Below are 274,549 nucleotides of genomic sequence, written 5' to 3'. Positions count from 1 at the left end.
GCGTGGGCACACGGCGCGCCACACCTTCCATTCCCAGGCGTTCAAAAGCATCCCCTTCACAAGTCAGCGCCGATAGAGGAAGGCGTCAGCCTTTCTCAATTTAAATCTGAACGTGGCACAAGGGCACGTTATCCTAACAATATCCTATTATGGAACACGTAATAGGTTTATTCCATGGTGGAAAGAGGAAGTATTTTTCTCACTTCTCTTTTCAGCCTGGAAAAAACCTATTGCTCGTTCCCTTGCAGACTACGCATGCTGACGCAGCTACCCACCTGAACTACAATATCCTATTATGTCCGTCTTTATAAATGAAAATGGTCAGATGATATTTGAAGCCTGTCCCGTGTTGAGAGTTATGCGCTGAACGCCTTGTAAATTAAAGGCTCAAACTGACTTCATCCCCTTGCGCTTGGGGCTCTCGCGTAACCCCCAAAGCCCACACCTTAGATATTTCGTATTACGAACTAAAACAAGATCTGTCCGACAGTGGTTGCACAACCCTTTTCTGCTTAAAGGTCCTCCAAATCCTTTCTAGCTACATTGTGGATGACTTTGCTTGTATTCGCTTAACAGTCGTGTCGGCGACCGCATGTTTCACCTTCCAGGCTGCTCTCCTCTTGAGGTCTGCGAGGGCCACGCAGTCGGACACATTTCATAGGGGTTTCTTATATTTTTTTTAAAGGAAACAGCGATTATTTTAAAAAATGCGACGTTAGGGCTTGAGAACTCCCGAATCAACCACCCCCAGCGATCTCCTCAGTGGAAGACTGAAGACACCGCGTTTATTCCGCTTAGAATCATTCCTTTCAATTCCACGAATTTCTCAGATCCTGGTTTTTCTAAGGTCATTCCGGGGGAGCACCGTCATCATTTCTGTAATGGTGACCCCAAGACGGAACACCACATTCCAACCAGTGTGTAGCTGGTCTGGCCTAATAATTACTTTGCTATTGCTCAAATTCTGCAGTTGTTACTGCGTATCAAAACAGCATTGCCCTTAGGCGTTTGTGCTAAATACTATGACACTTTGGCGACTGCGTGTCTAAGCTGTATGCAATCTGTGTGTTCTCTCCTGCTCTTAGACAGACCTCTCGGTCCTCCCAGGTGCCTATGCCAGCAAACACAGCTGAATCCAAGCCCCTTCTCCCTTCCCCTGCCCCCAAAGCTCAGGGAAAGTTCACTTCACTTGGTTTCAACCCACTCATGCATCTCTGAGTTTACAAAGCGATGGGACTGTACTGGGTTCGCCTCATTACAGAACTCTCGCTGAAAGAGACTGGACTGAAAACCCTGAAATGGATGATTTTGCAACAAGTTAAAAAAGTGGCTCGGCTGGTGCTCTCAGGAAGATACAAAACAGAAGGATCTAGGAAACCTTGCTCTAAATGGACTGCAAAAATCATATCCCCTCACGTCTTCATGCAAAGCCAGGTGAAACAGGCTACAGGTATGGTCCACAGGAGATGCCCGAAAGATGTGTCTAAAGCAGCAGGTATCCCTGGGCTCTTTAAATCATCAGACAGACTAAGACCTGCACAGAAAAAAATGCCCTGATCCAGTTGGGCTCCGTTAAAAGTGTTAAGGTGTTGGTGAGTTAAAGACACCTCTAGGATGGGAGAATGGGTTCTTGGGAGAATGGGGAATGGGGATTCTCAAGGAGCTGGGGTTGATGTGAGACTCTCAGCTAGTCGTTAGGGTCATGCTGGATGAATGTGGGAGCAGGTCAGACTGGGGGAAAAAAAGATCCAGGGATACGAGACCCCGCAGAGCTGTCAGCCTGAGCAAGGCTTCCATAAGCAGTACCCTAAGAAAATTGGTACAGGACAACCTGTTGGCACCCCCTACTGGTCACAGGCGAATAAACCCTGCAATCGTGAACAATATTACCCATCCATTTTCTAACTGCTTTGTCCATAACAGGGTCACAGGTGAGCAGGAGCTTATACTGGCAAGCAATGCTAGCACACCAGGTCCAGAACTAATCCAGGGCCCCAGCCAGCCCTGTGAGGCAGCAATGCTACGCCTGCATCACTGTGCCTCTCCAGCATTAACTAGAAGTTCCCAAACCTGAAAACTGTGGAGGACTGTGTCTTCGGTTGTTTTGCTCCAGCTGATTTCTTAAGGACAGGTTCATTGATTTCAGTTTTCCTATTCAGGATGTTTTTAAAGTTTTACAGCTTCCAAGAATTAAGGGTCAAATGGGATTCGCGATTGGTGTCACCTCCACTCTAACTTCTGGCTTTCAGGACTGGTGGCGGTGATTCTGGTGTATTGCTCGAGATCGGACTACAAGAGACAAAAGCTCATTTTCTCAACTGGGAAGCGGCGGATGATTAAACCACACAGTCAGGCCCACCTCCTTTTGCCTTTTATTCGTAAAACAATTTAAAGCTGAAGCCTTGTGCAATGATGTCTTACCGGATTCTGAAATATTTAGGGATTAAGGCGTATTGGGATGTGTTTTGGTTTCTTTCGTTCCAGTGGGGTGCAGAACTCAGACGAGTGAAAGAAAGGCCACGTGCCCTCGTGCCTCTCAGAAGGCCGATGGAAACCGGCGTCACCCGCCCGCTGGCACGGTGCCTCCTCTGCCAGACCAGAACGAGCCCAGGCAGGGCCCCGAGGAGACGTCCCACCCCCTCGCCTCGTGACTAAACCCATCTCCCACCCGCCACCACACCCACCACCTCCTGGCCACGCTCTGCCCTTCCCTACTTAGGTCACTGGGCTCAGATTTCAGGGGCTAAATTTAACCGGGCTGGCTCTGCACATGGTCAAGATCTGTCCGCTTGACTCCCTGGTTTATTTTAAAACCCGGGGAAGGCGACTGAACCATTTTATCTGAAGGTGGTCTGACAATCCAGCTTTCCAGCACCATATCCTAACCGCCAGTGCGTGAACAGAAGTGATCCCATACAGTGTCTGCAGTCAACCTGGGGTATCAGCCCACCAGTGGAACAGAATTAACCTCACACAGTGCTTCTCAGGATTTGGATCGGCCACATTTCATCTGGTTTACATTCCAGCTGAGCTCTACGCCAGTCAGGCTGTTTGTTCTATAGTTTCTTCAGACTCTTCTTTGGCTCTGAAGGAGTTGGGTTGTTTAGCAGTTCATGTCATTGAACAGATTCTCTCCTTATTCAGGTGAACAGAACATCCAAAACCAAGCCTCTTCAGAATATCGAGTTGCTTTGAGTGGCTGTTAGATACAGTGCCGTTCCTACCTGTGACTGGTCGTTTTAAGAGAGGATGGATAGAGTTTGCGAAGTGATTTCACAACCATACCCCCCCCCCCCCCCCCCCCGCTGGCAGAGTTTTTCTGAAACGAGAGAGTGAGTGAAGAAACAGATTCCGAAGGTCTAATCATAATCAGCAATCAATTAGTTAAAGGGATCATTGAGCCTGAGTAATTAACAGCTCAAACTGCCCACAAAAAAGACACCGGGATCCTGAAGGAACAGGACTGGCAAGCACTGATCTCAAACCCAAGACTGGAACTGTAATTTAAAACACAGACTCTGACCCCCACCTTGCTGTTCTGTGATGCTGAAACCCCAGAGAGTGTTCTATTGGGTTAAACAAAGCTTTTTTGAACATAAAACAAAACTGGCCCAACAAGGAAAACACAATTGTACGCAGAAATGTTAAAATAACTACACATTTAGCGTGTCTTATGATGAAATATTTCAAATTATTTTCTTGAAATTCACTGGATCCCTTTCCTTAACTTAAAAAGGAAATTGGGGACATTCATTGCAATACTAAATATTCAATTATTAAACAATCCCACCTGGTCATTTTGAATATCAGTAGCTTTTGGATGGCAGAAACTCATCCAAAACTGTGGTTAATATGTGAAATTCTTCACAAAGAGTTGGCAGTATAAAGACTATAAAGACCCATCTCGCTTTTTGTTGCACAAAATAGGATACATACTCGATCTCAGGCACTGCGTTGTAGGATCTGTATTATTTCTTTTTCATATTTCTATGGCTTTCTAGGCTAAAGTTTAAAATGGGGACATTTCCTTAACTTTGGAAGACAGGACTTTGAAAACAACGTTTTCTGTCACTTTGTGGTTCTTGCTGGTTGAAATAAGCAATGCCACGGTGTGGCCTGACTGATCTGTACAACTCTGCTTTACCCCAAAGGTTGTTTTTTTTTGCGCCCCCTGCAATAACGGTGCGTTACGAGGAATGAATGGGAGACAGCGAGGCTTAGGTGTGCGCGCTCCCGAGAATCGTGTCCCAGCTGGCGTCCGAGCAGCACTTCCCCTCTCCCATCCCAGAAATCCGCAGCTTGCATGCACAATGCAACGGCGCTGAACAATTGGTTCCGTTTGTAATGTGCGCCGCTCGGCGAAACACTGGCGCTGTACAACAGCTCGACTGAGGAGCCGGCGTAGGCTGTTCCCATGAAAACAAACGAAAACGGGAGGAGAGGCGAGGGGGCGGCGGTGGCTGGAGCCAGGGGGAGTGCGCGTACCCATGACCTGCGCCCATCAGCAAAGCGCGCCCCCCCCTCCTCTCCGCCGCTTGTCTGCGCTTTGTGGGCTTGAGGTGAGCGCGCCTGCGCAGTCGGCAGCGGCGTGGAGCTCGGGGTTGAGTCACAGGGGCTGAGTGTCACTTTCCTCTTCACCAGCGGCGGCTGCCTGGCCACAGTTTCGTCTGGGAGAAGCCGCTGCGAGAAAAGAAAAAAAAACAGAGAAAACGGAGAGAGAGAGAGAGAGGCTTTTCAAAAAAAAATAAAGGAAAACAGCGCCACAGCGGGCAGCCCAGACTACGAGACAGACGGCAGACGGGAGGGAAACGGCAAGGATACCTACAGGGAGAGAGAGAGAGGACACGGACAGACGGACGGACAGCCGTGCGCTGAGCGAGCAAGGGGAGAGTAAGAGTAAAGGCGAGCCGAGCAGTGAGCAGGGCAAGCGGACTGGGTGAGTAACTTAGTAGAAGACTACTGTACCAGACGGGAGCGCGCATAATACCATGCAACCTCACGTCTCCCCCAGCAGCGCACGACCGAGACAGTATCATGCACAACTGCCCTCTTTTTCATCTTTACCTATACGGAGCATCTTGGTAATCGCGTACGGGGCGGTTCTCCGTGGGCTCTTTCTGCTGGAGTTAAGACGTACGCGGCCACTCTTTTTAAACACGACTACGGGGTTGCAGGTTTTTTTTTTTCTGCAGATGAATTCCGGGGGGCCGTTAGCAATTCCCCCCCCCCCCCATAAAAAAAAACTGTGTGAGGGCTTAACTTTGTCTCAGTCAGCGACTGGCTGGGACTGCATGATTAGAGAAAGAAGGGGGCACGTCTGTAAAGATATCGTTTTTGTGTCGTAATAGCTCACTCGTTTTAATTTTCCTGTTGTTTTTTGTTTTACCATAAAAAAGCTAGCCCCTGCACTGTCTCCCCGCATTCCGTCACTACAGCGTGGAGTTAATGCCAGGACGGAATTCTGTTCTGTGGGTCCAGTCAGTGCTGAAACGCATCCCCCGCGCCCGGTTTTTCCTCTTCTCCTCGCACCAGTGTTCGCCTCTGTCGTAACCTGCTCTCACTATGGCGATTCCCCCCTGAACCGGGGCCTCCGGAGTCCCTCCGACTGCTGCAGCATTAGCAGTCGAGGCGCCGTGACAGGCGAGACACTGCGCACGGGCCTAGCTTGTGGCTGGGCTCTTGGCTGGGACGCAAATCCGCCGTCACTAGACCGTGCCCCCCTCTTCATTCGGCATTCCCAGTTTTCTCTCCCGAAATGTGCTCCCCCGAGCCCCAGGCTGGCGTGGTGGTTCCCGCACGCCGCCGGGCGCCGTGATTTTGGCCCGGTTTTGGCAGGGAGAGAGCGGCCCGCCTGAGCTTTTGCAGATCGTGGAGCTGAGACACCGGGGCGGTGTTCTCCGTGACAGGGAGAGGCGCGCTTGTGAATGCGCATATTGCGAGCTGCCGCGGAGCTGGCCCGACCGGTGGCGTTTCCTGAACTCCGCGCAAAGCCCCCCCCCAATTTGCGTAACAAAATGAAAAAAAAACAACAACAACAACGCAGCAGCACTTGGATGGGAATGTGCGGTTGTGTATGTAATGTCACCAGTTATAAATATGAACGCACTGCCTTTACAGACCATCCGGTCCTTGGCTGTAAACCCCCCTTCGTTTACTTTTTAAGTCTAAGCCGCTTCGCGATCCACGTGCTCGGTGTTGTTTTTGTAATTATTCACTGTCAGTATAATACCTCATTTATTATTATTATTATTTTGACAATCCCTATAAAGTCTGGGTTGGTGGGCTCGCTAGCGGCGGCGGAGATCTGGTCAATTGCAAGGCAGCGTGTGTCCGCCGGGCACTGTAACACTAACAGGTGCCATTTTTGCAAAAGCCTCGGGCCGCGTTTGTGCTTAAATTAGACCCCCCCTCCCCTCCCCTCCCTCCCTCCCCTCTGGCCGCAGAAGCCACTAACCTCGCCCGGAACCAATGCATAAATCAAGGCCACGGGTTTTTCTACCGCACGGGCAAGTAGCGAGATCGTGATGCGGGCAGTGCGGGTTGGTGTCAAAGGAAGTGTTGTTTTACAGTTGAGGTGCAGGTGAAAAGTGCGCTGTTAGCAACATTTCAGATGACAGTGCTTGGACTGTCCAGCTATTTGCACGAATCGGTGTTAATCAGTGCGCAGAGTCACAGGGCCCCACAGGTTTCACAAACAGTGCGGCAGGGGTGAGATCTCCTCGTGCGTCTCTCCGCCAGTGACGAGATGGCCGACGCGGATTTGGATTTCCAGACGGGGGACGCCGGGGCCTCTGCCACCTTCCCCATGCAGTGCTCTGCCCTGCGCAAGAACGGCTTCGTCGTGCTGAAGGGCCGGCCCTGCAAGATCGTCGAGATGTCCACCTCGAAGACGGGCAAGCACGGTCATGCTAAGGTCTGTCCTCCCCCCCCGGCACGATCTGTCCTGCCCCCCCCCCCCCAATGCACACAGTGGTAATGTCTCCCCGTCCGCAGGTCCACATGATCGGCATCGACATCTTCACTGGCAAGAAGTACGAGGATATCTGCCCCTCCACCCACAACATGGACGTCCCGAACATCAAGAGGAATGACTACCAGGTAGGGACGGCAGCTGACTACAAAGGCAGGCGGTCAGAAGGACTGGGAGAAGGAGGAGGGAGGCATTGTGGGCTACTGGACAGAACTGAGTGATTGAGAGAGACAGAGGGAGGCAGTGTGGGCTTGTTGACAGAACTGAAGCACTGGGAGAGAGGGAGGCAGTGTGGGTTAGTGGTTAGAGCTGAAGCACTGGGAGTGAGGGAGGCAGTGTGGGTTTAGTGGTTAGAGCTGAGGCACTGGGAGAGAGGGAGGCAGTGTGGGTTAGTGGTTAGAGCTGAGGCACTGGGAGAGAGGGAGGCAGTGTGGATTAGTGGTTAGAGCTGAGGCACTGGGAGAGAGGGAGGCACTGGGAGAGAGGGAGGCAGTGTGGGTTAGTGGTTAGAGCTAAGGCACTGGGAGAGAGGGAGGCAGTGTGGGTTAGTGGTTAGAGCTGAGGCACTGGGAGAGAGGGAGGCAGTGTGGGCTACTGGACAGAGATGAGACACTGCCTCCCTCTCTCTCTCCCAATGTGGGCTAGTGGACAGAGCTGACAGGGAGAAGAGGGGGGTATATTTCAGGTGCAATTCAAAGACGTTTCTCCTCTGCTCCCTTCCGTTACTCACAGCTGATTGGGATCCAGGACGGGTACCTGTCTCTGCTCCAGGACAGCGGGGAAGTGCGTGAGGACCTGCGGCTGCCTGAGGGAGACCTGGGCAAGGAGATCGAGAGCAAGTTCGAGGCTGGAGAGGAGATCCTGGTGAGTCCTTCCCCTCCGGCATGGGAATCGGAGCCCTGTTGGAACTGACGACCCCTCTGTACCCTTTGGCCCATTCAAATATCCTGCTGAAGAACATTATCTGTCTGCCAGTTTATTAGCGTTTATTAGAAGGGTTGCAGGAATGTGAATCTTCACTATCGGTGCAGTCACATGGTTCCCTGTTGCTCCCCGTCTGTGCAGTCATGCGGTCACCTGCTCTCTGTCACTGAAGTTGTCCTGTTCCCCGTGAGTCACTTTCTCCCTCTCGGTTCAGGTATGCCGTCCTCTGTTGCTCGCTTGCTGTAATCGTGGGTGATAGTGCAGTCCTCTGTGACGTGCTCACTCTCTGTAGGTACGGTTCTGGGGTCTGGCGCCGCAGTTGGGTGGTGCTCTGGGTCAGTGGCGCAGCGCTATCGGGGGGACTCCAGCACTCTGGTTTGCTCTCAGTGTCCAGGATTGATATGGCAGTTTAATCACGCTGTCCAGTATCGCAGTATCACTCTTTCCTTCTGTATTTCAGATCACTGTTCTGTCTGCAATGAATGAGGAGTCTGCAGTTGCCATTAAGGCTATGGCAAAATAGGCACTACAGGTAGGGTGTTGTTATTATTCTACACTGTACATTCTTTATCCAGGACAGGTAGTGTGTCTGCTGGCTTTCATTCTAGATGAGCTCTTAAGAGTGTGTTAGCTCATTAGCGGATGCTTTTTAGAGAGACCTAGAAAACCTGCAGATGCACTAGGACTGAATACCCCTGGCTTAAACCTTTCCCATGCTGACTTTCTGGGTGTCTGTGTAGGGCCCTGCGGATTCTGTCACATTACTTTGTACGGAGTCCCTCAGACCAGTCTGTTTGCCTTTTGTGAATGACAGAACACATTTAGGCTGCACAGGGAACACGTATGATGATGCCTTTAAAAAAAAGTAATAGTAAAAAACTTCACCCCCTTATGAAGTTTTCCCCTGAGCTTCCCTGTCAGGCCCTGCCTGCCTCTAGCACATACACTTGCGAACCGCTGTGATTCCTGTCTGCGCCCATCGTCGTACTGCAGTATAACATTCCCCGTTCCGAGCAACGGCACGCTCCCTCACTCAAAACGTAATTTTATCTTCCCGTCTTCCCCCTCTTCTCTCTCACCCCCTCTCCCTTTTCCACCCCCCCCCCCCCCTGCCCTTCTGTCTCCCTCTCAGGGGCTTGCAAGCTGCACTGGACCCGAACGAGAGAGAAAGACTTCAGTATTGCCATTCTCTCTTTCTCTCTCCCTCACTCTCTCTTTCTCTCAAAAACCTCCTTTACTTTTAAAACGCCTGTCTGGGTGAAGTTAGAAAACAAACAAAAAAATCTATAATATATATATATAAGACTGAAATAAGAGTACCACCGAACGAGGGTGGGAGGGGGTGGAAGGGATGGATGGCTGTTGCCCTCAACCCCTCACCAGTCCCCACACTGCCCGCGGGTGTAGATATGGGAATAGTGGCTTGGCGGCTGTGTGCCCTCACTAAAGCCCAGCTGGCAAAACACTGCTCAGTACTTCAGATTTCAAGGGCTTGTGTGTACCTGTGTTCATCCAAGCTTCCCCACCTCCCTGCTAGATCTGAGGCTGTCAGTCCAAATTCCGATCACAGGGTGTCTTCAGATCTGGTCTGACTCCCAACGCCGCCCCGCCCACCCCTCATGTCCTCCCTTACTTCTCCCCCTCTGTCCCGGTCCTGGAGCGCCACAAGACACTGCTCAGCAGCTGAAGACATGGCCGCACCGCGTCGGTGATTCTGCTCGGCCACTAGATTCCACCCAGGTGTCGTTTGATCCAGCCTGCGCTGAACCTGCACTAAAGCCCGCCCAGTGCCCTCGACGAGATTCTCGTTACAAACCTCACAATGTAGCCTTTCAGTCTGTGGCGCTGGGGCTCTAGTCCTGTAAAGTGAATTGGAGATCAGTGTGGTCTTGCCTGTCCAGCGTCCTGTCTTCTGCCCCTGATCTGCCGTGTTTCTGAGCCGCTGGTCTGCCACGCCCCTCCCCCCTAAGGAACCGTTCCTTTAGTAAGATTATTAATGACAGAATCGGTTAAGTATTGAAGCGCATGGCAGACTTACAATTTGAAGACACCCCACCCCCTTCTTCCCGGGACTAGGAATAGGATAGCTGTCTCTCCAACCCCTGCCGCCCCTCGAAAACTAAGGAGGCGCATCGGGAATCATCGACTGCTCCAGGCTTTTGAGAATATGGACTAAATTGAGTTTTGAAGTCGGAGCGATGCGTTATGGATGTTGACGTGGGGATTCCGTGTGCTGGTGACTTCCCCTGCTGCCGCGGCTGATCAGACAGAGGCATGTCTGGGATTTTGCTCCTGGAAGCCGCAGCATGTTTTGCGTGTTGGCGATGCTTCTAAAACGCTCTATTATGCAGAAATAAAGCGCACTTCAAAACCTACGATTACCCCAACCTTGCCGAGTCAACCAAGGGTCTGCAAGTGGTTTTGGGACCGCTGTCGGACTCGTGATTACAACTGTGCTGTTACCACACCAGAAACGTAAACTGGTCTTAACTCCTTCATTGTTATATTAGTCCCGCTAAAATATCACTGGAGTAATTAAGGGACTAAGTGCAGCAAAGGTGGGATTTGGATGAGCTGTTTTTTCAGTAGCCCTGGCTATCTTAAAAGGTCTTTCCACAGAGGGTCAAGCTGCGGTGCTATTTTAGAGTAGCGTCAGTTAGGGAGGTACACTGTTTTTTGATTTGCTGTTAATCAGATTTAACTCACAAGCAAGTAGCTGACAGTAATATAGCACGCACTTGCTCCCTGAACCAATGGGGTCTTGATTTGCCTTCTAGGACTGTGCCTTAGAGTTTTATTTATTGCAACTAGGAAATACAGTAAAGTTCAGGTGGTGGGTAAAGTGCTTCCTGTCAGGAGTGTCAAACCTGTGTAACGTTAAAACGTTACCCCCCTACCCACCAGCCTATTCTCGTGCCTCCCTGGGCTGTAGACATGTTTGGCAAGGGCAGTGGATTGGAGACGACAGTAGAGAAATGACAGGGACACAAACTTGCACACAGGTAGAGCTAGGGATACAGCCCTGAAAAACCTTTTCTTTAAACCCCCAATAATGCTAGGAATCCTGTATTATCTGGCCTGTATCCTCCTCCACACCATTCCTAATTTGTATATACAGTATATATATATTTTGGGGTGTATGTTTGTAAGAATCTTTGCTCCCAAACCCCCCAGAGACTTGAAGGGCTTTCCTTTCTGGCAAATCACATGAATTGGATACTTCTCGTTTATGGAATGTGCTCCGGCTGTGTCTCCTATTGCCCGTTAGACTTCTCCAGAAGTGCCCTTTGTCTCCTCCTTCTCTACAGCCCAGTCCCTAGCGAGCAACACCAGTGGACACCTCCAGTACACTTAAAGGCGATGACCCCCCAGTGCACTTCAGGCTGCATCCTTGATCACGAAATGCTGCAGCCCAAAGGAAGTGGCGTGCAACTGTTGCTAGCCATTACTTCTTGGGGGAGGGGATGGTGGGATGCGAGAGAAGGCATCTTCCAGCCTCACTGTAGAGAGCCACAATGTTAGTTTTATCAGGCCACCTGCAGCCAAGACAGTTCCCAACAAGATAAAAGACATGGACAGATAACCTCTGATCTACGGGCTGCTGAGCAACCAGAAGCAAGCATGACAGACCAAGCGGCTGCCTCTCTCGTTTGCAAGGCTTTTTAACAGAATGGAATACTTTTGCTCCCTTTCGTCATACCCAAAACAATTTATTCGAAGTGCTCCCCCCCAAAAAAAAAACCCAATCACTTCTGACCTGTACTAACCCGCAGGACTGTGGCTCTCCGGGAGCAGGGCTGGCTGAGCACACCAAACGGGAAAAGGGGGTTGGGGTTTTATTGGAGGAGATGGCCTCTATGTGGTGGGTGAGGGGGAGCAGTGTGTGTTTCCTACATGTTGTGCATCATGAACACAAGAAAAAAAAAAGGCTGAACAGAAAAAAAATGTCAATGCCGATTAAAGAGGCAGGGAAATTTGCTTAACCGCCTTCGTGCATCGCCATTTTTTTTTACACACAGATTTTTTTTTTGGATGCCTCTGCAAATGCCAGCCTCATCAGAACTTACACTATTTATGCGTGAGAGAGCGTTATGAAATCAGCCGTATGTCCTAACTTAACAACCCTGCGTTAAAACTTTTAAAAGAGTCTCGACTTCATGGGGAGATGGATTTGGAAAATGAGGAAAAAAAAAGAAATACAGGTAGCTATCGAGTCAAGTGGCAGATGCATTTCTGAAGCTTTAATCGAAATTCTAAATTAAAAAAGTTTCCCCATAAGAAAGTGTTGATGGGAGAGGGGGACTTCTCTCAAAAAGAGGATTTCACTACCACGTTAAAACAATTAAAACATGACATATTTATTCATATGTTTATACAGTATAATAAGTCATTTTCTAACCAAGCATTAATAATCAATTACAAGTAGTGTTAAGGGAATAGATGCATAGATGAATTGGCTATAGACGCATCTGAAATGCTCAGCTCTCTTCAGTTCTTTCACTCCTTGAGCCTTTTTTTTTTCAATAAATATTTTTTTCCTCATTTTTCTTCATTTAGGTTTTTGGCCGATTACTCATAGACTGTTGCAATTGTTTTATTTATTGAATGTTAAAGTGGGTGATTTTATCCTTTTTTTTTTAAATGACTTTAACAACGGAAAGTTTTTCATCACCGATCAGGGAAAAGCAGCTGCTGATTTTAAGAGGTTCAAGCGAGGAGCCATGTCAGTTAGGGTCAAGGTTAATTCCATGCTGAAGAGTCGGAAATTCTTCTTCAGATGTTACTTTGCAAGCAACCCAAGGGTAACAACTCCTCGCTCAAACGTCTTAATGTTTTATAAATTCTTTCCTCTGAATTTCTATTTTAAGATTTTTTCCACACAGTAGCTTCTTTTGTTTCATAGTTTTATTGACCTTATTTTAGATTTAATTCAATGTAAGCAGAAGGAACAGGCTAAGACATTGGATCGATTTCTTTAGTGTGGGACAATGGGAGATGGATGGAGACTTTGAGATCACGGAGATGAAGACTGTGCGTCTCGCAAGTGACTCTGTTCCTCCCAGAGCCCAACTGGGTACTTGTGGCGCTTTGTGTCTCAAACACTCTGTCACGCTGCCAGACTCCGGCTGCACCGAAGCGTGTTAAAGTGAAAATGAATTCATCCTGAATTGAGAAGTAGTATATATTCTCGAGGAGCTTTAAACCACAACCATGTATACCGAGAACTACCTGTACAAATCTTGTACAGGTATGTTTCACTTACATCCTCTGATTCCTTTGTGTGAAGTAGGTTACACCTCTGCTTGTGGGTTGAACTGTGAGCAGCACGTACAGTAATTGTAACCCCCTGTTTGCTCTCCAAAGTCACCCTTCTGAGGAGCGTTTATTCAACTAGAACATCTCGCTCATGTGCAGGATGAGATTTTCACCCCAAAGCAAAGACTCCATCGGTGAATTTTCACCCCCCAACACCCCATCACTGTAGTTTTACATAAGGTCACTTTTTTCTATTTTGCAAACTAAGTATTGACACCTCTCAGATTATCAACTGTGCATTTGATTATCTTGTAGTTCACTAAATCAGTGAGCTTGTCTTTTGTAGTAGGGGGTGAAAATTTGCTAAAGAGAGTGTATGTGTACAGTATGTATGGGGGGAAAGGGTTGGTAGAGACCATTAGCTTATAGATTTCTCTGAAGGGGCAGAGGTTGGGTTCTCTTTTGAACTTAACTGGTGTTGCATGTACAAGCCCAAAAACACACAGCAGGAATCGCTTGGGATGTATTTTAACAGGGATGCTCAGTGAACGAGAGAAGAAATCAAGTTGGGCAGATGGGGGGGGAACCACTGCCTATACCCTCAGTGGATGAGTTTTGTCCCAGACGGGACGGCATCTGCCATCGAGGATGAAAAGGCCTCCGACATTTCGGGCCTAAACCTACCCTGGACTGGGATCGGATGGACAAAGCTGACCCGCTTAAAATTCACGGACTGTGCGCTTCTGCCCAAATGCATCCTGTGTTGTACAGATTACAACTTTTTCCCATTAAAAATTGAACTTTTATTCCCTGAGAAATGGAAAAAACAGTGTTGTCCTATTTTTTGTACATTTGTAAGGGCAGTGTTGGGAATACACCCACACCTGTATTGTTTTTGTGGGGATAGATTTCGTATTATCTTTTTTTAAAATTTGTCTGACAGGTTTTGCAGTTTCAGATTTAAAAGATAACATTGTTTCTAAAAAAAAATGTCATTTGATAGGTGGTGCTGTGCCCCATGATCTGTTTGTTAGGAGGCACTATTTTTGTTGGGGACATTGTCTCTACGTTTGTCCCCAAAGCGAAGGTAATATTTGCTGACATGCAGAGTTGCAGTTTGCTTCACACACCATTATGTCTGATGGCCATAAATAAAAGCCGAAGGGCTGCCTCTGCTGGGCCTCTGACCATTTTTCACAATGATCTTAGACTAATTTGCATCTCATGGTGGAGTTGAGGTCAGTTTAAAAAACACTGCTTTTGGTAATTCTCGGTGGTGTTTCTTTGTCTTAACGGTACCCTTTAAATGTGATTCTGTTTGCTGATTTCCCAGTGCTTTGTACAACTCCCCCCGGTAGCTGAGAAGGAAGATTGCATAGAGAACGTAAATTTAATTAAGGGTTCCGTTAACGTGACAAGAAACAGAAGATGGTTAAAATATCCAAGACCAGAACTGGGAGAATGGTTTAAAAATGAATCAGAGGAAGGTGAGGCTTTTCTGGCAGGCAGGACAATTTTCCGAGACTCGACCGGGGGCAGGGAGGGGCAGGGAGAACAGGCTCTTTTTGTTTGCAAGTTCCACCATGATACTTTCAGAGGATCCCCAGTTAAAAAAAAACTCTTAAGAAATGGTAATAGCTCAAAACAAGTTTTAGGCTAATTAAGAAGGATATGCTTTATTAATTTCTAATAATTACAGTTGTAGTAATCAGAAGTGAAAAAACCAAGATGGACTAACAGAAGAGGATGTTGCAAGACAAGGCTGTTACCAGATCCCAGCTTGGAAACCTTGTTTCTTCATAGAAAACTAACTTTACAGGAAAAGGAAAAGCTAAACGTTTTTTTGGTTCGGTTTCCCTCTGATAAAGCTTTTAGTTTCCTTCTCGGATCGCTTGTTATTGAGTGTGTTAAGCTGCCATGTAGAAAGGTGTGTAACTCAACACTTTCCTGTGTGGTAAGCTCACCTGAACAGGGGTCCTGCTAGATGGGAAAAGGAACTCAAAATGTACCCCTCCCTGTGCCGCAACATAACGAAACAAATACTTTCAAGCCAAACCTACACTCGGTTTCACCTTAGATCTGCTCTGCTGATATCACAACATCAGTTTGTTTCGCAGTGCGTTTGGGAAAGACATTTTTCATGCCAGCACCTTTTACCTTGATTCCCGAGAGATGGTCAGTCCGGAACATCTTTCAGATCAGCTATAAAGCATCTGCTTCTAAAGACTGGGCAAGTCACATGCTCATATGAGGGAACTCCGGTTCCCTGAGGACTGTCAGTTCCTGCTCCAAAGCACTTCGATACCATTTTAAAAGCGTCTTGACGCCACCAGTGGAAGCTGTGCTGATGCGATCCCAGTGTAAGTTCCTGAAGGATCAAGACTCTTTGCACTCCACTGTCCCGCTTCCTAAACCCACAGCAGCTGGCACTGCCCAGAAGGAGCCATGTGTCCCCACTGGAATCGGGCAGACGAGTTCGCTGTTCTCTTTTCTGGCAAGATTCCTATTTTGAATTAGTCGCAGTTATGCAGCCTTTTCCGATTGTGTGGATTGTCTCTCATCACTGCATTTAGTAGCCATTAATTATTACAGTTTTGCATGTCAGCTGGCAAAGGCACACTGAATAGTCACTTACACAAGACCAACTCCTCAGGACAGTTTCATCTTGGCTAAAGGAGTTGCGTCTATCGTGCCTGTTCTCCAAACTGTGCTCCCATCAATACAAGATGGCTTATTTTTCAGTCATCGCAAGATCATTTTGCATTTTGTTAATAGTTTATTATGTTATCAACATGAGCATTTTATAAATTTCATTGCAGTTACAAACAGAAGAGAATCAATTTCACAAGAATGAAACTGTGAAAGAAGTGCTGGCTCTTTCAGCTGTCTCAGACCTAAACAATGATTTGCTCTCTACTGGGGTGACATCAGGGCTATTTGTGCACTATTCTTGTTTAAACCTCATGCTCACAAGGGCCAATACTACCTAACCTGCACAAGGCATAACCTCAAAGTGTAGCCTGGAGCGCTTTCTGGGTGAACACCCTTCTGAGTTTGCTTCAGACTATATGTCTGTAGCTGTGTCTTACACAATTACTGAAGGTCACAAATGAACAATGTCAAATATTTCTGGTATAAAATGACCCCATCTTGTGAGAACGAGGATTAAAGTGTTACCTACCCCACCCCCTCTCCTGGTCGGGCTTATTTTCTGAAGATTTTAACATTTTAAAGGGTTTTGTAAGTTTTAACATGTGAAGCGTCACTGTTCATATGAATGACATGCTAAAGAAATTCTGATGCCTTGCTCCAACAGGTTCCAAAGACCATGATATACCGTTTTGTTGCAGCCCTAAAACCCACACGCACCCGGCATGCTTCCCAAAGAAAAGTGCAACAGATCAGGCAGTGGCAGACTGTGAGGACCCCCACCTCACAAACACACACACCTGCTCTGTGCTGCCATGGAAAGTTGCTATGGGGACGGTAGCACTGCCCTGGCTGGCTGTCATGGCTACTTGCTATGGGGATAGTAGCGCTGCCCTGGTTGGTTGTGGGAGAGATAGGCGTGGCGGGGCGCAGACTGACTGGAGCTCTGAAAGCTGGCCTGTGAGAACAAAGAAAAGACAATCTGTAAGTATGTGGACAGGTGCGGCGTGACAGTCCTGTTGCTGTCTGGCCAGCTGCCTCTCTCCCTCCCTAGCAGCCCTATTTCTGCTAGAACAACTGTCTCTCCACTTCGCCAACAAGGCATGTTTCTACTAGACCCATCCCTCCCTCTCCACTCTCACAGTTCTCTTTCAAAGGAACAGTCCCACTGTTCCTTCTCAAAGATGCCATTTCTCATCTCTCCCAGACCAGTTTCCTACAATAATCCAGCCCCACTACTTCAGGGTTAATAAGGAAACATAGCCCAAGGGAAACGCATGGAAATTAAGAGAAAGACCATCAGGGATTCAAAACTGTAAGCGCTTCTTTACCCAATGGATGATGGCTGTCTGGAACAAACTGCCCCGCCATGATAGTTACGTTTTTCAGGCCCTTAGTGTCCCAGGGTTAAAAATCTACCTACACATGTTCCCGGAGCTGGAAAGATCCCAGAGTTTCCTTGGTGTGCACACCCCACTTTCCATAAAATCCACAACACATACATAGGATTTTCTGACACTGATTAGTGACATTTGAGTCAAGACTGCTGGTAGACGTCAAACCAGAACACGGGAGAATGAGGAACAACAGGGATGAAGGAAGACCCACATGAACATCCCAGGAGGTGAGGGAGAGACACCGAGCAGAGACGCCAAGACAGCCATGAAGCATGTTCGCTACTCCGAAAAACAAGGATGATATTTAAGTCACTTCTAACATTAACACACATACATAAATGAACAGAACAATAACGTACGCGAGCACCCTGAGTTAAATGATCTCCAAATAAAATTTCTCTAATTTATGGGTGTTTGTGGAATTAATTAACTGATTCTCCAAATGAGCAGGATTAGCCAAATAGTCTGGTTTGTAACTTATTTTATGGGAGATTTCGTACTTATTAGCAGTTTTGTAACTGGTTACAAAGTAAAGCACCTCTGCTGAAATGTGCAGACATCAGTCCTGTCCTATAGTTCCCCAATCCAGCAGGTTTTATAGGCAAATCACTTCTAGGGGCCCGTGGCAATTTATGTGCAACCTATTCAATAGATGGTATATCAAATTAGGTAACTTAGAGATTACGGGTGCTGCGTCAGAGCTCTTGATTCCAGGGTAGGGAACCTTTACACCCTACCAAGGAGGCATAATCTGCTCTCTCCAGGTCATGCATGGCATACGCAGAAAAAATTTGGAGTTCACGTGGAATGAAAATTTGAAAATGAGTTTCCTTCAATGGAACAAGGTATCACTGCCAAATGATATTTCAGCTTTCCCAGTCTTTTGAAACAGGTAATTTGGGTGACCTACAAAACTGTCTGGATTAGGGTTCGCCAGGACCATGGCAGAAGACTCTAGATCAGGGGTGACAAGACTCAGGTGCAGTGTTGGCTGGTTTTTGTTCTAGCTCTGCAGTGTTTTGTCCAGGCTGCAGTGTTGGCTGGTTTTTGTTCTAGCTCTGCAGTGTTTTGTCCAGGCTGCAGTGTTGGCTGGTTTTTGTCCTTCATTATGAATGAAGGTGCCGTCCTTTGGATGAGATGTAAAACCAAGGTTCTGACTCTCTGTGGTCAGTAAAAATCCCAGAGTGTTTCTCGAAAAGAGAAACTCATGGCCAAAGGAGTCCTGGCCAAATTTCACATTGGCCTTTATCAATCATGGCCTCCTAATAATTCCCATCTATGAACCGTCTTCATCACTCTGTTCTCCTCCCAACTGATAGCTGGTGTGTGGTGAGCGTACTGTGTGCACTCTGGCTGCCGTCACATCATCCAAGTGGGTGCTGCACATTGGTGGTGGTGGAGGGGAGTCCCCATTACCTGTAATGCACTGAGTGGAGTGTCCAGAAGAGCGCTGTATAAGTGTAAGGAATTATTATTATTAGCTCAATCTGTCAATTAACTTAACTGGCATAACAGTTGGATAATTCTTCCAGTACAACACTCATTTGCAGGCATAGTAGGTGTACCTGTACTCCTCAGCTGAAACATCAAACCTGAGGATTAGATCTATTAAGTTTAGATCCTGAGCTGGAATGAAAACCACCTGACTGCCCTGCCCACAAGGAGTTAAGATGGGTAGCCCTGTCCTGGACATGGCAGGTCAGGACTGGGGTGACTCACCGCGTGCGCTTGCTGGGGGGGCGTCCCATGGCTGAAACTCCCAGGAGAAGCTGGGCGAGGAGGGTGTGGATAGGACAATCCAGACTGTCCGAACAAAACACAGGACACAATGGAGACGAGTAGTGAGAAAGCAAAATAGGGAAATGGGGATACATGGGGAGGAAGGAGAAAAAGAGGAAGTGGAGGATTGAAAAAGGAAAGAGAGGAGAAACAGAAAGATGAAATGAAAAGTGACTACCACTCTTAGGTAGGAACTGCACTGAGTTCAATATCACATATGCAGTAGTTTGAAAAAGCATGTTAAATACGGTGTCTTACAGAAGAATTCTGGCCCTTTCAGTGAAGCCCCATGTTTTATGAAATGACCAAATGATGCATTCACATTTTTTTAGCTTAATATTTTAATTAACAGTTCGAGGACAGCTCAAGTGAAAAAACTGAAATAGGTGAACGGCGTACGTATTCAGACCTGTGAGCTCAATAACTGGTGGAAGTGCCTTCAGCAGCGATTATCTTTGGGTAAGTCTCTAATCTCTGAATTACAACTCTTTGGCTAAGTCTCAGTCAGATTACCACAAGCCCCTTTTTGCAGTGACTTCGACATTGTTGACTTGTGCATTTTCTTCCATCTCAGCCACTGAACTCTAACTCGTTCAGAGTCACTGTTGGCATCATGTAGGCATCTGTCATCAGTTTCTTACTCGCCTCACAGCTCAGTCTGGGGGACAGCCTGCTCTAGGTAGTGTATCTGGGTGCCTTACATGTCTTAATAATCAGCATTACCATACTCAAAGAGATATGAAGGATCTCTGAAATGTTTTTATACCCTTTTACTCTATACAACCTTATTCCTGAGTTGTTCAGAAAGGTCCCTGGTTTTCACGTTTGAATCTTTGCTTGAAAGTTACTCCCTGGCTGAAGATCCTTCTCCTACTGCAATGGGTTTGAATACTTATGCAGCCATAACGTTGCCATTTTTCTTTAATATTATCTAATTTACTTGTCTTTCGTTTTTTGCTTTGAATGTGTGAAGTAGGTTGTATATATAACCGATATTAATCACTGCTTCAAAGAGTCATGGCTACAATCTTTAAAGCAACAAAGCTGTGCAAGGGTCTGAATACTTTTGCAAGTACCTGTATATCATAGTCAGTCTTTGTGTGTCTGTGAATCAGTGTGCAGGAGTTGTGTATCAGTATTTTTGTGTATTCGATGTGTGAATGTATGTATAAGTTTGTAACAAGAGTGTGCAACTTTGTATTTCAGAATGTCTGTGTGTCTGAGCGTAGTAATGTGGCTGTGCATGCACCTGTAGCACTAACCTTGCCCGCAGAGGGGATCTGCACAGTGATGGAGGGGGTGGGCAGGAGTCCGGTGTTTGGGTGCAGGGCCTGGGGGTGCATTGGCCGCAGGGTGGTCTGAAACACACACCCCTGATAAATCAAATGTCTGTCGATCGATCAATACCATTATATTGCTCTATGCTTAAAACAAACCATTAAGGCAATTTGAAAAACCTGACAAACCCTATTACCCCTGTCAAGCAAGTAATAAAAGCTAATTCTACAGGTCTGGTGGGATTTGTTTCTTTCTATAAACTCCTGGCAAAGAACTCTAGAATGCAGAACAAGAACAGGCACAGAGTTGTTCTACCCAGAATTTAACACTACAGAATCTAACTTGGATATCTGGGATGCCACCATGTCATATAGATCTGGAAAGGCCAGCAGCGTGTTCCTGTTCAGCACAGAGAGCAAGACTCCAAAAATAAGCTGACAGAATACAGAAATGTCAGCCTTAGCATTTCAGACAATTGCTATGTTACGTATAAAAACCCAAATACAGTTATGTGAAGAATATAAAGAAGAGACCATATAAATGGTTTAACATATTTTTATGTGAATCAAGTGCTTGCTCATATAAGCCATGTCCACAGACAGTAATAGTAAACTTGGTCTTGAAATGGCTCTGTACTGGGAGGGCAGTGTGGAGTACAGTTCTCACCATTGTGCTGTGTGCCCAACGCAAACATATCACACAAAAACATACAATTTCACACCCCACTGCCCTGGGAAACACAGGAGCAGACACCCAAGCACACATACAGACTTCACAATTTCCTACCATCCCCATTGCCTGCACTTGGACTCACCGAGTCAGTGAACCCCGACTGCTGGTTGGCATGTTCCAACTGCTTCTGGAGGGGGATTCCTGCATTTGGTATAAAACCTGTAGGCACAGAGGAGAAAGGGAGAGAAGCACGCAGATTAAGAAGAGAAAGCGTTCCTTCACACAGACCGAAAGGCATTCTGCTGCTTTCGTCGAGCACGCGGTCCAGAAGGTGCATCAGCCGAGGAGGGGAGTCGCTGCAGAGAAAGAGGGAGCACCACGCAGCACAGCTCAGTCCAGACACTGTGAGCTGGGGGTGCACAGAGAGCGCTGTGGCACTGACCTGGCTGGGAGGTGAAGTGGCTGTGAACCGTGTAGTTCTGCTGCTGGTGAGGGAGGTACTGCATGGCCTGGAAAGCTGATGGACCTACAGAGACAAGAGTGACAGAGACAGAAAATATTAACACCATAGCAAACCACAAGTCAGCATCAAGCACAGGGACCAGGACCACAGCCTGGCCTATGGGCTCTACAGGCCCAAATGGGCTAGTGATATACTGTATATCTGTATTAGTGACCTTCACATGCCTTTTTGCAGTATGTACAATGGATGAATATGTCTCTGTACTAGTAAAATGCATGTGCTCTGAATGTCTGAGGCAAGATAAGCCTCACATTTCACACACATTTGATTTTAATATGCTTCATGTAGTGTGGAGATTCAGCTAGTTATTAATTAACTAGTTATACATAGCGTTCAGGGAGGGAGAAACGTTTAGTGCTTTTTAACACAAAAAACTCACACGGGCTGGGCTGACTGGGAGACTACTGGCTTGTTACAAACGACTACCATTTTCATCAGTTTTAAAACTGAGTGAATGACTTTATTGTAGTATTGACTTGACTGCTTAACTCTCCCACACACACAGGTTAACACTTGTTATATTCACATTATGTTCTAAATGTTGACATCTGGCATAAAAATGCTGTTGCTTATTTATTTTGACCGACAAAATAAATGTAGATGTGAAAAGGGTTAAATATGTAATCAAATGTATATAGCCAAACACACTGGTATGATGCACACATAAACAAGCACACATGAGGCAGAGGAAGATACTCCTCATGTGTGGAATGAGGAGTGAAATAAAAATGTCTTTACAAAAATATGAACTCTTGAGAAACAGGCATAGAGAAAACATCCTGCGCATAAATGTTTCTTCTGCAACGCAACACATGAGCTGCAAATGAATGGAGTGATTGTGCACCTATGGTGCTGAGCTGAGACACGTTGTGCATCTGAGAGAAGGAGCTGAAACTGTCTGTCTTGTCCTGGGGTGCGGGCACACAGAGTTACATTACCTCTCAGCTGTGGGCTTCCAGTGTAGCTGACTGGCACAGGCTGTCCAGGGGCATAGTGGGAAGTGTGCTGCGACTGGTTGACACTGTAGGGGCCGTGCGCCGATTGGCCGGCCTGATACTGGGCGTGCTCCGAGCTCCCGGCAGAGAAACCGGTCTGCGCCTGGAAGTGACGTCCCTGCGAGATGGCAACACCCACCAATCAGATTCATTTCACCTTCAAAGGCTCACTGCCACACCCCCCCAATCACTCTACACCCCAATGCTCTTTGGGATGATCCCTCACACATCTACTGTTGATAAAACCCTAAAAATATTGTGTCACTTAGTTTTTTAAATTGGGAAGAAACAAGCACATATTACAACACCCCGATTCGAAATGTGCAATGCTCCTGACATGCTGTGTGTGCGTGTGCACTGACATCCAACAGACAGCAGTGCTGTTCTCTAGCAGGGCATGCTCCCTGGAATTTTCACATATCCATGCAGCAGTAGGGACATCCAGGGAACTTAAAGACCTCAGTGGTGTAACAGATGGATTCAGTCGTAAGAGCTCAGAGTTCAATTAAGTCTTTAAGAGAGTGTGATGAAACTCAGAAGAGCCGAGGGCACAGGAGGGCAAGGAGACAGGGTCCATGTCTGTGTGTGTACATGTTCATGTGAATTCACAGACACTCACTGGCATGACCGGACTCTGAAACAGCTGCTTACTGCGCTCAGTCAACAGAGTACCAGGACGGCCATGACTGACTGGACTCCCTGAAAGAGAGAGAAAAGAGATACAGAGATTTTAAATAACTGACTACAAGAGGAAGGAGTGAGATGGGTATAGAAGGGGCATGAGCACTAAAGGAGTGCAGGGCCCCAGACACTTCTCTGAGCGCTGCAGGAGGTCTTTCACAGCAGTAATACAGACCAACATGGCTGCCAACATGGTTGCAGGGAAACGCTCCTGATCAGATGACACCAGTCAGCTAGTCCTCAACACAAGACACACATAGCACACAGAATACAAAAAATGAAACCTATGGAAAAAAAACTTCACATTTTCGTAAAATTCACAAAAATTTCACATGACAAAGATGACTAAAAACTGTAAGTGAGTGCCTGTGACAAGTCCTCTACTGGGGTGTGACCAGAAGGTATATTTGTGTGTGATTATGATAAATAAAAATGTCTTTACAAAAATATGAACTCTTGAGAAACAGGCATAATGAGAACTACTGAAGAGCTCTTTAAAACCTGAAAGTGCCAAAGCTATGTGTTTCGGATCTACTTTCACCCCAACCTGAGCTTGATTTCATTAAAGTGTACAACACAAACTATAGAAACAGATCGAGAGGCAAGGAGAAGCGCTCACAGCTGTAAAAAAACAAACGTGTGAACGTGTGTGAGCGTGGGCAGGACTCACCCTGCATGCTGAGGAGGTGCTGTCCAGAGTGGATCGCTAAGCCGGGCTGATAGGCGGCAGAGGTCAAAGTGGTCATGTCACTGAGAGTAAGAAAGGGCGAGATGGTGTCACAATTCACTCTTCACATCAGACGATTTAACCCCTAATCCCAAAAGATCCTGGCAAAATCAGTCCAGTAGACTACACTTCAGGATCATCAACACTTCTGCAACCACTTCTGATCCAGACCAAATGCACCACTATCACTTAATCCTGCTTGAAAATGGCAATATAAATGCAAATGTGAAAAATGGTGAAAAAGACCTCCACAATGCAGCATCAGAGTAAAAGGTAAGGGCCAGTATATAAAGGTATGCTGATTTTCAAGCAACCTCTGATATCAATTAGTTAACTGAACTAATTCTTTGGATCTCCTCTATTTGTAGTTGAAAAAGAGCTTTTAAACCTGCAGGATTAAGGCTCTCAAATGTGTAGGTTTTCAGTCCAAAAGGGAAGAGGGCCCAGACATGTCCCTGTTATCTCTGCCTCTGAAAACACACCTGTCCGTGTTCCCTTCCTCCATCTCTTACCTCTGTTCTTTTCTTCGCCTCTTCTCCTCCTCATGCAAAACTTTCTTCAGCTGCAGGAACAGCTGGTGTTTCTCCTCCTGAAGGCCTTGAAGCTTCTCCTCCATTTTCATGATCTGGCGGACAGCAGAAGAAAGGAACAGGTCAGCACAGGGAGAGGGGATACTTTGCTGAGGATTCAGATTGATCTTCAATTGGAAGGAAAATAGGATCAAAAAGGTTAAGAGTCCCAGAGAGCATGACTAGTACACCCCTGTAACTAGTATAAAGATCAACTTGGACTTTAAAAGGCTCAAACTCTAAGCCAAGACGAAAAAGCATTTTCAGCCACCATTGTGCCTGGTTAACTTCTACAGTGGACAGTCATCGTCTGGGTTTCGCAGAATTGTCAGAGGGGCAAGTGACTGGGCTGGGAAACTGGCGTTTTCTGCCCCCGTTTCACCTGTTCCTTGGTCTCTTCCAGGGACATCCTCTCCTCCATCTCCTTCTTCCTCTTCCTCTCCTGCTCCTCCTTCATCTTCTGCTCCATCATCTTGTCCACCTCTTCCTCCTCTGCAAGAGACAGAGACACAGATTAAAGTAAGGGGAGCACTTCTGCACAAGTGAATACATTCTGCAAGTCTCTGAGGCATCTGGAGGGATGCACAGGAGAAAACCACCCATTTTGGAACAATGGAGTCCTACCTGCGCATCATACCAAGTTTATCTGAGCACGGCAAACTGATCAGATTTAAGGCCCAAACAGGGATGAGGATTTTTGTTTTACAGGGACCGTATTACGTCAACGAACGTGAGAGTGAATCGCCCTGGCTTACCCTGTCTCTTGCGTTCCCTCTCCCTCATGATGTGGCGGTGCAGTGCCCGCGCCATGGCATTGGACAGCTTCGGGCGTTCCAGGAGGGCAGGCATGGCGCCGGGGGTGTCAGAGTCACCTGGGAGAATGAGGAGAAGAACGAAAAGGCTGAATCAGATCACCGGGGCCTCCAAAATCCTTTACTTCAAAGCTACTGCTCGTACAGCCAGCCTGCGGAAGATCACCTTCTACCCGCAGCTCCCTGGCTGTGGTCCCCAGTCTGTCCCCAGAGGGGATGCCAGGAAAACAACAAAAACTATTCGACTCTTATGCTGCTGGGGTTTTTAAAATACCACTGATCCAAGTAATGCATGCTCATGATTAAAACTAAAACCCTCCAAATTACATCTCTCAAATTACATCCCACCCCATTCCAAGTGTAGGACAGGGAGACACCAGGGCCAGTCCCGACAGGACTGAGCAATAAGACGGGGGTGCCCGACTCCCTTCTTCACTGGGACCAGGAATCAAGCCTTGGGAAAGGGGGACAGTTCAAAGATCCCAACAGCCTTGTCCCGCATTTCTGTGGGCAATGGGGGAAGTGGGGGGTCAGGCGACAGCAGGCTGAGGACGTGCTCACTCCATCGACAGCCACAGGTGACCCCAGGCCAGATCACAGGCAGAGCTGTTTTGCCACAAAGCATTACTTTCGACTTGGATTTGCCGCGGAAATAACCAGATATCTCATCGGATATACACGGGAAAGCTCATTCGCAAATCGTGCCAGCGTGAAAGAATAACTGCTGTACAACCCGGGATGCACTCGTGTTGTGTTTTTAACACTGTAGCCAAGAGGCACAGCACACTGAATACCAGGCTGCTGCATATTCAGTATTTAGTATCTGTGGTACTTTATACCACTGGCTTAAGAACATCTGGGATATTCTACCTTTATTCTGAGTTCACGGCTACTTCGCTCATTTCTCAACTTGTTCTGCTTTAAACAAATAGTTTAAATATATTTTTACTATATTCTCTGACAACATAGCTAATTTGAAGATTCACTATAGAAATATATCAATACGCTTTTCATCTTGTTGGTTAGGTTAAGGCGCAAGACATTCTTTCATATAAAACCTGTACAGGTTCACACTCCAACCAGCAGTGTATTTTAAAGTACTATTATTAATCTTAATGCCATATTAGCAAGTCGACTACATTAGCTAAAGTTCCGTAGTAAACAAAATAATGCGACGCAGGTACGAAATCAAGGCAGTTAAAAACCGTTAAATCGATTTTCTAAATACTAGCGAAGTTTCTCAGAATAACTTACTGTCCGTCGCTACAACCGCCTGTGTAAATTTACTGATGAATTATAACGAAATTAGACCAGAACCCAGCGACACCAGAAAAAGAACCATTTTCTTTCCGTTGCGCAGTTTGAAGCTGAGCGCGGATGCTGGACCGTATGCGACAGTAAACACGGCGCCTCATTTTTCACAAATCTTACCAGATTTTCACCCAAAACTCTCGGAGAGACACGGTGCCAACCCCTGTCGCTCGCTTTCCTCCTCTACGCTTCTGGACGAGTTAATAACTGTTCTTAATGGAGTGCCGCCTTTTACGTATTTAATTTTATTTTTACAGAAAAATAATCTTAAAGATAAAATTGCTTCCAGCGGTTAACGGCGCACTTCCGGTGACGAAGTCCAAAAGCTGCCAAACGTCAAAGGTCAACAAGAGCGCTTCCAGGGAGCGTCCCATTGCATTGTGGGTGCCGTAGTTTTGTACATTCGTTAAATAGGAATCTAGAGGCCCAAGCCAGTTTTCGCAGAAGATATTTCCTCCCATCATATGTCAACAGTTCTAAGGTGCCAAAGAGGCTACAGCCTAGTGGCAGGTAGGACCAGTGTAGTGGTTACATACTAGTCTTCAAAAGCACTACCCCCTTTGTTTCAACCAAATTAAGTTCACAAACCTATATTTGAACCAATTCAGCTGTACCCACAACTGAAAACAGCCAATTCAGGTGTTGAGGAATGCTACTTTGCAATCATTGTAGAAGTTCTGAACAGTCCACTACTCAGCCAACATCTAAATTACTGCATTCTGAGATGCTGGCTCAGGACTAAGATTAGACCTAAATAAAAGTGGAATTTAGAATGTTTGACACCAGAACTTGCTTTCATAGGTTTAGAAGAGTATACAAGCACTTGGAGAGGCCAGGAATTTAAACCCACCCAAGGGACATCCCTTAATACTAGCTTTTGAAATAATCTGGGTTCTCCAACTTGCAGGGAGAATGCCATTATACAAGACCAATGAGCATAATCCATGACTATTAAACACTCTGTAGCCCACACAGCTTTACTTTCATTAGTTGCTTTGCACAATGCAAAAGTGCATGTTGCAGGATACACATGAATTGAGTCCATTTCAAGAACCAACCCAGAACCCCACCCTCCAGATACCTCTCACACTACCCTTACAATATCAGGAGCAGTGGTCAAGTAAAGGAAGTGAACAGAGCCCAGAAAGCAAGCTTTGATTTGCATCAGTTTTTATTTAGTGGGATCAGGTGACATTCAGATCATGAATCTGTTTCGCCGCCGGTGAACTCCAACTCCTATTACAGCAACAGAGACCACACCCAGTGCAGTTGCCACCACAGCCAGGGCCACCACTGTGGAGGAACCTGGAAGAGAGCAGAACTCCACATAGGACATGAGGTACTCAATAGCAAGATTGAAGGCCTTTAATCTCTTGAGAGCCCCGATGGATCTCCGGGAATCTCAGGTTTACCTTTTGATCTCTGCTCTTTTAATCCCAGGAGGTTGTGAGCCTCAGGTCCCAGGAGGGCAGGGTCCTCTTCCTGCACAGTTATGGGACCAATTACTGCATCACCCTCCCACTCTACAACAGAGCAACAGTAAGAAACTCATTTTGAGCAAGAACTTTTCATCCTGTAGCTGGATGATCTTCTATTTAACATACATTCAATCCACCAATTTTAGAGCTAGAAAAAAAAACCATCCATTAGAATGGATAAGGGGACTTGCTTTGATCACATCTTAAGGTCAGCCAGCCACACAATACCATTTAAATGCAGTTATGGTCCTAGGTTCAACTTGATAGTTCAAGCAGAAGCCACCCAAAACTTGGAATAAGAGAGCCTGACCTCTCTTTGCATATAAGGGTAGAGATCTGCGGCGCCTCCCACAGCTTCCAGTGTCACAGCAGGCACACACCTGGTCACTACCATCTACAGAGGTCCACCTGAAACAGGAAGGATCACAAGAATAGAGCGGGCAAGAACACCTACAGCCCATGGGGCCCCATCACCCCACAACACACACCTGGCTCCAGAAGCAAAGAAGCAGGCCTTGTTCATGGGGTCAATATTCTGGGAAGTGTCAACTACTTTCAGGTGGCAGGTGATGTAGATCTGTAATCCACAATAAGTCAATAGAGCTGTTGACCATGCAACAGTAGAAAGCCAGTTAAACAAAGGAGTTACCATGTTCCTGGTGTCCATATGGAACCTGAAAGCGTCCAGCTGCATCTGCAGTTTAGTGGGGTCCTGGGACCTTGGTCTGAACCGAGAATTGGAACCTGTTGCTTTGGCATCAGTCAGGCACCTGGGTGATGGGGAGGGTTAGGGAAGAAAGTTGCAGTTCCTTCTTGTACAAGAAAAAGAGTACAAAAACCCAAACAAAGCTACCCATGGTTCTCAATGAAGTCATATCTTGGAACCGAGTTCTTGTCTGGAACCAAGGTGGCCACACAACTGTCCACAAAGAGCCGGAGGGGCTGGTGGTCAGCCTGGGTGACAGAGGCCTCGATGTTCAGGATGTCCCCCAGGTAGAACACCATGGAGGACCTCGGAGACGTCCAGTCATCTGCAGAGACGGGGCACATGAGGGCCATCACTTGGGCTTGCAGGCAAGCGTGCAGGAGGAAGAGAGGCCCTCCCCATTCCCTTACCATTCATGAGCACCAGGGAGAAGTTCAGGAGACCTGCAGCAGACATGGTGGAGGCGAAGGGAACCCAGGTTGGTTTCAGGGCATTGCTGCTCACATTGTGCAGCCTTTGAAGAGAAAATTGTTGCTCACTCAATCCAACACTGCAACTTGTTCTACATGGACTCATGGCCTTTAGGAGCTTAGAGCAGGAATGGCCAAGGTTCTCAAAAGCTGCAGACTTCTAGGTCTGGGCACAGGCAACCTGTGCCAAGTGCATTCAGGCAAGAGTGGACCTTGAGGGACACCAGAAGCTGACCCGTCAGTAACCTCCATTACCTGGTATAGTGGCATTCAATACCAACACTGGCTGGAGACGTCCTCACAATGGGAGAGCTGGAGAGTGCAGTCGGCTTGTACAGCAGGGAGAATGTGTAGACAAGCTGATCAGCCAACATCTGCGAAAAGCCACATGGAAGGTCTTGCTAAAATATCATAGCATTAATAAACTATTCAAGCTCAGTTGCTCAAGAACTAGTGATCTAGGCTAGGGCTAGAAATTCAAGCAGGTAAGAATAGTCAGCTCCTTATTAATACTAGTAAGCCTCTCCCATTAAGAGAGGCTTACTACTTTACATCAAGTTTCCCCGTTCTAAACTAGAACCACCCCAGGACTTGCAGAATAAGGATTCCTAAACTAGAAAGGGGTCGCCATTTAACATACCATCAGCTCACTGCCACACGCCTGCAGCTCAGCCTCGAAGATCAGGAGCTGCGCCGCGGTGTCCTGCCGGGTGACCGCACAGTCTCCCAGGCTGAGATCCGAGGCGTCGATCAGCTGCCCGGTGCCGAACAGGTCCGTCTTGACCTGCACCACGATCGTACTCTCCCCGCACTGCGCCGACACGGACAGCGGGACCGTCTGCCGATATTCGAAAGGCAAAGTGCCGAGCTGCAGCCTCCCTCTCCTCACCGGCGAGAAAGATTTTAAGGACAAGTCAGCCCACGAGCCAGCATCGCAGAACACCGCGATGAGACACAACAAAAACAGGGAGAGATGGAATTTACGCTCAAGCGCCATCACGCCAAATTAAACAACCACCAGTAAACAAATTTACACTGATTAGGAGGGCTGGGGGGATCCGTTTTATAGTCGCCAGGGCAGCGCTTTCCCGCTAAAAATTAAGCGGCAATTAATCTCATTTGCACGTGCGCTTTTAGCGTCTTATGATGCAGATACGTTAATTAACTGGATGAACAAAATATCGTTTCTAGGCGCAAGGAGACCTTAATTATCTCAGACGATGGGCTATCTGTTCATTTAGGTGAGCAAGACTAGGACTACAGCTCATCAGGGTCGGCTAGACTACCCCCAAAACGTTTAATTGATCTTAGTAACAACGGGAAGATTAAGAAATAGGATAATCAAAGAGCGTGTGTGTTTCGTCTTCCACATGGTGTAAGATTTCCTTCATTCATCCGTTGAAATGCTGGAGGCGTATAACGTCGAGACAAACCAGTCATAATTTTGAGCCGGAAGACAGAAATTGAAAACATGGACCCCAAAAAGCATTCAGGCCGCTGTAGGGATCACCACACGCCCCCAGAAGTCCGTCTTTGAGTCTCCTATTACAGAACACTGTCCGGGTCAGAAGCAACTTGTCACTTACACGTTAACATTCCATATTTTTACACGTCAGTAATTAAAGTTACATGTATGGTTTTTTTTTAATCAACGTTTTATATTTGGGGATAAGCAATAGGAAGAACAGCCATTTCACTCGAGAATGTCCCAAGAACAGTTATTTCGTACGAGAATCTTATTTGATTTCTTTTCTTAAGTGCGAAAAGCAATTCTCAACAAATACAAACTTTCGGACAGCTGGAAAACATGAAATAGTGACTTCTCACTATTTATTTATAGAAAAAAAAGAAATAAAACAAGTATATAGACGTTGGACAGTTGGGTTCAAAATCGTAAAGTACACACCCGTGAATAAGAAAGAAGAAAGAAAAAGAAAAAAATAAAACATAAAAGGTACAGAGATCGGGGTGTGGTTATGGATTGGATATTTCACAGTAAATTAAATATGCCGACTTTTGGCTTGTTCTAATTAGGCGATTGTACAGGTTACTTGTCCTACTCTTATTTGCTGGAATACTGTGCACTGAGGGTTTGTATCAACGCAGACTGGATTCGTGAGAATAGTGCGCTGGGTAGTATTTCGAAAAATACCCAATAACTTATACATTTTCCTGAGAAGTATCCTCATGATAGCAGATCACATCTTTACCGGTTAACAAGACACGGTGACTGCTATTATTGACTATCGTAAACGGTCATTTCAAGAGGTCGCAGGTGGGGAGCAGGAAAAACAAAAGGTGATGCACCATCTCAAAAGGAACGTGTATTGTTTACATTTGTAGATTTTGCAACGAGGGAGCTAGGTGCATAAATTAATTGCATCATTTTAATGTGATTTCGCTCACTTTAAAACTTTGCTAAAGATCAGCCGGGTTTTATTCAACTTTTTGTCTTAACGTCGTGATTGCGACATTTTTTCCTGAATTATATATCGCAGACTATTTTGCTGCTAAATCCTGCATCTTTTAGTCGTACATCTTCAAACAGAACGTGGCTGTCATTTTTTTCTGTCAGATAAATAATATTATAGTAGTTTTTCATTTTGTTGTTGTTGTTGGTGGCGTTTTTACATTCCGATTACGTTTTGTAAAGACTGCAGATGATGGTTTCGTTTGGTGGCGTCTTGAGAAGGCCGGAGGTACGGACGTCGGTTCGACAGTCGCTGTTGAAGAAAACTGAATGGATAGAAATAAGGAAACTGCGTTCTTGAGGGTTTTTCTTAGATGCTGTTATCTGGGTAACCCAATAGATTGAGATATGCGAATCAGAACATTTTAACAGGGGTATTACTCTCTCTGTAAAATCAGTACCCAGAGCAGTTTATGTTACATACTGCCTATATCAAGAGCGGAACTGGAATGACAGCTCATGTTCCTGTTCAATCGCCGGTAAGAGTGTTGCTGTGTGTCAGGCACAAGTCCTTAAAATTTATTTATTTACAGGACACGTTTGAAAGTGTTGACATCCGTTGGTAAAACGGGAGCACCGGCACGAAGCTCTCTTTCAAATACTGATTTATTGTGCATCGAGGAACTGCGGACAGACTTCAGCCTTAATGTAAAACTAAAAAGGGGATCTGAATGATGCCTAGACTATGTGTTGACTGGAAAAAGTAAGGAACCATGCAGCTCTTAAACTCCGGCAGCACATTCCTCTTCATTTCTTCTTATTCTTATTCGAATTTAATCCGGCTAATAACCCGATCCAACGCTGTCTCTTACGAACAAAACCGATTTGTTTCGAAAGAAACGCCCAACTTGTACAGGAACCTATGGGTCAGTTTAGGAGATCATTTTCGTTTGATATACGGTTTTTTACATATCAGGTTAAGTATATTGTGTATGAAATGAAACGAGCGTTTTACATTGCTTTAGGGGAAATGAGAGAAAATGGAATTAAGTCGACGTGCGCCGCTATCCGCTAGGGCGAGCCCGTTCGCCCCGTTACAAGTCTTCAGCCAGTCAGACGCCTCCGTCACACCTCTGGGCCAGTGAGCCTCGCTGCATAAGGAACCGAGGCCCGTTCTACGATCATTCTGGACTCCATCAGGACAGGCGCTGTTGGGGTTGTGGGGCTGTTTTCACAACGCTGTTGTGCTTATGTTTTGGCTACTGCGTTATGGCAGTAAGGTGCTTTTGGCGGGTTTTTGCCATTTTCTGTCATTTCTATGAGATGTATAATATCGGGCATGAGGGGGCAGTATAGAATAAGCCACTATGCTCATAAATGTGTTTTTTTTTTGTTACGTTTATGCTTGTGTAAATGGGCAGTCAGCCCTGGCGGAGGGGCTGAACTCTGAAATCCATCCATGTTAGTGACATTCATGAATAACGTCAGTAAATCGCTCATACGCATATATCACTTCACTTTCAATAAGTGCTTATCCAGAGCAGGGTCATGGCAGAGCCATGGGCACAAGGCGGGACACAGCTTGGAAGGGACACCAGTCCATTGCAGGGCAGACACAGACACACCCACCAGGGCCGGTTTTCCCAGAAGCCAATTAACATACCTGTAGGTCTTTTGACCTTGGGAGCAAATCAGAGCACCCAGAGGAAACCCAGGGGAAAACATGCAAAGCGCACAATAGAGCCTAGGAATAGGGACAGGGCCGGATTTCGGTGTTCGTAGGCCCTGGGCACGTTCACTCAGAAATGTGCAAAAAGAGGGGAAAACGCCAATTGAATGACGTCGATTGACATGATGCACTTTAAACTATTCTCATGCTGAACCACGTGATTGATGGAGCGAGTCGAGTGACCATCACTTCCATACTTCTAGTTTCTAGAACAGCCGCTAGAGAGCGTGTGATTACTGACTTGCAGCATCTAGAGTCGATCACAAGCATGTGTGATAGTCACGGTTCCGCGGGGGGTCGTGCCCCCCGCCACCCGTCCCGTCCCATCCCCCACACCTGGGGCGGGAACCTGGGTCTCTGGCGTAACGCAACCGGGCACCAACCGCGTGAGCTGAAGGAGACCTCCCTCGGCCCAGGCAGCTGAGGTCCCTGCTACGCGCAGTGAGGGTGCTGACATCACCACACTAGCTCCGCTACACATGTTTAATGACTCATTTTCATTAGTTACCAGTGTTTCCCTCCTTCGTAGGCGCTATGAACTGTGCCTACAGTGCCTAATGGGAAATAGGAATAGGAACTGAATAGGAATTGAGCCCAGGGCTCCAGTGCTGTGAGGCACCAATGCTAAACACTGTGCCACCTATTTTCCTATCATTTCACTTCATTTTCCCTTTGCATTAGATGGGTCTGTTCCCTTTCAGGCCTCAGATCCTGGCTTTCTCCTCCCAGTAGAATATCTGTTCAGTTGACTGCAACAGGCTGGAGAGATAATAATAATCATTAATAATTCCTCACACTCATACAGCAGTTTTCTGGACACTCCACTCAAAGCACTTTACAGGTAATGGGGACTCCCACGGTCACCACCAGTGTGCAGCCCCAACTGGATGACGTGACAGCACCCAGAGTGCACCAGTCTGCTCACTACACAGCAGCTCTCAGTGGGGAGGAGAACAGAGTGATGAAGCCAGTTCAGAGAGGGGGATTATTAGGAGGCCATGACTGGTAAAGGCCAGGGGGAAATTTGGCCAGGACGCTGGGGTATCACCCCAACATAAAATATAAGGTCCTGTCCTGCCAGTCGGCCACTGCCAGTGCCTGGACCAGTCGGCAGTGTGAGCTGGGACTGCCCGTCTCTGCAACTGTGGATGGTTCCCACTGTATGATTCAATCCCTTTCTCTCCTGGCACCCACACTTGTTAAGGCTGTCCTGTCCCGGTGCACAGTTTTGTGTTGTCTTTGATTGAATGCTAAATAATATGTTCTCAACTGACCAAACTGGTATAATAAAGATTATGCCTAATAATCATGAAGCACACAGGAACCTATGGGTCAGTTTAGGAGATCACTTTCGTTAGATATACGGTTTTTTACATATCAGGTTAAGTATATTGTGTATGAAATGAAACGAGCGTTTTTTTTCCCTACACTCAGTCCTTGGTTTTTAAAAAAAACCCAAACCTGATCCCGTGGGCTCTCGCACGCCTGCTGCATTTTCGTTCCTGCCAAGCTCTCAGTGACACAATTGAAACCTTAATTGACTTAATAAAATGATTAATTGGAGCTGCTAATCGCTGACAGCTCTTAAGCATGTTAGACGTCGGCATTTAACTATCGTTTTTCGTAAATAAAATCACAAACCTTTTCATACAAAAAAGTAGCACACGACCACCTCGGTAGTTCAGTTATTAAGGTCATTACGGCGCTACGTGCAAGTGCATCCGGGTCCAGATCTAAGGGGGGCCCGTTGCTAACGTCATTAAAATGACAGCTTTTTTTTTTTAGACAAGACAGCCCGCGAAATAAACGTACGAGAGATCCTATGTCACGAGCGGGGAACACGGTGTATTACCCAATAGCAATATCAAGAGTCTGGCCTATTTTAAAATAAAACTCAATGATCTATTGGAAAACAAGGCCATTCCTGAATATGCAGAACTGGATAACGCGACGTGTTCCCCTGTAAAGACTGAGCAACAGGCGAGCTAACATTTAGCTACGCTGTGTTGGTTAGTGTGCCACGTGAAAGCGAGCCAGCAATGTAAGTCGGGTAGCGAGAAACGCAAAGAACAGAAAAGGCAATTAGAGAGGGAAAGTTTAAATTGAACTTTAAATTTACAGTAAATTTACAGAGTTTGTACATTTTACAGAGATATCTGTAGTGTTTTGTTATGTACTTGTGCATTTTACCAATACATCGTTTCAAATTGATTGTTAAATTTCATAAAATGATTGTCACTGTTATTTTACGGTTAACATAAAAACGGTTACAACCATTCTACCCATTGTCCCGTTTGATTAGCCTGGCATCTTATCTTGAAATCACTTACTTCCATTGACATTTGAATTTTATATTGCGTTACGGCCATATAACTATCGTTTTAATTACTGTCATATGTGTTGCACATATATCCACACAACCCATGATAGTATTTAACTTAAAACTACGAACACTCACTCATGACCTCGATAACAAACTTTTTGCAGGATTTACAAAAGAAGCTTATTTTGTTGAGGCGGGGGGGGGGGGGTGTTTTATTGACGTGAACATATCAAATACGATCTGTAAAACCTACTAAAGTTAAAAATGAAACCAAAACGTGGAGCTTAGTACTTACACCAGCAAGTCTGAATAAACAGTGCCTCACATTGCAAAGTAGGCCCTACCCTCAAACCGCGGAGCATCGCTGAGCCAGCACCGGACCCCAATATAGGTCTGACGTGATACAGAGCCTCCACTCCACTCTGAAGCGTCCTCCTCCGCGTTCACCTACTGACTCTCACCGGCAGGTACATCTGATAATTATGTGTAAATATGTCTCTGTCAGTAACAAATACAGGTCCCCAAAGAACTTGCAGCGATATTAAAATCAACAAATGCGACGAAAGCGTTTACGGCCCCCGCTATCTTCTTCTCATAATCCCCTGAACGTTTTGAATGGATGTCTGCTGTAGTTTTTTTAAAATAAAAGCTACCAGTTGCCGATAAATCAATGTTCTATATCGGAGCAGTCTGACTCCAGTTCCCAGAGAGGCCGGAGCAGCTGCAGGTGTTAATTACTGCTGATGTCCGAAGACGGCATCGAAATCAGCTTCACCCGGTACTGTAGGTTCTGGGATTTTAGAAGAGACTTAGAAAACCCGAAGAAATAGGTTCAGGGTCAAACCAGTCGGAGCTATATCATCGTCATTAATATTATTAGTTCAGGTGGGGAGCTGCGTCAGCATGCGTGGGCTGCAAAGGAACAAGTAAGGGTTTATTCCCTGCTGAAAAGAGAAGAAAGGCTTCTGAAGAAGGCTCCATGGTCGAAACGTTGTGTTTTCTTTCTTCTCTTTTCAGCATGGAATAAACCTATTACTTGTTCATTAATATTATTATTATTTTATTATGTTACATTACTACCACAGGAATCATTCATCCAAGGCAATTGATATTTTCAATTTATTGCTGAAAATTAAGTTCAGGACAGTGTAAATGATGGCTATACTGAACGCACATGAATAAATGGCCGTGTGTGCAGTTTCCACAACAGAACTCAAACAATGCAAAGGCAGGGAGTAAGAATTTCGGTTCTATTAGAGATTGGTTAGATTCCATTCTTTTGACCATCCTCTATTTTGTTTATGACAAATAAAACTGGCAGCCCACTGGAGCTCAGCAGGTGTGAGCCTGGCCAGTACCTGGATGGGAGACCTGCTGGGAAAAACTAAGGTTGCTGCTGGAAGAGGTGTTAATGGGGCCAGCAGGGGGCGCTCACCCTGCGGTCCATGTGGGTCCTAATGCCCCCATATAGCGACAGGGCAAAGGCGCCGTCCTTTGGATGAGACATAAAAACCGAGGTCCTGACTCTCGGTGGTCATTAAAAATGCCAGGGTGTTTCTCGAAAAGAGTAGGGGTGTAACCCTGGTGTCCTGGCCAAATTTCCCATTGGCCCTCATCAATCATGGCCTCCTAATAATCCCCATCTATGAATTGGCTTCATTACTCTGCTCTCCTCCCCACTGAGAGCTGGTGTGTGGTGAGTGTTCTGGCGCACTATGGCTGCTGTCGCATCATCCAGGTGGGGCTGCACACTGGTGGTGGTGGGGAGTCCACATTACCTGTAAAGCGCTTTGAGAGGAGTGTCCAGAATAGCGCTGTATCGTTCTCTTATGGCAGTCCTCAAAGTCATGGAGATCGGACACAGCCAAGGCAGGCAGCAGCATTCCCCAAATTCCGAGGCGGTCCGACACTCCAGAGAAGAAATGCAGAAGGTCCCCAGACAGCCTGAGGGCAGGAGAATGTCATGGGTCTGGAACTGTCAAATCAGCAACAAGCACCCCTCTCTCCTGCCTCCACATGCCCTGATCGGGCTTTAAAAGGTAACTTAAATCGGTATTGTCACACAGTATCAGTATTGACACACACCCAGTGTCACACACATCTCTATCACTGCTGCATCAAATTACCTCCTATATTTCTTGACTGACTACACATCTGGTGAGTGTTGCTGTACTACTTTTTGAGTGCTGGTTGGGAATGACATTCTATTGTTTGCAGCAAAATTAAAGAAAAGTCTATCACATTGCCATATGTCTTGTAAGTTTCTGTTTGGTGTTGTGTTGCAGACGCACAATATTTGGAAAAGTAGCCCCCCCCACCCCCAAGCCTTTCGAAGACTGTTTGCCAAAGTCAGCACATCTGTTTGTAATCGGACAATTGTATGTCCCTTAGCAGTGTGCAGTTGGCCGATGGGAACAGTGAAGGTGGTATCTGCTACACCTTCCAGGTGACAGAATGGCTCAGACCTGGGCCACTCCATGGTCTGATCACAAACCAGCAGGTACCACCCTCCCCCATCCTATGGCCTGATCACACACAGATCGGTCCCCCCCCCAAACAAAGGATCAACCATCAGTGAAGCTTTTAAAAAAAACAAAGTTTTATTCCTCTTGGGTTTCAGTCACAAGCTAGGCTATGGATTTGCTTCGCCTCCTGTACAGGGCAGTCCCAAGCACAGCCATGCAGACCAGCCCCACAGCAGCCACCACACCAGCCAGCATCACAACCTCAGCAGAGAGACCTGGAGAGGGAGAAGACCGGGGTTTGAAATAGTCGCTAAAATAGCTTAAGGCCATCCAACGTCAGGAAATATAAAACTACTTCAGGACCTTGCATGTTAATGAGCAATTAACATAACAGCTTTACGGAGGACCAAGTCTCAAAGCCAAATTCCTGTGGCATCACTCGGGTCCTTCCGAACATTTTGCTTTGTCCATTTTCAGCTCAAGATGCAGCAATGGCAATGACAGGAGATCCAGCAGTTTAAGCAATTGATTTGTACTCCCCATACCTGCTGCCTTTTGTTCCTTTGTCTGGAGAAGCCTCTGGGCTTTGAGCTTTGCTGGAGGAGCTTGATTCTTGTCCTCCAGAATGAGAGGGCCAAGAGTGACCTCACGGGCCCAGGCATGATCTGCAGGTTACAGAAGAGCCAGCCTGTTCAGTGCACCTCTCCAAGAGAAAGGGGGGGAGGCTATAGCAAGACATGTATACCTGTAGCACTTCTCTTACTCCTGCCAATCCAATACCTGGATCGTACTGTAGCCTCACAGCTGGAGTCACAGCAGCTGCAGACCTGGTCACTCCCATCCACTGATCTCCACCTACAGCAGGGACACAGGGTCAGAGCAGCTCCCTCACCTGAGCACCAGCTGGACACAGCAGCTCCCTGCCTCCTCACTGACCTGCTGCCCTCAGTGTAGCAGTCCTTGTTCAGGGGGTCCACACTCTGGGAAGCAGGAGTCACCTTCAGGTGGCAGGTGATGTAGATCTACAGATGAAAGTAGGTCTAGTCTTTGAAAGGGGCAGCCATTAAGCTATCAAGGTGTCAACCATTTATCCTATGTCTCTTCCTAAGGTAGAAGAACTCACCAAGTTCCTTGCTTCTCTTTGAAATCTGAAGGCATCCAGCTTCATCTGCAACTTAGAGTCCTGGGATCTTGGCATGAACTGAGAGTTGGACCCTGTCAGCTTGGCATCAGTCAGGCACCTGTTAGGGGAGGGGGTGTAGAGAAGTCTACATTTAATATATTAAAACAAATTCTCAAATGAGGCATTTGGGTTTGTTCAACTGTCAAGTCAGTTGGTTAGGAATCAATCGCCACAGCTGCCACTGGATCAAATGTGGTTCTTGACCCATTAGAATTTAGTCCCTACTAATCCTTCCTCCCCCCCGCCCATGTCAAAGGGCACCACTTTCTCAATTACAGTACCAGCAACTGGTCTCTTCATCTCCATTCCACAACTAAACTCACCCATGGTTCTCAATGAACAAATATCTGGGGCTAGAGGTCCTGTCTGGGACCAGCGTTGCCACGCAGCTGTCCACAAAGAGCCGCAGGGGCTGGTGGTTGGCCTGGGTGACGGAGGCTTCGATGTTCAGGACGTCCCCCAGGTAGAACACATTGGAGGACCTCTGGGAGCTCCAGTCAGCTGGAAGAAGCAGCCCAAGAACTGACATGCTGAAGCCATTCTGGGTCATTAGCAGAATGAAAGTCCACATACCTACAGGTTTAGTCATTTGAAAGCCCTTGTCAGCACTTCTAATAAGGCTTAGCTTCCCCACTCCAAGCATGAGCAAGGTGGAGGAGTCCACAGATAAATACCATTCATGAGTCTCAGTGTGAAGCCCAGGACATCTTCAGCAGATTTGGTTGAGGTATATGGGACCCAAGTTGGCTTTAGGGCATTGCTGCTCATGTTGTGAAACCTAGAAAGGTGGCATTACAATAAGGTGTTCAGAAGACGGGGCCTAGGGCAGCAATGAATAATAATTGCTTACACTTATATAGTGCTTTTCTGGACACTCCACTCAAAGTGCTTTACAGGTAATGGGGATCCCCTCCACCACCACCAGTGTGCAGCCCCACCTGGATGATGCAACAGCAGCCATAGTGCGCCAGAATGCTCCCCACACACCAGCTCTCAGTGGGGAGGAGAACAGAGTAATGAAGCCAATTCATAGGTGGAGATTAGGTGGCCATGATTGGTAAGGGCCAATGGGAAGTTTTGGCTAGGACACCAGGGTTACACCCCTACTCTTTTCAAGAAACACCCTGGCATTTTTTAATGACCACATAGAGTGAGGACCTCAGTTTTACGTCTCATCCGAAGGACGGCGCCCATTTACAGTATAGTGTGCACATCACTATACTGGGCATTAGGACCCACACAGGCCACAGGGTGAGCACCCCCTGCTGGCCCCACTAACACCACTTCCAGCAGCAACCTTAGTTTTTCCCAGGAGGGAATCCAGGTACTGACCAGGCTCACACCTGCTTAGCTCCAGTGGGCTGCCAGTTGCGAGTTGCAGGGTGATATGGCTATTGGTGACAACACTACAAGTATATTCAGTACTTCCATGTGGAAAATCTGCTCAAGTGCTTATAGTGCCAAGTCAGCAGCCAATCTCACCTCATGTAGCGGCATGCGATACTGACAACACCACCATTAGTCCTCACTATTGGAGTATTGCCGATCGCGCTCGGATTGTAGTTGAGGGAGAAGTTATAGACGAGCTGATTTTCAACAGTCTGAAAAAAAAAAAAAAGATGAAGGCGTGAGAGGAAACGTTTAGGGGAAAAAAAAACCGATACGGAGAACAGATAAAAAGCCTTTAAGCTGTACCGTCAGTGTACTGCGACACCTCTGTAGCGGCGTCTCGAAAAGCAAGGTCTGCGCCGAGTCATTTTGCAGGGTGACCGCACAGTCTCCCAGGCTGATATCCGAGGGCTTGATCAGCTGGCCAGTACCGAAGAGGTCTCTCTTGACTTCCACGACGATTTTGCTCTCTCCGCACGCCGCCGAGACGGCCCGGACAACCTGTTGCTTGGGCAGAGGAGAGTCGAAAAACACCGCCCCCTTGCGCCCAAGAGCCGATCTCAGCGAGCCGGGAAAAGCGCGCCATCGAAGGGCGTCGGTCACGCAGAGCACCAATAGCGCCGCTGAATACACTAAAACACTCATGATGCTGACTAACTAGCAGAAAAGCGAATCCACACAACCTCCAAGTGCTCAGCCGCTTCTATTTATACGTCTCTGCCTGGTTCCGTCAAGCTGCGTGACTAAGGCAAGAGGACCAGATTTTCACGAGGTGTTGAGGACGCCTAATTAAACAGTTTGTCCTGCGAACACTTCTCACACGCCTGAGTTACAGTATGTGACTGACCTAAATGAGCTGGGCTCTTAAACACCAGCAGCTTGGACGTTAGCGATTAAATGTACAAACGTCAATCACGCAATGTTTTCAGAACTTTAAAATGTAGCCGGCGTGTTGGGGGGTAAATAAGCTGACTTAAGGCTGAATGCATAATTAATACGAGCACTGTCAAATAAGGCCTTCATACTTGAAGAATAGCGCTGAGCTGACTTCTTTTCGCAGTTTTATCTGGCCGAAGTTGAGGTTTAATCTTGTACCTGGGATGTCCTTTTTTGTTTCAAATGATAATTGTTTCAAATGATATGCGGTCAAACAGGCATTTTGTTTCTGTGGAGGCTGATCTGTTACATTAGAAAAACGCCACAATGTAATAAGATACAAAAAAGCTACATAGAGCAGCAGAGGGTAGTTTTCTTGTAACAAGGTGTTTTTTTTTCTCCCCCAAAACACCCCATTAAATGAGATTACGGTCTCATGTTACACACAAAACTCGCGTTTGAACATTTCTAAACTTCCTGTTTTCAAAGACCGGCTCAGGAAGTGGTTAACAGTGCGAGTGCTTCTTTCACTACCAAGAACAGCTGCACTCTTGAAAATTACTGTCCTGTATATCTGACCCGAGAGCCGACAAAGGACAACAGACTTTTTCCGTCTTCATTAGTATTTCGGAGTGGGATAATCGTTCATTTCTCAAAGAATACGTCAGGTCTTAATGGCGGGACTTCACGCTACTTTTCCAAACGAACTAAGTCTGTGCGCAGCAGACTATAAAGGAGTTCTGATCTGGTCAGATCTGTTACGACCTCCCACTCTCCACAACTGAAAGACAGGGACAGTTCCGATAGGCAAGTCTGCAACTGAAGTGTAATACGTTGCTAAAGCCTACAGAAAACCTGAAACGGAATCAGACCGTGGTGAAAATGGATTGAAGATACCGCGCACACCCTCGGTGTATTGACTCACACCAAACTCTACGCTACCTATAAGGGTGGAAACATTTCATTATGGAAAAAACAATTCAGATCCATTTAATGTTGGGGCAGCAGCTGCTGTCAACCCCTGCCTCGGGAAACAGGGAGCAGCTTCCCCAGCAGATGAGAAATGGCAGCAACTTTCACCTACTTTTGAGTAAAGAATGACCCTTTCTCAGTTTTAAAAGCACTTTGTCATTTCCACTTGAGCCTTCTGGGTTGAGAAGAACTCTTCCTGACAAAAGAAGCCCACTGGGATGACAGTCAAGTTGATCAAGGATTGATTATATACACAGCATGTCCAGGCCTCTCCACCAGGACATGGGTTCAGTTTCTTCATCCCATCAATGTAGGTCATTCTCTTAAGCTCATAAATGTATCTGGGTGTTCTGCTTAGGACAAACATTAGGAATTCTTGTAAAAAAACCCTACCAATGTTCTACTTTATTATGCATTTCAGGACATTGAATTCACAAGCCTTAACATTTAGAGTCTCCACCCCCACCCCCCTCATTTCTCTACACTTCCTGCATAGGTTTTTGCTCCCCCCCCTGCCCCATGCAAAATTCCTGAACCTGTTGGTCTATTAAGAGGTCATATGCACAGGCTTGACTTTCAGTTACTGCTTCTAGAGCAGAGAAGAAATTCCTTAACAGAAGAAAAGGAGAGTGACAACTATACATTGACCTTGATAAATGATAAAAGAGGTCCCAGCACTTTTTGATTCACACCTTATTATAACTTGTTTCCTAGTATCTACAGTAAAGCTTCCAGGTCATCTAGAAGATAACACCATGTCTATTATGGTTACTTGCTGGATTAGTTTGAACAAGTAGTTTCAGTTGCTCTCACCTTAAGAGGGTCCCAGAAACTAGATCTATTTATACATTATGGACTCGACCCATCCATTAGAGCAGGAAAAGCATCAAGAACCACCATTTTGGACCACAGAATGGTCAAGTCCACAAATAGAACATGCAGGTGCTAAACAGTGTTCAGCCTAAATAAAGCATGCTGAAAGACAACCCAACCTTTACACTCCTTAAAGTACAGAGAATTATAGTGTGGTACTGGCATCCATAATTCACAATGAAGAGATGGTAGAAATTTTACTTTTTATTCTCATTGTCAGGTACAAGGCGGACAAAAGCTCGTTCTCAGAGGAGAGAGACACCTGCTAACCAGAGACAGTTCTTGTCTGACCAGGGCCCCAGAAGATCCTAATGGAAAAGAGGGAAAGAAAAGTCTTTAAGACTTCCATACATTTGTTCAATCTAGAACAGTTTATTTTCCCCAAGTATACAACTTGAAACCTCTCACCTACCAGGTTATCAGCCCCATCATTCAGACAAAAGCTTCTTCCAAAGGGTCCTGCATCCCATCCAAAACAACTAGGGGACCCACTGTAGTATCACTCTCCCAGTCCGACTCTGCAATACACATCATTCTCAAGACACAGCCGTATTCCCTGGGTTGCTAAAACAGGAAAGTAACCTACGAATCTTGGAAGACAAGTCCCCTCTCTTCCAGCGGAGAGAAGCCCGGGATCTGAAGCCATTCCCACAGCTGGAATCACAGCAGCCACAGACCTGATCACTCCCATCTGCTGACTTCCACCTAGGAGAGACACTGCATGAGGATCCACACAGGGGAGACCAACAAGTCACAAGGGACAACCGAGACCCACCTCCCACCAGTATAGAAGCAGGCTTTGTTCTTCATGTCCACCTGGAAGACTGCAGCCACTTTCAGGTGGCAGGTGATGTAGATCTGGAACAAACCACAAGCTCACAGCCAAGAAGCCACACCAGCTCAGATTCCAGTTGAACAGAGGCTGGGAAAACTCACTGAGCTCCGGGGATCTTGATGGAACCTGAAGGCATCCAGCTTCATCTGCAGCTTGGTGTCCACTGACCTTGGCATGAACCGAGAGTTGGAGCCAGTCACCCTGGCATCAGTCAGGCACCTGTAAAAACAGCAAGTGGGCATGGAGAAGGTATTTAACCTGACCTACTGGGGCTAAGGCCCACTAGTGACATTTAATGCCCACCCATAGTTCTCAATGAAGGAGTAGCTGGGAGTGGAGGTCTGGTCGGGGATCAAGGTGGCCACGCAGCTGTCCACAAAGAGCCGAAGGGGCTGGTGGTTGGCCTGGGTGACGGAGGCTTCGATGTTCAGGACATCCCCCAGGTAGAACACATTGGAGGACCTCTGGGAGCTCCAGTCATCTGCATTAAATCAGACATTAGGTTGATTAATAAAAACCTGGCCAAATTTCCTCCTGGCCTTCAGCAATCATGGCTTCCCAATCACCATCTATAAATTGACCATTACTGTTCTCTTGCCCATCGAGAGAAGAGGCAGGCCAAGTATACTGGTGCACTTTGGCTGCTGCATCATCCAGGTGGAGGAGGGGACTCCCCTCCATGACCTGCATTGTATAGTGCTTTGAGTAGAGTGTCCAGAAAAGCACATGGGGAGAGTTGAAGTCAAGTCTTCTGCACATTCCCCTCTGCCAATGGCCAGCAGGATCCACAGAAGCACATTAAGAAAGAGTACCATTCATGAGCGTCAGAGTGAAGTCCAGGACATCCTCTGCAGACTTGGTGGAGGTGAAGGGGACCCAGGTTGGCTTCAGAGCATTGCTGCTCACATTGTATCTCCTAAGAATGAACAGGAAACTCAGGATAGTTTACCCATAATGCTAAAGTCAGGAGTTGGTTAAAACCCAGGACTGCAAGCAGCTCAGACATTAAGGTTCAGGCCAGCAAACGCCACCCACCTAGAATAACGGCACTCGATGGGAATGACTGCGCCGTTCATCCTTATAATTCCGTCGGGAGAGGGGGCGGGCGTGTAGAAAAGCCGATTGGAGTAAATCAGCAGCTCGCCCACAAGCTAGGAGCAGAACAGGAGATCAGTGTGGACTCGCGAGTCGGAAGCTGACAGCAGCAACAGTGCGCCTATACACGCTTTTAGAGAAGACCAGAGCATCGGCGCAAGGCAACCGAACAGAACCATAGCGCAGCCCGAATCCGCATTCTTCTCCAGTGCCTCACCCTCCCCGCACAGGAGCTGCTTTATAACGATCAACGACTCCAAGACCCACCCTTGGCTTCAGTCCAGCGGTAGCCCCTCACACTGCAGCGCTCTAGGGCTTCGTTTTCTTACCGAGAGCGCGGTGCCGCAGTCGCTCAGGTTGGCGCTGATGAGGAACGAGTCCCCGGACCCGGACGCCGCCGCGCCGCAGGAGCCGCCAGCCGAGGGCGGGCCGAGCCGCAGGTCCTCGGCGCGGACGGGTGTGCCGATGCCGTAGAGGTCGGCGCTGACCGTGATATCCACGCTGGCTTCGTGGCACTGCACGGTGACGGTCTTGGCCGCCGCAGAAGCTCTTCCCTGGTCCTGCAGGGAAAGAGATACCATGGCCTGCTCTTTACGATAGGAGCGCCCGGACTGGTAGCTGCGCACTCTGGCTCGAGTGCTGGGCTTCGGGATTTCCTTGTTGCTAATCCGCCAGCTGTAGCAATAGCTGCCCATCAACAACAGAACTCCCAAAACATACAGCGCTTTGACTAAAGACCCCATTATTAGCCCGACTACAATTAAAGTGTTGGACCCACCAACCAGGATACCAAAGCCCGCGCTCGTTCTTATTTATACAGGGCAGGACAGCGGGCACAGCTGTTTAATCAAGCGGACCTGATGGGTGCGTCACTACAAGTCCCAGGTGGGACTGCTATTGCTTTGATTTTGAATAATTGACACAGGGCTCTCGTCACTCAGTTAATAGACAGTGAAAAGATCGTTTACCCTCCGCAATTCAAATTGTGTTAAGTGACTTAAAAGGGAGAGAAGTTGTAAAAGTAATCAAATCGACTATTTCTTTCTGTTCGTGACAACACCGCATTGTCTAATTGATTATTATGTGAAATCACATCGAAGGGGGAAAAGGTTCCGTTCACAGCTTTTGTTAATAAATTTTGTCGTTTAACATCGCTGTCTTCCGGACAGCAGCTTAATTGTTAATTCCTGGATAATGCTGTTCTCATGAATAACGTTAAACCATTTACAGTAAATGCGGGTCTCCTTATTTTAAACACTGCCTTCTGTACTAAACATCTACAGTACGAGCTCAGAAACGTGTGCTGTGCTTAATATGGGGTCTAAAACTCAGTTTCCGGAAAACCTAGTTTCTGGAATTGTTCCAGGCTTGCACTCTCAGTTACAGAATTGGCCCAAATGTTTATTAACTTCCTAATGGTGTTAGTTCTAACCCCCAAGTTGTTTTGTAAGCACAGTTACTGGTCCTTTAGTGAAGTGAATGTTTTGGGCAACCAAGTGTAAAACGCCCTCAAAGAATTCCTCTACAAGTCTATGAAAATAATTGGGTTAACTGTATAACTGACTACTCATATTGGAATCAAAATCAGGAGGCATTCAGCCTTTCGTGAATTCAGCCTGAGGCCCCTAGTTTAAGACACATGTGGTGAACATGGAACAGTGCATGCATGCTGCAAGAATACTGACACCTGCTGAACATCAGGAGAGTAACATCCTCTTATTTTAACATGAAACACTGCTTTCCTCCAGACTGAAGGTGGTGCTTTGGTGTAGAACAGTTATACTGCACACATCACACAGCAGAGTAATGAGAAATACTACCATGAAAAATAGGACACTAAAAAGCATGTCCATGGACAACAACTGCACACTGTGATGGATTTCCAAGGGCACAGATGCCCACCAGAATATATCAAATGTGAGTGTTGCTCTTTAATTTGTGTTCATTATACAACCATTTCAATGGGTCAGGAAAACATTCTAAACTCCATGTTTGAGATTGAAGACCTCCAAATATAGAAAGGATTCCCATGCCAAGATCCTCAATAGTTTTATCACTGACCTGTACCCAGCTGAGGAAGACTATTAGCTTCACTCATATTGACTCCGATTTAACACCATATTGCGTGGCTGCACTCGAGAAGGTACCACTTCCAATGTTCTGTATTACAGTCTGAATAGTCATCCCTGGTCTTAGAGAAGTCTAGTACATGGAGAATAGAATCCTACAACATGCTTGGTTGGTCACTGCTCCTTAAGGACTACAGATATGACCTCCAGAACAAAGGTTACAGAGACAGCTACTCAGCATTGACAAAGTGCAAGAATCCATCAAAGGGACAGAGTATGTTCACAGTATGACCAAGTGCAGCCCAGAATTTAGTACTAAGGTGCCTTGCTGAATGTTTGGGTCAGATCCCCTTACTATTTGTGCACTTCAGGGGAAACGTGCACTGCAGAAAGGGCATTAAACTTGTTGACTGTAGCTGCCAGGTACTTCCAGCCTCATTAAAGTAGGCCAAATCTCATGCCTATCCAAACTCTTGCCAACAGCTGTTTTCATTGCAGTAAGTGTGATCAGGGCATTATGAAAGGGGGGTGAAAATACTGCACTTGACCCCCACAATAACACAGTAACCTTGCTTCTAGCTGTAAGCAAACTAAATTATGTCTGGAAGCCTATTTCAAGCATTAGGTATCAAGTGGAGACTCATAAGAGATTGTCGTAATCAAAGCTGGATAAGCAACCCATAGGAAAGACATACATCATGTGGTGCTGCAATATTTAGTTTCATCAAGTCATTGCTTTGCTTAGTTCTGCCTCCTGGACAGGACAGTTGACAGCACAGCAATGCAGACAGGGCCCACAGCAGTCACCACCGAGCCTGGATCAGGATGTGAGCAGAGAAACCTGCAAAAGGACAGACTAACACAGAAATGGGATTATCTTCCCAACTCCACCGTATCCAGACAAGCCACATACTCATTCCTTGGTGCTCCTCTGGGCTCCAGGCTCCATGGCAGGGGTGGTGTCCCCCTACGTTTGGAGAATGATGAGGGGGACCTAGAGTAGCACCACCTGTAGAGGTGGATGGCACATTAATTAAAGAGATCAAGACACTACATTAACCTGGGCAGGATGTCTAACTTAATTAGTATTTCCAAAAGCTGTTTTGCCTCCCTCCACAGTTGTGAGGATGAGCAAAATATGCTTAGAACAGAGCATCTCAGTTATGGCCCTAAAGTAGTACCTAAAGGGTAATTCCACTTCAAGTAAAAGCAGGTAATACAGGAGACATCATACGGCTTCCATTTGTGAATAAAATTCTACTTCACCTAGGAAAAGTAAGAAAAAAAAATCGATACCAGCTCAGACAAGAATATCAGTCCCTAGCGTCCCCATGTAGTTCCACAGAAATTACCATTTTAATGTGGTAGTCTAAGGGCAAAGGGACCATAAACAGTCCTAAAAATGCTCTCGCCAAGGAGAACGGGGAAATTGCACAAGTTCTCCAGCACAGGTGAATCTCTCCTGGAGGCAAACAGGATTGTGTCCCTGCTCCTCTGCCATGAAGCAGATACTAAGAACAAGCCTGGGACTCCCACAGGAACATGAACAGCTGGTGTTCTTCCAAATCGCAGCAACAGATTGCTGGACTAGCTGTAGTAAGAGTGGCAGGAGCCTTTGACAGCACCACATGCATACCCAACCCATCCAGACCCCCCTGCAGCACAGCAAGAATCAGCTCATGACAAGAGACACTTTGCAACCAGTTTATTCCTCATTCACATCAGGTCAGTTCATGGGTTTGTGTTGCTTCCTCCTGTGCAGGACTGTCCCCAGCAGAGCAGCACAGACCAGCCCCACAGCAGTCGCCACACCAGCCAGGATCACAGCCTCCACAGGCAGGCCTGGAAAGAAAGCACAGAGGAGCCTCAGCAAGCGGGCACTGCCACAGAGAGGGGCCAGCTGACATGACAGCACCTCCTGCCAGTACCTGCGGCTTTGTCCTCCTCTGCTCTTAGCTGGGAGCTCTGGCCTTCTGCCTCCACTGGCCTCTCAGCAACCTGCTCTTGCAGCACAAACACGGGACCAACAGTGGCATCAGCTTCCCACTCAGGAGCTGCAACAAGAGCAGGACAAGCCCGGCTGTAGACCACCCTGCTTGACCCCCCACTTTCCCGAGGAGATCCATGCCATGAGTGGTAGAGCAAGGGTGCCTTACCCCCTGTAGAAGCCAGGTCCCTCCTGCTCCTGCCACCCCAATACCTGGATCGTACAGTTGCCCCACAGCTGGAGTCACAGCAGCTGCAGACCTGGTCACTCCCATCCACTGATCTCCACCTACAGCAGGGACACAGGGTCAGAGCAGCTCCCTCACCTGAGCACCAGCTGGACACAGCAGCTCCCTGCCTCCTCACTGACCTGCTGCCCTCAGTGTAGCAGTCCTTGTTCAGGGGGTCCACACTCTGGGAAGCAGGAGTCACCTTCAGGTGGCAGGTGATGTAGATCTGCCAAGAGCACGAGTGGATCAAGCTACACCCAGGCCTCCATCTTGGGCTTGTAATGGACATGCTGTTCTCACAACCGGCACAAACCCATGAAAGCAGAAGGGATCAGGATCAAGTACTCACTGAGCTCCTGGCATCCTGATAGAACCTGAAGGCATCCAGCTTCATCTGCAGCTTGGTGTCCTGGGTTCTTGGCATGAACTGCGAGCTGGAGCCTGTGGATTTGGCATCAGTCAGGCACCTGAAAGGAGAGAAGGCAGTGTAGAACTGGAGACAGCAGGCAGTGTTCACTAGCTCAAGCCACCCGAGGTCACACCCACCCATAGTTCGCAATGAAGGAGTAGCTGGGGGTGGAGGTCTAGTCAGGGACCAAGGTGGCCACGCAGCTGTCCACAAAGAGCCGAAGGGGCTGGTGGTTGGCCTGGGTGACGGAGGCTTCGATGTTCAGGACGTCCCCCAGGTAGAAGACATTGGAGGACCTCTGGGAGCTCCAGTCATCTGGATGGGAAAGGAACCCCAATCTCAAGCACAGATCCCATTGATCCAACTGCACTGTCTGTACAGTCGCACCGTGCTTCATCTCGGGGGGAGACCTACCACTCATGAGGCTCAGGGAGAAGCCCAGCAGATCCTCAGCAGACTTGGTGGAGGTGTAGGGGACCCAGGTGGGCTTCAGGGCATTGCTGCTCACATTGTAGAGCCTAGCAGACAGGAGGCAGGTGTCAGCAGGGAGTCAAGCTCCAGGCACTCAGCCCTGCTGCTCCTCCAGGACTCACCTCATGTAGTGACACTCGATACCCACAACAGCGCCATTCGTTCTCACTATGGGGGTGTTGGCCACCGGCTTCGGGGTGTAGTTGAGAGAGAAGCTGTACACCAGTTGCTCATCCACGGTCTAGACAGATCACAGATCCAGTCACCCAACAGCCGAGAACCCGAAGCTGCCCAACCGCAGAACCACTTACCTTCAGCACACTGCGACACGCCTGCAGCTCAGCCTCGAAGATCAGGAGCTGCGCCGCGGTGTCCTGCCGGGTGACCGCACAGTCTCCCAGGCTGAGATCCGAGGCGTTGATCAGCTGCCCGGTGCCGAACAGGTCCGTCTTGACCTGCACCACGATCGTACTCTCCCCGCACTGCGCCGACACAGCCCGGATAACCTGCTGCTTCTGCTGCCGCGGCAGCAGAGGCGAGTCCAGAAAGGCGACCCCCTTGCGCCTGACGCCGGATTGGACGTTAGCGCGGGCTCGCCATCGCGCAGCATCACACAGAACTGCGAGGAACAGCAAGGTCAACAGCCGAAAGGAAAGACCACTAGAAAACCACATCTTGAAATGAAAACAACTCGCAAAACCACGATACCTGCTGTTCGCGAGCTCCTTCCTTTTAAAGCCCCCCAGACTTTCACGCGTGATGACGTTCAGGTTCGCAGAGTGAAGATTTTCACGAGGACCCGAACTCTGTCCGCTCACACGCAGGAGGACAGGATATTGAATCAACCCCGTGGAAAAGCCATTGTAGTTAAAGCGGAGGACGATCGCGGAGACTAATTTCTCCTGAGTAGACTGCTGATTGTTTACAATGAATATTAGAAACTAGGATCTCCGCTATATTTCGCGGTCACGGTATCTAATATTTCCTGTTACAGCTGTTGCTACTGACAAGATGTAAAAAATGAATAAGATAAGAGCTGGTCCCGACACGTCTGAATTCACATCAATTATAAGATTATTATTGAATTCAAACTGTGAATGTCTCCTTCTGTCAAAATGACCATTGTATAGTTACAGTCTTGTAAATGATAAAACTCCTTCTTTGTTTTCGTTCGAATGTTCTTCTGCTTCGCCGGTCAATTTGGAGGAAAAGCGCTGGGTGAACGATTTCAAGAATTAAAAGCCTAAAACGACATCTTTCGTGTTTTAACTATGTCCCTGTGGTGAAAAGGGAGAAACTCGACGTGATATTTCCTTCTCCGGATCTGCGTGCAGTACAGACACGCTTTGTCCCAGCGAAAATGTCGGACGCGCGCAGAGCGCAGACAACTGTTCTCACACCTTCCGATCCAGGAGCGAAACAGGCGCCTGGCGTTGCTGCTCTTTCCATTAGCAGCCGCGCTTGATCGTTTGCAACAGATTAAAAACGGGCTGCACGCATGCTTCTCTGTTAGCATGGCTTTGTTGCAGCTCTGGGGTCCTGGGTTCGATTCGTGGTGCGGTTTCTTTTGGGGGAGTTTGCAAGCTCTCCATTTTCACCCCACCGTCCAAATAGTGTAGGTGCTGTCACGGTGAACCGGCCGAACTAACTCCCCCCGCACGTGTAATGGTCCGTTGTGTGTCGGGATAGGAAGCGGCTGGTCCCCGCTCGCTGTTGGGCTCTGTGCTTTCAAGTTCTTTCGTGTAGACGACTTGTTGAGAAATCCTACTCATTATTAGTTCTTCTTGTGAAACTCAACTGTGCGTCGCCCATTTCTCTTGCTTAAACCTGTATTTTACACACGAAAGATACATTTGTAGCGTAATAGGAATTGTGTGACCCATCTATAGATTTTCTAACATTTTTATCCAGTAAAGAGGTCCAAGAAAACAATGAATTTCCGATACAGTGGGGGTGTTACAGACATATGCCTAGCTTTCCTGTTTAATGTTTCCATGCTATGTTTCTGCTGTAATGGTGTGTCATCCTGATGTCATGCGTCACATTTCAGTTTTTGACACTTGTTCAGATATCTGCCAACAAATAAGTAATTTTTGTCTTTAACAATTCTCTGCTTGAGCATGTACTGTGCCCTCCAGAATTATTGGCACCCTTGGTAAAGATGAGCAAAAATCATAATTATTCTGGAGGGCACTGTAAGGTTGCATTAAAAATTCTGATTTGAAAAGGGTGTGCAAGGACCATTTGTTACCCAGCAACATTTGTAAAGGGTCTGAATACTTCTGCAAGGCACTTGAGCTGCTTTCAGGGACACAGACAAGCAGTCGTGGATTCTTAGTAAGGACTCTGGTAAAGAACTGCCAACCACTGCCAATGATTGTTGGAAGTAATGCAGAGACATTCCTGCCCCCAGCGTTCATCAGAGGCATCTTGTTCTCACAAAATGAGATGAGACATGTTGCCCTTGTGGCAAAACATTAAAGAGCGGGGCTGGTCTGGATTTCGGGCAGCCCATTTGCTTAAGGTGAACGAGTGAGGGAACTAACCAGGCAGCATTAATCTAGCTCTACATACTCAGTCAAGAATAGAAGGCAACAGGTTAATGAGATAGCAGCCCACTTCCAGCTATCACTACTGACAGGAGTATTTCACTACGAGACCACTGCTCTCGTGACTCAAATTTGTGAACAGGCAAGTCATTACAGATGGATAAACACATCGTCTACTGGACATCCCAAAATAGGGGGCAGGCTAAACCAGCTAGCTGGGAGCAGGGGTGTAGCCTAGATGGAACTAGAGAAGAGAGCCCAAGTACACCCCCCACAAGCTACAGTTCTTCAAGCTGGAGAGGTGCCCCTATGCTGGCAGGACCGCCAGTTAGAGCCCAGGCCACCCACTTTTGCACAGGCCCACCCCCACCGGTAAGCACTTGAACATGAAATTGGAAAACACTGATCCCCACCCAGACTCTTCCAGCTTCTTCTGAGCATGCTGGAAGAGCTAAAGCAAGTAGGTGCAGGCACATAGGATGTAAACAAGGGGTGATGCAGTTGTGCATGACTACCCCTACACACACTAAGTACTTAGTACAGTAGGATTAAAGAGAATGATGGAACTCTCCCACAATCAGTACATTTTGGGAAGAGAGCTCACAAGAAGGTATTGCAGAGGGAATACAGAAGAGCTGGGATTGATACTGAAATCCACAGGGACTGGAAGGGGCATCAAGGAGGTGGTATATAGCCATGCTTGTCTGTTCTTTAACTACAGGCAGTGGTCAAGCAAGTAGAAATCATGGGTAATAAAAAAAAAGGAAGAGAAGGAATTACACCAATTAGCCAAATGTGGAAAGGAAGCTTAGTTGGGTGTCAAAAACCTAGGCAGATCCACCTCTTTCCCAAAGAAGCTAGAAGCTCACCATCACCAACATACCACATGGAGGTATCAACACTGCCACCATGATAGCCACAAGGAACACACTAAAACAATACTAAGCCACGATGAGTAGAGATCAGCGCAAAGCCTTTATTCACACTCCATTCACAGCTTGGTATTCTGGATCTGAGGTCTAGATCTCCACACAGCCACCAGCACCAGAGAAGAGACCACAAGCACAGTGGAGGCAGCGACTACCAGCAGCCCATAGCCCAGGAACCGGGGTGCTGCGGAGAGAAGAGCTTTAGTCAGGGGTCAGACACGGGGAACAGGATCAGACACTCGGCCTCCAACCCCCTCCCTCACCTTCAACATGGGAATCCAGTTGACCCAGAGCTGGAAGCTCAGACCCAACCAGGATCACTTCCCCACTGGACACCAGTGCAGTTTCTCTGGAGGAGTCCTGGGCCATTTGAGCAACAGCTCTTCCTGCAAGAGGACAGGACACCAGCATGAGGAAAGGATACACACAGCTGACTGGCGCGCGCACACAACTGTCCATCCCGAGAGAACTCACTCCTCCTGCCACAGGTGGGCACACAGCGGTCAGTAGCAGTCGGCTGGCACACTGCCGCACTACAGTGGATGAACACCTGGAGAGAGCACAGCAAGGGTCACTGCACAGCCCAGGACCAGCCACCACCTCCTTCCCCACAAGCTGCTCCCTACCTTCTCCATCAGAGGCACCCGAGAGGCAGGATCCACAAAAGTGAACATCTGAATCATGAAGCGCTGGTAGTGCGTTGGGTACGGCAGCCCTGAGGAGCCACCCACAGGGATCAAGGTGGTCTGGTAGTTGTCACCTCCGTAGGGACACCTGCAAGGACAGCAACAGGGAGGGTGAGCCCTGCCACAAGGGGACACTACTGAGACAAGCCAGTCGGAGCCACAGGGGTCAGGTTACCCAGCAACCAGAAGGCTCCAGCTGGGCTGGCTGAGAGGACTGGGAGTGGAAGTGGCCCAGCAGTCCCCCAGGGTCAGGACAATGTTGGGGTCAGTCCTGTTCAAGATGTGGACCTCCACATACACAGGATCCCGCAGCACCTTGGTCACAGGGTAGTCCAGGTCACTGTAGTAGGAGTCATACAGCTCTCCTGAGGACGAGAGCAGCAGCGGGGTTCAGCAGGAGCCCCACACACTCGGCTCACACAGCCCAAGGCCTGACAGCTACCTCTTGCAATCCTGAGCTCCACACGGAGAGGTCCTGGAGACACTGCTGGAGGGGGTGGGGAGACCGTGTAGACCACAGCCTGCACTGGAACAAGTTCATCATTTGCATACCTGCACTGGAAGAACAGCCTAGAGAGAGAAGCAGGCAGTCATGGGATCCAGACAGGACCTGGCAAGACCGGAACACTTTGGGAAGCAGCAGCTGCTCACTCACTTGTAGAAGCTGTCCCTTGTGATGGAGCCAGCAGGTCCCCCAATCACAGCAAAGGTTGAGGACATCATGTTCTCATACACCACAGCACCACCTTCAATCTGGAGGAAGGACACATGAACAAGGTCAGGAACCACTACGGGAACATCATCCTCAGCTGAAGGATCAAGCCCCTCACCTTCATGCTGGTGCCACAGGCACTGACTGGGAACCGGAACATGGCAAAGCCAGCGGTGGTGCTAACAGGGCCACAGGGGGCACTCCTGCCCGCCTGCAGGCTGACTGAATCCAGGCTCAGCTGAGGGCTGGTGGCATTCCTGGACACGACCACCACAAACTGGCCATCCCTGGTGCACTGGACAGTCACTGGAGGAAAGCAAGAGCTGGTAAACCAAGCCTGTTAAGCTCATCATCGAAGACACTCAAGATCCAAAAACCCACCATCATTCCCATAGTAACAGCGATTCCGGCTGGACTGATCAAAGCAGCAATTTTTAGCTTCACAGTCGCTTTTACCGATAGTCAAGTCACCACATGCTATCTTGTCACTGTCATTAACCAGGCACTTCTGAACCTGAGCTAAAGAACAATCCAACGCCAGCAAAAACCACACAAGGCACAACCCCATCCTCCCTCTGCTCATTGACTTCTCCATCGTGAAACTCGGCGAGGAATTGCAGCCAAGCGGCGCTCAGCTCCTGAAATACTCGCTGCGCCCTGATTGGCTGAGGGCGGCGATTGGAGGGCTGTAGCGCGCGCACGAGGACTTCGGACACTCAGAGCGTCATCCGAGTCAGCTGATTAATCGCGGAGCGTCCTGTTCGACTGGAACGAGCTCTCATGCGGGTTAGACTAATGTGTCTGACTCAAAACTAAATATTTATGGCGTCTGTTAGTTAGGGTGACCATATTTTGTTTTTCAAAAAAGAGGAGGGGGGAACGATCGTCGACACTCGACACATGCCTCCAAAGTAATGAATCTTTATTACGTTTTCTAATCAAAAAATCCATTTGAACTCTCTCATTTCTATTAATCTTCTTAGTAAACTTTGAAACACTTGCAGGGTTGCTCTTTCTCTTCCATAATGGCAAACAAGGGAAAAAAATATAGCCCTATTTTTAAAAGTTTTCTTTTTTCATTTTAACACAACAAAAGTCTTAACATCTGATTAACATCGATTTGGCTCTAACGTTATTTCTATAATTCATTTATACTCGTCAATTAATATTTTTCGAGGCCAGGCGTTTAATTTATTAACGCTCATTCGAATTTTAATTGAAAAGAGGCGGAGTACATTATGCTGCGTTTTTGCGTTGTATTACTAAAAATCGTTTCTACAGAATGAATCGTTTGGCTAATTACTCTCCCCAACGAGCAGAAAACTGAGATGTAAGAATATTTCAACATGAATTCGTCCACTGGTTTGGCGCGAATGTTTTCTTGAAAGACCGCTAGAACCCCGGCCAGCGGAGAAGGTTAAAACCGAGAGTTCAGCGTTTTGTGCTGAAACCCCGGAGGAAGACTGGGTCGACCAAATCACTATATTTTCACAGTATGTACCTTATTTACACGGCTTTGCACACAGGGGTTTTGCCACCTGCCTGAAAAAAAAAGTAAAATGTTGATTGTTTGAATGCCTATAGATTTTCTATTTTTTAAGAAAAGTGCAAAATTGTCTTTTAAAATAAGGATTACAGTAGTACATTCGATTCTAAATATTTGAGTAAATAAACGTTGGATGGAAACTCACTTGAAAAATGTCTAAGCTCAGTGAGAATGTGGTTTTCAGACTTCTAACAAATGAGCTGATGATGGAATTCAACTTCGCTGGCACAAACTGGAGAGATCAACGACAAAAGAGGGGCCTGGGAGACACATCTTTCTAGAGCAATTCAAGGTGCTCTTATTCCATGTTGTACTTTCAAACTTTGGGTGCTCTTTAATTAGGACAGACTTTATTGCTCAATTACTATGATGCAAGCTAAATTGAATACAAGGATTAAGCTTTGAGCTTAGTAAACCCTAATGGTTCTTTTTTGAGATTATATTCAAGAAGAGATTCATCATTTCTTTGAGTACTAATATTATAACATTTTCTTCTAGCTGCGCTGGTGATGTCCCACCCAACAGCAACAGAAAAAGAAATAAAGGAGCACACAATGCATTAGTTGAAGAATGCGTATGCAAGGCAGGGGGCCTGGAAGTCTGGACACTGAAACGGATAAATTGCTGGTTCTAACAGTTAGGACAATTAGACAGGGCTTTGCATATGGTGGACAGTACAAATTCTTAACTTCATACTGTAATATTTTCTTGGAAATAGAGGAGTTGTACATTTTAAAATGGATTCAGATTGAAATATGGTTTGGAGATAATTGGCATCTTCATGTAATTACTATATATAGCCATGTTACTAGAATGTGTAGTTGAAGTTTACAATATTGTAGCATTTTAACTACATATTTTCAGAATAAATTTTGGAACCAAATCAGTGGCTTGGTTTACTAGCTTCTACACTGGTCTTTGATGTCCCCTAAAGTTACTGTATGATAGAACTCCAACCATTTATGTATAATGAACATATCATAGACAGTAGAATTTCATTCTAGACAAATTAAGGACCACGTTTATACATCTAGAACAAAGGTCATATCACAAACCTGAGCGCGAACGGCTGCTGAAACTCCATCCGGACCCGGACAATTTTAGCAAATTGGACGAACCTCGGAGGATAAACTGTTTATCCTTCCAGAGACGCGTCTGGAGAATTGGCAGCTGTCTGACGTCAGTAAGTGATCCTTTAAAATTAATAGTTTGAGAAGCGAGCCACAGGGGTGTTCTCACGCGGGTTTGATGAGTCCAGGACTCATATAAAGAACTTATCTTAACACAGACGTGTGGTTTTTGCTCTGCGGAGTAGTTAATGTGATAAGGTTCTAAGTAAGGCACCGATCGGTAAAAATGGGAAATTAAAATTCAGAGAAACAATTATAGCCTGGGTTAGAGTAAAAAAAGAAATTTATGTTCATGAACTGTAAAGCTAGGGTAATAGGTGTAAGGGAACTTGCACATAATTTATATATGATAATTAGGGGCCCATAACTATGAAGGATCTTTGTAAGTGAATCAGAATGGACAGAGGAAAGTTGAATTAGGAAAAAGAAGTTTCCTGAAGAAGGGGAAACTTAGAAGAGAAGGAGAAGAAAGGAAAGAAATTGAATTGGAAAACTTATGGAATGGAAAGAGGAATCACAGAAATAATGGGAAGCTTCAAAAAAGACTAGTCTTGAAAGTAAAGAACAGCAAGCTGCAGCTTAAGTCATGGCCATGCGTACTAAAAAGAAAAAGTCTCCACCGAAATTAGAAAGCGGTCCGGAGCCAAAGCCTTTTCACTTGTTTGTGAAATGCCAATGTGCACTTTTCCAGGTCCAGAAGGAACTCCAGCATATGTACATTGACATTGGTCTCCTAGTGAATTATTTGCATTAGTTAAGTCTTTTCCTAAATTGCCTGGTGACCGTAAAGAATTTAAAAGAAAGGCAAGCCTTGTTCTTGATTGTCTTAAGCCTAATTACAGTGACATAACCTTGTTGCTAGATCATATTGTTCCTAAAGGTTTACAACGTCCTCTAAAAAGGAGGAGGCAGATTGGCGGATACATGACCCAAATGATGAAGAAGTATCCATCTAAATTAAACCACACGGACATGGAGAGGAAAAGATAGGCGGCCGCTTCTAAAAAGAGGTAAGGACTCCTCTTTTCTAAAAAGTCCCTTGTCCTCTCCATGTTGCTGTGGTGGGTTCAGGATTTTCCTGAAGCTGAAGCAAGTACAACAGAAAAATGAGTTCATGATGTATGTGTTTTAGATGTCTGTTTTGTGAAGGTGGGGTAGAAAAGGAGGGATTGCTGAAGGAATAGCATCTCGCCCTGCCCGTGCGAAAAAATCCAGGTGTTGCATCCTGGTACACGACTGCAGTACGGCTGAAGGTAGTAACTAGAACTGTACTCGCAGAAGAGCCGAAAATGGTAACTCGATTCAACTGTGTGTTTAAAGCCAGGATTTGGAACCTGGTCCGTGTTCCCGAATTGTGATAGTTCGTCAGTTTGTCTCGACTGGGGGATTCCGCGGGGCGCGTGGGAGACGTGAAAATGGTTTGGTGTGAAGGGAAAAAAAGTTAGATTAATCCAAAGTGAAATTTAAAAGAAATATTGACTGTCAGACGGAATTTAGGCTGAACAGGAATGTAGAAAAGTGTATGAACCTTTGGATAAAAATATTAAGAGGAATATTTGAGAATTCAACAGAATATCATAGATGAGACGGAAAAATCCCTGATGGAAAAGCTAAAAGCAATGGCTGAACGAAACGAAGTTGTATATGTAGAAAAAGAAAAAGCAAAAGAAGAAATAGAACGCCTTGAGAGAGAATCTGGGAGAAGGGTGGGAATCAGTGTGGAGATTTTTGAAAGAGCATTACCCACCGAAAACTGATTAGAGAAAAGTAACAGCATGTCAGCAGAAGGAAGTGAGGATGTTTTCAGATTTTACAGAAAGGTTTATAGCTTTATGGATAGTATACTCGGGGTTAGCCGATGAAAAGGAAGTGAATGAAGATACTTCCACAGTAATAAAACAAATTTACTTGAATGTGTTAAAACCTGATGTTGCCAAGAATGTACAACTATGCTTTCCTGATATTACGGAGAGCGGAGACAGATTTGATTTAATAACTCGCGAAGCATGCATGCAGAAGTGCGAGCGCTGCAAATGGGAGGTAAAAAGACTCCCAAGGAGGAGAAAGGGGAGCCGCCAGTTTGTCGAAATTATTGTGCGACTTTAATGTTATACCGAGATATAAAACCCCAAAGACAAAACTACTAATAAGCTGGTGTGCAGTTACTAAAAAAAAAAGTGTTTTTTGGAGAAATTGGAAGAAAGAGGCTTGATTTCACAATTAAAGAACATGTCAGAAGCTGAAACGAGAGCCGTGTGTGAACTAACAGTTTTAATCTAGTAAACCCCTCTGTAGCCTTCCTAAATTTATCTCAGGATTGAAATAAAAGTGAAATAATCTTACAGTGTGCAGTAACTGGGGGACACAGGAGCACAGCTGTCCTGCTTTTAGACTAAAACAGCATAAAAATGTGATATAAAGTTTTCTAACAGGTAACAGGAGGCTACAGGAGAAGGAGTGCAAGGGTTGTGTTTAAAGCAGATACAAGCTGTCACAGTCTGCTTGGGAAAAGATGTACAGTTTCAACTACTGATGTGGGTGGGGGACACCCCAGACCTATTTTAGGCCCAGACTGCAGCATTTTATAAGGAATTACTGCATGAAATAGCATTTATGTAAACCTAACTCAATAGAGTTATGTAATATTGTGATTGTTTTACCTAATGAGGGAATCCATAAGGCCAGGCTACTCCAAGTACTGGATCTTGGAAAAAAAAGGAGTATAAAACCAACTACGTGGTAAAGCCAGGGTGAATGCCTTCTCAGAACGAACTTGTCTAGTGACGTATTGGTTTAAGGGGGGTAGTGCAGTCTAAAGATAAAATTGCCTTGACCCCTGCAGTAGAAACTGTTTTTAATGTTTTGAGACAAGCTTTCTTGCAGGCACTGGCCCTGGACTGGATTCCCTCAGACGGATCATCTGTATGTAATCTGTATGTAAGTGAAAGAAATGGGTTGTGAGCTGCTGTGCTGGTGCAGGAGCATGGAGATAGGCATCGTCTGGTGGGTTATTATTATTCAGGACCCCTTGATGCGGTGGCCAAGGGGCCGTGTTTATGTGTTGTGCAGGCTACCTGCCTGGCTGTATAAACTGTGAATAATCTGGTGTAGAACTAGCAGACCAAATGAAAAGATTTAATTGAAACTTGTAAATATGCTAAATGGAAAATTGTAGCAATTTATATAGACTGTATATATACATTTGGTGTATGCCACAATTTTGGATGGCAGTGAAGGAATAGGGATTTCCCCAACATGGCAGGGACTCCAGTTAAGAATGCTGGGTTTGTCTCTGAACTGTTAGAAGCTTTGCAGCTGCTTACTGAAGTAGCTGTGGTAAAGTGTAAATCACATAATAAAGAAATGTTTCCAGTAACTCGAGGGAACAACTTTGCAGATGTAGCTGTCAGGTGAGCAGTACTTGTAGAACAGGAGTCTGAGACCCCTGTGAGACCTCTGTTGGTGAAAAGGGGACAGCTACAGGATATTCAGGCTGAGGCCTCTAAAGCAGAGAAAAGGACATGGTTAGAAAAGAGTGTGGTGCTGCCAGCACACTGGACGCCCTGCATGCCCTCAGAGCCTAATGCCCTTTGTAGCTCGACAAATGCACTCTGTCGGACACCTGGGTGTGAGTCAAATGGTGTGCCGGTTACCCATACCTGGGTGGGGACCGTGTTTGAAGCAGTAGCCACTTATGTGGTATCTCAATGTGATGCTTATCAAAGGAACTCAGCTACAGTTCAGGTGCGGGTGCTACAGCTCAAAAGGCCTGCTCCTGAGGAACCTTTCATGCACTGGCAAATTGACAATTGTCAAGAGAAACCTTGGCTCTTATAATCTGTTTTCCCAGTGGGTTGCTGTCACTGCCTCTGTGTCTACCAAACACTTGATGAGGGAGATAAGCCCTCGGTGGGCACTGACCTACCGCTTGTATTATGATCAAGGGACAGGCTGTGGCTGGATTATTCGGGGTGAGATGGACTGAGATCACCCTCAGTCTGCTGGAACAGTGGAATGAAGGAACAGAACTCTAAAAGATCGACTAGACATCAGACTGAAGGAACGCCATGGAATGCGGGCTGGATCAAACAGAACTGTGTAATAGAGCCTGTTTGATAACATCACAAGCCAATCAACGAAACTTCCTGGAGGGACGAATTTGGCTAATGGATTGTTGAATTTGCTAATTCTCTATTGTAGTATTGTAGGTTTTTTTGTAGGTTGTTAATTGAAGTGGTGCACGGGGCTGGTGAACAGGTGCTGGACACTTGGAGACCTCCAGTAGAGGGAAGACACGACCTGATACCTGGCGAGTGGGTGTGGTGAGGAAGATATACCCTGCCAGATGTTGCAACCCTGCTGGGAAGGACCATATCAAGTGCAACTGGCTACCGACTCTGCCATCTGAGTGACAGGATGAGATCGCTGGATCTACGCATTGCGCCGACACCGAACCACTGCACCAGAGACTGAGTGAACATTAATTATTATATTGTCACTGTTTCTGTGTTTGTTGAGCTTCCTGAGGGGGGGTGACAGTGTACCTGTTAAGTGTAAGGAGCTTTACTTTGATAAAATGGGGATATGGAATCAATACTTTATCAGTCAGCCACAAATAATAATCAGAGCTCATGTTGGGATTGTATTGCTATAAAAGATGCTCATGGGAGTAATCCCCTTTGATAGAGGTGATTATTTAGGTTTATTGGCATGGGTAAATAGCCCTGCTTTTAGTCTGAGTGTAACTCAGATGTATTAGAATGGAAATAACTGTATGCTCCTCGCTATAATCACAGTTTTAGGCCATTCTCTATTAGGGTGATAGACAGCTGTTTAGGTGACCCAGCTGTTGACCAATCTTGTAAAAAAAAAACCCTAAGAAAAATGCTGGGCTCCAGCCCACAGGGATTTACCTGTGCTGTAAGAACTAACGCATGAATAAGGAGACTGGATTCTGGTGAAAGACTTGAGGAAAAAGAAATGGTGTTCGCTCAGGTGGAGGGGGCCGTGCCAGGTGCCCTGAATTCATGCTTCCCACTGTAAAAAGGTCACAAACGAACTGAGCAAAGAGCAGGAGTGATGTCTCCACAGGGATAGATGGGGATCACCTGCTTGGGACTGATGTGCACAGCCTTTTTCCTTTTTATGTGGAAGCCTGTCACCCAGAAGCCCAGAAAGAGGAAGAATCTAAACGCGAAGCCTCTTTGTATACAAACTGGCTGAATGCAACTGATAATGAGGGGGATAGGAGTAATTTGTGGTATAAATTTATAAATCATACTGTAAAGTTAAAGAAATGTAATGCATCTTGTTATGTATGTGCTTTAATGCCTCATTCTACAGCCTCACCCATTTCTCTCCTGGTTAGAATCACTGTTTGGGCCAGGGGGGAGTTACTAACACCGATTATAGGGGCTGTGATACTTGTCTTCCTGTTTTTGTGTTGCTGTACGAAATATATTATTCCAATGCTTTGAAATATGGTAATGAATATGTTTGCGCATCAGTATGTTCTGATAAGAACGCAAGAATCCGAAGTATGGGAGCCTCCTGGGAGTCCATATGAAGAATCTAACTTTTAATCATTTTCAAGAATAAAAAGGAGGGAATTGAAGTGGAAATCTAATAAGTAAATTGATTCTTAAAAATGTAGAGAGCTTTGGAAAAAATATATTGGTGCTTTTAGATAATATATTTCAAGGATGTAATTGCTGTGCTACAGTACGTGCAGAATTTTAGAAAACAGTTTGTCAACAAAGTACACTGTTTAGGTTAGTTTAGAAGACAATGTACCAAAACAATATATGCTGTCTGGGTCGTTAGAATTAGCTGAAAGTAACTGATTAGCTTTGAATAACAAATCTAGTGCTTCTTCTCTCGCTCTATGATGTAATCTGTTTTGTCTTAGGGAAAGGGGAAGTTTTAGAAGGGACCAAGTACTGAACTTTTTTACAGCGCAACGTCTTATAAAAACCCTGTATTGCTTGTAACAAATTGAGTCTCTGGTTGCACTTTGCGAAGTGGCAGCAGGGCTCCCAATATTGCAATATTGAAATAAAGACCTTACTCAGGTGAGAACTCTCTCTTGTGGCTTCCTTGATAGTTATATTTCCATGACAATTTGGGTTACAAAGGTTACAGAGACAGCTACTCAGCATTGACAAAGTGCAAGAATCCATCAAAGGGACAGAGTATGTTCGCAGTATGACCAAGTGCAGCCCAGAATTTAGTACTAAGGTGCCTTGCTGAATGTTTGGGTCAGATCCCCTTACTATTTGTGCACTTCAGGGGAAACGTGCACTGCAGAAAGGGCATTAAACTTGTTGACTGTAGCTGCCAGGTACTTCCAGCCTCATTAAAGTAGGCCAAATCTCATGCCTATCCAAACTCTTGCCAACAGTTGTTTTCATTGCAGTAAGTGTGATCAGGGCATTATGAAAGGGGGGTGAAAATACTGCACTTGACCCCCACAATAACACAGTAACCTTGCTTCTAGCTGTAAGCAAACTAAATTATGTCTGGAAGCCTATTTCAAGCATTAGGTATCAAGTGGAGACTCATAAGAGATTGTCGTAATCAAAGCTGGATAAGCAACCCATAGGAAAGACATACATCATGTGGTGCTGCAATATTTAGTTTCATCAAGTCATTGCTTTGCTTAGTTCTGCCTCCTGGACAGGACAGTTGACAGCACAGCAATGCAGACAGGGCCCACAGCAGTCACCACCGAGCCTGGATCAGGATGTGAGCAGAGAAACCTGCAAAAGGACAGACTAACACAGAAATGGGATTATCTTCCCAACTCCACCGTATCCAGACAAGCCACATACTCATTCCTTGGTGCTCCTCTGGGCTCCAGGCTCCATGGCAGGGGTGGTGTCCCCCTACGTTTGGAGAATGATGAGGGGGACCTAGAGTAGCACCACCTGTAGAGGTGGATGGCACATTAATTAAAGAGATCAAGACACTACATTAACCTGGGCAGGATGTCTAACTTAATTAGTATTTCCAAAAGCTGTTTTGCCTCCCTCCACAGTTGTGAGGATGAGCAAAATATGCTTAGAACAGAGCATCTCAGTTATGGCCCTAAAGTAGTACCTAAAGGGTAATTCCACTTCAAGTAAAAGCAGGTAATACAGGAGACATCATACGGCTTCCATTTGTGAATAAAATTCTACTTCACCTAGGAAAAGTAAGAAAAAAAAATCGATACCAGCTCAGACAAGAATATCAGTCCCTAGCGTCCCCATGTAGTTCCACAGAAATTACCATTTTAATGTGGTAGTCTAAGGGCAAAGGGACCATAAACAGTCCTAAAAATGCTCTCGCCAAGGAGAACGGGGAAATTGCACAAGTTCTCCAGCACAGGTGAATCTCTCCTGGAGGCAAACAGGATTGTGTCCCTGCTCCTCTGCCATGAAGCAGATACTAAGAACAAGCCTGGGACTCCCACAGGAACATGAACAGCTGGTGTTCTTCCAAATCGCAGCAACAGATTGCTGGACTAGCTGTAGTAAGAGTGGCAGGAGCCTTTGACAGCACCACATGCATACCCAACCCATCCAGACCCCCCTGCAGCACAGCAAGAATCAGCTCATGACAAGAGACACTTTGCAACCAGTTTATTCCTCATTCACATCAGGTCAGTTCATGGGTTTGTGTTGCTTCCTCCTGTGCAGGACTGTCCCCAGCAGAGCAGCACAGACCAGCCCCACAGCAGTCGCCACACCAGCCAGGATCACAGCCTCCACAGGCAGGCCTGGAAAGAAAGCACAGAGGAGCCTCAGCAAGCGGGCACTGCCACAGAGAGGGGCCAGCTGACATGACAGCACCTCCTGCCAGTACCTGCGGCTTTGTCCTCCTCTGCTCTTAGCTGGGAGCTCTGGCCTTCTGCCTCCACTGGCCTCTCAGCAACCTGCTCTTGCAGCACAAACACGGGACCAACAGTGGCATCAGCTTCCCACTCAGGAGCTGCAACAAGAGCAGGACAAGCCCGGCTGTAGACCACCCTGCTTGACCCCCCACTTTCCCGAGGAGATCCATGCCATGAGTGGCAGAGCAAGGGTGCCTTACCCCCTGTAGAAGCCAGGTCCCTCCTGCTCCTGCCACCCCAATACCTGGATCGTACAGTTGCCCCACAGCTGGAGTCACAGCAGCTGCAGACCTGGTCACTCCCATCCACTGATCTCCACCTACAGCAGGGACACAGGGTCAGAGCAGCTCCCTCACCTGAGCACCAGCTGGACACAGCAGCTCCCTGCCTCCTCACTGACCTGCTGCCCTCAGTGTAGCAGTCCTTGTTCAGGGGGTCCACACTCTGGGAAGCAGGAGTCACCTTCAGGTGGCAGGTGATGTAGATCTGCCAAGAGCACGAGTGGATCAAGCTACACCCAGGCCTCCATCTTGGGCTTGTAATGGACATGCTGTTCTCACAACCGGCACAAACCCATGAAAGCAGAAGGGATCAGGATCAAGTACTCACTGAGCTCCTGGCATCCTGATAGAACCTGAAGGCATCCAGCTTCATCTGCAGCTTGGTGTCCTGGGTTCTTGGCATGAACTGCGAGCTGGAGCCTGTGGATTTGGCATCAGTCAGGCACCTGAAAGGAGAGAAGGCAGTGTAGAACTGGAGACAGCAGGCAGTGTTCACTAGCTCAAGCCACCCGAGGTCACACCCACCCATAGTTCGCAATGAAGGAGTAGCTGGGGGTGGAGGTCTGGTCAGGGACCAAGGTGGCCACGCAGCTGTCCACAAAGAGCCGAAGGGGCTGGTGGTTGGCCTGGGTGACGGAGGCTTCGATGTTCAGGACGTCCCCCAGGTAGAAGACATTGGAGGACCTCTGGGAGCTCCAGTCATCTGGATGGGAAAGGAACCCCAATCTCAAGCACAGATCCCATTGATCCAACTGCACTGTCTGTACAGTCGCACCGTGCTTCATCTCGGGGGGAGACCTACCACTCATGAGGCTCAGGGAGAAGCCCAGCAGATCCTCAGCAGACTTGGTGGAGGTGTAGGGGACCCAGGTGGGCTTCAGGGCATTGCTGCTCACATTGTAGAGCCTAGCAGACAGGAGGCAGGTGTCAGCAGGGAGTCAAGCTCCAGGCACTCAGCCCTGCTGCTCCTCCAGGACTCACCTCATGTAGTGACACTCGATACCCACAACAGCGCCATTCGTTCTCACTATGGGGGTGTTGGCCACCGGCTTCGGGGTGTAGTTGAGAGAGAAGCTGTACACCAGTTGCTCATCCACGGTCTAGACAGATCACAGATCCAGTCACCCAACAGCCGAGAACCCGAAGCTGCCCAACCGCAGAACCACTTACCTTCAGCACACTGCGACACGCCTGCAGCTCAGCCTCGAAGATCAGGAGCTGCGCCGCGGTGTCCTGCCGGGTGACCGCACAGTCTCCCAGGCTGAGATCCGAGGCGTTGATCAGCTGCCCGGTGCCGAACAGGTCCGTCTTGACCTGCACCACGATCGTACTCTCCCCGCACTGCGCCGACACAGCCCGGATAACCTGCTGCTTCTGCTGCCGCGGCAGCAGAGGCGAGTCCAGAAAGGCGACCCCCTTGCGCCTGACGCCGGATTGGACGTTAGCGCGGGCTCGCCATCGCGCAGCATCACACAGAACTGCGAGGAACAGCAAGGTCAACAGCCGAAAGGAAAGACCACTAGAAAACCACATCTTGAAATGAAAACAACTCGCAAAACCACGATACCTGCTGTTCGCGAGCTCCTTCCTTTTAAAGCCCCCCAGACTTTCACGCGTGATGACGTTCAGGTCCGCAGAGTGAAGATTTTCACGAGGACCCGAACTCTGTCCGCTCACACGCAGGAGGACAGGATATTGAATCAACCCCGTGGAAAAGCCATTGTAGTTAAAGCGGAGGACGATCGCGGAGACTAATTTCTCCTGAGTAGACTGCTGATTGTTTACAATGAATATTAGAAACTAGGATCTCCGCTATATTTCGCGGTCACGGTATCTAATATTTCCTGTTACAGCTGTTGCTACTGACAAGATGTAAAAAATGAATAAGATAAGAGCTGGTCCCGACACGTCTGAATTCACATCAATTATAAGATTATTATTGAATTCAAACTGTGAATGTCTCCTTCTGTCAAAATGACCATTGTATAGTTACAGTCTTGTAAATGATAAAACTCCTTCTTTGTTTTCGTTCGAATGTTCTTCTGCTTCGCCGGTCAATTTGGAGGAAAAGCGCTGGGTGAACGATTTCAAGAATTAAAAGCCTAAAACGACATCTTTCGTGTTTTAACTATGTCCCCGTGGTGAAAAGGGAGAAACTCGACGTGATATTTCCTTCTCCGGATCTGCGTGCAGTGCAGACACGCTTTGTCCCAGCGAAAATGTCGGACGCGCGCGGAGCGCAGACAACTGTTCTCACACCTTCCGATCCAGGAGCGAAACAGGCGCCTGGCGTTGCTGCTCTTTCCATTAGCAGCCGCGCTTGATCGTTTGCAACAGATTAAAAACGGGCTGCACGCATGCTTCTCTGTTAGCATGGCTTTGTTGCAGCTCTGGGGTCCTGGGTTCGATTCGTGGTGCGGTTTCTTTTGGGGGAGTTTGCAAGCTCTCCATTTTCACCCCACCGTCCAAATAGTGTAGGTGCTGTCACGGTGAACCGGCCGAACTAACTCCCCCCGCACGTGTAATGGTCCGTTGTGTGTCGGGATAGGAAGCGGCTGGTCCCCGCTCGCTGTTGGGCTCTGTGCTTTCAAGTTGTTTCGTGTAGACGACTTGTTGAGAAATCCTACTCATTATTAGTTCTTCTTGTGAAACTCAACTGTGCGTCGCCCATTTCTCTTGCTTAAACCTGTATTTTACACACGAAAGATACATTTGTAGCGTAATAGGAATTGTGTGACCCATCTATAGATTTTCTAACATTTTTATCCAGTAAAGAGGTCCAAGAAAACAATGAATTTCCGATACAGTGGGGGTGTTACAGACATATGCCTAGCTTTCCTGTTTAATGTTTCCATGCTATGTTTCTGCTGTAATGGTGTGTCATCCTGATGTCATGCGTCACATTTCAGTTTTTGACACTTGTTCAGATATCTGCCAACAAATAAGTAATTTTTGTCTTTAACAATTCTCTGCTTGAGCATGTACTGTGCCCTCCAGAATTATTGGCACCCTTGGTAAAGATGAGCAAAAATCATAATTATTCTGGAGGGCACTGTAAGGTTGCATTAAAAATTCTGATTTGAAAAGGGTGTGCAAGGACCATTTGTTACCCAGCAACATTTGTAAAGGGTCTGAATACTTCTGCAAGGCACTTGAGCTGCTTTCAGGGACACAGACAAGCAGTCGTGGATTCTTAGTAAGGACTCTGGTAAAGAACTGCCAACCACTGCCAATGATTGTTGGAAGTAATGCAGAGACATTCCTGCCCCCAGCGTTCATCACAGGCATCTTGTTCTCACAAAATGAGATGAGACATGTTGCCCTTGTGGCAAAACATTAAAGAGCGGGGCTGGTCTGGATTTCGGGCAGCCCATTTGCTTAAGGTGAACGAGTGAGGGAACTAACCAGGCAGCATTAATCTAGCTCTACATACTCAGTCAAGAATAGAAGGCAACAGGTTAATGAGATAGCAGCCCACTTCCAGCTATCACTACTGACAGGAGTATTTCACTACGAGACCACTGCTCTCGTGACTCAAATTTGTGAACAGGCAAGTCATTACAGATGGATAAACACATCGTCTACTGGACATCCCAAAATAGGGGGCAGGCTAAACCAGCTAGCTGGGAGCAGGGGTGTAGCCTAGATGGAACTAGAGAAGAGAGCCCAAGTACACCCCCCACAAGCTACAGTTCTTCAAGCTGGAGAGGTGCCCCTATGCTGGCAGGACCGCCAGTTAGAGCCCAGGCCACCCACTTTTGCACAGGCCCACCCCCACCGGTAAGCACTTGAACATGAAATTGGAAAACACTGATCCCCACCCAGACTCTTCCAGCTTCTTCTGAGCATGCTGGAAGAGCTAAAGCAAGTAGGTGCAGGCACATAGGATGTAAACAAGGGGTGATGCAGTTGTGCATGACTACCCCTACACACACTAAGTACTTAGTACAGTAGGATTAAAGAGAATGATGGAACTCTCCCACAATCAGTACATTTTGGGAAGAGAGCTCACAAGAAGGTATTGCAGAGGGAATACAGAAGAGCTGGGATTGATACTGAAATCCACAGGGACTGGAAGGGGCATCAAGGAGGTGGTATATAGCCATGCTTGTCTGTTCTTTAACTACAGGCAGTGGTCAAGCAAGTAGAAATCATGGGTAATAAAAAAAAAAGGAAGAGAAGGAATTACACCAATTAGCCAAATGTGGAAAGGAAGCTTAGTTGGGTGTCAAAAACCTAGGCAGATCCACCTCTTTCCCAAAGAAGCTAGAAGCTCACCATCACCAACATACCACATGGAGGTATCAACACTGCCACCATGATAGCCACAAGGAACACACTAAAACAATACTAAGCCACGATGAGTAGAGATCAGCGCAAAGCCTTTATTCACACTCCATTCACAGCTTGGTATTCTGGATCTGAGGTCTAGATCTCCACACAGCCACCAGCACCAGAGAAGAGACCACAAGCACAGTGGAGGCAGCGACTACCAGCAGCCCATAGCCCAGGAACCGGGGTGCTGCGGAGAGAAGAGCTTTAGTCAGGGGTCAGACACGGGGAACAGGATCAGACACTCGGCCTCCAACCCCCTCCCTCACCTTCAACATGGGAATCCAGTTGACCCAGAGCTGGAAGCTCAGACCCAACCAGGATCACTTCCCCACTGGACACCAGTGCAGTTTCTCTGGAGGAGTCCTGGGCCATTTGAGCAACAGCTCTTCCTGCAAGAGGACAGGACACCAGCATGAGGAAAGGATACACACAGCTGACTGGCGCGCGCACACAACTGTCCATCCCGAGAGAACTCACTCCTCCTGCCACAGGTGGGCACACAGCGGTCAGTAGCAGTCGGCTGGCACACTGCCGCACTACAGTGGATGAACACCTGGAGAGAGCACAGCAAGGGTCACTGCACAGCCCAGGACCAGCCACCACCTCCTTCCCCACAAGCTGCTCCCTACCTTCTCCATCAGAGGCACCCGAGAGGCAGGATCCACAAAAGTGAACATCTGAATCATGAAGCGCTGGTAGTGCGTTGGGTACGGCAGCCCTGAGGAGCCACCCACAGGGATCAAGGTGGTCTGGTAGTTGTCACCTCCGTAGGGACACCTGCAAGGACAGCAACAGGGAGGGTGAGCCCTGCCACAAGGGGACACTACTGAGACAAGCCAGTCGGAGCCACAGGGGTCAGGTTACCCAGCAACCAGAAGGCTCCAGCTGGGCTGGCTGAGAGGACTGGGAGTGGAAGTGGCCCAGCAGTCCCCCAGGGTCAGGACAATGTTGGGGTCAGTCCTGTTCAAGATGTGGACCTCCACATACACAGGATCCCGCAGCACCTTGGTCACAGGGTAGTCCAGGTCACTGTAGTAGGAGTCATACAGCTCTCCTGAGGACGAGAGCAGCAGCGGGGTTCAGCAGGAGCCCCACACACTCGGCTCACACAGCCCAAGGCCTGACAGCTACCTCTTGCAATCCTGAGCTCCACACGGAGAGGTCCTGGAGACACTGCTGGAGGGGGTGGGGAGACCGTGTAGACCACAGCCTGCACTGGAACAAGTTCATCATTTGCATACCTGCACTGGAAGAACAGCCTAGAGAGAGAAGCAGGCAGTCATGGGATCCAGACAGGACCTGGCAAGACCGGAACACTTTGGGAAGCAGCAGCTGCTCACTCACTTGTAGAAGCTGTCCCTTGTGATGGAGCCAGCAGGTCCCCCAATCACAGCAAAGGTTGAGGACATCATGTTCTCATACACCACAGCACCACCTTCAATCTGGAGGAAGGACACATGAACAAGGTCAGGAACCACTACGGGAACATCATCCTCAGCTGAAGGATCAAGCCCCTCACCTTCATGCTGGTGCCACAGGCACTGACTGGGAACCGGAACATGGCAAAGCCAGCGGTGGTGCTAACAGGGCCACAGGGGGCACTCCTGCCCGCCTGCAGGCTGACTGAATCCAGGCTCAGCTGAGGGCTGGTGGCATTCCTGGACACGACCACCACAAACTGGCCATCCCTGGTGCACTGGACAGTCACTGGAGGAAAGCAAGAGCTGGTAAACCAAGCCTGTTAAGCTCATCATCGAAGACACTCAAGATCCAAAAACCCACCATCATTCCCATAGTAACAGCGATTCCGGCTGGACTGATCAAAGCAGCAATTTTTAGCTTCACAGTCGCTTTTACCGATAGTCAAGTCACCACATGCTATCTTGTCACTGTCATTAACCAGGCACTTCTGAACCTGAGCTAAAGAACAATCCAACGCCAGCAAAAACCACACAAGGCACAACCCCATCCTCCCTCTGCTCATTGACTTCTCCATCGTGAAACTCGGCGAGGAATTGCAGCCAAGCGGCGCTCAGCTCCTGAAATACTCGCTGCGCCCTGATTGGCTGAGGGCGGCGATTGGAGGGCTGTAGCGCGCGCACGAGGACTTCGGACACTCAGAGCGTCATCCGAGTCAGCTGATTAATCGCGGAGCGTCCTGTTCGACTGGAACGAGCTCTCATGCGGGTTAGACTAATGTGTCTGACTCAAAACTAAATATTTATGGCGTCTGTTAGTTAGGGTGACCATATTTTGTTTTTCAAAAAAGAGGAGGGGGGAACGATCGTCGACACTCGACACATGCCTCCAAAGTAATGAATCTTTATTACGTTTTCTAATCAAAAAATCCATTTGAACTCTCTCATTTCTATTAATCTTCTTAGTAAACTTTGAAACACTTGCAGGGTTGCTCTTTCTCTTCCATAATGGCAAACAAGGGAAAAAAATATAGCCCTATTTTTAAAAGTTTTCTTTTTTCATTTTAACACAACAAAAGTCTTAACATCTGATTAACATCGATTTGGCTCTAACGTTATTTCTATAATTCATTTATACTCGTCAATTAATATTTTTCGAGGCCAGGCGTTTAATTTATTAACGCTCATTCGAATTTTAATTGAAAAGAGGCGGAGTACATTATGCTGCGTTTTTGCGTTGTATTACTAAAAATCGTTTCTACAGAATGAATCGTTTGGCTAATTACTCTCCCCAACGAGCAGAAAACTGAGATGTAAGAATATTTCAACATGAATTCGTCCACTGGTTTGGCGCGAATGTTTTCTTGAAAGACCGCTAGAACCCCGGCCAGCGGAGAAGGTTAAAACCGAGAGTTCAGCGTTTTGTGCTGAAACCCCGGAGGAAGACTGGGTCGACCAAATCACTATATTTTCACAGTATGTACCTTATTTACACGGCTTTGCACACAGGGGTTTTGCCACCTGCCTGAAAAAAAAAGTAAAATGTTGATTGTTTGAATGCCTATAGATTTTCTATTTTTTAAGAAAAGTGCAAAATTGTCTTTTAAAATAAGGATTACAGTAGTACATTCGATTCTAAATATTTGAGTAAATAAACGTTGGATGGAAACTCACTTGAAAAATGTCTAAGCTCAGTGAGAATGTGGTTTTCAGACTTCTAACAAATGAGCTGATGATGGAATTCAACTTCGCTGGCACAAACTGGAGAGATCAACGACAAAAGAGGGGCCTGGGAGACACATCTTTCTAGAGCAATTCAAGGTGCTCTTATTCCATGTTGTACTTTCAAACTTTGGGTGCTCTTTAATTAGGACAGACTTTATTGCTCAATTACTATGATGCAAGCTAAATTGAATACAAGGATTAAGCTTTGAGCTTAGTAAACCCTAATGGTTCTTTTTTGAGATTATATTCAAGAAGAGATTCATCATTTCTTTGAGTACTAATATTATAACATTTTCTTCTAGCTGCGCTGGTGATGTCCCACCCAACAGCAACAGAAAAAGAAATAAAGGAGCACACAATGCATTAGTTGAAGAATGCGTATGCAAGGCAGGGGGCCTGGAAGTCTGGACACTGAAACGGATAAATTGCTGGTTCTAACAGTTAGGACAATTAGACAGGGCTTTGCATATGGTGGACAGTACAAATTCTTAACTTCATACTGTAATATTTTCTTGGAAATAGAGGAGTTGTACATTTTAAAATGGATTCAGATTGAAATATGGTTTGGAGATAATTGGCATCTTCATGTAATTACTATATATAGCCATGTTACTAGAATGTGTAGTTGAAGTTTACAATATTGTAGCATTTTAACTACATATTTTCAGAATAAATTTTGGAACCAAATCAGTGGCTTGGTTTACTAGCTTCTACACTGGTCTTTGATGTCCCCTAAAGTTACTGTATGATAGAACTCCAACCATTTATGTATAATGAACATATCATAGACAGTAGAATTTCATTCTAGACAAATTAAGGACCACGTTTATACATCTAGAACAAAGGTCATATCACAAACCTGAGCGCGAACGGCTGCTGAAACTCCATCCGGACCCGGACAATTTTAGCAAATTGGACGAACCTCGGAGGATAAACTGTTTATCCTTCCAGAGACGCGTCTGGAGAATTGGCAGCTGTCTGACGTCAGTAAGTGATCCTTTAAAATTAATAGTTTGAGAAGCGAGCCACAGGGGTGTTCTCACGCGGGTTTGATGAGTCCAGGACTCATATAAAGAACTTATCTTAACACAGACGTGTGGTTTTTGCTCTGCGGAGTAGTTAATGTGATAAGGTTCTAAGTAAGGCACCGATCGGTAAAAATGGGAAATTAAAATTCAGAGAAACAATTATAGCCTGGGTTAGAGTAAAAAAAGAAATTTATGTTCATGAACTGTAAAGCTAGGGTAATAGGTGTAAGGGAACTTGCACATAATTTATATATGATAATTAGGGGCCCATAACTATGAAGGATCTTTGTAAGTGAATCAGAATGGACAGAGGAAAGTTGAATTAGGAAAAAGAAGTTTCCTGAAGAAGGGGAAACTTAGAAGAGAAGGAGAAGAAAGGAAAGAAATTGAATTGGAAAACTTATGGAATGGAAAGAGGAATCACAGAAATAATGGGAAGCTTCAAAAAAGACTAGTCTTGAAAGTAAAGAACAGCAAGCTGCAGCTTAAGTCATGGCCATGCGTACTAAAAAGAAAAAGTCTCCACCGAAATTAGAAAGCGGTCCGGAGCCAAAGCCTTTTCACTTGTTTGTGAAATGCCAATGTGCACTTTTCCAGGTCCAGAAGGAACTCCAGCATATGTACATTGACATTGGTCTCCTAGTGAATTATTTGCATTAGTTAAGTCTTTTCCTAAATTGCCTGGTGACCGTAAAGAATTTAAAAGAAAGGCAAGCCTTGTTCTTGATTGTCTTAAGCCTAATTACAGTGACATAACCTTGTTGCTAGATCATATTGTTCCTAAAGGTTTACAACGTCCTCTAAAAAGGAGGAGGCAGATTGGCGGATACATGACCCAAATGATGAAGAAGTATCCATCTAAATTAAACCACACGGACATGGAGAGGAAAAGATAGGCGGCCGCTTCTAAAAAGAGGTAAGGACTCCTCTTTTCTAAAAAGTCCCTTGTCCTCTCCATGTTGCTGTGGTGGGTTCAGGATTTTCCTGAAGCTGAAGCAAGTACAACAGAAAAATGAGTTCATGATGTATGTGTTTTAGATGTCTGTTTTGTGAAGGTGGGGTAGAAAAGGAGGGATTGCTGAAGGAATAGCATCTCGCCCTGCCCGTGCGAAAAAATCCAGGTGTTGCATCCTGGTACACGACTGCAGTACGGCTGAAGGTAGTAACTAGAACTGTACTCGCAGAAGAGCCGAAAATGGTAACTCGATTCAACTGTGTGTTTAAAGCCAGGATTTGGAACCTGGTCCGTGTTCCCGAATTGTGATAGTTCGTCAGTTTGTCTCGACTGGGGGATTCCGCGGGGCGCGTGGGAGACGTGAAAATGGTTTGGTGTGAAGGGAAAAAAAGTTAGATTAATCCAAAGTGAAATTTAAAAGAAATATTGACTGTCAGACGGAATTTAGGCTGAACAGGAATGTAGAAAAGTGTATGAACCTTTGGATAAAAATATTAAGAGGAATATTTGAGAATTCAACAGAATATCATAGATGAGACGGAAAAATCCCTGATGGAAAAGCTAAAAGCAATGGCTGAACGAAACGAAGTTGTATATGTAGAAAAAGAAAAAGCAAAAGAAGAAATAGAACGCCTTGAGAGAGAATCTGGGAGAAGGGTGGGAATCAGTGTGGAGATTTTTGAAAGAGCATTACCCACCGAAAACTGATTAGAGAAAAGTAACAGCATGTCAGCAGAAGGAAGTGAGGATGTTTTCAGATTTTACAGAAAGGTTTATAGCTTTATGGATAGTATACTCGGGGTTAGCCGATGAAAAGGAAGTGAATGAAGATACTTCCACAGTAATAAAACAAATTTACTTGAATGTGTTAAAACCTGATGTTGCCAAGAATGTACAACTATGCTTTCCTGATATTACGGAGAGCGGAGACAGATTTGATTTAATAACTCGCGAAGCATGCATGCAGAAGTGCGAGCGCTGCAAATGGGAGGTAAAAAGACTCCCAAGGAGGAGAAAAGGGAGCCGCCAGTTTGTCGAAATTATTGTGCGACTTTAATGTTATACCGAGATATAAAACCCCAAAGACAAAACTACTAATAAGCTGGTGTGCAGTTACTAAAAAAAAAAGTGTTTTTTGGAGAAATTGGAAGAAAGAGGCTTGATTTCACAATTAAAGAACATGTCAGAAGCTGAAACGAGAGCCGTGTGTGAACTAACAGTTTTAATCTAGTAAACCCCTCTGTAGCCTTCCTAAATTTATCTCAGGATTGAAATAAAAGTGAAATAATCTTACAGTGTGCAGTAACTGGGGGACACAGGAGCACAGCTGTCCTGCTTTTAGACTAAAACAGCATAAAAATGTGATATAAAGTTTTCTAACAGGTAACAGGAGGCTACAGGAGAAGGAGTGCAAGGGTTGTGTTTAAAGCAGATACAAGCTGTCACAGTCTGCTTGGGAAAAGATGTACAGTTTCAACTACTGATGTGGGTGGGGGACACCCCAGACCTATTTTAGGCCCAGACTGCAGCATTTTATAAGGAATTACTGCATGAAATAGCATTTATGTAAACCTAACTCAATAGAGTTATGTAATATTGTGATTGTTTTACCTAATGAGGGAATCCATAAGGCCAGGCTACTCCAAGTACTGGATCTTGGAAAAAAAAGGAGTATAAAACCAACTACGTGGTAAAGCCAGGGTGAATGCCTTCTCAGAACGAACTTGTCTAGTGACGTATTGGTTTAAGGGGGGTAGTGCAGTCTAAAGATAAAATTGCCTTGACCCCTGCAGTAGAAACTGTTTTTAATGTTTTGAGACAAGCTTTCTTGCAGGCACTGGCCCTGGACTGGATTCCCTCAGACGGATCATCTGTATGTAATCTGTATGTAAGTGAAAGAAATGGGTTGTGAGCTGCTGTGCTGGTGCAGGAGCATGGAGATAGGCATCGTCTGGTGGGTTATTATTATTCAGGACCCCTTGATGCGGTGGCCAAGGGGCCGTGTTTATGTGTTGTGCAGGCTACCTGCCTGGCTGTATAAACTGTGAATAATCTGGTGTAGAACTAGCAGACCAAATGAAAAGATTTAATTGAAACTTGTAAATATGCTAAATGGAAAATTGTAGCAATTTATATAGACTGTATATATACATTTGGTGTATGCCACAATTTTGGATGGCAGTGAAGGAATAGGGATTTCCCCAACATGGCAGGGACTCCAGTTAAGAATGCTGGGTTTGTCTCTGAACTGTTAGAAGCTTTGCAGCTGCTTACTGAAGTAGCTGTGGTAAAGTGTAAATCACATAATAAAGAAATGTTTCCAGTAACTCGAGGGAACAACTTTGCAGATGTAGCTGTCAGGTGAGCAGTACTTGTAGAACAGGAGTCTGAGACCCCTGTGAGACCTCTGTTGGTGAAAAGGGGACAGCTACAGGATATTCAGGCTGAGGCCTCTAAAGCAGAGAAAAGGACATGGTTAGAAAAGAGTGTGGTGCTGCCAGCACACTGGACGCCCTGCATGCCCTCAGAGCCTAATGCCCTTTGTAGCTCGACAAATGCACTCTGTCGGACACCTGGGTGTGAGTCAAATGGTGTGCCGGTTACCCATACCTGGGTGGGGACCGTGTTTGAAGCAGTAGCCACTTATGTGGTATCTCAATGTGATGCTTATCAAAGGAACTCAGCTACAGTTCAGGTGCGGGTGCTACAGCTCAAAAGGCCTGCTCCTGAGGAACCTTTCATGCACTGGCAAATTGACAATTGTCAAGAGAAACCTTGGCTCTTATAATCTGTTTTCCCAGTGGGTTGCTGTCACTGCCTCTGTGTCTACCAAACACTTGATGAGGGAGATAAGCCCTCGGTGGGCACTGACCTACCGCTTGTATTATGATCAAGGGACAGGCTGTGGCTGGATTATTCGGGGTGAGATGGACTGAGATCACCCTCAGTCTGCTGGAACAGTGGAATGAAGGAACAGAACTCTAAAAGATCGACTAGACATCAGACTGAAGGAACGCCATGGAATGCGGGCTGGATCAAACAGAACTGTGTAATAGAGCCTGTTTGATAACATCACAAGCCAATCAACGAAACTTCCTGGAGGGACGAATTTGGCTAATGGATTGTTGAATTTGCTAATTCTCTATTGTAGTATTGTAGGTTTTTTTGTAGGTTGTTAATTGAAGTGGTGCACGGGGCTGGTGAACAGGTGCTGGACACTTGGAGACCTCCAGTAGAGGGAAGACACGACCTGATACCTGGCGAGTGGGTGTGGTGAGGAAGATATACCCTGCCAGATGTTGCAACCCTGCTGGGAAGGACCATATCAAGTGCAACTGGCTACCGACTCTGCCATCTGAGTGACAGGATGAGATCGCTGGATCTACGCATTGCGCCGACACCGAACCACTGCACCAGAGACTGAGTGAACATTAATTATTATATTGTCACTGTTTCTGTGTTTGTTGAGCTTCCTGAGGGGGGGTGACAGTGTACCTGTTAAGTGTAAGGAGCTTTACTTTGATAAAATGGGGATATGGAATCAATACTTTATCAGTCAGCCACAAATAATAATCAGAGCTCATGTTGGGATTGTATTGCTATAAAAGATGCTCATGGGAGTAATCCCCTTTGATAGAGGTGATTATTTAGGTTTATTGGCATGGGTAAATAGCCCTGCTTTTAGTCTGAGTGTAACTCAGATGTATTAGAATGGAAATAACTGTATGCTCCTCGCTATAATCACAGTTTTAGGCCATTCTCTATTAGGGTGATAGACAGCTGTTTAGGTGACCCAGCTGTTGACCAATCTTGTAAAAAAAAAACCCTAAGAAAAATGCTGGGCTCCAGCCCACAGGGATTTACCTGTGCTGTAAGAACTAACGCATGAATAAGGAGACTGGATTCTGGTGAAAGACTTGAGGAAAAAGAAATGGTGTTCGCTCAGGTGGAGGGGGCCGTGCCAGGTGCCCTGAATTCATGCTTCCCACTGTAAAAAGGTCACAAACGAACTGAGCAAAGAGCAGGAGTGATGTCTCCACAGGGATAGATGGGGATCACCTGCTTGGGACTGATGTGCACAGCCTTTTTCCTTTTTATGTGGAAGCCTGTCACCCAGAAGCCCAGAAAGAGGAAGAATCTAAACGCGAAGCCTCTTTGTATACAAACTGGCTGAATGCAACTGATAATGAGGGGGATAGGAGTAATTTGTGGTATAAATTTATAAATCATACTGTAAAGTTAAAGAAATGTAATGCATCTTGTTATGTATGTGCTTTAATGCCTCATTCTACAGCCTCACCCATTTCTCTCCTGGTTAGAATTACTGTTTGGGCCAGGGGGGAGTTACTAACACCGATTATAGGGGCTGTGATACTTGTCTTCCTGTTTTTGTGTTGCTGTACGAAATATATTATTCCAATGCTTTGAAATATGGTAATGAATATGTTTGCGCATCAGTATGTTCTGATAAGAACGCAAGAATCCGAAGTATGGGAGCCTCCTGGGAGTCCATATGAAGAATCTAACTTTTAATCATTTTCAAGAATAAAAAGGAGGGAATTGAAGTGGAAATCTAATAAGTAAATTGATTCTTAAAAATGTAGAGAGCTTTGGAAAAAATATATTGGTGCTTTTAGATAATATATTTCAAGGATGTAATTGCTGTGCTACAGTACGTGCAGAATTTTAGAAAACAGTTTGTCAACAAAGTACACTGTTTAGGTTAGTTTAGAAGACAATGTACCAAAACAATATATGCTGTCTGGGTCGTTAGAATTAGCTGAAAGTAACTGATTAGCTTTGAATAACAAATCTAGTGCTTCTTCTCTCGCTCTATGATGTAATCTGTTTTGTCTTAGGGAAAGGGGAAGTTTTAGAAGGGACCAAGTACTGAACTTTTTTACAGCGCAACGTCTTATAAAAACCCTGTACTGCTTGTAACAAATTGAGTCTCTGGTTGCACTTTGCGAAGTGGCAGCAGGGCTCCCAATATTGCAATATTGAAATAAAGACCTTACTCAGGTGAGAACTCTCTCTTGTGGCTTCCTTGATAGTTATATTTCCATGACAATTTGGGTTACAAAGGTTACAGAGACAGCTACTCAGCATTGACAAAGTGCAAGAATCCATCAAAGGGACAGAGTATGTTCGCAGTATGACCAAGTGCAGCCCAGAATTTAGTACTAAGGTGCCTTGCTGAATGTTTGGGTCAGATCCCCTTACTATTTGTGCACTTCAGGGGAAACGTGCACTGCAGAAAGGGCATTAAACTTGTTGACTGTAGCTGCCAGGTACTTCCAGCCTCATTAAAGTAGGCCAAATCTCATGCCTATCCAAACTCTTGCCAACAGCTGTTTTCATTGCAGTAAGTGTGATCAGGGCATTATGAAAGGGGGGTGAAAATACTGCACTTGACCCCCACAATAACACAGTAACCTTGCTTCTAGCTGTAAGCAAACTAAATTATGTCTGGAAGCCTATTTCAAGCATTAGGTATCAAGTGGAGACTCATAAGAGATTGTCGTAATCAAAGCTGGATAAGCAACCCATAGGAAAGACATACATCATGTGGTGCTGCAATATTTAGTTTCATCAAGTCATTGCTTTGCTTAGTTCTGCCTCCTGGACAGGACAGTTGACAGCACAGCAATGCAGACAGGGCCCACAGCAGTCACCACCGAGCCTGGATCAGGATGTGAGCAGAGAAACCTGCAAAAGGACAGACTAACACAGAAATGGGATTATCTTCCCAACTCCACCGTATCCAGACAAGCCACATACTCATTCCTTGGTGCTCCTCTGGGCTCCAGGCTCCATGGCAGGGGTGGTGTCCCCCTACGTTTGGAGAATGATGAGGGGGACCTAGAGTAGCACCACCTGTAGAGGTGGATGGCACATTAATTAAAGAGATCAAGACACTACATTAACCTGGGCAGGATGTCTAACTTAATTAGTATTTCCAAAAGCTGTTTTGCCTCCCTCCACAGTTGTGAGGATGAGCAAAATATGCTTAGAACAGAGCATCTCAGTTATGGCCCTAAAGTAGTACCTAAAGGGTAATTCCACTTCAAGTAAAAGCAGGTAATACAGGAGACATCATACGGCTTCCATTTGTGAATAAAATTCTACTTCACCTAGGAAAAGTAAGAAAAAAAAATCGATACCAGCTCAGACAAGAATATCAGTCCCTAGCGTCCCCATGTAGTTCCACAGAAATTACCATTTTAATGTGGTAGTCTAAGGGCAAAGGGACCATAAACAGTCCTAAAAATGCTCTCGCCAAGGAGAACGGGGAAATTGCACAAGTTCTCCAGCACAGGTGAATCTCTCCTGGAGGCAAACAGGATTGTGTCCCTGCTCCTCTGCCATGAAGCAGATACTAAGAACAAGCCTGGGACTCCCACAGGAACATGAACAGCTGGTGTTCTTCCAAATCGCAGCAACAGATTGCTGGACTAGCTGTAGTAAGAGTGGCAGGAGCCTTTGACAGCACCACATGCATACCCAACCCATCCAGACCCCCCTGCAGCACAGCAAGAATCAGCTCATGACAAGAGACACTTTGCAACCAGTTTATTCCTCATTCACATCAGGTCAGTTCATGGGTTTGTGTTGCTTCCTCCTGTGCAGGACTGTCCCCAGCAGAGCAGCACAGACCAGCCCCACAGCAGTCGCCACACCAGCCAGGATCACAGCCTCCACAGGCAGGCCTGGAAAGAAAGCACAGAGGAGCCTCAGCAAGCGGGCACTGCCACAGAGAGGGGCCAGCTGACATGACAGCACCTCCTGCCAGTACCTGCGGCTTTGTCCTCCTCTGCTCTTAGCTGGGAGCTCTGGCCTTCTGCCTCCACTGGCCTCTCAGCAACCTGCTCTTGCAGCACAAACACGGGACCAACAGTGGCATCAGCTTCCCACTCAGGAGCTGCAACAAGAGCAGGACAAGCCCGGCTGTAGACCACCCTGCTTGACCCCCCACTTTCCCGAGGAGATCCATGCCATGAGTGGTAGAGCAAGGGTGCCTTACCCCCTGTAGAAGCCAGGTCCCTCCTGCTCCTGCCACCCCAATACCTGGATCGTACAGTTGCCCCACAGCTGGAGTCACAGCAGCTGCAGACCTGGTCACTCCCATCCACTGATCTCCACCTACAGCAGGGACACAGGGTCAGAGCAGCTCCCTCACCTGAGCACCAGCTGGACACAGCAGCTCCCTGCCTCCTCACTGACCTGCTGCCCTCAGTGTAGCAGTCCTTGTTCAGGGGGTCCACACTCTGGGAAGCAGGAGTCACCTTCAGGTGGCAGGTGATGTAGATCTGCCAAGAGCACGAGTGGATCAAGCTACACCCAGGCCTCCATCTTGGGCTTGTAATGGACATGCTGTTCTCACAACCGGCACAAACCCATGAAAGCAGAAGGGATCAGGATCAAGTACTCACTGAGCTCCTGGCATCCTGATAGAACCTGAAGGCATCCAGCTTCATCTGCAGCTTGGAGTCCTGGGTTCTTGGCATGAACTGCGAGCTGGAGCCTGTGGATTTGGCATCAGTCAGGCACCTGAAAGGAGAGAAGGCAGTGTAGAACTGGAGACAGCAGGCAGTGTTCACTAGCTCAAGCCACCCGAGGTCACACCCACCCATAGTTCGCAATGAAGGAGTAGCTGGGGGTGGAGGTCTGGTCAGGGACCAAGGTGGCCACGCAGCTGTCCACAAAGAGCCGAAGGGGCTGGTGGTTGGCCTGGGTGACGGAGGCTTCGATGTTCAGGACGTCCCCCAGGTAGAAGACATTGGAGGACCTCTGGGAGCTCCAGTCATCTGGATGGGAAAGGAACCCCAATCTCAAGCACAGATCCCATTGATCCAACTGCACTGTCTGTACAGTCGCACCGTGCTTCATCTCGGGGGGAGACCTACCACTCATGAGGCTCAGGGAGAAGCCCAGCAGATCCTCAGCAGACTTGGTGGAGGTGTAGGGGACCCAGGTGGGCTTCAGGGCATTGCTGCTCACATTGTAGAGCCTAGCAGACAGGAGGCAGGTGTCAGCAGGGAGTCAAGCTCCAGGCACTCAGCCCTGCTGCTCCTCCAGGACTCACCTCATGTAGTGACACTCGATACCCACAACAGCGCCATTCGTTCTCACTATGGGGGTGTTGGCCACCGGCTTCGGGGTGTAGTTGAGAGAGAAGCTGTACACCAGTTGCTCATCCACGGTCTAGACAGATCACAGATCCAGTCACCCAACAGCCGAGAACCCGAAGCTGCCCAACCGCAGAACCACTTACCTTCAGCACACTGCGACACGCCTGCAGCTCAGCCTCGAAGATCAGGAGCTGCGCCGCGGTGTCCTGCCGGGTGACCGCACAGTCTCCCAGGCTGAGATCCGAGGCGTTGATCAGCTGCCCGGTGCCGAACAGGTCCGTCTTGACCTGCACCACGATCGTACTCTCCCCGCACTGCGCCGACACAGCCCGGATAACCTGCTGCTTCTGCTGCCGCGGCAGCAGAGGCGAGTCCAGAAAGGCGACCCCCTTGCGCCTGACGCCGGATTGGACGTTAGCGCGGGCTCGCCATCGCGCAGCATCACACAGAACTGCGAGGAACAGCAAGGTCAACAGCCGAAAGGAAAGACCACTAGAAAACCACATCTTGAAATGAAAACAACTCGCAAAACCACGATACCTGCTGTTCGCGAGCTCCTTCCTTTTAAAGCCCCCCAGACTTTCACGCGTGATGACGTTCAGGTTCGCAGAGTGAAGATTTTCACGAGGACCCGAACTCTGTCCGCTCACACGCAGGAGGACAGGATATTGAATCAACCCCGTGGAAAAGCCATTGTAGTTAAAGCGGAGGACGATCGCGGAGACTAATTTCTCCTGAGTAGACTGCTGATTGTTTACAATGAATATTAGAAACTAGGATCTCCGCTATATTTCGCGGTCACGGTATCTAATATTTCCTGTTACAGCTGTTGCTACTGACAAGATGTAAAAAATGAATAAGATAAGAGCTGGTCCCGACACGTCTGAATTCACATCAATTATAAGATTATTATTGAATTCAAACTGTGAATGTCTCCTTCTGTCAAAATGACCATTGTATAGTTACAGTCTTGTAAATGATAAAACTCCTTCTTTGTTTTCGTTCGAATGTTCTTCTGCTTCGCCGGTCAATTTGGAGGAAAAGCGCTGGGTGAACGATTTCAAAAATTAAAAGCCTAAAACGACATCTTTCGTGTTTTAACTATGTCCCCGTGGTGAAAAGGGAGAAACTCGACGTGATATTTCCTTCTCCGGATCTGCGTGCAGTGCAGACACGCTTTGTCCCAGCGAAAATGTCGGACGCGCGCAGAGCGCAGACAACTGTTCTCACACCTTCCGATCCAGGAGCGAAACAGGCGCCTGGCGTTGCTGCTCTTTCCATTAGCAGCCGCGCTTGATCGTTTGCAACAGATTAAAAACGGGCTGCACGCATGCTTCTCTGTTAGCATGGCTTTGTTGCAGCTCTGGGGTCCTGGGTTCGATTCGTGGTGCGGTTTCTTTTGGGGGAGTTTGCAAGCTCTCCATTTTCACCCCACCGTCCAAATAGTGTAGGTGCTGTCACGGTGAACCGGCCGAACTAACTCCCCCCGCACGTGTAATGGTCCGTTGTGTGTCGGGATAGGAAGCGGCTGGTCCCCGCTCGCTGTTGGGCTCTGTGCTTTCAAGTTGTTTCGTGTAGACGACTTGTTGAGAAATCCTACTCATTATTAGTTCTTCTTGTGAAACTCAACTGTGCGTCGCCCATTTCTCTTGCTTAAACCTGTATTTTACACACGAAAGATACATTTGTAGCGTAATAGGAATTGTGTGACCCATCTATAGATTTTCTAACATTTTTATCCAGTAAAGAGGTCCAAGAAAACAATGAATTTCCGATACAGTGGGGGTGTTACAGACATATGCCTAGCTTTCCTGTTTAATGTTTCCATGCTATGTTTCTGCTGTAATGGTGTGTCATCCTGATGTCATGCGTCACATTTCAGTTTTTGACACTTGTTCAGATATCTGCCAACAAATAAGTAATTTCTGTCTTTAACAATTCTCTGCTTGAGCATGTACTGTGCCCTCCAGAATTATTGGCACCCTTGGTAAAGATGAGCAAAAATCATAATTATTCTGGAGGGCACTGTAAGGTTGCATTAAAAATTCTGATTTGAAAAGGGTGTGCAAGGACCATTTGTTACCCAGCAACATTTGTAAAGGGTCTGAATACTTCTGCAAGGCACTTGAGCTGCTTTCAGGGACACAGACAAGCAGTCGTGGATTCTTAGTAAGGACTCTGGTAAAGAACTGCCAACCACTGCCAATGATTGTTGGAAGTAATGCAGAGACATTCCTGCCCCCAGCGTTCATCAGAGGCATCTTGTTCTCACAAAATGAGATGAGACATGTTGCCCTTGTGGCAAAACATTAAAGAGCGGGGCTGGTCTGGATTTCGGGCAGCCCATTTGCTTAAGGTGAACGAGTGAGGGAACTAACCAGGCAGCATTAATCTAGCTCTACATACTCAGTCAAGAATAGAAGGCAACAGGTTAATGAGATAGCAGCCCACTTCCAGCTATCACTACTGACAGGAGTATTTCACTACGAGACCACTGCTCTCGTGACTCAAATTTGTGAACAGGCAAGTCATTACAGATGGATAAACACATCGTCTACTGGACATCCCAAAGTACAGGACAGGCTAAACCAGCTAGCTGGGAGCAGGGGTGTAGCCTAGATGGAACTAGAGAAGAGAGCCCAAGTACACCCCCCACAAGCTACAGTTCTTCAAGCTGGAGAGGTGCCCCTATGCTGGCAGGACCGCCAGTTAGAGCCCAGGCCACCCACTTTTGCACAGGCCCACCCCCACCGGTAAGCACTTGAACATGAAATTGGAAAACACTGATCCCCACCCAGACTCTTCCAGCTTCTTCTGAGCATGCTGGAAGAGCTAAAGCAAGTAGGTGCAGGCACATAGGATGTAAACAAGGGGTGATGCAGTTGTGCATGACTACCCCTACACACACTAAGTACTTAGTACAGTAGGATTAAAGAGAATGATGGAACTCTCCCACAAATCAGTACATTTTGGGAAGAGAGCTCACAAGAAGGTATTGCAGAGGGAATACAGAAGAGCTGGGATTGATACTGAAATCCACAGGGACTGGAAGGGGCATCAAGGAGGTGGTATATAGCCATGCTTGTCTGTTCTTTAACTACAGGCAGTGGTCAAGCAAGTAGAAATCATGGGTAATAAAAAAAAAGGAAGAGAAGGAATTACACCAATTAGCCAAATGTGGAAAGGAAGCTTAGTTGGGTGTCAAAAACCTAGGCAGATCCACCTCTTTCCCAAAGAAGCTAGAAGCTCACCATCACCAACATACCACATGGAGGTATCAACACTGCCACCATGATAGCCACAAGGAACACACTAAAACAATACTAAGCCACGATGAGTAGAGATCAGCGCAAAGCCTTTATTCACACTCCATTCACAGCTTGGTATTCTGGATCTGAGGTCTAGATCTCCACACAGCCACCAGCACCAGAGAAGAGACCACAAGCACAGTGGAGGCAGCGACTACCAGCAGCCCATAGCCCAGGAACCGGGGTGCTGCGGAGAGAAGAGCTTTAGTCAGGGGTCAGACACGGGGAACAGGATCAGACACTCGGCCTCCAACCCCCTCCCTCACCTTCAACATGGGAATCCAGTTGACCCAGAGCTGGAAGCTCAGACCCAACCAGGATCACTTCCCCACTGGACACCAGTGCAGTTTCTCTGGAGGAGTCCTGGGCCATTTGAGCAACAGCTCTTCCTGCAAGAGGACAGGACACCAGCATGAGGAAAGGATACACACAGCTGACTGGCGCGCGCACACAACTGTCCATCCCGAGAGAACTCACTCCTCCTGCCACAGGTGGGCACACAGCGGTCAGTAGCAGTCGGCTGGCACACTGCCGCACTACAGTGGATGAACACCTGGAGAGAGCACAGCAAGGGTCACTGCACAGCCCAGGACCAGCCACCACCTCCTTCCCCACAAGCTGCTCCCTACCTTCTCCATCAGAGGCACCCGAGAGGCAGGATCCACAAAAGTGAACATCTGAATCATGAAGCGCTGGTAGTGCGTTGGGTACGGCAGCCCTGAGGAGCCGCCCACAGGGATCAAGGTGGTCTGGTAGTTGTCACCTCCGTAGGGACACCTGCAAGGACAGCAACAGGGAGGGTGAGCCCTGCCACAAGGGGACACTACTGAGACAAGCCAGTCGGAGCCACAGGGGTCAGGTTACCCAGCAACCAGAAGGCTCCAGCTGGGCTGGCTGAGAGGACTGGGAGTGGAAGTGGCCCAGCAGTCCCCCAGGGTCAGGACAATGTTGGGGTCAGTCCTGTTCAAGATGTGGACCTCCACATACACAGGATCCCGCAGCACCTTGGTCACAGGGTAGTCCAGGTCACTGTAGTAGGAGTCATACAGCTCTCCTGAGGACGAGAGCAGCAGCGGGGTTCAGCAGGAGCCCCACACACTCGGCTCACACAGCCCAAGGCCTGACAGCTACCTCTTGCAATCCTGAGCTCCACACGGAGAGGTCCTGGAGACACTGCCGGAGGGGGTGGGGAGACCGTGTAGACCACAGCCTGCACTGGAACAAGGTCATCATTTGCATACCTGCACTGGAAGAACAGCCTAGAGAGAGAAGCAGGCAGTCATGGGATCCAGACAGGACCTGGCAAGACCGGAACACTTTGGGAAGCAGCAGCTGCTCACTCACTTGTAGAAGCTGTCCCTTGTGATGGAGCCAGCAGGTCCCCCAATCACAGCAAAGGTTGAGGACATCATGTTCTCATACACCACAGCACCACCTTCAATCTGGAGGAAGGACACATGAACAAGGTCAGGAACCACTACGGGAACATCATCCTCAGCTGAAGGATCAAGCCCCTCACCTTCATGCTGGTGCCACAGGCACTGACTGGGAACCGGAACATGGCAAAGCCAGCGGTGGTGCTAACAGGGCCACAGGGGGCACTCCTGCCCGCCTGCAGGCTGACTGAATCCAGGCTCAGCTGAGGGCTGGTGGCATTCCTGGACACGACCACCACAAACTGGCCATCCCTGGTGCACTGGACAGTCACTGGAGGAAAGCAAGAGCTGGTAAACCAAGCCTGTTAAGCTCATCATCGAAGACACTCAAGATCCAAAAACCCACCATCATTCCCATAGTAACAGCGATTCCGGCTGGACTGATCAAAGCAGCAATTTTTAGCTTCACAGTCGCTTTTACCGATAGTCAAGTCACCACATGCTATCTTGTCACTGTCATTAACCAGGCACTTCTGAACCTGAGCTAAAGAACAATCCAACGCCAGCAAAAACCACACAAAGCACAACCCCATCCTCCCTCTGCTCATTGACTTCTCCATCGTGAAACTCGGCGAGGAATTGCAGCCAAGCGGCGCTCAGCTCCTGAAATACTCGCTGCGCCCTGATTGGCTGAGGGCGGCGATTGGAGGGCTGTAGCGCGCGCACGAGGACTTCGGACACTCAGAGCGTCATCCGAGTCAGCTGATTAATCGCGGAGCGTCCTGTTCGACTGGAACGAGCTCTCATGCGGGTTAGACTAATGTGTCTGACTCAAAACTAAATATTTATGGCGTCTGTTAGTTAGGGTGACCATATTTTGTTTTTCAAAAAAGAGGAGGGGGGAACGATCGTCGACACTCGACACATGCCTCCAAAGTAATGAATCTTTATTACGTTTTCTAATCAAAAAATCCATTTGAACTCTCTCATTTCTATTAATCTTCTTAGTAAACTTTGAAACACTTGCAGGGTTGCTCTTTCTCTTCCATAATGGCAAACAAGGGAAAAAAATATAGCCCTATTTTTAAAAGTTTTCTTTTTTCATTTTAACACAACAAAAGTCTTAACATCTGATTAACATCGATTTGGCTCTAACGTTATTTCTATAATTCATTTATACTCGTCAATTAATATTTTTCGAGGCCAGGCGTTTAATTTATTAACGCTCATTGGAATTTTAATTGAAAAGAGGCGGAGTACATTATGCTGCGTTTTTGCGTTGTATTACTAAAAATCGTTTCTACAGAATGAATCGTTTGGCTAATTACTCTCCCCAACGAGCAGAAAACTGAGATGTAAGAATATTTCAACATGAATTCGTCCACTGGTTTGGCGCGAATGTTTTCTTGAAAGACCGCTAGAACCCCGGCCAGCGGAGAAGGTTAAAACCGAGAGTTCAGCGTTTTGTGCTGAAACCCCGGAGGAAGACTGGGTCGACCAAATCACTATATTTTCACAGTATGTACCTTATTTACACGGCTTTGCACACAGGGGTTTTGCCACCTGCCTGAAAAAATAGTAAAATGTTGATTGTTTGAATGCCTATAGATTTTCTATTTTTTAAGAAAAGTGCAAAATTGTCTTTTAAAATAAGGATTACAGTAGTACATTCGATTCTAAATATTTGAGTAAATAAACGTTGGATGGAAACTCACTTGAAAAATGTCTAAGCTCAGTGAGAATGTGGTTTTCAGACTTCTAACAAATGAGCTGATGATGGAATTCAACTTCGCTGGCACAAACTGGAGAGATCAACGACAAAAGAGGGGCCTGGGAGACACATCTTTCTAGAGCAATTCAAGGTGCTCTTATTCCATGTTGTACTTTCAAACTTTGGGTACTCTTTAATTAGGACAGACTTTATTGCTCAATTACTAGGATGCAAGCTAAATTGAATACAAGGATTAAGCTTTGAGCTTAGTAAACCCTAATGGTTCTTTTTTGAGATTATATTCAAGAAGAGATTCATCATTTCTTTGAGTACTAATATTATAACATTTTCTTCTAGCTGCGCTGGTGATGTCCCACCCAACAGCAACAGAAAAAGAAATAAAGGAGCACACAATGCATTAGTTGAAGAATGCGTATGCAAGGCAGGGGGCCTGGAAGTCTGGACACTGAAACGGATAAATTGCTGGTTCTAACAGTTAGGACAATTAGACAGGGCTTTGCATATGGTGGACAGTACAAATTCTTAACTTCATACTGTAATATTTTCTTGGAAATAGAGGAGTTGTACATTTTAAAATGGATTCAGATTGAAATATGGTTTGGAGATAATTGGCATCTTCATGTAATTACTATATATAGCCATGTTACTAGAATGTGTAGTTGAAGTTTACAATATTGTAGCATTTTAACTACATATTTTCAGAATAAATTTTGGAACCAAATCAGTGGCTTGGTTTACTAGCTTCTACACTGGTCTTTGATGTCCCCTAAAGTTACTGTATGATAGAACTCCAACCATTTATGTATAATGAACATATCATAGACAGTAGAATTTCATTCTAGACAAATTAAGGACCACGTTTATACATCTAGAACAAAGGTCATATCACAAACCTGAGCGCGAACGGCTGCTGAAACTCCATCCGGACCCGGACAATTTTAGCAAATTGGACGAACCTCGGAGGATAAACTGTTTATCCTTCCAGAGACGCGTCTGGAGAATTGGCAGCTGTCTGACGTCAGTAAGTGATCCTTTAAAATTAATAGTTTGAGAAGCGAGCCACAGGGGTGTTCTCACGCGGGTTTGATGAGTCCAGGACTCATATAAAGAACTTATCTTAACACAGACGTGTGGTTTTTGCTCTGCGGAGTAGTTAATGTGATAAGGTTCTAAGTAAGGCACCGATCGGTAAAAATGGGAAATTAAAATTCAGAGAAACAATTATAGCCTGGGTTAGAGTAAAAAAAGAAATTTATGTTCATGAACTGTAAAGCTAGGGTAATAGGTGTAAGGGAACTTGCACATAATTTATATATGATAATTAGGGGCCCATAACTATGAAGGATCTTTGTAAGTGAATCAGAATGGACAGAGGAAAGTTGAATTAGGAAAAAGAAGTTTCCTGAAGAAGGGGAAACTTAGAAGAGAAGGAGAAGAAAGGAAAGAAATTGAATTGGAAAACTTATGGAATGGAAAGAGGAATCACAGAAATAATGGGAAGCTTCAAAAAAGACTAGTCTTGAAAGTAAAGAACAGCAAGCTGCAGCTTAAGTCATGGCCATGCGTACTAAAAAGAAAAAGTCTCCACCGAAATTAGAAAGCGGTCCGGAGCCAAAGCCTTTTCACTTGTTTGTGAAATGCCAATGTGCACTTTTCCAGGTCCAGAAGGAACTCCAGCATATGTACATTGACATTGGTCTCCTAGTGAATTATTTGCATTAGTTAAGTCTTTTCCTAAATTGCCTGGTGACCGTAAAGAATTTAAAAGAAAGGCAAGCCTTGTTCTTGATTGTCTTAAGCCTAATTACAGTGACATAACCTTGTTGCTAGATCATATTGTTCCTAAAGGTTTACAACGTCCTCTAAAAAGGAGGAGGCAGATTGGCGGATACATGACCCAAATGATGAAGAAGTATCCATCTAAATTAAACCACACGGACATGGAGAGGAAAAGATAGGCGGCCGCTTCTAAAAAGAGGTAAGGACTCCTCTTTTCTAAAAAGTCCCTTGTCCTCTCCATGTTGCTGTGGTGGGTTCAGGATTTTCCTGAAGCTGAAGCAAGTACAACAGAAAAATGAGTTCATGATGTATGTGTTTTAGATGTCTGTTTTGTGAAGGTGGGGTAGAAAAGGAGGGATTGCTGAAGGAATAGCATCTCGCCCTGCCCGTGCGAAAAAATCCAGGTGTTGCATCCTGGTACACGACTGCAGTACGGCTGAAGGTAGTAACTAGAACTGTACTCGCAGAAGAGCCGAAAATGGTAACTCGATTCAACTGTGTGTTTAAAGCCAGGATTTGGAACCTGGTCCGTGTTCCCGAATTGTGATAGTTCGTCAGTTTGTCTCGACTGGGGGATTCCGCGGGGCGCGTGGGAGACGTGAAAATGGTTTGGTGTGAAGGGAAAAAAAGTTAGATTAATCCAAAGTGAAATTTAAAAGAAATATTGACTGTCAGACGGAATTTAGGCTGAACAGGAATGTAGAAAAGTGTATGAACCTTTGGATAAAAATATTAAGAGGAATATTTGAGAATTCAACAGAATATCATAGATGAGACGGAAAAATCCCTGATGGAAAAGCTAAAAGCAATGGCTGAACGAAACGAAGTTGTATATGTAGAAAAAGAAAAAGCAAAAGAAGAAATAGAACGCCTTGAGAGAGAATCTGGGAGAAGGGTGGGAATCAGTGTGGAGATTTTTGAAAGAGCATTACCCACCGAAAACTGATTAGAGAAAAGTAACAGCATGTCAGCAGAAGGAAGTGAGGATGTTTTCAGATTTTACAGAAAGGTTTATAGCTTTATGGATAGTATACTCGGGGTTAGCCGATGAAAAGGAAGTGAATGAAGATACTTCCACAGTAATAAAACAAATTTACTTGAATGTGTTAAAACCTGATGTTGCCAAGAATGTACAACTATGCTTTCCTGATATTACGGAGAGCGGAGACAGATTTGATTTAATAACTCGCGAAGCATGCATGCAGAAGTGCGAGCGCTGCAAATGGGAGGTAAAAAGACTCCCAAGGAGGAGAAAAGGGAGCCGCCAGTTTGTCGAAATTATTGTGCGACTTTAATGTTATACCGAGATATAAAACCCCAAAGACAAAACTACTAATAAGCTGGTGTGCAGTTACTAAAAAAAAAAGTGTTTTTTGGAGAAATTGGAAGAAAGAGGCTTGATTTCACAATTAAAGAACATGTCAGAAGCTGAAACGAGAGCCGTGTGTGAACTAACAGTTTTAATCTAGTAAACCCCTCTGTAGCCTTCCTAAATTTATCTCAGGATTGAAATAAAAGTGAAATAATCTTACAGTGTGCAGTAACTGGGGGACACAGGAGCACAGCTGTCCTGCTTTTAGACTAAAACAGCATAAAAATGTGATATAAAGTTTTCTAACAGGTAACAGGAGGCTACAGGAGAAGGAGTGCAAGGGTTGTGTTTAAAGCAGATACAAGCTGTCACAGTCTGCTTGGGAAAAGATGTACAGTTTCAACTACTGATGTGGGTGGGGGACACCCCAGACCTATTTTAGGCCCAGACTGCAGCATTTTATAAGGAATTACTGCATGAAATAGCATTTATGTAAACCTAACTCAATAGAGTTATGTAATATTGTGATTGTTTTACCTAATGAGGGAATCCATAAGGCCAGGCTACTCCAAGTACTGGATCTTGGAAAAAAAAGGAGTATAAAACCAACTACGTGGTAAAGCCAGGGTGAATGCCTTCTCAGAACGAACTTGTCTAGTGACGTATTGGTTTAAGGGGGGTAGTGCAGTCTAAAGATAAAATTGCCTTGACCCCTGCAGTAGAAACTGTTTTTAATGTTTTGAGACAAGCTTTCTTGCAGGCACTGGCCCTGGACTGGATTCCCTCAGACGGATCATCTGTATGTAATCTGTATGTAAGTGAAAGAAATGGGTTGTGAGCTGCTGTGCTGGTGCAGGAGCATGGAGATAGGCATCGTCTGGTGGGTTATTATTATTCAGGACCCCTTGATGCGGTGGCCAAGGGGCCGTGTTTATGTGTTGTGCAGGCTACCTGCCTGGCTGTATAAACTGTGAATAATCTGGTGTAGAACTAGCAGACCAAATGAAAAGATTTAATTGAAACTTGTAAATATGCTAAATGGAAAATTGTAGCAATTTATATAGACTGTATATATACATTTGGTGTATGCCACAATTTTGGATGGCAGTGAAGGAATAGGGATTTCCCCAACATGGCAGGGACTCCAGTTAAGAATGCTGGGTTTGTCTCTGAACTGTTAGAAGCTTTGCAGCTGCTTACTGAAGTAGCTGTGGTAAAGTGTAAATCACATAATAAAGAAATGTTTCCAGTAACTCGAGGGAACAACTTTGCAGATGTAGCTGTCAGGTGAGCAGTACTTGTAGAACAGGAGTCTGAGACCCCTGTGAGACCTCTGTTGGTGAAAAGGGGACAGCTACAGGATATTCAGGCTGAGGCCTCTAAAGCAGAGAAAAGGACATGGTTAGAAAAGAGTGTGGTGCTGCCAGCACACTGGACGCCCTGCATGCCCTCAGAGCCTAATGCCCTTTGTAGCTCGACAAATGCACTCTGTCGGACACCTGGGTGTGAGTCAAATGGTGTGCCGGTTACCCATACCTGGGTGGGGACCGTGTTTGAAGCAGTAGCCACTTATGTGGTATCTCAATGTGATGCTTATCAAAGGAACTCAGCTACAGTTCAGGTGCGGGTGCTACAGCTCAAAAGGCCTGCTCCTGAGGAACCTTTCATGCACTGGCAAATTGACAATTGTCAAGAGAAACCTTGGCTCTTATAATCTGTTTTCCCAGTGGGTTGCTGTCACTGCCTCTGTGTCTACCAAACACTTGATGAGGGAGATAAGCCCTCGGTGGGCACTGACCTACCGCTTGTATTATGATCAAGGGACAGGCTGTGGCTGGATTATTCGGGGTGAGATGGACTGAGATCACCCTCAGTCTGCTGGAACAGTGGAATGAAGGAACAGAACTCTAAAAGATCGACTAGACATCAGACTGAAGGAACGCCATGGAATGCGGGCTGGATCAAACAGAACTGTGTAATAGAGCCTGTTTGATAACATCACAAGCCAATCAACGAAACTTCCTGGAGGGACGAATTTGGCTAATGGATTGTTGAATTTGCTAATTCTCTATTGTAGTATTGTAGGTTTTTTTGTAGGTTGTTAATTGAAGTGGTGCACGGGGCTGGTGAACAGGTGCTGGACACTTGGAGACCTCCAGTAGAGGGAAGACACGACCTGATACCTGGCGAGTGGGTGTGGTGAGGAAGATATACCCTGCCAGATGTTGCAACCCTGCTGGGAAGGACCATATCAAGTGCAACTGGCTACCGACTCTGCCATCTGAGTGACAGGATGAGATCGCTGGATCTACGCATTGCGCCGACACCGAACCACTGCACCAGAGACTGAGTGAACATTAATTATTATATTGTCACTGTTTCTGTGTTTGTTGAGCTTCCTGAGGGGGGGTGACAGTGTACCTGTTAAGTGTAAGGAGCTTTACTTTGATAAAATGGGGATATGGAATCAATACTTTATCAGTCAGCCACAAATAATAATCAGAGCTCATGTTGGGATTGTATTGCTATAAAAGATGCTCATGGGAGTAATCCCCTTTGATAGAGGTGATTATTTAGGTTTATTGGCATGGGTAAATAGCCCTGCTTTTAGTCTGAGTGTAACTCAGATGTATTAGAATGGAAATAACTGTATGCTCCTCGCTATAATCACAGTTTTAGGCCATTCTCTATTAGGGTGATAGACAGCTGTTTAGGTGACCCAGCTGTTGACCAATCTTGTAAAAAAAAAACCCTAAGAAAAATGCTGGGCTCCAGCCCACAGGGATTTACCTGTGCTGTAAGAACTAACGCATGAATAAGGAGACTGGATTCTGGTGAAAGACTTGAGGAAAAAGAAATGGTGTTCGCTCAGGTGGAGGGGGCCGTGCCAGGTGCCCTGAATTCATGCTTCCCACTGTAAAAAGGTCACAAACGAACTGAGCAAAGAGCAGGAGTGATGTCTCCACAGGGATAGATGGGGATCACCTGCTTGGGACTGATGTGCACAGCCTTTTTCCTTTTTATGTGGAAGCCTGTCACCCAGAAGCCCAGAAAGAGGAAGAATCTAAACGCGAAGCCTCTTTGTATACAAACTGGCTGAATGCAACTGATAATGAGGGGGATAGGAGTAATTTGTGGTATAAATTTATAAATCATACTGTAAAGTTAAAGAAATGTAATGCATCTTGTTATGTATGTGCTTTAATGCCTCATTCTACAGCCTCACCCATTTCTCTCCTGGTTAGAATTACTGTTTGGGCCAGGGGGGAGTTACTAACACCGATTATAGGGGCTGTGATACTTGTCTTCCTGTTTTTGTGTTGCTGTACGAAATATATTATTCCAATGCTTTGAAATATGGTAATGAATATGTTTGCGCATCAGTATGTTCTGATAAGAACGCAAGAATCCGAAGTATGGGAGCCTCCTGGGAGTCCATATGAAGAATCTAACTTTTAATCATTTTCAAGAATAAAAAGGAGGGAATTGAAGTGGAAATCTAATAAGTAAATTGATTCTTAAAAATGTAGAGAGCTTTGGAAAAAATATATTGGTGCTTTTAGATAATATATTTCAAGGATGTAATTGCTGTGCTACAGTACGTGCAGAATTTTAGAAAACAGTTTGTCAACAAAGTACACTGTTTAGGTTAGTTTAGAAGACAATGTACCAAAACAATATATGCTGTCTGGGTCGTTAGAATTAGCTGAAAGTAACTGATTAGCTTTGAATAACAAATCTAGTGCTTCTTCTCTCGCTCTATGATGTAATCTGTTTTGTCTTAGGGAAAGGGGAAGTTTTAGAAGGGACCAAGTACTGAACTTTTTTACAGCGCAACGTCTTATAAAAACCCTGTACTGCTTGTAACAAATTGAGTCTCTGGTTGCACTTTGCGAAGTGGCAGCAGGGCTCCCAATATTGCAATATTGAAATAAAGACCTTACTCAGGTGAGAACTCTCTCTTGTGGCTTCCTTGATAGTTATATTTCCATGACAATTTGGGTTACAAAGGTTACAGAGACAGCTACTCAGCATTGACAAAGTGCAAGAATCCATCAAAGGGACAGAGTATGTTCACAGTATGACCAAGTGCAGCCCAGAATTTAGTACTAAGGTGCCTTGCTGAATGTTTGGGTCAGATCCCCTTACTATTTGTGCACTTCAGGGGAAACGTGCACTGCAGAAAGGGCATTAAACTTGTTGACTGTAGCTGCCAGGTACTTCCAGCCTCATTAAAGTAGGCCAAATCTCATGCCTATCCAAACTCTTGCCAACAGCTGTTTTCATTGCAGTAAGTGTGATCAGGGCATTATGAAAGGGGGGTGAAAATACTGCACTTGACCCCCACAATAACACAGTAACCTTGCTTCTAGCTGTAAGCAAACTAAATTATGTCTGGAAGCCTATTTCAAGCATTAGGTATCAAGTGGAGACTCATAAGAGATTGTCGTAATCAAAGCTGGATAAGCAACCCATAGGAAAGACATACATCATGTGGTGCTGCAATATTTAGTTTCATCAAGTCATTGCTTTGCTTAGTTCTGCCTCCTGGACAGGACAGTTGACAGCACAGCAATGCAGACAGGGCCCACAGCAGTCACCACCGAGCCTGGATCAGGATGTGAGCAGAGAAACCTGCAAAAGGACAGACTAACACAGAAATGGGATTATCTTCCCAACTCCACCGTATCCAGACAAGCCACATACTCATTCCTTGGTGCTCCTCTGGGCTCCAGGCTCCATGGCAGGGGTGGTGTCCCCCTACGTTTGGAGAATGATGAGGGGGACCTAGAGTAGCACCACCTGTAGAGGTGGATGGCACATTAATTAAAGAGATCAAGACACTACATTAACCTGGGCAGGATGTCTAACTTAATTAGTATTTCCAAAAGCTGTTTTGCCTCCCTCCACAGTTGTGAGGATGAGCAAAATATGCTTAGAACAGAGCATCTCAGTTATGGCCCTAAAGTAGTACCTAAAGGGTAATTCCACTTCAAGTAAAAGCAGGTAATACAGGAGACATCATACGGCTTCCATTTGTGAATAAAATTCTACTTCACCTAGGAAAAGTAAGAAAAAAAAATCGATACCAGCTCAGACAAGAATATCAGTCCCTAGCGTCCCCATGTAGTTCCACAGAAATTACCATTTTAATGTGGTAGTCTAAGGGCAAAGGGACCATAAACAGTCCTAAAAATGCTCTCGCCAAGGAGAACGGGGAAATTGCACAAGTTCTCCAGCACAGGTGAATCTCTCCTGGAGGCAAACAGGATTGTGTCCCTGCTCCTCTGCCATGAAGCAGATACTAAGAACAAGCCTGGGACTCCCACAGGAACATGAACAGCTGGTGTTCTTCCAAATCGCAGCAACAGATTGCTGGACTAGCTGTAGTAAGAGTGGCAGGAGCCTTTGACAGCACCACATGCATACCCAACCCATCCAGACCCCCCTGCAGCACAGCAAGAATCAGCTCATGACAAGAGACACTTTGCAACCAGTTTATTCCTCATTCACATCAGGTCAGTTCATGGGTTTGTGTTGCTTCCTCCTGTGCAGGACTGTCCCCAGCAGAGCAGCACAGACCAGCCCCACAGCAGTCGCCACACCAGCCAGGATCACAGCCTCCACAGGCAGGCCTGGAAAGAAAGCACAGAGGAGCCTCAGCAAGCGGGCACTGCCACAGAGAGGGGCCAGCTGACATGACAGCACCTCCTGCCAGTACCTGCGGCTTTGTCCTCCTCTGCTCTTAGCTGGGAGCTCTGGCCTTCTGCCTCCACTGGCCTCTCAGCAACCTGCTCTTGCAGCACAAACACGGGACCAACAGTGGCATCAGCTTCCCACTCAGGAGCTGCAACAAGAGCAGGACAAGCCCGGCTGTAGACCACCCTGCTTGACCCCCCACTTTCCCGAGGAGATCCATGCCATGAGTGGTAGAGCAAGGGTGCCTTACCCCCTGTAGAAGCCAGGTCCCTCCTGCTCCTGCCACCCCAATACCTGGATCGTACAGTTGCCCCACAGCTGGAGTCACAGCAGCTGCAGACCTGGTCACTCCCATCCACTGATCTCCACCTACAGCAGGGACACAGGGTCAGAGCAGCTCCCTCACCTGAGCACCAGCTGGACACAGCAGCTCCCTGCCTCCTCACTGACCTGCTGCCCTCAGTGTAGCAGTCCTTGTTCAGGGGGTCCACACTCTGGGAAGCAGGAGTCACCTTCAGGTGGCAGGTGATGTAGATCTGCCAAGAGCACGAGTGGATCAAGCTACACCCAGGCCTCCATCTTGGGCTTGTAATGGACATGCTGTTCTCACAACCGGCACAAACCCATGAAAGCAGAAGGGATCAGGATCAAGTACTCACTGAGCTCCTGGCATCCTGATAGAACCTGAAGGCATCCAGCTTCATCTGCAGCTTGGAGTCCTGGGTTCTTGGCATGAACTGCGAGCTGGAGCCTGTGGATTTGGCATCAGTCAGGCACCTGAAAGGAGAGAAGGCAGTGTAGAACTGGAGACAGCAGGCAGTGTTCACTAGCTCAAGCCACCCGAGGTCACACCCACCCATAGTTCGCAATGAAGGAGTAGCTGGGGGTGGAGGTCTGGTCAGGGACCAAGGTGGCCACGCAGCTGTCCACAAAGAGCCGAAGGGGCTGGTGGTTGGCCTGGGTGACGGAGGCTTCGATGTTCAGGACGTCCCCCAGGTAGAAGACATTGGAGGACCTCTGGGAGCTCCAGTCATCTGGATGGGAAAGGAACCCCAATCTCAAGCACAGATCCCATTGATCCAACTGCACTGTCTGTACAGTCGCACCGTGCTTCATCTCGGGGGGAGACCTACCACTCATGAGGCTCAGGGAGAAGCCCAGCAGATCCTCAGCAGACTTGGTGGAGGTGTAGGGGACCCAGGTGGGCTTCAGGGCATTGCTGCTCACATTGTAGAGCCTAGCAGACAGGAGGCAGGTGTCAGCAGGGAGTCAAGCTCCAGGCACTCAGCCCTGCTGCTCCTCCAGGACTCACCTCATGTAGTGACACTCGATACCCACAACAGCGCCATTCGTTCTCACTATGGGGGTGTTGGCCACCGGCTTCGGGGTGTAGTTGAGAGAGAAGCTGTACACCAGTTGCTCATCCACGGTCTAGACAGATCACAGATCCAGTCACCCAACAGCCGAGAACCCGAAGCTGCCCAACCGCAGAACCACTTACCTTCAGCACACTGCGACACGCCTGCAGCTCAGCCTCGAAGATCAGGAGCTGCGCCGCGGTGTCCTGCCGGGTGACCGCACAGTCTCCCAGGCTGAGATCCGAGGCGTTGATCAGCTGCCCGGTGCCGAACAGGTCCGTCTTGACCTGCACCACGATCGTACTCTCCCCGCACTGCGCCGACACAGCCCGGATAACCTGCTGCTTCTGCTGCCGCGGCAGCAGAGGCGAGTCCAGAAAGGCGACCCCCTTGCGCCTGACGCCGGATTGGACGTTAGCGCGGGCTCGCCATCGCGCAGCATCACACAGAACTGCGAGGAACAGCAAGGTCAACAGCCGAAAGGAAAGACCACTAGAAAACCACATCTTGAAATGAAAACAACTCGCAAAACCACGATACCTGCTGTTCGCGAGCTCCTTCCTTTTAAAGCCCCCCAGACTTTCACGCGTGATGACGTTCAGGTTCGCAGAGTGAAGATTTTCACGAGGACCCGAACTCTGTCCGCTCACACGCAGGAGGACAGGATATTGAATCAACCCCGTGGAAAAGCCATTGTAGTTAAAGCGGAGGACGATCGCGGAGACTAATTTCTCCTGAGTAGACTGCTGATTGTTTACAATGAATATTAGAAACTAGGATCTCCGCTATATTTCGCGGTCACGGTATCTAATATTTCCTGTTACAGCTGTTGCTACTGACAAGATGTAAAAAATGAATAAGATAAGAGCTGGTCCCGACACGTCTGAATTCACATCAATTATAAGATTATTATTGAATTCAAACTGTGAATGTCTCCTTCTGTCAAAATGACCATTGTATAGTTACAGTCTTGTAAATGATAAAACTCCTTCTTTGTTTTCGTTCGAATGTTCTTCTGCTTCGCCGGTCAATTTGGAGGAAAAGCGCTGGGTGAACGATTTCAAGAATTAAAAGCCTAAAACGACATCTTTCGTGTTTTAACTATGTCCCTGTGGTGAAAAGGGAGAAACTCGACGTGATATTTCCTTCTCCGGATCTGCGTGCAGTACAGACACGCTTTGTCCCAGCGAAAATGTCGGACGCGCGCAGAGCGCAGACAACTGTTCTCACACCTTCCGATCCAGGAGCGAAACAGGCGCCTGGCGTTGCTGCTCTTTCCATTAGCAGCCGCGCTTGATCGTTTGCAACAGATTAAAAACGGGCTGCACGCATGCTTCTCTGTTAGCATGGCTTTGTTGCAGCTCTGGGGTCCTGGGTTCGATTCGTGGTGCGGTTTCTTTTGGGGGAGTTTGCAAGCTCTCCATTTTCACCCCACCGTCCAAATAGTGTAGGTGCTGTCACGGTGAACCGGCCGAACTAACTCCCCCCGCACGTGTAATGGTCCGTTGTGTGTCGGGATAGGAAGCGGCTGGTCCCCGCTCGCTGTTGGGCTCTGTGCTTTCAAGTTCTTTCGTGTAGACGACTTGTTGAGAAATCCTACTCATTATTAGTTCTTCTTGTGAAACTCAACTGTGCGTCGCCCATTTCTCTTGCTTAAACCTGTATTTTACACACGAAAGATACATTTGTAGCGTAATAGGAATTGTGTGACCCATCTATAGATTTTCTAACATTTTTATCCAGTAAAGAGGTCCAAGAAAACAATGAATTTCCGATACAGTGGGGGTGTTACAGACATATGCCTAGCTTTCCTGTTTAATGTTTCCATGCTATGTTTCTGCTGTAATGGTGTGTCATCCTGATGTCATGCGTCACATTTCAGTTTTTGACACTTGTTCAGATATCTGCCAACAAATAAGTAATTTTTGTCTTTAACAATTCTCTGCTTGAGCATGTACTGTGCCCTCCAGAATTATTGGCACCCTTGGTAAAGATGAGCAAAAATCATAATTATTCTGGAGGGCACTGTAAGGTTGCATTAAAAATTCTGATTTGAAAAGGGTGTGCAAGGACCATTTGTTACCCAGCAACATTTGTAAAGGGTCTGAATACTTCTGCAAGGCACTTGAGCTGCTTTCAGGGACACAGACAAGCAGTCGTGGATTCTTAGTAAGGACTCTGGTAAAGAACTGCCAACCACTGCCAATGATTGTTGGAAGTAATGCAGAGACATTCCTGCCCCCAGCGTTCATCAGAGGCATCTTGTTCTCACAAAATGAGATGAGACATGTTGCCCTTGTGGCAAAACATTAAAGAGCGGGGCTGGTCTGGATTTCGGGCAGCCCATTTGCTTAAGGTGAACGAGTGAGGGAACTAACCAGGCAGCATTAATCTAGCTCTACATACTCAGTCAAGAATAGAAGGCAACAGGTTAATGAGATAGCAGCCCACTTCCAGCTATCACTACTGACAGGAGTATTTCACTACGAGACCACTGCTCTCGTGACTCAAATTTGTGAACAGGCAAGTCATTACAGATGGATAAACACATCGTCTACTGGACATCCCAAAGTACAGGACAGGCTAAACCAGCTAGCTGGGAGCAGGGGTGTAGCCTAGATGGAACTAGAGAAGAGAGCCCAAGTACACCCCCCACAAGCTACAGTTCTTCAAGCTGGAGAGGTGCCCCTATGCTGGCAGGACCGCCAGTTAGAGCCCAGGCCACCCACTTTTGCACAGGCCCACCCCCACCGGTAAGCACTTGAACATGAAATTGGAAAACACTGATCCCCACCCAGACTCTTCCAGCTTCTTCTGAGCATGCTGGAAGAGCTAAAGCAAGTAGGTGCAGGCACATAGGATGTAAACAAGGGGTGATGCAGTTGTGCATGACTACCCCTACACACACTAAGTACTTAGTACAGTAGGATTAAAGAGAATGATGGAACTCTCCCACAATCAGTACATTTTGGGAAGAGAGCTCACAAGAAGGTATTGCAGAGGGAATACAGAAGAGCTGGGATTGATACTGAAATCCACAGGGACTGGAAGGGGCATCAAGGAGGTGGTATATAGCCATGCTTGTCTGTTCTTTAACTACAGGCAGTGGTCAAGCAAGTAGAAATCATGGGTAATAAAAAAAAAGGAAGAGAAGGAATTACACCAATTAGCCAAATGTGGAAAGGAAGCTTAGTTGGGTGTCAAAAACCTAGGCAGATCCACCTCTTTCCCAAAGAAGCTAGAAGCTCACCATCACCAACATACCACATGGAGGTATCAACACTGCCACCATGATAGCCACAAGGAACACACTAAAACAATACTAAGCCACGATGAGTAGAGATCAGCGCAAAGCCTTTATTCACACTCCATTCACAGCTTGGTATTCTGGATCTGAGGTCTAGATCTCCACACAGCCACCAGCACCAGAGAAGAGACCACAAGCACAGTGGAGGCAGCGACTACCAGCAGCCCATAGCCCAGGAACCGGGGTGCTGCGGAGAGAAGAGCTTTAGTCAGGGGTCAGACACGGGGAACAGGATCAGACACTCGGCCTCCAACCCCCTCCCTCACCTTCAACATGGGAATCCAGTTGACCCAGAGCTGGAAGCTCAGACCCAACCAGGATCACTTCCCCACTGGACACCAGTGCAGTTTCTCTGGAGGAGTCCTGGGCCATTTGAGCAACAGCTCTTCCTGCAAGAGGACAGGACACCAGCATGAGGAAAGGATACACACAGCTGACTGGGGCGCACACAACTGTCCATCCCGAGAGAACTCACTCCTCCTGCCACAGGTGGGCACACAGCGGTCAGTAGCAGTCGGCTGGCACACTGCCGCACTACAGTGGATGAACACCTGGAGAGAGCACAGCAAGGGTCACTGCACAGCCCAGGACCAGCCACCACCTCCTTCCCCACAAGCTGCTCCCTACCTTCTCCATCAGAGGCACCCGAGAGGCAGGATCCACAAAAGTGAACATCTGAATCATGAAGCGCTGGTAGTGCGTTGGGTACGGCAGCCCTGAGGAGCCACCCACAGGGATCAAGGTGGTCTGGTAGTTGTCACCTCCGTAGGGACACCTGCAAGGACAGCAACAGGGAGGGTGAGCCCTGCCACAAGGGGACACTACTGAGACAAGCCAGTCGGAGCCACAGGGGTCAGGTTACCCAGCAACCAGAAGGCTCCAGCTGGGCTGGCTGAGAGGACTGGGAGTGGAAGTGGCCCAGCAGTCCCCCAGGGTCAGGACAATGTTGGGGTCAGTCCTGTTCAAGATGTGGACCTCCACATACACAGGATCCCGCAGCACCTTGGTCACAGGGTAGTCCAGGTCACTGTAGTAGGAGTCATACAGCTCTCCTGAGGACGAGAGCAGCAGCGGGGTTCAGCAGGAGCCCCACACACTCGGCTCACACAGCCCAAGGCCTGACAGCTACCTCTTGCAATCCTGAGCTCCACACGGAGAGGTCCTGGAGACACTGCCGGAGGGGGTGGGGAGACCGTGTAGACCACAGCCTGCACTGGAACAAGGTCATCATTTGCATACCTGCACTGGAAGAACAGCCTAGAGAGAGAAGCAGGCAGTCATGGGATCCAGACAGGACCTGGCAAGACCGGAACGCTTTGGGAAGCAGCAGCTGCTCACTCACTTGTAGAAACTGTCCCTTGTGATGGAGCCAGCAGGTCCCCCAATCACAGCAAAGGTTGAGGACATCATGTTCTCATACACCACAGCACCACCTTCAATCTGGAGGAAGGACACATGAACAAGGTCAGGAACCACTACGGGAACATCATCCTCAGCTGAAGGATCAAGCCCCTCACCTTCATGCTGGTGCCACAGGCACTGACTGGGAACCGGAACATGGCAAAGCCAGCGGTGGTGCTAACAGGGCCACAGGGGGCACTCCTGCCCGCCTGCAGGCTGACTGAATCCAGGCTCAGCTGAGGGCTGGTGGCATTCCTGGACACGACCACCACAAACTGGCCATCCCTGGTGCACTGGACAGTCACTGGAGGAAAGCAAGAGCTGGTAAACCAAGCCTGTTAAGCTCATCATCGAAGACACTCAAGATCCAAAAACCCACCATCATTCCCATAGTAACAGCGATTCCGGCTGGACTGATCAAAGCAGCAGTTTTTAGCTTCACAGTCGCTTTTACCGATAGTCAAGTCACCACATGCTATCTTGTCACTGTCATTAACCAGGCACTTCTGAACCTGAGCTACAGACCAATCCAACGCCAGCAAAAACCACACAAGGCACAACCCCATCCTCCCTCTGCTCATTGACTTCTCCATCGTGAAACTCGGCGAGGAACTGCAGACAAGCGGCGCTCAGCTCCTGAAATACTCGCTGCGCCCTGATTGGCTGAGGGCGGCGATTGGAGGGCTGTAGCGCGCGCACGAGGACTTCGGACACTCAGAGCGTCATCCGAGTCAGCTGATTAATCGCGGAGCGTCCTGTTCGACTGGAACGAGCTCTCATGCGGGTTAGACTAATGTGTCTGACTCAAAACTAAATATTTATGGCGTCTGTTAGTTAGGGTGACCATATTTTGTTTTTCAAAAAAGAGGAGGGGGGAACGATCGTCGACACTCGACACATGCCTCATAACATACATAATAAATAATAACATACATAATAAAGTAATGAATCTTTATTACGTTTTCTAATCAAAAATCCATTTAAACTCTCTCATTTTTATCAATCTTCTTAGTAAACTTTTAAACACTTGCAGGGTTGCTCTTTCTCTTCCATAATGGCAAACAAGGAAAAAAATATAGCCCTATTTTTAAAAGTTTTCTTTTTTCATTTTAACACAACAAAAGTCTTAACATCTGATTAGCATCGATTTGGCTCTAACGTTATTTCTATAATTCATTTATACTCGTCAATTAATATTTTTCGAGGCCAGGCGTTTAATTTATTAACGCTCATTGGAATTTTAATTGAAAAGAGGCGGAGTACATTATGCTGCGTTTTTGCGTTGTATTACTAAAAATCGTTTCTACAGAATGAATCGTTTGGCTAATTACTCTCCCCAACGAGCAGAAAACTGAGATGTAAGAATATTTCAACATGAATTCGTCCACTGGTTTGGCGCGAATGTTTTCTTGAAAGACCGCTAGAACCCCGGCCGGCGGAGAAGGTTAAAACCGAGAGTTCAGCGTTTTGTGCTGAAACCCCGGAGGAAGACTGGGTCGACCAAATCACTATATTTTCACAGTATGTACCTTATTTACACGGCTTTGCACACAGGGGTTTTGCCACCTGCCTGAAAAAATAGTAAAATGTTGATTGTTTGAATGCCTATAGATTTTCTATTTTTTAAGAAAAGTGCAAAAGTGTCTTTTAAAATAAGGATTACAGTAGTACATTCGATCCTTAATGTTTGAGTAAATAAACGTTGAGTGGAAACTCACTTGAAAAATGTCTAAGCTCAGTGAGAATGTGGTTTTCAGACTTCTAACAAATGAGCTGATGATGGAATTCAACTTCGCTGGCACAAACTGGAGAGATCAACGACAAAAGAGGGGCCTGGGAGACACATCTTTCTAGAGCAATTCAAGGTGCTCTTATTCCATGTTGTACTTTCAAACTTTGGGTGCTCTTTAATTAGGACAGACTTTATTGCTCAATTACTAGGATGCAAGCTAAATTGAATACAAGGATTAAGCTTTGAGCTTAGTAAACCCTAATGGTTCTTTTTTGAGATTATATTCAAGAAGAGATTCATCATTTCTTTGAGTACTAATATTATAACATTTTCTTCTAGCTGCGCTGGTGATGTCCCACCCAACAGCAACAGAAAAAGAAATAAAGGAGCACACAATGCATTAGTTGAAGAATGCGTATGCAAGGCAGGGGGCCTGGAAGTCTGGACACTGAAACGGATAAATTGCTGGTTCTAACAGTTAGGACAATTAGACAGGGCTTTGCATATGGTGGACAGTACAAATTCTTAACTTCATACTGTAATATTTTCTTGGAAATAGAGGAGTTGTACATTTTAAAATGGATTCAGATTGAAATATGGTTTGGAGATAACTGGCATCTTCATGGAATTACTATATATAGCCATGTTACGAGAATGTGTAGTTGAAGTTTACAATATTGTAGCATTTTAACTACATATTTTCAGAATAAATTTTGGAACCAAATCAGTGGCTTGGTTTACTAGCTTCTACACTGATCTTTGATGTCCCCTAAAGTTACTGTATGATAGAACTCCAACCATTTATGTATAATGAACATATCATAGACAGTAGAATTTCATTCTGGACAAATTAAGGACCACGTTTATACATCTAAGGCATGCATTTAATAGACATAGGCAGTGTCTTTTCCCAATGGGTAAACAGCCCTACAACCCTCTCTCCCACGATGCACGGGTTCTCCTGCACTAGTGAATTAGTAAAACACTCCTGCAGGCAAGCTTGAAAGGGCAGCTGGTGTTCCGCCCCCCACCCCGGATTTTGTGTCCCTGCTCCTCTGCCATGAAGCAGATACTAAGAACAAGCCTGGGACTCCCACAGGAACATGAACAGCTGGTGTTCTTCCAAATCGCAGCAACAGATTGCTGGACTAGCTGTAGTAAGAGTGGCAGGAGCCTTTGACAGCACCACATGCATACCCAACCCATCCAGACCCCCCTGCAGCACAGCAAGAATCAGCTCATGACAAGAGACACTTCGCAACCAGTTTATTCCTCGTTCACATCAGGTCAGTTCATGGGTTTGTGTTGCTTCCTCCTGTGCAGGACTGTCCCCAGCAGAGCAGCACAGACCAGCCCCACAGCAGTCGCCACACCAGCCAGGATCACAGCCTCCACAGGCAGGCCTGGAAAGAAAGCACAGAGGAGCCTCAGCAAGCGGGCACTGCCACAGAGAGGGGCCAGCTGACATGACAGCACCTCCTGCCAGTACCTGCGGCTTTGTCCTCCTCTGCTCTTAGCTGGGAGCTCTGGCCTTCTGCCTCCACTGGCCTCTCAGCAACCTGCTCTTGCAGCACAAACACGGGACCAACAGTGGCGTCAGCTTCCCACTCAGGAGCTGCAACAAGAGCAGGACAAGCCTGGCTGTAGACCACCCTGCTTGACCCCCCCACCCCCACTTTCCCGAGGAGATCCATGCCATGAGTGGTAGAGCAAGGGTGCCTTACCCCCTGTAGAAGCCAGGTCCCTCCTGCTCCTGCCACCCCAATACCTGGATCGTACAGTTGCCCCACAGCTGGAGTCACAGCAGCTGCAGACCTGGTCACTCCCATCCACTGATCTCCACCTACAGCAGGGACACAGGGTCAGAGCAGCTCCCTCACCTGAGCACCAGCTGGACACAGCAGCTCCCCGCCTCCTCACTGACCTGCTGCCCTCAGTGTAGCAGTCCTTGTTCAGAGGGTCCACACTCTGGGAAGCAGGAGTCACCTTCAGGTGGCAGGTGATGTAGATCTGCCAAGAGCACGAGTGGATCAAGCTACACCCAGGCCTCCATCTTGGGCTTGTAATGGACATGCTGTTCTCACAACCGGCACAAACCCATGAAAGCAGAAGGGATCAGGATCAAGTACTCACTGAGCTCCTGGCATCCTGATAGAACCTGAAGGCATCCAGCTTCATCTGCAGCTTGGTGTCCTGGGTTCTTGGCATGAACTGCGAGCTGGAGCCTGTGGATTTGGCATCAGTCAGGCACCTGAAAGGAGAGAAGGCAGTGTAGAACTGGAGACAGCAGGCAGTGTTCACTAGCTCAAGCCACCCGAGGTCACACCCACCCATAGTTCGCAATGAAGGAGTAGCTGGGGGTGGAGGTCTGGTCAGGGACCAAGGTGGCCACGCAGCTGTCCACGAAGAGCCGAAGGGGCTGGTGGTTGGCCTGGGTGACGGAGGCTTCGATGTTCAGGACGTCCCCCAGGTAGAAGACATTGGAGGACCTCTGGGAGCTCCAGTCATCTGGATGGGAAAGGAACCCCAATCTCAAGCACAGATCCCATTGATCCAACTGCACTGTCTGTACAGTCGCACCGTGCTTCATCTCGGGGGGAGACCTACCACTCATGAGGCTCAGGGAGAAGCCCAGCAGATCCTCAGCAGACTTGGTGGAGGTGTAGGGGACCCAGGTGGGCTTCAGGGCATTGCTGCTCACATTGTAGAGCCTAGCAGACAGGAGGCAGGTGTCAGCAGGGAGTCAAGCTCCAGGCACTCAGCCCTGCTGCTCCTCCAGGACTCACCTCATGTAGTGACACTCGATACCCACAACAGCGCCATTCGTTCTCACTATGGGGGTGTTGGCCACCGGCTTCGGGGTGTAGTTGAGAGAGAAGCTGTACACCAGTTGCTCATCCACGGTCTAGACAGATCACAGATCCAGTCACCCAACAGCCGAGAACCAAAAGCAGCCCAACCGCAGAACCACTTACCTTCAGCACACTGCGACACGCCTGCAGCTCAGCCTCGAAGATCAGGAGCTGCGCCGCGGTGTCCTGCCGGGTGACCGCACAGTCTCCCAGGCTGAGATCCGAGGCGTTGGTCAGCTGCCCGGTGCCGAACAGGTCCGTCTTGACCTGCACCACGATCGTACTCTCCCCGCACTGCGCCGACACAGCCCGAGACACCTCCTGTCGGTACATTGGCGAATCGAGATATGCCACTCTCCTGCGCTCAGCTGTGTGATTCTGTATACCCCATCTACGCTATCCAGCCCCGTCACTTAAAGCAGCGCACGACCAAAGCACTGCCAAAAAGATTAAATATCCACACACTCCTCATAGCAGTAATAACAAACCACTAAGGAAAAGAAAACCCACCCAAAATCCTCAGCTCGAATACTCCTACAGAAGTGCGCGCGTCTGTTTCATCCATCCAGCCTTGCGCGAGCCAAACGGCAGATTTTCACGTGCTGCTAAACTCCGTAATTAACATATCACACCAATTCATCAACCAATCATTCAGATATTTTCGCTCGGCGGCCATAGTTAAGGTTTTTGTTAGCGAGCAACAGATCAACTTGTACAAAGAGGGGTGATTTAATAGTTCAGTCAGCGAAGCGATCGAGTGCAAAGCTGGAAGAAGCGATGTTGGAGCCGTCCTGGAGCTGGTCCCAAACACTGTTGTTTGGAAAACAAACGCTCCTGTAAATGTTTTATTATGGATCGTATTGGTTAATTTAAATGTCGTGTCTAAACACGGAAATAGAGAAGTGTTTTGGCCCATCTACCGTATTCATTTAAACAATTAGTTCAAGTAGGTAGCTGCGTCAGCATGCGTAGACTGCAAAGGAACAAGGGAACGTTTATTCAATTAAAACAATTATATGTATTCAAGCATAACTGAAAGTGAATTCAGCTAGTGTCCACATCTAATCGTGAATTGGAGACCACCGCAGATTTGCAGTGGGTTTGTCACCAATGTGTATCCCAGAGACTCGCACTCTCCGTCCTGTGTGTGTGTGTGTGCGGTGGGGGCTCTCCACGTCGGTATGTTCACTCCAATTGAGCTTTCTCGGAGACCCTGGACCACTTGTAAGTTATCGATCAAATAAAATCTTTAGAAATTAGAAACTGAATTGGATCCTCGCAAATTGAGCCAAGGAGTATGTATGTAGATAGAAAACTAGTTCAAGTAGGCAGCTGCGTCAGCATGCGTAGGCTGCAAAGGAACAAGTAAAGGTTTATTCTCCGCTGAAAAGAGAAGCGCCGGCGTCTTTTAACCGTTTTTAATCACGATTTTTAAAAGCAAAAAAAGAATTCCTTAAGTGGCCTTAAAACCTCTTTTACCCAGAACTGGACTGTTCTGTTTTTACCCTTTTTAAAGCTTTTAAAAACCATTACACTAGAACACGGGAGATATGTACAGTTTTGTTTTGTTTTGAATGTATATATTATTTAATTTTTTATTGTGAAAGGTTTGTGGAACCCACAGAAGGTTCCACAGCCGAAACGTTGTGTTTCCTTTCTTCTCTTTTCAGCGGGGAATAAACCTTTACTTATCCTTTCTAGATAGAAACGTTTTATACCCCTGCCCATGTGGTCTGGAATCCGGGAGGTTTTGTCTCCTTACGGAAGTCAGTTCTTTTTGTATTGATCCAGTTAAGGTTTAGGAACCTACTGAGAAAACCTACTGGAATAAGACCCAGGGATATCCTGATATATGCCAAAAATGTTAATAAAAGTGACTTTTGCCTTTGTGCCATCCAATCAATTACATACTGATTATAATAGTGATAGTTTCATCCCTGTTAATAATAGTACAAAATAATAAAACAATGACCGTGGCGTCCAACCGAGAACAAGAACACGTAAATAGACGATTTATGTGATTTTACTCTAGATGGTCCTAGTCCACAAGGTTATGTAAGTAACTCTTAATCACGAGTAAAGACCGGGGAACAGGAGTAACATCGACCAACTAAGACAGCAATTCATTCATTACAATTAGAAGCCATACAGGAATTAAAAACACACGAGAAGTCTTCCCTCTGGCAGTTACATACTATATAGAAGGGATGTCTGCGCTTACGCAGTTCAGCTTTCGAATCGTGGAGGAAAGCGCGAAGCTTGTCTTATAATGAATTTTCAGCAAAGAGCGGAATTCCGTATCCGGAACCATTGAACGGTATACGTGGTGTTCTCATTGCTGGGGGTTCGCATTTCCTAACGGACACAATTGAGACACGTCATCAGTCCCAAGATGGCAGCGTCCGTGGTTGAGTCGGTTAGAGAGCTGCTGGTTAAGTTTCTCATGCCAGAGAAATGTTTCGACGAGTTTTTCGTAAACTTCAATTTACTACACGGTGAGAGACACGAAGCCGTACCCGAAACAGTCCTATACAAAATATTAATTGATCGATGTACACGTTTACGTTGCGATTTTGAATCCGTTGTGTAATGCAATGCGGAGAAGCATTGACCGGTGATTATCAACTTTCAGTTCTTATTCTTCTGCTCCTTATGAATCGTGACAGCTCAGATGGTTGACTTTGTGTTTGGTTAGTCGAAGTCATATTCCGCACCTGGAATTATAAGACTCCCTGAATCAAATAACATTAGCGGCTTTGTGCACCGGTACTTAAGATTTTCAGAAATTTTCCACGGTGTTGTCGAGTAAAGCGACACGCCACCTTAAATCCTATATAAGTACAGACAGTGATGATGTAGAGTTTGAAATACCCAGTGAACAGCTAGGTTCCCAGATATGGCAGTCTAATATCATATTGTATTTAAAACTGTATGTAAGACTCAGAAGTGGTTCATGAAGCTGGTACTGTTGACAGTAGAGGTGTTTGAAATAGTAAGTCCAAACTATCCGAAAGTGACATCTATCTCCTCTGAATAAATTCTCTACATGATAGACAGTAGGGTGACCATATTTTGGTTTTCCCAAAAGAGGATGGGGACGATCATCGACATTCGACACATGCCTCCAAAGTAATGAATCTTTGTGACTTTTTCTAATTAAAAAATCAATATAAACTCTCTAGTTTTTATTAAACTTCTTAGTAAAGTTTTAAACAGTTGCAGGGTGGCTATTTCTCTTCCATCATGGCAAACATGGAAAAAACAAAAAAAAAGCCCTATTTTAAACTTAGTTTTTTTTCTTTTCATTTTAACACAACAAAAGTCTTAACATCTGAGGAAAAAATGAAGACATCATAACTTAGGAGAAGTCCTCATTAGTTGCAAACATGATCAATTTTAATGAAACATTTTGAAATATAATGAAACGAGTTCAACATTGTTATTTCTCATGGCCATAAGCACAGCCACACACACAAAAGCCCTTTTCAAGCTACGCTACGTGTAAGTTCAAAACATCTACCGGTAATGCATGGACTGAACTAAAATATGTCGGCCCGAGTAACGAGCAAGACAAAATCCCGGACAATTTTTGGAATTTTATCAATCCCGGTTGGACCAATATTTTAGGTTTCAAAAAGAGGACATGTCCAGGAAAAAGAGGACGTCTGGTCACCCTAATAGACAGCGATCCATTTTCTGACAAGCCTGCTGCAAGGACAGATGTTCACCTTTTTCCACAAACAGTGACATAGACAGCAGCACAAAATGTTCACCATGGGGTGTGCTCTGGCTTGGAAACCCTTCGTCTGCATCATTTCTGATTATTCTAAAGCATTTCTAGTTGATGTGATTCATTTACAAGACCAGCGGGTTCTGCCCTGCTTTTTCTGACCAGCTGAATGCCAGCTGCCGTTCCAGTGGTGAATATTAATCTCCCTCTCTCTGCAGTGCCCTGCCTGAAGGTGGCGCTCAGCAAAGGGCTGGGAATAGGAATCATCCTCGGATCGGTGATGGGTGAGTCTTACCTTCTGTTTTTTTTTTACTCCCCTCCCGTGCGGGGGTCTATTTTTGGAGTCTCGGAAGAGAGGCGTAAGAAGAAGAAACGGCGAAAACGAGAGACATTTCGAATTTGTTTTCGTGGCTGTGGTGCAGGGTTGGAATTGTTGTGGCTTCCGCGGTTTTTTTTAGTTTTCCATTACAGCTTAGTTCAGATAGAGCAGGCAGATAGCTGGCGGAAGACTTTGGTTTGGCTTTGTTTACTGCATTGTTTACATTTGAACTGTTTACTTGTACATTGTCTACTGTTTGTTTGTATATTGTCTTGATGCACTGTCTGCACTTTGTGTTTTTCACTTTTTTTTTATTTTTTTCAACAATCGAGAGACTTTCTGTCAGTAAGAATTCCATTGTACCAGTACATGTACCGGTTACATATGGCAAAAGTTCAGGTTCAAGGGGGAAGGATATTAAAAAAAAATAGACCCACTCAGTCTATAAATGTCACCCCCTGTCTTTCAGTCTCTCACGGACCTCCTCTTCCCCCATCTTCTCCCCCTTCCTGCAGTAAAGCTGCCCCAGATCATCAAGCTGTACAGGGCAAAGAGTGGCGAGGGACTGAGCTTCAATTCCATCCTGCTGGAGATGCTGGCCATCACCGGGACTATGGCCTATAGTATAGCCAACAATTTCCCCTTCAGGTAATGCACACGGTGTGCAACTTCTCACTCAATGTTTAATGGAGTGTTCAGTGAAGGTGTAACACTGCCCTGTTGCTATGCTCCTGCATGTGCCTGCAGTGCCTGGGGGGAAGCCCTTTTCCTGATTGTTCAGACGGTGACAATCGGATTCCTTATCCAGCACTATGGAGGAAACACCCTGAGAGGTACAACACTGTTAGAAAATCCGACGAGCTTTCTCTCAGCGTCTGATTGAGTCCGTCAGTCATCCGCTCTGTACTGGGGTCAGATCGCTACAAAATGCATGAATTCGGTCAGGCAGTCGACTTCTCCAGAACAGATCACAACAGGGAGTTTACAACACTAAGCCCTTCCAGGCTGAGCCAGTATCCTTCAGGGCGGCAGCTGTAGGGATAGCATCCTTCGCTTTGGGGTGTCACTTGCTTTTTGGGGGTGATGAAACGGGGGTCTTTCTGCTCACCCCTCGACCAGTAAAGGGATGATCTCTGCCTGTAATGAGTCAGTGTCAAGCTATTTCAAAAAGATTTAAAAAATGATGCTTAATGTTCTGGCACACATGGACAACAAAGCTTTCCATTACAAAACCCAGGACTGTAGGAGATAAAAAGCAAAAAGACAAAGAGGAAACAGTCTAAACTTTGTTTGCATGTGTGCATCTGATTTAAAAATGAAAGGAATCTTTAAATCAAACTATAGACCTTTTTCAGACATGCTGACCCTGTCTATCTCTATTGACTTGTGCTCCCCTGTTCTCCCTGTCTCAGGTGTGGGCTTCCTCGCCGTCTACATCGCCCTGGTGTCGCTGCTGCTGTCCCCTCTGATGCCCATGGAAGTTATCACAGCCATGCAAGCCACCAACATGCCAGCTGTCGTCGTTAGTCGGGTATGGAAATAATGTCATGGGACTTGCGCCACTTTCTCAGCTCTACCCACTAGCCCATACTGCCCACCTCCCTCCCTCTGGGTGCCTGTCCCTGGCTCAGACTGTTAACTCGCATTGCCTTCCTCCCTCACACCCCTCCCAGTGTTAACTAATCACCTGTCCCGCCTGTGAACGAAGGGCACTGAAGCCACATGCCAACTTTGTCTCCTGTAACAGCTCATACAGGCGGCTACCAACTACCGCAATGGACACACTGGCCAGCTGTCGGCGCTTACGGTCTTCCTGCTGTTCGCCGGCTCCCTGGCGCGGATCTTTACCTCTGTCCAGGTGGGTATGGGCACAACACCAGTGGGGGGGGGGGGGTTCCACAACAAAAACATCTGGCTTTTGCATTGGAAGCAACATAAAAAAAATCAAAACTGAACACCTTCAAGTCGCTTTGGTAGAGGCGGTGAAATATTCAGGCCAATGGCGCCCGTAATTAAAAATTTGAGGTTTTATCTCCGAAGCTGTCAGGTCTCTAAAATCCATGGTCAGTCAAAACAGAACTCATTCAATGGTCAAGGGTCCTTCAGCAGGGTTTGAACCAAGTGAAGGTGTGAACAGCTTTGTTTCCATTGGAGGCAGTCAGTACCTTTGTCACAGTGATCCCTGATTCTCTTCTGTTCCTTGTCTACACTCGTGACAGCTTATCTTTGGGCATTTTAAGATGTCTGCCTCTGCTCTACCATGGCTTGTACACCCTCTGGGCTCCTTGGGCTTGTATGTTGAATTGCCCGCATCTCTTCTCTCACACAGTAAGAGCCCCAGCTTGTGGAGTCCTCAGTTTCTCCGTCTCTAGAGCCTAGGTGCAGACTAAATCGTTCGTTCTTTCAGCTGGGTTTATAAGCCTCCTGGTTGTCCCCTGAGGAGTTGCTAATTCCATGAACAACCTATCCTGACATCTCCTTTCCCTCACATGGACTTTCTCCCAGTCCCAGTGCAGGACACTCAATCAGACCATCTGTGCTGAACTCTACTGCTTGTCTAGATTAGCAGGTGGCCGACTTGGCTCAGTTCCCCACCATTCGACGGGGGCCGGGAGCCAAGATGCTCACAGAGCCTCCTGCGCTACATCACAGTGCAGGCGGGTGGCAGACCTTCCTGAAAAGTTCGAAATAAGAGATTAACGTACTTGTCTACCCCCGGACAAACGCCTAACAAAGCAGAGAGGTTACTGCAGGTTTGTGAGAGTGAACTCTTGAGTGTGGTTTTGAGAAAACTCTTCACTCAGGCTAGGTGTGGTTCAGCAGAGTCCTTTAATTCATGCGCATGGAGAGGTTACGATCGTACGGATATGAGAGCAGGGGTTTATTTTCTTAGCTTTGGCGCCCCGCAGTGATAGGTAAGACAGGCCCACACGCGCACAGGACCCCCCTTTCCGTAACGCTTCCTCCCCGCCTCTCGCCCCTCGTTCCCAGGAGACGGGAGACTCCCTGATGGCGCTGACCTACTGCGTGTCCTCGGCCTGCAACGGCCTCATCGCTGGCCAGCTGCTGTACTACTGGAACGCCAGGCCTGCGCCGAAGAGGAAGGCCAAGAAGAAAGCAGCATGAGAGAGGGGCGCTGCCCAGCCGCCCCGCCCCCCGACTCTGACCAGGACCAAAGTCCACCTCCGGGCGGAAAGGACTCACATTCCCGTTCGGCGCCAGCGGACAGCCCTGTCTGCCCGCCCAGCCTCGGGCTGTTCCCACAGGGCCCACACGCTTGATTTTTTCTTTCCTTCCTTTTATTTGTCCATTGCTCACGGTTTGTGTGAAAGAGGGGTGTCAGACCCCCCCCCCACACACACACACACACACTTTTCTGGGCTTTCCAGCTCCTGATTCTTCCTAATCCTTTCATTCCAGTTTCAGACCAAGTCTGGTTGTAGGGTTGGTACATTTTTCCCCCCTTTGTTTCTTTTTTTTCCCCCCCATGAATCCTGTAACTTGAATCAGTTTCATTTTGAAGAATAAAATGAGTTCAGATATGATTGTTCACGTCAGGGGTGGGTGGGGTCATACGAAGGTCTGGGTAAAGAGGAGGGTTACAGATGTGAGTTTTATAGCTCCCCTTGACTCCGAAATCTTTGCTCCGCTCCATCTATCAAGGGTCCCCCCCAAAAAATAAATCGCAGACACAGTACGTAGGTACAGCTTAATAACCACTGAACGTGTGAAATTAGCTGAAGTAGAACCAGCACCGAACACAACCAAAAACGGAACAAGAGGCTGTCGCTAGGTATACAGGGCCCAACCCCCCCCCACACACACACACACACACACACACACACACACACACACACACACACACCCACCATTGTCTTTATTAATTCAACCAGATTGATCTGATTGAATCAGACAATGGCCTGTCGATGGAGGGTGCTGGCGCTCAGATGTGTGGCTAAATAAAGAGAACTCCACCTTGGTCACTCAATACAAGACATCGGAGGCACTGTACCGCACCAGAGCTGCGTACGAAGCAGTTGAAGATCTGCACACACAGACACACAGGCAGTGGGCACGTCCGAAACTAGGATGCTGAAGGAAGAAGTTGGAATGGGGGGCAAAGGTTCCCCAAAAGCATGCAATTGGCACTCCTTATATTCCCTGCGGATGTCCCAAGCCGCCCACATCCCCAAGTGGGATGGCTGGCGGCAGCTGTGCTCTGCTTCTGTCCCACCTGAACACCCTGCCTCATCCCTGAAGGCCCAGCAGGTCTTCCCAAGGTGCCAAGCCAAGGAGGAAAGAGATGCCCCCCCCACTGCCCATACCCAGCATGCCCTGAGGCAGTGCAATGAAGAGGAGCACAGCTTTCCTGAGGGTTTCTAGGGGGTTGTTTGGGGTCTGTTCTCCCAGGGGCATGGTCAGAGCTCAGGCTCAGCCATTTATACGCCACACCTGGGGTTAAGGGCCTTGCTCAGGGGCCCAACGGAGTAGGATTCCTCTGCTGGCCGTGGGATTTGAACCGGCAACCTTCCAGCCACAGTGCCACCGCTCCACCCCACGATGGAGAGATTGTGTTCTGTCTCCTTTAAAAAACAATGCTAAGAAAAAGTGTTGCATTCGATGGTTTACTGCAAAAACTAGAGGAGTTGTTTTCCAGGACCAGGGTTGGTTAGCTAACATTCGTCACTGTTGTCTGGCTATTCCCTTACCTTCTTTATTTTTAGGGTTGTTTTTTTTTTATGAGTACAAACCACAGGCCCGATCAGAGCGCCTGTGTGCACAGGCAAGGAGGACACCTCTCAAAGAAAAGCGATGTCTCTGAGCCAGCACGTCTTTGGCTGTTTTTTTTTTAATCTGCAGTGCTGGGGGGAAGAGCCCCATTTTGTCAGATTTGTCCTCGAGAATGAGACCGCTGTCCGCCAGCGGGTTCTGTCAGCCTGTAACCTGGTTTCCTGTCCCACAGAGAGATCTAGAGCAAATGTGCAGTTTGTCGTATGTGATGTTTGTCTTGTTTTCTCAGATTTAATAAACAGTTTTACAGAGCCCGGCGTTTCTGTGAGGGGGTTTCTTCATATTCATACTAAATAAAACATTTGATAATTGTTGGATGATGCCCAAAGCGGATCAATGTTTAACAGCAACCGGAATCACACCAAATAACCCCTCACTTCACCTCGGCAATCCGCTGCCTGCCTCCTGGGGTCTTTTGAAGGTTTAAAACCCCATAATGAGTGGAAACGCATTGATTAATTTGTTCAATTAAGGAAAGTTATCCTTGAGGGCTGAAGGATATTATGGGTTTTGCAGGGCAGAGCGGTGGCTCTGTGGCTAAGGGTCTGCCCCTGTGGCTGGAAGGTTGCCGGCTCGTATCTCGTGGCCGGTAGAGGAATCCTACTCTGCTGGGCCCCTGAGCAAGGCCCTGAACCCCAGCTGCTCCAGGGGCGCTATATAAATGGTTGACCCTGCGCTCTGACCCCCAAGCTTCTCTCTCCCTTCCTGTGTGTCTCATGGAGAGCAAGCTGGGGGTCTGTGAAAAAGGCAATTTCCTAATGCAAGAAATTGTATAGGGGCAATAAAGTGATCTTCTCTTATCTCTTATCTTAAAGTATCACTAAATCATTAAATTGACCAAATCAAATGATTGATCACAGTTGCGTTGCACGAAATGAAGCCGACGTCCTGGTCCAGTGGTTGGTTATATTTAAATTGTGGGGGGGACTGGGAGCAGGGCTGGAAGTTCCTGTTCTCACTGTCTGGAAATCTAGAGCAATCCTGGGGTATCGGGGCTCCCAGCTTTGCCCCTGGAAAGGGCTATCTAATTGGTCCCGATCACTATGTTAAGAGTCCAGCTGACCATCTGACCAAAATCTGACCAGCTGTTCCTTTTTAAAACCAGAAAATGTTCAGGGTTCTCAGGGGTTTCGACATGTCTTGAAACCTGAAGAGCAGGGCTGTGCAGAGCAGGGTGGCTCAAGCCCCCTCCCCCTTTGCCCTCATTGGCCCGTGGCCTTTTTTTGCTTGTAGAAGAAAGTCCAACCAATTTCAGTTTTTTTTTTTTATTCGCCACTTGACAATTCTGCTTCTGTATTTAGTACGGATCTCCGGTTAGGAAAAAAAATGTTGGACCTAATTGATCTCACCCGAGCACAAGTGCCCGCCTCCTGTTCATTATAAAAAACGGGGGGAAAAAGCAGCGATAAGCAACGTAGGAAAAAGTAATAGGTTTATTCCATGCTGAAAAGAGAAGAAAGAAAACACAACGTTTCGACCGTGGAGCCTTCTTCAGGCTTCTTCACGGCCGAAACGTTGTTTTCTTCTTTTTCAGCATGGAATAAACCTATTACTTGTTCCTTTGCAGCCTACGCATGCTGACGCAGCTCCCCACCTGATAAGCAACGTGGGCTACTACACCTGTGGGGGTCGTGTTAGACATTTTTGAATGGTGTGAATATGCACAGATTTTCCAGAAGGACTGTAAAAAAGTAACACACCAAGGGTGTCGTAACGAGCACTTTGTGTTTAAGAAATACTACATTCATTCACCTGTTCTAAGTTTGCAAATTGACGAACTCGCAACGTTACTGTCTGCATGGCTACTTCGCTGGCTAGATTTGAGATTTCCTTAAAAGAATTTAGTTAACTGAGTAGACAAGCCAGTCTTTTTGTATTTGATATAAATAGCTAACATGCATATTCTTTGTTGTATATATATATGGTTCAGTCACAGAAACAGGAGAGCATACCTTCAGAAAAAAAGAATAAGACGAAAAATAAAGAAAATTTAGGGAGGCAGCTAAAGGGAGCACATCGCTTCATAACTGAGTCACAACTAGCGGCAGACGGACAGGTAAATAATGGTAATCAAAAAAGCCATCATTTTGTGTACGCCTCAATAACAGAAGAGTCTTGCCTCACAGGAATGATTACATCGGTAAGTGTTGTACGACGTCAAGTTTGGATGAATATCAAAACTCCCGCCTATTTACAAAAAATATACAGACTATATGCGTAGTGATTCCATGATCATTTTTGGAGATCTCTGCCAAGTTTTGTTGACGACACGTCCAATAAATAATTCTACTGAAATTCAATGTATAGTTTAATATGTAATTATAAAACTTGATGCTGAGGTATAAAATAATGTTTGAACTTTTAGTAGTGTATATCGAGCAACTAAATAGATGATGATAATTTCCAGCGGCTTCCTGAATATTTGTCCTACAATAGACACTTTTTGGGGAAATAAAATCTTTGATTTGATGTGCTATCGTGTGAACCTTTGCTCTTAAGACGGAAAGAGATTGCATTTGGTATTGCATGCAATTAGATGGCAGTTCTTTTATTGGCTCTGTCCTCTTGTTAAGATGTGTTATATTAGGAAAATAAAGCATATGCTCAGTAGAGGGGGTGTAATATCTTGTCTGTTAATCAAACATAATCAGCAATTATGGACAACCATTTTTTTGCCAAAGGTTGTGAATATTATAATGCCTCTGAAGCCACATCCAAACTTCCTGTAGAATTAAAAAACACAGAAATACAAGCGGGCACCGATTTGTGTCCAGGATACTCATGTAACAAATCCTCCCCCGGAAAGTGCCCCTTCTCCCCTTTTGACCCACTGCCCACCAACAGGTCTCCGCACGTCTCTGCTGAAGAGGAGAAGATGTTAAACTGGATTAAATAAACCAGTATTGTGCTGGTTGAGGTCGTTAAGAGTCCAGTCGGACTGCAAACGTTCTAGAGACACCCTGGCCCCCCTGGACCTGAAACTGGGAAATAACCGGTGAAACTGACCACCCAGGACTGAGCGGCCTTTCCGCTACCTGTAGTTCATACGGTGGCCACAAGGCGGAGCCGGAGCCCGTAGAAGGACTTGAAAACTTCCTTCGTTTTTAAGCCTATGAAACCAGAGCGAAACGTAAATAAAACAACGAATGACGCACACGCAAGAGAAGGAGTAGGAGTCACTCAGATAAATCCGAGAGGAGTAATTACAGGTGCCAGAGGCTCTGGTATGCGTCCTCCTCATTGCTACTGGATTAGCGGAGGACGGCGTTCGTTTGTTAAAAGCATTTTTACCCCGAAGGTTTGTGATTTACGCAGGTTAAAGCCTTGCTTTTTAGGATAGGCGCACAAACCAGCCAGAAAACCCATAATTCGAGTTAAGACTACCAGCAAACGTTGTCAGGGACTTTTCTGGCGGGGGAGGGTGGGTGCGGCCACAACAGATGGCAGGTGTGAGGGCTGAAGTGCTTCTCTTACGACTTAAAAAAAAACGTCGTGGCTAACGGGAGGCGCCCGTCGAAGCCCTTTCTCTGTTCTCTGACTCCTAAGCCGCCTTCGCTATGGGAGTGTGCCTTGAGCTGCTCTGAATGAAAACGCGGGGAGGGAGAACGTGGAGGTCCGTCTGCTCGGGAACTTCAGTCACTGGCCCGGCCGCGCAGATGAGGCTAGACGTTCCCCGCTTCTCCAGCTCACTGCGCAAGGACGGGCGGTGCAGAGCAGCTCATGCTGAGCGTCTGCTGGGCGCACTGGGCGCTCGCCGTTACCAGCAGGGCGGCGGCTTTCGCTCCTGTGCGCGGTCACAACTTTGGATGCGCACGTCACCTCGATCGGCGCCCTGGACACCGGCGGTGCGAACGGAGTGGGCCTGCTGACTCTTCGCTTGGGGGGACGGAGAGGTTGAGGGGCGGGTTCGGCGGAAGGCGGGCGTGGGGTTCGGGATGGTTTGAATTTTTGAAATCGTTCTGCAGTTCGGTCGAGCAGTTCGATTAAGTCTTGGGAGGGGGGAGGCAGTTTCACATACTTTCTCCCCGTTTCTCTCGCCAGCCCCCCCCCCCCCCCGCCTCTTTTCGTTCGGCCCTGCTTTCTACGTCTCTCTTTCACATGCTCGCCCCCGTCGTTTCCACCCTTCCTTTACGCTTTCAGTTATTCCCTCTCCCTCTCCCCTTTTCAGATTCGGCCCTTTCTCTGCGGGATAAAGCCTGTCCCGCTCTCTTTTCTTTGCCTGACATGTGAGCACCGCCCCCTTCCTTTCAGCGCGCCCGTCGCCCTGGCAACGGCAGTGCCGAACTCGGCCCTTCTCAGAACCGGAAAATTTTCAGAAAAACAGGCCGGCCCTCCCTCAGTCGCCCTGCCTCCATGCCAACTAACGGCCCATAAGCCCTACCTTCCAAATATCCTCTGCAGGTCCCTCAGCTCTAACCTCTAACGAGGGGGTTCCCTTACTCTGGTCCAGAATAACCCTGGCACCTGTTGGTTTTCAGTGCGGCTGAGCTTACACCAGTCCTTCAGTGAACCAACAAGGCACTGGGCTGGTACGTTTATGAGTTTCATTTTCTGCTAAAGGGTAGGAGATTCTAAGTAACTTAAGAAATGCAAAGGCAACTTTTACATGCTTAAGAAAGGGTCCAAACTAAACCTATTGAGGGTTCCATGTATTAATTGGGCACTCAGGTGGAACAAAAAATCACAGCCATGTGCGTCCTCAGGACCAGGATTGGGAACCCCTATACTAACCCACAGTATCTACTACAAACTATCTGCAGATATGTTGTTTCATACGAACAGCAGATATTCTCCTCCAACAAACCCATCAGAGCTGGTCATCTTCTGCTGTGCTGCACGACAGGAGAGTTAGCACTGAATAGAGGAGCAAAGTGTCTCTGGCTCATGGCACTGCAGGCATGCAGCAAGTCTATGGGCAGGCAGCAAGTCTGTGGGCATGCAGCAACTCCATGGGCAGGCAGCAAGTCCGTGGGCAGGCAGCAAGTCCGTGGGCAGGCAGCAAGTCTGTGGGCATGCAGCAACTCCATAGGCATGCAGCAAGCCTGTGGGCAGGCAGAAAGTCTGTGGGCAGGCAGCAAGCCTGTGGGCATGCAGCAACTCCATGGGGCAGGCAGCAAGTCCATGGGCAGGCAGCAAGTCCATGGGCAGGCAACATGTCCTTTGGAGACACTGCTGGGCAGAAAATCAAGAGGAGTCTTTGTCAACTTGAGCCCACCTCGGGGGTCTGAACAGAAATTTGGGAGGAAGGTCAGATTCCAATCTCACCCACTACTGCTCTTCTACATCTCTCAGACCCCTCTCTGGGTCATTCCTCGCGAAAAGTGTGATTTCTGTCGGGCTCATCCTTACAGTCAGACTGCATACCCGCCAGTTAGACAGCACAACATCCTCCCCCCCGATCCTGGCAAGAAACAGCAGGTTGGGATCTTCCTCACCTTCGCAGGCCTCCTTATCTTCCAAGGTGGAGCTGGAGGGTTGTCCTTTTGAGACCGACAGAACTTCTGGCCTGACGTCACAGCTGCGTGGGGATCTGGTCCACAGTTGGTGGCCAGGCTGGTACGACGACACCGCCCCACTCCCACTCAGTGCGCCCCCCTGCTGCCCTTGAGCACGAAACACTCCTTGGGCGGTCCACCCCGGTGTTTTCACTGTTCCGCTGTTTTGAGATTTGGCTGCGATGTTCAAAGACATTCTTTTTTCATTGACAGGTATATATGTTTTGTAGTACTGTTGTGCTGTCATCCCTCCTTATCAGCGGCCCGCATTTCCTCAGTTCTGCAATCTGAAATCTGTGACGGAACGCACCACGGCCCGGCCCGACTGCGGGGGTGCGCGGAGCTCGCAGCCGGCAGGCAATGAGGCCCCCTGATCTGGCCTGGTGGTGGTTCAATCCGGTACCCAGCTGCTGCTGCTGTGCCTTCCCCGGGGCAGGCCAGAGTGCCCCGCAGGACAAGTCAGCTCGTGGCGGTCCTGACCCATTCCCCTGCGCCACGGCTGTTTCTCTTACCGGGCCTGAACGTTGGTTTCGGGTTTGCACATCCCTGCGGCTCAGGCATCAGGATCCCCAGTCACCCCAGGTGATCTTTCGTCAGGAACCTGGGGCTCATCAGTGTCTGGGTTTTAATGCTTCTCTGCAGAACAGAGCTACACCACTGTGCATCTGTGGGCTTGCAATATTCATGCAGCTGTTTGGCCAGGGCTTGGGCATTCTCATAAGATGGTTTGATTTTTAAAACAAAAACACAGTCTTCCAGTGCTTGATCTTAGCCAAAAGGCAGAGAAACCTTTGATCCTGCCTGATCATTTATTACTATTATGTGTTTTATTCTATGTATTTTTTTCCAGTCCTGAATAGCTTGGCTCCCTTCGTCCTGTTTTTTCTATTTCCCATACTTTTGTTATTTCTGCCTTTATCTTTTTGTAGACCTTAACTGTTCTAGTTTATTCTGTCGTTATTGTGTGATGTGTACAGTACGTTTTCAGATGTATTTGTTCATTCACTTTCTTTTGCGGAGTTTTAGTGTATGTTGTGTGTCAAAGACACGGCCGTCCTTGAAATCAGGGATTGCTTCAGTATTGTTCTTTTCTGGCATCCCATGTTGCATCAGTTGCAATCGGTCACTGGGGAGGTGACCTCCTGACCTCCTTTTCAATGATGTTCCATGAAGCACCTTCATTTAATACGCATCTTAAATACAATAAATTAAAACAGGAGACGTTAACTAAGGTGTTGATTTCCGTATTGAAAATAGATCCTTATACTTAAACTAGGGTTTTAACACCCGATTGCTCAGCTGCTCTATGGATCACGCTTAAAATCAGGAGACAAATGAGGGGAAATGTCCCTCCAGGCATTTTGTTTGCCAACATCATTGAATGCCTGACATTCAGCATGATTTGGGCTTTTGTTTTTCAGCTTTGTCCTGGTTTTTCGACGGTCACAGCAGGAACACAGTCCTCAAACATGGAGAGTTAATATTAATAAAGATAATAGTAATAGACATTTAAACTCTGAAACTCTTCAGTTGCCTTGGTTAGTAGCCACCACTGCATGATACCTTGAGATATTTAAAGGCGTTTAGACTAGGAGACCAGAGTTGTAGAGTCCTTAAAGGAGTTGGATCAGCTGTGTTATTTAAGCAGCCTGAGCTCGACCTTCGTTATTATCTGACTGCAACTGGTCACAGCTCTAATTGATGCGGATCATTCTGTGTGTCTACAGTGCTGTCAGTGAGAGCTGTGTCTCCTCCAGTCAGTGCTCACTCTGCTGTGATCTCTCAGTGCTGTCAGTGAGAGCTGCGTCTCTCCTCCAGTCAGTGCTCACTCTGCTGTGGTCTCTCAGTGCTGTCAGTGAGAGCTGTGTCTCCTCCAGTCAGTGCTCACTTTGCTGTGGTCTCAGTGCTGTCAGTGAGAGCTGTGTCTCTCCTCCAGTCAGTGCTCACTCTGCTGTGATCTCTCAGTGCTGTCAGTGAGAGCTGCGTCTCTCCTCCAGTCAGTGCTCACTCTGCTGTGGTCTCTCAGTGCTGTCAGTGAGAGCTGTGTCTCTCCTCCAGTCAGTGCTCACTCTGCTGTGGTCTCTCAGTGCTGTCAGTGAGAGCTGCGTCTCTCCTCCAGTCAGTGCTCACTCTGCTGTGGTCTCTCAGTGCTGTCAGTGAGAGCTGCGTCTCTCCTCCAGTCAGTGCTCACTCTGCTGTGATCTCTCAGTGCTGTCAGTGAGAGCTGCGTCTCTCCTCCAGTCAGTGCTCACTCTGCTGTGGTCTCTCAGTGCTGTCAGTGAGAGCTGTGTCTCCTCCAGTCAGTGCTCACTCTGCTGTGATCTCTCAGTGCTGTCAGTGAGAGCTGCGTCTCTCCTCCAGTCAGTGCTCACTCTGCTGTGGTCTCTCAGTGCTGTCAGTGAGAGCTGTGTCTCCTCCAGTCAGTGCTCACTTTGCTGTGGTCTCTCAGTGCTGTCAGTGAGAGCTGCGTCTCTCCTCCAGTCAGTGCTCACTCTGCTGTGATCTCTCAGTGCTGTCAGTGAGAGCTGCGTCTCTCCTCCAGTCAGTGCTCACTCTGCTGTGGTCTCTCAGTGCTGTCAGTGAGAGCTGCGTCTCTCCTCCAGTCAGTGCTCACTCTGCTGTGATCTCTCAGTGCTGTCAGTGAGAGCTGCGTCTCTCCTCCAGTCAGTGCTCACTCTGCTGTGGTCTCTCAGTGCTCTCAGTGAGAGCTGCGTCTCTCCTCCAGTCAGTGCTCACTCTGCTGTGGTCTCTCAGTGCTGTCAGTGAGAGCTGCGTCTCTCCTCCAGTCAGTGCTCACTCTGCTGTGGTCTCTCAGTGCTGTCAGTGAGAGCTGTGTCTCTCCTCCAGTCAGTGCTCACTCTGCTGTGGTCTCTCAGTGCTGTCAGTGAGAGCTGCGTCTCTCCTCCAGTCAGTGCTCACTCTGCTGTGATCTCTCAGTGCTGTCAGTGAGAGCTGCGTCTCTCCTCCAGTCAGTGCTCACTTTGCTGTGGTCTCAGTGCTGTCAGTGAGAGCTGTGTCTCTCCTCCAGTCAGTGCTCACTCTGCTGTGATCTCTCAGTGCTGTCAGTGAGAGCTGCGTCTCTCCTCCAGTCAGTGCTCACTCTGCTGTGGTCTCTCAGTGCTGTCAGTGAGAGCTGTGTCTCCTCCAGTCAGTGCTCACTTTGCTGTGGTCTCAGTGCTGTCAGTGAGAGCTGTGTCTCTCCTCCAGTCAGTGCTCACTCTGCTGTGATCTCTCAGTGCTGTCAGTGAGAGCTGCGTCTCTCCTCCAGTCAGTGCTCACTCTGCTGTGGTCTCTCAGTGCTGTCAGTGAGAGCTGTGTCTCTCCTCCAGTCAGTGCTCACTCTGCTGTGGTCTCTCAGTGCTGTCAGTGAGAGCTGCGTCTCTCCTCCAGTCAGTGCTCACTCTGCTGTGGTCTCTCAGTGCTGTCAGTGAGAGCTGTGTCTCTCCTCCAGTCAGTGCTCACTCTGCTGTGATCTCTCAGTGCTGTCAGTGAGAGCTGTGTCTCCTCCAGTCAGTGCTCACTCTGCTGTGATCTCTCAGTGCTGTCAGTGAGAGCTGTGTCTCTTCCAGTCAGTGCTCACTCTGCTGTGGTCTCAGTGCTGCACCATCCCACCAGTCGATATCACTGAGGCTCACAGAGTAAAAAGAGGCTGAACTCTGACAAGTACACATGATGAAGGAGGACATATTTGTCTCTTTGTTCTTCCTATTCCCAGTCCTGTGGCTCCAGTGGTAAACTGGATTGATTTTGGAATGGACTAATCCAAACTGAGTGTGCATGTACAGAAAAAAAAAAGATTTTCAAAAGAAAACCGTGACAGAAAATTAAAATCTTTCAACGCTTTTGGCTTTACTGACTGCATTCTGCGTCAGTACTGTGTCTGGAGTGCATTACAGACAATAATTCCTGTGCATGTGTGTGCTTGACTGTGGGGGTGTAGCATTCTGCACTTTCCCAGTGCTCATATTTTCCCCTTTACTGGTGGTGACTGGTGTCAAAGGTTGGAAGCAGATTTCACCTTTGATTTTCCTCAACTTGACCATGAGCTGGTAAAAGGTCATTAGTCTCTGCTTTACTCCACTGTTCGGATGTTACGACACATTTTCTCCCAAGGACTGAAGCCCCAGTTCAAAGGTAGGTTGACTAGCAAGCATGAAAGCCAGTGTACCCCTTGTCTCTAGCGGAGTGTGTGTCGGGGTCCCGGTGTATTCTGCAGGTGCTGCCCATGTCTTGTGCGTATTTGTGTGTTTGTCTACCTGGGATGTGTGCACAGCCGCACTGTGTGTGTTTCTGCACAGCGGTGGGTCCAGGAAAGACTAAACACAGCCTCACCGGTGCGTGTCAGTACTCCACACACGCACACACATTCCATATCAGGAGAACTGAGACCAGTTGGAATTTAACCCCTCCTTGTCTGGTCTCCGCCTGCATCTGCATCTGAAACATTTCAGCACCTCTCTGCCTCTCTGCCTTTCTCACCCTTCGTTCCTGTTTCTCTGTGTGTGTGTGCGTGCGTGCCTTTCTCTCTCTCTCTCTCTCCCTTTCCCCTCTTCATCTTCAGATGCAAAAGTGACTTTAAGGGCAGGCTTGAGCAATGCTCTCAAAGCTTTGACCATTCAGACAGCAAAGGACAAAAACACTGTGTTGCAGGGTGGCACAGTTGTGAGCATTGCTGTCTCGCAGTGCTAGGGCCCCAGGTTCAATGCTATAGTTGGGGTACCATCTGTGTGGAGTTTGTATGTTCTCCCCATGTTCAGATTTGTTCTTCCCCTGGGGGCTCCAGTTTCCTCCCATAGTCTACAGACATGCTGGTAGGTTAATTCCCTTCTGGGAGAGTTGGCCCTGTATCCTGTCTGGGATGTATCCTGCCTTTAGCCCATTGCTTGCCGGGATAGGCTCTGTCTTCCCTACCACCCTGTATTGGCTGGAAAATGGATAAGTAAAAAAAAATGTTCTGTGCAATAGCTCCCTATCTCCCTCCCCCCAGCCTCCTCTCTACCTTTCTCTTTTTTTCTTGCTCTTTCCTGGTGTTGTTCTGCCTCTGTGCCTCTCTGTCCCTGCAGGACAGGTCCTGTGGAGGGCGTGTCCGGCCCATTAGTGTCGCCTGTCACTCAATCACTTGCTCAGCAGGCAGCTGGACAATTAGCTGCAACGCTTGTGTCTAATCTTCCTCACCTGTCGGCAACGTGGGATCGTGTTACACAGGACACACACAGCGAGCGCGCACACGCGCACGCACACACCTCCCACACGCACTTTCGGAATGACAGATGCACACACTCGGGGCATGCACTTCTCGGCTGGCCACACCCCTGAGCACGCGCTCCTGACATCCCTTAACCTCAGCCTCCATCTCCAATCCAATCCGGCCCCCAGCCCCGCGAGTTAAAAACGTTGAGAATATCCTGCAGAGGTTTCTAGCAGACGGGCAAATGACGAACGTGCAGCTGGTTTAACGCGGCATACCACCCAGCAGAGGGGAGCTGGGGAGGAGGCCAGTGGCGCCACCTTGTGGAAATGCCTGCTCAAGGCGGCGACGGCCCACCCACCCTCCTGGCGGCTTCACTCATAGAAAGACACACGCGGACCCAACAGTAAGAGCGTTGCTCCCGGCCTCAGGAGTGGCCAGCACACAGCCACAGGTGCGCACTCTCCAGCACCTCGTGCTCCTGCCACAGTGCTGGGGTTCCTTAAGACCTGCTTCGTCAAGACCTCGCACTCATGAGCTGGCTTGGCTGCGCGAGGCACAGTTTTATGGAAAAGAGTGCGAGCGGACGTTGGACTAACACCAACTCTGTTTTTACGGGGAACAGAGGTGCTGCTGGACCTTGGGCTTTCCAGAAGCAGTGAGCTTTTCCGCCTTTGAATCTCCTCACCGGACTAAGAGTGTGCCGGGTCTGAGCTGTGTCCTGCATCGCACCCATCTCGGGGCTGATCTGACCCTGTTCCTAGCTTGTAGCCTTGCTGGGCGCTGGCGGACCCCAGGCCGCCTGTGAAACGTTCACTGGGAGTCCGAAGCGCCAGTGTGGTTTTGAACAGGCGAGAAGCACTGGGGATAGTGACGAGGTGTTACCGACGGTGCCGATCGAAGGCACAGTGTCCTGGCAATCGCTCAGGATTTCTGCGTGCCATCCCCAGCCCAAGAGGAGGTCTCCGCATCTTCCCGGGGGCAAACACACCAGCAGCTACAGGAAACTGCAGTCATGGGGCAGTTTCTTCTCTTGCCCCGAGTGCACCTCTGTACCAGTGTGCAGAAGCTCCTCCGCTCAGGGCTTCTCGGGCTCTGCTCCTGGTGACCCCAGTGTTTGTTTCCATTGCCACTGAACTCCCGGTGACTTCATCCCTTTGTTGAAACATTCATTGAGCAAAAGGATTTGTGTAATCGGACCTCTGCCGTGACGTCGGGGTGACTGAAGGCTCAAGGCTGTGACTCACCTGCGAAGTTTCATACTAAACCCGAAATCTCTAGAGCTGAGGAAGACAGATCTTCGACACCTGGAGATTTCAGGCTAGGTTATTGACAGTTCTGATCAGTCCGATTCTAAGTTCAATAAAGGGCTCAGTTAAGTAAATTCGTTCAGAGCTCATGACTGTGTGAAAAGACATCCTCCAGACACAGGAGCAGGACTGCAGAGCCCTGTCTGAGATCATGAAACAGAGATATCGTTCTGGATAAATTCTTTTTTACAAACCCCTACCACCTCATGTGTGTTAAGGCCACGGTTTCACAGTGTTCCACTTCCAACTCCGATATCTGCCGGGTTTAATTTTCATTCTTCTTGAGCTGCTGAAATTCCTCGGCTTGTGAGCTTCACCTCGCTGGACAGACGTCACCACTCAACCGCATACCTGGTTACGCTTTGTGCTGTCAGAAACGTGGAACTCGGCCAGCACAGCACCCCCCACCCTCCCCCTCCTCGAGCGAAAGTGGATTTGGGCTGCGTGGTAGACCAACCTCGCGTGACGCGTGGGTTCCGCTTCGCTTGCACTGTGTCAGTTCCGGCGGCCCAACCCCAGCCGGTTGTCCCGGGTAACGGGGAGACTGGACGGACCGGTCCTTCCTCCGATGTAGGGGGTCCCCGGCTTTTTGCAAGAACAAGGAACAAGTTGTGTCTGGCGCCGGCCCGAAGTCAAACGAGCCCAGCCGCCAGCAGGAAAGCGGAAAGCTGTGACAACGGCGCGTCAGACATCAAATTAAAACATCGTCTAATATGTAATAAGACCAATAAAAAGTTTAAAATAACGACGGAAAATGAAAACATACTGAGTCTTCTGTCTGCGATACGCCAACAGTGCTTGTTGGTCGTCAAGCGTTCACATTCATAGATCGAATGTCCTAAAACCGGTCCGCTGACAACTTTGTCACTAACATTTGACCTTCCTCGGGTGTACTTTTTTAATATATATTATGAGATTTTTTTTAACACAACGACTAAAAGTTATTATTGATATTTCTTGTAAATCTGTACCCCGGATTTCCCAACAAGTGCGGAATGTTATTCCAATAAATGATGTTTTATGGTGTAGAAACGAAGTGTGAAAACCTGCAGTACAATCAAACATTTAACACCGAGTTTTTTTTTTCTTAACTGGTTCGTGTGTGGAAGTGAGAAAACTAAATACCGTTGTATTTTAGAAGAAATCTGCGCACACCAATACGCAAGTCTTGTGCGACAGTTTTGAAATACCGAGACATTGTGCGATATCGGTCGCCCCAAAATTTGTTTTGACTCTCGTGCTTTGTTTTCAGATGCCTCTCTTATATCCCCAGAGAATACAATATATTTAGGTTCATTTTCTGGGTTTTCTAAAAACTGTTATTTTAAATGGCTTCAGTGTCATATTATAATAGGAAAAGTAAAATTTGCTTGAACGTTTTTTTTTCTGTTCAAGAATAAGAATAAGAATTCAATCGCAATTTAATGAATTATAACGGTATTACCCTAAAACAAAATACTAATTCTAAGCAGTTCTGGTTCGCGCTGCCAATTCAATAGACACCGGAAGTTAATCTAGAACAATTAATGTTATTGTCATCGACAAACTATTCCCATCATTTCGCGTTCTGTCATACGAAACCGCTGTTCGTATGATAGCCTTTTACAAAATGAAGGCTGAGATTTTTACATTTTGATTGTATATCGATAAGTTCGCACTGATTTTTCAGCGGTTTCGCCATATTTTTAGAGCAGTTTTAAAATCTATAGATTTTTTTTTCTCAAATTAAAGGCCCGTCCTTGGGGAACAGAGAGAGACACAAGTCTCCGTTGCTCGGTAAAGTGCAGGTTCGGACCGTGAGGTGTGGACGCTGCCCTGTTCACAACCGGACCCTGCAATCGCTGAGACCCGTCTCGACTGACCTTATATACCTTATTTACCTGTTCGGTACAACATCCTAGCTTCAAACATAAATTCGTTTTATTTTAGACGCACTCGATTCAAAGGCAGAAGAGCTGGGTGTTTTTGTAGAGGATAGATACGTTGCATTTCTGTTTCAGTTAATTAAATAACTGGACGCCAATTAATTCAGCGATTGTGACGATGTTTACCATCTAGCAAGCCGTTTCTGTGGCGATTTGGAGTTTCGTCTGCAAGCCGCGCATGACTTAAATAAGTAATAAAATTACTTCATTTTTTCCCCAAAACGTATTGCTGCGAGAGCTAAACGTGACATCCGCGTCTATCACGCATCACGTGGGAATGTCTTCCACAGGGAAAAAATAGGCAATCGCTGTGTCGTAACAAGACAGCAAACCCACGACCTTTCTTGTTGCGCAATTGCGTCGGCGTGATCTGTTTTCGAAGGAGACGTCACGCGTGGGCTCCGCGCAGACCTACTGTGGCCAGCTCTCTCCGACGGGTACGTATACCAGTGGCGCTGTACGGATACTCGTTTGAGGAGGAAAAAACACTGTGTGTATCAGCAGGATATCAAAAGGCCAATTATCTATCTATACCTATAACCGTGACCCCCCTCCCTGCCCCCGGCTGGGGCGGTTGGGTGTGTGCAGCTGTGGGAACGTGCGGGGCACTCCTGGCACTGTTTACCTTCGTGCAGGTAAGGAGTGCCTCCCAAGCCTCGCGCAGGCAAACACACCGAGTCTCCATAGCAACGCGCGTTGGCCTACTTCAGAGGGTTTGTTTTTTTTCATTTTTAATTGCACAAGTTCAGAAAGACTCCAAGTGTGAGAAAGGATCAAGTCCAAGAGGAATACAGCTCACCAGACATGTGAAACGGGATTTTAACGTCAAATTAAAAGAGAGAGGACAAGGCAACACCATTGCCCCCATATTTCACTTCCTGTGGTGAAACTGCAGTGATAGCACATCACATTGAAAGCATGGTACAAGAAGAGCACTACTCTTTACTGTGTTTTCACTGTTCCTGACTACACTTTAATATTGTAACGCATACGGCCGACATTAGAGGTTGTGCGAGCCGGCTTACCAGCACAGTGACATCACCGCCCTTCCCTGTAAATAGCAGGGGCCGCAGTTGCCAGGCTGAAGGGAGATCTCCCATTAGCTCAACTGGCTGGGCCCCTGTCAAGTGATGCCAGAGGCCCAGGTTTGAGTCCCCAGCGGGGGCTGATCTGAGGTAGCAGTGGTGAGGGCGCATACCCACCTGAATCTGAGAGTGCTACATTGGTGTCAGAGTGGGATGGGATAGCCCTTCGCTGAGGATGGCGAATTAAGCAGGGGAGAGTGTAACGCATACGGCTGACATTACAGGTTGTGTGAGTCGGCTTAGCAGCGCGGTGATGTCACCGCCCTTCCCTGTGAAGAGCAGGAGCTGCTGGGCTGAAGGGAGATTTCCCTTTAGCTCAACTGGCTGGGTCCCTGTCAAGTGACACAAGAGGCCCGGGTTCAAGTCCCCAGTGGTGGGGGGCCAACCTGAGGTGGCAGTGGCGAGGGCGCATACCCACATGAACCCGAGAGCACTACAAATTTGAGCTTACTCCAATTTTAGCTTGTTTCCCACCACAGTCCTACCTCAGAAAGCAATCTGGCCTGGTTTCAGGCCTCTGCTGTTAATTTTTTAGAGGAGCTCTGTCCTGCTCATATTCATAGCAGCTTCAGACCACTGGCATTGCATGTGGGAGGGTTTAGTCTGTAGTCTCACCATTTCTAGATTCAAATCCCAGGGCATGCAATAAAGTTGGGCAGGCATAACACACAACTGTGCTCAGACACCTCTGCATACAGTAAGAGTACTGCTTTAGTCCTCCATGGCTCCATGGCAGCTGGTTACAGAGACTGTGTGAAGCGTTTTTGACTCTGGCCTGAGGCTTGCGATGTGGTGCAGGCCAGGGGAGGGGAAGCAAGTTGTATGGTTTCCTGCTACGTGTTCTTTTTTTTTTTAGGGGGGGAGGGAGTGAGGAGGACTCCCTTGATAAACATCAGTGCGGTCACTTTGCTTTGACATAAAGGGCTGAACAAACATGGCAGCCCGGACGACAGCAGAGGCAGGTGAGAGGCGAGCCCTGGCCTGTCCTCCCAGCTCTGTTTGCCTTCCTGTGGGCATTTTCTCAAGCAGCAGTCAGGAGCAAGGGGAACGCGGCCCACTCTTCTCCATCGCCAAGTCACGCTCCCGGGCCTAGGCCCTGTTTACCCCTTCTCTCTGTCGCCATGGAAACCCCACAGGCCCAACTTCTCTGCCCAGGCCTGACTGCCTGTTGCTAAGAGACATGACTTTTTGTTCCCGAAAATCTCCCTACCCCCCCCCCCCCCACCCCACACCCAGATTTTCAATTGCTAGCCCACACACACAAGCCCATGTCCCAGAACTTTAAATTCTTCAGGGACACAGGGTAAAATATAGACATTTTCAAGATTTCGACTTTTTTGTCGAACAGGAAAGCCAGACAATTTTAGTTCCAGGGTGACTGAAAAAAGATGTTTCTTTGATTCTGACAAAAACAATAAACACATGGACTGTTGACATCTGATCTCTGAAAATAATAATCTCTTTTTTGAAACTTTGAATGGAGCCCACTTCGAAATTCACCCCAAATGTCTAGCTTTGCAATAAAATATCTCACCCCACATTACGGTTCCTGGAGCTGAAGTTAAAAAGTTCATTCCAATTGCTTGATTTCTCACGATACAAAGAAAACAATCTTGTTGCTTTGAAGCTTTGATCAACAGAAATATACTTAGCAATTCCACCTCAGAGACGCCCAGAGTTCTTGAGTGCACTGATGCATCGCCCCCTCACCAAAAATCACTCCCTGCCACCTCACACATTACTCACTGATACATCATGCATTCAAAGTTAGCTGATCTTTCAAACAGCTGCATTGTGAAAACTGCACACAGTGGAGCAATTGTGTCTATATAGCTCCGGTGTGTGGAAGAGCACGTCACACAGCTATCTTAAACTCTTCCATATCATAAGAACATTAAAAAGGTTGCCAATGAAGCCCAACGTCATTTGATTTTATTAGCTAATTGATCTAAAGATCTCATCATGCCAGATATCTCCCATCTCCCCACCCCCTTTGGATGGGACGTATCAGATATTGGCTCTGTGGCTGGAAGGTTGCTGGTTCGTATCCTGCAGCCGGCAGAGGAATCCTACTCCGTTGTGCCCCTGAGCAAGGCCCTTAACCCCAGCTGCTCCAGGGGTGCTGTATAAATGGCTGACCGTGTGCTCTGACCCCAAGCTTCTCTCCCTGTCTGTGTTTCTCGTGGAGAGCAAGCTGGGGTATGCGAAAAGACAAATTCATAATGCAAGAAACTGTATATGGCCAATAAAGTGATCTTATCTTATATTAAACTGAAAAGAGGAGATACTGTATGTGATCCAAGCCAAAAGACAGAGGAGCAATGTCCCATGGGAAAGTAAAACCCAAGTTCCCCTTTGTGTCAGTGCAGAAGAGAAGGCCCCACATGATCGGTCGCAGAACCCAAGTGTTTAATTTATTTAAAAGTGACCCACACAACATGCTGGACCGGGACTGTCCAGAACCAGAACCTGGGTTAGCACCACCCGCTCTACAGATCCCAACAGCCCTGCTCAGAACAGTAGGAGTGTCGACCCAGCGTCCTGGCTCCGTTCCACTCTGGACCTGTACAGTCTGACTTCCGTAAATAGAAATGCATAATTGTTTACACTTATACAGCGCTTTTCTGGACACTCCATTCAAAGCCCTTCACAGGTAATGGGGACTCCCCTCCACCACCACCCGTGTGCTGCCCCACCTGGATGATGCAAAGGCAGCCAGAGGGCACCAGTACTCTCCCCACACACCAGCTCTCAGCGGGGAGGAGAACAGAGGCATTAATTCAGTTGTTAAAGCAGTTTCTCTTCTCCCGGAACCGCTGTGTTGCGGGGAGCATCGTGGCTCCCGCCTCACACCAGCCAGTCGGAGTGCTTCTGCTCAGCGGTGCAGGATGTGGATCCTATCCTTCATGAAGCGCTGTGAGACCCTTCGGGTTGACAAGCGCTGTGTAAAGGCAAATATTCTTACCTCCAAGTAAAGACTAAGATGGGTTTACAATGTGCTTATTTTTTTCCCTCGCTTCCTTCGCCACGTAGTTTCGGGAGCTGCGGTTATTGTCTAAGAAAGCGGTTTCCCCAAACCTGTCTCCACTCCGCCTGCTGGTTTTGTTACGTGCGAAGCTACCAATTGACCCTGCTTGCTTATTTAACAGTTAAAAGCCCCTCCAAATCGTAAGCTGTAGCCCCTCGTTTCAAAGAACGTCCCCTCTCAAACGAATCATGTACCATCTAGATTTCAGAGACGTTTCTCCTCGACGTGTTGGTGAAGAGTTGGATCCTTTTTTTCTGTCCGAACAGCTCGGAACGGCGACCGGAGCATGCCGGACAGATATATAGAGAGGCCATGCCAGGAGGAAACAGAAATGTTGTGACGCTCCCAGGGCAACACGGAGCGTCGCCTCTTCCCCATCCGGCAGGAATTTTAGCTAAAAAAAACGCCTGACGTACGGGACGTTAGGAAACCACCTTACCGAGGTAGCGGGGTTGTGATACCAACTACAACCTGCGTTTCTCACGGAGCAGAGAAGGCAAATCGAAAAATGTAAACCTCAAACAGGGAGAAGAAAAAAAGTGCCACCGATAAGCCGCAAAACGTAAGAACTCGGCTTGAACAGAAACCACAGAAACCAGGAGACAAAGGGGTCTCCTTAAGACCAGGACTGGGAACCCGCAGGTTTTAAGGGATAAGGGGCTCGTCAAGGAGGAGGGGGGGGGGAACCCGAAAAAAATTTTTTGAATCTTTGCGGTTCACGGGAGGGCAGGAAGAAGGCGAAAAAGCGGACGGGGGAAGGGGAAAGTTCCCCCTTCTCCTCCTCATCCCTCATCCCCCCGATTAGCCGCTCGTAGCCCCGCATTTCCATGAGAATGGGAGAGCGGTGAAAGGGTTAAGCCCGGTCGGAGAAGGGGGCTACCGCCGCCCGAATGAAGGGCTAATTTTCCGCCCGGCGGGGGAGCCAGGGGCGGCGGACAAAGGGCTCTGAGGGAGGCGTTGCGCGCGGGCAGGCTTTACTGCCCGCACCTGCGAGATCTATAGCGCGCGGACAATGGGGCTCCGCAACGGCCAATTAAAACCGACCAGCCGCCCCGCTTTCTCTCCCCGAGAGAGAAAAGACAACCACCACAAAAAAAAAAAGTGAATTTTAAAAAAGGGCGAGAGCGAAGTCATCTACACCCTCCCTTCCCTCCACCTCAACTTTTTTTTTCCACAAAACGAGATCCAAACTTCACCGCTCCGGCGGCCGAAAAGACTCAGAGACGCACCAAGTGGCTGAGAAACACTCCGCGTTTTAAAAGAACAGCCCCCGCGTTCAGCGTGCGTTTACAATTCTTAGGAGGAAGAGCCTTAGAATCCGACCCCTTTTCCCCTCGGCGTTTCAAATCGTCCTGCAGTTTTTGCTCAAATGTGCCAGCTCGTTTCCTTCTTAGTCTAATAGTTACAGGCATGTGCACAGTCAACAAAGGCATTTTCACAGACCCGTATTTAATCCAGAACATCAATATTGATGCAGTCTATCAAGAGCAATGACTACATACTATTAACGTGTAGGGAGCTACGTACTATATGTAGTATACAGTTTTAAACTACATCCTATAAGTTGTTATACTTTGTGCCTGACAATTACTAATTCTACAGAAATCGTAGTGTTTTTCAAATATTTACAAGAGTTACATCACGGCCGCATTAATGAGTTAGTTTAACAAACAGTCCTTACTTGTATTCAAGTCATGTAAAAGGGTTGAAATATTTGGACTTTGCATACAGGCTGTTAGAGAAAGAGGAACCCTCTCCTTCTCCAGTCGGAAAAAAAAAGTAAAAATACGGCAAGACGCCAATTATCATACCACTGAAAAAATATATAATAATTAACCTTATTACACAGTCTAATACGAGTCAAAAGGACGTCCTTCAAAGCCCCTATCAACTGGGGTATTTTCGGTTCTGAGGACTTTCCGAACCTGACAGAATCTGAGCAGGATGTCACCGCATTATTACTCGAAAGGTAAACTTTACCAACAACTATAAGTCTATAACGGGTCTACTACGGCTCTGCTATTTACGGGTTTTGTGATCTCTCCGGCCCTGGTGCGCTTTGAAATGTAAGGCAAACAAGCCAAAAGTCGCAAATACGTTTCTCCAGGTCTCGCAGGCTGAAGCCGGGCTCTCGTACTCTTTCACCTAAGGGCCTGGTTACAGTGTCTCCTGGTTTCTGTGACACCTGAGATTTCACCTGTTCTCTTGCTGGATATAGTATTTCTGAACAGGCTCCGGGGAGTTTAAGTAACAGAACCCGTTCGCGTAACCTTTACAAAATCGTACACGCCTCAGTAAAAATGCAGGTCAATTTCTAAATTGACCCATTTTCGAGTTTGGCCGAGTACGAAAAACGACGGTTCCACCCACACGTCTAACATTAAAAAGCCCGCATGGAGTTGGGGTTTCTGAAAGACCTCGGAGACGTCTTACTGTACGATTTAAATCGTAATGGCCGAATTAAGACCACCGGTGACTTCGCGGTGGTGCTGCGTCTTTCCCACGGGGCGAAACAAGTACTTGACCAAAAAAAAAAACAAAAAACTATTAAGCATCTTTTTGTAAAATGGTTGTCATAATGAGCCCGATCGTCGACAGTAATTTTATAGCTTCACGTAAAGGAGAAATCTTTTAAAATGTTTATCATGCCTGTAGGAGCGTAAGCCTTCGCTTCTAAAGACCATTTGACTTTGTATTTCGTAAGTCTCCTACACCTTACTTGTTCTGAAGTTTCTCTTGCACACACAGTCCATTCACCAAAGTGGCACAGTGAGGAAACGGCAGTCATACAGGGCTACTGGTGTGGTTCAAAGTAGGTACACGTCTGGCAAAGTAACTTTCAGCTCAGGCTGCTGCACGCTAACTTTGGCCCTGTCCAAACACTAGGTTGCGCTAATTTCCGAGCGATAAGAACCCCTCAGTTCGAGATACTTTTCCGAGACGAAAAGCTATAGGCTGTGTAAAGACGGATTTCCTGTTTGAGAAGCTATTGACACCCGCATTTTACACGTCGAGAGTAAAGACGTAAACAGCGATTTTAAGAAAAGGGTATGTTGGGCGTTCTTGCTTCTTAATAAATTCACCTTTAAATGGTTAGATTGCATCTGCCCTTTGTGGTAAAGAAGGTCCGACACCGTGTTCCTCACTCGCAGAGGAACTTTGATTTCATATATCCGATGGGATCCATTCCAGATCGACTTTTAGTAGTAATGGTTAGTAATTTAGTTTAGTAATGGTCTTGATTAGACCAACTTCACAGAAGCTCCGATCTCTCCAGGAGCTGCTGTGTTCGAGAAACCAGTACAACCTCCAAGACTCCCAAACATTTCAATAAATCACACAAGACAGGTTTACAAATTTTAAAGCATTTACTTTTTTTTTTGTTCGTTTGATCTGATCCTCATTTCCATTTAAACACCCTTAGTATAAGGGATTTAAAGAAAGAAAATCTGTACACTTCACAGCTCCAGTCGGCACTCTTACAGACTATTTACAATGCACAGTATTAACAGCTATAAAATAAAATACACTTTTAAAAAAGTTTCAAAAAGCATGTACAGTTACACAATTGAATTGCAATGTAAACATTTGTGTTTAATATAAATTACAGTATCAACCCCATTCGTTTAACTGTTCCGGATCCAAATTCTAAAACAATGTACAGAATTTCCTATTAAAAACAGTGGTGCAAGCTTCTGTTGACGAAAACCCTACTGGCTTGAGAACACAAAGGGATTTGTTCTGAAGATGAAAGGATTGTGATATAGTTGTCTGAGACGGAGAAATGCTCCTTGCATGAGAGACATGGAGGCCTGTATCATTCAGCAACGGGGAGTCAATGTTGATCTAAAAAGTCTTCAAGACCAACCAGCAGGTGCCCAGTAACAGTTAAAGGGATATTAAAACCCAGTCTGATGCAGACACTCAACCAGTAGTCATAGCAAAGTCCAAACCCTAGAAGAACCAGCAATCTCTCGCTCCCCAGACAATGGGCATTGAATGTGAGCAACCAGGATTAAATTCAACCTCGGGGGGTGGGGGGATCCAGTCCTTGAGGTCCAGTATCTCAACACCTTTTCAGTCCGGTTTGGATTATAACGACTTGAATCATCTCGTTATCGGCCAAATTGGGCCGGTTGACAGTTTTCGCTCCAGATGGTCAGGGGCTGGCACTTTAAAATGAACTGGTAAACCAGCAGAACTAACCCCCTCCCACCTCAAGACCAGAACTGGATACCTCTGTTCAAGGAGCACATCACCCAGAAACGGGGATCCCCACAAGACCAACTGGCTCTTGTGTTACTCCCCACTTAAATGGGCTACGGGCGAGGAGAGGAAGAGTGGGGGCTTCATATCTTGGAAAGGAACCAGCACTTCTCCTTGTCCGCCTCCCAGCTCCAATGGCAAGCTCGCTCATTCCCAAACCACCGAACAGCCAATAAACCCCGGGAGAAGCCAGAATCTCGATTGAGCCACCCAGTACCCAATGGCCGCTTCCCATTATCCTAACAAAAAGCTTCACAGGAGCAAAGAGATCGCCACCTCAATACACTCTGGGGTCAGTTTTTCCTCTCATATGCAATAAAGCTCATTAAGGTAGGAGCCTAACCTTTAAAAATAAAAGTAGCAACCCTTAGAATTGGTCCTATTTTAGATGTTCCCTTTCCTTTAAATTTTTTAAGAAAAGGGACACCGGCGTTAGCTGTCAGACTAACGAATCGGATTTGATCGGGGGGGGTGGAAGGGTACATGATTGCACCTGTTAACACTTGGAAGGGCGGGCTACATCCAAACCAATGCCTCTATTGTACAGAATCACATGAAAGGGGAAGGGGGGGGTGGAACAGGGAGTAAACTATGGCGCCTTTCCCACAGGGCCCACAAATCACACCCATGCTCCTCAAGACATCGCTAATGGAACTGGGTGTCGCTAATGAAGCCCGCTGTAAGAGCCCAAGCCTTGCAAATGGTAACTGGATGTGGAGAAGAGGCAGAAAACTCAGGAATGATCAGACCCAACACCAACCCCAAATTTACATGAAAGCGTACTCCGACTGGTCAGAAGGACAAGCCCTCCATCCAATCAAAAGCCACCTCAGTACCAGGTTTGGGCTTGGCAATACTGTGGGTTGGCTGTTGAATGTTTTGATTCAAAGGGAGATTTTTGAAGAATCAGTGAACCAAGGGATGGAAAGAACCACTCCACAGGAATACCCCCTGAACCCACGTTCCCGATTTTCACCACCAGTCTTCCTCAGGAGGTACTGCCTGAAGAGCAAGAAGAATACGATCATCTGCTCTTGTTCGAAACAGAAAAATGGACGGTTTCACAATGAGGAGTCAGAATTACATGACCCCTGGCAGCTGCCACACTCTCCAGCCTTGGCAAGATTCAATGGGATTCCCATGGAGGTTGTCCGTTAGGGGTTTCCCCCGATCCCTGATCATATGTAATGGAACTGCTCTTCTACACCAAGACTGCTCACAAAAACTGCAGCGATCAGCCTGCCGTCTGGCAGAGATCACCATTGGCCAACTGACCACCAACAGAATTATCAATCTGTTACACCCTTATGGATAACAGGAGTGGGTTTCCATGTTATTTCTTCCCAAGGGAGTGAGGAAGCTTAATTTCGCTCACGCTTGGTAAGGGATCAAAACATTCTTTTGAGAGCTGTCTGAACATCTCTTTGCCTATTAAGAGACGCGACTGTAAAAGAGAATCCTGAGACCCCAGAGCAATGGCGGTTTCTACTGAAAGCGTTGATTTTTGTATTCCACTTCCAAGCTCTCAGAAGACTTTCCGACCCAATTCAGCTTAAAGCCTCTGACCTCACAAAACCTCCAGATTCTCAAGACCCCAGCTGTTCCAACTGAGCTTTCAATTAAAAAAAAAAATCAAAGTAAAAGCACTGCTCAATTGGACTTTAGGCCAGCCAAATTTCAGAAACGACTTGCAATATGCAAGGTTTTAGGAGATCCGTTTTAAAAAGCAATTAAGCAACGGTGCTTAATTCAGGCTGCAATTAAGTAATGGGGAGCTCAGCTGGAACCAATACCAGCCGACACTGGGGTCACCAGGACCCGGACTCCAGCCTGGTACCCGTCAAAATCAGAACAGTGGTCCGTGGGTTAGTGGGAGCTGCCTGTTGCAGTTCTAAAACAAGTTAACATACACATTTAATTCCGGCTGCAAAGAAAACAGGGTGGCTATTTACACAGCTCCTTCATGAAGGGGGAAGTCCAGGGACATGAGTGGGAGCATCAGATATGGGTCAGCGGGACGGTCCCACTGAGATAATGCTGCTGGACACTGGTATATCCCCTCTGGGCCGCAGGGTCGGTTGTATCGCTGCTTGGGATGTACATGCTGATCATGTCTCGGAGATCCCCCTGCAGGGCCCCTCGGTGGTGGCTGGGGGCCCCTGTGGGCGAGTGCGACACCGGCTCTGGCTTCACCATGGACATGACAGAGCTGGGCTGCTGGGGGCTGCCTCCATAGGACATGGGGCTGCAGAGAGACAGGAGAGGGGGGGGAAAAAAACAATTAAGATGGTTAATAATGGAGAGGAGTCCGATCGGAACGAACACAAATGGTCCACTGTCGCATAGCAAGTTCCCCTTTTTTTGGAGGACATTTTCACCCCTCTCCTGTGCTGGGGTGAGGATGGCTCCCAGCAGGAAGCATCAGGAGCAGAGAAGAGTGGAGGCATCACAGATTCAGAACATTTGACCAACCATCCTCCATTTCCATTCCACCTTCAAGATGGGGATGTGCACCCTCTCAGTGAAAACCAGCAAGCAAAGCCCTAAATCCAATAGCTAAAAAGATGGTAAGGTTAAAGTAGTCCGGAAAGTTAAAACTGCTGAAGTGGCACCTGAGAGAAGCCAAAAAAACCCTTTAAAAAGCACTGACCACAAACCATACCACCTCTTTCAGGCGCTGTGCCTCAATACAGCTCCCATTTGATGGGCTGGGAACCAAGACAACAGGAACCAAAGACTGTTAGCAGCATTGCTGGGAGGGGACATTTCCGAGACGTACGTTTCAATGGCAGGGCATAACTCCAGCCCGCAAGCCGAGCAATTCTTTCGAAGGCTACTGCCCTGCTGTTCTATGGCCTTGGCTACGGGGGACTATCGCTTCACAACGAAACCCTTGCTTACTCCAGGTGCGACACTCGTAGCAAGGAGCGAGTCTCAGCTGGCCTCTCCACAGGCAGCGCTCTGCAAAGGCTTCGTCTGCGGCCCTGAACAACCCTCTCACCTCCTTGCCTATTAAGCCAGACACCAACTCAGGAACACCGACCCACCCCCCACCCACACTCAAGAGAAACAGGTGCCTAGGACTCTGGAGGACATTCGGAAAAGTCTCAGGATGTTCAGAACCGTTCCAGCAGGAAACGTGGAGGGGCCAGGGAGATGGGGGGGGGGGGGGTAAGCCGGAGAAGGTAAGTGGCAGAGGCCTTTATGAATGGAGCTGGGACAAAGCAGTCTTGTTGCCTGAATGGGGCCAGTGTTGTGCCTGCGGGGGCAGCACAGAGGCGCAGATCTGCCGCTGCCGTGAATGGGGCCAGTGGAGGTTGCCAGGGTTGCGGTTGCCATGGGGATCCAATCGAAAAACTAAGCCGACCCTTGCAGAGGGGCGCCGCTTTCATGCAAGTGCTTTGAATTGGAGGGGGGCGGGGGTTGAGTACTACCCCAGCCCACACTGGGACAGCACCTTACCACACAGCGGTGGTGTCAGGATAGTGGTTAGGGCTCCCGTCTCCACATGGCTGGACTGCTGGACTTTTGAACAAGGTGCATTTCCCAGACTGCTGCAGTTCAACCCCACTGTAGAAATGGGGACTGCAATGTGCTGTGTGTAAACAGGTTATCACAGTTTCTCCGAGTCACTCGAGAAGAGTCTATAGAGGCAAGCCCTTACTATACAAGACCTGAAGGTAGGGAAAGTTCCTGGAGGGTATCAGTTTGCACAGGAAGCACAAACATGTCAGGCTGAGGCTTCTCCTGCCCTGGTCCGTCAAGCCCTTAACACCACACAGGCCATCAGAGCCACTCTCTGCGGGCGGCAGCGCTGGCTTCAACTCGGAACCCTGATCCTACAGCGACAACGACAGCAAAATATTCCTCTTGCCGCACGATATTCCAAAGACTAGCCGAGTGGAGCGAGGTGCATCCTGCTTCCACGTCCTGCATTCCGCACAGAAGTGGAAGAGTTCCTACCCTGCCATTTGTTCAAGTTCCACCGCAGAGCCATGCTCATGTGAAACCTTAACTACCTCAGCAGCGGGACTTAACCCAGGTCTGCTCATTGCCCATGGATTTCTGCTGGATGGAGAAAAAAAAAAATCACTACAACCAGTGACTGACACTCAGGCAGCCAATAAGACAGGCATTTCCCCCCCCCACCCGGTTTCTTACAGTGCATTAAGCACTTCATTCAGGAATTTCACCTAGGAGTCCTACACAACACCGGTCCTGCAGAGAAAGACATTTTGCCTGATCAGTTACATGGGCGATTGGTGAAGTTTAGAGATCTTGTGCAATGAGAAATGGAAACTTCAGCCTTCAAGGGCCGGAGTCCTCTAGTTTTTTTTAAAAAAAAAAACCCTAAATGAACTGGTGTTCCCCAGGACCAGGGTTGAAGACCGCCGGCTTCACACAAAGGGGGAAGAGAAACTGTCACCTTGCATGCCAATGTGCAAGCTGAACCTGGGAAGCTGCAGGTGTAAAGGACACGCACAGCTGGTGTATAACAGGAGCTCTGGTGAACTGCAAGACTTCCTTTCCACGCCAACCGAGTGCTCAATTCTTCAATTGAGCCACTTAAGGGCTTAGCCACAACGCATGGAATCTCTGAGCCACCGATTGAAACCGCCAACACAAGCCTCATAACTGACAACCACAAAGAGAAACCTTAAATCCAAGATAGTGAGACGAGCCCTTTTGAACTCGTTTCTGCGTCGATCAAGTAATAAATCACAACCCTACAGCCACCACGCCCATTGCAAATCTCATACCCAAAGCCCGTGTGCCAGAATCTTGATCCATCGAATGGAAAAACACCCTCAGATCCTCACTTCACTGAATCATCACTTGCCCAAGGATTATAAAGATGGGGATGTTGTATGCAACCAAATCAAATCAAGCAAAACCCCCATGCTTTGCAGTTGAAGGCACTGTAAAAGACTGCATAAAATAAAAAAGCAGAAAAAAATAAGACTAGGCTTGTGTAAGCCTACAGAACAGGCATTGTTTTAAAATAATGACGTTTCACAAAGTCTTTCCTGAAGTGGTTTATGATGGAATAGTTCAGGGTGGGCGAGATGGTAATCTCTTCCTGGAGAATTAAAATGTTGGTTCAAATGTCAGACAGGTCAGATAAAACGTTGCAGTTCGCAATGCCTAAAGATTTGGAAGGATGCAATGATTCAGTTGAAACTGTTAAGAGCTCAGGTGGAGTAAAAACAGCTGCAGGACCCTGTGACTGTGAAGACCATTCCACTAAGTCGCTTAATGAAACTCATGACGCAGAATAAAATGACTGAAGCCATCAGTATTGATAAAGGAGGCAGCAGCTCTCGTTGTCCAAGACCTCCTGGAAGGATAAGCAGGGGTATCCCCGAGCTCGAGGAACAGCTCTCTGCCCCACAAAGCCTCCTTCCAATTCAAGGCTTCATAAAACCTCCCTTTAAACCAGAAATAGGAAACGCCATTCCTGGAGGACTGATTAATGGTTTGGTGTACCCCTCAGATCTAGACGTCTAAAAGAAATGGCATCTCAACTAAAAGCAGAACTTAAGTCAATTAGGGCCAAGAACAGTCCAAGAAACCTGTAGCTTTCCAGGACCAGAGACACCCATCTGTCCTTCAGCCCTTTACATCCTGTCAGAGAGCTAAAAAAAAAAAAAAGTCTTCAAAGAGGAGGAAGGGAAGGAAGTCCAGATGTGAAGAGTGGCCTCCAATATGGGGAGTATCTTTTCACAGACCCATGAGCTAAAGAACACCCACATTTAGGAGACAACCAAGACCACATTTCAACCGGAGCAATCAATCCCTTAAAACTTAAGGTTTCCTCACAAGCGTTATAAATATTTGAAACTGAATTCAGACCTGGGGCCGTTTTCAGCTCTTAACCATGAAAAGTGACCATGAAACGTGACTTTACTACGTACCTAAAATTTAACTCAGAGCTTTCGAGTAGCACCAGTTAACAAGCCACTTTGTGAGCTCGATTAAGGCTTCAGTCAGGTAATGAAACCCAGCTGGAATGAAGAGCTCTGCAGGAGCAAGACTGGGAACTCCGGTCTAACCAACAGACCGGAAGGCACGGGACGCCAGCGCGCGGAGGCCTGGGTTTAGTTGGAAGGGACGGCAGACTGTTCGGAGCCCACAACCGTGCAGAAGAGGGGAGGAGGGCAAGAGACGCAGGATGGTGGTTCATGCGTTTCCCCACTCGTCGGGGGAGCCAGACGTGCTATAACTGAGGGCTCGAGTTGAGAGATCAGGCAGGGGAACAAAATCGGGTTTATAGAGCGCCAACACCCCCTTCCAGGACGGGGCTCTCCGCGCCTTGTGCAGTATTTACTCGTCTGCTTAAGACGAACAGATCTATACAGCGCATTGTGGGTCAGCTCCTTAAGGAGATCGGGCTAATCTGTTTGAAAACCGAGAGCCCACGAAAGCGCTCTTATCAAGCCGAGAACAATGAGTCACCACCGCCCCTCCCACCCCCACCACCATCCAGAACCGATTGTTAACTCCCAACTGTTCAAAGAGAAAACGACTCCTCGGCTCCGACATGACAGTTTAGTGACAAATACTGTGCGAGGAACTCGTTTTGTATTGAAAAGCTGAAGAGGCGTATTAAAAAAAATAAAAGTTCAGCTCGCTCTATCCGGTATTCAAGACGGCACTGGATTCGATTGAGACAAGAGTGAGACCTGCCAAGCTTCTTCCAGGTGACAGGTGCCACCATCGAGTTCAATGCAAAATATCAAGTTAGAGCACAGTGACCGAGGGCGTCGAGTTCGGTTTTTCTTTGTAGTTGTAAACTTACAAGCTTTCAAGGCTGCCTCGATAAAGGGTGTTCGCCTACTTTTCCCAATCGGTTTGACTTTGGATAAATGATATTTCAGAAACCCTTTTTTTCCCCCCTCATCTCGTTTCACCGCCCGCAGACATGCGAACAACCAGGCGCTTCTCAATGATTAAATCACCCGTCGGTCAACTCTTCAATGTAGGCAGACCTTGTCAAAGTAATGAAAGCTTCCGTCAATAACAACAACAAAAAAAAAAGATGTGGGAATATACAGCCCAAGACGCCCGTATGGCAATCATCTCCCACCAAAAGATTTAAAATTAACACGTAATAAACGGAAACGGAAATTAAAACAAATCGGTTTGGTGATCAATATCAAAATCTTATTTTTGTATTCTCCCAAACGCTCCCTCTTTCTTAAACCGATTGAATTAAACTTCTCTTAGCTTTTTGTACATCAGTATCTGTTACAGTGAGGAGAAAGGCTACACCCTAAAGAGCAGAGTTCATTATAATCGGATTTTTATTTTAGAAACGTACAGAATTTGAGAAGGCTTAATCTGTTTGCTTTATACTCTAAAAAGTCCGGTAAACAGACAGAGGCAGCGCTTAGAGTATTTGGTAAACACCACAACTGAATGGACGCCTCCATCAGGGTGGGACAGCTTTTGTTAAATCGAGCCGGTCTGGATACAAAATTAGGTTAGAGAAAACTTGAGCACGGCGAGCAGCGCGAAGTCAGTACGATAGACCGCGGTCCCCGCCGCGACCCTCGTCTTTACCCACGCGGGTTTGGACCCGGAGATATGCTCTCCAAAAATAGTTTCTGCGGCCCATTCAAATTCGTTGTCTAGGTGAAACACCGTCCACCCCACCCCCTTAACCATACTCTTATCAAATCCTAATCGAAAAGTATTCGTCTTGAACTATTCGTTGTAGTCTTTTGCTAGTCCCCTGCAGGCGAGCTTATCGCCACGGGGTGAGAAAATGTACGAGAATACGAGTCAGATACTGCAGATTCGGCTAACGCGTTCATCCTAAGAAAAAGAGACTTATCTTCGTCCTGCATTAATACTGCTGGACACTTTAGTGCAGCAGTCGAATTGAAATATTTTGCTCAAAATGCAACATGTAGGCTTTTTAAAGTCTCCTGTGACTATTTTGGAACTTTTTTGAATACCCATTTACAACGGAAAATATTTCCTTGTCACAAACAAGAATTAAGGCGCTCGAAGATTCACACAATGTGTTTAAATGACGACTGCAAAACTTTGCATAAACAAAAACGACTAAGAACCCTACATGATACCGTGCTTTATAAATAAGAAATTTGACGGAGTGGAAATATAGCAAAAAAACGAAAAACCCACGACTCTTAATAAATAAGAGGTTTCAATACGATTAAATCTGCCCCGTTTCCTTCAGTTTTAGTGACGGACACCGAAACCATAAAGATGTCAACCGCAAAAGAGGCTTCAACTTTTAAACGACTAATTCTCTTCCAGCAGAAAGTGCAATATTGTACTTCCCGAAAGTTTTCCAAATCAGTCTCGATCACATGGAACACACGAGAGCGTCAATTTAGCGTCAAAACACGCAATGACGTTTCAGTCCAAAATATCAGCTTCAGCTGAAACAACGCATTGAGTTGAAGAACCCAGTAAGATTTACGCTTCAAAATTAGTGCCCCTCTACACCAGGTTGTGTTACTTTCCAGATACAAATACCAGGAGTTAGGCACTTCGATCATTTCTTTAAATTCTAAAAGATTCGACAGTATTATAAAACGATCTATGGGTGAGTGAGGTCGCCAAGACACCTGGGTAGCACTTCTAAAAATAACCTCATCTATTCCCCATTACAAAGTCAGACTGCTCACCATTGTTACAAGGAAGGCCCGTGCGCTAGCTGACTATAGCTCATTTTTCCTTGCTAAAATATGCAGTCCCCCCCCCAACCCCCCCGGTCTCCCGACACGAGGAGAAGTGAAGTTTTGAGAAAACGCTGTCCTAAGCGCAAGACACTATTTTACGCCGAGAGCCGCGAGGGTCTGGAACAGATCGGATGCTCAATCTGTTTAAGCGGTGGACTTGAGAAAAGAAAAAGGGTTGGGAAAGAACTTCAGAGCGAGAGTGTCTCGAGAGTGGTGCCGACTCTCGCGCGTCGGAAGGAGATCCAACCTTCTTTTTCCACCGGCTCCGTGACGCATCGGAAAGAGGAATCCTTCGCATGGTCTGGCCGCGTTACGGGCGGTGCTCGCTTTCCAGAAAAGGAAAGACAAACCTCATCTTGTCTTCATCTCCAGACTTGTCAGCAGGAAAGTGTGGGAGACGCGTCCCTGTCTCCCCCAGACACTAATACAGTCATTGAGATAATACATGGGATTCAACCATTTACACGTAATGCACCTGTAGTCTTTCTGTACCAACTTGCCCATGTGATAAAACGCGAAACTAACACCGTTCAACTTGCCAGGTTTCCCCGGTCCTCAAATACCACTTCATGCGAGCGAATATTTCTGTACGTAAAACCGTCAAATGAGATCGGGTTAAGGCTCGGTAAGTACAAGATGGCATAAAACGGAAGTCATGCAAGATGTGGGTTTGTCGGAGATATCTTGGGGGAGATTGTGCCGAAATGAGGTTTCGTGCGTCCAGTAAGCTGCCCTTCAAACAAACCGGCCTGTCGAGGTTTGCTTTCAAGTTGCGAAAGGAGCACAGGAGCGGAGCAAAAGAGTCGAATGCGACTCGAGGCGTTTAAACAGAACTGCCCGTTTGCGCTAAAGCAAACGGGGTATTCTATTGTGTACCATCTACCTAAAGCCCTTCCCTTATCTTTGGGGGGGGGGGGGGAATAGCTACATTCCCCGAACGCCCATTGACGGACCCGTCTTGGAAAGCAGCGTTTAAAACCTGCGGCACAGTCTGGCCGTCCTCTTGTTTCGGCTCACTACCAGCGTGTCCCCTGTCCTCAGTCCTCACCTAACCTGCGGGCAAAATGCATGTAGATGGGAGAAGGGGAGGGGGGGGTTCCCCCCATAGGGAAAAGGGATCTCTTCCTTTCTGGAATTCCTAGGTGCTTGGTGGGGGGAGGTGCGTTATAATCTTTCCGATAAGCAAAGGCGTTTAAAAGTGGCAGCCCCTAGTAAAATATCAAAGCTCGCCGAAGGTTCGGAACCTCCGGGATCCAGGTTACGTCACTGTACAAGTCGCTTTGATGCCCCGGTCTATTTGCTGTAGATAAGGTCATGTGGACGGGCTGGTCACTCCACCGGTAGCAGGCACTTCCACTTGCTCAACTGGTTACTGAAACTACCATCTTTAGAAAGCAGAACGCCGTTTTGGGGGAAAATACACATGAATCAAAAACAAATACGCCACACAAACGAAACACCAAGTAGTTTCCTTCGTGTTGCCAGAACATTTGTTGGGGAAAAAAAAAAGAGTTGCCAAACACCTCACCCCAAACGCTCCCTCGCCTAGTCAGATGAGTTCGGCGATCTGCACCGCAGTTAACATCGTCCGATTGCACCGGAGCAATGAAAGAAATCCAGGTGTTAACTATACGACTTTATAACAATTTCCTTCAAGTGCGGAACTCATCCGGACTTATTTTTACAACGTTTAAAAGTGCCTTTGTTTTGAGTACACCTATATGTGCCTCCCAACCCCAGAAGTGATCGCATTTTTAAAACGATTTAGCGACCGGAAATAGTCCTTAACCAGAGGTTTTCGAGCACGATAAGTTGGCTTTAAATCATATACTCAAGCGGTCAGCCTCGCCCTGAAGACCCCCAGCCCACCGGCTCTCGGGCCCTTAGATCACCCCGTTAAGATGCAGAACACGGGTGACTCCTGATCAGCTCAGTAAATCATTTCATTCGTTTCAACCGGGGAAGGTGAACTTTTCAGGGTTTGGGGATTTATTTCACAGGGCAAAAACTTCACACGGTTAGTCTTGCTTACGTTGACAAAGCCAAATTGTCCCAAGAGGTCAGATATCGGTTTAGGGGCGACCCGCAAAACACGCGTGATCGGGACTCTGGCCACTTTTTTTTCTATAAATACAGGGAAAACTCACTCCGTAGGAACTATCTCCCGAGCAACAGGTAGTAACGTATTTTAGATCGTCTTCAAAGAAGACACCGGATCGGGGCTTAGTTTACCCGGGGGTACAACACGTGGGCCGTGTCACAGGTGCCGCGAGACTCCACGCCAAAAGTTTCCACGCCTGGAGATTCGACCCAGGTTCGCGACGTTCCTTCATCTCGCTTATAAAGGAAATCGCATAATGAAAATTAGGAGTCATGTATACAGGACGAGGTGGTGTTGTCAGGTTAAGGGTGCGCCACGGACTTTCACAAACAAATGCATAACTTCACTTGATGGCGTAGGTGAAGTAAAACGATACGGCTTCCTGGGTTGAAGCCGTCGGCTAAGCACAACGCCAACACTGCGTTAAAAGATTTTCTTCTCGGATCGCAGAGGTGAAACAGCACGACCTTAACCTATTGTCATCTCGCGGTCTCGGTGCGTCCCATCTTACCTTTTCACGTACAGTAGACACCAGGGAGGGGTACATTAAAGGAATAGGTGCTGTACCCCCCGATCCCAATTAAAGACCGTGTCAGAACATAAACGGGACTTCGGCCTTAAATGGAACTCGCCCTAGTCCCGCAAGCGCAGTCGAACGTTTCGATTTCTGTCATCTTTGAAACGTTGGAAACGTCCTGGCTGAAAACTTCACAGCGTGTCTACTGGTCACATCAGAGCAGCGTTTACCTGCAAGCGGACGAGTGGAGCTGGGGGCGGGGGTCGAGGCGCTGCGTGCCGGGACGGGGCTGTGAACGCGCTCCGGGCGCGGAGCACACACGGACAGTCCAGCCACTTGGGACTCCGGCCCGCTTTAACTGCGCGAAGGTGAAGCCCAATTCAATTTACATGCCACAGGCACCACCAGCGTGTTTCTCTCCCGCCGCGCCACCAGATAAAGCAGTCCTTTCATGAAAGAACACCTTGCCCGAAATCTGATGAGCTGCAACCTAATTTCAGCTCTTGTGAAAGCTTCCGTTCCCGAAGTACGACTTCAGTTGTCCCGTCTTCTGATTCCTCACCTGCACGTCGTTACAACGATGACCGGTGACCCCGCACTGATCGTTTTGAAGCGAAACACATGACGTTTGAATAAAAGGGATGGCGTTGAAACAGGCGCTCAACGCGGCCCGTAAAGGGGGGTTTCGGCGAATTTTCCAGACTCGGAAGAAAAGCCAGAAAGTTTGCGGCGGACTACAACCACTCACCTGTAGGAGCCGGCGCCGTTCATGTAGCTCTGCGCAGTGGCCATGGTAGGGGGGTACTGCAGGGCCGACAGGTCGTAGCGGTGGAGCTGCTGGGGATAGCCGAGGGCCTCGCTCTGCATGCCCGCGTAGCCCCCCGTGGGGCCCCAGCCGTAGCTGTCCACGCGCGGGCTGCCCCCGGGACCCTGCGCGGCGGCCGCGGCCAGCAGGTTGCCGGCCGACAGCGGGTATTTCCCCGAGGGGTTGTCTTTCTTCAGCGGCGGCTTGGTCTTGCGCCGGGGCTTGTACTTGTAGTCGGGGTACTCCTTCATGTGCAGCGCCCGCAGCCTCTTAGCTTCGTCGATAAACGGCCGCTTCTCGGCGTCGGTCAGCAGCTTCCACTCGGCTCCCAGCCTCTTGCTGATCTCCGAGTTGTGCATTTTGGGGTTCTCCTGCGCCATCTTCCGCCTCTGGCCCCGGGACCAGACCATGAAGGCGTTCATGGGCCGTTTCACCTTATCCATGGGGTCCCCTCCGGCGCCGGGAGGGCAGGCGGCTTTCGCCCCCGGGTGACTGCTCCCCACGCCGGTGTTCACGGGGGACATGCCCGGGCCGGGCTGGTGGGGCGGCGGCGGCGGGACCGGGGGCGCCGAGGACTTCAGCTCGTGTTCCATCATACTGTACATGGCGTGGCTTCAGAAGCACGCTCAGCAGCAGCAGCAGCAGAAATGCACGAGATACTACGGACGCGCTTAATAAGGAGGAAGGGAGCGGTTTGGTGCAGACCAAAATCTCGTCAAACCGCATTCACCTCGCAGTTCAGGGGAGGTAGCTGGTGAGGCCGCCCCAGTACAGGCGCTTTTCGCCCCGCGGGTAAGTCCTGCTCACCTGCCCGAAAATTAGTTTAACCCAGTCGGCTTACTTAACAGAAAGACCCGGCTCAGACACAAACATACCAGGGTTAAGAGGCGTCGATTCTACTCGTCATTATTGTTCAAAAAAGTTTGAACCATTTCTCCCTTGTCTCTCTCTCTCTCCCCCCGTTTCTCTCCGTCGCTTTGCTACACCTGGCTACTCTCTGCTATCCCAAAACACTTCAATGAGGGAAAAAAAAGTTCTTTCTACTTCACATGCGGGTTTATAGTGATAAAGTATTCGTCCCTCCACCAATCCGCTGACAACTGGCCCGCAAGCCCTCATTTACATGACTGAGGAAGGGGCGTGGCGACTTGGAAAGCACTCGTGGGTTTTTTTGGAGGTGTGGGACGTTAGCAAGGGGGGGGGGAGGAGTGTGTGAAAGAGAGACTACCGGTGTCCCCACTCTCCTCACTATTAACCGAGGAATAAATACATTACATAAAGGAATAAGCTGGGACCCACCGACCGCGATCGTTTAAATCCAGCGCTGTTCCGAACTCGTAAACTTGTTTTTTTTGTGCAGTCAGGAAATGAGCTGGGAAAGGAGTGACCTCAAGGAGAGAAAACACGAACTCGGTCTGCTGCATTCGGGGGTGTCCCTCTTGTCTTCCGATCTGTGATCTGAGGAACGCGTCCTTAGTATCATTCGTATCTTCCTCTGAGGTCGTCATGTATTTAAGGGACCAATTATCCGGAGGATTACGCGAAAACATTAAGTCGTTTTAACTAGTATTAATGAAGCACAGAGGTACGGCAGCTTGAGCTGATCACATTTGAAAAGAGGCGTGCGGGGAGACAGGGCAGGCGATAGCACCGTCCAAACTCGTCAGCCGGCAGCCGACATTTCCATAAAAAACACTCCAGCGCGTATGCTCTTCTTTTATTAAAGACGTCTTCTGATACTAGACCCCATCGTCACATCAGGAAAATAAGGGAAGGGAAGGGGGGGTGATAAGAAGGAAGGAATTGAATGTTAGCTTTAAAAAGTATCAGCTGACAATGTACGAACATGAAACAGCGTGTACCTCTCCCGTCTGCGATAGGAGGCTTGCGAGAGGCACTTAGTTCCCTGTCAGACTGCTTTGGGCTATAACAACAGGGGACAGAACGTTTGTCTACGGGAGTGTCCCAGGATGCAAGGCGGAAAGAAAGGAAAACATTCGTTTTGAAATGGAAACCTTTAAAACAAAATAGACTACTCCTCGTCCTGGCTTTTGTAGGTGCTTATGTGAAGTAGAAAAATGACAGTGAACATATTTCAGGCCTAGGAAGATGGCTCTTTTTTTATTTTGCTGAATTTTGTCCTGCATTTGATCTTTTTTTTTTCCTCTTCCATGGCTAAGCTGAGCTAGGCGGTCTGAAGGAGTGGGTGACCTCAGATCACTTCGGAGCTCTCTGGCTCTAGGTGTCTTCTCTCTCTGTGGCGTCCCGGTGTCGGGAAGGGGGCTGATTTCTGGACATCTCTATCTGGGGATACTCATAGCTCTCCCACAGAATGACAGTGGGTAACATTAGATATACTGTAAAGATCTCCTAATAAAATCTTAAACCTATTGTGACTAAACCGCAAGTACAAAGGCAAACAATCAGCTCACAATGTATTCAATAGAAGCACAACAAAGACTGCAAACAGGAAGGAGCTATTCAGGTCATCCAATGCAGGGTTCTTTCACTGTACTGGACTCCACAGGGACTGTGAGAGTCTAGAGCCCTGTGACTGGGCTGTGTCAGTGTACTGGACTCCAGAGTGACTGTGAGAGTCCAGAGCCCTGTGACTGGGCTGTGTCAGTGTACTGGACTCCACAGTGACTGTGAGAGTCCAGAGCCCTGTGACTGGGCTGTGTCAGTGTACTGGACTCCACAGGGACTGTGAGAGTCTAGAGCCCTGTGACTGAGCTGTGTCAGTGTACTAGACTCCACAGGGACTGTGAGAGTCTAGAGCCCTGTGACTGGGCTGTGTCAGTGTGCTGGACTCCACAGGGACTGTAAGAGTCTAGAGCCCTGTGACTGGGCTGTGTCAGTGTACTGGACTCCAGAGTGACTGTGAGAGTCTAGAGCCCTGTGACTGGGCTGTGTCAGTGTACTGGACATTTTAATGGGTTCAGGTTGTATCAAATGTATTGTGTATTGTGTTGTATCTTTTACCAGCTTGCAAAGCAGATAAAAGACATAATATCTGGAACGTAAAAGAACATAAGTAAGTGGACTGTAAGAATATAGAGCCCCATGACGACACTGGTTAACAACAGTATGATCTCAGTTATAATCCATAGTGAAAGCCAATTGCTGAGACTCAGTCCAAGGAGCAGATGGAGTCAAGGGCCCTGGATCAGTCTGGCCTCTGTCTTTGGGGCAGTGAGACTCAGATTGGACTAGTATGCTATGAAGCTCAATGAAGTCATCATCCCAGCCTTGCTTTGCATCTTCTACAGAAGAGTCTTCCCGTGAATCCGTGTTTTTACTGTGACGTTGATTGAAGCCATGAGTCCGACTAATTTTCCTTTTGTTTTTGCTCGATCACGTCGTGTTGGTCTTGAACTATTGTATTATTCATTCGGCACCCTCTGTTGTGCTAGACGTCGTATTTCCAAAGACTGCCATGCGTCCCTCCAGCTCCAAGAGATCACTGTACTGTATGGCTCCATGTGAGTTATTTACCATGACACTTCATGGTACAAACAGTGATTGAGTATTGTACAAATTGTGATGATATTAAGTAAATTGCCTTGGATATAAATGTGCACACAAAACAAATGAACAATAATAACTCTTCAATGAGCCCACACCACATCCCCTCCCCTGTCTCCCACCTCCAGTCCTGACAGCATTACCTTAACAACCTGATGCACAAAAGATTAGCTTCTCCCCTTAATAAGCAGTTAGAGAGCACTTTCCATTGCTGTCGGTTCGCACGTCTATTGTTCAGCGGGGTTCCTAAATACGATAATAACAGGGCAAAAAGAGCCAGAACAGAGCATCTGCCAACACGAGCATCTGCCAATTAGTCCCCCTGGCCCTAATCAACAGTTACCAATGCACCACTTGTGTGGTCTGCGCCTCGTAGGCCCCCACTAATATCTTATTGAGGACTTTAACGGGAGCTTGAAAATGTGTGTGTGTTTGAGGGCGGTGGGGGGTGGGTTTAATTGGCTTGCCAATTAAAGGTAATGCGTCGCCTGGCCAATTTATTAGGAACCTTCTTCCTACTTGTAGCGTCTATGGAGTCTGGCCTAGCATCAGCAGTGTGTGTGCTGTCCGGGCAGATTACTCGGCACATGTTCAACAAGCACCTGGGTAAGGTCATGGGTGATACAGAAGGCCATTAGTCACGCTTCTGGGTTGTTGTTAATCTGGAAGTTTTTAATCTGAGCCATTTCAGGAAGGATCCCAGAGAAACCAACTTCAAGGACACAGCTGGAAAGCTTGCTCCAGACACCCACCACTCTCTGTGTCCAGCGCCTGCTGGGTGCTTCTTTTCAGTCCTCCCCTTGTGCGCTCAGGTCCGTGTTTCTCCATCACTCCTGAAGCTGTTCTCCGAAGAAGCAAGGGCGCGTGCGTGGTTCTCGGTTTGCATCAGAGGTGTGTTCTCTTTTGAAACAGGGCGTCCCCCACCCCTGTCCTTATGACCACGGTGCCTGCTGCTTTGCTCACAAGCTCCAGCCCTTGGATTGTAAATCTTTTCCACCCTGGTGGGGTGATGTCAGATCTCAGAAGCCTACCAAAGCTGGGCCTGGTCAGTCCGAGGTGTCTAAGGAAGATAGGGTGCCTCAATAGATGGCGCTGATGGACCAGGAGGTGGCGCTCTCAGTATTTTTAGATCAGTGCCCCAGTATGGGTGGGAGAGCAGTCCAAGGTTCTCATCCAGCCAGTTTGTGAAAGAAATCAAGGCGTCTGCTTCTGCATCGTGGCGGGGCTAGGATGTCCCACACTCCCACAGCCCAGAGGAGAACTCTGCCAAAGTCTCGGCCGTAATCTTTTTTACACCCGGATCCAGAAGACTCCCACTCGAATCCCGGGACCAGGTTTCACCCAGGAGAGACTGAATCACCATCCGACTCGCGCTGAGTTCCCTTGGCTTGTTTCTGCCAGCCTACAAGAGTTCCCCCTGCGCTGGAGTAACATAACCTGAGAGGCGCCCATCTCACAGCACCAGCGGGGAGTTCTGAGTGGGCGTTTTGGGGCTGGTGGCAGGAGAACCTGGCGCTTGGTAAAACATCCTTTGGAGGAGTGGGCTCAGAAGGCCGCAGGCGGGGTAACGGGAAACTGCGCGTCGCCTTTAAGGAATTTTGCTTCCGTGCCCTTGTTTCCCAGTGTGTGTGTGTATGTGAAGGACTTTGGCTCCTGTCCTCGCCTGGCCAGGGCTGTTTTTGTGCAGCGCAGGTGTTTTCAAGCTCGGTCCTTCGCTTGACTGACAGCCCCTCCGAGCACCAATCAGACTTCCAATTGTGGCTCTCCATTCCGCCGTTTCCGTCTCCACGGCAACCCCCCTGGAATCTATTCAGGCTGCTCTTTGTTGTTGTTGTTTTTTTCCCTCCCTTTTTTTTTTCTCCACACCATCCTGCCTCCGAGCTTCGTTTCCCTGCTCCTTTCAACACACAAAAAAAAAACCCCACCACCGGCCATCTCTCTCCCTGTCCTGGTCTCCCTCTGCGTCCTGCTCATACACACACACTCGTACACACACACATACACGCGCAATGTGTAAACCACCCCCTCGCCTTTCAACCTCGCCGTCTCTCTGCCTTGATTAAGTTTTCCTGTTCAGGTGCTCTGCGCTCTGAAAGCTCAGCAAGTTGTGACAAGGCGTTCATTCCGTGCAGCTAACTAACTCTCACCACTGGCTGTGGCGGCGAGACCACACTGCCTGTCTCTCTCCTCTCCCTCGGCTCGCCCCGCTACCCCGGCCTGCTGCTGCTCTGGGTCCCTAAGCGCTTTACAGGTAATGGGGATCCCCTCCACCACCACCAGTGTGCACCTGGATAATGCAACAGCAGCCAGAGTGCACCAGTACTCCCCCCACACACCAGCTCTCAGTGGGGAGGAGAGCAGAGTGATGAAGCCAGTTCAGAGAGGGGGATTATTAGGAGGCCATGATTGGTAAAGGCCAGGGGGAAATTTGGCCAGAACACCGGCTCTTGTATAGCTGATGGATTCGTTCCTCGGTTTAGTACCTGGGGTGTTCTTGCACAAGTTCTGCTGCTGAAACAGGAAAGCAGATTGATTCCAATTTTGTCACCAAAGTACACTCTGTGTCAGGACATCTGTTCAGGATGTGGCCCAAGGGGACCTGTGGAGAACATGCACCAGGGGCTGTGTTATTCTGCAGTGGCAGCCCCCAAAACTTATGGCGGATAAGCTGCCGCTGTGACTAGACAGGGGGCTCCCTGAGTATCTCCTGTCCCTGAAGCCTTCAGGGGGCTTTTCTGGTGCTCCTGGGTCAGACCAACGGGCCGTTCGCCCCAGCAGGCCTGCTTGGTAGTTATTATCTTAGTAATGCAAGGACCTTGAACGAAACCAGGGCTACAGCCACACCGGTGAGCGGCCTGCTCCACACCCCTGCCACCCTTTGCGTAAAGGTGTGCCTCCTGTTTTCAGCTCTAAAAGCCCTCCCAGGGCGTCTTAACGAGCTACACCAGCAGGTTAGAGTCTTGACCGGACCAGTTTAACAGCTTCCACCAGCTCTTCGAGTGCGACAGCTTTACCTTGAGGACTCCTACAGGATCGGGCCGGGTCACGCCATTTTTTACCTGTGAAATCACTTCGGACAGAAGTGGCACATAAAAAGTGGAAGGAAACAGGCTGATGTATTTATTCCGTTCGTTCCTTCAGCTCCCCGGACCCGGCCAGTTGTGCCCAGCGCGCTCCGGCGCTGTGCCGGAAGGTGTGAACGCTGATGTGCCTCTTTATCGCTGCTGCTGGAATTCCGATGGCCGTAATTTGGGCAGGACGGGCGGGGCTGGCGAGGCGGCGTGGCTCCACGGCCTGTTTTGTGTCACTCCTGAAACAATAGCTCAGAGCAACAGGTCCCGATCGCTGGGCTTTCACATACATGAGAGCGCATTTGCACCTCGTCTGCAAAAGAAAGCGCTTTAACTGCGGAGAAGAGGCGGGGTGCGGGGGCGCATTTCAGATCAGCGCTTTAAAAACACCAGGCTATTAAGATTTCCAAAACCGCAAAGCCCCTCAGGATTTGAAATTGGTGGCGTGCCCTGGTGGAAAAGCACGATAATATCTGTGTAAATCACAGTGAGATCTTGGCCAACACGTGAGATTTGGGGAAAGCCAGATATAGACCGTGGCACTCCGGCGCGTGGCAGAAAGGTGGTAAAAAAAAATTGGAAATGGTTCGAAACTTGCCTGCACGTTCCAAGCGAGAGCCTTCCGTTGTCTCAGCCCGTAGGATATTTATTTCCACTTACGTTCTGTTGCGGCTTAACAAATGAAAGCGGTAGAAAATGTCGTTTCTGGGCAAAACCACATTTCAAGGGTGGTGCGCTAGCGACTGCCAAAGCACAAACTTTGGCAGGTGGAAACTCTGTTGGTTAACTAACAGCCGCCAGTAAAAGACTTCACCTCTCACCTCAGGAATTTGATACTGATTTATACTACAGCCAGTAAACCCAATAATAAAATCTTGGTTTCGGCCTGTGCGGCTGCAGGCCCGTTTATGGGCAATTTAGGCTCGTGGTTTCTTGCATTGTGTTGTTTTACGCCGCCATGCGTTCGCTAATAGCTGTTTTGCGGTGGCAATGTCTTTCTTGTGGTCAGTCCCGTCTAGCCCGGCTCCTGTGATGAATAATACAATAAAGTGTCTGAGATGGCAGGATGGACAGGCAGATGCACACGTCACAAACATCCAGGTGGGGCTGCACACGGGTGGGGGTGGAGGGGGGGTCCCCATTACCTGTGAAGCGCTTTGAGTGGAGTGTCCAGAAAAGCGCTATATAAGTGTCAGCAATTATTATTATAGACATGGAACGGGACCGCGTGTTAAAATCCGTGAACGCCACCACACGCGCATATAAGATCTACCCAGAGCCGTTCCAGAAACAGCAGTCCTCCGCCGAGCACAGCGCGGTGTTCGTACGGAGTGCCCCGTCGGCTCATTTCACGGTTGTTAGTTTGGGGAGGACTGAGTTGAGGGTCAGCTGGAATCCGCTGCCTTCCCCCGGGCTCAGCCGGATCCTGGACCCCTGTCATTATACCTGCGGCTGCGATCAGAGCGCACGGCCGGCGGAATGGCCCCAGCACGCCGGTGGGCAAGCGGGACAGATGACGAAGATGATGATGAAGGGTTTCGTCCTTGGGGACGAACCTTCGCCACTGTGCCTTATACCTGTCCCCCTGTGAGCTATATTAGATTAAAACACGTCAGTCAGAATATCTCCCTAATGACGCTCAATCCCTGATGGATTCCAACGGTCCAACTCGGTATTCAGAGTAGTAAGAGGTTGGCCGTTGAATCCATTTCTCCCTCTGTTCACTCGTGCGCATTGCACAGACAGCCTCGAGGTTGTGCGAGACTCAAGACGGGCAGTCTGGAGCATCCCGATCAGGAATTTCAGAGCAAATGTGCCGATCGGGTAATTAGCGGGGTAAATGTGTCCACTATTCGTCTGCCTTTGTGATGGTGCAGGTGTGTTTTCGCATCTAATTCCGAAATCCACACGTATTTGTTTACACAGAACGCCCGGAGTTCCCGCGAACATCATGATGGCTGACGATTCACCCGCCCTGACTGGCGGAGTCGGGTGACTGGGAGGGCGTCGTGCCAGACAAGCAGTAAGCGGGGAAACGGAGCAAACAAGCGTCAAATAAAATAGCGTTGCGATGCCGGAGACGTGCCTCGCCTATTTATGAGGGGGGGGGGAGTCCTTTAAGAAACGTTTTCCGCGCCGCGGGGGAGGGGAAGCTGTTCTCCGCGGACACGACACGCGTGGGCAAGGTGATCGGGGCCGATCTGCGCAGGTGCCGCCTGCCCTCCCGCACGACTCGAGACCGGAGCGGCGAGACACCCAGGGGCACCGGCTGACCCTCCAGGCGCAGGGTGGCCGTTCCTCAGGGCCGGAGAGAGTCGTGGATGAGGAAACAGACAGCGAGGGGGAGAGAAAGTGGGAGAAGGAGTGGGGAGGGGAGAGAGGCAGAGAGACAGAAGGAGAGAGAGAGAGGTGGACAGTGAGAAAGTGGGCCCAGCCTCCCTGTCAGGCTCTGCTCAATGGCCCTCTTATTCTCTCCCTTCTCATGTAAATGGGCCTTCAGCCTGAGCTCCATCCGTCATGGGAAAGAAAGAGCCTGCAAGTCTCTTTACGAGCTGCCCATTCGCATAATCCCCCCAGTCCCCGGGACAGCGCGGGGGGGGGGGGCAGCCAGCCGCAGGGGCCACCTACAAACTGCACCGCGGGTCACCGCTGAGAGCTGAGGGACCGGGAGGCTTGAGGATCCCAGAGACCCCCGGCAGGACATGGGGTCACGTCCAGCTCTGCAGCTCAGCGGCCCGCCCCAGCGAGCTTCCCGTTCGCCCTGCGGATCCAGCGAGCAGGCTGGACTCCCGGCGTCTGAGCGCCCCCCCCCCCCGCCAGCACCGGCCGGCCCGTTTCATCCTGTCGCCCCGGAGCGCCGAGCTTCCGAGCTGCCAGGGGGGTCCCGCCTCTCCCGAGGGCACGACGGGAGGGGAGCCGCGTCGGCAGGCGCAGGCTGCACGGGGACACGTCAGGGCCTATTCCCTGCTGGAAGGAAAGAGAAGAAAAGAAACACAACGTTTCGCCTGTGGAGCCTTCTCCAGGTCAGAGAAGAAGGCTTGACAGCCGGAATGTTGCGTCTCTTCTCTTTCCAGCGGGGAATAAACCTTGTTCCTAGGAAGCGATGTTGTCGGTCCTTCCCAATTTAGGGCAGATGCCCCCCCATCGGCGTCCTGCTCGTACAGGAATTACGGAAAACCAGGCATCCCGATCGCTGAGGTGGGGAAATCGCATCCCAGTGACGTCCTTCCAGTCCGGCCTTCCCTCTCCGCCCAGCGTGACCCGTGTCCTGTTCCGAACACCGGGAGAAGCCGAGGACACGTCCGTTCGGAACACGCCTTCTCCCTGCTCTTCACCTGCCGGGGAGGGAGGGGGGGGGTTCCGGCGCCGCGACCCCACGCTATCCCGGCACCTTCCCCGGGCTCCTGGGATCCGTCCGCGACGCGGGGAACGGGGAAGGCCCACCCGAGGCCGGAAGCGCGGGGGGCCGGGGGAGGGAGCAGAGTGAAAGGGGAGCTCGCGCGTGTGAATGGGGGTCTTTGTGAGCCGCGGAGAGGGAGAGGGGAGAGCGGAGAGCCCAGAGCCCGCAGAGAGTTGCCCGGGCTCGTTAGAAAGAAGGTGGCTTCAGGAACAAAGGAGATGCTGGCCGTCCCGCAGAGAGGCTGAAAGGAGGGACGGAGAGCAGGCACGCCGCTTTTGTCCGTGACATCTGGAGGAGAAATGTGTGCTGGAAGGGGGGCAGGGAGGCACAGGAACAGTTCTATCTGTCTATCAGCCTGGCTCTCCACTCACACACAGGCACATGGGGCCCAGATGCACCTGACTGTCCCATCACACCCAGCAGCACCACCTCTGTCTGCGGTCCCCCTGTGCAGTACCACCCCCCCTCAGGCTCTCCTTCCCCTCCTCACCAGAGACAAGCGAAGGGAAAGCTACCCTACTCACCCTGCGGTCTGTGTGGCTCCTAATGCCCCAGTACAGTGACGGGGACACTATACTGTAAAAAGCCGCCATCCTTCAGATGAGATGTAAAACTGAGGTCCTGATTCCCTGTGGTCATTAAAAATCCCAGGACATCTCTCGAAAAGAGTAGGGGTGTAACCCCCTGTGTCCTGGCCAAATTTCCCCCCTGGCCTTTACCAATCATGGCCTCCTAATAATCCCCATCTCTGAACTGGCTTCATCACTTTGCTCTCCTCCCCACTGAGAGCTGGTGTGTGGGGAGAGTGCTGGCGCACTCTGGCTGCTGTCGCATCATCCAGGTGGGGCTGCACACTGGTGGTGGGGGAGGGGAGTCCCCATTACCTGTAAAGCGCTCTGAGTGGAGTGTCCAGAAAAGCGCTATATAAGTGTAAGCAATTATTATTATTATTACCGCCAGGCTGCTGGGGGCCAGGGCGCTGGAGGATTTAAGCTTCCAGCGGGATGGAGGGGCGCCCTCTGGTGGCTGTCAGGGCAAAGGGCCGGCGAGGGGGCTTTCTTGGGGACCACAGGGTGGCTGCGTTGGGATCAGGGCTGGATGGCACTCTGTCGGCAGAGAGCGGGTTCGAAGGCGGACTGTGTGCCATCTGCCCCCCTCCTTCCTTGTCCAGGGAGTTAGCTGGCGCACCTGTGTGGTGATCAGAGCACAAGAGACACTACTGACGCCTTCTGCCAATAAGCACCCAGAGGGCCTGGTGGCACAGCGGCGTGGACGAGAGCTCGTCACCCCCTCTTCCCAGCCCTGAGTGGTTTGGGATTTGTCCTGGTTTGGAAGTGATTGAACATGACTTAGAACAATACACCTGAACGAGAGAAATTATTGTTATGTAACTGTTGCCTCCTCTAACCTTAACGAGATGTGTGCATATATACTGTTTTAAGTGTATATATGTCTCAAAGTAAAGTTTTCTATGTTGTGATTCCCTGTATTTATCTGTGAAAAGAAAATAAGGTTCTTTAAAATCGAAACTGTCATCCTGCGGGGGTCCTGGCGCCCCCTGACCTCAGGGCTGCTGTGCTGCGCTGGAGTCACTCTCTCAGCCCAGGCCCTGGCGGACGTCCACACCGCTGGGGGTTCACCCACTGGCATCGCCGGCTCACGGCCGCGCTGGGGACAACTACATGTTGTACCCCGGTTACACTTCCAAATCTCCTGTGCTGCTGCACAAAATCAGCAAGATCACATCACTTTCAGGGGGGCCGGAGCCCATCCCAGCAAGCAGCGGGCGCAGGGCAGGGCACGCCCTGGGCGGGACACCAGTCCATCACAGGGCACACACACACACACACACACACACTCGCACCAGGGCCAGTTTTGCTAGAAGCCAATGAACCTACCAGCATGTCTTTGGACCTGTGGGCAGAAACCGGAGCACGTGGAGGAATCCCAAGTGAGCCGGGGGAGAACATGCAAACTCCACACACACAGCACCCCAGGAGCTGGAGCCAGAGTTGAACCCGGTTACCATGCCGACACCAAATTCGCACAATGCTGGTGGGGAGGATGGAATCAATTCACACAGGAACAAGTAAAGATTTAAGTGTGGAGTGGTAGGATCTGTGCCTGTGGCTGGAAAGATACTGGTTCAAATCCTGTAGCTGACAGAGGAGTCCTCCTCCTTTGGGGCCCCTGAACAAGGCCCTTAACCCCAACTGCTCCAGCAATGCTATATAAATGGCTGACCCTGTGCTCTGACCCCAAGCTTCTGCACATGCTGGCCCAGCTGCCTACTTGAACTTCTATCAATTTATACAGTCTTCAATACAGTGATCTGCAGAATGAAGTGTATATATAATTGCCATGTCAAGTAACTACATCCTTCTAAACTAAGAAAGTAGCCCCTGACATCAGTAGTAACTTGTCTGAAAGCACGGGAGGTGCAGACGACCACCAGTCTGTTCTTTGGGATTCGCCGGCGCCCGGGGGTGCTGAGACGATGACCAGAAGCTTGTAAAGAGAACCCTTGAAAAGCAGTTCTCCTGGCCGCCAGCAGAGGGACCCTCAGCTCCTGAGCTACCGATTCTCGGAGCTCAGGCTGGAATAGCGTCGCCCTCTGGTGGGCATTCCCTAGAACCGCACTCGAGCCACGCAAGTATACTAAAGGGCTGGCATACTCTTGCCAGCTAGGGGGGCTCTCCGCTGTGACGCTAAACCACGGTTAACTTGCATGATATCTTGCACACGACTTTAATGTCGTTTCCCAGAGCTGGTCTCCAGAGTTTTATGAACCTGTCCCATACGTCATCGTTTCCCTTCATTTGTCCAGGTAAGTCAATTGAGAAAACAAATTCTCAACCGCCATAACCACCATGAAGACTGAAGCAGCTGTTGCTGAAGGCTGCAAACGCCCAGTCCCGCTGAGACTCGGACCCACGACCTTCCAGTCCGCCGACCCAAAACACCGGCGTAAATCTTTTGTTCTTAAAGACCGTGGTAAACTGCAGGAAGCTTCTGCGAGATCTGAGTCAGTCAGCCGAAGGTTGACACCTGAAGAACGCTCCACTGCCGAAACGTTTTCTTTCTCCTCTTATCAGCATGGGATAAACCTATTACTTGTTCCTATATAAAATTGATATTTCAGGCGAAATACCGACAGGGAAATCGAAACGCAAGCTGGGCGCCTCTCCAAAAGCTTCGACTGATTTGCCCTTCCAGGCGGCGGCGCTGCGGAGACGGCGGCAGGAGCTTTGAGGATGTCGACGACCTTCAGAAAACCAAACGTCAGGAGGAACAACTGTGCGGGCGCATGGTCTCCGCGGAGACAGTCGCACCTACACCTGCCCCGTCCGATGGAGGCTCCGATCGCAATCTCCAGCGTGTTTACGAGAAGCCCTGTTCCCGGCGATGATTTTTATCTTCGCTCCGCAATCGTTACAAATGGACTTTTCTGTTTGTCGGGCTGCTTGTTTTTGTTATGGCTGTGTGCGTTTCGCGTACTCCTCTTCTCGCACGCCACATTTTGTTTTTTTTAAAAAAAGTCTCATCGCCCGCGCGTCGTCGTGCCAAACCCCACTGATTTTTCTGAGCCGCCGGAGCTCAGCTCAGACCGCCTCCGCCTGCTCTGTTCCGGTGCCTTGCAGACGTCGGTTTTCCAGCCTTAACGCCTTCTAACCCCTTTTTTTTTAATTATCGCTTTAAGAAAACACTGTATTCCTTGTAAAAATCAGAACATTTGTGTGGGGTTGTACTAAACGTTCCCACAGATATTACGCCCCTGCCACACAGATGAAGTGGGGACGTGGCCGCAGAGGACACGTTGTTATAAACCAAATGGCGTCCTTTTAAACCTAAAAGCACCCCGTTATCAAATTGTTAAATCCGTTTTCGCCCTACCGTCAGATAAAAGCGCTGAACACTCAAAACAGAATGAGAATCGATGGAAAGACCCTACCACCACACGAATGTCTCGAACCCAGCGTGCCTGTGCTTAACCTCTCACACGGGTAACTAATTGAAGAGCGGCCGCTTCGCGACTGGTATGCTGAAGACGTTTGAAACCGTGCCCACAGAGTATTTGTGAAACTCGGCATTTCGTGCAGAAACCGGTCACCCAGAACTCCGGACGAGCAGATCCATTACAAGCCTTCAATCTGGACCCGAGAGCCCGGGGAAACACGAACCACAATGCAGCAAGGTGCAGGAGCGAGACTGGGAGCCCTCACCCCACTTCTGTGTGAAACTCCCAAGTTGCTGCAACTCAAAAAAAAAAGGGAGAAAGCATCGCCTGTACTTGGATCAAAGCTCAAGCGCACTTCCAAGTTCCCTGACCAACTCACTCCAACCAACAGGTCATGTAAACCACACCAGTGCCAAGAAGAAATGAGAAGAAAAACTTTATTCAAGACCTTTAATAAATACTATACAGATCCAATGTAGAAAAATGGTTTAATACACTGATTCTGTCTTTTTTAAAAAAAAAGTTCATGTCATCACAATTTTTTATAGAATTCCTTTTAAAATAGACAGCCCCACCCTCCCCACCCATCTCCCACCCTTCACCCCCTCCCCAAAGAGACAGGCAAAAAAAACAAAAGAATTATTTCTCTATTTGAACTGTAATACTCAAGTCATTCTGCAGTTTGGTCCGTTAACTCAGACAAACGCACACACATAAGTGACCCAACTCAACAGAGGTAGGTGATAAAACAGACACTGCAGATAAAGGAAAAAAAACCTCTCACAGAAAGGAGAGGGGGGGGGAGGGGTTTGGGAAAGAAGCATCATGGGGGGAATTTCCATCCTTAGATGGAAAGCCCCCAACTGCACATAAAAGACAGAAAAACAGGGGGAAAGCACTGGGACAGAAGACAGTGGTTAATGACAACCAGAAGAGAACACCTCCCATCTGCCCCACCTTGTAAACGTTAATGCCTTTGCACCCCACCCCGAGTCACCAAACAGAACCCGAATGAAAACGGGAGTCGAGCGGTCAGCACGTTTTCAACGGGCCAGCCTCGCGACTCCCCCTCCCCCATGACACCCCATTTCCTCCATGAGCATCTCGGGGGTCTGAGAAAGCCTTCGCCTCCACCGACCCCTCTCCCCTCAGAAAGCACGGCTCCCCCCTCCTTCCCCCTGCATCCAGCGGGAGGAGTGAGGAACGGGAGGCCGTCGTTCCAACTTGAAGTGCGGGAGACGATTTTCTGCCAGCTCTCCCAAGGGAAAAATAAAATAAATGGGCAAACCCCCCCCCTCAAACCTTGCAATAACGCCTGCCCCCACCCACACAATCAACAGCTCAACGGAGCCACCCTGCGCCTGCAGAGCTACAACAGGGAGGCCGGAAGAGACCTCAAGTCGGGCATCGCGCCGATGAAAGTCTCCTTCCTCTACAAGTACCCTGACCTGCAGCAGCCAGCCGGGAGGCGCAGCCGCAGGGAGACGCCGCTAGCTGACAACAGGGAGAGGGACAGTGGGAGGCCTCAGGAACAGGAGCCAGAAGCAGGCTCAAGGACAGCACAGCTAAACAGAGCCCACAAAGTGACAGGCGGGTGGCAGCACAGTCAGTTTAATGATCGGGTCCGGGCCGGAGCGTGCGGATGGAGCAGGGGGGAGAGGAGAACGGGACTGCCGGCAGCAGGGGGGAGGAGCGGGTGGACAGCCTAGATGAGGTCGGCCACGTTCATGGGCATCTCCTCGACGGTGGTGTTGTAGAAGGTCTCGATGTCGCGGAGGGTGCGCTTGTCGTCCTCGGTCACCATGTTGATGGCCACGCCTTTCCTGCCAAAGCGCCCACCTCTGCCAATCCTGTGAGGGGGGAAACACCGGCACGGTTACCGGCTACAGGCAGCCACACGGCACAACTGTGCCCAGAAAAATCCTGCTCACCAATTCACGAGTCTCACCCCACTTGCTCTGGGGCAGGGGGCACTATATGTCCCACAAGTCAAAAACCTCTTTACTTGGAACAAAAATCAACGTGCTCACCAGCCCTCAGGGACTAGAGCAGCCTTAATGGAACCAACTGCAATGGACTTTAAACCACCAGCACTCAGCTCCCTAAGACCAGGTTTTGCAGCTCCCCCACTCCTTAAATGTTTCTCGAGACACAGGGACATCTTTTCACCCCAAGTCAGTTCGGGGTTTTATCACTCATGGAGCACAGCACCCGCAGGGTCACGCGGGGCTCTGTGTCCGCTACAGAGGATCACTAGCTCGAAACTCTACCCGGGTGTCCCACCAAAAAACCTGCAAGCCTCTACGTCCAGACAGCCAGGGTGAAAACAACAGCTAGCGCCAACAGCTAGCTGCACAGTGGAGAGAACCCACGCTCACCTGTGGATGTAGTTCTCGCGGTTCGTGGGCAGGTCGTAGTTGATCACCAACGACACCTGCTGCACATCGATGCCCCGAGCCTGCGGAAAGAGGAAAAACCGAACAAATTGAAGAGCCGCGCTCAGCCTCTCCACTTCATCCACCCTTTTAATCGTGCAGCCTGGCGTAGATGCCCAAACGAGGCACCAAGGCAGTGCACCTGCACTATTAAAGCAGTGGTTTGGGGAAACATCACAGGAATATTTAGCCAAAAGCTTCTGAGCACAGCAGAACATCCATATGAGTAATGCACAACTTCAAATTTCATCCTCTCTCAAAGCCTGCACTGCGAGACGTAATGGGTTTTGTCAGCTGCTATATAGTAGCATTTCAGGATGGTGATTTCCCAAGTGCTGTGGAGAGCAGCCAGATCATCTGCCAAAGACCTACGTTCCTCCTGTACCACTGAGCTGGCCACAGAGGAGAGGGATGTTCTTTGGCATATCAGTCAATACTATTATGGGAGAACTGATTTGAAGCCAGAGGAGCAGAGTGTCCAACAGAGGGCACCCAAAAGCAACATTGTCACAGTCTGGAAAGGTCAGCTACACATGTATACTGACAAACTGCACACCCCTGCTTACCAGAACTACACTAATCCAAGTCTCACTTGCAGACAACAGTTCAAGACTGTTTGAAAGTCACTGTCTAATCCCAGAAACTCCATATGGGAATTGGAGAAGTTGGAGAAACTGTTGTTAGGGAACTCACCAGCAGGTCAGTAGTGATGAGAACTCGACTGGAGCCGGACCGGAACTCGCGCATGATGAGATCTCTCTCCTTCTGATCCATGTCTCCGTGCTGGAACACAAAATTAGATCAGGCCTCTAGCACCAACTAATCAAGTATGAAATCAAACAGCGCAGACTATTGTCAGAAAGCACATTCTACTGCTCAACATCACTGACTGCTACACCAACAGTGACAGACATGATCACAAAGTCACTACACTCCGACGTCAACTACTGGTGATCTGGGGACCCTCCCCCATCTGCCTATGGACAACCACACAGCTATGGAAACAGCTCACCTAGCTCCAACATCTACCACAAAGCTTTACCATCTGGAAATCTCGGACTCGGGGAAAGAGGTTTAGAAAGGCAGGATCGTACCAGAGCAGAGACCGTGAAGTCCCGGGCGTGCATCTTCTCGGTCAGCCAGTCCACCTTGCGGCGCGTGTTGATGAAGATGACCGCCTGTGTGATGGTCAGGGTCTCGTACAGGTCACACAGAGTGTCCAGCTTCCATTCCTGAAACAAGGCCCCAGGCTCTTAGATCCTACGCTACAAATCCCAGCGGAGCAGTGCATTTAGTCACAGCATACGACATACGGAGTCTCCATCTCACTGCCAACAAAGCTAAGGCAGTAGGGGAAGCCATGTTCAGTCTCCCTAACCTCTGATCATGGTCCCAGACCCCTTCAGGCCCACTCACACCCTCCCAACATAACGCCGGGGGACCCGAGGGGAACGGAAAGAGATTCTGGGATCAGCTGACACACATGAGGGATCAGCATTCACAGCTCTGCCCTACCCAACAAGAGCATCTAATAAGGTCTCCTCAGAGACCTTACTAAAAGCAGGCCAATGCCCCCTGTCCGTAGAACAGGATTAACTTTCACAACGTCCTTTATGCAGCCGAGTACAGATGAATTACCAGCTGCAAAACATTTACTTAAGAAGGCTACCCTTTCTTAAAAGAATTCAGACAGTCCAAACAGGAAAGTTCAGATCCTTAGCCAGATTGAAAATGGAGCTTAATCACAAAAGAGACTTCCATTCTCAAAACCAATGTTCAATTACCTCCTTCTCCACATTGATGTAGAACTGCCGGATACCCTCCAGGGTCAACTCCTCCTTCTTGACCAGGATCCGAATGGGGTCGCGCATGAACTTCTTGGTGACCTCCAGGACGTCGGCGGGCATGGTAGCCGACAGCAGCACCACCTGCGAGCATGAGACCAAAGGTCAAGTCACCCCACAGACACTTCAGGCAGCTCCCAAAGGCAATGGCTTTTCCCCCACCCTTAAGACGTAGGATCTTTACCACACACCACCTGCCATGCAAGTGGCTCTCCAATTTGTGTCGCCTGTGCCCACAGCATGAACCAGGCCGCTCTCACCACGCGGAGAGAGCTGGGATGAATGTGGGTCTTTCCTCTGCCCCTGCCAGATATAAGACTCGGTACCACTGTGAAGGCACTTCCTTGCCCAGTGACAGGGGTGGGACAGACGTGCAGCAAAGCACATGGTCACCTCCAGGCTGCGTGCTGTGCTAGCAGAACCGCCAATCTTACATTGCATGTGCATATGCAGATACATCGGTGCATCTATCCCAATAAGTAAATCAACTTTGTCTAAAGGTACCAGTAAAACAAAGTCTTGACTGCCACAGGATGTGTAAGCCTGCCTTTATTTGCTAGTATTAAGGCAGAAGGTCACAGAGCACGATCCGGAGGAGCACGCGGCTTTACCTGAGTGTTGGAGCTCAGCTTCTGGAAGATCTCGTAGATCTGATCTTTGAACCCTCGGCTCAACATCTCGTCCGCTTCGTCCAGCACGAACATCTTGATGTACCTGGCGGCTGAAACAGCAGGGGGGGGGGGGGGGGTTGCACGTCAGAGCAGCATGTCAAAGAAAGAACTGCCCTGCTTGTGTGAAGCAGTTAGAACCAATCACTGCAGCACAAAGCTGGCAATAAACTCCCCAATACAAGGGTCTCACTGATGCAGGTGTTTGGTTTCACAGGAGTGCAGGAAATCCATGGGGGGGGGCAGGGGGAGCTGCGGTCAGTCTAAAAAGCTATGATCACAGCCCCAGAGCCCTCCAGCCCTGATCACACCTTCACCCGACAGAACGCCAGCGAGGGGACAGGAGCTGAAGCAGGCTCTGAGATCAGTTGACACGCATGGGGATCATCATTCACAGCTCCACACAATCACACCTCCCCCCCCCGGGAACAGCACTAAGAGCCCACCGCACCCAGCTGGGCAAACCACAGGCACGGTTCAGCGGGCAGAAAAAAGAAACGGACCAGCAGGTTCCCGTCGGTCTGTTTGAGAGGGGCAGAAGCGACACTTACACAGGTATTTCCGGTTCAGCATGTCAAAGACACGCCCGGGGGTGCCCACCACAATGTGGGGGGCCTCGGCCTGCAGCTTCTGCACCTCGCTGCGCACATTGGTCCCTCCAATACAGGCGTGGCACCCAGCACCCATGTAGTCCCCAAGGGCCAGGATCACCTTCTGAATCTGAAAAGGAGAGGAACCAAAGGGAGATCAGCCAACACACTCTCGCCCTCCAGCCCATGTGCAGTTCCCCGTGGGCAGAATCCACTGGAAAGGACAGCCAGGAGACGAAAAGCAGCAGCAGCAACTTGAGACCGTTACGGTCACGGAGAAAAGTCCTGCCTCTCCACAGCATGAGCCAAAGTCACTACCTGGCCTTTTGTGTTTATTTAATTCCGCACTGATCTTCAAATGGGGATACAGAAACGATCCAAACCCCAACACCCCCTGGGCACAAACCGCTCACTGAAACATTACGAACAGAAGCTGGCAGGATCTTGAAGCCACCTTCAGCATTTCACTGAGCCCAGGGAATGCTGACCACAATGAGACGCTTCGACAAAGCAACTGTGCCCACAGCATGAACCAGCCCATTCTCACTGCCCGGAGAGAGCTGGGATGAATGTGGGCATTTTTCCTCTGCCCCTGCCAGATATAAGACTCGGTGCCACTCTCACAGGCACCGCCTTGCCCAGTGACAGGGGCGGGACAGACATGCAGCAAAGCCCTCTTCAAGAAGTACATTCCCCAAACTGGACAAACGCCAGGAAGTTGGGCTTCAGCGTGCAGCACTGCAAGGGAAAGTGCACAAGACCTCTCCACTGCCAAATCCTTACCCCACCCCCAGAACACCACGCGACACACCGGGCACTGATGGTTCCCCAGTCCGTACCCATGTTTCGATTCTCATCGGCCAAGGACTCAACCCTCTTTCCACCTCTTCAAGCGGATAGCAGTACAAGCCTCCTGGATGGGACGCCAGCCTACCTTAATCGACACCCGTAATGTAGATGAGATCTGTGCGACATCACTGCTGTTCACCCCAATCTAATCTCAGATCTAGAGCAAATGACCCAGTGCCGTGCAGAAACGATAACATCCTGAAGGGGTGGGGATCTCAAATCAGAAGCGCCCGTTCAGTTTTGGGAAGGCCCCCCTCAGTGAGATAGTCCACACACCTCTAGCCAGGGCCACCCCACACACACCCAGACCACTTTTCCTTAGAAATCCAGAAAGCCTCCCTACCCCCGCCCAAGATTCCCAGTGCGCGTGACCATCAAGAGCTCACCTGCTGTGCCAGCTCTCGGGTAGGTGCCAGCACCAGGGCTTGGGTCCCCTTCAGCTCCACGTCGATCTGCTGCAGGATGGAGATGGCGAACGTAGCCGTCTTCCCTGTGCCCGACTGGGCCTGGGCAATTACATCGTAACCTAGGGGGAGGAAAGGGAGTCCATCAGTGTCCTGAGAATATTTCACCTGTCCCCCATATCAGGAATGTACCCCTATAACAACTCCGAGAGCTTTAAAGGGGAACTGAGCTATTTTTATATTGCAGGCTTAGAAAGAGTCAGCATTGACAAGTATATCCAAACCATTGTGAAAGTAAAATGTAACTTCCAACTTGCATCAGGTAATAGATGAAATTTCCAGGCATGCGCAGCACCATGTTCTGTGCTTCAGAAGGGGGGAAAAACCTCCAGCGAGATGAAGCAGGGCTTAAACCTAGTGATTTGGGTCCTTACAGCCAATTTCCATCTGGAATTTTCCCCCCTTAAATATTGTTATATCCCTGCAGCAGAACATAGCATTAGGCTGGTTCTGACCTTAAATTGAAGCTAACCCCCTTGGCTCTGAGTATGAAACAGTCAATTTTCTTATACATCTCTTAATGTGTCCAATAAGCAGACAAAGATATGGAAAAAAACAGCAGGCAAAAAAGTTTTTGGTCCCCAGGGGTCAAATCTTTCCCTTTTTAGGCCTGTCAGGTGGCAAATGCTTACAGGCCTTGTCCTAGGTGTCTAGTAGGTAGGATAAAAATTCAGGACAAATTGATCAATTTAAAAAAAACTCTACATCCTTTTGTGAAGACTGGACTTGAACATTTTTCAACCCCCCCCCCCCCCCCCAAATTTATAAAAGCTATTGGAAAACCAAGAAAAATGTAAAAAGCTATTGCAAGTGCTATGAAAAGCCTCTAGCAACTGCTAGGGGCTTTTCTGCTGTTAGGCATTGAAAAAAAAAGTTTAGAGTGGCCTTCAAATGTGAAACAACGACCACAAATAAACTGATTGATTACCCCTTTCTGAGTCAATGATTGACAGCTGAAATGCAGGGAAAAGGCAGCCAAAAGCTCCCAGAGGAAGTCCCATCCCCTAAGGGCTCTGAATGGCTGAAAATACAATGAATGACAGCGTTTTTCACCAACCAGAACACTTTTTCAGACTGTCGGCTTCAAAATTAGATTCCAATAGCCAATAACTTTCAGTCATCTCCAGATCTGGAAATGTCAGTCTAGCCTTTTATGGATATACAACTCACTTCCAAATAAGGTTTTCAGTAAAGGTTTTGTTCAACAATGAAATGACACGCACGTCCTAAGTCAGATTGAGAGCTGGCACCACACCTTATGCTCATTAAGGGGTTAAACTAATTTTTTGCAATGTCAATTAATTTTTGTTACCGAGGTTTAATTAGTCCAAGACAGTGGAACTGCAGTTCCCCTTTAATTTAAAACGCCATGGACAACGAAAGGAGACGCGCTGAGAAACAGGACAAAGACCGAGGCAGCCTGTGGTGCCCACTGATGTGCCCAGATAGGGCAGCAGGAGCAGCTGGCAACACTTACCCTTGATACAAGGGAGGATGGCCCGCTGCTGGATGGCAGAGGGCTTCTCAAAACCATAGGCGTAGATTCCCCGGAGCAGAGTCTCGCGCAGGTTCATCTCATCGAAGCTGTCCACGATCTCGTTCCAGTTACTCTGCAGCAAGAGAAGTGGGGGGAGACGTCAGCGTACCCTTAACCAGCCCTGTGTGCCTCCATCCTGAAAGAGCGCTGCCTGCGCGACACTCAGCCCACTGGAGACCCGTATTAGCGCTAAGGTGATAATTTCTCATTTTTCCCTTCCCAGGAGATTTGATTTTGCTCTTACTGCACTCAACGCCCAGGTATGCCTCACTAGAAGGAGCCCTGTATCAGGAGTTTTATACCTTTTCTACTTCTCAAAGCCACACTCCCAGGGGCGACGCTGTGCCCGCAGCATGAACCAGCCTGTGCTCACTGTGCAGAGAGGGCTGGGATGAACACGGGCAGCTTTGCTTTGCCCCCACCAGATATAAGACTCAGCACCACCCTCACAGGTGCCGCCTTGCCCAGTGACAGGGGCAAGTCCCAAGCGCTAACAGAGGACAGGAACTCCAGATCTCGATGCGTCTCAAAGAGACTTCGGCGTGCGTCCTAAGCACATGCTGAAGACGGCGACTTGGTGTTCTGCTAAGGGACCTAGCTATATAATCAGATCTGGTCTTTAAAGTGACAGAACTAGTTACCTTCTCATTTCCCTGAACTATCAAGAGGTTTCAAAACCCAAGGAATGCTTTCCATGATCAATACTTCCTTCCTCTTCAATCCCAGTTAATCGTCACACAAACCTTTGCTACAGATTTAAATATACGCAAACCATGCATGGACCCAGTCGGTACAGTGTAGCCTACTACTGCTGACTCAGGTATTCCCGTAAGGGAGCCACGTTCAACCCCGTGAAAGGGCTGAATGTGCTTTTCTCCACCTTCCTCAGATTCACAGCACAGATCCCCCCCTTTGTGATCCACATCCATGTGTACAGCGACTCACTCACCTCAATGACTCCATCTGGCTCCATACCCTCGGGGCCATTGTCTCTGGGTCTGAAAAGACAAGTTTTCACCGTCAGTCTTTCGCCTTCAACCGTACTCCTCCAGAGAGCCCTGTGCTACTTCTCAGCCCGAGTGCTCGTCGGCAAAGAACCGCACCAACGAGCGTGACCAGTGTTTCCAATTGACAGCTTAAGCAGACACATGCCTTATTTTCCAAGCATGCAGCGAGGTCTGGCAGCCATTTTCGTTCATTCTGCAAATACAGCCATTTAGCCTATAGGCTGCATCAACTAACGAACATTCACGTTTTATCAAGATTAGATGGGGGTAACGTGAAGGATTACCAGAAACAAAATCACGATTTCCTTTGTCAATATTTTTCTTGCCGCTTCAGTGGACTAAAAGGTACATATGCAAAAAAAAAACCCGTTCAATGCTAAAGCAAATAGGCGGTGGAACGCTTTTTCCCCTCACAAACCGCGAAGCGAGCGGTCTCCCCGTTTTAAAAAGGGGGGCAGCAGACCACTCGGGCGTTACAAGACACAAGAGAGCCAGGAGCGTTAAAATGGTGGTGTCACAAAAGAAAAAAAGAGGAAAGGGGTGAGTTTTACAAGATGGCTACGAAATCTCGGCTGGAGATGGAGGGGAGGGGGGGGGGGGGAGTCCGAGTGAGGGGGCGGCCATTTTTTTATTTCTGCCCGGAGTCAAGATGGCCGGCCTCTTCTCTGCCATTCATCGTGTAAAGCCGACAGGGGATCCCGTACACCCGAGGCCCTACAGGCCTCTGTAAGGCCTAGGAAACAGACGCCGATTGTACATCGTATCGAGTCAAGTCACAACTATTAAAAAAATCGCCCTCGATTAAAGAAGCGATCTGAAAATACTGAGCGCCTGCGCCGCTGTAACCCATTTCCAAGTCTTACTGCATCAGTAAAGGCTCGCAGGCCGCAGAAGAGGCGCACCGCCACTAGGCCTCGCTTTAAAGCCCACGCCGCAATGCCTGCCTACCGACCTCCATTAACACTTTTTTTTAAATAAAAAGAGGAAGGCGGCAGTAACTTCTCCCGGGCCCAAATCCTGACATTCGCCTATCTTTTTCTCCGGTTTTCGGGAAAACGAGGAGTTTCTGACGCGCTTTTCGGCCCAGGCCCCGGCTCCTTTTGTCTCGCCGGAAACCATGTGCTCGCCTGGTCTGACCGGCAAAGCACGCTTTCTCAATGTCGATATAATGGGGCTGGCAGCCCGATACGGCCTCCGCGTTCCTCAACACAATCGCCTCTCGTTTTTGAGCAAACCACCCCTTTGTTCAATTATTCGATTAATAAAATTAGATGTGAACTACAAAGATTATTAAAATCATTTTCTAGTCCCGGTGAAGATCACATAACCTTCCACACCCAAAAAGAACCATGATCTTACACTAAAACAAGTTTTTTGTTTAATCGGACAATTAATCGGTTTTATATCTTAGCCGATTGCAACACCGCATCATGTGAGATGCGTGTACCGAATGACTCACCTACAGACCCACACGATCAATCACAAGACTCGAGAGGCCCGGAGGCCAGCGATACTAGGCTAGTCCTTCCCTAAAACGCATTTATGGAAGCAAAATACCTTCGGACTTTGAAATTATGTTTCGATCTTGATTTTTTTTCTTAAAAAGAATATCCCCTACGAAAACTACAGGTCTTAACATGAGAGAAGAATTAATACATTTAAACTATAACCACATACAAAACCAAGGCATTTCTCCGTAAAGTTGATTAAATATAGCATATAGTTCATTTCTTATAAAGAAAGTTAAAAAAGGCGAGCCCCTGTTCGGAAGACTCTCTTACCTATCTTCATAGTCCGCCGACATTATCACAAAGAGCGAGCCCGCCGCGAAAATGTTTTATATAGTTCAACGTCTGTACGAACGTAGCCTCCTGATTGCAGCAAAGTGCCGTCTATCAGCACCAGGACGATCTATTGTGACATTTAATAGGCGGCTTGGAGCGTCACTCCTCTAATCGTACCCGCCCTCTTATTACCTTAAAAGGACAAATGGGCGGTGAATAGCTGTGAACACGCCCACTCTCACGCTACGCCAAGACGGAAGTCAGCCATTAAGGCGGAATTCATTGGTTGGAGCGGACGACGGAACACAATCCATTTTGGCTCAGCAACACCCAGCAGCGTCTCTGACGGAAAGACTAGCTCCAATGCCTCAGAGGAATGTACTGACTTCGTCGCCCACATTGAAAAGACTGTCAGTTCTTTTAGAGCCTAGCTCTCACGTTTTCACTGTCACATTGTAAGATTACGTTGTCAGTGTTGAGTACAAAACTGACGAGAACACAATCATGAGTTTAGTCATCGTTTTTTTTTGTGTGTGAGGGGACAGCCCACGGACTGACGAACTAAAGCTAGCGTTTCGCTTTGTGACATATAACATAGATCTCTGTTCCAAAATAAAGTAGAAGTTATAAAACCTCTGTACCCTCTCAAATTCCAGGCCAGAAAATGTACTTATCAAGTATTACATTTCCTAGCCTGCTCCGGTTATAACCCGTGTTAAAACCCCACCATTCTCGAGAGATCTGCTGCAGAAAAGCCTTTTTAGATAGTTAGGGGCCAGAGTGGTTGTGTGCTGTTGTTGTTTCATTAGGTGCATATATGTAACTGCATTAAAAGCACAATGTCAGATCTTTTGATAACCCTTCCCCCATTGTGAGATACATTGATTTACCTATACAGTACAATCTGAGGTCAAACTCAAGACGTCTCCTTCTTGGAGGAAGGAGTGTTTTTACCAAGGGACTGGGCTGATGTTCTCATCCAATGCTATTGAACAGCTCCACCTACTTAATCAGATGAGTCTTTTACTGAAATAATTTAGGTCAGGTGCCTTGCTTAAAGCTGGAATAAGCACTAGGAATGGGCTCTACAGCCCCAGCTTCCCAGTTCTGAGTCCCGAGGGCTGAGACTCTGACCATACTGCAGGAGAGAGGGATAACCGCAGCTCATAGGGGGAAGGCTGAGCTGCCCTGATGCCTCTCTCTGAAATGCTGGAAGTTTATTTAGTTACTGCAGACGACAACTTAAAGAGACCAACAGCAGAACTAGGGGCTGGCTGGGGACAGAAGTAAAAGCCAACGACGATGTTCAAAATGGCGATAGGAAAACACCACTTCACCCAGGCAGTTGTTGGTCTTCGGATAAAGTTGTGGAAACTGTAACTCACGCCTTTGCTCAGAAAAAAATAACTGGACTGCACACTGGAAAAAAGGTTGAGATCTTCTTGTACATGTACACCCATAAGACCTGTAAAGCTTCAGTTCAAAATCAGAGTTGTAGGGAGTGAGAAAAGAGGCCAAAGGAAGCCGTTAATCAATGAACAGATTCAGATCAGATGGCCAGGAGAGGGGAGGTCGCAATTCTGCTTGTATTCTTACGACAGCAACAGTATGATCAAGAAACAGCTCATCAGTGCTGCCATTTTAGAACATACTAAAGGCACAACTGCACACTGTACTGTAAACAGAAAACTGCAATCCTGCTACCTGTCAGTAATTAAGAACAGGACCCCCTTTGCATTACAAATGATATAAAAAAGGAGAAAATAACATTGATAGGTTTAGGAATTGGAATGAATTTTTCAAAAATATCGCACATGCACAAATAAATTCACGACTGAATAAGAATCACATAGTGAGAAACCTGCGTTGGAATGAAATCAGTCCTCCGTCGTATTTATCCAAAATTCCAAATTCGTGGTTAATGTCTCTTTCTTCACACTCCGGCAGAAAACCCATTGCAAGCCCAACCCAACCTTTTCTTCCTTCGGTCATCAGCTCAAATCCAACTTTTTATTTATCACTCCATCCCACAGTTTTATATATAAAACGTCGTGTTTTTTTGCGAGATACGTCTCCTGCCCTTTCAAACATTTCTTGCCATTATTTAAATAAAATGCCAAAAAACAAGGGCCGGGGATGAACTTGAAACAAAATTCAAAACCGACAGCTGACGAGGGCAAGCAGACTCCATCGCTGGTCTTCAAAAGTTTCAGGAAAGTTGAAACGAAAAAAAAAAAGACATCCCTGGCTCGGCTCTCCTCCCCCCCCTCCCTCCCTCCCCCCAGGACAAATAACTGCCCAGGAACATAAAAAATAAAACTACACATATATAGTATAACCGATATCTGTTCAAGGTTTGGGCACCTTTGTGTGGTATCCACACACGTATGGAGTCCAGTTTCTCAGGGTCCAATGAATTCATGCCAGCACCCTCCCCCCAGAAAAAAACCCAATGATAATGGCCTAACAACTTTTAGTGTACCGCTGACGTCTATCGGCCTTAGATCAAAACCAAAGGAGGTGGGGGCATGCAGTAAAATAAACCGTAGCTGATGGAAATTTGCCCCAGCCACCCAGCCCCCACGCTCCTCCTCCTCCTCTCTAATGCTCTCTCTCCGGCTCACAGAGAGAGCTTACAGTGACACAGTTCCTTGTACATCTGTCTCCTCAACTTGGGCATGTCTTGCTGGGTGAAAACGAAGGGCTGCTCCAGGGCCAGACACTTGCAATACTGAAACAGAAGAAAGACAGGGGAGAATTACCAATTAATCAATTAATTGATGGATGTCAAATCCTTCTGCATTTACTTTCTCTATCACATTGTCATACCATATATAGCACTACAGCCGTTTCTACAATTCAAGGACGAATATCTTCTACATATTATGTTTCATGTCAGTACGTGTGAATAAAAGAAAAAGCCAAACATGGATTCCTGCCCACTTTTCTAATAGTATTAGAAAAATAAGCTCCTCTCTCACTATAACAAAATTATACCAGGCAGTTTTGATTTAAAATTAATCGAAATACAGGCACACAAAAAAAAGCAGCAACTAGTGTAGTGAGCTACTGCTTTTAACACAAAATATTCCCCTAACCTCTGGTGAGACAGGGAAAGCAGGTGTCGGAGCCAGCTTGAAAATATTTAAAAAGCACTGAGTGTGTGCATCACCTGGGCTTCATGACTTCAACCCCCCCATCCCCCAAAAAACACACACGAAGAATGAGGATCTGCAGGACGTCCTATTCCAACAGGCCTTCTGTTAGAGCTGGCTCCAAGCTGCCTTACAGGTGAGGCCCACAGGCACCCAGCAGTCCCAGCACTCTCAGCCACACCAGCTGCCAGGGGGACCCCTTGCTAATTCAAGCCCATCTTATTATAGAGGTGCACAATTGTGTGAATTCTAACCACAGCTAAGTAAGAGCATCTGCCACACTTGAACTGGAAAAAACATCACCAAGAGCTGGTAGGACCCCCGGCTTCCCAGTTATGACCCCACCAAAGCTTAATGGTTCAGGGAGCAGGGCAGGAATCCATGTTGCAGCGGACTAGAGACACGCGTCAGTATAATTTTTAACGCCCTAAACTTCATGGATCAGCTGCTCCTAGTCGGATTCTCTCACCTGGAGGACAAAGGCTCCACAGTCGCTGTCGTTGTTCTGTCGGGCCACGTTCTGAAACACAGGAGAGGACAACTGGCTTGGGAATAGGCTCAGATGCTGCTGCCACAGCAACGAACCGCCCTAGTAGTAGCCACTAGAACATTTGAATTTGTAACATATTTACCCGGTCAATGAAACATGTTCAAGTATTCCCTCCACAGTTCAACTGGCTGCCCTCATACGCTCGTACCACCCCCACACCTTCTGAAGAATCGAATATCCTTAAGGTGGAACAATGTATGCACAGAGATCAACGGTCCATCTCAACCTTTATCGCACTCGCCTGTCATCATCTCCACTAAACTAAACCTGCATCCTGTACACGCGCCTACCTACTGTTCCTATAGAAAGTCTACATCCTTTCAATAGCAACTGTATATCGCACTTTGAGAAGATTTTATTAATCCTCCACCTAGACTCCTATTATAATGACCCCACTACAGGTTACCAACACTTATTTTTATTCTGATAAGGGCAGAAACAAGCTATTTCAAGTCGGCAATTTGTAATATTTTAACTTCTTTCTATCAGTCAATTGTTTATCCAGTTATCATATTAAGTTAATACAAGTTTAGTCTCCCAGGATAAATGCAAGGCAAAAAACAGGCCCATCTGCTTTGTTTGCTGCTACTTGCGTATTATCATGTTGTCTGCCTTTCAAAGTGGCCGAGAAGTTCACAGTGTCAGGCAGGGCAGACCACCACACTGGGCAAGGGAGGGCCCTTACCATTTTGAAAAAACCTCTCCATCCTGTGAGGAAGTCAGTCTGGTCTTTCTTGACAGCCTCTGCCTGCAGGTACTTCGCGATGTGCTGAAATAGAAACGCAGGGAGTGAGAGACTGCATTGGAGGAATGGACAACCAGCCCGAGAACTGGGCAGGAGGAGACTGGGAGCAGGAGACGGCTGTGCGCATTCAGAACGGCGCATTAAAGGTACGGAAATAAGAGAGGGAGAGGCAGGAGTGTGTACGGACCTTGGGACAGCGGCGGTTGAGGGTGCGCTGTGAGTCAAAGTAGGTGATGGAGCGCTGGGGCACGTCCACACAAACCAAGGACCAGTGCACCTCCAGGTGGATGGGGATCAGCAACAGCTGTTTCTTGAAGATGTCAACCTGGATGGCGGACAATCAGGGCACTTACATGATGTGAAGTCAAAAACCACACACTAAAAATGGGTTAGAAAGGGACAGATATGTCTGACCAGCCCCTTTCATCATGGGGAAAAAAACACCATCTACCCAAACAAAACAAAAAAATTCACTTACGTTTTTTGTCCATCGCTTGACCCCCTCATAACCCTTTGTCCTTAACTTGTCGTAAAAGAAACTGTTAAAAAAGTGAACCTGCAGAGTAGAGATAAAGGACAGATGGACTGGTTTATGCGCACAATTTAAATGAGTATAGAAATGTTTACAAACAGTAGGAGTTCACTGAATAAGCATTTTAAATTAGAAATGGCTCTGAGCATGCAATCAAGCTTTGCAATAGCAAAATGTATCCTAGCTGCTCTTCTTCCCAGAGCTGCGTGTCCTGCCTTTTCAGGCAGTCAGCTAACAATGGAGCCCAAGATCAGACCAGCAACATCCAATGGGCATACAGGTGCCTTATATAAGCAGCTTTAGATGGAGTTATTTTCAACATCTTTTAAAGGTTAATGGAAGTGTAAACTCAGCTTCAGAAGGGCACCAGTGTTCCCTCACCTTGTCAGGCACTGCATCCATAACCAGATCTCCATACATGTTCATCACCTGAGAACAAGAGAGAAAGTCACAGGTTCCAATTCCACAGCTGGAGACTTCAGCCTTGCACCTAACTTATCAGTTAGTTTATATAAACTTACTTTAAAACAAAGCTGCTGTTTTACTTCACCACCACCACTACCTGTTCAGAAGAATACAACTCACAGAAAATAAAAATTGGCCAAATTGCTTGATCTGTTCCCCTACAACATGAAAGTATTTTTTTCCCCCAACTGCTTCTGGGCAGGCCCACCTGGTCATTAAGCCAGTTCTGCCCATACAGGGTGCTGAGGTCATCCATGGTCAGCACGTGGCGTTTGTAGTTCACCCGGAACCCTCTGACCATGGCGTTGCCTGACAATCGCTGGTAGGACTGAATTAAGTGCTGCACCACTGCTTTCCTACAGAGACAGAGGAGGAAGGAATCCATTCAGCCATCATAAGAAAGTGAAATGAAAAGAAACCACTGATCAACTGAAAGCCACTAATAGCACAATCCCAGGTGTCCTTGGGTTTGATCAGGGGATGCCTTTTGTCCAAGGAACTATAATATCAAGCTGCAATGTTTTCAAATGTCTGGGCAACACAGTTCTTGAGAAGGGGTCCCATTCTTTCAGCTCCATCTCTAAATTTTAATTAAGAAATCTCTCACTACTTTAAAAGTGCAGATATCCCAACAGGTTTCAAACAACTGACCAAGCACCACCATGGTAGGGCTGAGATTAGTTAACCAGGGTTTACTTGGTGTTGTGGCACACAATGAGTCCTGCAACTTGCCAGGCCCCTGCAGATTTGCAACAATGTCAGCAAGAGACGCACTACTCCTACCACTTATAGCGTGTGTGAAACAAAGTGCTACGCGTCTCCTTCTCTCCCAAGCAGGTGCAGGAGTCATGGCGGGACAGCCAACTCTTAAGGCAAGTGCAGGTTCCAAACAGGGTGACTAAATGACAACACATACTTGCCGATTCCAATTTGAAGTCAAATCATCTGCATCTTTTTAAGCCTCGAAAAATACCCCTAGCAACCAGCAGATCTCCAGTATTTGAAGACTGAAGCTTCCCAGTACTGCTCAAAAATGTTAACTGTTTAGTGCCTGGGTGACCAGTCCTTGTCCAGGAAGGCTGCTGTGTCTGAGTGTTTTCTGGGTCTCTTTACAGCAGCAGCACCTGATAACTGGGAAAAGTTCAACCGGTTCTGATAAGCCAGCGAGAATAAATATCCGCCAGCACACCGCCCGGGAAAGGACATTCCTTCACCTCCTGCGGCCAGACTGGCCTGCAACTCAAAGAGGAACTGGAAATGGAAACCAGAGGGACCTACCTGTGCGGCGTGGAGAAGTTCTCATTGAAGATGACCTGCAGCTTCTCCACCACTTCGTCCGTGTGGATGGGGATCAGGCTGCCGTACTGCCGCAGGAACTCGTCCAAGATCCCTGGTAATACAATACTGCTGTGTCAAGTGACCTGCATCCCGTTCCTTGATGTTTAGTTTTGGGCTTTTAAAAGTGAGGATTTTAAGGCAGATATTTCCTAACACACAGCTCAGCAGCTGAGAAGAAAAACAGCGAGTTCCTAATGAATCACTAAAGACCCCCCAGCACGCAGCTGTCGAAGACACATGTATGTAGCATGCGCAACAGAGGGATGGGAGGGGCTCCTACCTTGGACACAAGTCATGTGCTCGTCGGTAATGGCGCTCTGCAGGTTGATGGGACCTTTGTCTCTGCCCGATGCAGAGGCGTCAGCCTGGGCCTCCTTGCCCGGCGGCCCCCCCATGCTGACCACCTGACTAATCTTGATCTCCCCTGGCTCCAGAGAAGACGGCTGACCGACGGGATGGTCGGGGAAGCCATTCACCCCAAAGGGCAAGGTTTCTGCAACACAGAGAGGGGCAGGCACACCGTATCAGAACTGTTATAGCATGCATCACAGCTGTAGTTGTTGTAGCAGGGCATGGCAGCTCTTACAGAATTAAATCATAAAGCAACAGATGGTTAGTAAACTGGTATAGGTAATTGCATGTAAACCTAAACCAAATGATCAGGCTCTGGAGAGCTCCCAAGTGACTCAACCAGTAAAGGCAATCGCTCAGAATTCTTACGATCTTCGCATCCAAATGTGACCAGGGTTTCCCCAAGCAATACCTAACTCTCATGAAGACATGATGGAGAGCAACAGATAATCTGATGCTTTTATGCAAAGTGACTCAGATTTGCTCATAATACCACGTTCAGCAATACAACAGTTGTGCCCCCTCACCCAACTCAGGTTTTGAATTCACAGCCTTCAAGTTCCACGTCCAGATCCTGAAGGGTTGAGTTGACTAAGCCAGCACTATCTCAGCCCAGGAAACAGAAACTCCAGTGGCCAGAAACTGAAGGAAGCCACATCAGAGAGGGACACTTCTCTCCTGCAGCTGGCGAACTTGTAGCAACTCTAAAATGAGCGGCTGCAGGGATGGGGGAAGCTGGCAGAAGCCACATCTTGCACTGGTACCTTTGCCGTGAGCCGAGCCGAGACGTAAAGACAGCTGCCAAATCCAGCCTTCGTGGGTACGCATTAACAGGAAACTGGTGAGGTCATTTTAGAGAGCGCTTTATTTGCAGATAATCAAACAAACTTACTGGAGAGGATTCTGACAAATGGTATCCCATAAAGCGACCCGTCAGATCTGCAGTTCATGAGCTTAAAGGTGGTTTTTAATACTAGCAAGTGTTGCAGGACGAAAGTCCATGAGGATGCATTCCACACACACAAACACTACATTGTGGAGCACACCAGCTCCACACATGCCCAGAATAGTGCTAAGAAGTAAGTTGTGGCCATATTCCAATATTTTCCTTGTTTCACCACACCGCAACAAGAAATATCACCCACAGTTTGCCACAGCATCTGAATTCAACAAGCGGAGAATATAAAACAGCTTAGACAACCTCCAGGCTGCGATTTAAGAAGGTTTTGACTTCATTTTTTACACTGCTGCGGTCAGTCCTGATGCCACTTGGCGATACCTAATGACATGGGGACAGAAGCTAAAGCAGCGCTCGAAGATAGGGGTCCCCCAGAGTGTTTCTAAATCAGCTGACAACAGAACAGTGCCCCCGCAACAAGAGGAAAGGCGACAACAGACATGAAGGGAAGCAGATCCAAACAATGTTTTTTTTTTTAAATTTCAGATGAAAACCAGAAGACCCACCCTCCGTGGCCCACGTCCAACACAGACCCCCAGTCCTCCCAGCATCTGCGTTTAACCAGACTGACTTCTAAACATTTAACTTCGATGCTTTGGAGCCACACGCCTCCCAGGGAGGATCAAGAATAATGCCCAGCATGCCCCCCACCACCCTCTCCCTCCACCTCCGCTCACCTGACTCCGTGCTCCACTCCCCAGCCAGCTTGGGCTCCACGAAGGAGGGGGGGTAAAGTCCGAGCTCGTTGCCCAGGCCAGGCAGGGCTGGGGCGGCCCCATTCAGGAGTGCCTCTGCCCGCTGGGGGCTGCCAGGCCGTTGGCGCTCCTGCTGTTGCGCCTGGGAAGCCAGGTGGCGCCACCTCCGCGGCCTGCGGTGCCAGAGCAGGCCGCTCCGCTGGGCCCTGCGGCGCCAGGCCCTCCAGTGCTTGGTCAGGGGGGCGCGGCAGTAGCCCCACCGTCTCCTCCTCCTCAGCCGGCGCGCCCGCAGCCCGTTGAGCCGCGGCTGGGCAGGGCTCCCGGGACCATCTTCGGGGGCCACACCCCACTCGGAGATAGACGGTCCCCCCCAGTTGCCGCCTTCTTCTTCTTCTTCCTCCTCCTCCTCCTCCTCCTCTTCTTCTTCTTCTTCCTCTTCTTCCTCCTCCTCCTGGTCCATGCACAGGTCCCCCTCCTCCCTGCTGCTGCTGCTGCTGCTGCTGCTGCTGCTGCTGCTTCCTCCTCCTCCTCCTCCTCCTCCTCCCCAGAAAGCCACCCTGTCACCCCGCCTGCCCAGCTGGCCACGTCCCGGGCTGCTGGCGCCAGAGGAGGCCATGGAAGCCACGTCTCGGAGCTGCTCTGCGCCCTGCCCCGGCGCCAGCTCGCTCTGCCAGCGGTTCTGCGCCAAAGTCACGCCACTGTCTCTCATCGTCCACGGGCACACCACTGCCTGCGCCAGCTCGCCTCCTGCAGGCAGGGGACAGGGACAGAGGGCACAGTCAGTATGGAAGGATTTCACATTATAACCGAGAGGAGACCACTGACAGTCTGCACACTCTTTAGATTTTTGGAAGCGGTGGATCCCAGGGTCTCTTCAAGGATCCCAGGGAACCTGCTTCAACACGTGTCCCAGAGACCTAATCAATGCTGGCCTTTTTTCACCCCCCATCGTTTTCTTCCGTCAGACTTCAACAAACATCTCGCTTTTAAACCGCGTAACTAGCTTCTCGGTCGCGCTGCTGAAACCACTCGGAGCAAATGCGGATTCAGGCGGGGGGGAAAAAAAAACTTTTACTAACGGTTTTCCAATAAAATACAAAAAAGCCAGGAACACAGCCCAGCTCTAGATTTGTTCAATCGAATTTGATAAATACTTATTCTATGTAAAATAACCATCGGCTAGAATAACAGAGATATTTTCCCCATACCGCAGGAAGACAGGTTCACTCTAATTTAAAAAAAAGGAATGAACCCGATAGCCTTTGGACTTAAAAGCCGGTTTGCCTTTTTAATTGAGCCCATACTTACTCACGTACGTGCTAGCGATTACGGGCTCTGAACGCCTCGAGGTCTACACCGGTCCGTTCAAACTAAACAACTCAAATTTCGACATCGGTGTACAAAGACAGAGATTATACCTTCTGCGTTATTTTTGTACATATATACCAAAACAGGAAAGGATTTATAATTAGTCACGCATAGTCCGCTGGAATCCATGTTTCGGTGAGTGTAATTTCTATACATATATCGGTATGCCCACCCCTCTCGATCTGAAAGCCACGGGGCCCAGAGACACAATATAAACCATAATATCAACCTTCGCCACCCCCCTTCTCTCCCTCGGCATGCCGCCGGAGGTGAGGGACGACCGAATTACTCACCGCTAGTCTGGAGACCTTCCGTTTATTACTGCCTCGACCCTCTGCTCTGCCACGGGTGGAGGAAAAAAAATAAAATCAAGTAATTATAACATACAACACACGGCTGCTTTAATTCCGCCTCATTCAATGAGCCTCGGCGCTGTTTTATTGCGAAGACAAACCACTTCCGCCGCCTTTCGCTTACGTCACTGACACGCTTATACTGAAAACACGTCGCCTTGGAAGTTTAATGGAAGGTTCTTGCTGCATAAACACTTGATATTTTTTACATTAATGAATGCATATATATACAGTGTATGTCCAGTAATACATATGTACTTGCAACATGCAGGGTCACCACGTTATCAAGGGGAAAGAGACCATTTCTGCTCCTTTAACTTTACAAGTAGGGGTGTTTTCAAATATTCAAAAGAATATCTGTTACATGGTTAAAGGAACATTATATGTGCAGTCTTAAAGCAGAATACGAATGCAAGCTAAGAGGGAGTGGAGGAAATAAATGTGAAAGCTACTCAATATCCGTAAATACTTGACACTTTTCATCTTCTCAGAAAAGACATTTGGGTGTAATTGAATACATTGTATTACGTAGCCTTAACCAAAAGAGAGCGCCAAAGACTCGAGGTAGGGAAAATAGGTCATATAAAGGAATCCTACAGATTCGTGATCAAGGCAGTAGAATAATTCTTGTCAACAGCCGACATAATTAGCTGTTTAATGTATCTAGGAAATATAAGGAAATAACTTAACCAAAGCAGACTGAGGGGAAATAACATAGCTTAGGTATTTCAATGTGGTACAGCTGGGAGCTATGGACTTCAGAGCCCTGTGCAATATCCATGTGATTCCCTGCAGATCAAGCTTTAGACTTAATTTAACAACTTCTTTCATATTGCAAATAAAGCATTTTCCATTTGCAGTATATGCTCAGATGGGTGTTTTGCATGTTGAAGTTCTAATATTCGTTTCTCACAAAGCTTTAGGATTGATTACATGAGCCTCTCCCCCACACACCCCTCACCTGATCGCCGAAGGAATCTGGGGACATAAAAAACCCACAGACCTCCCATCTGACAAGTGAACGGGCAGCCTGTCTGGCAGATCAGGCCGAAGTGTGAATGGTTTTGTTTTTTTCTATGCATTCTCTCGAGTTTCCTTGTGTTAAGTAACAATCCAGTTTGGCAAGCCAGGCTGGGGAATGAGGGTGGGGCAGTATGAGAGTCTGGCAGTTATACAAGAGCTGCTGTAAGGTTTCAGCACAGACACAGGCACACCAAGACGCACACATGCATCCAGATGGCCCCTCCCACCCACATCTTGCTAAACACAATGGCCTGGCTCTAGTGCGGGCCCCTTCAATGCGATCCACAATTGCAGAGCACTTGCAGATCCTGCATCCTACATATTCTTGAGAGTGAGAGAACTGAGGGCTCCCGTCAGGCTGTTTTGTAATGGGAAGCCTGACTTGTGAACAAATGGTAAATGTTGAAAAGGTAAAGCTTGCGCTAGATATGGCATCACCGACCCCAGGCTTCCAGCTCTCTTTCAGAATTGGGTGAGCATCAGGAGCAAAATAAATTCAACCAGGAAAGGAGACACTTCAAAACATGGCATTCTGTTTTAAAACTGCCCTCCCCCACCACACCCCTGGCCAATTTATTAGGACCAGCAAGACTTATTTGCTCTATTTAATTTGTTCTCTCCTTGGACTAGCGTGTTTGCTTGTGTCTCACCCCTGCACTGGGACGTCTTTGTATGCAATGGGTGCCCAGTGAGAGGGGCACTCGTCTGGGTTACAGTAGAGGAGGTGTATAGGCTACAACAACTTTCCCAGACACAGATCCAAAAGTGCAACAATCCAGCTGGTTTTCCTGGTTTTGGTCAACATCTTAAACTGGAATTTCTTAAAACCCAATGTTGGTGAGCCCTGCTTTTCTGTCCATCTGGACTTTCAGTGGTGTAACTGAACTCTTAAAATTTAGTAATCAACAGTCTTAACATTTAATCTTAATCTGACCATTTCGTTCTCAGTCTTTACCCCCACTGGAGTCTGCTTTCCAGTTCAGAAGTAGTTGGAGATTAAAAATTACCTGTAATAGTGTAACATAGTTACATAAAATGTGCCATGTCACTATGATATGGAAAGAAAGAAGGGGTTAATCATTAGTGTGTTCAAGGCTTTGTTTAGGTCTTTGATATCCAGCAGCCATATCATCCTGCAGCTCATACCCACTGAAGCTCAGCAGGTGTGAGACCTCTTGGGAAAAACTATGGTTTCTGCCGGAAGAGGTGTTAGTGGGGCCAGTAGGGGGAGCTCACCCTGCTGTCTGTTTGGGTCCTAATGCCCCATTATAGTGACGGGGACACTATACTGTAAAAAGGCGCTGTCCTTTGGATGAGACGTAAAAACAAAGGCCATTAAAAATTCCAGGACGTTTCTCGAAAAGAGTAGGGATGTTACTCCAGTGTCCTGGCCAAATGTCCCATTGGCCTTTACCAATCATGGCCTCCACAATCCCCATCTATGAACTGGCTTCATCACTCTGTTCTCCTCCCCACTGAGAGCTGGTGTGTGGGGAGCGTTCTGGTGCACTATGGCTGCTGTCGCATCATCCAGGTGGGGCTGCACATTGGTGGTGGTGGAGGGGATCCCCATTACCTCTAAAACGCTTTGAGTGGAGTGTCCAGAAAAGCACTACATAAGTGTAAACAATTCTTAATATTAAGGTGTTTTGAAATTAAGAGAAGACTCAAGACTCCCTAGGGTATCTAATCTCTAAACCATCAAACTACAGTGCAGTCTGCAAACCCAGTTTTCTGACAATTTCCTGTTCTGTACATTTTCAAAGTCTGGCTGGCCACTCACGTCACTTCTTCTGTCTTCAACAGCCAATCACCTCTCAGTCACTCTCCCTTTCTGGCCAATCAATCCCTTCTTTCCCCACTGTCCCAAAGCAGGACTGGCCAATCCCTATTCAAGTTCCCACCCCCCCCCACCCCCCTCCTTCGCCAGCTCAAAGGGGGTAAGGGGATTGGCTGACGGTGAGTTTACCTGTGTGAGCGTTCTAGTTGGTGGCAGAGGGACAAGACGAGAGCAACTGTCTCGCAAATGTTTCGGATGTGCCTTTCTCTGTTTGTGGCAGTTCCGCCTTTAGAATGGAAGAACTGAAATGAGGACATTCCAGAGTTTTGGTCATTGGTACCTGGAGAAAGTAAGGGACCTGTGGTTGTGCAAGAGTGGGGAAGAGGAGGGAGAGAGAGAGAAATAGACCGAAAGAAGAAGACCAGGGTAAGAGTGAGAGTGAGTGGGAGCAAAAGAAAAACCCTACAAGTAAACCACCTTTTGAAAACAAAGCAGCAGATAAGAGTTTGTGGGTGTGGGACAAAGACAGAAGGGAGGAGAAGGGAAAGAGAGAAAGGTGGGGGGAGATAACGTGGATTAGTTTTGACGGAAGAGTGCAGAAAGGAGGAATAGAGAAGACAAAACAGGATAACAAAACTAAGGAAATAAGAAAGAAAGCAACAAGGTGATGATAGTACAACTGAAAAGGTCGAGAAGGACACCGGCTCACTTTTGAGCAGACCTGCTCGCTATCTTGTCTCGTGTATTGGTGACAATACTGGAGTCAGAAGGGAAAACGGGAGAGCAGGCACAAGTGTGGACGGCAGGCTCGTAGCTCAGGCATTTCCCGAAGGGTAAGTTAGTATGCGGAACCGAGTTTCGGCATCCCGCGGCGCAGGATTCTACGGAAACTGCCTGGGCCAACGTGCAATAATTTAATCTGACGTTAATACCACGGGGTTCAGAAATGCACACCGCATCCGAAATTCGCAAAGCTTTCTTTTAACAGAATACATAACAAATTACAATGACAAAAGTAACATTGTTTCTCTCGTTGGTTCAACAGTGTTTCTAAAACGGGTCATTATTCAAACACCAGCCCTGAAACTTGTTTTTCTTGTTTTTCTGTAGTTCTGCCGTCTTCTAACCCTGCTCCCGTAGTGCGATAAATCAGGTGGCTATTAGCACGTTTTACCTCTACGGTAGCCACCCGGTCCCTGGACACTTTGAGACAGCACTGAATGTGAAAGTAGGTATGAAAGTGAATTTTATTGTAAATTGCGCGCTAAATCTTTATGAAATTCGCATAGTTGCTTAACTGCAGTGTGGGGCCTGAGACAGGCAAAAGGTGCTAGTCCTATGCGACTCGACAGGTGGGCATTTAGTGAACATTTAGTATAGTGCTGTAAACCTGAGGTAATGTCCGGTCAATCCTATTTCGAAAGACTGTAGTATGATACAATTTATCGACACAAATGTAGTAATATTGACTAGTTCTGTACGTGGTTCTAAATACTTAAGTACCATAGGACAGTTACTTCAACGGCTCAAGGCGGACTGTGATCAGTATCTTTGCAAAACGAAATTAAATCCGATGATGCATCACTTGATACTAATCCAGCGAACGAGAAGAAACTATATCCGACGATATTTCACTTCTGTTGGAGTTCCATTTTTAAAGATTGTCGATTTTCGCTGCGGTTATGCAGTGGCGCCACTGACGAGTTCGCTGTTGCCATAGCAAAACAGTCCCGGCAAGTTACAAACAACCCTTTCTTCCGTTTCGTTAAAGTAGAAAAACTTGTATATTAAGAAAGTAAAGGTAGGAATAATTGAGTCGAGGGCTTCGAGAAGAAAAAAACATAGAAACGTCGAATATCGGAAACGTGGCCCTTTGAAAAGAAGGTCTTCTGGAGCCAGACGGATATAAAGAGGCCTAGTGCGTCTCCTCAGCAAAACAGGTTTGGACTATTAAGAATATTAACACTGCCACTACTATATCTATTGCTAGTGCCACTACTATATCTAGTTTGTCATTTCAACTGTGAAACATTAATGAAACAGATTAAGCAAAATATGAACAGGTATGAACAGGTATTTTTTCTGGCTTGATGACATGGGACTTATCCCGAAAACTTGACGTCATTCATCCACAACACGGGCATATTCCCGGCAGTGTTTTTTCACTTGAAAGAATCACGCAGTCATGTGACCCAGTTATGGGACCCCTTCTGCGGAAGGTGAGCTCATCGAGATGTGGATCCGACTGTTAATGTGAAGTGGTGGCCTCTGCTCCCTGCATGCTTTAAAAGCTGCGCTTCACCCAAAAGCAGCAGTGGTCAGTGACCCAGGGAGTGGTGTGGTCCTCAGAAAATATGACTGTGCATATAGACCCAGATTTGACCCTAGATTCATAGTCGGTCGATGCAGTGGTCATGCAGAGTTCACATACAAGTTTGCCCTCGAGTGAGGCTTCTGGGGACCCTTATGGGTTGAGGCAGACCTACTAGCATCTTCTGGTAGAGGAGTCCGACTGAGTTGAGAGGGTTTACTCTGCAACACCAGCTCAAATCCTGAGCATCCCACGAAGGCAAGAGAACTCAAGTTTATTTTATAAGTGTTTGGCCCTGCCTTGATGAGCACAGGATGAACCCATTACCTGAAACTCAAAAGCTCAAAAGACATTTCCTGAAATACTTCCTGAAATTACACCCATACCGGGGTGTAATTAGTAAAAAACAAGATCAAAACAAATGACGAATTCATGCATGATAGGAATCAAATCTTGTGAGCAGTGTGGGGTAATGATGAGCAATGAACTCACTGACACAGGAAGGAGATTTTTCTTCCTTTTGTGGTGAAAGGATCATTGGAATAAATGAGCAAACCCCATCTTACCCATCTCTCTAGGAGATCTTTCTCCCAGGAGCTTATTTGAAAATAAAAAACAGGATGGTTCAAAACATTGCCAGAGTTTTTTCCAGCAATCGGAACAAATTGTTGCCCGCTCCTCCAAGCCTGAGCTGTTTTTTTGAGAGTGCAGTTTGATTTCAGTTGTGCTAAGGGGCCACACCTATACATTAGTTGGATCTCGCCTGAATATCTTGGACTGTAGTGACTGGAAATGACACGGCTCACCCAGAAGTGACTCAGTTTGCTCAGTCAGTGGATGTCTGTGCTTGTTGTTGCTTAGAAGTGCCCCCGTGGGAAGCCGGGCTGGAAATGAATCCAGTTTTTGACAAACCTTTGGACGCGGTTTCTTTTGAATTGAGTTAAGGTCCTTTTAGGAGATGGCTTTGGCTTTTCAGCAGAATGGACTACCTGGTGCAGTAAAATCCTTCAAACCTTTGGTACTGGAACACCCCAGTGGTCACCAGTTGCTGAAAGCCACTTATCGATGTTGTTGGATCTTCCCCGGGATCCAGCTTCAAACACTATGGCTGGGCTGATCTTGCAGGCAATCCCAAACTTTGCATAAAGATGCATCTCCTATTTTCCCTCTTAAATCCACTTCTTCCTGTGCCCATGAGGTGTTTTTCATTCCTGATTGCTAATTGATTTAATTGCTAATTCCTCTTGTGTAATTCCCGGCAATAGTGATACTTCACAGGCTGTATTTACTGGAAAGATTACCTGGCGTGACATATAAAGGAGTAACAACAGGAGAGGATTGGCACATTGGTCAGCGTGTTCATAGCTGCTCACAGCACATCCCACCTCCAGAAACTACACCTGATATACGGAAGCTTTCAAAGTTGATTTTCATATCTCTAATGTGAAGATGCATTCCTATATGGGTTTTTGCCCGAGAGCTGCCAGCTCTATACATTGTCAATCACAGGATTAAGATGGGGGCAAAATGCAGAGCTTGTGGCTATTTGAAAGAAAAAGTCCTTATTTGCCACCCATCCTGGAGCCTTCTCAAGTGAGGTACGTCTGCATAAAAGCAAAATTTGTTCTGCTGTGTCCAGGAATGCTCAAACTGTTGTGCTGGTGTCTTATTTGGCAGTTCTGAATTTCATGAATGAAGTGGTAAGCTTTTTTTTTTGTACTGTTGACTTTTTTTTTAAATCCGTCTGACCTGCATTGATGAGGAGAAGTTTAATTTAAAAAAACAGAAGGACTTAATTAAGGTTATAAGCAGACTGTTCTTGTATGTTTGTATGTTTGTATGTTTGGTTGCTGGAAGCTCATTGATCCAAGGATCTTATTTGTCCATTTCCTGAAGGACCTGTAGTCTAAATGTCTGTAAGCTGTGACATTTTTTCACTGGTTGTGGTTCGAAGGTTGAAGACGGGAGCAGTACAGCGGTGTTAAATTGGCGCTCACAGTTCTCGTGGCTCTTGGGGTCAACTAAGTGGACAAGGTGCCATCTGTTGGCTGTGTGACCGTGTATCCATTCAGGAATGCCCTGTCGGATACAGGGAATGGTTCTCATTCCCTCAAGTCTCCTAGACTCAGAAAAACAACACACTCATAACCCCACCCCACGGTCTAGAGAAGTGCCGGGGGCCTGCCTGGGCTGGCCTGGATCTCTGCTAAAACAAAGTTGTGAATCCTGGGAATCTGAGCTGTTTTCAATTGGCATGCTTCAGAATAAAGTCTTTTTAAAGTAGTACCAGCCCTAAAATTTGCTTATGTGTGTCTGCTGGTTTTCTTTCTAGCTGTACTCTCATTTAATAATTGCTTACACTTATATAGCGCTTTTCTGGACACTCCACTCTAAGCGCAGGTAATGGGGATCCCCTCCACCATCAGTGTGCAGCCCCACCTGGATGATCCGACGGCAGCCATAGTGCGCCGGAATGCTCGCCACACACCAGCTATTAGTGGGGAGGAGAGCAGAGTGATGAAGCCAATTCATAGATGGGGATTATAAGGAGGCTGTGATTGGTAAGGGCCAATGGGAAATTTGGCCAGGACACCGGGGTTAAACCCCTACTCTTTTCCAGAAATTCCTTGGGATTTTTAATGACCACAGAGAGTCAGGACCTCAGTTTTATGTCTCATCCGAAGGACGGCGTCTTTTTTCAGAATAGTGTCCCCGTCACTACACTGGGGCATTAGGACCCACGCAGACCGCATTGTCGCCCCCTGCTGGTCCCAAAAACACCTCTTCCAGCAGCAACCTTAGTTTTTACAAGGAGGTCTCCCATGCAGGTACTGATTAAGCACACACCTGCTGAGCTTCAGTGGGCTGCCAGTTGTGAGTTGCAGGGTGATATGGCTGCTTAATTCATAATTAAATGAATAATTTGCCTAACTGGTCTCTTTTTCAGTGCTTCAGCAACTGGGTAATTCACAGTATCTTGCTGCCAGATGTCATGTAACTTGAAATGACCAATTTGTTAGAGGCTATGAACAGTTGTCATAAGCAGTATCTGTCCTCATTGGAATTAAGCCTGGTAAATTGGACAGGTAGACACAATTCTATCTGGCTGAAATGGTGAACGAGCAAAGGTCTCAGTGCCTGTGGCTCCCATATAAACAGAAGAGAGACTGTTAATGGTCTGATGTTAACAGATCACGCATTCTCTCAATGAAAAGAAGCAAAAGCTCTTACGTTTTTTCATGGACTATCCAATCATACTTCCATCCAATATCAGAAATTTGCTTTTCCTTATGAGTGCAGGACAGGACTGAGTGCACTCTCTCTGCACATCTATTTCAGACTGATAGAGAGAGGGACAGTTTAAAGTACCAGTCAAGCCTAACCTGCATGTCTCTGGGAGGCTGGACGTAACAGGAGCACCAGGCAGGATATCAAAACAGAATGTGCAAACTTCACACAGACAAGACTGGAACCAGACTTAGGACCCTGGAGCGATGAGGAAAGAGTATTAACAACCATGCAGTTGAGCTACATTTCGTTCACAGGCGTTTAACTTAGCAGAAATAGATTAACTTCTTAAGGGCGTGCAAAGTTTTTCACTTTTTTTGCAACAGGGGGACATTTTAAGTGGCATTTTAAAAACCAGTTTGACCTTTATTATTACTGAAAGGTATTTCAAAGGTTGAATTTGAGGACACTGGTGATAGATTGTTCAAAATGTATTCTGTGTTGATATTGGACAGTGCTTTTATCCACTATTACTGTTTTCTGGAATACTTTCTGTGAATAAATAAGTGAAAATTGATACTGCACGTTGGACTTTTGAAAAAACTTTGACATTTTAACCATCTGTTATTCGAAAGCAATATGTTGAGCTCTGATGGTTTAAATGGGTTTGTTGACCTAAACAGTTCTTGTTATGTCCTTTAAATAATGTGGGTGGTGTTTAAGCACTAATTACAAGATCAAATCATATGTAATGTGGAAGTTGAAGAGTCGGATGCTCTTGTTTTGGTGTCCTTTTCCTGCCTGTTGCTTTTGTGAACCTCCTTGCTCATAGCTCAGCTGTTTCTCGGTTAATGATCCTGTCGAACCGGTATTTCCTCCCTGACAACCTGCAGAAAAATGCTTTGTGAAACTGAGAAAACATTTATACGATCTTTGGTGCATTGTATTTTTGGATCTACTTCAACATGCTTTCTGTTTATTTCTTTTCTGTAATTCACTTGGAAATATGCTGAAATAGGGAGTGGGCTTGGCTAGCTAAGGCCCACTTATTCCCAGCTTCCTTTAGCGACTTTTACCTGCTGTCTGCGAGATTCTAATCACAGCTAAATGCGCCCTTGACAGGAATATTTTAAGAGTTATTGCAGAGTTTTAACTTTGCCAGTTCCCCCAAAACCATGGCTTCACATCTCAAGACCACCTCTCTCCTCTTTCTGCTGCCAATATTTGTGCCCTGTCCCCTTCCTTGTGCTGAAATTTATGTTTAGCAACATTTTAAGGTGGATCTGAAAGACCTCATCTCCACCTTGAGCTGGGGATTTGGGGATCAGTTTACATCTGATAACGCGTCACACGGTCATGCTGCTCAGTATATATACAGTCCATGTGATAAATGCAGTTTCTCTTGGTCTGTGCCAGGAGTGAAGTGCCCGTGCATGCCATGCTGATGGACCAGGACACTCAATGGTTGTACCAGCTCCTACTGGAGATCCAGCTGGAGAGGTTCTACCTGCTGATCCGGGACAACCTCAACGTGACGCGCATCGAGCACTTCGCCTACGTCAAAGACGCTGACCTCGAGCAGATAGGCATCGGAAAACCCGGTGAGTCCACAGCTGCTGTCCGGCACCGTCACTCATCCAGCACAAACACCCACATACAGAAAGGGCCTCCCCTGCATTTTCCAGAAGAATCCTGCTGAGTTGCCCCCAATTTCCAAAAGAGCTGTTTGTCCCACTCCTAATTTATAATGGAAAATTTGTGATTTTGCAGCTGTTGGCACAGCCAAATCCCGAAGGATTTCAGCAAACTACCATGATGTTATAACAACAGTTATGATGAGCAGAGAGGTACAGTACAGTGCCTATTTACTACCAGGACAACGTGATGCTGTGTCCAGTTTGTTCAGCATGCAAGTCGGGGACCATATCTGAACGTACATTGATTGTACCATCTAACTGTGATATCTGTGTGCTAGAATTGTGAGGACAGATAAGCAGAAATCTCTAATGATGATGTCCCGGTGTTTTCCAGGTCAGAGACGGCTGTGGGACGCAGTTAGGAAGTATAAGATAGCCCTTCGCAATCGCTCACGGATACCCAAGGTACAGCGTCATCATCACGACGTATAGGAATGTTAATATAGCTCTGGGAAGTTTATTTCATTTTAGCATGTAATAATCAGTGTTGTGAATTATATTAACCCAATGTTCCTTGGCCCCAGGTTTTATTCCATTATGAATTTTCTCTTCACTTCACTGGATTTGATGCCAGGCATTCCAACAGAAAACTCCTCTTTGAGCGACACAGTGTCTTCCTCTTTGCCTATTGAGGGAAGCAGTAGGAGGCTGAGAAAAGTTGTACATGAACTTACCCCATCACATGTTGTTCCTGACCTCTAACCCCCATCCAGTTAGAGGTCCAGTTAGACAGCTGCCCTATCTTTTCCCAGCATTCTTGCGTCTACATTTCACTGCCACCTTCCTTGCAGGTGTTCAGTGGGCGGAGCCAGGAGCACTATGACCAATCAGGAGGCAGTGCGGGACAACCAGAGGCAGGGCGGTCCCTGGCCTGCCTGATCCTGGACCGTGATCTGACGTTGTGCGAGAAGCTGGGCAGTGGCTCATTTGGGGTAGTGAAGAGGGGCGAGTGGAGAACGCCCACTGGCAGAGTGGTGAGTGGGACAATATAGTAAGAGGGTGATAGGGGATGGGAGGAGACAATATATCTAACCTCTTCTATTTGCAGATCCCATTTATGTCTATGGTCCTTTGCACAGGTGGAAACTTGGTATTTAGCTTAAAAGGTGTTCAGTGTCCATTCATGGTCCATTTATATAGCACTCTCTAGAGGTAGGAGATGGTCCAGTTACTCCCCCACTGAAGTGCACCTCCTCTGAGGGGTGGCAACCCCATTTTGCTCAGACTCTCAGCAGATGACAGAGAGAAGAGAGGAATTATAGCACTTAGCCAGTTGTACTAGAAAGGGGAGTGTAGGCAGGACCCTGCTATGAATCCTGTAATGGAATGTAATCGGGACTCTTTATGAACGGCCCATCTACTGTAAGTCTCCTGGCAACAAATGAAAGCTTTAGACTGAAAATCTGGGATCACAAAGCAGAGAGAGCGTATACCACCTGCTGGTTTACTAGCAGCATTGCACTCACTGCAGAGGAATTCTCTTCTTCACTCTCAGCACTGACCAGGCCCCCTGAACTGGGTTTCTTAGATCTGTTTGGTTAAGACCTTCAATCTCTGTCGCTGTGCATCCTGACCCCCTCTTGATCCCTTCCTCACGCCCCTTCTTTTCCTCTCTTTCAGATCAATGTTGCAGTGAAGTCCCTTCGGACAGACATGTCCAGAGAGACAGACACTCTGACAGACTTCTTGCAGGAAGTAACCATCATGCAGAACCTGGACCACCCCAACATAATTAGACTGTATGGAGTGGTGCTCACACAGCCTCTGAAGATGGTAATATCTGGTGCTCTGATACGCACACTAAAATACACTGGTACCACTGATACACTGATGGACTGACTTAGTAACACACAAATATACTGATTGACTGACAGGCTAGAGCATTGATATGCAGAGACGTGGAGGAAGTGAGAAACTGATCCTTGCTCCCTTCTTATGTCTTCTCCAGGTGACAGAGTTGGCCCCCCTGGGTTCTCTGTATGACACGCTAAGAACGCGGTGTGGAGAGTTTCCCCTGGCACGGCTGTGGCTCTTTGCCACCCAGCTGGCAGCAGGCATGGCGTACCTGGAGTCCCGGCGCTTCCTGCACAGAGACCTGGCAGCCCGGAACGTGCTGCTGGCCTCACGGGAGGTGGTCAAGATAGGGGACTTTGGGCTGATGAAGGGACTGAGCAACGAAAGAGACCACTACGTCATGAACACCCATCGCAGGATACCCTTCGCATGGTACTTCCCTGGCACCATCTCTCCCTCTTTATTTCTTTCTCTGCCTGCGCCTTTCTGTCTGTCCATACCTCCGTCTACACCATCGGTCTCTCACTCTCTAGTGGTCTGTGCCTCTGCTTCTGTCAGTCGGTCCGTCTCCACTCTCGCACTCCAGTTCTCCCACCCTCTCAGTTTTCTCTTGCTTTCTGTTTCTCGCTCCTTCCCACTCTTCGTCTCGCGCACGCTCCCTCATTCTCATCGTTCACCCTCACTCTCTCAGGTGTGCGCCGGAGAGTCTGAAGACGGGAACGTTCTCTCACTCCTCGGATGTGTGGATGTACGGAGTGACTCTATGGGAGATGTTTACTTACTGCCAGGAGCCATGGCTGGGTCTATCAGGGCGACAGGTAACCCGTATTCTGCTGTTTGAGCTAGTCAGACACAGAGACGTATAACCAACTACACGGATAGTAGCATGTTCGAAAGGGGGGGGGGGGAAGGGACACATTTCCTGGATTTACCATTTTGCACAGGCTGTTTTTTTTTTTTACAGCTGAACCAGAAATGAGTATTTCCACCAGTTCTTCAGTGGACGCTGAAGACAGCAGTGCGTGTGACAGGCCTGGTGATGCCTGTCTCTCTCTCTCCCTTCCAGATCCTGTGGAAGGTAGATAGGGAAGGAGAGCGCCTGCCTCGGGGCCCGGACTGTCCTCAGGAGATGTACGCGGTGATGAGGAAGTGCTGGGCCTCCAACCCCAGTGAGCGGCCCTCCTTCTCGGCCCTCAGCTCGTTAGTGGCCGAGGTAGCGGGCGCGACACTCCCCGCCACACCCCTCATTCCCATCCTGCTCCACTAATTGACCCTCACTCATCCCTCTCCCTGCCCGCCTCTGCACCGTCTCAGCTCAAGCTCCCCTGACCCCGTTCCACTCTCCCAGCTCACCCTCTCGCTCCACCCTCGTCTGATTCCCATCACCGCCGGACCCAATCCCGATTTATTGACTCTCCCTTTCCAGGCTCAGCCCATGGAGGTTTGCGCTCTCAGGGACTTCAACGAACCCAGGAAGCTGCGCCTGCAAGCCAACGATGTCATCACTGTGGTCGACCACGGGTGAGAGAGAGAGGGTTGCAGAAGTGGGGCTCGAGAGCCCAGTCTCCCGGGCCCAGGTTTGCCCAGAACGAGCTGGGCAAAACTACAGCCCATTTCCACGGGCGTTGTCTTTAATGATAAAGACTGATAATCCTTGATAGAATCAACTTTAACATTAGCAAGCCGTTCAAATACATTAGACGATATAGTCGAAAAGCATGCAACAATGTTGAAAATGTTTTCGATTGTAATTTCTTCACATGAAAAGCTTAAAATTGTATGGAGTAAGTAGTCTGGTGCGTGACTTCAGGAAAAGCATGAAGCTTGTGGTTTTGCAAAAACTGCTGTTTGCACGTTCCTCACATTTTTCTATTATTGTTATTGCACATTTGAGTTTTTACAACTGACCACTTGATCTGTACTGCTTTGATTCTATTCCATATCAGATTCGTTAAATGGGTGGTACGGTGGTGTGGCTGTTGCCATTGTTTGGGTTCAGTTCCAGAAGGGGGTGTCCTCATGCTTCTGTGGTTTTTCGCTTGGTACTTTGGTGTGCTCACATCTTCCAATCACTGGCAAATTGGCATCTCGCTAATGTTCCAGATACATGGTGAGCCTGCTATGGAATGCAAACCTTACGAGCAATAAGCTCTTTTTGCTCATGAAAGGATGGATGGATGAATGAATGAAACATTGAATTGTTTATTGAACGTTTATTGTTTATTACCTACTGAGTTTCAAGTTAAAGATGCATGGACAAATTAAAAGGATTCGACTGTGTCTTGTGCCATTTTGCATTTTGCTGTGTCTTCACCCTGTTTCCCTGTGGTCTTATTGTGCTCTCCCGTTCCCCTCTCCTTCAGACTGGAGATGCTCGAGTGGCGTGGCCAGAATCAGAGCACCCTGGCTGTGGGATGGTTCCCCCCTTCCCTGGTGGCACCCACTGTGCCCACTCCCAGTTCCCTGCTCATCAGTGCCCCCCTGAGGAATACCCTGGTCCATACCGGCCACGGAGACATGCGCCTGGAGCGCAGCTGGGGCTCCCCCAACCACCCGGATGAGTTAGTTTCACCACCCTCTTGCTTTGTTGTGTCATATTGTCACTGCGCTGTGCCTCACTGCTTCCTGGGCTTTATAGTGCTGTGTCTTTCATGCGTGTGTTTATTCACTCTCCCAGTGCTGGATGGGAAAACAGTGGGTAGAAAAAGACTCCGATTTGCACAACTGAATTGCTCAGCTTGTCTATCATTGCCAGGAATTACTTGAGGCACTCTGGGAACAAGAAGGACAAAGAGAGGGAGCCCTCCAACTTGCGGAGAATGGCAGGTACAGTCATTCATGTGCATGATATTACTTCATCGAGGACTGATTTTTTTTTCAGACAGCCGATTGGCACAAAGAGCAGATCCCAATATAAGAATACAGAAGGGTGTGCTTAAATCTCATGGTATGGTCCATGTGCAAGTCCAAGTATTATTATTTGTTCCCTTATAAATAATTGTGTTTGAACTTTGCAAGCCAGAGTAACAGCTTGAACAAAATATGGGTTTTGAAATATTTGTAGCCCATCTCCTCCCCCTTTATTCTAACAGGATAGCCTCCAGTCGAGGCTGTGGTCTTGGTGTGCTGTGTTTGTACTGTCCCCAGTGTTTCAATACGATTGAGACCTCAGGTTTTCCTTGGTTGTGATGTATGTGTAGTGTTTTAATGGTTTATGGCTATTATCTTTCCAGGCCTGTCCAGGAGCCTGGAGTCAGTGCTCGACGGGCCCAGGGGGGGTGGCCCACGTGCCCAGGATGTGCACCCTGATCCCAAAAGGCATCCAGACCCCAGGGGTCCTAGTGTCCCTCCCCCAGACACGCGGCGTCTTAGTGATGCCCCACCACCCCGCCCGCCATTGCCCAACATCAAGCACTTCAAGATTGCCCCACAGAACCGTGATCGCCGGATGGCACTAAACCAGATTCCTGGCTTTTGGGTCCCACAGCAGACCCAGGCCAGACTGGAGAACGCCAGCCAGCAGGAGAGCTCGGCTTGCAATCTGACCAAAATGGCAAACCTCGCCCGGTCCACGCCACAGCTGGACAACCACAGTGAGGTGCACCCCCCGCTGGCGAATGAGAGGGGCTCCATTATTGCTCAGGTCTGTCTGTAATTTCAGCTCCGAGATCTGTGAGTTCTCCCCAGTGGTTGGGCTGTAAACACTTCTTCCCTTCTCTTCAATTGGCCAGGTGCAGGATGCGGTGCATGGAGTGACTATTGAGGAGTGTCGAGATGCCCTTCGGCGCCACAACTGGAACCCTGTCAAAGCAGAACAATATCTCAAGGTATTGCTGCCTCTCTGTCTCGGTGTCATACTCTTTCCATCTGTCTTACTCGCTCATTCTCACACTTTCTCTCTCATTGCTGTACCTCACATTGTCAGTGTCCGTTTCATTCTCTCGTTATCTCGCACTCATTTTATCTCCCTGTCTTTAACAACCACTGTCTCATGCTGTCCCAGTCTGTCGAGAGTCACACCATTTGGCTGTCTCACACCCTTACTGTCTCAGTTGGCTGCCATCTTACATTTTGACTCTCTCTAGGTGTGACGCACATTAACCCAGTCTCACCCTCATTGTTGCTCTCTCTCCCAGACAGAGCAGCTGTATTTCATGTGCCATCACTCCAGAGAGAACTGTCAGAGGATCCTGGCCAGGTACCAGTGGAACTTGCAGGCAGCCAGCCGATACATGTTGCAGGACAGACAGGTCCTATGATCGAGAGAGGGAAACGGGGGGGAAGCGGTCTCTGACCTTACAGTAGAAGTGCTGATCTCTACGACCATCTCCATCCTCCAGCCTCCTTGGACTTTGCTTCTCTCAATCTTGGCCTGTGCCAGTGTCTTCAAGGCTGCTCTCAACCAATTGTCAAAACTTTGATCTCAGAGTTAAGAGTATATTTTGACTGTGCATCCTTTTCATGGCGAAAATCGGTGATCTTCTCCTACCTAGTGTGGCCTGGTGTTGTTAATACCTGAACTGCAGTGTTGCTTGTTTAAAGCAGGCCTGGGCATAACCTCCCAGAGTTGCAGACTTGTCTATCAGCAGGATCAGGTCTGTGATAAATAAAGCTCTGTGCAATAATGACCTCAGCAGATGGAGTGAAAGAATGCATCCAACAAAGGGGCGGTCTCTGCAGCAAAAGGCAGTGCTGTCAGGAACTTTAACGCCACCAATCCCTGGACTTTCTGATGCTAACATTGTCTACTGGAACAGAAACTGCTGGACCATTACTTCTCAGCATGATGCCAAGTGAAGGTTATACTACTAAGCAGATGGGATAGGATGGGGCAGTATCTAAAATATCTCTCAACCTTGAGGACTGCATCACGCAATGCCCTGTTCAAGCGGTTAATCATCTTTGATTTACCAAAGACATGACAGCTGGGAGACAGATTCCGTTTTTGCCACATGCAAAAGCCCACATACAGTAGCTGGGGCATCCTAACGTCCCCGTCAGTCGCTGGCGGTCAATATGGCATGATCCTACGGCAGCTGCCAAGGTGGATTGTTGGATCGTGTGGTCGTCAAACGCTAGAATGTGCAGCAGGAAGAGAAAAGCTGTAAGGTGGGTAAAAAAGTGACACTCTCGCTGTGTACAAGACATTACCCTGGTCCTGATATCTAGGATTCATGTAAACGTCATCAGCACATTTTCATCACAGGGCCTGTGGAAGGAATGGTAATATATCATTGGGGTTTTCTGTTGAATAATGCATTGTGTATTTTTTGAGTAATATATTGCACATTTTACTGTGATGCCACAGTGCAGTCCAGTTTTTAATCTCAATTATTCTGGGACTAGAATACCAGGAAACCTTGTAGGACAGATTTAACTTTATCTGTGTCTAAAGGCCCTTGTTACTCAAGGCATTCTATTGGTAGCTTTTGTACCTTATCACCATATCCTGCTAAGTTGCCTCTTGTAAACCTGCCAGCAATCCTATTCCTATTAGTTATGCACCTAACAATCAATAATTAGCCATCACTTACCTGTTAATAATCATGAGTCTCTGTTCAGAAGTGAAAAAGGGTAGAAAAAGACAAATGCTGTTGCTCAGGCACAAAGCTTTTTCGTTTTCTTGTGACATTCTCAAAATGCAGTGGGTTTGCTGCGTTTAAAGGAGAAGTGGTGTAATGGGTAAAATCCCCATGATGACATCAGATTTACAGGCAAAGCATTGCGGTCAGTAATGTTGCCATGTAGCGAGGGCCAGTTTGAGACACTTCTGCTCCTCCTGGGTTTCTAAGTGTTTGTCCCGCTCCAGGGACTGAGCAGCAGCTCAATGCGATTGTGGGGTTCTAAGAACTGAAGTGGGTGCAGGAGTACGGCATGTTCTGCATCACTATTACTTTTTAAATTATAATGTTAATAACAGATGTAAATAATAGATATTTCCACTTTGAACTGTGTGTTTTAAGATATTCAGTTTGAGAAACCAGGTATACTGTATATCTGATCCTAAAATTAAAATTATTTTCTTTTAAACTGTGTTCCGGTCTTTTTTTCTGTTTTCTTTGTGGACACACAAATCTAAATTTGGGTCAAGTCCCGTTTTTGCTTACTTGTTGTTCTTTAAAGGCTATTGGAGGGAGGGCCTTTCACCACTGGACCTTGAGAATCCCTTCCTTGTTTTGTAGGGGACTTCAGTTCAGAGGCCTCAGGTTCACATGACCCTCATGACCCTCATGTTGGGGGCAGCACCTCTTCCGCGGGGAGACAGAGCATTAGTATTTTAGCCTCCCCATCTTGGCCTATGCAACAGTGATTTCAGCAGCTCACGCATCTAAGCTCCCACTTCCTTGAACCCTAAACCCCTTTTCCCAGACCTTGATACCTAGCAGTATAGCTACAGCGCCCACTATCCCGAACTGTCCCAGTTTTCTTTTGGAATAGGGTGAAGTTCCCTGTTCTAGTGTTTTCAAAGTGATATTTCAAACTAAAGTAAAAAAGTGCTTGTAGTATAATACTACATTTCTTTTAACCTGTGTTTTCATTGGTTGACACTGCACACAGAATGCTGTATCAACCTGGGACCTAAAGCAAATAAGGCCCCATGTAGCAGTTTGAAAGCAGCAGGGTTTTGTTACAAAAAATGGGATTGCAGGTCACATCAAAAAGCCTGAAGTTAATGTGTTAATGCCCAGTACTTCAGCTGGGTAGCTTGGAGACTATTTTGGGAACTGCTTCCCTTGATCAGACGACTGTGAAAATTAGAAAATTTCTCTGGGTAAATCTCAGTTTTTTTTAAAAAAACATACTCGGTTTCAGTTTTTTTCTCTGGATCATAATACATTTAAATTGGAATGTTTCTCACTGACTGCCTGCACAATTACGATTTTACCGTAACGGTCTGGATTGCACAGGCCAAGACCTTGTACAGTCCCTGTTGAATCCTATCAGCTTCCACTAGAGGGTGTTGTGTTCTTTGTGTGCAGAGCTCTACAGAACCAAAGCGCTGTGCTGCTCGGCTTTGGGAGAAGGCAGGAACCAGGACTAACATCAGATTTTCCAATTGTTTCCAGCTGCTTTAGCTGGGGGCCTCTGTAAATGCCCACCTCCTCCTCTTCTCGCATTATTACATTTGGTCTTGAAATACTGGCAGAGCCTTGAGGCCTCGTCAGATCCACACCCATTTCTAATGTGGAGGCCGGAGAGTCCCGATTCGATACCTCAGGCGGGAAGGAATCTGAACTGGACACGGAACACCTGCCAGAAGCCGCCGCAGTGTTTCAGGAAGGGCAACGACAACGGGCCTCACCCCGAAAAGGCAAAAATACCGACTGCAGCATTGTCAAGCAGTAGCATCACGTACAACACCTGGAAACGTCCCTAAGCCATCACGTTCAATTGTTTAACGGGATCTGTAGACAGGTTTGATCTGCAAAGCCGAATCCGGACTACGATGGAAGGGGGCTCCTGAGGACTTCCCATGGACTCACACCAGTGTGCAATTTGCCCAGGGCGAGTACACACGGTGCACTCTGTGCCAAGCCCTGCAGTCTAGCAGGCCTGACCCAGACTTCTCTTCCTCAGAGTAACAGCTCCTCTTGCTCACCTTCTCTCTCCTCCCAACCCGCGTCCTCACGAGCCCACTGGCCGCTGGGTTTTCTTCCAGCCGAGCCCTTGGCCAGTTAAATTGAACCCAACGTACTAAGCAGACGTTTGTGGATGGTTTGTGGCTCTGCTCCTGCACGAGATTTCAAATTGTGGTGGGTTGGTGTGTTTGCAGGTGTAAATTGGCACACTCAAAAGAGATGGTAAATCAGTCCAGATAATCTAACAATGGGCTGATTTAAGTGATGAAGAGCTGTATTGGTATAAAAGCCTTCAGAGACAGTAGCTCTCTGGGGCCACAGCTGAAGCACTGTGATTTCTTTGATAATCAGCAGGATCTATTGAGAAATTAAGAGCTGCTCATCTCGAAGCATAACACTGCAAGTGCTGAAGCTCAGTAGTACCAGCTATAGAAGACTTGAAACAAGGAGGCTTCGTCTGGTTTGAAAACTAGTTTTGCCTGGGGCAGCAGACTCTTGAACACCTTGGCATGTTGGGTCATCCTGTGGCAGGACAGAAACTGAGCCCCCCCCCCCCAACGAAACTGAGCAAAAATGAAAGACTGGACAGTAGCCAGACAGTATGTTTTAAAAAACTGATATTTTATTGTTTCAAAACAAACAATGCTGCTTTTATTTTTGTTTATGGGTTATAAAAAATTTAGGTGCAAAGCAGGTCATCAACAGAGCTCCATTGTTAATGTCATGCAAGACACCAGATACATGTGTATGCCCTGTCTCTGTACTCATACATACACACAGAGAAGAAAAACACTTCCCCAACCGCTGTCTGTAAACTGGGATTCGGGTGGTCTGGTCAAGTTATGGTTTTGATCACCTTAGCCACTAGACATGAAGATCAACGACTGAAGGCAAGGCAAAGACAAACAGCAGGAAAAAGGCTCAAACAGTGCAAGGGACTTACAAAAGTAAAATAAAAAAAAGAAGGGCGAAACGGGTCAAGACAAACTCGCAGAAACTCTTTTTGAAACACAGCGATCATCCTTGTAAAACAACGTCCATGTGCGTCAACCATTTTTATTGTAAATGACAAACATTGAAATGCATAGGAGAACAAGAACCAAAATCAATCATTTAAATTATTCACCACCCAGCTCCTGTTATTTACAAAATATGTTCCCACTGTGAAGAAAACTGTACAGAAGAGAGCAAGACGGACTGAGGCACGCGAGGCGTGGGGAGGTACTACGATCCACCTAATCCCAATGACACATGGGCGACAGCTGTGAGGGGAAAGAGGCTCACCGGTTCCTGTCATCACAGACTAGTGAGCAGCCAAAGGCACAGCTTTCCTCAATGAACAGAAAGAAGGAACAAGTCCATAGCAGCGCTGTGCGGTTAAGGCACTGGCGCATGAAGAAGTGTAGGGTGAAGGCACCACAGTGAGGAGAGTTCCTGACCCAGACTGGGAACGGAAACCGCAGGAATACGCTCCTCCAGGGGCGGAACACTGTGCACCAAAACGAAGGCGAGGGCCGGGCTTATTGGATAAAGGCTGCTCGGATCACAAAAAGACAAAAATAAAAACACTGTGCAGTGGACTGGAATGACTGCAGTGTCACTTGTTGACAAGTGACTGAAGAGCTCTTTGACTCAACAGAATGGAAAACAAACTCCAGGTGTAACATTATCCAGTGCCACAATACATCTCAACAGTCTTGCATATCTAAAACATCATGCCGATCCATATAATATCATACATTGTGTTTTGTTCAATTAATGTATTCTGGACTACTCAAGTCTACACCATAGCTATATTGAAGGCCTGCTCTTTAATTCCGGCCCAAAGCACATTACACACTACACACTTTTCTGAGTTATCATATAAGCGACTTCTTAAGTATTTGTTGCTTATATAGGACACATTAGTTCATCTTAAAAGACAGGACAGGGACTGTGCCAAAAGACAAGGGCACACCTGTAACTTCAGAATGATGTGAGCTAAATGACTCCTGAATACTCAAGGTGTGGAGAAATGCTGTCATGCAAATGTGCCTTTAATTGACAGTTATCCAATTATTCTTGTCCCAAAGAGTCCTGGCTGTAACAGCGTGGGGCAGAAATGAGTCAACCCCTCCTCTGGTAATTGTGAAGTCTTTGGTGATACAATAAGATCATGCCACTGGGCCAGGGTTCAGAAATAAGGCTGTTGTGCACATGGCATTAACCGCAAAAAAATAAAATAAAAATCAAGGTTCAGTTGGCAGACCTGTGGGGTCTTTGGCCTGGGAGAAACATGTTAAAACCCTCTTAAGTGCTACTGAACCTTGAGTTCACAAAAACGCTAAGGCATACAGAAATACAAAAAGAAAGGCCGAGTCCCGGACGCAGACTGGACCCTGTGGCGTGTTTGACTGGCATTTCTCTACTGTAGCAGGAAGAGAAAGCCTTTCCTCAGAAGGCAGCTCGAAGAAAGGGAATGTGCATAATGCGTCGCTTCCTCTTTTGGGTTTTTCCAAGCCCATCCCGTTAAGGTTCTCCACCCCAACCCATCCCACCCTTCCACTTCCCCTCCTTTCCTTGCGCAAGAACCCCACCGAGGGGAAGCCCCTCCCAAAGTGGACCTCAGGTGGAACGACAACCTGCACGATCAGATCGGATCGGAAACGTAAACCGGAACTCCGACAGGTTTCCAGGGCACGTGGGGTTTTGGAGAGAAGGTGACGAGAGACGAACTGGGGAGCTGACAGACCGAGAGGGCGGCATTCCTGTGGGGTGCAGCGAGTGGAAGAGTGGGGCAGGAGGAGACGAGGGGCTGGAGGACGCACTAGGGAAGGAGTGTTTTGGGGTGTTTTCTCCTTGGAAACGCAGCGGGGTCTGGTTCGGTCGACGGTTCGATCCCGGCTCTCGCTCCCCCTTCTCAGGAGAAGACGGTACTGCGCTGGTTAGCGTCTCCCACCTTCTCGAAGAACATGAAGTCCTAGAAGAGGGCAATGGCACGAGAGAAAGAGAGAGAGAAGACCCAGGGGTGGTTAGACCTCCACAGCCGACGCCACGATCGAGCCTCCCCACGCCCCGCTGGGACCCCTCACTCACGAGGAGGAAGCAGGCTCCCATCAGCACGGCCTTCATGTTGACGTCCATGTCCATGGGGAACTGGATCCCGAAGTTGTCCGCGTCGGTGAAGACCTCCTTCAGCAGGCCGCTCCACTGCTTACTGATCCGCCCAATGCTGGCGCCCCCGCCCTTGCCCTTCAGCTGAACACACACAGGCACACGGCACCGCTTACATCACTCCGCGACGCCCAGCTGGCAGCCCCTCTGGAGCTCAGCGGGTGTGAGCCTGGCCAGAACCTGGAGGGGAGACCTCCTGGGAGAGCTAAGGTTGCTGCTGGAAGAGGTATTAGTGGGACCAGTAGGGGGCGCTCATCCTTGAGGTCCTAATGCCCCAGTATAGTGACGGGGACACTATACTGTAAAAAGGCCCTGTCCTTTGGATGAGACGTAAAACGTAGGCCATTACAAATATGTAGGGCGTTTCTTGAAAAGAGGAGGGGTGTTACCCCAGTGTCCTTGCCTCCCCTCTCTGAACTGGCTTCATCACTCTGCTCTCCTCCCCACTGAGAGCTGGTGTGTGGGGAGCGTACTGGCGCACTCTGGCTGCCGTCACATCATCCAGGTGGGGCTGCACACTGGTGGTGGTGGAGGGGAGTCCCCAGTAACTCTATAGCGGTTTGAGTGGAGTGTCCAGATTAGTGTAAGGCTTATCATTATTTATCATTACACGCGGCTAACGCACCATCCCCTGCTGCCTGCTGCCGTTTTGCACCCCACCCCTCTACTGCTCTTCCGGCCCCCCACCCCCTCTCACCTCGAAGTTGATGTCCCCACAGCAGTTGCAGGCGAAGCAGGGCCCCTCCAGCTTCAACACCGTCTCCTTGGAGGAGTTCTGGATGGAGAACTTGGGCAGGAAGGGGTGCCAGTCCTGCACCACATAGCCAATCGTGGTGCCCGGTGGCGCCTGCACCTCCATCTACCAATCACAAGCCAGACACTAGTCACCCGAGACCCCGACCGGACCCCGTGCCCCGGTCCATTTTTAGACGCGCAGCACCCTCCCTCCCGGTCCCTAACCGGCAGGTCACACTCCCTCCCGGCCTCTTGCGTGAGCAGACAAGACAACAATGCTGTTCTTGTACCGTGCCGTTTCCAAGGCAACAACTGCTCCCAAGAGAACACTTGTGAAACCGAAGCACGGGGCTTAATTCTATTAGCGCATAAATTGAAAACCAGGCAGGCGGTGGTCTAGGAACAGCAGCCACATCAGTGCCTTTCTGCACCATTGGTGGCCAAAGCACAGCACAAAACACTAATGCATTACTACTGGTGCAGTGAAGAATTATTCTATTAACTAATACTCTCCTGAACAGCACAGCAGAGATCTCCAGCCCTGGTCCTGGAGAGCCCCAGACCAGCACTGTTTGTAGGGCACTGTTAAATCACCCATTTCTAAAGGTCCAGAGCAATTAAACAAGCGATTAGTTAAACTAAGTCGTTTGGACTAAAACCAAAGCGCTCTTCGGCCCTCAAGGACCAGAGCTCCCTTAATCGAACAGATCGCTTGCTTGATTGTTGCCAATCTTTACAAACAAGAGACCCGGAAGACTAGCGGCCGGACCAGGGTTGGAGATCACCTGCGCCTTGGGGCTGCTCTGCTGACAGACTACTAAGCCATCCCTATGGCCTTGCCCTCCCTGTCCACAGGGCGGGCGGGCGGGCGCAGTACCTCCTGCAGGCAGCAGGGGCACCAGCAGGAGGCGCAGCGGAAGGGCCGGATCAGCCGGATGACCTCACGGTCGCTGTTGTCCTTGATCTTCATGTCGAAGCTGCGCAGGGAGCCGCAGCAGTTGCGCGTGCAGCAGTCGTTCTTCTCCTTGGCTTTGTAGATCTTCTGGCCCAGGCTGTTCTTAATCTCGTACTGGTTGTTGGTCTCGAAGCCGATGAAGGCTGGACAGAGGGAGAGAGATGGAGGGGGGAGAGACCCACAGTAAGACTGAGTACTTAGGCATACTAACGCAGCTATTAACCTGCAGAATGTGCACTGCTTGATTGATAGTTTTATTTTATTTTTATCATGTATGTATCCAAGATTTCTACTTCACTCACTGATGACCCAGCCTTCTGTACTGATTTGTCATGAGGTTTATTTAAAGCTTCTCTCTTGTTTGTTTTAATCTGATGCATACATGTGTTTTTTTTTTATCTGTTAACAGATCCTGTTGCTTTAAACATCTTTAGCTGCTGCAAATTCCCCCATCTAGGACAATAAAGGAAGTAGATTAGTAATACCTCCAGCAGGAGCCAAGCTCATTTCTCCAGGATTTTCACCTAGTGGCAATTGTTCTGTGTCAAATCTATTGTACTCTTCTTTCACTGTGAACTACGGAGCGACTTCAAGACATACTGGTGCGTTAGTTGGGAAAACAGGCCCTGGTGTGTGTGTATCTGTGTCTGTCTGGCCAGTGAGAGGTGGGGTCCCGTCCAGGGTGAACCCTGACGTCTGCCTGGTGCCTGCTGGGATAGGCTCCGGCTCCCCCACGAGCCTAAACTGGAAGAACCGGTCCATAAATGGATGGATGGAAAGCCGATGCGATTCTCTGTGGCCTTACCTTCAAGGAGCTCCACTTTCTGGTGGATCAGGATCTGATCGATCTGGGAAAGAAGATCGGGAGAGAGGCAGAGTGAAACATCCCCCCCAGTCCATCCGTTGGAAGCTGTGGGATCTAAGCAGTGCGCGGAGCCTGAAAATAAGCTCATTTCCTGGATTTCGAAAACCACTAACAGAAAGAGGGACGCGACAGGTGACAGAATAAACATCGGGATCATCTTACCGTTGAATGTAATCTTTCACACCTTTAAAAGACACAGACAAAAACTTTCTGCTAATGCCAATAGAAGCTGAATGAGAAATGAAACACCAGATCGGTGCCTTTCTTGCCGAGCGTGCTGCAGGATTTGTTTTTCTGGAGGCTGCAGGGTCTTCCGGTCGCTACCTTTCCCGATCAGAAGGACAGACCCTCGGAGGGGAGGGCACCCACCTGAGTGAGGTACTCCAGTCCGGGGGGCACGCCCACAGGCGCCAATGGGGTGTAGTTGGTGATGTCCTGTGCAGGCCCCCTGCCGTACTCGGGCACCGCAGCAGGCGGATGGGGGCTGACCGGGCCAGGCTGGTACATCACGGGGCCACCCGGCTGCATGGGGGGACCCCCAGGGGAGGGCTGGTACCCCATCGCAAAGCCAGGTGGGGGTGCAGACATGCTGGGGTCTCCGTACCCAGGCTGGGGCACGGGGTAAGGAGGCATGGAGTACCCCCCTGCCTGGGTCATGGGGTACGGGGGCTGGTTTGTGTAAGGGTAACCTGCAGGGAAAAACCAAGTCTGTGGGCAGGATTTCGAAATCGCCACTGGGACACAGGACTGTGACCCGAGCAGCTTTCCCCTAAACAAATCAAACGTGTCTCCTTGCAAGGTCGCTTTAAAAAGCCACTCCATGTTGACGGCTCTCCTTCTAAAAAACAAAAACACTTCCCAGCACCTGTGCACAATCAGCCACCGGTTACCGGTTCGGTTACCTTCATTTTGAAATAACGCCTTTGAGTCGACTTTCAAAAAACATAAGAATGGTTGCAAATGAGAGCAGGCCACGTGGCCCATCTGGGTAATGCGGTTGCTGGTATTTAACTGATCTAAGTAAAATTCATGACACCCTACTGAGAAAAACCTCCCACTCTTCAGCACACATTTCCTCTAAGTCGCCTGTAGTTTGTGCTTTTTACTGATTCTGTGAGACACAAACCAGAGGACGCAAGAGATCTGCTGAACTGCAGAGCACCTTCTGTCGTGATCGACAACGTTTCACACGATGAGCACAGACGAAGCACCAGTGGGGAGCAGGACAGACCTTCTGGCTCAGAACTCACGCCTGAAGCTTCGGCTACCTAGACAGAGACTTGGCCCCACAGTGCAGCTAAATCACAAGACCCAGACCTCACTTGCCTGCCACACAGGAGCAACGCCCCACTATGTACACTAGTGCACACTATACTCACCAAACGGGCGTCACCGTTTCCTCTGATATAGCTTAACAGTACTCTGCTCTCTCTTAACAGTACTCTCACTCTGCTTGACCCAATGCCTTCCCTCCCATCTCACAATCAGCCCTGAACTCAGCTTCACCTTTTCACAGTCTTCCACAACATGGCAAACCATGCTTATAGGTCTCGGTCACATGTCCAGGCCGTGCATACACTGTATACAGATCCAAGTTCTCCATAGGAGGTGCCAAGATCTCGAGATCCGTTTTATAAATAAAGGTACTCTTCCCACAAAATATGCTCGACCACCAGTATAAATGACATACCCCATTATATCTCTTAGACGTTAAATAAAGAAAAAAGGGAGGGCAGGTTTCTGCCAAAAATGGGTTTAAGAGGAGATCCCACCCATGTCTGCAGTGTGGGTGTGGCTCAGCAGTAAAATAAAAAGCATAAAAATAAAATCTCCCAGCAAAGTCTACTTCCAATACATCTAATTGCAGGGTTCTGGAGAGTTCTGATTACACCACTGCCACCCTTTAAACATCACAGATGAGTGTTCGGTGGACACCAGCGGGGCTCGACTTCATCCAACAGGCATGTGCAATCTTGAAAAGCACTGAGCCAGTCACCTAATGGGGTCTTCTGTGAGAGAGCCTCCTGGGAAAAACTAAGGTTGCTGCTGGAAGAGGTGTTAGTGGGGCCAGCAGGGGGCGCTCACCCTGCGGTCCATGTGGGTCCTAATGCCCAGTATAGTGACGGGGACACTATACTGTAAACAGGCGCCGTCCGTCGGATGAGACGTAAAACCGAGGTCCTTACTCTCTGTGGTCATTAAAAATCCCAGGGCGTTTCTCGAAAAGAGTAGGGGTGTAACCCCGGTGTCCTGGCCAAATTTCCCATTGGCCTTTACCAATCATGGCCTCCTAATAATCCCCCTCTCTGAACTGGCTTCATCACTCTGCTCTCCTCCCCACTGAGAGCTGGTGTGTGGGGAGAGTACTGGCGCACTATGGCTGCTGTTGCACCATCCAGGTGGGGCTGCACACTGGTGGTGGTGGAGGGGATCCCCATTATCTGAAAAGCGCTTTGAGTGGAGTGTCCAGAAAAGCGCTATATAAGTGTAAGCAATTATTATTATTATTAATTACCACAAAGCAAGGATCTGGGGACAGAAGGGGAAGGTCATTCAGAACAGACAACAGGAGTCATCTTGCCACGAGGGCCTGAAGTAGTGTGTCACCACCTCTCGAGCTTCGGCCATGCCTGCAGGCAATAGCTTGATCACAGATCATTAAGACCCCCCGCCTCCCTTGTTATGTCTTTGGCAGAAGCAGCTTCTCATCTCTCAATCTCTTCCATTCTTGTAGTCCGATCCATTACAAAAGTAACTTTTTTTTAATCCTCGACGGCATAAAAAAAAAAAAAGGAACGCCTGCCAATTTCGGATCTACCAGTTCCTCCAGTTAATAAGCAGCCTTGCTGGTATTAATAGAGCTGTGAAATGAAGCAGTGGCCCAGAACAGGAATTGCCCCTCCCAGCTTATTGTGACGTCTCGTTAGAAAAGCAGGTTTTTTGCTGAGTCGGGGGGAATGAGCCGCCCACGCGCAGCGACACACCTGCAGGCTGCTGCCATGTGGGAGCTTTCGGAAGCGGCATTTTTTCCACCCTCTGTCAAACATCACAGCTGATACCGGAGCCCCTCTCCTGTACATCCTCACATGCACTGGGGTGGGGAGAGCAAACAATAAGTAGGTCAGCCGTCTGTTTCCAGCCGGGAACCATGCAAATCGAACAACCCCAGGCGTGGCCTCTGTGCGCAGCGGAAAGCTCATTTGCGTTACACAACTTTCTTTACAACTCCTATTCAGAACCGCCACATTTAGTAGCTTTTGCTCGCACTCCTGCATTTTTTGGAATTGCAAGTGAGTAAATCTGGGCTCCGTGCCACAGTTGTGCTCACACTGTGACTGCCCCCCCCAAATGTCGACAGAACTGCTCTGAGAGATGTGTGGGACTGATACCCCTGGAGTGGTAAATGCTGCAAGATTTTTGATTTTGTATCGAGTGAGTTGAAATTGTTTTACCTTGGTGACTTGGTCCTGGGAAGTTTTCTACTTGCAGCTAATTAGGTTTCCTGCTGATCACCCTCTATGCAAGGGTGCCTGTGGTCCGTGCCTGTGTTGGAGTCTGATCTGATCTGAGCAAGATCACGCAATGCATAGCATGCACGATCCATTCCAGCTTTTAATCAGGTGCGAACTCACTAAATATAAGGTAATAAGCTTGCAATATTTGACACTTGATTGCTGGCTCAGAGATGACCTTGCCAACAGCCAATTGTAAGCCACACCACTATACAGGCCAATGTTGTAATGAAAAGCATAACAGTCCAGTGCTTCCATGCCTAAGTCCTGCACCCAAAAGGCCCTGAAGATACCGAGATACTAAAGGGATCTTGATATGTTTGTGCATGCTCCATTTTATGCTCGGTACTTTGTCAGAGCTGCATCTTACCAAGAAAATGTACCCCCCCGTCCACCATTGTTTTCTCACAATCCTTAGATTAAAAAAAAACAACTGAAAAGGCCTAATCTATATACTCCATGACATCTGGAAGCCCATCTAGCACAGGAGGAGAATTGGGCGTCTTACCTGGAGCTGCCATGCTGGGGGGGAAGGAGAGGTCGCAGGGAGGGGCAGTTAATGTCTCTGGCAACAAGAGTGGAAATCCGAGCTTTGCTTCCTCTCCTTTTAGTCACCGGGTTGCCTGGAGACCAGCAGAGAGGGAAAGAGGGAAAGAGGGAAAGAGGGAGGGGTGGTGTGGGAGGGAGAGAGAGAATGGAGGATGAGATAGGGCAGGTCAGTGTGGAGCAAAATTCCTTGCTATAAGTGTTCTGCATTACAGAGCCACACAGCTAGCTATCTACAGATTAAGCAAATTTTCCCTCTTTAGTAAGACTTGTTTACCTTCTAGATCTTTATTTCTTTATTTTCCAGAATAAAAGCACTGAGAGAACGGGACTAAAACGGAGACAAACAAGACCATTTCTACGGCCCAGTCGCCATAGCCACTGGAGTCTGGCAGCCACAGACTGAGGGCCAGCCAGATCACAGGTGCAGAACACAGGCCCACACAGAGCAGTCCTGCTTCCTTCTGGACTGAAAGAGAAGCATGCCGACAGCTGTATCACCCTGCAGCTCACAGCTAGCAGCCCACTGAAGCTCAGCAGGTGTGAGCCTGGCCAGTACCTGGATGAGAGACCTCCTAGGAAAAACTAAGGTTGCTGCTGGAAGAGGTGTTAGTGGGGCCAGAAGGGGGTGCTCACCCTGCGGTCTGTGTGGGTCCTAATGCCCCAGTATAGCGACAGGGACGCTACACTGTAAAAAGGTGCTGTCCTTCGGATGAGGTGTAAAAGTGAGGTCCTGACTCTCTGTGGTCATTCAAAGTCACAGGGTGTTTCTAGAAAAGAGTAGGGGTGTTACCCTGGTTTCCTGGCCAAAGTTCCCATTGGCCTATACCAGTCATGGCCTCCTAATGATCTCCATCTATGTTCTCCTGGTGAGTGTACAGGTGCATCATCCAGGTGGGGCTGCACACTGGTGGTGGTGGAAGGGAGTCCCCATTACCTGTAAAGCACTTTGAGTGGAGTGTCCAGAAAAGCGCTATGTAATTATAAAGAGTTATATTAGAATTTGTCCACTGACGGCTTAAACCCTCTTTTTTAATAATCTTGTAATGTTCGCAGCTGGCTTGTCCTCTTTCCAAGATGTAGCTTGAAGAAAAAATCTTTGACGATCACGGCTCCAAGCCCACACCACCCAGGAGTTCCTCTAAGCATCATCTGGCAGAAGGCAGCAGTTTTTTTTCTTCTCCCTGGGAGACGGGATCTCATAAAGAGACAGGAAAGAATTCCCCTTTTTTTGTAAAGACGAGGACGTCCAGGGCGCAGTGCAGCACAGCAGCAGTCAGCTGACTTCGGCCTGGCACAGCGCCAGCCTGCCACCACAAACCTTCCCTTTGTGAGCCTGTCAAATTTCTCCTCACGTCTCCAGCAGACAGGGTCCAGCACTTTCAGACCACTCGAAACCACTGGAGCCTGGATAGAGCATCAGACTTTTAATCTGAGGGTCCAGGGCTCAAGTCCCTTTTCGGGCATTTGCTTTTCTTGATTGGCGGAGCGGTGGCTCTGTGGCTAAGGGTCTGCGCCTGTGGCTGAAAGGTTGCAGGTTCAAATCCCGCGGCCGGCAGAGGAATCCTGCTCCGTTGGGCCCTTGAGCAAGGCCTTAACCCCAGCTACTCCAGGGGCGCCATATAAATGGCTGACCCTGCGCTCTGACCCCCAGCTTCTCTCCCTGTCTGTGTGTCTCAAGGAGAGCAAGCTGGGGTATGCGAAAAGACAAATTCCCAATACAACAAATTGTATATGGCCAGTAAAGTGATCTTTTATCTAATAAACCAAGTCAAAACGTCTCCCACTGACAAGTCTGCTCCAGTTTGCTGAAACAGGAGAAAACAAAACGTCCGTATTCATTTCCCCTCCTAGAGAAGCCCGCGGATATCTGCTCCGATCATAGTCGGCAACAGCAGATGCTGGACCATCCTGTGTTGTTTTCGTGCTAGAGCCTGCAGCTTTCATCCCAAAGTCTTCCGCTATTCTTTCCGACAAGGAACCTCTCCTGAGTCAGGCAGCTTGCTTTTCCAGAGCTTATCTCCGTTTTCCGTGGAAAACCTCCAATACCCCAGTCCCATGGCTAGGGCACTAAACGGGCACTTGCAAATTCTATGTTATGGTTTGCAGCACTCCTTCAGCACTGAATCGACAGGATTGCCTGCAGTTCTGCTGAGGGACACTGGTGTTTTTAACAGCCCGTGCTCTTAACATTAGTCACACAGCTCACGTCCGTCAGCTGTGTTATTGATCTTCTGGGGGGAAAGCATTGATTAGCCTCCGTTTCTCAGTCAAAAGGAGTACCAATTTCCTGGAAAAGTGGTAGAACCACTACTAGCAATAAACCAACAAGTGAAAGCGGAGGAGAGGGAAAATAATCATTTGCAGTGATGCGCAACCACTCTGGGATTGTGCGGTGGGACTGTAACCCGCAGATCCCAGACTTCCACTCAGAAGCTGCGTGATATTAAACACAAGAGAGAAATATGACTGCCTAGTTATGAGTCACAGTCCCTGGAGCTGCTGGCTTCTCAGGCATTTCTCACAGCATGAGAGGGGATCTGGTTTCAGGCAGAACCTTTGATTAATCGAAATACCAAGAAGTGTTGTTCCAGCTAACAAGTCAGCATTGTTTAATTGCACCGATTCTTTTTTTTTACGAAAACAGCAACATGTTTGCTTGTTTTGATGCATCAACCACCTGGAAAAGAGCATTACGTTATCTGGGTCTCTTGAAATCATCAAAAGCTTAATACCTGCAGAGTGCTGTTCAGTTGGTCTAACTAGTGCTCAACAGCGTATGGACGTGAACCATTTTACGAGTACAGGCTAACAGTGGCCTGCAACCCCTCTCCTGGGAGCCCTCAGTCCTGGAGGGTTTATGGCAAAGAGAAAACAGGAACTTCTCCTAATTAAGCAACAGATTGATCCAGTTGAGGTTATTCAGAGTTTGGCAGGCATGGAAATAAGAGATTACCGAAGCTCTCTGGGATGCAGAACTCTTGGCTAAGGTAACATTTGTACAGAAGTACAATATTGCAAATTCGCTGCACGTCATGTATGATTTGGCAAAGAAGTAAACAAATATGTGTCATGTTAAACTTTCAGGGCTCCCACCCCCTTGCGTGGAAGTTTGAATAATACTCTTCAGGAGCTCTGATCTTGGTTTTCTTGCAAGCTTTCACCGTTATGAATCGCCTAAGCTGAGCTCCGGCTGCCGTTCCCTTCCCAGCTCCGAGATCGCCTTTTCACTGAGGGCCGATCCTCACCGAGTCACAGTTCGAAAGGGAATTGTTCTGGGGTTTTTTTTCCCTACAGAGGACTTGGGCTAAAAAATAACTAGCAATTCTGTGCTGCGTGTGCCCGAAAACCATAAAGGTGATTTTTTCTAGAACAACGTGAGGCAGTGGGTAACAGCCTGTGTTGAATCGATATCGAACGACCCAGAAGAGAAGACCCATCCCCCTGGTTCCATCCCAGCTCGACCCAGAGCACTCCACAGATATCCAAACCCCTCAGCCTGCTCACACTTTAAACAGAGATTGCTGCCTCACCTGTGGCATCAGACACCTTTATGGTTCCAGAAGGCCGCAAAAGCAAACGGGCAAACAGCAGTCAGGTGACTTCCCTCCCATTAGGATGGTACACTGGGGTCAAGAGGGTGGGGCGGAAATGGCCAGACTCTGGGTCAACTGTTGGCGTGATGGATAACAACATGACAAAGCACGCATCACGTGTGGGTTTTTTTCCATGACAGAGGCCGCTCCTGAAAAGAGCACTGTGAAATGTGACAGGGTGACTCTAGAACAGGTTGGGCAGCTTTCCGCTTCCCCGTGAGTGTGGGCAGGGAGAGACACACACCACGTGCACAGGAAATCTCTGTGCTTACTTCACCAGATTTGTGGGGCGCTGGCCAGCAGCGCATTATTGACAGGTATGCAAAGACAGGTCTGCGGGCGGTCCTGGGCTCCGAGTGGCCAGGCAGAGGAAGGGCGATGGCACACAAAGAGCAATTCAGAACCTGCTCCTGCACCCAGAGTGGGTAGATGGGTGGCACCTTGTAAGGGGGAGGGGGGGCAGTGTGCAGCTGTGAAGACTGGGAAGGTTGTTATCTGCACTTATCGAGCTGCCTGGGAAAAACAACCCATCCGAAGGCTTTGCTTCTTTGTCGGCTCGGACTTCCTGTGCCTATGAAACCGGATCGGAGTTATAATTTCCACTCAGCTGTGCTTATGGCCATGTTGCACTTTGTGAAACACATCTGTTTTATTTTTATGAAGGGACCGAGCCAATTCGCTGCAGCATTAAATCCTGGGAGTCTGCTTTTCCGCCCTGCCTAAATGCCCTGGATCAGATCGGAGTCCTGGGCACCGAGTGACCCCAGGAGAGGAGGGCGTGCACGTTTAGCCAGTTCGGTAGGAGTTCATCCTCTGAGAATCTCACCCAAACTTTTGTTGAAAGAAGCCGGGATATCGCCTTCGAGAACAAGGCTGGGATTCTTGTACCACGCTCCCGCCACCCTCTGCGTAAAGACCTGCTTCCTGTGCTCAGTTTTAAACACGCTTCCTTCATTACAGCAGACTCCGCAGCCACAGATGATGCTGCGCTATTCTCCAGATTGTGATTCATTTAGGCCTTTTTGTTGGGTCTACCATGAAGACGGAACTCACAGGAATAACTCAGAGCTCTGAAAAGGGGACAGAATTCGTGGTAAAGAGCACATGGCTGTAATCTGAACCACCTGGGACACAAACAGTAGCCAACTGGGAAGGAATGTTACAGTATGTCCCAGGAACATCATTGGCTTCAGAAACACTTCCGGAAGAGGTGGAGGTGCGCTTTTCGTTCTAAATGAGCTGCATGACGGAGGAGCTTGGAAACACAAAATACAGGCTAATGTTCCGTAGTTCCCGCATGCATGCGCTGCATCCGCAGAGCTGAGCACAGGACGGATCTCGAGGCCTGCCAAGAGCGCCCCTCTCCTCCCGAAGAGCTGCTCAGGGCTCGGCCCAAGGAGGACACGAGCGCTTCAAGGCGAATTCGAGGCAAATGCATGACCATCTCGGAAGCGCCGTTGATGGAGCCGATCGCGCTCGTTACGGAACCGCCGGGGCACTGCACTGACTTCCCCGCGCCTTTCAAACAGGATGCCGGGAGATAATATTGCTGTCTGACCTCGGACAAGTATGCCCTCCCCTCGCCCAAGCTGAGTCAAAGATGAATTAAATCTTATTAAGAAATATCAATCATCTGGTATGCTAAGAAGTGGCGCGGTGTTTATCTGATGTCTTCTCTCAGATGTCTTGTCTCAGTCAAGTCACTGCTCAGAATGATAGCGAAAATAACGCAGCAGTGCAGTCTGACTTCAACTGGTCTCGCCTCCTCTGTATCGAGACCAACAACCGCGTAGGTCTGCATGCCCTGCTGTAGAACAACAGCTCTGGGGGTCCTCAAGAGAGTCTGGGCCAGGCAGTCCGTCCAGCCCGATTCTCCACCTCGATCTCCGTCCCAAGAGAATCCGGACCAGCTCCGCCCGACTGATCGGCGCAACCCTACCTACGCCTACCTCCCACCCCGATACACCTTCAAAAGAAATGAGCGCAGACCACAGAGGGGCTCATTGTGCCTTCAAAGCTAAATAATTCAAAGCACAGCTCGTCTTCAGAACCGCTCAGATGCTCTGTGAATAAGGCTCACAGCCTCCCGTCTCGGTCCGCGCTAATTACCACTAGAAATGTTCACAAACACGGGGGGGAATAAGCGGGAGAAGAAAAAGAAACTAACCGGAAAAAAACCCAGAACTCAGAAAATTCAGCACGCCAACACGTCGCAGTGGAGCTGTGTTTTTACTCACACTGAATTTGCAGTCCACACGTCGAGCGGGGTGTCGGGGGGAGGTGAATGGGGGAGAGTCTTGGTCTTTGTGAGATTCAGACCGTCCCCTGCCTGGAAGATGCGCGTTTTTGCATTTGGTTTTTGCTTCCTTCCTTCCTTCTTTTGAGCCGTGTGAACGCCAGGGACCCTCCCCCGTCTCATCGCGCAGCTCTACGCGAACCCAGTGCGGTTTCCTTACCTCCGGGGCTAGTCGAGGGTCACAGGTTTGAAACAGAAAAAACAAGACTGGAGGCAGCGAACCGGCGCGCTTACTGAACACGCGTGACTTCGAGACCAAGCCACGCTCAATTCCCCGGAGAATGCCTGCTTTAGTTTATTTCTTTTGTCCTCAAAAAACACTTTCGCCTCCCCGCCTCCAGAAACGAGTTATTACTAAAATTCTTGAATGTTCTTACCCGGATCAGGGATTTCCAGACAAATTCCAATCGGGATCGCGTTTCAGTTCCACAACCGGAAAGCAAAACAACAACAGCCCAAGACTGAAGTCGGGTAAACACCGTCTCTCCAGGGTGAAAGTCGAAGCGCTCGGCGCTGGCTGCTTTTGGTTAATACCTCCTTTTCCTGACACCCCGCCCTGCAGTTTGACGCGAGTGAGCAGTGAGGTCACAGGGTGTTCACTTGCGAGCCCCCCCCCGCCTCGCAGTCTCGGTCTTGCGGCGAAAGAGGGGCTTATCGGCTCTTGAACCCGGTTTCGAGGGAACGCTGGAGGGTGTCTGTTCCCTCTCTGCTTTATTCAGTCACTTAATCTCCGACAGATTCTCGTTATTTGGGATTATTTTACATTGGGGAGTCAGCCACGTGTTTTTTTCCCAGATTAATGAAAAACGAAACGCTTTTTTTTAGCAAAGAAACACTGTGTACTGTATATGCCGACATGCGTGGTATTTACACTGTACAACTTCTGAACCGACCGCTCCAAGAGACTTTATTTCTAATTACACGGTTTATAACAGCAGAATAAAGACCTTGTGATTGTGATTATTTGCATCGTTATCTTGTGTATTATTTTATTGTGGGTTTTTTTATCGTTGTTGTCGCTGTTGTCTTTCTGTAAAGCGCTTTGAGAAGCCACCTTTAAAGGCACTATATAAAATAAAGATGATGATGATGATTATTATTAATAATAAAATTGTCTTCCTAGTTTTAAGCGGGCTAGGGCGAGTCATTATCATTTATTATTATTTAAAATAACATATCCTCAGAGATGGCATGCGTGTTTTTGTTCTTATGAGCTCCGATTGTATTATTGGTTTAAGTAAAACTATATTAATAAAACTGGATTGATGTCATAATATAAGTCCTTTTTTTAATATTTCACATTTTCTTTTTTGTACAACTCCGAAAAACTTTCAAATATAGGTTCATATGTAGAATATGGACTAAGGACTAGGGTGCCTTTACCTGCTGTGTGGAGTTCGCCTGTTCTCTTTCGTTAGGTAATTTCGTCAGGTTAGGTGAATTGGTGTCTAATTATTCCATACGCGCGCGTGTGCGACCTTTACCTGACCCATGCTTGCGGGACAGGCTCAGCACTGCGCCTCCCTCACCAGTAGTAATATAGAACGTGTGCCTGCGTGATCGACGTTTAGATATCAGCTCTTATTTTTCTGTTCTACCAGGGGTGTCTATACCGTAGTGTCACGCCCGACATCCCTCTCTAGAGGGCGCTCCACTGCTCCCATTATTGTCCGTGTGATTAAGCTCTCCAGGTGTACCCTTTTAGCGTTATTATTTAAAGACCAGCTCCTCCAGTCCTCGGGGCTCATCATTAGGGTAAGATGTCGCGAGGCCCGCCTAGCACCAGGAAACCCTACGTCCGTCTCCTGAGGACATAGGCCTCATCCCCGACACCTCCCGTTTCCTGAGCCCGGGGTCTGGAGGATCTCGCCCCGTCACCCTTGGACCTCCGTGTTTTGTTTGTCCGTGTGCTCCCTCCTCCCGGGGATTTTAACTTTGTCGCGTCCCAGGATGGATCACTCGCTGATGGACTCTCGGACTGTGCTTTGACCTGCCCTTGGACCCGTTTGGATTTGGATGCCGTTTTGTCTTCCCCGTTCACTGTCTCACGGACTGTCACTATTATTTTGTGCACTATTAAACCCCTGTGTGTTCCCTTTTACCACGCCTCCTGTTTTCTCCAGCTCTTACCACATCGCATAGGGTCTTCTACAAGATCTGACACGGATTTCAGTCCGTGTTCGCGACACGTAGTCGGTGTAACCCCTTGAGATCTCTTGCTTTTCTGAAACTGTATAAAAACGACAGTTTCTTGCACAACATAAGCAGGGTCAGTGAACGTAAAGCAAATGAGCTTTGCGAAACGCGCCACAGAAGGTTGAACTAGGAGTCTGTATCCGGCGTGCAATGCCTGGACTCCGCTAGGACACACCATATCCGCCCGCAGACCCGAGCTAGTCTTTTGCAAGGATGACCTCAAAAACATTTTGTTTTGTAGAACTATTTTCTCATTGGGATTCAACAATATAAAGAACTGACAACCGTCAAACAGTACACGTATTTCCCTTTACACACCAGAAGAAGGCTCCACAGCCGAAACGTTTTTTCTTTTCGTCTCGTTTGCGCAGGGAATAAACCTTTACTTGTTCCTTTCCATGGCCTACATCTGACCTATTTCGTCTTTCTAAATCAGGCTTCTCTCTGGGCGCACGATGTCTATAACGAAACCTTTATTGCACTGTATAAACCTGTACATACATATGTTGAAGCACAGTGGTGCAGTCTGCGACCTCAAGCTCAAGAGGTGACGGCGAGTGTCGATCGAAAATTGATTTAAATCGATTAACGTAGCATACTGTCTAATCAGAGCGGCTCTGGGTTAGAGTGAGTCGGCCATTCACCACTGCCCGCTGGAACGAACAATCAGTCAATCAAAGTTTATTTATCAAATGCGCCACCATACAGCGTGCAGCAGTAGTTGCTGGCAATGAAATGTATTACAGTATGTACATAATAATACATAACAGTACAAAAGAAATTGAATAAAATGAACTCAGACAGAGCTCGATATAAATAGTTGTATCAACGGACTGCTCTGTCAGGCATTGACGTCAGGCATTGACAGGACCTTTTTTGTGAATGTTTTAAGCCCGTTATGTACAGGACTAATAGATACAAAGCGTGCACACTCCGGGAAATATTATCGGTTACCAATGGGGAAAGTGCAACATTACTCTCATCTCTTTTTCTCTGAATCAATAATTGATTGAAGTACACAAAGGCTGTTTAATATTGAAAAGTTCATATCAAACACTCATAATTAAAAGGTGGATATTAAACATTCACAATTAAGTCCTTACCCCTATGCTTTGTAAACTTTTTTATCTTTAATTTGTTTCCTTCTACACCGACATTGGAGAAATGTGTTAAAAAAAGACACGGTGACTTCTCATTGTGATAATTACTCGTTCGTCATGCTGGCTTTAGGGACAATTTTGATAAAATGAATTTTCTTTTCTGTCCTGTACTGGCTGATTTAATAATTGCAGACCCAGAGAAGGGTGGCACAGCACCACAGTATTTTTGCCTTGCAGCTCTGGGGCTCTGGCTCTGGGTTCAATTTCTGGGGTGCTGTCTGTGTGGAGTTTGCATGTTCTCCTTATGTTCATGTGGGTTTCCTCCGGGTGCTCCGGTTTCTTCCCAGAGTCCAAAGGCATGCTGGTAGGTTAATTGGCTTCTGGGAAAACTGGCCCTGGCGTGAGTGTGTTTGTGTCTGTCTGCCCTGTGATGGACTGGCGTCCTGTCCAGGGTGTGTCCTACCTTGCTCCCCTGTGAGCCTGAGGAGTTATCCAATGGAAGGACAAACTGTCCCTGGTCTTCAGAAAGCAATGATTTAATAACATCACTTTATTAGCCCTACACAATTTCTTGCATTAGGAATTCATCTTTTCACATACCCCAGCTTGCTCTCCATGAGACACAGACAGAAGCTTGGGGTCAGAGCACAGGGTCAGCCATTATACAGCACCCCTGGAGCAGTTGGGGTTAAGGGCCTTGCTCAGGGGCCCAACTGAGTAGGATTCCTCTGCCAGCTGCAGGATTTGAACTGGCAACCTTCCACCCAGAGGTGCAGATCCTTAGCCACAGAGCCACAGATCCACCGCTCCGCCCTAATGACAGGGCCTCTCCAGGACCAGAGCTGGAGAGCTGGTCTTACGCTTTAAATTGAAATCAAAACAGGACAGCGGTGGTCAGCCTTGGCATCTGGATTGTACTGCATTTCAAGCCTTCTCTGCAGCTAAGCCTTAACTGCCAGAGTGACCTGCAGCACTGGGCTCGTTACGCAATTAAGGCTCAATTTAGGCCTTCCTGGACATCCTGCTGTGGCATGACAGCAACCAGCACTGAACGTGCTCTGGGGTTCCCAGCCCTGGGTGTGGGGCTCCCTGGTTGTGTCTGCATTGATTGAACAAGTTACTTGACTGAAATCTTTGCAAGTTTTTTTTTCCTATTGAAAACCTAGAGATCCATTTGGAATGGAAGACAAAGATTTGAGGTTCAAACTGTTACTTGATCAATTAAGGGTTCAATTCCATCAATAGCAGCACATCTGGAGCCAGTCTGTGATCCAGGATCAGGGCTGGTGATCCCTGCTCTGAGGGAAACGGACAAGGTGGTTAGTACAGATGGTGATGATGGTGCAGTAGGTGCTGCTCTCCTATTATGACCTCTACTCTAGGTGAGTCTGTTCCCCAGATAAAATCTTAAACCACAAGGTCATGACTACTTGGCTATTAAAGATCCCATGACCCTTTTTGCAAGGGGTGCCAATCCTGGTGTCTTGGCTCATTTCCATACTGGTTTTCCACAATCTGGCCTTCCTAATTCCCCTTTAATTTAAGTAGGGAAGGAATTTATCACTCCTCTAGCCGCGCTGCTGTGTAATGGGGTTGCGTACTTGCACTGGCGACGGATGAAGTGGGTCCCCTCCTGTACGTGAAGGGTGCGGGGTCAGGTGGCCAAGGCTGCAATATTAATCTGTCCGCACGAGGGGGCAGTTGAGCTCAAGCATCACTGTTGCACGGGGGTCGATGCGTCGAATTACGGTATTTCATAGGACTGAGCAAACAAAGGGGAATGCTAATTTTACTGTTCACATGCCTACCGCCGAGCGCATAATACTCATCATAATAATAACAGCGGTGTTGATGACGCAGTGTCTTTCATGAAAAAAGCGCAAAACGAAGAAAAAAGGCTCGTTCCTTGTTGAAAAGTACAGAAGAGAGACGCAACGTGTGAGACCCGAAGAAGACTCCACGGCCCGAGAAGTTGTGTGTGACGCAGCTACCTACTGGAAAAAGAGTAAATCAGAGAAATGTTTACCGTTACAAAAAACAAACAAACAAGAAAATCACAAAAACACGATCACTGAAATTACCGTTGATGTAAGTGGACCGCCGCGGGACAGTCGCAGTGTTGAAGTACAACAGGGGCCAAATACCCGCTGGAAAGAGCTTGAAATAACTCCCGGACATGAAAAGTTTGTGGTCGCACTTTTTGTCTCAAAATAGATGTTTGAGAAGATTAAGGCGTCTTTGCTTTCGAGCTCCACAGACTTTTTGCGTCTTAATTTTGCACGATATTTAGTTTTACTAAAACGTGCACAAAAACATTATTATTATTATTATTATTATTATATACGTCTTATGCTGTAGGAGACCACTGGCTGCTTTAAGGAGCTGTCTTCTTTTGTAATCTTTTCTTCTTTTTCTTTATAGAATTCTGAAACTTGCCAGTTAAACCGGGTAACCTATTTCATTTATTTAATAAAATCGTTAACAATGCATTTAAAAATCAATCAGATTCAATTCATTGTTATACAAATAAATAATAACAACCTTACCGTTTTGACGAGGTGTCCTCTGTTGTCTTGAACCTCACGGGCGCTTCACCCGCAGGACATGTCGGCGTGCCGTCGGTTTCCTGGGTCTGTCTGTGACCCTCAGAACAAACCAACCTTGTATTTCTTCTGCCGATCTGGGGCATGAGGATGTAGCTTAATTGAGCTTCAGCTCTGTTTTGTATGATTCTTTTAATACATCGCTTCCCTGCCGCTGTATTTCCACACCATATTATTATTTTTCCGGAGCCGTACAAAATTCTCCTAAAAAAAGTTAAAAAGTATTAGCCGTGCGCCCGGTTACTCCGTATTTGCTGGTTTAAATTATTAGCAGTTATCGATATTCAGGCTCCTTACTGTTTTAATCTGGCCGCTATAGTGTGTAATCACCGCCTGCACCATCTTTATCTTCATTAATACCGCTTCGGTTTCTTTGAAAACATGTTCGTTTTTCGTCCTGACGTGGTATGAGAGCTTGTTATTATTACGTTAAACAAATCGTGATATTATCCATATTAAATTAGGCTTCTTAATTAATTTAGTTAAGCTTCATTGTAATTTTCATTCTAATTTTGCTGTCCATATGCTTACCGCCTAGCGAATAATAATAATAATAATACATTTCATATAAAACTTTAAAAGTGTCTTCTCAACGCACTATATAAAATTATTATTATTATTATTATTATTATTATTATTATTATTATTATAAATCACGTTGGGTTTTGTGTATTCAGATATATGGTCTTCTAACAAAATATACTTTACTTTCAACTGAAAACAGAGCCGTACTGTTTGTCTCAGAGCCCGGAGGCGGTTCGTTCTTCACCCGCAGGAAGAGCTGATGTCCGCATGGGTCTGAAATGCCCAGTCGCTAAGCAAGCGCGGCAGCCAGAGCTTAATAACTGCTCATCTGTAAAAAGAGAACGAGAGCTACAAACTTTAATACTGAGTAATAAACACAATCCACACGTATTTGTGCAAGATTCCCCCTTTGTATATATTTTGGGTCAGTATGTGTTTTATAGAGGTTCAGCGCTTCACGCGTACCAAGCTGAAGAGCCGTGCAGGGACACAGCCTCTCCAAACCATCCCTCCTGTGTTATCTTGGGCGTTAGTACAACACGTATTAACGGAATGCCGCTGAGACCGACCTCCTCGTTCACCGCGCGTTTCAGAAGGCACCCGGTCTACATATCTGACCAGAGATTAGGGGCAGGCTGCATCAATGGGCTCAGGCGCACGTTTACGGAAAGCCCCAGCGGTCAGGCGTGGGGAGACTTCTCTCGGGATGCTAAATTTGGCCACAGCTGCCGATGAGCTCATAAAAGGGAAGGCGGATAGGGATAGGCATTTTCGGAGCCAAGGGGATCACCGAGCCTGGACAGCACGCACACACCAGCGTTGCATGCGCCCCTACAGGCACACACAACGGCCCCCCGATAATTAATCTTTATCAGCGCGACCGATCTGGGCCCTGCCCCCGAGATAAAGCCAGCCGGCCCGGGCTCCCGCCTCTCTGCGCTGCCGGAGAATTAGCCCGCGGTTCATTTTGGGGGAACGTCTGTCATCAACCCGCTATCTTTGGACTTTGTCCTCGGCCAGAAATAGACTTAATTAGAGCAGGGCGTCTGACAGAGGAAAGGCGAAAACGTGTCGGACTGCGAGTGCGCTCCGAGGCGAGCCCCTCCAGACACTGTCCAGCGCAGACCAACCCCGCCTCCCCCTCGCCGATGTCCTCGTCTTTTCTTTCCGCCAATTAGCGACAGGGCGCAGCGACGGCAGCGAGCCTGACCCCGGCGGGAGCGCGTGGCCCCGGAGACTTCCCAGCGCCCCTGGCTGGTAGAGCGAGAGCGAGAGAGAGATGCCGAGATGGTCACGGCCGCACATCCACCGGGTGCCCCCCCCCCCTCCTCCGCAGCGCAGAGCAGATCTCCGGAGCGACGGTGCAGTGTTGCGCCTCTCCTTGGCAGCCCTGTCTGGCGTGCTGTTGGGCCCAAAATTCAAAAATCGATGCCCCCCCTCCATCCCTCCCCACAGCTCAGTTCGCACTCCACTGGCCAGCTGCCTGCCGCGGAGGGTTGATTTGGGGTCACATTCTGGACACAAATCTCAGTTATGTCCACTTTTTCCCAGTCCTCTTTGCCCTCTGAACAACAAGAGTTACTTTTGTTTTAAGTACACTGGGATGAGGACATGAAAAGAGTTTGGCTATGTTTTCTGCCTGTCTTCCAGTGAGTGTTTGGGAAACAATGCAGAATTACATTTAAACCGGGGAACAGAAGGCATGTCTTTACCCAAAGGGTGGCGGGTATGTGGAACAAGCTTCCTAGACAATACCCTGGCCTCTTTTGAGAAACAGCAGGCTAATTTTTACACAAAGGGTGGTGGGAGTATGGAGCAAGCTGCCCAGCCAAGCTCTTGAAGGCAGTTACCCTGGCTTCATTCTGGACCAATTAGCTACTAATTACCTTACTTTCTTATGTGCTGTTCCTCAGCCACCCTAACCTTCAAGCTGCCAGCAGTGGCCAAGCAGTCCACTCTTTGGTCAGGTCCTTAAGGAACAAGATGAGGTTGAGCACCCTGATACCCTTTGGACAGGGCTCGGCTCAGGCAGGGTCAGCCCTGGCTTTCTCCCTTCCTGCACCAGGATCTCTGAAAGGATCCTGCTCTGCTCTGCTTCTCTTTCCACCTGAACAGAGGAGGCCACGCAGTGAGAGTGGGGGAAGATACTGGGGTTTAAAATCCTGAAAGTTTATCCACAGAGCCAACACAGTAGACAGCAGTTCACCACTGCCGCGTTGAAGAAAGGATCCAGAGACGCAGACGAACAGGGTGCGTATCTGGGCCTGTGAGCTGAAATTTCCAGAGGGTGGAGAATGTTTCGAACCAGCTACCCAGCCACATTATGGAAGCTGGTTCGGTGGTTTCATTTCCAGTAAAGCTCCCAGCGAGCGAAGCCCATTCTGAACGTCTTCCCTGATGGGGACGGCTGGGAGGTGGTAGGGGGGGGGGTGTTGTGTAAATGCATAGATTGATGAAGTCCAGCGCAGCTGACCCTGCGACACGGGCTGATTGGCCAGCAACACTGGCTTGGCAACGTTGCCCGCTTTCGGTCTCTTCCTCAGTCGTCCTGCACTTTTGCCTGTACAGCATTCTGCTACCGGCATGACCTCAGCCAGGTCAGCCCCTGGGCCACCCCCCCAGCTATGGCCGACACTCCCCCTGAAATCTAAGCTTGGCAGACCATGAGGATTCCCCGTACAGCCGTCTGATCACGTACCAACCTGCTTCCTTCTTCTGTTTGTGGGAGGAGTCCAGACCATGCGGGCTGCCAGAAAACTTAACAAAAAAAAAAAGCCCAGGTTTAATGACTTTGACCTGAGGTCAGCGATGGAGGGGCACGGGCTGTAATTATCGCGCCCAAGAGCACAGCCACCCATCCCCGTCCGTCCGTCCGGGCGTGCACACACACACACACACACACACTCCTAATGAACACAGCGGAGGGGGCTCCCGCTATATAAACACACCCTGCCTCCTGGTGTATAAATTCACTGCATGGGAGGCACAGAGGGGCACAGCTCTAGAGCAAGCCCCCGGCCTGCCCACGACCGCCAAGCTTCGCCCATTCCAACTGACAAGACCAAGGTAGGGGCTCTCTCCCTCTCCGCTACCCCCTCCCTGCCTCCCGCCTCCCGCCTGGATCCTCCGCCGAGCCAGAGAACCGCAATCTCTTTCAGGTTTCAGCACCGTTTGGAAGAGGTTCGTGTCACCAGTTCACCAGAAAATTACGCTAGTGCCATCCAGCAGGAAATACAGCCCGGAATCCGGGTGTCTCTGATGGCTCCGAAATGCCACCGCAAAGCATTTTCGGAGCAGCTCTGCACCTGACATCCAGGTGTGCTCCTGTTCCCCAGATGCAGCCCAGATGTCTGCTGCAGATCCTGGTGCTCTGCCTGCTCCTGGAGGAGGTCTCAGCCTACCTGCTGCCCGACAGCGTCAGACAGGTGAAGGAAATAAAAAAAAAACAGGTGCTTTCCACACCAGGATGGCCGACCGAATAAAATCGGACGAGCGCGGAGAGACCTCATCGCTCTGCTCTGTCAGAGCGGTGGGCACTTAGTACTGTCTTGTTTCTGTTCCATTGAATAGTGTTGGTGAGATATTTGGCATTCCTTAAAGAAAAGTGGTTTAGTCTTTGCCACATGTACAGATTTTAAAGGGTATTTAGATCTTGCAGACTGATTCTGGTTAGGCAGTCAGGTTCCTTGCTTCAGGGCCTGAATTGGAAATACTTGATTGTTTTATGCAATACAGCACTAGACTGTAGGAGTGTGTATATGTGTATGTGCAGTTATACGGCACTAGACTGTGGGAGACTGTGTATGTGCAGTTATACGGCACAGGACTGTAGGAGACTGTGTATGTGCAGTTATACGGCACAGGACTGTAGGAGACTGTGTATGTGCAGTTATACAGCACAGGACTGTAGGAGACTGTGTATGTGCAGTTATATAGCACTAGACTGTAGGAGACTGTGTATGTGCAGTTATACGGCACTAGACTGTTGGAGACTGTGTATGTGCAGTTATACGGCACAGGACTGTAGGAGACTGTATGTGCAGTTATACGGCAGTAGACTGTGGGAGGCTGTGTATGTGCAGTTATACGGCACTAGACTGTTGGAGACTGTGTACGTGCAATTATATAGCACTAGACTGTAGGAGACTGTGTATGTGCAGTTATACGGCAATAGACTGTGGGAGACTGTGTACGTGCAGTTATGAGAGGTCTCGTTGGTGACAGGAGTCCCTGCGACCACTTCCCTAGCTTCCCTAGAAGTCTAGCTTTTACTGATCAGTGTGGTCTGCACTTGACAGCTTGCTAACAATACTTTCATAAAGTATAAAGAAAAATAACCATGATGGGGAAAAAAGGCACATAGGTATTGGGATGTGTGGGGAATCTTCTGACTGTCTTTGTGCTGCTGCATGACTTTCCCTGGCCAACTGTTTGTGCATATGTGTGGTGTGTGATATATTATGTGTGTGCATGCTTGTGTCCATGTGTGTGGGCATGTGTGTGGTGTATGAGCATAAGCATGTGCATGAGAGTGTGCATGTGTGTGATGTGTGTGCATGCTTGTGTTTCTGCGTGTGGTGTGTGTGTGATGAGTGTGCATGCTTGTGTTCCTGCGTGTGGTGTGTGTGTGATGTGTGTGCATGCTTGTGTCCCCGTGTGTGGTGCGCGTGGTGTGTGTGCATGCTCGTGTCCGTGCTCGTGGTGTGTGCATGCTCGTGTCCGTGCTCGTGGTGTGTGTGCATGCTCGTGTCCGTTTGTGTGGTGTGTGCATGCTTGTGTCCGTGCGCGTGGTGTGTGTGCATGCTCGTGTCCATGTGTGTGGTGTGTGTGCACATGTGCACGCTCTGTCCTGACTGTGACTCTCTCCCCAGGACGCGGCCTCGCCGGATGCTGATCTCTCCCTCCCGCTGCCCGAGCACCTGGACCCCGAGTTCCTGTGGCCGCTGGTGGCTGAGGAGACCGCAAGTGAGGGGGGCGTCCGGCACCAGCGCCCCTCGCCTTTCCGAGCCCCCTTGCAGCGGATCTCCATCCGGCCGCACAGCTCCTCCCGCAAGAGAAATAAAGGCAAGAGGTGAGTGCGGGGAGGGACCAGCTCCTGTTTCCCCTACCCGTACGGAGAGCAGCACACCCAGGCAGGCTGGAGATCTCCCAGCCCAGAGCATACCAGAGCACAGATCCTGGCATGGTGCAGAAACTGCATGTCAGCAGACAATTCCCTCTACGGAAAACCAGGCATTTTCCGATTGAGAAGGCATATGTGTGCAGTTCTCAGTTCCAGCCCTTGGGAGCTCCCAGCACTTCCTGGGTTTTGACCCGGAAGTGCTCTTAGATCCAAACAGGTAGCTGAACCCCTTAACTGAACCGTGGATCTGATTCATTAGACCTCTTCAACTGTTCTCTGCTCTGACATGTGCTGGATGTTTCCTCTGAACCGTTCCATGAAGAGTTGACAGCCTTGCAGAAGCCCGTTTCTTTATTAAAGATTGAATTAAGCTACCGACGTCACAGAAGGTGTGTGTGAGTGCCAGACACTGGAATTAGGAAGCCCTGATGACCAGCCCTAAGGCTGTCCAGTAAACAGACAGAGCAGCTTGTTAGGAGATCTCGCACAAACCGCCCACAGGTATGAGGGGCTTCGATTGCAGGGAAAGTGGGGTCCCTGACACCCTACCTGGATACAGAACAATCCCCGGGTCATTGCGGGGCTACTAGCCCCCAAAACAGTTCCCATGCTACCCTGCCACCTCTCTCTCAACAGGAGGCGTGTCTCCACTCCCATCGACTCCATCGGCACCTCTGTGTTCTCCAGCCACAAAAGCCAGAAGGTGAGCAAGGCACTGAGTAAATGTGTAATAATAATTGTTTAAACTTATATAGTGCTTTTCTGGACACTCCACTCAAAGCACTTTACAGGTAATGGGGACTCCCCTCCAGCACAATCAATGTGTGCCCTCACCAGGATGATGCGATGGCAGCCATAGTGCACACTGTACATTCACACCAGTTATTAGTGGGGAGGAGAGCAGAGTAATGAAGCCAGTTCAGAGAGGGGGATTATTAGGAGGCCATGAATGGTTTTTGTAACCATGAGTAACACCCCTACTCAAGAAATGTCCCGGGATTTTTAAAGACCAGAGAGAGTCAGAACCTCAGTTTTATGTCTCATCTGAAGGACGGTGCCTATTTTACAGTATAGTGTCCCCGTCACTATACTGGGGCATTAGGACCCACACAGACAGCAGGGTGAGCGCCCCCTACTGGCCCCAAAAACACCTCTTCCAGCAGCAACCTTAGTTTTCCCAGAAGGTCTCCATCCAGGTACTGGCCAGGCTCACACCTGCTGAGCTGCAGTGGGGCTGCCGGCTGCGAGTTGCAGGGTGATACAGCTGCTGGTTGAGTAAATGAGTAAGTCAAGCACTTTGCGAAGCAGCCTTGGAGAAACCAGAGGGTAGCCATGCATCAGTACCCGCGCCTGCAGTGGCTGGCGGAGCAGGAAGGGCTTCAGGGGTTCCCTGAAGGGTGCCAGCTTGGGGGTGCTCATGAGGTGGGGGTGGCAGGAATGATTGACAGAACTGGATGGTACCGTCGCTGCCTGATGCAGGTCTTCACATCCTTCTCCCTTCGTCTGCCTTCCATAGGACGACCCCGAAGACTACTGGGAGTACTACAGCGACTGACGCAGACTCTGCTGCAGAGATGGAGGCCCGTGCGTGGGGAGTGGAGGTGTTACCAACACTAAATTAACACCGGGCAAAAAAAAATATATTCCAAAAGATAACGTCCAACCTGCCTCTGGCGTATTGCTGACAAGCACACATGGTGTTTGTGTGTGTGCGCACCTGACTGCGGACACGGCTGGTCCCAGTATTGTAGCTTTCCTCGCTAATAGCTGCTTCAGTTGCAATTAAGCCTCAGTCTAAACAATGGGATCAATATATTTTAATCCCTAAAAAAAAAGAAAAGAAAATCTGAATAGCACTGAACCGCTTTCTTCTCACATTTCACATTACAAGAAAAAGCCGGGGTCGCCTGTTGAAGCCAGAAACTGCGGGAAGTGAACGACTGATGCGCCCCCTTGCGGTCGTGTATGGAAATACCAGGAGTCATTTCTGTCTGCGGTTTTTTTTTTATGTATCCACAACTTTACAAATATTTGTGCAAACTGTAAATAGTTTTTTAATTCTATACAGTAAGCCATTTATTAAAAAAAATTCTGGTTGACTCCGTTTCTATTCAACGCAGGTATTTTGAGATGATCAGTAGAATTAAACACCTTAAAAAGACCTGGGGACGCGTTGATTTTGCTAGGCCTGTATTTGACTCGTTTTTCACAAACTCATCGGCAGCGATGCTTCAAGACCAGTGGGTGCCGGCGGAACACAGCCCGGGATCCACTCGCCATTCGTGGCTCCTGGAGTTGAAAGTGCTGGGCAGAGCAGCTGAGTACACAGAGCTCTGCAGTTAGGGGAAGGTTCTGTACTATGAATAAACAGTTGTCTTTAAGATCAACTTGGCACATCTGGACGTGCATGCAATACTGAATATTATTAATTTATCCAGATGCTCGATTGTCTTCCCTGCTATTTGTTCTCCTTTGAGTCTCATCTCTCAACACTTTAGCAATGTAAACTTCACTCGCCCTACGCTCTGCGAGTGAAGCGAGGGAAGACACTGACAAATAAGACCACTGTCTGAATGGTTCAGGAGAGGAGATACAGAAACCTACTGGGGGTAGGGAGGGGGGTACCCCACAATCGGCAGTTAGGGGCACTACCGGGGCAGCTCGAATCAGGAACCACAGCTTGTTTCTCGACCAGGTGAGCGCCTGTGTCTCCGCAGGGCTATCGGCTGTACCCTTCCCAAACCCCTTTCAGGCACAAGCAAAACACAAACACACCCAACAGGTTCGAATAAGATCCCCCAAAAAATTTATTTCTCAAGCAGGATTTCCTAAAGAAAACCACATCCGATGCCAAAAATATAACATCCACTTTGCTTTGTCTTTTACTCTCACATATGTACAACCTCAGGGACAATCTATGTACAGAGGCTGCGGAGGCAGCTGCCCTGACTGCCCCCCCCTGTATACGCCAAAATTAACAAACACAAAAACCTGCCAACAGCAGCATTAACATTTCTGTACACGAAAAAAAACAACAACAAAGAATTCCAAACACTTGAAGAAATAAAGGAGGGGATGGTCAAGGGCTACTTGGCATTGCACTCCTGTCCGACAGTCCCAGCAGCAGAGCTCCTTATCCGCTGGGAAGAGACCTCTTGCAATGGAATCGAGACAAAAAGAAAAAAAAACACAATTCTGCGCAATGGGGAAACTAAAGAAAAACACGGTTTTTTCTCAACCCTGCTGGAATCTTTTTTAACCTCCTCTCCTTGCCTTCTGTGAGATGCTGAACAGCCTCGAAGTGCCATAGTGAAGGGGGGCCAAGGGCACGGACAGAGAGACCGGACGCACTCGGGAGCTGGGACACGGGTAGGAGCGGGAGACCTAAGCAAAAAAAGAAATCAGGGGAGGGGGGGGGGGGGCTGCCAGAGGACGCTGGCCTACGAGGGAGTCACGCGGGCGGGAGGTCGTTAAGTGCTTTCCGACGGTGAACGCCAGGCTCTGCAAAATCCCAGACTGAAGCAGCTCTGCCGTGGAACAACCTCCGAAAAGACCCCACCCCACCCCAGACCTCTATCCGCTCTCGTTTTACTGAGCAGCCTGCCTTTCCCAATTCCTCTTTGCGTCTCAATTTGAACTCAAGGCAAAGCTCCACCCCTTGGGGGTCAACCGTTTCTGCGTCCTTGTCATTAGCAATGGTGGTGGTGGGAGGGGCTGTTTCAGACAGAGATGCAGCCTGCGAGATGTATTTTCTAGTCCGAAATCACAGCTGGCTCCAGTTCCAGCTTACTGCCCCTTTTCAAACAACAAGGGATCTGTGGATTCTTCACAGGTGCGCTGGGACACAGGCTGAGGAAACGTCCCCCCCCCCCACCCCCTCAAAAGACTTCCTTCACAGTTGCACCGACAGGACAATTCTTCCCAAACCCGGGAGCACAAAATCTCCGTTGATTGTCGGCAGCTCCAAAAAAACAAAATCAGGGAAAACATGAAGTGCAAACTGGGCAGAGGAATTCCGAAGCTAACATAACTTTGGGATCAGGACACCTGAGAACTTGCATCTTGAAGTTACAACAACACAGCCCTTTTTCCAGTTCAGATTTACACACATGTAAAACAGCTGTGACCTTCAGCCCTGGCAACCTGACCTCCAACTCGTGCTGCTTTTTCCCTTTCCAGTCCAGAGTAACAGATGGGGCCTGGTTTGTTTGGGGAACCAGCTCCAGGGAGCCGAGCCCCTCACTCTGCAAAGGAGCTTGACTTGCCAGCATCCCCACCCCACCTTACAAACCCCCCTACCTGCCTTATTACCAGGCTTCCTGTCTCTCCCCCCCCCCGATCTCACGCCACCAGCCCACTCCTCACCGCAACTACCCCCAATCATTCCACGTTCCCAGCTGCACCTGGGAGCCACAAGGAGAACTCAGCTTGCTCCCTTTAGGTACCCTGAACCCCAAAGACCGAGAGACAGGAGAAAGACAGAGTATAAGGAAATCAACAGAAAAGCTTATATAAGGTTCCTTTTATCAAGTATTTCTGAAAAAAAAGTGGCGTGGGACACAGTGCAATTCTACCTGCACTTATCGCCATTATGTACTTACAGCGCACCTCAGAACAGGCACTATCAGTGTGGCTATGTGTACGAAACACCAAGTTAAAATTTCCCCCACTTAAGTGACCTGTAGCATGTTGCACACAGAGATTGTGAACACACTGCAATCCTTAGTAAAGAGATCTATGTTTTGCAGTTAAGGGGCTTCTTGCCACCTGGGCCCACCCCCAGCACTGCCACTGAGGCGGCCTGGCACACAGACAGGGCAGTCTGGAGAAGAGGAGGAGAGGCGGAGGGCATTGTCCGATGGCTTCTTCGTCCTTGTGTGCAAGTGTGGGAAGGGACGGGGGACGCGGGAGGGTGGGACACGGGAGGGTGGGCCCTTATCTTTAGGGGTCTTTCTTGTGCCCCGAGCGCCGGTCCTGCCGAGAGTCCCTGCACTTGTGGCAGTAAAAGATGTCGGGCACATTGGATTTCTTAATCTTGGCGCAGGACAAGTGCACCCAGACGCCGCACTGGTTGCACTCGATCATGGGACGTCCTGCGAAGGGCTTGCCGCAGTAGCAAGTGATCAGGTGCCATGAGTCGTCCCCTGGGAGGAGACAAGACACCAGGTTAGGAAATCAAACCTTTTCTGAGAAATCCTAACACTGTGGCCTCAGAGAACTGCCTACATACTGTACTTTATCCAGCTTCTAATTAAGGCAAGTAAGTGTAGTTCAGGCACTTTCAATTATTTGCCTACCCTGTATAAAAATCACCCAACTCCTTCCCACCCCAATTCCTGCAGTATTTGGACAATACTACGACATGGTGTGGGGATCTGGGTGTGCCGAAGCCATTATGATGCACAACCTGGATTTGGATCAAGATCACTTCTAGAATTCAGGAGTCGGTTGGTTACATTAACGTAGTCGGCGCTTATGATTATGGCGCGAAGTCGTCACACTTTCTTAACTGACCTGATTCCACCATGATGTCTTCATCCGCGATCCAAGTCTCGCCCTCACTGGAGCTGAGCTCCGCCTCCCGGGTTGACTCCCCACCAAGCATTTCCACCAGCCCCTCCCCTCCACTCTGATTGGCCTTCCTGGGCTCCGTCGGCTCCTCCGCGGGACTGTGCCCCTCCTCCTGGGCGGGGCCTGTCTCAGAGTCCGTTTCGCTGTGGGCGGAGCTGCTCTTGAGCTTCTTCAGGCCCTTGGTGGGCTTGGGGTTTTTGCTGCGCTTGATGCGAGCACGCTTCTCTTCCCTCCCGCCCAGGGACAACTTTTTCAGCTTCTTGTCTTTCTTGCGCTCCGCCTTGGGGCCTGCGCTGCGCTGGCCCTCGAACAGGGAGTCCTTCAGCCTCATCTTGTCCAGCAGGGTGCTGTCCGAGTGCAGCCGCCGCAGGCTCTTGCCCTTGGAGGCACGGGCCTTCCTCACGAAGGTCTGGATAGTGTGCAAGTCGGAGCCGGCGTGCGGCCAGCCCTCCACGCCCACCCCTTCCCCCGAAACCCCAGAGCTGCTGTTGGGGGAGCTGGAGGAGGCTGGAGACCACGAGGGCTCCTGGAAAACAAGCAAGGAGGGAGTCTGCAGTTTAAAAGACCACCACACTGACTGCTGGGACTCAGTGCATAAGCGTTAGCAATTGTAAGCAATGCCGCACCGAGGCAAAACACATCAAACGCGTATTGTTGGCCAACAAAAAAACAGGAAGGGCAATTTAAAAAACATTATACACGAGAAATGCACAGAACACAGTGTGAGTGTTGTAAGAAGCTACAGGATACAAGACAAAGCACATGAAAAAAAAAGCTACCTTGTGAACAAAATACGACAAGCATAAATAACAAGTAAGGTGCAACACTGCCAAGAGGCTGAAGAGTGATCAGACCAGATCTTCCTCTCTTTCCCACAACAGCTCACAGCTAAACTCACCAGTTTTCAAAACTAGTCATTTCTAACAGTGCCTGCTATGAAGAATGTGGGGGGAAAGTTATCCGTGTTGCAATTTCCGCTGAAGCCAATCAGTGGGGCTGGGTGCACCACAGCTGTGGGCATCGCCAGTCGGTTTTACTCTCCTCAGACCTCAAGGAAATCTTTGCAAAACCCCCGACTGCTGGAGTCATTGGTTCCCATGGTAAAGAGCATGTGAAAGGACCCCAGGGGGCAGCAGAATGAGCCAGAGAGAACACAAACGCACAGACACCAGCGTAGCAGCTATGGTACAGAAGCTGTTCTGGAGGATCGCGTTCCTCCAGAACAGCTTCTGTACCACAGCTGTACCACTGGAGCAAGACACCTCACCCACTGCTGCCTGTGTACAGAGAGTCCTCCTGTCTCCTCTACCCCAGCCCTGTCACCCTGCTTCTCAGGAAAACCCAGCCCAAAACGCATGCTCACCTCTTTGGTGGAAGGGATGTAGCCGGCGTAGGCTAAGACAAAGCTGCAGAACTTATTGAAGTCTTCTACTGTCCTCTTCCTCCTCTCTGGGGGCTGAAAGACAGATCACATCAGCACAGGGCCAGGCTGCTGAACACATATTCAGGAGGATTAGGACAACAGGCCTTGTGAATCAAAAGTCTCTAAACCTCTTTTTTTGTATTCACTGGGATAAACCAGCTATTCCTGGTTATACCAAACAGATCAGCTCGTTATGCTTTTTTTTGGTAAATATTTCTGGAAACAGAGCTGCACTGGGCATGCTTCTCCATCTGAAACACTCCCTTGTGCCACCACGGCAAGCAAGATTGCTTGTAAGCACTCTTATCTCTCACGGGCACGAAGACTGAGCTAGCAAAACTGCCAGCCACAACATGGAGAAGAGAAACCAGTTACTGGATTGTAGTTACTGGATGGGCCCGCGTCCACTCGATCCGGCGACGACGGTACCGGACCTCCAGATCCGTCCAGGCCACCCCTCCCAGGCTCTCCTGCACCCCGATCCCGCTGAGAGCACGCTCCAGGTACAACAGCTTCATCGTCGTCACCCTCTCTCTCTCTCGAGCGGCATCTTCTATTATCGCCGCCGCCAGCAGGCAATGCTCTCTCCACTCCGGACCACGCACCGGAGTCGGGCTGCGCTCTCTCCTTACAATTCAAGCGTGTTTGAAGGTAAAAGCCCCCCCCCCTCCCCAGTCTCCACCACAATCCACAGCAGGTGCTAGCTATTTCCAGCCCCTGAGCTGATTCCCAATTCATCTGCTGCACAGACGCGTCCGGTTCGGCGGCTTCCCTCCATGCAATCGGTACCGGAACCGGACACGGGACGGCATGCACGTTACAGAGTGTTTGCAAGGGATTCCGCTCCTAAGGTTACACGCGCTATCGCCACACAAACGACACATCATGCAGAGGTCGTCCTTGCGGATGACGTTCAGTTCTTGAAAGCGGCTTCCCCCGGCTCAGCCTAGCACCCGTCACACTCAAACACACACGCGTACGGCGTCGGCGGGGCAGACGATGAGGGACGACCGCCGTGACAGCGTTATAGCAGATCGCCACCTCTCAGCGAGCCCAGGCGCACTTCACAGCGTCACTGGCCTCACTTCATCCGGGCTGTGGCCGGCACCCACCCACCAACCCACCCGGCTAGATAACGCACGGCACGGACGAGCGCTCTGGAGTGGACCGCGGTCACGACTTGGGAAAACCCCACGACGGAACCCCTTCGGCTCAGTTCCCCCTCCTCCTCAGAACTACTGATTTATCCCGTCCGATCACACAGCGCCCCCCCCCCCTCCTTCCCAAAGCAAGTCGGAAAAGCAGACGGGAGTCCCCGACACGGAGAAACCGCCTCGCCGTCGGTCTCCACTCAGAAGCAGCCGGAGCCGCATGCGTCATGTGACTCCCAACTCGCCAAAGATAAACACTCCATTATTATCTGCCGCTGCTACTCACCAGAGGCTCCGATTTGCATTTCAGGAGGGTATCTGTAAGAAAAGAAAAAAAAGGTTGTTTTCCCCCCCTTTTTTTAAAAAAAAAGAAATGAAACACTTGATCGATCGACGCGACAAAGGGTTCCTCCACTCAAGCCACGTTTCTGCCCCTGATCCGCAGCCCAGCTCCCGGGAGGTGACGGTGCGCCTCGGCCCCCGGTGTGCTGCGATCGTTTTAAGACTGGAGAACAGAAATGTACCGAATGTGAAGTTCTTCCACCGAAAACCCCGCCACCCCACGTCTGCAGCCCCCGAGCGGAGAGCTAGGACGCTTTCTGCTCACACGCCTGCCTGCCTGCCATTCCTGCGCCGGGCTCAGGGCGGCAAGCTCGCATCCGACGGGGCCCGATGAGCTTTTGTGGGGCTTTCGGCGGCGGTATCAGAGCCCAATTTTTTTGGGGGGGACCTTTTCCTCTCGCTCCGGGTCCCCACAACCGGAGACCCCCCAACCAACCAACCAACCCACACACCACACCACCTCCCCTCACAAAACATCACCCTCCTGCGAGGGCGAATCGAGACCGTGCCCGGGCGCAAGACGAGACGGATCCCGGCAGAAGGCAAGCGAGGGAAGAGCAGCCGAGAAACGGATTTAATTTTTATTTTTAGTTGTTTTTTTTTTGGACTCGGCTCACCCAGAACACGATCACCCCTCCTGTCTCGGGGGGGGGGGGGGGAACACCAGACGGCACTTTCCACCCCCCTGTCGTGTCAGCTTGTGACAATGAGAGAGGAATCAGGCTGCGGCTCAACCCGTCTACAAACTCCCCTCGTCAAAGGCCACCATCATAATTAAAAGATCTTCGGTGCCGTGCGTGTCTGGCGGGGCTCGGATTCAATTATTCTTCGCCCTACGCCACTCGAAACAACTGCCCGTCGCGAAAACAGACAAAGCACTCGCAGACCGGCTCGGCTTGCGCCACGATTGTCTTTCCCCACTCGGGTTTTTAGAAGCCATCCGTACTGGGTCTGGGTCTAATAATTAAGTCACGGTACCTTGATGCTCGGCCATAATTTCGAGCATTGTCGCCTGAGGCCTCGCTCCACACCGGGCTGCGGGGAGACTCACTCCCGGCTCTCCGGAGCCTCAGCCCCGGCCCGGGGACGAAAAGGCTGCCGCCGGAGGCGTTTAAAAACCGCCCTTTTCCAAAAAGAAAAAACCCTCCCGAGACTCACGGCGCTTTCGAAGTAGGCAATCCACCTTCGTGTCCCCCCCCCCGCCACTTTAAAAATCCGGATCCCCCGACTGTCCCTTCCGAAGAACCGCTATCCCAAATAAAGAGAAAAAAAAATGTTTCTTCGTCACAACGCTGTCGAAAATCTTCCCTGCCCGAGCCAACTTCAAATAAGTCCCTTCGCAAAGAACTGTCAGCGGCCGTTAAAGTTCCACTCTGGCTGAAACTCCGTTGATATTTTCTGGGGGGAGAGAAGATAACCTTTTTGTTTTCGAACATATGAAAGTTCCCAAATTTTGTCTCCGTGTCGTCTTCAGCGCGCCTCACTCCAACACCACCATTAACTCACTGTCAACTGACTCCACGGCGACCTCTTGCGGATGCTGCGGGAGCTGCCGTAGAGCGCCTTCAATTCTGGGAGATGTAGTCCAATCGCGGCAGTGAGTGCTCTGCGAGGCGCCTGACGGGAACGCAAAAGAAAATACATTCTCCATCTACACCGCTGGGAACGTCACCTTTTGAGGGGCATCCTGGGACATGGCGTTCTATTGGTTACACCGAGCTATTGACAGGCATTAGAAAAGAAACAAGAAGAAACTACATCTCCCATTTTAGCAAACGGAAGGTTTTTTTTTAATTGTGCTGTTTAATTTAGAAAGTATTTTTGAACAACTACAAAGATACTTATTCTAAAGATTTATGTTACCCTTGTTGTCTTTCGTCTGGCTAAAAGCGAAGTGGAATATGGGGAGTATAATCACCAGGCTTGTCATTCCGTTCGGAGAATGATGTGATATGAATACACACTGCCTCGTTACTTGAGCTGGAGGCAGACTATAACTTGCTTCTTCTGTACCATAGTGAGTATTGAATACTCAGGGTGTGAGTAACATTATACGTTATCGTAAAAGTCAAAACACATCTGCGTGTACGTTCATCTTTTTTTACAAACTTAAAAAATGACTGATTTTATAACAAAGATGGAACATTAAATTTTAAGTGATCGTATAGTTGTTTTCAAACTTCCTTTCTTCAGATGTGCCTTGGGACCAAAATGCATGACAGAATGACAGTACTGTACTTCTCACTGTTTCTATCATAGTCTGTACAGGCCCTCGATCCTCGGCGTAGAGTGGAGAGCCGAGCCGGCGCTAAAGCGCGAAGAGAGCGCGTGGTGGAGAGGCCAAGCCTCGTTGTGTGCTGCGGGTTACCGAGGGAGTCTGGCGTTTGTATCGGCGGACTGTTCCCCCGTAAACTCGGTTATGTTGCTTGAAATAATCGATGGAGCGGAAGGGGGAGGACTTGTCGTCATTAAAGGTAAATAAAAACAGAAGAGATAGTAATAGGGGAAGTATGTTGTTGTTGTTTTTTTTAAAACTCGCTAGCGAACAGCTCCATTGAATATAGAGAGTCGGGCCCCACCGGCGCGTTTACGCCAACAACGGTGACTCGTCCCATTTTACCTCCGTTGTTAACGTTTCCCTCAAATTACGTCCTCTAGCAAAAGAAAGAAATACAGTGTAACAGTGAAACAGTATTTTGAAATTTTAATGTAGAAATTGTAAATTGATCACAGAACCAGTCAGTCCACAATGCAGCGCCCACCAGCTCGATGACTTTCCCATTGTTCGAGTTATTTCTTCTTTTCATTATATGGTAATCGGATCATTTTTTGTTATAACCCTTTTTGCTGGCGTTATATAAAACTGAATTATTAGTCTTCACGAATACCCGTACCCTAGATTACATTAACAGGGAGTCATATGAGGTCTATAGTTCTCCTTCTGGGTAGTTTTATAGCTCTCATTAATTCATCTGTGTGTTAACAACTTAGAGCACTTGTAAGTTATTGGTCAATTAAGCAAGTTATTTGCTCAGTTAAGGGAACTGGTTCCAAATGATCATTAAATTACTTAGAACAAATAACCTGTTTCTTCTATTAAAATTTAAATAAATTTAGAAATGGATGGTTTAGCACAGGGGTCTCAGACATAATACCTGGAGTGCCCACCATCTTTGGGTTTTTGTTCAACTCCTGATCTTACTTACTTAATTGGCCTAATTATTTAATTTGCTGCATAACATAACATAGAGATATGTCTAAAAAGGACCCAAATTAATTTATAGGTAACTGTAGCTAAAAATGAAGGGAATGTCTTTTGTGATCAGTAGTTAAAGAGAAAAATCCTCAATCTAATTAGTTGACAAAATCATTATACTTGTTTATTGACTAGTCAGGTTGGAACTAAATGCAGAAGAGGCCAGGACGTCCAGGATTTGAATTTGAGACCCCTGGTTTACATATAAAACATACCGGACTGGGGCTCCTCAGAACTCAGGCTTGGATACCTCTGGTCAAAACACAGAGTTTAACAGGCCTGTCCCAGGTGGAATGAATATTACAAGGACATGGATTGCACGGATGTCTTTTTTGGAAACTGTATGTGTTCTCCACCTATTGCATTTTAATTGCATTCTAAGCAATCCTTGTAAGTTACTTCCCCACCAGGACTTGTTTGTACACAGTTTCGTCATTCTATGTTCATGTGATCTTCTGCTAGAATTGCACTATAAGGTGTTATTACAGTGGCGCAATCGTCACTGGGTGATTGTAACATTTGTGCCATAATCCAGCAAGGTAACAGAGATCACTGAGGTGAATTACACATCCAGAACTACTACTGCAGAGTTAGTGATGCAGAGGACTTTGGTTTGACATTTCCTTCCCTGTCGGACAAGGGGGTTCAGTGACTTGCTAAGGTGGACACAAAAACAGGTTTGGGGGCAGATTTGGGGTACTCTTAACTGGGAGCTCTGCTTTAACAACTGGACCACCTAGTCTGCTTCTCAATACAGTATCGCGGTAATTACAGGGTTCTGCTAACAGTGTAGCTATTATTGGATTTTTAATTTGGACTGACTCTTCCCCTGCCTCACCAGATCTGAGTTTAATGGCAAAAACACACGATGATATGACTAGATGACTTTGGATTGCAGTTTCCTCTCTGGGTCTGGGCTGACGAATCCTGCTTACCTGAGTCAATATGATTCCCTGTTTGTTATTCTTCTTCCTTTCCTACCCTCCTTCTTGTTTTGCCCCAGACTCTGTGAACTGCCCCGGCCGACGCCTTCTGAAGAGCTGCGTCAGTGCCGCACTGAGACGGTGAGACAGCCTGTCCGCCGGCATCTTCTTTGTGCCAAGTGGGGGAAGAAAAAGGATTTGACGGTCATTTTTTTTTTATCATACACCCACCTTATCTGGAGGCACAACATTGTTTTTTTAAGTTTCAGGTCTGTAGCACCCTCTCCTGCACCTGCAGGGGAGAGAATATTGATTACTGAGAGTGAAGGATCTGGACGGATTGTGTTCTTCCCACGTTCAGTCCCAGAAATTTGCAGGTTTTGATCCGATTGGCTACTTGAAATTCCCTCCCAGGCTCTGGCTGAGGGACTTTAGAGAACTAGGGACCATTGAAGATAATGGGTCTGATGTCGGCTGTGTTTCAGGAAGGAGTCTGTCCATGTTCTGGGGTTTGATGTCTCCGAGGAGGAGCTGCGGGCTGGGCTGGATGGTGAAGCAGCCAAAAGGTGGGAGAGAGTCACGTCCTGTACTTCATTCCCTGTTGATCCCATCAAACATCCCCGTCGGAAGGTGGCATCACTTGGTTTTGCCGCAGACTTGGCCCTGCAAAACAAAATTATGATCTCCACTGAAAAGGTTCCCTTTACCTGTCTGTGTCAGTCGTTTCTATTATTATTCTTTAGTTAACATCTTTATCTAAGGGTGGGGCGGGCAGCCCTGGTCATGGGGGGGGTAGCTGCACGTTTTCATTCCAGCTCGGCTCTTAAAAATCTCCATCAGCTCATTATTTTCTTAATGAGACCAATTTAGAAAGTTCTCCCATGTCATCAGCTGGCAGAGCTTTGCAGATGTGGCAGTCCTTCAGGTCCAGGATTAGGGGCACCTAACCTACAATGACCTACATTAGAAGATTTTTTAAGAAACACAATAGTCAAGAGGCAATCTCCTACATGTTTAAACTGAAAAAACAAATGAGCAGGTGTGTGGGTTCCCAGATGTTGAATGGGGAGTCCCCGAGATAGGGTATTGCAAGAAAGGAAGCAAGCTTAACAAGAGGTATAAGCCAGATCATTTTTGTGTTTGAAAAATAGCCATTTGGGTATAAGAGCAAAACCTTTGGCCAAATAATGCTTTATTTGAGCTCTTGAGTCCATGCAATGGCTGACTATGAAATTGCCCTGTTGCTTTCGAGATCTGACCAGGTCGATCTTCAGGATGGCCTGTCTCAGCTTCCTGAATTCCTGTTCTCTGTCTTTCCCCTACCCCCCTCCACCCCCACCCTTTCCCGGCAGTCTGGTGTTCCACAACGGATACACGGACCCCCTCTGCTGGACCGGGATGGGGACGGGCCAGCTCACGGCACTCCACTTCTCTGCCCAGGAAATCCGGGCACGAATCAGCCAGTCCAGGGGGCCCGAGCCGGTGACGCTGGCTGTGGATTCGCTGTCCTGGGTACTGCGGCACAACCCCACGGCCTCTGTCTGCCAGTCACTGCAGGAGCTGAGGAGAGGTCAGGACCCAACAGGGGTAGTGAGGGATCAGCAAAACAGACAGTTTGGGGTGGGGCATCTGGAATGCTGGTTCGGAGAACAGGCTGATCTCTATAGTACACGCATCACTCAGGTGGAACCATGACCGCCTACTGCTAGAATTCCCCGAGCAGAACAGCATCATGCTCGGCCATTATTATGTCATTACAACATCTTCTCTTGTCTGTCTGCTTTGGCTTCTGATCCGTTGTCTGTGTGTCCACAGATGGGCTGCTGAAACGTATCCTGGTCCTCCTGCACTCTGACCTTCACCAGCATGGGATGGTGGATAGCGTGTGCCACCTGGCCAGCACAGTCGTCACGGTTACGCCCTTCTCTGGGCTGGGGGGCGTGATCGGGGAGGCAGTGCCGCAGGGCATCGCCATGACGACACAGCGCATCAAATCGGGGAAAGTGTTGCAAGAGGTGAGGGGACCCAGCATGCTGGGTTTGGAAGGCTCTCTGGCATGCACTTGCCACCTGAGACAACTGTTTTAAAAAAACAGCTGTAGTTTCATGTATCATTATAATGGTTTTGTGCAGATTTCTCATTTCTTGTGTGTTGACAGCTATGGACAAATAGTCAAGCAGAAACAATTTGATTACTGTCTTGTTCTATTCTGTAGCACTTAAAACATTGAACCTGTCATGTAGGTTTTATTCAGTGTGTATTTGTTATGAAGTGTTCTGTGCTGTGTCTTTCTGCTGGCCAGGAGGAATGTTTCAGTGTAGGAGAGGATCTCTCAGTGCAAGTGTACGGCAGACCCAGCCAGCCAGGCCTGACAGAGCCAGAGCCAGAGGATTCTCAGGTACACACACAGCCCTCACGTGTTAGTGTTAGATTCCTCAGCTTAATGTACATTACACATTGAAACAGAACCTGCTTTTCCTGCTTATAATCAGCCCTGAATTCACCAGCACACACACTGTCACACCTGACTATACTGTAGACACTGCTAGAGCCACTGCTCTCTCTCCTCTGACACTCTCCCTGAATTCACCAGCACACACACACACTGAGATACACCTGACAGTACTGTAGACACAGCTAGAGCCACTGCTGTCCCTCTCCTCTCACACTCCCCCTGAATTCACCAGCACACACACTGTCACACCTGTATTGCAGATGCTGCTTTCCCTTTCCTTTTCTCAACGCTACATTTCCTAACACTGCTTGTTCGTCTCGGCTCTGCAGGCTGACCCGGCCGCCAACCTCACATTCAACCTCCGACTATCAGAGCACGAGCGCCAGGCGAAGGACAACCTGGCCCTGCCTTTCGCCTTCAGCCAGGAGAAGTAAGACTACACCTGCCTCGCCCAGGATCCTTCCAGCATTTACTTGCTCTCCGCCTTCAAAACGTGAAAGTGAAATGTCACCTACAATCTCATATTGAGCGCTTGCTCATCCTACCCAGTAGTGGTAGAGATTTCCAGTGGATTAAATGCAACAGGTGACAGGTGGTAACTATGTGTTACAGCAGTGCCACCTAGAGGGGGATTTAAGCCAGTGGCAGTCTGAAAGGGGGTGGCGCGGTTGTAATAATAATAATAATAATAATAATAATTGCTTACACTTATATAGCACTTTTCTGGACACTCCACTCAAAGCACTTTACAGGTAATGGGGATCCCCTCCACCACCACCAGTGTGCAGCCCCACCTGGATGATGCAACGGCAGCCATAGTGCGCCAGAACGCTCACCACACATCAGCTCTCAGTGGGGAGGAGATCAGAGTAATGAAGCCAGTTCATAGATGGGGATTATTAGGAGGCCATGATTGATAAGGGCCAATAGGGAAATTTGGCCAGGACGCCAGGGTTATACCCCTACTCTTTTCGAGAAACGCCCTGGGATTTTTAATGACCACAGAGGGTCAGGACCTCGGTTTTACGTCTCATCCGAAGGACAGCGCCTGTTTACAGTATAGTGTCCCCGTCACTATACTGGGCATTAGGACCCACACAGACCGCAGGGTGAGCGCCCCCCGCTGGCTCCACTAACACCTCTTCCAGCAGCAACCTTAGTTTTTCCCAGGAGGTCTCCCATCCAGGTACTGACCAGGCTCACACCTGCTGAGCTTCAGTGGGCTGCCAGTTGTGAGTTGCAGAGTCATATGGCTGCTGGCAATGAGGCATCACTGTCACTGTGTCTCTCGCTCTCTCTCTCACAGGAAGTCGGCGTTGCTGCGGCCCCGTGCCGGCGGCGGGCAGATTCTGTATGAGCCGGACGCTGCCGATGATTTCGACCAGGAGGACCCGGATGACGACTTGGATGTCTGACTTGGAGGAGCCGCCTGACTCGAGTAGCTCCTGGGATGGGAGTCTGTCTGAGGGGTTGTGTCCTTTACTGCTCCTGTCCTGCTCCTCTCCTGAGAAGTCTGCGGTGACACGCCAAGAACGGTCAAGAGAAAATTGAACTTGAACCGATTAACTGCGGGACGACCCTGTTACTGCAGGGTGAAAGGTGCTGTTTCACCATATCTGGGCCAAAATGTAAAAGGCTGCAGTTGTGGACCTGTCCTTCTTCATATCTCGAATCTGCTTAATTGTGATCACGCCGGATTTTTCTGGAACGGCCATTTCTGCTCGCAAGTGGAAAAAGAGAGGATTCTGCACTGGTCATGCTGACAGCGCGTCTTTGGAAAGCAATAGTCAACAAGAAGCCCACCTTCCTTCGGAGAGAAACACAAAATCTCGCCTCCGCATCTCTTTATTGATCTTGATCTTTATTAGATCTTGAGTTTCCTATCATTTTAAAGGGAGTCGCTCGCTTCCTTTGTTTCACAGAACACTGTTCTAACTAATCCGGAGGTCAGGGAGAGTGTTCAGGCAACGCGCCTGCGGTCTTTACCGTTCACATGATTGTTCCTGGTTGGGGTTTGAGCTGCCTAATGCTGCCAGCTTCTGCTGGGTCCAGCAGAGGAGCCCCCTCCCCCCAGCCAACCACCAGCAGGCTGTAAAACATCCACAACACTGTGCATCTGCCGCACCTGTAGTAGGTAAAACTCTTTATATCGCCGCCTGCTGCACCCTCTTCCCAGCCCAGCTCCAGAGGGAGATGGACTTGGCAGTTCAAGTCGCCATGGACTCGGTATTGACATTGTTGAAAGCCAGCGCTGCTGTTGGAATGTTCGTTACCTGCGTGTTTCCACCCATTGAAGATTTGTGCCCAGTGGTCTCTGGTCACAAAAGTTTGTCCCATTTAATCAAGCAGTGCCCCCGTTTCTCTATCTTGGTAACAAGATTTTTATCATTTCCATGTCTGCAGTGAGACCACAAGTAATGTTTTTGTCGTTTAGTTACAAGCTGTGGCAATTAAGGAATGAAAGATGCTGACAGCCCTATCCTTATCAGTTTTAGTGCTGATATAAGTGTGGTTGTAAGCTCCCCACGTGTTCTGGGCTGGAGGGCGGTTGAAAATGCACAGAATTTTCAGCAGCAATACCTTCCTGCCATTGGAATAAAGACCAGACCTTATGACCTAAGTGGACTCTGCTAGTTCTGCAGGCTGTCATGCAATTTTATAAACACATGACCATTTCCAGAGGTGTGTGTGATCTTGATGTTGCCTAAAGGGAACTGAATAAAAATAAATAAACTTAATATAAAGAGATTTTTGTTAAGTGTTGTGTTTTGTAATATCCTCTGTTGAACTATGGTGCAGTAAGTGTTTTTTTTATGTATCTGGTATGGTGTGTCTCCGGACGATGTGGTGGCCCTGGGTGCAACAGGTTGTTCTGCATTCTGTGGGTGGTAGTGTGCACGTTTTGCCACCAGGTGGGGTAATTACAATAAGATTAAAAGCAGCAGCAAAGAGTGCTGGGTCATGGTGGACACCACTCCTCTTCTGGGACCACTTCCTGCCTGCCTGTTGCTCATTAAGTGCTTGTATCCCTATATACACTGGACACCTGTGTGTCCCTACAGGCTGTTTCTCTCCACATTGGACACCTGTGTGTCCCTACAGCCTATTTCTCTCCACACTGGACACCTGTGTCCCTACAGCCTGTTTCTCTCCACACTGGACACCTGTGTGTCCCTACAGCCTGTTTCTCTCCACACTGGACACCTGTGTGTCCCTACAGCCTGTTTCTCTCCACACTGGACACCTGTGTCCCTACAGCCTGTTTCTCTCCACACTGGACACCTGTGTGTCCCTACAGGCTGTTTCTCTCCAGAGTGGACACCTGTGTGTCCCTACAGCCTGTTTCTCTCTGTACACTGGACACCTGTGTGTCCCTACAGACTGTTTCTCTCCACACTGGACACCTGTGTGTCCCTACAGCCTGTTTCTCTCCACACTGGACACCTGTGTGTCCCTACAGCCTATTTCTCTCCACACTGGACACCTGTGTGTCCCTACAGCCTATTTCTCTCCACACTGGACACCTGTGTGTCCCTACAGTCTATTTCTCTCCACACTGGACACCTGTGTGTCCCTACAGCCTGTTTCTCTCCACACTGGACACCTGTGTGTCCCTACAGCCTGTTTCTCTCCACACTGGACACCTGTGTGTCCCTACAGCCTGTTTCTCTCCAGAGTGGACACCTGTGTGTCCCTACAGCCTGTTTCTCTCCACACTGGACACCTGTGTCCCTACAGCCTGTTTCTCTCCACACTGGACACCTGTGTGTCCCTACAGCCTGTTTATCTACATGCTGTGGCCTGCAGCTGTTGTTACCTGCGTTGTGCTGTGTGATGGCAGCCATTGAAGAATAACAGTACACAACTGTGAGTCTCATCCCAAGTGTATTGGGGTCACCGTTGTAGAAGACTGGGGTAAAGTTGCTCCGTCCAAATATGGAAAGTGGACAAAATGTTGATGGCCGTTGTACAGTCACTGATAAGGAATGTGGCAAGGAAAAAAAAAAGCTGCTGGATGACCCCATCTAATTTACAACAGTTCTTTGTGTTTCTGTGCTAGAATTTAAGACCAAGTCATCCCACTGAACATGTACTGTTCTTGTGGGTGGTGTTCTTTCCAGTGTTAAAAGTGTTTCCACTAAAAGGATCTAGTTCTGTGTCTGAGGGTCTCTTTATAGAATTAAATTCCTATTCACGGATACTTGGCTCATGCTAGCTATGGTATCTACAGTTTCGACTTGATCTTGTTTTCCTAACTCGAGCTCTGCTGCAGGGGGCTTAGATGTTTCAGCCTGGTCCTCACTGTCAATGACAATTTCTTCTCAATTGACTCATTTACTTAAATAAGGGTAAAAATAAAGTACAAAATGAAGTAAAAAAATCTACTGGCTTTTGATATCTGTCCATTCATGTTCTAACTACTCCCTCCAATTCAGGGTCATGCTGGAGCTGGAGCCTATCCTGACAAACTGGCTTATGGTATATCAAAGTAAGTACAACCTACATGGATTTCAGTAGTATACATTAATAGCAATGAGTATTTTGTGTTGTAGGGCTATTTATTTTGTAGTTAAGTCAAGAAGCATTCAATCTGTGCTTTTCTATTGACTTGATTTGCCAATGCCCTTTCCCAGAGCAGTGTAGTGAGGTGGAATTCACCTTTTTTTATTTTCTGTTGTTCCTGGAGACGTGTGCACATTCATAAAGGAATATCCCTTTCACAGACAGTGTTGAGGAAAGTGACTTTAAAAAACCCCCGCCATTACACACATGCTAAGTGCGTAAGAGATGACTTTTTAAAAGTTATTGTTCCTCAACTAAATCATTTAAAAAAAAATCAGTTATAATTAATTTATGTTCCTTAAATTCGTTTTGATTTTATGTTTGCCTAAAGATTTAATAGTAAGGGGTTACTTTCACCAGATACTGATTATAGGTGTTTTGTCAAAATTTCCTCCATGTTTCTTGCTCTTAAGGATTTTTATTTCTAGATAGGGCCACATACCAATGAAAGTGAATAAATACACATATCACCCTGCAACTTATAACCAGCAGCCCCACTGAAACTCAGCAGGTATGAGCCTGGCCAGTACCTGGATGGGAGACTCCTGGGAAAAACTAAGGTTGCTGCTAGAAGAGGTGTTAGTGGGGCCAGTAGGGGGCGCTCACCCTGCAGTCTGTGTGGGTCCTAATGCCCCAACATTGTGAGGGGACACTATACTGCCAAAAAGGTACCGTCCTTCAGTTAAGACTTAAAACCGAGGTCCTGACTCTCTGTGGTCATTAAAAATCCCAGGGTGTTTCTCAAAAAGAGTAGGGGTGTAACCCCGGCGTCCTGGCCAAATTTCCCATTGGCCTTTACCAATCATGGCCTCCTAATAATCCCCCTCTATGAATTGGCTTCATTACTCTGCTCTCCTTCCCACTGAGAGCTGGTGTGTGGGGAGAGTACTGGTGCACTATGGCTGCCATCACATCATCCAGGTGGGGCTGCACACTGGTGGTGGTGGAGGGGATCCCCATTTCCTGTAAAGCGCTTTGAGTGGAGTGTGCAGAAAAGCGCTATATAAGTGTAGGGGGTTATTATTATTATTGTTGTTTTCTTTGGAAGTTGAGTATGAGTTAATCTTTTTTAATTTTATTATGAGTATGAAGCTTTCAGAAAAAGCAGTAACTTGAACACACGGGATTTCTGGAAAGCGCTGAATGAATAGTGCTGAGGCCTACATCCCTCGTTCAGTCGGTTAGTGACAGCGTGTCTCTTCCTTTAGAAGAAAGTCGTTTCTATTTTTGAGCAAGACTTGTGCGCGCTGTCTGGAACTGAAAGCGCGTCCCCGATTGCCATGGGGCGTGCGCAGGCGCGTCTGTGGAGCGCAGATACCAGCATCTGCGCAACTGTGCGTTCTTCAAAGGAACTGCCAGACACCACGCCAGCTATTTCGGCGCAGGCCGGTGCAGTTGATCCCAGCGCTGCTTTCATGGCTGCTGTGTTATATACTGGTATTGCACTAGCATGCATTAAGTACTTGAATCGCCTTCGACGCAAATACAATAATCAGAGCCGTTCTCTTCTGTAGAGCACAACGCGTCTTTGGAAGGGGGTGTGCAGAGGAGCTGCGTGTGACGTCAGGCAGCAGGCAACCCTGCCGCTAACCCTTCTGCCACGAGAACGCGATGAATGTGGGAGCTTTCGGCGGAAGTGACGTCTCGGCGGCCATGGCGGCTCTCAGTTCGGTTCCGGATTCGCTGTGAAGTGGAGAAGCGGTTTTGACTGCTGGACTGGACTTATGTATGGTGTTTTTTTTTTGGAAGGAGTGGAACAACAGCAACAACATTATCATTCCTAAAAGATTCTCGGAACTTTTGGGGGGAATTTGTTGCGGTCTCGGAGCCTACTTGGTCGTTGGTCCTGTGTGCTCTTTTTTTTTTGTACTTCATTTTTTAAAGTGAAAGGAGCGCTGGTTCGCCTTCAACCAAACACATACTTGTTTTACCCCCACCCCCCCCACCCCACCAACCCGCCCGGGAGCGGGTTCGGTTCGGTACCGGCTTCGCCTCCCCCCCCCCCCGCCACCTCCGCCTTTGTCAGTGAGCCGGCTGCGAGGTGGTCGCGTCGGAACCCTTTCCTGGCGCCTGATTGTGGTGTTAGATCCTGCGGCCCCGAGTCTATCGACATGTTCAAGACCCGACAGTGCCTGCTCGGGATCCGGACTTTCCTTGGGGTCACCTCCCGGATCTGGGGATTGATCCTCTATATTCTCAGGAAACACCTTCGCACAGTGAGTAGCAAATTCTGCATGTATCTACCTACATGGGGGGCATTAAATTAGCTTCTGTCTTCTTTCTCTAAGTCAAATTAGCTGTCAAGCGAAGTGCGGGGCTGCACCACAAATTAGAAACGCGCACACCGTGCTGAGTGTGAACCGTATGTTATGTGCGCACACACACCTTGGAGACCCGATGCTTATTAAAAACGCACCGGTTAGTTAGTAACTTGTGAACTACACGGTTTGTGCAGCTGCGAGGAACCTGCACGATTTCCAACGTGTGATCTCTTACTTCTGTGGAAAGTAATCGTGTTGTGTTTTTTTTTTAATGTCCTCCTCTCACCTACCCCGGGAGAGCTATCGACGTAAAGTCTATTGCTGCTCAACGATGTGTTCAGCTCCGGTAGCAAACCCTCATGAACTCGAGCCTGGGCTCTTAAGCTGCGGTGCTGCCATTGCTCGATCCGAGGGTTGCCCAAGCCCAGCTCGTTGGAATGGGAGCACTGGGCGGAGAGAGCGTGCAAGTTGAGTTTGCGGGGCAGTGCCGCCCCCTCCCACCGCGCTTTGTGTCATTATCGGGATCTGTGGAAACAAAAAAAAAAACAACGCAAAAAATAGTTGCAGTTGGTCATTTCCTAGGTGCATTAGTTACCCGGGGATGATAGCCTCGCTTCCCTCTTTCGGATTGCGGTATTCTTTCAAAACAGTGTGAAAAATAATTTAACAACGTGGGTAAGGTCCACGTTTCTAGCTTGCCTGCTCCAGAGGCCGGTGTCTGTACCACAAGCGATCTCGGGTTCTGGTCAGCCATATCCTGACAGGTGCTTTTCCTGGGACCAGGAGTGAGAGAGGGCGCCGAGGAGCTGTTCAGTTTGTTGAGAAGTACGTGATTCTGTGGGGCTATGCCGTGTACGTGTGTAGGCACTCGCATCCGAACTGCGAAATGTGGTTTGGGCAGTCTTGATCTTGATCTGGGAGCCCGAACTTCCTTGCAAAGGAGCTAATTTTGTTCCCTGCAGTTTTTTTAAGATGTTTATCTGCACTTCCCCATCAGAGGGCAGAGACTGAGAATGAGGCAGCCTAATCAATTATTTGCAAAGTCCCTCTTTAATTTGGATTTTACATAGATTTCAGAGGTGCATGTGGTTGCACACATTTTGAGTAGTGGTTTCGGGTCAGTTATGTGTGCGTTATAGTCAGAAACGTCAAGCGTTATGGAACAGACATTGCTGCTCCAAAAGAGGTGCATAGATAAGTAACCAGACGCATTCTGGCTCTTAAGGGAATGTCCAACACTGTCTACCTGAAGGAACCAAATCTTTTTAGTCTTTAACAGGAAAGATTTACGAGGGGACCCGATACAAGTATTCAAAATCCTCAAAGGCACTGATAAAGTCAAGCCAGTGAACTTGGACCTAACAGGGAAACACAAACCAGAGGACAGAAGTGGGATCTCTGAGGTATATTTAAAACTGAGAAAAGGAGGTGCTTCTTTACACAAAGGGTTAGATGGAGCTAGCTGCCCAGCCAGTTGTTGAAGCCATTACCCTGAATCAGTTTTACCCTGAATGGGAGCCTTCAGTTGGGAAGAGGCGCTTCTTTGCACAAAGAGCTGCAGGAGTGTGGCAGAAACTACCCAGCCACGTTGTTGAAGCCGATACCCTGGCTTCTTTCAGGAAACCGCAGTTTGAGATCCTGCAATCGATTAACTACTCGCAACCAAATGGGCCCGAGGGACAGTGGCCTCCTCTGAACTTGAAGCTTTCTTAGTGTGTTGAGGCGTGTGAAGGACTCTTTTCTCTCGTCGTATCCACACACATGGTTAGAATTACCATGCCTTGACAGGCATGTCATTTTCTTTCATCATCTGTATACTTCTTGTGGCCTCCCAGCCGACTCAGGAAGGGGAAAGTATCTTTAGAATCCAAGACCCAAGACCTTGGTCCTTGTCATGCTGGCATGTGGTTTGCAAGACAGAGAGACACAGAGAGAGAGAGACCCTTTTTGGAGACTGTCAGAAGTATCTGAGCAGTGGCAGAATAAATGTGTTCCCTTCAGACACAAGGCAAAAAAAAGGGTCACTCTTTTCATTCTGCTTGAGTGAAAGTCTCTCTGCCTGAAACGTTTCATCCATTTCTGTCCCCATTCAAGAAGGCAGATTGAACTCCTTAATTGTTATAAATGATTCTAAAATATCGAAAGCAGAAGTGTGGGGCCTCAGGCCAGCTGTAAGATCTGTCGATCAGGGAGCAGATCTTCTGTGAGAGGTTGAATTCACACACGGTTGGACTGCACAGGAGTGAAGAGAAGTGGTGAGTCCTGATCACCACTTTTTTTTTCTGCTATTGAAATCAGAAGTGCTCAGCAGCTTCATATGCCCTGAAGGGTCTTACCTCATTTCCAAGCACAGTTGCTTAATTGGCCTAATTAGTTAATCAATCTGGGGAAAAAAGAAGAGGCAGAAACTCCCTTTTGCCTTCTCAGTCATCTTTTAAAAACCTTGAAAAAAGTGTTCCATATGTCAACTTTAGTAGATGAGCAAAGAACAGCAAACTTAACTGAGAAACTAAGAAGAGATCATTTAAGGTGCTCATGGACTATCAGGGTCTGTGCTTAACTAGGAAGTAATAGAGGCTCGGGCTTCTTCTATTCGTAGTCTTGTTTTTGTGGTTTATAAACGGCTCTCTCCGCTCACCTCTTGCTCTTTCTGTCATCTGCTGTGAGATTTGATTTGGATCCCATCTTTTGTGATGGGTTCCAAATGTGCAGCTTGTAGAAACACGTTGAAATGGCACAATTTAAAACACTGATCCAGTGTTACCTGAATTGAAGGTGTTGGAGAAATCCATAGGACAGGCACTGTAAATGTAACTTGAATTTCTATGGTAACAGTAACTTCTGTGCTCGTTCTGTCCTGGGTTGTGTTGGCAAGCTTTTCCTTACTAACTGAGGATGGTGCTGCAGAGCTGGGAGGTCAAAAGTGTGGGGGGATAAGTCTTCTATTCTCCGACTTAAAGCCAGTACGTCCCCAAGGCCGTTCCCAGGAAACGCAGTGTTACATGAGTTTGGTTCCACTACAGATCTGTGACTTCATTGAGTATGTTTAGCTTTTTTAAGAGCTTAAAACTAATACCAAAAGATGTGCCCCTGAGGTTAATTTTTCTTAGGTCAATCTTTGCCGCCACGCAGAGAATATCCTGTGGTGAATCACGTTTTGTTTGAAGGCTGTCATGATAAATCCTGATCACAGCGCGGTGGAGAAATGAGTCATGTTCACCTGTAAACTCCTGGACGGGATTGTCATTGCAGTCAGTAAAGATTCTGAAACGTAGAGAGCAGGGAGCACACTGCCCAGTGTCAGAGCAAGGCAAGACCATAAGAACAAATAAGAAAGAGACCTTTTTGGCCCAGATCTTACCCAGCGGGTTCTTGAAAAAAAAACAAGGTACTGGCTTCACAGACAGGGTATCTTGTTCCATACTCCAACCGCTCTTCGTGTAAATAAGCGCCTTTCCGTCTCGGTGACATATAGACTACCACATAGTTTCCATTTTCGCCCTCTGGTTCTTGTTGCACTGTCGAGTCTGAAGAGATCCACTGAGTCGACTTTGTCAGTGCCCCGGAGGATTTTGAATACTTGCGTCAGGTCTCCTTGTAATCGGCTCTGTTCAGGACTAAAAATGTTCAGTTCTTTCAGCCTGTCAGCGTTGGACATTCTCTTGAGCCCTGGTATGCACCTGATTGCTCTTCCTTGGACTGATTCCAGCGCAGCAGGATCTTATAGAAAAGATGGTCCCAATAATCTCCGAGCTCACAGACTTACTGGGCACAAAGAGGGGGTTGTTCCCTCTCAGTCCATAAGTGCCTGCATGAGAGACTTTTTACAGGTCTCTCCTTTGTTTTTTTGCTTGCTAAAATGAAGGAGAAGTAATGTGCAATGGTGATGACTTCCTTGAAAAAAGTATGTTTTTCTCTACGGAATTAAGTCAAAGACTCCCCACCACACAGCTTCCTGCATAACATACTTTATGTATGTACTATTCAATGTAAGAAATCTAAATTCCATTGTTCTGAGTGCAAAATACAGTTAATAGCTTAAGTTACCAGTGTGGCAACAGTGCTTCTGCGAGAGTGCCAAACAGGTATGTCTGGTAGGAAAACAATTATGTTATTACTTGTTACTCAAGTTACTGCTCCGGGAACAATGTCGATTCATCTTTTAAATCGGGGTGTTTTCTGACTGTGTAGTGTGATGGTGCTTGTATTTAAAAAAATCCCTCCCTGTGATTAAACCCAGAGAGGACTGGTTCAGAAGGATCTGGTTAAGGAAAGCATCCTTTCCTTAGAGAATTTTTAACTTTGAGAATAGTTAACCGTGTTCTTTAATATCAAGAGCTCTTTTAATGCAGGCCGTGTCCGACTGCAGCTTCCCGATGAAGATAAGAGTTTGGGTTTCTCTGAGAGCTAATTGGTCTTATAACCTCTTCCAGTTGTTTTCTGGTAGAAAACCACTTGAAAATTCAGCAGTTTTATTTTTGCATGCTACACCCCGTGACCAAATTATGTTCACCTTTCCCAACTTTAGCCATGTAATATCTAAGACCAGCGGCCATGGCTACAGGGATGGGAGACACCAGTGGCGTAGCCATGGCTACAGGGATGGGAGACACCAGTGGCGTAGCCATGGCTACAGGGATGGGAGACACCAGTGGCGTAGCTTCAGGGATAGCTGAACTTTAGCTGCTTTTAGGAAATGGGCCTGATGGGCAGGATAGCCTCCTAATTTTTAAATGTTATGTTTTTATGCCCCCTGTTTCTGTGCAGTTGCCTCCCTGGCTCTATTTAAATACATCAGGAGTCAGGGCACGGTCAGGCGGGTTTACTGTTGTGAGAGAACAGAAAGCACAAGTATCTACTTCTATAGCAATAGTCACTTATGCTTTAGCAACATCCTCTTAAAGATGTGATAGAAATTGCTGATCCCTGTAGCCATGGCCCCTGGTGTCTCCCATCCCTGTAGCCATGGCCCCTGGTGTCTCCCATCCGCTGGTCTTTGATATTACATGGCTTAAGTTGGGAAAGGTGAACATAATTTGGTCACGGGGTGTAGCATGCAAAAATAAAACTGCTGAATTTTCAAGTGGTTTTACAAACACGTAGTGATTCTTAAGGTGAAGTGAAAAAAACAGATCAGTAATGGTAGGCAGGCAGTAATGTTCAAAACTTTCAAAGTGTTGAAATCCAAGTATTTTTTTTAACTCTCAGGTCGCAATTGAGATGTTCACTGCTGAATCATTAGGCAGCACAAAGCCAATACACTTCCTCATTGTACTTCCCCACCTTCTTGTCCAAGTTCATTCTCAGCTGAAGATGTTGCGTAACACGTTAAATCCACATTTTTGGCTTTCACACTTTTTAGCTTCGCAAGGTACAATTTGGGATCCATTTGCCAGCACTCTTCAGGTGTGTTCCTGAGTGACGCATACAGCCCCAGTCTTCATTTCTTTATTAAGACTTGTTACAGAGGGTCTGTAGGGCTTGCTTGGAGTGATGGAAACCTGCTCTGTGGGATTTGGAAGCTTGTGACCTAGGCAGTTAAACAAGCCAGGATCCCGAGATGCAGGAGTGTGCGTGCAGAGTACTGATCTCTATACTGTTCGAGTGTTCACTCTTACTTCTGAAGATCTGCGATTGCGACCTGCGCTACTGTAACATTTCTGCAGCTTACTGTAGCCACATTGCACAGAATCCCTTGGGGAGTTGGGGATTTTCTATGCGTTGTGTGTAAGTAGCACCCTCTGTGAAACCTAGGTAGGTCATGATTCCCTTGTGTTTGACAATGTTCTCCCCCCAGGAGGTTCAGGTGCGGTGATGCGGACATTACCCATCTGAGTGACGAGCGGCAGACCTCGGCCTGTTGCCGCTTCTTGTCTCTCGTGTGTCTTCAGCACGGCTCCGATTGGCACTGAAAGGCAGCATGTGGGGGCTCCAACAGAGAGGATGCAGGGAAATGGGGGGGTGGGAGTCGGGGCCCGGACACTGGCTGGACTGAGGTGCCCGGCATCCGCCCGGAATGCGCCAGTGTGACAAGCAGGCGCTTCCAGCTGTTCCCCAGCGCCCTGTCTCGCCCCCCGGCTGACGCGCCTCGACAGCTGAAGCGGCCAGGAATAGCCGGGGCCTGGACACTTCCGCTGGCAGTGCCCCACCAGAGTTGAGGTGGGGGGCAGGGGAGAGGGCACCTCTCTCTCCCTGCCTTTGTCCGGCGATGCCTGGTCATTTCCAAAGCCAGTGAGAGCGCGCGAGAGAATGGGAGGCGGCTTTCTTGTAAAACGGATAGCCCTGGAGAGGCAGCTGGAGGGACGGCCGATGACAGTCTTGGATTACATAAGAGGGGCAGGGAGAGGTAACGGCATCGCATTACACGGCCTTGTGATTACCGCTATCAGATCTCTCTTGGTGGTTTCCGAACTTCACCTGCCTTCCCCTTTTCACCGGCGCATTCTCCGATCTGTGCCAAAGCAGACGCTAGAGGATTTTCTTCCTCTGTGGGACACCTCCTTCTGTTTTGTCTGGCAGGATCGGTTGTCAATTTTACTTACTGAAAATGGCAGATAAACAAAAGCTTTTAACTCTTGGTGGCTGGAGGAACAGAAGTGAATTCCTTGGCTGTGCGTCGGTCCCAGGGTTGTCTGAAAAGCACTGGGTGAAAGAGCACCCTGACAGTAGGGCTTTTAAGAAGGTAATTTTGCTGGATTAGTCAGGGTGGGTGAGGGAAATGGCAGTTGTAGTAAAAAACTGAGATTGTGTGGTGCTTGACATAAGCACTTTCACCACAGAGCGGTAAAAGAATGATGGCAATCTAAGAAGTGTTCTGCTTTAAAAGAAAACCGTCAGTGCCAGGGGCAGCCACGTCTTGTCCATTCTTGGATAGAACCACTTTGCAGGCTTCAGAGATGGGTTAGTGAGGCAGCTGCACTGGCAGGAAGTATAATCGGAACAGGGAGACCTAGCAGAGATCAGGAGAGCCAGGGCTGGACAGGAATGTGACTGGGATCCCTGAAGGAGTGCGTGCTGGACAGCTGTGTTCCACAGCCGCTCTTCTGTCAATCCCCGCTACTGGCCCGGATCGTCTCTCTCGCACACCAGCACCCCCCCCCAGGCTCCCCCTCCCTCCTCCCCGGTACAAGATTTAATTGCAACCGGCTCTGGTTGTTGGGTCAGGAGGAAATGCGGACTGGGGGTTGCGTTTGAAGTCCCCACTGCCGTTAAAAGCAAGAGAATTTGCTTTTTTGAGTCGAGACTTTTTTTTTTGCCCCCCTTACAAGGCTCCCAAGGGGCTCTGCTGTGGTTGGGTTCAGCTGGCACTGCGGTCCTCGGCCAGCCAGCAGGAGGACTCCCCGGGCTGCCTTGCCAGACGCTGAATGTGCCAGACGTTGCCGGTGTTGGCATGGCTGGGGGTCGGCCGGATTTCCCCGGATTTGCCAACAGGCACTCGAGGCTTGCCGACTGCTCCAGGCCTGGCAGTGACATCGGCAAGAAACGCGGTTCCGGTTCCAGGAGAGTGGCAGGCGTACGGAAGCCGGGAGTCACAGGCGGCTGGCTTAATCGATTAACAACCCACAGTTTCCAAAATCGTCTGGACGTTAATTACTCCCCATCCGACTGTCGATTTTCTTTCGTCTGTTTACAGAGTGTTCTCATTCCTAAAATGTCTCCCTTTGGGAAATTGGAGAGGCATGTGCAAAAATCTGCATCGAGTGGAACCTGTGTTTATGTGCCGTCTCGTGGCATGAACTGTTTAAAAGTATATTTCCAAACAGGCAGTCCCTCTGGGCTCTTCAGGGCTCCGGAGACATCAGGCATCATGTGGCAATAGTAGTTCAAGTAGGTAGCTTAGTCAGCATACGTAGGCTGCAAAGGAGCAAGTAAAGGTTTATTCCATGCTGAAAAGAACAAAGAGAGAACGTTTCGGCCATGGAGTGTGTCACACCCGTAGAAGGCTCCACAGCCGAACCGTTGTGTTTCTTGTCTTCTCTTTTCAGCACGGAACGTTTATGTGCTCCTTTGCATCATATGGCCATAGTTGACTCCTTGGGTCTGCCGGAGTTGTGGTGCAACAGCGCCACCTGGCCGCCACTGTTTGTAACTGGTTCCTCCTCTTCTCTTTGCAGATAATCCAGTACCAGACTGTGCGTTATGACACGTTACCTCTCTCCCCCATCTCCAGAAACAGATTGAGTAAGTATAACTCTACATCTCCACAGGTTGGATGTCGGCGTGATGTGTCAGAAGCTCAGATTTGCCAACCTGCACCCCCCACCCCGCTCTGCCTTTGCGTGCCGAGCCTGGCTCCTGGCCTGAATACGCGTGTGTGTGTTCTTGCGCAGACGCAGTGAAGAGGAAGATCCTGGTGCTAGACCTGGACGAGACGCTCATCCACTCGCACCACGACGGCGTCCTGCGGCCCACAGTGCGGCCTGGCACGCCGCCTGACTTCATCCTGAAGGTGAGCGGCGTCCCCCTAGCCTGTCTGGTGGTCCCCAGTCTCTGGAGTGAGCCAGGGGGCTGTGCAGGCTGGCGCTTACACGCAGTAGAAATACCTAACGATTTACTGGGTTCTATAGGTTTTCTGATCAGTTTAAAGCAGGGAGGATGTGCTTTGACTGAAACAGTGGTGGCATTATGCACTGAAATATTTCAACCGGCAGGGGAATGGAAAAAAAATCCATCTGCTGTACGGCATGTAATATTCTGGGCTTTTTAGATTGCAGCCTTGATCAGCGATTAGGCTAATGTAAGTTAGGCATTTATATCCGTGCAGCTAGCTGCCCGTTCGCTCTTTGTGCTGCTCTGTCCTGGTGGCTGCGCGGACGGTCACGTCAGGCCCAGCTCCTCAGCCGAGGAGATGCCGTGCGGACTGGGGGGAGGGGAGCCTGCAGCAGTTTTAACGCTGGGAGCCCCACGACGCCCTGCGAATGGAGCGCGGCCTGTGACCTGGACCTGGTTCATGCTGGGGACGCTCTAGGAAAGTCACTCGGGGTCTCCTGCAGCACCATTGTCAACCAGCTCTTAAAGCATTGGACAGGATTACACATTTGCACCAACCTCGTCCCAAGAGCTGGGTTTCAGAGCTCCGCTCTTTGAGGTCTGCTATTGCAGTTAACAGGCGTTTTGTATTTTAGACAGTATCCTGTTTGTCTTGTGTCAGAGATTTCCCATCTGCCTGCACAGCATTCATCAGTCACCTATTAAGGACTGTTGAATTTGTCATAGAAAGCAAAAAAGCCCTGTTTGATCAGAGTTCTGTTTGCTGAATGTCTTGGCTGCTGTAAGCCAGCAGCCCTGTGTTTCTGAAAGCCAAGAGTGCCAACTGCAGAAAAAAACCTGCAAAAAAACTAGTCCTTTGTGTAATTGAAAGATCAATTAATATTAATAATGAACTAATCTGTTCCAACACAAGTCAAGGAGTAATAAGGAGTCACTTGGGAAGGATTCCTGAAAATTAGGCTTATTCCTTTATTACACTTGTTCCCAATCTGGGTCCTGAAGGACCACGGACCTGCTGGTTTTCATTCCAGCCTAGGTTGATTACCCAGTTAAAGTCTTAATTGAACTAGCAAGATGCTTGAATAGAATATTAAGTTAATTTCCAGGACCAGGATTGGGAACCTGAAAATCACTGACTGACCTGTCATGACTCCTTGTCTATCCCTGTGATATAATGGCAACCTTTATATGTTTAGTGGTTCAAAAAGATAGCAAACAGGTAAGAGTGCAATGAATGGAAGATATTTGCTCAGGGATGTGCTTAGCATATCTCATCTTAGCATATCTCAGTTTTAAAGTTTGGTTTAATAAGTTTTCAAATAGCGTCTGCCAAAGCGTTTTTGCCCGAATCTGGTACTTTGTTAAAAAAATCACAACTCAAGCAAGGAGTCTGCTCTAACAGTTCTGCAGCTGGAATATGGCAGTGATGAGGTTTTCCTCTAGGACTGTGATGAGTAAAGGGCACCTACCTATTCACTGAACACTTCAGAAATGTTTTAGACGAAAGGTGAAAATGTTATAGCGTGTGGAAGTGATGTTACTAACTTGATAATTGAAATTGAGATTGGAGTCGGCTTTGCTGAAGAAGCAATTACATAAGAAACCAGGGCTGGTGATTTGCTCAGCTTCTTTGCGGGAGTGGAGGCGATGTGGGTGGCATCAGTAGAGAGCAAGCTGTGCCCCTTCTGAAAGCCCATCTACGATGGCGGAAGGCGAAAAGGTCTGTTGCTTCACTCTTTCGGCTCTCCCAAGGTTTCTAAATAGCATGCGTTTAAAAAAGGACATTGTTGCAGTGGCGTTGTTTGCAGGAACGTTGTTCTCTTTTGTACCAGTGGTTCTTGCAATAGCGGAGTAGGTGCCTTGTGGGTCAGTGAGGATGAACGCCACACTGAGGTCTTTTTTTTTTTGCGATGTTAAGGCTCTGGTTGTCTCTCTCTTCTCTCTGCCCACCTAGGTGGTAATAGACAAACACCCCGTCAGGTTCTTTGTACATAAAAGGCCGCATGTCGACTTCTTTCTGGAAGTGGTGAGTGAGACTTCTGTCTTGTTTGATTTCCTCATTTCAGGTGAGATGTGAGTTGGAGCTGCTGCGCTGGCCCATGGATTGTGTCTCTGTGCAGATCTGGCTGCAGCTCCTCTCAGCCCTGTTCTAATCCACAGCTGAATGATTTGATCATTTTGTTTAGGAACATAAGAATGATTACAAACGAGAGGAGGCCACTGTGCCCCTCTGGCCCGTTTGGTAATGAGTTGTTAATTGATCCAGTGATCCCATCCAGCTGGCTTCCCGAAATAAGCCAGGGTATCAATGTCAACAAAATGGCTGGGTAGCTTGTTCTGTACCACCACCCTACTGTAAAAGTAAAGAAGTGCCTACTGCCCTTAATCTAATTAAGTCATTAGTGTGATTGAGAGATCAATTAGCGTTAATCATGAACAAGTCGTTTGTGACAGATCAGGAGTCATTTGAGAACGGTTCCTGGAGGATCTCATCCAGGCTTTTCTTCAAAGCCGTTTCCTTATTCTCTCCCTCTCTTCATCTCAGGTCAGCCAGTGGTATGAGCTGGTAGTCTTCACAGCCAGTATGGAGATATATGGCTCAGCAGTGGCTGACAAACTAGACAACAACAGAGGAATCTTGAAACGGAGATACTACAGACAGGTGACTCCCTTCTCTGTCTGTCTTTTCTATCTTGTTTTTGAGTGTGGCATGTCTTTACTTACTTTACTTTATTGTCCCAGATGGGAAGTTTGCTTTTAAGGCAGGTAAAAATGTAACTCAATACACAACACTTTTAACACAACATGAACCCATTAACAGAAAAGAGACATGTTTGATGAGAAGAAAAATATATAAGTAAAGCAAGATTGACAGGCAATTGTCCAAATTAAGCAGGTTAATAGCTATGAGAATAAAACACGACTCCGTTCAAAAGCTCTTGAATCTAGGCAGTATAAATTCATGCCCTGATGGCAGGAGGGCAAATTCACTGTGCAAAAGGCGGTCGTGACAGTCTGTGATGATATTGGACTTCCGCACTGTTTGCTTGTCGGTGACTATTTGCGTCCAAGAGTGTGTACGACCCAGGCCTGCATTGCATTGTACAGGATTTTGGTAGTTTATCTCTCTGTACGCTAGATCTCACTGTCTCTCTCCCTCTCTCTCCCTGCAGCACTGTACGCTGGATCTAGGTAGTTACATTAAAGACTTGTCTGTGGTCCACAGCGACCTTTCCAGCATTGTCATCCTAGACAACTCCCCCGGGGCCTACCGCAGCCACCCAGGTGAGAGCGCACCCTCTTTCTCCCCGATTTCTCCCAGCCTCTCTGGGCTTTCCCACATTCTCTGGCCAAGACTAAAAAGATTGAGGTCTTTGAGCCTGTGGATGTAGTTGGACTTTCTTCTCTGGACTGATTCCAGAGTTTCTCTGTAATGTGGTAACTATTATTGTGCCTAAGGACTTACTAGTGAATTGCACAATTAGCACTAGTTGTTTGTCATTGCTTCCCCCATTGCCTAAAAGATAAAAGCGTAACATACGATAGATACCCTTTTAAAGCTCAGCGGTTCCCATCGAACATACATGTACAGTATGTAGTTTTTCTGCTACTTGCATGTAACACTATGTACAGTACCTATCTTTATTATAATAATAATAATAATAATAATAAGTCAGGTGGGGAGCTGCATCAGCATGTGTAGGCTGCAAAGGAGCAAGTAATAGGTTTATTCCCTGCTGAAAAAAAAGGAACAAAGAAAACACAACATTTTGGCTGTGGAGCCTTCCTCGGGTGTGAGCATGCTGACGCAGCTACCCACCCGAACTAATAATAATGATTATTGTTGTTGTTGTTATTATTATTATGATAAAATTGTATTGTATGTAGGGCCTTTAAAAGTGGCTTCTCAAAAGTGCTTTACAGTAGGAAAAAAAGTACACAATGAATGGAGACAGCAGGATTACAGAATTTCAATAAGGGTTTGGAATATAGTAAGAAAACAAAAGGAGCAGACATGGAACCACCTAAATAAAATCCCTTCTGAAGAATCAGGTTTTCAGTCTGGATTTGAGAGTGCTCAGTGAAGGTGACTCTCTGATATCCTTTATGGATAGAATTCCAGAACTTTGGGGCGCAGCAGATGAAGCTGCTAGGTGTTTTCCCAGTTTTAAACTTTGTCTCAATCTTTTGACAACTACAGTTTGCTGATCCTTCTGTTTTGGTATCATCCATGTACTACCTGCCTACACCAGAATCTAAAACCCTGTTCTAAATTAGGATCAGCATTAGTCCTGATGACTGATGACATCACTCCCAATTTTGACTACTTACCCTTTATCTGTACTCTCCATTTTCATCCATTATTCAGTTCTTTGTTCAAAGACAAGTTGAGCTTGTGCACTGCTGCCCGCACAAAAGAGAGGTGGCAAGGAGCAGAACTGGCTGCAGGGAGCTGTAACAGCATTATAGTAAAATCCACTGTAGGAGAGTGATGCTACTGTCCTACTGTCTCCGCTCTCCAATGATCGAGGTAATATTTGGTCCATTTTTCCATGCTAACCTGTGTCCGTTCTACCTTCCAGACAATGCAATTCCTATAAAATCATGGTTTAGCGACCCCAGCGACACAGCACTTCTGAACCTCTTACCAATGCTGGACGCGCTGAGGTAGGTAATTCCAGAGCCTGTCTTTGGTTGATCCATGTGTTCTGAGATCCAGCTTTGTGCCCATTGGAAAGGGTTCAGCCTGAGATCAGATCTTTCATTGGGCTCTTAAAGGGAAATTTAGTATTGATCTTAACTATCTGGGCCTGTGTCTTTGAAAGTATGCTTTTGTAGGCAGTGGGACCCATTAAAATTGTGTTTGAGGTTTAAACCATTACTACATAAATTACATGGAGATTTCAGTAAAAATCAACAAGAATGCACAGATGATCCAAGACAGAACATACTCCCATTTAAGGCCTGGATGTACTATATAGAAGGAAAAAAATAGTTCCTACAGTTCAATTTAAATTGGTCTGCAAATTTCTCCATTCATCCCAAACAGATTGTTTCAAAATATCTGGGATGAGGTTTGCAGTGCCATCCCATTGTATTTCCAAATGATAAAGAAACGTTTCTTTGCGTCACTTGGTGCCATTTCCTTTAGTTTTGTATCAGCGTTAGGTTTGACCTGCTAAACTGCCTATAAAGTTGAATTTGATCTGCTTGCCTGTGGATGATGCACTGGCACTGTTAATGTTTTCCAGCATTTTCAGCATCAGTGGTTTAATTTCTCCCTGCGCAGCAGAATGAAAACTGCAGACACTGGGAGGGGCGGACGGTGGTGGTGGTGGTGGGACGGGTTGTTGGAACAAATCTTGCACGCTAGGCATTCAGGTGCTGCTGCTCTTTCTGATCACTCCTCTCCCTCTGTGTCCCGGCGGAGCAGGTTCACTGCAGATGTCCGATCCGTCCTCAGTCGAAACCTACATCAGCACCGGCTCTGGTGATGGGTCGTCTCCCGCCTGGAGGGGTGGTCCCTCCTTGTTTCGTCTTGCCGGACCCTGCCTCTCAACGACCTCCTAGCGAACCCTTCATAGGACCCCCCCCTCCCCCACCAAGCACCGGGAGGGGAGAAGGCACACATGGAGGGGGGGCTCAGGAGGGGAGAGTGGGGGGTGGTGGGTGGTTTGACTCTGGAGGCCATTTTCTGACATTGAACCTCTGCCTTACAACTTGCTTCCCCTTGGGGCGTGTGTGTGTTGCGGGTATGTGTGACTGTATGTATGCCTGTCTGTTTTTTTTTTCCTCGAGCAGTTCTTTTTAAAGACGAAAGAAAGAAATCCGTGAAGCCAGCCTCCCTTGTTCCCCTCCTGCGTTCTCTCCATCACCCCCCCACTCCAGCGCCCCTGGTCGCTCTCAGCAGAGATCCCCTGTTCCTGTCTCCCACGCAGAAATGACAAGTTGCTGGACTCTTTCAAAAGCGACTAGCCTGGGCTATTGACTTTACAGGGGAGAGGGCAGGATACCGAGAATGTTTTTTTTTTCCTAACTGGATCACATTTGAGAAGAAATGGGAGATTTAGGGATGTCTGGGGGTGCCGGAGGCAGAGGTTGAGGGACAATAACGGTACAACACTTTTGAGGAGTCCAGTTGTATTTTGACTGGAAGGAAGGCGAGGCTGGGGAGCCCAGGAATGGAGGCAATGGGCCGGAACCACACAGGCCACAGTGGACAGATGGACAGATTGATGGCTTGTTGCCACCTCTGGGCGTGATCATATCCTTCGCGATTTCCTCCGCGCGTTCTTCTTCTCCTCCTCCTCCTCCTCTCCCTCCCTCCACATCTGATGCATTTGCTCGGCCAGCAGGGTACAGGGATCTGCAGAAAGAGGCGTCCAGAGGGAGAGAGCCGGAAACGGACAATGAAATGTTTTAACAGACGACGAAAGAGGATTGTCCTTTGCTGGTCTTGTTCAGTCCATCAAAGAAAGTCAGTCATTTTCTCCTGTTTTTTTTATTCCTGTTTTGTGCTGGGGGGAAAGGAGCAGAGGGGTACACTGCTAAAATAGCTACCCTACCAAGTCCCCCCCCCCCCCACCCCCTAGAGAATGGGCTTGTGCTCTCTTGCCCTGCATCTTGCAGAAGCCATAGCTCACTGGAGGCCCTTCATCTTTGATCTCAATTTTTGACTGGAACTTAAAGATTTTTTTTTTACCAAACCATTTGAGAAATCCTACGTAACCGCAGTGCCCCACCCTTCCCTCTTTTACTAGGGCTGACACCTGGCACCCAATTCCAGGAACCTATTCAACAGGAAATGAACTTCTAGTTACCCCTAATGCTATACCCTTGGTCCTTTATTTCTCATTAATTGCAATAAGGCAGCACTATAGCACTGTCATTTTTAGGAAATAAAATTAATGTGGATAATTTATCTTCATTTTTTTTATTGTGCTGTTAACCTAAATTTTATATTTGCCTGCTGATGACCATCGTGCAGCCTTTGTCTGCACGGCCCCCTGGTTCAGATCGGTTGATTGGCAGAAAGGAGTACTACATTGAATACTAGAGACCATAATAAGTTTCAGATGTTGCCATCTGGCTTGCAAAGAGAGCTTTAAAGGCGCCATAATCGGATTTTTTTCTCTTCAGGAGTGACAGCTTGTTGTGATGTGTTACAGCAATGCCTTGCAGCAATTAAGTGCAACAACATTGGTTTAAGCATAAGGTGTAAGTTGCTGTTGTCACCCTTGTTCAGGAACCCTGTCCCATTTGCAGGGGTTCTGGGGTTGGGTGACCATTTGTCAGTCCTGCTACCTCTTATCCCCAATACACACCTCAGATATGCCCCAGATTGTGCCAGTTGAACAGTTTAGTCTCGGCAGGCTACAGGGGTCATCTTTTATGGCTCAGTGCCCAGATCTCTACGTGTTACTAATAAAACACTCTTCGGTATCGCTGACATTTCTTAGGTGTGTTTTATTTTTATTAAACGGCAACAAATCCAGTGTTTAGTCAGCTAGAACGAGTGTGACCAATTTTGGTCCTCAGAGACTCCAACACTCTGGAACACAACAAGAAGAGCATTGTAATTCACCATTATATCTTTACAGACTTGTTGTGATCAATTAAAATAGGTTATTAAACTGCAGTTATTGGAAAATAATTCTGAATGCTCTTCAGCTCCTTAACTAATCATATATAATCATAGATGCCCAAGTGATCAGTTTTTTTATAATTTCTCATTGGCCCTTACCAATCATGGCCTCCTAATAATCCCCATCTATGAATTGGCTTCATTACTCTGCTCTCCTCCCCACTGTTAGCTGGTGTGTAGGGAGTGTTCTGGTGCACTGTGGCTGCCGTCACATCATCCAGTTGGGGCTGCACATTGGTGGTGGTGGTGGAGGGGAGTCCCCATTACCTGTAAAGTGCTATATCAGTGTAAGCAATTATTATTAAATGATGTCTTGGGCTTTCCAGAACCAGCTGGTACTCAAGACCTATGGAGTGTGTTAAATAGGTCTCTTTCTCAGGGGGGGAATTAAAGCAGTCAGACTTTGATATGTTTGCTTTGGTGATGTAACACTTAAGGTCGAACTACTAAATTCCTAACGGCAAACTATTTGCTTTAAGAGAGCTACAGCATCCACCAATTCAAGAAACGAAGACTGCATTCACTAATTGTACCTAAATACATAACACAGAACAGTCTGCATTCAGATAACGAATATGTTGTCACGGTTTCCATTTACACATTAAAAATTGGTGATCCATCGACGATAACGGAAACTTCCATTGCCTCCTCCCCAATGACTCTTGTTTTTTGTAATTTTTTTATTTATGCTGAACTCCGATGACTCTTCTGTTACCCGGAAGTTTTTCTCACATCACGAGACTAATGATGTCACGATCACGAAGTAGTCACATGATTAGCCTAAACTCCCAATCACCCTCTCAGGCCACAAATGTGTCCTTCCGCTTTGCTCGTCATATGAAAACGGGCACTGGAGTCAAAACAAAATAGATCCCGACAAAAACAATAACAGTGACATTTACAAAAAATGACGTTGTGATGGTAGCTCTTTATTGACTTTTATATCAATTAAAAAAATACGTCATTATCGAGTAGAAAAATACTGGTTTTACCACGGCGTTTAGGAATTAAGTTGTAAAAGGATACGTTGTCATTAAACGTAGTTGTTGAGAAAAACACGATAATTCGAAATGAAAAACGTTCTGTTCATGCAGGTTAAGCTATGGGAGTAGTTTCCAGTTTCCACCAGCACAATCATCAATTTAAACGTTTTTCTTATCGGTCGGGGCGGGTCAGTCCTATCTTTTAATATCATTTTTAGCTGGACTTGCGTGTTGCGCAACAACAACCACCTCGCCAGCTTTGCAGTTTCCAAAGAGCGAATCCCG

The 274,549-nt window shown here is 48.0% G+C and overlaps 25 protein-coding genes and 2 non-coding genes across 37 annotated transcripts; 6 read left to right on the top strand and 21 right to left on the bottom strand.

Moving 5' to 3' along the window:
• The first annotated feature begins 4,324 nt into the window (after window positions 1–4,324).
• LOC148838504 (eukaryotic translation initiation factor 5A-1) lies at window positions 4,325–13,979 on the top strand. 3 transcript variants are annotated; one of them, XM_088911107.1, is made up of 6 exons: window positions 4,325–4,936; window positions 6,739–6,913; window positions 6,994–7,098; window positions 7,703–7,834; window positions 8,355–8,426; window positions 9,027–12,091. In XM_088911107.1, exons 2-5 carry the CDS (start codon window positions 6,746–6,748, stop codon window positions 8,415–8,417), a joined length of 468 nt encoding a protein of 155 aa, XP_088767233.1. In that variant the 5' UTR covers window positions 4,325–4,936; window positions 6,739–6,745; the 3' UTR covers window positions 8,418–8,426; window positions 9,027–12,091. The 3 variants fall into 3 exon arrangements, with proteins under 3 accessions (XP_088767233.1, XP_088767234.1, XP_088767235.1); XM_088911108.1 differs by having other exon boundaries at window positions 4,574–4,936; window positions 11,203–12,091; XM_088911109.1 differs by lacking the exon at window positions 9,027–12,091 and adding an exon at window positions 13,686–13,979 and having other exon boundaries at window positions 4,583–4,936.
• Window positions 13,980–15,906: 1,927 nt separating this feature from the next.
• On the bottom strand, window positions 15,907–26,874 carry gps2 (G protein pathway suppressor 2). Of its 4 annotated transcripts, none has more exons than XM_088911105.1 (12): window positions 26,664–26,874; window positions 25,176–25,292; window positions 24,803–24,912; window positions 24,364–24,476; window positions 23,795–23,874; window positions 23,063–23,142; window positions 22,387–22,561; window positions 21,368–21,451; window positions 21,068–21,144; window positions 20,238–20,333; window positions 18,916–18,999; window positions 15,907–16,757 (listed from the first exon to the last, which is right to left on the bottom strand). In XM_088911105.1, exons 2-12 carry the CDS (start codon window positions 25,267–25,269, stop codon window positions 16,665–16,667), a joined length of 1,086 nt encoding a protein of 361 aa, XP_088767231.1. In that variant the 5' UTR covers window positions 25,270–25,292; window positions 26,664–26,874; the 3' UTR covers window positions 15,907–16,664. The 4 variants fall into 4 exon arrangements, with proteins under 4 accessions (XP_088767231.1, XP_088767232.1, XP_088767229.1 ...); XM_088911106.1 differs by lacking the exon at window positions 26,664–26,874 and adding an exon at window positions 26,487–26,661; XM_088911103.1 differs by lacking the exon at window positions 15,907–16,757 and adding an exon at window positions 18,350–18,646.
• Window positions 26,875–27,738: 864 nt separating this feature from the next.
• LOC148838502 (zona pellucida sperm-binding protein 3-like) lies at window positions 27,739–30,194 on the bottom strand. Its single transcript, XM_088911325.1, has 9 exons — window positions 29,838–30,194; window positions 29,453–29,571; window positions 29,138–29,241; window positions 28,875–29,052; window positions 28,671–28,791; window positions 28,510–28,598; window positions 28,332–28,429; window positions 27,956–28,066; window positions 27,739–27,848 (listed from the first exon to the last, which is right to left on the bottom strand). Exons 1-9 carry the CDS (start codon window positions 30,192–30,194, stop codon window positions 27,739–27,741), a joined length of 1,287 nt encoding a protein of 428 aa, XP_088767451.1.
• Window positions 30,195–38,286: 8,092 nt separating this feature from the next.
• LOC148838501 (uncharacterized) lies at window positions 38,287–46,090 on the bottom strand. Its single transcript, XM_088911205.1, has 17 exons — window positions 45,677–46,090; window positions 45,288–45,403; window positions 45,065–45,168; window positions 44,556–44,733; window positions 44,354–44,471; window positions 44,193–44,275; window positions 44,004–44,122; window positions 43,856–43,935; window positions 41,003–41,353; window positions 40,790–40,908; window positions 39,982–40,085; window positions 39,631–39,808; window positions 39,248–39,365; window positions 39,061–39,146; window positions 38,870–38,979; window positions 38,670–38,789; window positions 38,287–38,399 (listed from the first exon to the last, which is right to left on the bottom strand). The coding sequence occupies exons 1-17, from the start codon at window positions 46,088–46,090 to the stop codon at window positions 38,287–38,289; spliced, it is 2,511 nt and encodes an 836-aa protein (XP_088767331.1).
• A 3,052-nt stretch (window positions 46,091–49,142) lies between these two features.
• Window positions 49,143–50,182, bottom strand: LOC148838500 (zona pellucida sperm-binding protein 3-like). Its single transcript, XM_088911204.1, has 5 exons — window positions 49,982–50,182; window positions 49,773–49,858; window positions 49,573–49,691; window positions 49,345–49,470; window positions 49,143–49,258 (listed from the first exon to the last, which is right to left on the bottom strand). Exons 1-5 carry the CDS (start codon window positions 50,180–50,182, stop codon window positions 49,143–49,145), a joined length of 648 nt encoding a protein of 215 aa, XP_088767330.1.
• A 506-nt stretch (window positions 50,183–50,688) lies between these two features.
• On the bottom strand, window positions 50,689–51,435 carry LOC148838499 (uncharacterized). The gene has a single exon (XM_088911005.1). The coding sequence runs from the start codon at window positions 51,184–51,186 to the stop codon at window positions 50,743–50,745; it is 444 nt and encodes a 147-aa protein (XP_088767131.1). The 5' UTR covers window positions 51,187–51,435; the 3' UTR covers window positions 50,689–50,742.
• A 2,617-nt stretch (window positions 51,436–54,052) lies between these two features.
• LOC148838498 (zona pellucida sperm-binding protein 4-like) lies at window positions 54,053–55,983 on the bottom strand. The gene is made up of 9 exons (XM_088911672.1): window positions 55,770–55,983; window positions 55,507–55,694; window positions 55,332–55,429; window positions 55,119–55,246; window positions 54,852–55,041; window positions 54,617–54,764; window positions 54,465–54,540; window positions 54,254–54,376; window positions 54,053–54,189 (listed from the first exon to the last, which is right to left on the bottom strand). The coding sequence occupies exons 1-9, from the start codon at window positions 55,981–55,983 to the stop codon at window positions 54,053–54,055; spliced, it is 1,302 nt and encodes a 433-aa protein (XP_088767798.1).
• Window positions 55,984–65,707: 9,724 nt separating this feature from the next.
• Window positions 65,708–67,751, bottom strand: LOC148838497 (zona pellucida sperm-binding protein 3-like). Its single transcript, XM_088911203.1, has 9 exons — window positions 67,389–67,751; window positions 67,200–67,318; window positions 67,021–67,124; window positions 66,744–66,921; window positions 66,547–66,664; window positions 66,338–66,423; window positions 66,138–66,256; window positions 65,910–66,035; window positions 65,708–65,823 (listed from the first exon to the last, which is right to left on the bottom strand). The coding sequence occupies exons 1-9, from the start codon at window positions 67,749–67,751 to the stop codon at window positions 65,708–65,710; spliced, it is 1,329 nt and encodes a 442-aa protein (XP_088767329.1).
• A 2,867-nt stretch (window positions 67,752–70,618) lies between these two features.
• Window positions 70,619–72,549, bottom strand: LOC148838496 (zona pellucida sperm-binding protein 4-like). The gene is made up of 9 exons (XM_088911673.1): window positions 72,336–72,549; window positions 72,073–72,260; window positions 71,898–71,995; window positions 71,685–71,812; window positions 71,418–71,607; window positions 71,183–71,330; window positions 71,031–71,106; window positions 70,820–70,942; window positions 70,619–70,755 (listed from the first exon to the last, which is right to left on the bottom strand). The coding sequence occupies exons 1-9, from the start codon at window positions 72,547–72,549 to the stop codon at window positions 70,619–70,621; spliced, it is 1,302 nt and encodes a 433-aa protein (XP_088767799.1).
• Window positions 72,550–82,273: 9,724 nt separating this feature from the next.
• Window positions 82,274–83,770, bottom strand: LOC148838495 (zona pellucida sperm-binding protein 3-like). The gene is made up of 8 exons (XM_088911202.1): window positions 83,766–83,770; window positions 83,587–83,690; window positions 83,310–83,487; window positions 83,113–83,230; window positions 82,904–82,989; window positions 82,704–82,822; window positions 82,476–82,601; window positions 82,274–82,389 (listed from the first exon to the last, which is right to left on the bottom strand). The coding sequence occupies exons 1-8, from the start codon at window positions 83,768–83,770 to the stop codon at window positions 82,274–82,276; spliced, it is 852 nt and encodes a 283-aa protein (XP_088767328.1).
• Window positions 83,771–83,819: 49 nt separating this feature from the next.
• LOC148838494 (uncharacterized) lies at window positions 83,820–84,566 on the bottom strand. Its single transcript, XM_088910684.1, has one exon. The coding sequence runs from the start codon at window positions 84,315–84,317 to the stop codon at window positions 83,874–83,876; it is 444 nt and encodes a 147-aa protein (XP_088766810.1). The 5' UTR covers window positions 84,318–84,566; the 3' UTR covers window positions 83,820–83,873.
• A 2,618-nt stretch (window positions 84,567–87,184) lies between these two features.
• LOC148838493 (zona pellucida sperm-binding protein 4-like) lies at window positions 87,185–89,115 on the bottom strand. Its single transcript, XM_088911660.1, has 9 exons — window positions 88,902–89,115; window positions 88,639–88,826; window positions 88,464–88,561; window positions 88,251–88,378; window positions 87,984–88,173; window positions 87,749–87,896; window positions 87,597–87,672; window positions 87,386–87,508; window positions 87,185–87,321 (listed from the first exon to the last, which is right to left on the bottom strand). The coding sequence occupies exons 1-9, from the start codon at window positions 89,113–89,115 to the stop codon at window positions 87,185–87,187; spliced, it is 1,302 nt and encodes a 433-aa protein (XP_088767786.1).
• A 9,723-nt stretch (window positions 89,116–98,838) lies between these two features.
• LOC148838492 (zona pellucida sperm-binding protein 3-like) lies at window positions 98,839–100,882 on the bottom strand. Its single transcript, XM_088911201.1, has 9 exons — window positions 100,520–100,882; window positions 100,331–100,449; window positions 100,152–100,255; window positions 99,875–100,052; window positions 99,678–99,795; window positions 99,469–99,554; window positions 99,269–99,387; window positions 99,041–99,166; window positions 98,839–98,954 (listed from the first exon to the last, which is right to left on the bottom strand). Exons 1-9 carry the CDS (start codon window positions 100,880–100,882, stop codon window positions 98,839–98,841), a joined length of 1,329 nt encoding a protein of 442 aa, XP_088767327.1.
• Window positions 100,883–103,748: 2,866 nt separating this feature from the next.
• LOC148838491 (zona pellucida sperm-binding protein 4-like) lies at window positions 103,749–105,677 on the bottom strand. Its single transcript, XM_088911494.1, has 9 exons — window positions 105,464–105,677; window positions 105,201–105,388; window positions 105,026–105,123; window positions 104,813–104,940; window positions 104,546–104,735; window positions 104,311–104,458; window positions 104,159–104,234; window positions 103,950–104,072; window positions 103,749–103,885 (listed from the first exon to the last, which is right to left on the bottom strand). Exons 1-9 carry the CDS (start codon window positions 105,675–105,677, stop codon window positions 103,749–103,751), a joined length of 1,302 nt encoding a protein of 433 aa, XP_088767620.1.
• A 2,426-nt stretch (window positions 105,678–108,103) lies between these two features.
• LOC148838490 (zona pellucida sperm-binding protein 3-like) lies at window positions 108,104–110,001 on the bottom strand. Its single transcript, XM_088911200.1, has 9 exons — window positions 109,792–110,001; window positions 109,603–109,721; window positions 109,424–109,527; window positions 109,147–109,324; window positions 108,950–109,067; window positions 108,741–108,826; window positions 108,541–108,659; window positions 108,306–108,431; window positions 108,104–108,219 (listed from the first exon to the last, which is right to left on the bottom strand). Exons 1-9 carry the CDS (start codon window positions 109,999–110,001, stop codon window positions 108,104–108,106), a joined length of 1,176 nt encoding a protein of 391 aa, XP_088767326.1.
• Window positions 110,002–112,034: 2,033 nt separating this feature from the next.
• mpdu1b (mannose-P-dolichol utilization defect 1b) lies at window positions 112,035–117,256 on the top strand. Its single transcript, XM_088911102.1, has 7 exons — window positions 112,035–112,163; window positions 113,617–113,682; window positions 114,233–114,365; window positions 114,465–114,550; window positions 115,130–115,248; window positions 115,465–115,575; window positions 116,709–117,256. The coding sequence occupies exons 1-7, from the start codon at window positions 112,061–112,063 to the stop codon at window positions 116,841–116,843; spliced, it is 753 nt and encodes a 250-aa protein (XP_088767228.1). The 5' UTR covers window positions 112,035–112,060; the 3' UTR covers window positions 116,844–117,256.
• A 22,632-nt stretch (window positions 117,257–139,888) lies between these two features.
• sox19b (SRY-box transcription factor 19b) lies at window positions 139,889–154,034 on the bottom strand. The gene is made up of 2 exons (XM_088911925.1): window positions 152,886–154,034; window positions 139,889–143,050 (listed from the first exon to the last, which is right to left on the bottom strand). Exons 1-2 carry the CDS (start codon window positions 153,545–153,547, stop codon window positions 142,804–142,806), a joined length of 909 nt encoding a protein of 302 aa, XP_088768051.1. The 5' UTR covers window positions 153,548–154,034; the 3' UTR covers window positions 139,889–142,803.
• Window positions 154,035–167,332: 13,298 nt separating this feature from the next.
• Window positions 167,333–178,155, bottom strand: eif4a1a (eukaryotic translation initiation factor 4A1A). The gene is made up of 11 exons (XM_088911101.1): window positions 178,072–178,155; window positions 176,233–176,281; window positions 175,224–175,356; window positions 173,669–173,808; window positions 172,395–172,563; window positions 171,787–171,896; window positions 171,116–171,259; window positions 170,426–170,563; window positions 170,025–170,114; window positions 169,275–169,354; window positions 167,333–168,746 (listed from the first exon to the last, which is right to left on the bottom strand). The coding sequence occupies exons 1-11, from the start codon at window positions 178,092–178,094 to the stop codon at window positions 168,602–168,604; spliced, it is 1,221 nt and encodes a 406-aa protein (XP_088767227.1). The 5' UTR covers window positions 178,095–178,155; the 3' UTR covers window positions 167,333–168,601.
• LOC148838487 (small nucleolar RNA SNORD10) lies at window positions 170,691–170,834 on the bottom strand. Its single transcript, XR_016090904.1, has one exon. It is a non-coding gene; the product is annotated as a small nucleolar RNA SNORD10 (small nucleolar RNA).
• On the bottom strand, window positions 172,097–172,239 carry LOC148838486 (small nucleolar RNA SNORD10). Its single transcript, XR_016090903.1, has one exon. It is a non-coding gene; the product is annotated as a small nucleolar RNA SNORD10 (small nucleolar RNA).
• Window positions 178,156–179,503: 1,348 nt separating the features above from the next.
• On the bottom strand, window positions 179,504–188,649 carry senp3b (SUMO specific peptidase 3b). Its single transcript, XM_088910774.1, has 11 exons — window positions 188,525–188,649; window positions 186,846–187,610; window positions 185,140–185,352; window positions 184,800–184,911; window positions 183,730–183,877; window positions 183,438–183,485; window positions 183,003–183,080; window positions 182,712–182,849; window positions 182,465–182,548; window positions 181,699–181,749; window positions 179,504–180,805 (listed from the first exon to the last, which is right to left on the bottom strand). Exons 2-11 carry the CDS (start codon window positions 187,570–187,572, stop codon window positions 180,695–180,697), a joined length of 1,710 nt encoding a protein of 569 aa, XP_088766900.1. The 5' UTR covers window positions 187,573–187,610; window positions 188,525–188,649; the 3' UTR covers window positions 179,504–180,694.
• Window positions 188,650–191,596: 2,947 nt separating this feature from the next.
• Window positions 191,597–206,447, top strand: tnk1 (tyrosine kinase, non-receptor, 1). Of its 4 annotated transcripts, none has more exons than XM_088912267.1 (15): window positions 191,613–191,813; window positions 192,498–192,615; window positions 198,343–198,527; window positions 198,958–199,028; window positions 199,415–199,597; window positions 200,244–200,396; window positions 200,572–200,849; window positions 201,109–201,235; window positions 201,484–201,630; window positions 201,844–201,938; window positions 202,781–202,978; window positions 203,173–203,243; window positions 203,651–204,060; window positions 204,149–204,244; window positions 204,554–206,447. In XM_088912267.1, the coding sequence occupies exons 3-15, from the start codon at window positions 198,365–198,367 to the stop codon at window positions 204,674–204,676; spliced, it is 2,115 nt and encodes a 704-aa protein (XP_088768393.1). In that variant the 5' UTR covers window positions 191,613–191,813; window positions 192,498–192,615; window positions 198,343–198,364; the 3' UTR covers window positions 204,677–206,447. The 4 variants fall into 4 exon arrangements, with proteins under 4 accessions (XP_088768391.1, XP_088768393.1, XP_088768392.1 ...); XM_088912266.1 differs by having other exon boundaries at window positions 191,613–192,220; XM_088912265.1 differs by lacking the exon at window positions 192,498–192,615 and having other exon boundaries at window positions 191,597–192,220.
• A 2,152-nt stretch (window positions 206,448–208,599) lies between these two features.
• On the bottom strand, window positions 208,600–224,170 carry LOC148838482 (phospholipid scramblase 2-like). Its single transcript, XM_088910669.1, has 8 exons — window positions 224,033–224,170; window positions 217,726–217,840; window positions 214,075–214,394; window positions 213,646–213,688; window positions 212,763–212,983; window positions 211,848–212,009; window positions 211,073–211,234; window positions 208,600–210,956 (listed from the first exon to the last, which is right to left on the bottom strand). Exons 2-8 carry the CDS (start codon window positions 217,736–217,738, stop codon window positions 210,897–210,899), a joined length of 981 nt encoding a protein of 326 aa, XP_088766795.1. The 5' UTR covers window positions 217,739–217,840; window positions 224,033–224,170; the 3' UTR covers window positions 208,600–210,896.
• An 8,885-nt stretch (window positions 224,171–233,055) lies between these two features.
• On the top strand, window positions 233,056–237,229 carry LOC148838481 (uncharacterized). The gene is made up of 5 exons (XM_088911199.1): window positions 233,056–233,145; window positions 233,415–233,504; window positions 234,951–235,150; window positions 235,838–235,904; window positions 236,718–237,229. The coding sequence occupies exons 1-5, from the start codon at window positions 233,056–233,058 to the stop codon at window positions 236,754–236,756; spliced, it is 486 nt and encodes a 161-aa protein (XP_088767325.1). The 3' UTR covers window positions 236,757–237,229.
• Window positions 237,230–237,984: 755 nt separating this feature from the next.
• phf23b (PHD finger protein 23b) lies at window positions 237,985–245,208 on the bottom strand. 3 transcript variants are annotated; one of them, XM_088911705.1, is made up of 5 exons: window positions 244,667–245,208; window positions 243,633–243,664; window positions 242,136–242,228; window positions 240,716–241,298; window positions 237,985–240,345 (listed from the first exon to the last, which is right to left on the bottom strand). In XM_088911705.1, exons 1-5 carry the CDS (start codon window positions 244,692–244,694, stop codon window positions 240,143–240,145), a joined length of 939 nt encoding a protein of 312 aa, XP_088767831.1. In that variant the 5' UTR covers window positions 244,695–245,208; the 3' UTR covers window positions 237,985–240,142. The 3 variants fall into 3 exon arrangements, with proteins under 3 accessions (XP_088767831.1, XP_088767828.1, XP_088767829.1); XM_088911702.1 differs by having other exon boundaries at window positions 242,585–243,664; window positions 244,667–245,189; XM_088911703.1 differs by having other exon boundaries at window positions 242,630–243,664; window positions 244,667–245,189.
• A 364-nt stretch (window positions 245,209–245,572) lies between these two features.
• Window positions 245,573–253,068, top strand: elp5 (elongator acetyltransferase complex subunit 5). The gene is made up of 9 exons (XM_088912358.1): window positions 245,573–245,705; window positions 245,948–246,162; window positions 247,948–248,008; window positions 248,353–248,433; window positions 249,220–249,437; window positions 249,683–249,882; window positions 250,170–250,265; window positions 250,652–250,752; window positions 251,629–253,068. The coding sequence occupies exons 2-9, from the start codon at window positions 246,108–246,110 to the stop codon at window positions 251,735–251,737; spliced, it is 921 nt and encodes a 306-aa protein (XP_088768484.1). The 5' UTR covers window positions 245,573–245,705; window positions 245,948–246,107; the 3' UTR covers window positions 251,738–253,068.
• A 3,458-nt stretch (window positions 253,069–256,526) lies between these two features.
• On the top strand, window positions 256,527–273,287 carry LOC148838478 (CTD nuclear envelope phosphatase 1A). The gene is made up of 8 exons (XM_088912179.1): window positions 256,527–257,101; window positions 265,261–265,327; window positions 265,477–265,595; window positions 267,591–267,662; window positions 268,182–268,298; window positions 268,810–268,921; window positions 270,220–270,304; window positions 271,071–273,287. Exons 1-8 carry the CDS (start codon window positions 256,997–256,999, stop codon window positions 271,129–271,131), a joined length of 738 nt encoding a protein of 245 aa, XP_088768305.1. The 5' UTR covers window positions 256,527–256,996; the 3' UTR covers window positions 271,132–273,287.
• Window positions 273,288–274,549: the final 1,262 nt, after the last annotated feature.

The sequence above is a fragment of the Atractosteus spatula genome, chromosome 3 (genome assembly GCF_055471065.1).
Source record: "Atractosteus spatula isolate fAtrSpa1 chromosome 3, fAtrSpa1.hap1, whole genome shotgun sequence".
Taxonomy (NCBI): Eukaryota; Metazoa; Chordata; class Actinopteri; order Semionotiformes; family Lepisosteidae; genus Atractosteus; species Atractosteus spatula.
Note: the sequence above shows the minus strand (reverse complement) of the source record. Positions and strands in the feature narration are given on the sequence as shown.

Excerpts from the sequence above, each read along its gene's own strand:
- LOC148838504 (XM_088911109.1), top strand. The coding sequence starts at position 6,746 with ATGGCCGACGCGGATTTGGATTTCCAGACGGGGGACGCCGGGGCCTCT. Across the intron at positions 6,914-6,993 it reads GCAAGCACGGTCATGCTAAG|GTCCACATGATCGGCATCGA; the intron begins GTCTGTCCTCCC and ends CCCCGTCCGCAG. Across the intron at positions 7,099-7,702 it reads TCAAGAGGAATGACTACCAG|CTGATTGGGATCCAGGACGG; the intron begins GTAGGGACGGCA and ends CGTTACTCACAG.
- gps2 (XM_088911103.1), bottom strand. The coding sequence starts at position 25,269 with ATGCCTGCCCTCCTGGAACGCCCGAAGCTGTCCAATGCCATGGCGCGG. Across the intron at positions 24,477-24,802 it reads TGGAAGAGACCAAGGAACAG|ATCATGAAAATGGAGGAGAA; the intron begins GTGAAACGGGGG and ends GCTGTCCGCCAG. Across the intron at positions 22,562-23,062 it reads TTCAGAGTCCGGTCATGCCA|GGACGTCACTTCCAGGCGCA; the intron begins GTGAGTGTCTGT and ends GCCATCTCGCAG.
- LOC148838502 (XM_088911325.1), bottom strand. The coding sequence starts at position 30,194 with ATGGCGCTTGAGCGTAAATTCCATCTCTCCCTGTTTTTGTTGTGTCTC. Across the intron at positions 28,599-28,670 it reads ATATGGACACCAGGAACATG|ATCTACATCACCTGCCACCT; the intron begins GTAACTCCTTTG and ends TGTGGATTACAG. Across the intron at positions 27,849-27,955 it reads AAAAGAGCAGAGATCAAAAG|GTTCCTCCACAGTGGTGGCC; the intron begins GTAAACCTGAGA and ends GCTCTCTTCCAG.
- LOC148838501 (XM_088911205.1), bottom strand. The coding sequence starts at position 46,090 with ATGGGGTCTTTAGTCAAAGCGCTGTATGTTTTGGGAGTTCTGTTGTTG. Across the intron at positions 44,472-44,555 it reads TCCTTCATTGAGAACTATGG|GTGCCTGACTGATGCCAGGG; the intron begins GTGGGCATTAAA and ends CTGTTTTTACAG. Across the intron at positions 39,147-39,247 it reads AAAGAGAAGCAAGGAACTTG|ATCTACATCACCTGCCACCT; the intron begins GTGAGTTCTTCT and ends TTTCATCTGTAG.
- LOC148838500 (XM_088911204.1), bottom strand. The coding sequence starts at position 50,182 with ATGGGTGGGTGTGACCTCGGGTGGCTTGAGCTAGTGAACACTGCCTGC. Across the intron at positions 49,692-49,772 it reads TGCTACACTGAGGGCAGCAG|GTGGAGATCAGTGGATGGGA; the intron begins GTCAGTGAGGAG and ends TCCCTGCTGTAG. Across the intron at positions 49,471-49,572 it reads GGACCTGGCTTCTACAGGGG|CTCCTGAGTGGGAAGCTGAT; the intron begins GTAAGGCACCCT and ends CTCTTGTTGCAG.
- LOC148838499 (XM_088911005.1), bottom strand. The coding sequence starts at position 51,186 with ATGTGGTTTTCTAGTGGTCTTTCCTTTCGGCTGTTGACCTTGCTGTTC.
- LOC148838498 (XM_088911672.1), bottom strand. The coding sequence starts at position 55,983 with ATGGAGAAGTCAATGAGCAGAGGGAGGATGGGGTTGTGCCTTGTGTGG. Across the intron at positions 55,247-55,331 it reads ACAAGGGACAGCTTCTACAA|GCTGTTCTTCCAGTGCAGGT; the intron begins GTGAGTGAGCAG and ends TTCTCTCTCTAG. Across the intron at positions 54,541-54,616 it reads GGGTGCCTCTGATGGAGAAG|GTGTTCATCCACTGTAGTGC; the intron begins GTAGGGAGCAGC and ends TGCTCTCTCCAG.
- LOC148838497 (XM_088911203.1), bottom strand. The coding sequence starts at position 67,751 with ATGTGGTTTTCTAGTGGTCTTTCCTTTCGGCTGTTGACCTTGCTGTTC. Across the intron at positions 67,319-67,388 it reads CGTGTCGCAGTGTGCTGAAG|ACCGTGGATGAGCAACTGGT; the intron begins GTAAGTGGTTCT and ends TGATCTGTCTAG. Across the intron at positions 66,665-66,743 it reads TCCTTCATTGCGAACTATGG|GTGCCTGACTGATGCCAAAT; the intron begins GTGGGTGTGACC and ends CTCTCCTTTCAG.
- LOC148838496 (XM_088911673.1), bottom strand. The coding sequence starts at position 72,549 with ATGGAGAAGTCAATGAGCAGAGGGAGGATGGGGTTGTGCCTTGTGTGG. Across the intron at positions 71,608-71,684 it reads GGAGCTCAGGATTGCAAGAG|GAGAGCTGTATGACTCCTAC; the intron begins GTAGCTGTCAGG and ends TCTCGTCCTCAG. Across the intron at positions 71,107-71,182 it reads GGGTGCCTCTGATGGAGAAG|GTGTTCATCCACTGTAGTGC; the intron begins GTAGGGAGCAGC and ends TGCTCTCTCCAG.
- LOC148838495 (XM_088911202.1), bottom strand. Across the intron at positions 82,823-82,903 it reads TGCTACACTGAGGGCAGCAG|GTGGAGATCAGTGGATGGGA; the intron begins GTCAGTGAGGAG and ends TCCCTGCTGTAG. Across the intron at positions 82,390-82,475 it reads AGAGGAGGACAAAGCCGCAG|GCCTGCCTGTGGAGGCTGTG; the intron begins GTACTGGCAGGA and ends CTTTCTTTCCAG.
- LOC148838494 (XM_088910684.1), bottom strand. The coding sequence starts at position 84,317 with ATGTGGTTTTCTAGTGGTCTTTCCTTTCGGCTGTTGACCTTGCTGTTC.
- LOC148838493 (XM_088911660.1), bottom strand. The coding sequence starts at position 89,115 with ATGGAGAAGTCAATGAGCAGAGGGAGGATGGGGTTGTGCTTTGTGTGG. Across the intron at positions 87,673-87,748 it reads GGGTGCCTCTGATGGAGAAG|GTGTTCATCCACTGTAGTGC; the intron begins GTAGGGAGCAGC and ends TGCTCTCTCCAG. Across the intron at positions 87,509-87,596 it reads GCCCACCTGTGGCAGGAGGA|GAAGAGCTGTTGCTCAAATG; the intron begins GTGAGTTCTCTC and ends GTCCTCTTGCAG.
- LOC148838492 (XM_088911201.1), bottom strand. The coding sequence starts at position 100,882 with ATGTGGTTTTCTAGTGGTCTTTCCTTTCGGCTGTTGACCTTGCTGTTC. Across the intron at positions 99,388-99,468 it reads TGCTACACTGAGGGCAGCAG|GTGGAGATCAGTGGATGGGA; the intron begins GTCAGTGAGGAG and ends TCCCTGCTGTAG. Across the intron at positions 99,167-99,268 it reads GGACCTGGCTTCTACAGGGG|CTCCTGAGTGGGAAGCTGAT; the intron begins GTAAGGCACCCT and ends CTCTTGTTGCAG.
- LOC148838491 (XM_088911494.1), bottom strand. The coding sequence starts at position 105,677 with ATGGAGAAGTCAATGAGCAGAGGGAGGATGGGGTTGTGCCTTGTGTGG. Across the intron at positions 104,459-104,545 it reads TGGAGCCTTCTGGTTGCTGG|GTGTCCCTACGGAGGTGACA; the intron begins GTAACCTGACCC and ends CTGTCCTTGCAG. Across the intron at positions 104,073-104,158 it reads GCCCACCTGTGGCAGGAGGA|GAAGAGCTGTTGCTCAAATG; the intron begins GTGAGTTCTCTC and ends GTCCTCTTGCAG.
- LOC148838490 (XM_088911200.1), bottom strand. The coding sequence starts at position 110,001 with ATGTACCGACAGGAGGTGTCTCGGGCTGTGTCGGCGCAGTGCGGGGAG. Across the intron at positions 109,068-109,146 it reads TCCTTCATTGCGAACTATGG|GTGCCTGACTGATGCCAAAT; the intron begins GTGGGTGTGACC and ends CTCTCCTTTCAG. Across the intron at positions 108,827-108,949 it reads ATCAGGATGCCAGGAGCTCA|ATCTACATCACCTGCCACCT; the intron begins GTGAGTACTTGA and ends TGCTCTTGGCAG.
- mpdu1b (XM_088911102.1), top strand. The coding sequence starts at position 112,061 with ATGGCAGCGTCCGTGGTTGAGTCGGTTAGAGAGCTGCTGGTTAAGTTT. Across the intron at positions 112,164-113,616 it reads AAACTTCAATTTACTACACG|TGCCCTGCCTGAAGGTGGCG; the intron begins GTGAGAGACACG and ends CTCTCTCTGCAG. Across the intron at positions 115,249-115,464 it reads CAGCTGTCGTCGTTAGTCGG|CTCATACAGGCGGCTACCAA; the intron begins GTATGGAAATAA and ends CTCCTGTAACAG.
- sox19b (XM_088911925.1), bottom strand. The coding sequence starts at position 153,547 with ATGTACAGTATGATGGAACACGAGCTGAAGTCCTCGGCGCCCCCGGTC. Across the intron at positions 143,051-152,885 it reads AACGGCGCCGGCTCCTACAG|CCCCATGTCCTATGGAGGCA; the intron begins GTGAGTGGTTGT and ends GTCTCTCTGCAG.
- eif4a1a (XM_088911101.1), bottom strand. The coding sequence starts at position 178,094 with ATGTCGGCGGACTATGAAGATAG. Across the intron at positions 175,357-176,232 it reads AGCCAGATGGAGTCATTGAG|AGTAACTGGAACGAGATCGT; the intron begins GTGAGTGAGTCG and ends CTCTTGCTGCAG. Across the intron at positions 171,260-171,786 it reads AGCTGAGCTCCAACACTCAG|GTGGTGCTGCTGTCGGCTAC; the intron begins GTAAAGCCGCGT and ends TCATGCTCGCAG.
- senp3b (XM_088910774.1), bottom strand. The coding sequence starts at position 187,572 with ATGAGAGACAGTGGCGTGACTTTGGCGCAGAACCGCTGGCAGAGCGAG. Across the intron at positions 183,081-183,437 it reads TGGATGCAGTGCCTGACAAG|GTTCACTTTTTTAACAGTTT; the intron begins GTGAGGGAACAC and ends TCTACTCTGCAG. Across the intron at positions 181,750-182,464 it reads GGAGAGGTTTTTTCAAAATG|AACGTGGCCCGACAGAACAA; the intron begins GTAAGGGCCCTC and ends CCTGTGTTTCAG.
- tnk1 (XM_088912265.1), top strand. The coding sequence starts at position 198,365 with ATGCTGATGGACCAGGACACTCAATGGTTGTACCAGCTCCTACTGGAG. Across the intron at positions 200,850-201,108 it reads CGCAGGATACCCTTCGCATG|GTGTGCGCCGGAGAGTCTGA; the intron begins GTACTTCCCTGG and ends TCACTCTCTCAG. Across the intron at positions 203,244-203,650 it reads CAACTTGCGGAGAATGGCAG|GCCTGTCCAGGAGCCTGGAG; the intron begins GTACAGTCATTC and ends TTATCTTTCCAG.
- LOC148838482 (XM_088910669.1), bottom strand. Across the intron at positions 212,984-213,645 it reads GAAAGTGGAGCTCCTTGAAG|CCTTCATCGGCTTCGAGACC; the intron begins GTAAGGCCACAG and ends CCCTCTGTCCAG. Across the intron at positions 210,957-211,072 it reads TGGGAGCCTGCTTCCTCCTC|GACTTCATGTTCTTCGAGAA; the intron begins GTGAGTGAGGGG and ends GCCCTCTTCTAG.
- LOC148838481 (XM_088911199.1), top strand. The coding sequence starts at position 233,056 with ATGGGAGGCACAGAGGGGCACAGCTCTAGAGCAAGCCCCCGGCCTGCC. Across the intron at positions 233,146-233,414 it reads TTCCAACTGACAAGACCAAG|ATGCAGCCCAGATGTCTGCT; the intron begins GTAGGGGCTCTC and ends CCTGTTCCCCAG. Across the intron at positions 233,505-234,950 it reads TGCCCGACAGCGTCAGACAG|GACGCGGCCTCGCCGGATGC; the intron begins GTGAAGGAAATA and ends CTCTCTCCCCAG.
- phf23b (XM_088911702.1), bottom strand. The coding sequence starts at position 242,713 with ATGAAGCTGTTGTACCTGGAGCGTGCTCTCAGCGGGATCGGGGTGCAG. Across the intron at positions 241,299-242,135 it reads ACATCCCTTCCACCAAAGAG|GAGCCCTCGTGGTCTCCAGC; the intron begins GTGAGCATGCGT and ends CTTGTTTTCCAG. Across the intron at positions 240,346-240,715 it reads AGACATCATGGTGGAATCAG|GGGACGACTCATGGCACCTG; the intron begins GTCAGTTAAGAA and ends GTCTCCTCCCAG.
- elp5 (XM_088912358.1), top strand. The coding sequence starts at position 246,108 with ATGTTGCTTGAAATAATCGATGGAGCGGAAGGGGGAGGACTTGTCGTC. Across the intron at positions 248,434-249,219 it reads GATGGTGAAGCAGCCAAAAG|TCTGGTGTTCCACAACGGAT; the intron begins GTGGGAGAGAGT and ends CTTTCCCGGCAG. Across the intron at positions 249,438-249,682 it reads ACTGCAGGAGCTGAGGAGAG|ATGGGCTGCTGAAACGTATC; the intron begins GTCAGGACCCAA and ends GTGTGTCCACAG.
- LOC148838478 (XM_088912179.1), top strand. The coding sequence starts at position 256,997 with ATGTTCAAGACCCGACAGTGCCTGCTCGGGATCCGGACTTTCCTTGGG. Across the intron at positions 267,663-268,181 it reads TCGACTTCTTTCTGGAAGTG|GTCAGCCAGTGGTATGAGCT; the intron begins GTGAGTGAGACT and ends TCTTCATCTCAG. Across the intron at positions 268,922-270,219 it reads GGCCTACCGCAGCCACCCAG|ACAATGCAATTCCTATAAAA; the intron begins GTGAGAGCGCAC and ends TCTACCTTCCAG.